Raw genomic sequence first — 288,358 nt, forward strand, 5'->3', positions numbered from 1 at the left:
TGTATTTGTATTTGTAATCTGCAATATCAATTGCACCCTTGTCCAATTAATTCATATAGACTTTGAGAAGGCGCTCGACACAGTGAATTGGGGATATTTGGAAAGAATCCTGCAGAGAGCTGGAAGTGGGCCCCGAATCTGCGGCTTTGTCCGCACGCTCTACTCTAGCCCATCCATGTGGGTGCAGATCAATGGTGATGTTTCCATTGTCTTTCCTATATGACCTGGGACCCAACAGGGCTGCTCCAGGTCCCCCCTCCTTTTTGCACTTGCGATTGAGCCCCTTGTGTGACTCCTTCACTGTGACGCACAAGTACGAGGATGGGTCTGTGACACAAGGACATGAAGACAGCATTGCATTATATGCAAATAATGTCCTTCTGTTTCTTGTAGACCCCGAGACAAGTTACCCCACTGTCCCCAGATCCTCCAGATCTTTGAAGAAGCATCTGGCCTGTGACTTAAGCTGGCCAAATTTGTGTTGGTGCCTCTATCTGTGTGGACTGGCAGATAAATATACAGTGCGAAGCCTGAGCGTCCTCTACCAGAGTATATAGGTTGTGCTTCACCCTGAGCTTACTATTCTTTCAACCTTGTCCCACTGACTTACAAAGTCGAAGAGGATCTTAAGAAATGGGAATCATTGCCACTGAACTTGATAGGCAGGATTGCACTCTACATAATGATGGTGCTACTGAGGTTCCTATACCTCTTCCAAACTTTTCCACTACTACTGCCTCGCTGCTGGTTCTGAGAAATTGACTCAATGGTAACTTAATTTCTTTGGCACAACTCAAGGCCACAACTAGCACTTACTCACTGTCAGCGGGCACCATTTGATGGCAGCATCAGTATGGCCAATCTACATCTCTACTACCTCACTTCTCAATCAATGATTGGTTCCATGATGGTTGGTTTGACCCGGCCTATCAGATGGAGCTGGCTTCATGGGGGTTCCTCGGATTATGGCCATGTTATATGGGGCTCCTGTTCCCACTCTTGTTCCTTGCCTGGAGGGCGGCGATCTGTCACACTAAATGTGATTTTACACTCACTCTCCAAACTTCCCTATGGCAAGGAACATGGCTGGGGAAGGTAGCAGCACTGGAGGGATTTGTGGGTTGGGAGCCCATGGCATTACGCAATTGGGTGACATATGGACCAGGACACACATGTGCTCCTTTTAGGAGCTTGTGATGCTGTTAATTGTGTTTGACCAATGACTTTGTGTTTCACCACTGCGCATATTAGTTGCTCAATGTTCACCAGTAGCACATTATGGGCCTGATTACAACTTTGGAGGAGGTGTTAATCCGTCCCAAAAGTGACGGTAAAGTGACAGATATACCACCAGCCGTATTACGAGTTCCATAGGATATAATGGACTCATAATACGTCTGGTGGTATATCCATCACTTTACCGTCACTTTTGGGACGGATTAACACCTCCTCCAAAGTTGTAATCACGCCCTATATGTTTTGTTCAGTTTAGCTGCCTATTGGCTTTGACATGGCATTAGCCATTACATTCTGTATTCAGTTTAGTTGCCTATTGGCTTTGACATGGCATTAGATATTCAGTTTAGCTGCCTATTGGCTTTGACATGACATTAGACATTACATTTTATATTTAGGTTAGCTGCCTATTGGCTTTAACGTGGGGTTAGACATTGCAGTTGAGACATTGCAGATGAGCTGTGTTTTTCCAAGCTGTGTTTTTCCACAAGATGGACCAAGCTGTTTTCTTCACACCAGATCTTAGCTGATAAGAGCACGTAGATTTTGTGTTTACCTCGCAATCCAGTCTGAGAGCGAGTGAGCTCAGGAGAATTGGCCTCTCTCCAAGGTTCTTCGGCTCTCACACTGAGTTTGCTTTTAATGATGACTCTGGGCTACAGAGAGGTAGATTGAATCTGCTTGACTTCAGACAGGAACTAGACGTCAGTTGCCTGTCTCCCGTTTGGGTAGAGAATCTCTTTCTCGCACTTGACCGGAGTCATCAACTTGCACACCCCAGAAAGATGAAGCTGAATATAGACCCTACCGCCTTGCCCATACGGTGATGAATTTTGACTTTTATGCTTTGCTTTGAAGTTATGCTATAATATAATCACATCTATTTGCTGTGTACATTGCAACTGAGAAGTACTTTGATATATTTTGCTTTCATTGCTGCGACTACTTTTGAACGTGTGCTTCCAATCTACTAATTTCGTCTCTCAGGAACTTGTGGGTGGGGAATTAATAACAATAAATGTCTTCTTTAAACTCAGAAGTGCATTCCAGAGAGGTTCTGTAAGCTCGGTTATGAGATAAGAGGGAAAGCAGAACAGAGCTTCAGGATACATATGCACTTTCCTCTTTGCAATTGTACCAATATGTGCAATTACTGCATGTTTTACACACCCACATACCATGAGATACCTTCCTTCCTGAATTCAGCCCCCTGGAAGCCAAACCCCTCATGGGTGCAAACGGGGAAGGGGGCAATTCCCAGATCTATCGCACCTTGATTATTGATGCTCCTGACACACTAAACCACGTTAGGACCCAGAGTAAGGGTTGGTTAGGACTTCTGGAGGATGATGACTGGAGAGATGCACTGAGGGCCCTACGAGTCATAACAATCTCCTCCAGGCTATGCCTGGTGCAGACCTATTACCTCTATTGTGCCTACCTTACTCTGGACCGTTTACAGCGGGCGGGCCTCCTTCCAAGTCCCACCTACTCCTACTGTTCACGTGTTCCCACTGACTTTTATCATATGGTTTGGTCATGCCCTGTGATCTTTGAACTGCCATTGAGGGGGAGATGTTGAGGGTACTGGGTTGGAAAGTGGAACTTTCACCATTGGTGTTGCTCTTGGGGGTTTGGAGGGCGAGGAAGGATCAAGGACAGATTGGGCATTTTTGGGAACAGCTACCATGGTGGCCACGCGTGACACTGCAACCCATTGGAAAAATCCTGAGCCCCTATACCGTCACAATAGCGATGTGGGGTGGATTGGTGTGCGCATCAGGAGAAGCTCGTGTTTGAAGCCAGAGGTTGTCCCTCTAAACATGAATGAATACAGGGGAAATGGTAGGTACCCTTCGGCCTGAACCTGCTGTTGTAATGCTCTCTATAAAATGCCTTAACGCTAAATGTGCTTGTTTCACTGTACTTTGTGAGTGTAAATATGTACTATTTCTTGTGTGTACATTTCATGTGATTATAACTGTGTGTGATACCTTTATATATCGAAAATGTATAAAATTGTTTATCAAAAAAATAAATTTAAACTTTTTGTGGTTCACCCTGCAGGGCATTGTGGCTGCTGCTTGACCAGGGCTCACACTCCAGTCAACCAACAACCCAATTTCTCACTGCCACTCGCAGGTATTTGTTCACTCTGGACCCCTACAAAGTCACAAGTTCAGGCTGACCATAATGGAGTGTGGGTCAAATATAGGGACTAGATTTCACCAATTGAAGAGTTTCAATTCTCACAGTTCAAGTCCACGTGGGAAGCATCATCTGGGGCTTCACGTTGGCAGAGGCTTCAAGTAGTTTGTTGTCGGCTCAAGGAGCAGGGCACCACTGACGCTTTGCGTTGGTGGTTGATGCTGGCTGTCACTGTTTGGAGCAAGAGCCATTCATCGCTGGAGCTTCACTTTAGTGGGAGACGCAGCAGACGTTGCTGATGTGAATAGTTGTATTTGATGCAAAGAGCAGGTCATCACTGGAGCTTCACATTGACAGGTGTTGTGGACAGTCGTTTCTTGTTGCGAAGAGTCCTCTTGCGGTTTGCAAGGAGCTTAAAACCTCTGGATTTCCATCTGGACTTCTCTTTTGATGCTGAGCAGTACACTCTTATGCCAGCCAAGGGTCCAGGATGGACCTAGGGGTACATCTTGGGGATCAGGACTCACTCCAGCAGAGGCTAGCAGCAGGACTCAGGCAGGTCCAGTTGGTGCTGGTCAGCTGAGCAGTTGAAGGGAAGGCCTCTGAATGCTTGTTGAGTCGCTGTAGCTCAAATAAGAGGTCAGACAACTGACCTCTGGAGTCACTTCTAGGGATGCTGAGTTCAAAGTAAGCAGGTCCAGTCTTCCTTCTTCAGACAGCAGGGTTGTTCTTCCGAATCTTTTATAAGTCGAGGAGTATTCTGATGAGTGGTTCTGAAGGTGCCATATTTATACCTAGTACCAGTCTTTCTGAACGGAGGCAATCCCTAGCCTATCCCCTGTAGGAAAGTAGCCTCTTACTGGCCTGGTTCCCCCACTTTTGGCCTGTTTGTCAGTGTGCTTGACTGTGTCTACTGGGATCCTGCTAATCAAGACCCCAGTAGTTATGCTCTCTCCTTCTGAAATTGGTTATAGGATACTGTTAACACAGTATTTCACCCACAATTGGTATACTGGTGCCACCTTATAAGTCCCTAGTATATGGTACCTAGGTACCCAGGGCATTGGTGTTCCAGGGGACCCTATGGGCTGCAGCATATATCAGATTTGGATTGCAAGACTTTAGCAGGAATCCTCTGCATCCTCCACTTCAACTTCTCACTGAAGAAACTGCATCTGGACCCTACAGGAACTCTACAAACGGCATCAAAGAAGCAAGATGCCTTCTAAAACATTGAATATTCAACTCCTGCCAGCAACTGCAACTGTTTCCTGGTCGTGCATCCTCTGAGGACAGCCCGTCGTCAGCCTGCATGAGAAGAGCAAAGGAATCTCCCTTGGGGTGAAGGAGTCACTCTCCTGCTTCAGCAGACACCTACTGCAACTACGACCAGCCATGTGAATTCCATCCCCTGTTCAGCTGTGTGGATCCTTCATCAAGGGTGGTGGACTGAAGTGGTGCTAACGGTCCTGACATCCTACTGTTCAACTTTGGTGGAGGTAAGAGCTTGGCTCCCCACTCAAGACAGTATCTCCGTGCACCACGTGTTTCGCAGCTGCCAAGGCTTGTTGGCATCCTTCCATGAAGTTCTTCGTGTATCTTGCAGCTCCAGCCCCCAGCACTTTATACTGCGACACACATCTTCCTTAGTGGTTCTCCAGCGGCGTGAGAGCCTTTGTCGTAGTGCTGCATGGGCCTCCTTTTGCACCTTCTTTGTCCCCATGCTGTGGGACTCCTGTGCATGCTGCCTGGTCTTCTATGGACTCTCTGCATTGCTGAGAGCCCCCTCTGACTCCTCCTCCTGGGTAGGGTCCACTAGGTCGCTCCTAGTCCCAAGCAGTGCCATTTTTTGCTAACTGCAAGTTTTGCGTGTGCCAAGGCTTGTTAGCAGACTCCAGCAATGCAAACCAGACTGCAATCCTCCATCCGGCGTGGGACATCACTTGCTCCAACCAGGAACCCAACACCATCTTCTTGGGTGCAATACTGACTGTTCTTCTCCACCAGGGGTTCTTCTTTTGTACCTTCATCCGGGTTAGCAGGGGCTCCTGTTCTTCCGGGACTCTTCTGTGCTTCTTGGACTTGGTCCCCTTCTTCCACACGTCCTCAGGTCCAGGAATCCACTGTTGGTGTCTTGCAGCCTCTTCTTGTTCTTGCATAATCCTGCTTTTCGTTTCTGTGTGTGTTCTGGGAAAGTTACTGTGTTTTACTCTTGCTTTCTTGGGCACTGAGTTGGCTTCTAGTACGTACATTTTGGGTTGTCAAGTACTCCCAGTGCCCCTCTACACACTACATTTGCCTAGGTAGAAAACCGACATTCCCATTCCACTTTCTTAGTATATGGTTTGCGTTCCCCAGGCCCATTTCTAACTATTGTGATTTTCACTAATTGCACTGTTTTCTAACTGTTTTATGCCTATTTCTGTATACTAGTGTATATCATTTGTGTATTACTTACCTCCTAAGGTAGTATAGTCTCTATGGTATTTTTGGTATTTGTGTCACCAAAATAAAGTACCTTTATTTTTGTAACACTGAGTGTTTATTTCATGTGTGTGAGTACTGTGTGACTTCAGTGGTATTGCATGACCTTTGCATGTCTCCTAGATAAGCCTTGACTGCTCATCCACAGCTACCTCTAGAGTGCCTGGCATCTAGACTCTGCCTACATTTCACTAATAAAAGATAATTAGACCTGGTATATGGTGTAAGTACCATAGGTACCCACTACAAACCAGGCCAGCCTCCTACACCCCCAAGCTGGTTCTGGTCAGTTCTTCACCATCCCCTGTCTTAGGCTCCAAATTGTCTAGGGTGACAGAGACAAGGGGCCGCCTGGTGTCAGGTTCCTTTGTGTCTGCTGCAGCAGGGTCCATGGAAGTGTAATCAGTGCAGGGCACATCTCCTCCCCAGCACCTTGTCAGGAAAACCCACTCCCTCTCCAAGTAGACCCCTTTTGACCTCATCACCGGAAGGAATACACAGCACACCACAGGATAGCCATTATCAGCCATATGACCCTGGACACTGGCAGAAAGGCACATTTGGTGTAGCTTAAAAAATGGCAACTTTCTAAAAGTGGCATTTTAGTACCTTAAAATCTGACTTTACCATTAAAGAAGATTTTAAATTACATTTCAAATGAGCGGAAGAAGCGTTTTTCTATCTATTCCCCAACTGAAGGTATTACTTATTAAGTGTACTAAGGTAACGCGGTGTTAGTCTGTGTGAGAGATACCTCTACTACAGTGAAAAATTACTTTAGGCGTTTTTAACTGCATGTAAAACGTAAAAAAAAGTCCTTCAATTAAAAAAATATGAGTCTTTAGGGTCTACCTTAGGGGTGACTTATTAATAAATAGTAAGGCTTATGCCTGGCAAATACATTATTTTGCCAGGTCAAAATGGTATTTTAAAACTTCATTGCAGGCTGCAGTGGCAAGTTATAGACATTTTTTACAGTGCAATATTAACAGGAGGCACAAGGAGTGCAGCAGCCGACTAGCAGCAATTAATTTCGAGGCCTTGGGTACATGTAGTACCATACTAGGGACCTATAACTAAATTAAATGTGTCAATTAGGTTTAGGGTAATTTATAATGGGTAAGGAAGAGGGCACAAGCACTTTACAAAAGGTTAGCAAAGGTAAAGTCAGTGCTTTAAATGGGCCGATACTGTCAGGTACTGAGCACCTGCACATCTTTATTTTGAGACAGAGAGTATCTGCTCTTCTAGGAAGTGGTGCAATTCTTTTAATCAAAGAGTACCAGCACGTCTCACAAGCAAGTATGTACTCTTGTATAGGATACCTGCACTTCTATTTTTCCATTTCAAGCATGGGGTAATGTGCACAGAATCCTAAAGCCAACAAAAATGAATTTAGTAAAAATAAAGAAGTGAAGGCAAAACGTCTGGGGGAACACCACACTAAGGATGTCAGGTCTAACAGCATATATGACTGGACAATCAGCTTACTGTAGTTGCTGTTTGAACTTTGAGTCTTGAGCCTATGTATGCCTCACCTCTACCTCCCCTTCAGAGAGTCGTGGACTGCTCGATCCACGCGCCCACTGAAATGTAAATAAGGAAGGTGTTGTACTTTGCCCAGGTACTCAGGATCCATAGTAGATCGTGCAGCGAGACAGCAGGAGTAACAATCCACAACCATCACAGTTGCGCCCAGTAACCTCGACTTGCCTGTGCTCATTTGAAAGGGGTTCGACAACACTCATTAAACCCCTAAATGAGAAGGATTTTCTAGTCTAGTACTTAAGTGGATTCATTTCCTTTTGACTGATAGAGTGCAATCTGCATCTCTTTCTCCTTTGCAATGCAGCATCCATCTAAGACCTAGACTTTCCCCCTGTTGTATAACCTGTACACGCACCCTCTAGCAAAACTAACCCATCAAAAGAAGATTCTTTCGATGTGTATGTTGATGATGCACAGATTGTTCTAAAATTAATCAGAACCATGTGAAGAAGCAGAAGGTTTGTTTAAAAGAAGACAGTTTGTTGTGCATATACTGCAGACTGGTGCCTCAAGGGGAGAAGAAGAATGTTTTGAAAGTAAATATTGCAACACTGCTCCCTTAAAAAGCCCCCTCTGCCCCGATGAACAGCAGAGACTTGAAATGCTTTGGGGCTTATAAGGTAAACACATTTAAATTCGTAGTTATAATGAGAATTGAATGATGAGTCCTTTGTTAAGTGAAGAAACAAAAGTGAAAGATCAACACTGAATGATTAAGCAAAGCAATTGTTTTTGAATACAGTTTAGTAACAGCCTTCAGGAAACTGGGCTTAAGTATACTTATTAGAAATACAACATACGACTGTAGTGCCCAGAGAGTTGCTGAGTTTCCAACTTGACATTTTAGGCTGCAGGTTATCTGTACCAACTCAAAAACTGCCATCTTTCTGGGAAAGTCAAGCCAAGTTAAGCAACTGCCCAGAAGTCAGGCAGCGGTGGATATTAGCCAACATTATATAATATTATAATATTATGTAATATTGCCTACACCTTCAGAAATGGAACCGTGGAAAATCACCTGCAAACCTGCAAACCTACAATCAGGAGCGCTATGTCCTGTCTCTACTAACTAATGAGAAACGTCTGTATCTCTAGATTTCACTTTTCTCTTGCCTTTCAAACCCCTGTAGTCACTAACTGTTGATATTTTTCATCTTAATATCCTGATACAAATCCTTCCTTTTCTGGATTTTCCCTCCAGCAGGTAGTTCTCAACACACTAATACAATCCAGGCTGGATTAATGGTACTCGATCTACCTTAACTCACATGCAAATTGTTTCAACAGTTTTCAGTGACAAAAGCATGACTTGGTACTCAAACTTAGGCATGACTTGGCATTCATTGAGTCTGATTTAGAGTTTTGCGGAGAGGTTACTCTGGAGTGATGGATATTTCGTCCGCCACATTACGGTTTCCATAGGATATAATTTAATTGTAATACGGCAGACGGGATACCTTTAGTTCTGAAGTCATTCTTTTCACTCATCACGCTCCCAAACTCTGATTCAATAATAGGCCCCTCTATCATCCAGCTTAGTAAAAAGATACCTATTCATGTATGATATCTATTCTTTGCAGTCATTCTGTTCAGAGCTCTCTAATAAATACACGTTCTCAAGTCATCTGCTTCTTAGATACAAAACAACAGAGATGATGATCTGGGAACTGTGATAACCTGATAAACCCATTGGCTAGATTTTCATCAATGCACTGCCTGAGTTATTATGTTTTGGACTTACATAGACCTGGCTATATTATAACACAGGTTCTGACTGAATTTTACAATTGTAATCATTATGTAGAGGCAATATATATTTTCTTCTTATCAACCGCAACATGGAAACCTTTGTAACAGTTTGTTTAAGATGTTACATGACTGAAAACAAATATTACAGTGCCTGCTGTGCTCTGAAGACTAATCATACGACAATTCTTAATAAGATATCGGTAACTGTAAGATTTGAGCAAATTTTGTTTCCATATAATTTCCTAAGGTTCCTAAATCTAAAAGTTGTGAAACAGCCTTCTCTTTTCTAATAGGCAGCCATTGCCACAGAAGCTATCATATGAGCAACTGAGGACTACATAATATTTACTATTCAAGGTAAACTTGCTTAATATTGCTCACTTGACTATGCAGCTCCTCTCACTGTTGAGGAACAAAGATTTCTGAAAACCGTAAATAACTACGAGGTTGCTAATATTGCCTTCTTAACATTTTTGGGATTATTTTGACAATCTTTTACAAAATGTCCAGAGTGACCACAATACATACAACATATAAACAAATTTTGCGTTATTTTCCTCTTTAGAAACTGGATTTTTGACACTACCTATTTGCACGGGCTCTAATATTTCAGTGTTTCTAATTTTTAAAGCACATTACAAACATTTTAACATCATTCCTATTTTTCTTATACTGTCACTCAGTTAAACAATTATATATCTGTATCACCGAGTCTCTGAGCTCCTCACAATTCATTGGAGGATCAACTACTTTTGCCAGTACATTTTTTTGTCCACTTCAACTTGTCTGGCTGAAAACCATCAAGAAGCTCAGCAGCTGGATTACACAACACTCTGGCTGTTGCAAGTGCAAACCAACAGCAATAACCTAACCACAGGCCACAGCAAACAAGTGGAGCTCAAATGGAGAACAAGTCAAGACACCACAGAGAAAGATGTTTTCAAATCAGCCCACAGAAGCTACCCCCAGCAGATATATAACACCAAGCTCACAGCTCTTGCAGATCCCTTTGACACTTGCACTAACAGCAGCAAGGAAATCTTTGCCATCATCAAGGATTTCACTGCACCTCCTGCTGCTTCTAGCAACATTACCCCCTGACATGACCTTTGCAACAAGCTCTTGGAATTCTTCTGTACCATAACAAAATCACCTCCATGTACTGCAAATTCAACCTCAGGTAAAACCAATCACCCTCAAACTCAACTTTCCATCATGGCTGAAGACCGAATCGTGACCTTGTGGCCCACCGTAACCACTCTTGAAATCGCAACTACCATGAAGACCATTAATTCGGGGGCTCCATCTGACTCTTGCCCCCATCATGCTTTCACCATACAACTCCTACCAATCAGCAAAGCACTAGCACTTATCCTCAAAGCCTCCTTCGACTCACCCACAATCCCAGACACCTGGAAACATGCCAATGTCATGCCCCTACTCCAAAATCCTTACGCTGACCCAGCCACACTATCAGATCTATCTGCCTCAACACTAACATGATGCCTCTGACCAACATCATCCAACCATGATTCACAAAGGTAACTTGCACTTTTTAGTTAGTTTACACTTTTAAACAGTTTACTACTTTTAGTATTTATATACTCTGAGTGTAAGTTACTACTAAAAAGACAGTGGTAAGTCCAGCATTACACATGGCCAACCACTGGTACTGCAACTTCCTCCAATAGAAACTAATGGAGGTTGCAGTACAAGTGGATGGCCATTTGAAGTGTTAGACTTACTACAAAAGTGTAAGGGCCAGATGTATGATTCTGGCCCATTGCGATTCGGTAATTGCGATTTTTAAGAAATCGCAATTACCGACTCCCAAAGGGCCATGTATCACATTTGCGATTCGGTAATTGCGATTTCTTAAAAATCGCAAATGCAATTACCGAATTGCAAATTGCGAAACTGGCCCCATTCGCAGCTATGGGCCTGGTGGCCCATAGCTGCAAATTTTTTGCATTTCCTAAATTGCGATTTCTGAACCAGAAATCGCAATTTGGGAAATGCAAAAGGCCAGGGTGCTGGGGGCCTAAGGCCCCCTCTCCTGCACCCCAATTTTTTTTTTGGGACAATGTAAAGTACACACATGCCAAAAGGGCATGTGTGCTTTACATATTAAATGTAAAAATGCAGTTTTACTGCATTTTTAAATTTTGCACCAGGTTACCACCTGGTTGCAGACAATGGTATTTTGCATGTGCAAAATACCATTCTGCGAAAAATCGCAATTTGCGATTTTTTGCAGAATTGCCTTGCGACCTGGATTTTGCGAATCGCAAATTGCGATTCGCAAAATCCAGGTCGCAACGCAGAAAATCGAAATTTTTGCGATTTTCATTTTGTGGTCTGCGAATGCCTTTGATGCATTGCAGGCCACGATTTTGCACTCGCAAACGGCCGATTTCGCCGTTTGCGAGTGCAAAATCATTTGATACATCTGGCCCTAAGTTACTACAAAAGTGTAAGTAACCACAAAAGTACAGTTTGTGAATACAATAAAGTAGTAAACGTACTCAAAAGTGCAGTTTGTTAAACAGGCTCCCCCATGTTTCCACTCTGTAGTACAGTTTGAAACTCAGACTTTCGTTTGAGCTAAAATACAAATAAGCTTTGATATAATAACTGAGTAACCATCAGGATTACAATCTCCTTGTTTGCCAGTAACAACTACTTTAAAAATTAGAAAATTATTTTTTATGCATGGTTTGCTTTTAAAGGGGTTTCACAAACTGCGCTTCGAATAAGTATACACTTGTCGGTAAATTTACTACTTTTCAGTATTCACAAACTGCACTTTTATAGTAACCTACACTTTTGTAGTAATGTATATTTTTTGTAGTCAGTCGATTTTGTACTACATCCATCACTATACACGGCGAATCACTGGTACTCCAACACCCTCCTGTAAATAATAATGGAGGAAATAATGTTAAGCTAGATTACATTATTTAAAATAGTTAAAAATATAAGTAAATATAAATTATTGTTAAAAATATATATAAAAGTAGTACCTATTTATTATGTAATTATAAAGGTTTTAATCATCTATTTTGAATTTAAACAATAATGCAATAATAAAATATGCACCAAAGTACAGTTTTGTCACAGTTAGGCCTAGAGACAAGCATGATACACCAATCGCATGATAAATCAGGATACCAAATTCAGATCTGACATTAATTTCCACATGTTTGCATTCATTGTGGCATTTCATGATTCATAATTTTTCTCTGACTCAGCTCCTAATTAGAGACGGGCGTTTGAATAACACTCCTGGGCCAAGTTAATTATCCTACTGGCCACCTGGAGAATAGAAGGCTTCCAGATACAATAGGGCCATTAGCCAGTAATTTGGTCTGCTCCTGGGAGAGGAGAGGGCAGAGATGGTATCTGCATGTGCTAATACTTTTCACAATGCATCTGTCTTCAGAAGGATCAACGCCTCAGGAACAAAAGAGGGTAGGCAGGTGTATGGAGCCAGTCACAGGAGGGACTGCCTTTAGAAGTTTTGAAGGGAAGAGACCAGGCAGCTGTGGTTGTTAGGGCCAAGACTTAGGCTCTCAGATAAGGTTTTTCAGCATGCCACTTGACTGTGCCATTTTCCAAATTCCCAAAATGCAGTGCAGAGGGTTAGGGCAGGGGTGCAATGTATTAACCTTGCACAGGGTAAAGGTGCCTAGGTTCTGGAACTTTCCACCCCAACTTAAAAAACCCTGCCCAAGAGAGGGATGGTTGAGAACAGCCTGGACCTGGGGGAAGAGATGCCGCAGGAATGCCCAATTGGAAGAGAGAAGACCCCCTGACTCCTGCAGAGATAGACTCCAAGACATTTGGGCTCCCGCTGGCACCCAGAGACAAGGACTTGTTTCTCTGAGGCCAGTCGTGCTGGGCTGTCTTCATCCTCTGTGGGGCAGTACAAGGATGGACCTCTTGGAGGGAAACCTGGAGGTTTCCACTAGATATTATGTTGACTGGTACTGAAGGTATGTGACCTCCAGAAGGAGGAGGACCCTCACTCCTGCTGGTACACAGGTGCCTTGAAAGTAGCTCGTGGGCCATCGGACGCAGTCTGCCATGGGGGTCATGGGGGTGCTTCTGAGGAAGACCCTAAGCCCAGTAGAGGTGCCAAACTTCCATACAGGAGACAGGTCCTGGGCAGGATGCTTTATATTCACCGGGCCTGCCCTGTGTCTCCCTCATAAGAGGGACAGCAGTAAGAAACTCGACCTCCTAGAATAAAATAAAAAGTCACAGGCCACAAAGCCTGAAGAAACTCCCTACTTTTGACTAGAGCTACTTACCAGGAGCAAAATGCAACTGTTACCATCCAAATTGTCCCAACACGGTTCGAGAAAATGCAGAAAGAAACTTGGTCCTCTTTGGAGACTGGCTAGGAATGGGTGTGCATGGTGTCCCACTCTCTAAGCTTCCAAAACTCCCTGTGGATGGCCATGGCCCTGGGAAGAAATAAGGCTCAGGGGATTGGGTGGCATCCACACTCTTGACATTAAAATGTCCTCGACATCTCCATCCTCCCCAGGGATCGGGGCAAGGTGAAGCAAAGGTGAAGTACAAAACCAAAAATGAGCACCACCTTGCTCCAATGATTGAAAGCTCCTGGGGAGGACCAATACCCCAGTAGCATAACTGGGTGCTCACCAATTCTCCCTGTGCCCTTTTTTGGTGAGAGTGGGAAGAACCCAGCGCATCAACCCCTGCCTGCACTGACCACAAGTGGTAGAGTCAAAATTGAGTTCTCCCCACCTAGTGGTCAAGAAGCCTAGCCAGGGCAAAGAGGATGCTAGCTCCAAGCCAGCATACAAAAGCTGAATTGGTACGCAGCGGTTGGGTATGTTATTTTTATTGAAAGTTAACTGAGTGACTCCAGTGCTTGCAATGCAGAATGAAGTGACTAAGGGCCTCATTATGAGGCTGGTGGTCTTCAGACCGCCAGCCTCGCTGTGGTGGTTGGACTGCGCAGTACAGGCAGTCCAACTGCCACATTATGACCCTGGTAGTCGGCCCTCCAGGAACATGGTTTCTGATGGATTGATGGTAATCGGAGTTGTGCTCAGCCAAGGCTGCGCTGAGTTCAGCGTTACCACGCTGATAACAAGTCCAGTTTGTGGCAGACCTTTCATGGCGAGGACCCCGCCATAAAAAGGCTGGGAGAAACCCAGTGCAGGGGGCAACTGGGGGGGAGGATCCCTGCACTGCCCAGGACAATGTTGTGGGCAGTGCAGCCCCCCCGCCCAGCATCTTCAGAATGCTCACTGTCTGCTAAGGCAGACAATGTGTATTCTTAGGGTGCTGGGGGCAGCCTCTGTGTGACGAAATTGTCACCGCACGGTTTCCACTGGACTGACCGGTAGAAACCTCTGATTTCACAAGTCTAATGGAAACCTCGTAATAGTGCTGAGGGGGGGGAAATGCTAGCTTTGCAGCGGTCTCCTCTCTACGGGTCTGGCGGCGCAGGTTTTAGACTGGCAGACTCAAAATTAGGCCCTTAGTCCATTTCAGGTGTATGGGGAAGGATATGTTGATTAACACAGATTTTCCATAACAGATATACTTCTTGAAATGGATCCTAATGACTTGTGGGAAACTGCAGAACAAGATACTGATTCCAAATGCCCTACTGTTGCTACCTGACGGTGAAAGACCTCAAAACTGAAGTCAACAAAAGAAGCAGAAATCAGGACTGATGTTGCTACGCTACGCCCCTGTGCAGCCGCCACAGGAGGAGGTCACAGGAGCGCGCGTTTCGCAGGCTCCTGATCCCTTGGGGATGTTTCCGACCATGGGGATTTTTGCCACTTCCAGGATGTCCCTTGACCCTTGGGTAGGTCGCTTCCCCACCGCTGCAGCCCCGCCTGCTTAGCCTCAGCACCGCTGATCTTGCGTTTTCTTCCCGCCGCTGCCTCCCGTGCGGCCCCGCCCGCCTGCTCCACCTGCTTAGTCTTGCCCCGTTGTTCTTGCGTTTTTTTTCCCTTTTTCCCTCCGCTGCCTCCCGTGCAGCCCCACCCCCCCTGCTCCCATCCGTTGCCCTACCCTCCCGCCTCGAGCTGACCCCTCCTCCCCTCCCACCTTCTTATGGCGCCCGCTGCGCGGCAGAGACAGCGACCCTTGACCTTTGGGTAGGTTGCTTCCCCACAGCTGCAGCCACGCCTGCTTAGCCTCAGCCCCGCTGCTCTTGCGTTTTCTTCCTGCCTCTGCCTCCCGTGCGGCCCCGCCCCCCTGCTCCGCCTGCTTAGTCTTGCCCCGTTGTTCTTGCGTTTTTTTTTCCCTTTTTCCTGCCGCTGCCTCCTGTGCGGCCCTGCCCCCCCTGCTCCCATCCGTTGCCCTACCCTCCTCCCCTCCCACCTTCTTATGGCGCCCGCTGCGCGGCAGAGACAGCGACCATTGGGTAGGTCGCTTCCCCACCGCTGCAGCCCCGCCTGCTTAGCCTCAGACCTGCTGCTCTTGCGTTTTCTTCCCGCCTCTGCCTCCCGTGTGGCCCCGCCCCCTGCTCCGACTGCTTAGTCTTGCCCCGTTGTTTTTTTTCCCTTTTTCCCGCCGCTGCTTCCCGTGCGGCCCCGCCCCCGCTCCCATTCGTTGCCCTACCCTCCCGCCTCCCGCCTCCCAGCTTACCCCTCCTCCCCTCCCACCTTCTTATGGTGGCTACTGCGCAGCAGAGACAGCGACCCTTGACCCTTGGGTAGGTCGCTTCCCCACCGCTGCAGCCCCGCCTGCTTAGCCTCAGCCCTGCTGCTCTTGCGTTTTCTTCCCGCCTCTGCCTCCTGTGCGGCCCCGCCCCCCTGCTCCGCCTGCTTAGTCTTGACCCATTGTTCTTACGTTTTTTTTTCGTTTTTCCCGCCGCTGCCTCCCGTGCGGCCCGCCCCCCCTGCTCCCATTCGTTGCCCTACCCTCCCGCCTCCCAGCTGACCCCTCCTCCCCTCCCACCTTCTAATGGCGGCCGCTGCGCGGCAGAGACAGTCATCCTTGACACTTGGGTAGGTCGCTTCCCCACCGCTGCAGCCCCGCCTGCTTAGCCTCAGCCCCGCTGCTCTTGTGTTTTCTTCCCGCCAGTGCCTCCCGTGCTGCTCCGCCCGCTTAGTCTTGCCCCGTTGTTCTTGCGTTTTTTTTTCCTTTTTCCCGCCGATGCCTCCCGTGCGGCCCCGCCCCCCCTGCTCCCATTCGTTGCCCTACCCTCCCGCCTCCCGCCTCCCAGCTGACCCCTCCTCCCCTCCCACCTTCTTATGGCAGCCGCTGCGCGGTAGAGACAGTGACCCTTGACCCTTGGGTAGGTCGCTTCCCCACTGCTGCAGCCCCGCCTGCTTGGCCTCAGCCCCGCTGCTCTTGCGTTTTCTTCCCGCCTCTGCCTCCTGTGCAGCCCCACCCCCTGCTCCACCTGCTTAGTCTTGCCCCGCTGTTCTTGCGTTTTTTTTTCCCTTTTTCCTGCCGCTGCCTCCCGTGCGGCCCCGCCCCCGCTCCCATTCGTTGCCCTACCCTCCCGCCTCCTGCCACCCAGCTGACCCCTCCTCCCCTCCCACCTTCTTATGGCGGCCGTTGTGCGGCAGAGACAGCAACCCTTGACCCTTGGGTAGGTCGTTTCCCCACCGCTGCAGCCCCGCCTGCTTAGCCTCAGCCCCGCTGCTCTTGAGTTTTCTTCCCGCCGCTGCCTCCCATGCAGCCCCGCACCCCTGCTCCGCCTGCTTAGTCTTGCCCCGTTGTTCTTGCATTTTTTTTTCCTTTTTCCCGCCGCTGCCTCCCGTGTGGCCCCGCACCCCCTGCTCCCATTCGTTGCCCTACCCTCCCACCTCCCGCCTCCCAGCTGACCCCTTCTCCCCTCCCACCTTATTATGGCGCCCGCTGCACGGAAGAGAAAGCGACCCTTGGGTAGGTCGCTTCCCCACCGCTGCAGCCCCGCCTGCTTAGCCTCAGCCCGGCTGCTCTTGCGTTTTCTTCCCGCCTCTGCCTCCCGTGCGGCCCCGCCCCCCTGCTCGGCCTGCTTACTCTTGCCCCGTTGTTCTTGCGTTTTTTTTTTCCTTTTTTCCGCCACTGCCTCCCGTGCGGCCCCGCCCCCCCTGCTCCCATTTGTTGCCCTACCCTCCCGCCTCCCAGCTGACCCCTCCTCCCCTCCCACCTTCTTATGGCGGCCGCTGCGTGGCAGAGACATCGACCCTTGGGTAGGTTGCTTCCCCACAGCTGCAGCCCCGCCTGCTTAGCCTCAGCCCCGCTGCTCTTGCGTTTTCTTCCTGCCTCTGCCTCCCGTGCGGCCCCGCCCCCCTGCTCCGCCTGCTTAGTCTTGCCCCGTTGTTCTTGCATTTTTTTTCCCTTTTTTCCCGCCGCTGCCTCCCGTGCGGCCCTGCCCCCCCTGCTCCCATTCGTTGCCCTACCCTCCCACCTCCCAGCTGACCCCTCCTCCCCTCCCACCTTCTTATGGCGGCAGAAACAGCGACCCTTGACCCTTGGGTAGGTTGCTTCCCCACAGCTGCAGCCCCGCCTGCTTAGCCTCAGCCCCGCTGCTCTTGCGTTTTCTTCCCGCCGCTGCCTCCCATGCAGCCCCGCACCCCTAATCCGCCTGCTTAGTCTTGCCCCGTTGTTCTTACGTTTTTTTTTCCTTTTTCCCGCCACTGCCTCCCATCGGCCCCGCCCCCCCTGCTCCCATTCGTTGCCCTACCCTCCCACCTCCCGCCTCCCAGCTGACCCCTTCTCCCCTCCCACCTTATTATGGCACCCGCTGCACGGAAGAGACAGCGACCCTTTGGTAGGTCGCTTCCCCACTGCTGCAGGCCCGCCTGCTTAGCCTCAGCCCGGCTGCTCTTACGTTTTCTTCCCGCCTCTGCCTCCCGTGCGGCCCCGCCCCCCTGCTCGGCCTGCTTACTCTTGCCCCGTTGTTCTTGCGTTTTTTTTCCCCTTTTTTCTGCCACTGCCTCCTGTGCGGCCCCGCCCCCCCTGCTCCCATTCGTTGCCCTACCCTCCCGCCTCCCAGCTGACCCCTCCTCCCCTCCCACCTTCTTATGGCGGCCGCTGCGTGGCAGAGACAGCGACCCTTGACCCTTGGGTAGGTTGCTTCCCCACAGCTGCAGCCCCGCCTGCTTAGCCTCAGCCCTGCTGCTCTTGCGTTTTCTTCCTGCCTCTGCCTCCAGTGCGGCCCCGCACCCCTGCTCCGCCTGCTTAGTCTTGCCCCGTTGTTCTTGCGTTTTTTTTTCCTTTTTCCCGCCGCTGCCTCCCATGCGGCCCCGCCCCCCCTGCTCCCATTCGTTGCCCTACCCTCCCACCTCCCGCCTCCCAGCTGACTCCTTCTCCCCTCCCACCTTATTATGGCACCCGCTGCACGGAAGAGATAGCGACCCTTGGGTAGGTCGCTTCCCCACTGCTGCAGCCCTGCCTGCTTAGCCTCATCCCGGCTGCTCTTACGTTTTCTTCCCGCCTCTGCCTCCCGTGCGGCCCCGCCCCCCTGCTCGGCCTGCTTACTCTTGCCCCGTTGATCTTGCGTTTTTTTCCCCCTTTTTTCTGCCACTGCCTCCCGTGCGGCCCCGCCCCCCCTGCTCCCATTCGTTGCCCTACCCTCCCGCCTCCCATCTGACCCCTCCTCCCCTCCCACCTTCTTATGGCGGCCGCTGCGTGGCAGAGACAGCGACCCTTGACCCTTGGGTAGGTTGCTTCCCCACAGCTGCAGCCCCGCCTGCTTAGCCTCAGCCCCGCTGCTCTTGCGTTTTCTTCCTGCCTCTGCCTCCCGTGCAGCCCCGCCCCCCTGCTCCGCCTGCTTAGTCTTGCCCCGTTGTTCTTGCGTTTTTTTCCCTTTTTTCCCGCTGCTGCCTCCCGTGCGGCCCCGCCCCCCCTGCTCCCATTCGTTGCCCTACCCTCCCGCCTCCCAGCTGACCCCTCCTCCCCTCCCACCTTCTTATGGCGGCCGCTGCGCGGCAGAGACAGCGACCCTTGACCCTTGGGTAGGTTGCTTCCCCACCACTGCAGCCCCGCCTGCTTATCCTCAGCCCTGCTGCTCTTGCGTTTTCTTCCCGCCTCTGCCTCCCGTGCAGCCCCACCCCCCTGCTCCGCCTGCTTAGTCTTGACCCGTTGTTCTTGCGTTTTTTTTATCCTTTTTCCCGCCGCTGCCTCCTGTGCGGCCCCGCCCCACCTGCTCCCATTCGTTGCCCTACCCTCCCGCCTCCCACCTGACCCCTCCTCCCCTCCCACCTTCTAATGGCGGCCGCTGCGCGGCAGAGACAGTGACCCTTGACACTTGGGTAGGTCGCTTCCCCACCGTTGCAGCCCCGCCTGCTTAGCCTCAGCCCCGCTGCTCTTGTGTTTTCTTCCCGCCGCTGCCTCCCGTGCTGCCCCGCCCCCTGCTCCGCCTGCTTAGTCTTGCCCCGTTGTTCTTGTGTTTTTTTTTTCCTTTTTCCCGCCGCTGCCTCCCGTGCGGCACCGCCCCACCTGCTCCCATTCGTTGCCCTACCCTCCCGCCTCCCAGCTGACCCCTCCTCCCCTCCCACCTTCTTATGGCGGCCGCTGCGCGGTAGAGACAGTGACCCTTAACCCTTGGGTAGGTCGCTTCCCCACTGCTGCAGCCCCGCTGCTCTTGCGTTTTCTTTACGCCTCTGCCTCCCGTGCGGTCCCGCCCCGTGCTCGGCCTGCTTACTCTTGCCCCGTTGTTCTTGTGTTTTTTTTTTCCCTTTTTCCGCCACTGCCTCCCGTGCGGCCCCGCCCCCCCCTGCTCCCATTCGTTGCCCTACCCTCCCGCCTCCCAGCTGACCCCTCCTCACCTCTCACCTTCTTATGGCGGCCGCTGCGTGGCAGAGACAGCGACCCTTGACCCTTGGCTAGGTTGCTTCCCCACAGCTGCAGCCCCGCCTGCTTAGCCTCAGCCCCGCTACTCTTGCGTTTTCTTCCCGCCGCTGCCTCCCATGCAGCCCGCACCTCTGCTCCGCCTGCTTAGTCTTGCCCCGTTGTTCTTGCGTTTTTTTTCCTTTTTCCCGCCGCTGCCTACCGTGCGGCCACGCCCCCCCTGCTCCCATTCGTTGCCCTACCCTCCCACCTCCCGCCTCCCAGCTGACCCCTTCTCCCCTCCCACCTTATTATGGCGCCCGCTGAACGGAAGAGACAGCGAACCTTGGGTAGGTCGCTTCCCCACCGCTGCAGCCCCACCTGCTTAGCCTCAGCCCGGCTGCTCTTACGTTTTCTTCCCGCCTCTGCCTCCCGTGCGGCCCCGCCCCCCTGCTCGGCCTGCTTACTCTTGCCCCGTTGTTCTTGCGTTTCTTTTTTCCTTTTTCCGCCACTGCCTCCCGTGCGGCACCGCCCCACCTGCTCCCATTCGTTGCCCTACCCTCCCGCCTCCCAGCTGACCCCTCCTCCCCTCCCACCTTCTTATGGCGGCCGCTGCGCGGTAGAGACAGTGACCCTTAACCCTTGGGTAGGTCGCTTCCCCACCGCTGCAGCCCCGCTGCTCTTGCGTTTTCTTTACGCCTCTGCCTCCCGTGCGGCCCCGCCCCGTACTCGGCCTGCTTACTCTTGCCCCGTTGTTCTTGTGTTTTTTTTTCCCTTTTTCCGCCACTACCTCCTGTGCGGCCCCGCCCCCCCTGCTCCCATTCGTTGCCCTACCCTCCCGCCTCCCAGCTGACCCCTCCTCACCTCTCACCTTCTTATGGCGGCCGCGGCGTGGCAGAGACAGCGACCCTTGACCCTTGGGTAGGTTGCTTCCCCACAGCTGCAGCCCCGCCTGCTTAGCCTCAGCCCCTCTGCTCTTGCGTTTTCTTCCCGCCGCTGCCTCCCATGCAGCCCCGCACCTCTGCTCCGCCTGCTTAGTCTTGCCCCGTTGTTCTTGCGTTTTTTTTTCCTTTTTCCCGCCGCTGCCTCCCGTGCGGCCCGCCCCCCCTGCTCCCATTCGTTGCCCTTCCCTCCCACCTCCCGCCTCCCAGCTGACCCCTTCTCCCCTCCCACCTTATTATGGCGCCCGCTGCACGGAAGAGACAGCGAACCTTGGGTAGGTCGCTTCCCCACCGCTGCAGCCCCACCTGCTTAGCCTCAGCCCGGCTGCTCTTACGTTTTCTTCCCGCCTCTGCCTCCCGTGCGGCCCCGCCCCCCTGCTCGGCCTCCTTTCTCTTGCCCCGTTGTTCTTGCGTTTTTTTTTTCCTTTTTCCGCCACTGCCTCCCGTGCGCCCCCGCCCCCCGCTCCCATTCGTTGCCCTACCCTCCCGCCTCCCTGCTAACCCCTTCTCCCCTCCCACCTTCTTATGGCAGCCGCTGCGTGGCAGAGACAGCGACCCTTGACCCTTGGGTAGGTTGCTTCCCCACAGCTGCAGCCCCGCCTGCTTAGCCTCAGCCCCGCTGCTCTTGCATTTTCTTCCTGCCTCTGCCTCCTGTGCGGCCCCGCCCCCCTGCTCCGCCTGCTTAGTCTTGCCCCGTTGTTCTTGCGTTTTTTTTCCCTTTTTTCCTGCCGCTGCCTCCCGTGCGGCCCCGCCCCCCCTGCTCCCATTCGTTGCCCTACCCTCCCGCCTCCCGCCTCCCAGCTGACCCCTCCTCCCCTCCCACCTTCTTATGGCGGCCGCTGCGCGGCAGAGACAGCGACCCTTGGGTAGGTCGCTTCCCCACCGCTGCAGTCCCGCCTGCTTAGCCTCAGCCCTGCTGCTCTTGCGTTTTCTTCCCGCCTCTGCCTCCTGTGCAGCCCCGCCCCCCTGCTCGGCCTGCTTACTCTTGCCCCGTTGTTCTTGCGTTTTTTTTTTCCTATTTCCCGCTGCTGCCTCCTGTGCGGCCCCGCCCCCCCTGCTCCCATTCTTTGCCCTACCCTCCCGCCTCCGTGATGAACCCTCCTCCCCTTCCACCTTCTTATGGCGCCCGCTGCGCGGTAGAGACAGTGACCCTTGACCCTTGGGTAGTTCGCTTCCCCACCGCTGCAGCCCCGCCTGCTTAGCCTCAGCCCCGCTGCTCTTGCGTTTTCTTTACGCCTCTGCCTCCCGTGCGGCCCCGCCGCCATGCTCGGCCTGCTTACTCTTGCCCCGTTGTTCTTCTGTTTTTTTTTCCCGCCACTGCCTCCTGTGCGGCCCCGCCCCCCCTGCTCCCATTCGTTGCCCTACACTCCCGCCTCCCAGCTGACCCCTCCTCCCCTCTCACCTTCTTATGGCGGCCGCTGCGTGGTAGAGACAGCGACCCTTGACCCTTGGGTAGGTTGCTTCCCCACAGCTGCAGCCCCGCCTGCTTAGCCTCAGCCCCGCTGCTCTTGCGTTTTCTTCCCACCGCTGCCTCCCGTGCTACCCCGCCCCCCTGCTCCGCCTGCTTAGTCTTGCCCTGTTGTTCTTGCTTTTTTTTTATCCTTTTTCCGCCACTGCCTCCCGTGCGGCCCGCCCCCCCTGCTCCCATTCGTTGCCCTACCCTCCCGCCTCCCTGCTGACCCCTCCTCCCCTCCCACCTTTTTATAGCGGCCGCTGCGTGGCAGAGACAGTGACCCTTGACCCTTGGGTAGGTTGCTTCCCCACAGCTGCAGCCCCGCCTGCTTAGCCTCAGCCCTGCTGCTCTTGCGTTTTCTTCCTGCCTCTGCCTCCCGTGCGGCCCCGCCCCCCTGCTCCGCCTGCTTAGTCTTGCTCCGTTGTTCTTGGTTTTTTTTTCCCTTTTTTCCCTTCGCTGCCTCCCGTGCGGCCCCGCCCCCCATTCTCCCATTCGTTGCCCTACCCTCCCGCCTCCCACATCCCAGCTGACCCCTCCTCCCCTCCCGTTTTCTTTCCGCCTCTGCCTCCCGTGCGGCCCCACCCCCCTGCTCGGCCTGCTTACTCTTGCCCTCTTGTTCTTGTGTTTTTTTTTTTCCATTTTTCCGCCACTGCCTCCCGTGCGGCCCCGCCCCCCCTGCTCCCATTCGTTGCTCTACCCTCCCGCCTCCCAGCTGACCCCTCCTCCCCTCTCACCTTCTTATGGCGGCCGCTGCGTGGCAGAGACAGCGACCCTTGGGTAGGTTGCTTCCACACAGCTACAGCCCCGCCTGCTTAGCCTCAGCCCCGCTGCTCTTGCGTTTTCTTCCCGCGTCTGCCTCCCATGCGGCCCCGCCCCCCTGCTCCGCCTGCTTAGTCTTGACCCATTGTTCTTGCGTTTTTTTTTCCCTTTCTCCTGCCGCTGCCTCCCGTTCGGCCCCGCCCCCCCTGCTCCCATTCGTTGCCCTACCCTCCCGCCTCCCAGCTGACCCCTCCTGCCCTCCCACCTTCTTATGGCGGCCGCTGCGCGGCAGAGACAGCGACCCTTGACCCTTGGGTAGGTTGCTTCCCCACCGCTGCAGCCCCGCCTGCTTAGCCTCAGCCCTGCTGCTCTTGCATTTTCTTCCCGCCGCTGCCTCCCGTGCTACCCCGCCCCCCTGCTCCGCCTGCTTAGTCTTGCCCCGTTGTTCTTGCGTTTTTTTTTTCCTTTTTCCCGCCGCTGCCTCCCGTGTGGCCCTGCCCCCCCTGCTCCCATTCGTTGCCCTACCCTCCCTCCTCCCGCCTCCCGCCTCCCAGCTGACCCCTTCTCCCCTCCCACCTTATTATGGCGCCCTCTGCACGGAAGATACAGCGAACCTTGGGTAGGTCGCTTCCCCACCGCTGCAGCCCCGCCTGCTTAGCCTCAGCCCGGCTGCTCTTACGTTTTCTTCCCGCCTCTGCCTCCCGTGCGTACCCGACCCCCTGCTCGGCCTGCTTACTCTTGCCCCGTTGTTCTTGCGTTTTTTTTTTCCTTTTTCCGCCACTGCCTCCCGTGCGGCCCCACCCCCCCTGCTCCCAATCGTTGCCCTACCCTCCCGCCTCCCTGCTGACCCCTCCTCCCCTCCCACCTTCTTATGGCGGCCGCTACGTGGCAGAGACAGCGACCCTTGACCCTTGGGTAGGTTGCTTCACCACAGCTGCAGCCCCGCCTGCTTAGCCTCAGCCCCGCTGCTCTTGCGTTTTCTTCCTGCCTCTGCCTCCCGTGCAGCCCCACCCCCCTGCTCCGCCTGCTTAGTCTTGCCCCGTTGTTCTTGCATTTTTTTTCCCTTTTTTTCCGCCGCTGCCTCCTGTGCGGCCCCGCCCCCCCTGCTCCCATTCGTTGTCCTACCCTCCCGCCTCCCACCTCCCGCCTCCCAGCTGACCCCTCCTCCCCTCCCACCTTCTTATGGCGGCCGCTGCGCGGCAGAGACAGCGACCCTTGACTCTTGGGTAGGTCGCTTCCCCACCGCTGCAGCCCCGCCTGCTTAGCCTCAGCCCTGCTGCTCTTGCGTTTTCTTCCCGCCTCTGCCTCCCGTTCAGCCCTGCCCCCCTGCTCCGCCTGCTTAGTCTTGCCCCGTTGTTCTTGCGTGTTTTTGTCCCTTTTTCCCGCCGCTGCCTCCCGTGCGGCCTCGCCCCCCCTGTTCCCATTCGTTGCCCTACCCTCCAGCCTCCCAGCTGACCCCTCCTCCCCTCCCACCTTCTAATGGCGGCAGAAACAGCGACCCTTGACCCTTGGGTAGGTTGCTTCCCCACAGCTGCAGCCCCGTCTGCTTAGCCTCAGCCCCGCTGCTCTTGCGTTTTCTTCCCGCCGCTGCCTCCCGTGCGGCCCCGCCCCCCCTGCTCCCATTCGTTGCCCTACCCTCCCGCCTCCCAGCTGACCCCTCCTCCACTCCCACCTTCTTATGGCGGCCGCTGCGCGGCAGAGACAGCGACCCTTGACCCTTGGGTAGGTCGCTTCCCCACCGCTGCAGCCCCGCCTGCTTAGCCTCAGCCCTGCTGCTCTTGCGTTTTCTTCCTGCCTCTGCCTCCCGTGCAGCCCCGCCCCCCTGCTCCGCCTGCTTAGTCTTGACCCGTTGTTCTTGCGTTTTTTTTCCTTTTTCCCGCCGCTGCCTCCTGTGCGGCCCCGCCCCCCCTGCTCCCATTGGTTGCCCTACCCTCCCGCCTCACGCCTCCCAGCTGACCCCTCCTCCCCTCCCCCCTTCTAATGGCGGCCGCTGCGCGGCAGAGACAGTGACCCTTGACACTTGGGTAGGTCGCTTCCCCACCGCTGCAGCCCCGCCTGCTTAGCCTCAGCCACGCTGCTCTTGCGTTTTCTTCCCGCCGCTGCCTCCCGTGCTGCCCCGCCCCCCTGCTCCGCCTGCTTAGTCTTGCCCCGTTGTTCTTGCGTTTTTTTTCCTTTTTCCCGCCGCTGCCTCCCGTGCGGCACCGCCCCAATTGCTCCCATTCGTTGCCCTACCCTCCCTCCTCCCAGCTGACCCCTCCTCCCCTCCCACCTTCTTATGGCGGCTGCTGTGCGGTAGAGACAGTGACCCTTGACCCTTGGGTAGGTCACTTCCCCACCGCTGCAGTCCTGCCTGCTTAGCCTGAGCCCCGCTGCTCTTGCGTTTTCTTTCCGCCTCTGCCTCCCGTGCGGCCCCACCCCCCTGCTCGGCCTGCTTACTCTTGCCCCGTTGTTCTTGTGTTTTTTTTTTTCCTTTTTTCCGCCACTGCCTCCTGTGCGGCCCCGCCCCCCTGCTCCCATTCGTTGCCCTACCCTCCCGCCTCCCAGCTGACCCCTCCTCCCCTCTCACGTTCTTATGGCGGCCGCTGCGTGGCAGAGACAGCGACCCTTGACCCGTGGGTAGGTTGCTTCCCCACAGCTGCAGCCCCGCCTGCTTAGCCTCAGCCCCGCTGCTCTTGCGTTTTCTTCCCACCTCTAACTCCCGTGCGGCCCCGCACCCCTGCTCCGCCTGCTTAGTCTTGACCCGTTGTTCTTGCGTTTTTTTTTTCCCTTTTTCCCGCCGCTGCCTCCCGTGCGGCCCCGCCCCCCCTGCTCCCATTCGTTGCCCTACCCTCCCGCCTCCCAGCTGACACCTCCTGCCCTCCCACCTTCTTATGGCGGCCGCTGCACGGCAGAGACAGCGACCCTTGACCCTTGGGTAGGTCGCTTCCCCACAGCTGCAGCCCCGCCTGCTTAGCCTCAGCCCTGCTGCTCTTGCGTTTTCTTCCCGCCTCTGCCTCCCGTGCGGCCCGCCCCCCTGCTCCGCCTGCTTAGTCTTGACCCGTTGTTCTTGCGTTTTTTTTCCCTTTTTCCCACCGCTGCCTCCCGTGCGGCCCGCCCCCCCTGCTCCCATTCGTTGCCCTACCCTCCCGCCTCCCACCTCCCAGCTGACCCCTCCTCCCCTCCCACCTTCTTATGGCAGCCGCTGCGCAGCAGAGACAGTGACCCTTGACCCTTGGGTAGGTCGCTTCCCCTCCGATGCAGCCCTGCCTGCTTAGCCTCAGCCCCGCTGCTCTTGAGTTTTCTTCCCGCCTCTGCCTCCCGTGCGGCCCCGCCCCCCTTCTCCTCCTGCTTAGTCTTGCCCCATTGTTCTTGCGTTTTTTTCCCCTTTTTCCCACCGCTGCCTCCTGTGCGTCCCTGCCCCCCCGCTCCCATTCGTTGCCCTACCCTCCCGCCTCCCACCACCCAGCTGACCCCTCCTCCCCTCCCACCTTATTATGGCGGCCGCTGCGCGGCAGAGACACCAACCCTTGACCCTTGGGTAGGTCGCTTCCCCACCGCTGTAGCCCCGCCTGCTTAGCCTCAGCCCCGCTGCTCTTGCGTTTTCTTCCAGCCGCTGCCTCCCATGCGGCCCCACCTCCCTGCTCCGCCTGCTTAGTCTTGCCCATTGTTCTTGCGTTTTTTTTTCCTTTTTCCCGCCGCTGCCTCCCGTGCGGCCCCGCCCCCGCTCCCATTTGTTGCTCTACCCTCCCGCATCCCGCCTCCCAGCTGACCCCTCCTCCCCTCCCACATTCTTATGGCGCCCTCTGCGCGGCACAGACAGCGACCCTTAACCCTTGGGTAGGTCGCTTCCCCACCGCTGCAGCCCCCCTGCTTAGCCTCAGTCCCGCTGCTCTTGCGTTTTCTTCCCGCCTCTGCCTCCCGTGCGGCCCCTCCCCCCTGCTCCGTCTGCTTAGTCTTGCCTCTTTGATCTTGTGTTTTTTTTCTCCCTTTTTCCCGCCGCTGCCTCCCGTGCGTCCCGCCCCCCCTGCTCCCATTCGTTGCCCTACCCTCCCGCCTCCCTGCTGACCCCTCCTCTCCTCCCACCTTCTAATGGCGGCCTCTGCATGGCAGAGGCAGCGACCCTTGACCCTTGGGTAGGTCGCTTCCCCACCGCTGCAGCCCCGCCTGCTTAGCCTCAGCCCCGCTGCTCTTGAGTTTTCTTCCCGCCTCTGCCTCCCGTGCGGCCCGCCCCCCTGCTCCACCTGCTTAGTCTTGCCCCATTGTTCTTGCGTTTTTTTTTCCTTTTTCTGCCGCTGCCTCCCGTGCAGCCCCGCCCCCCCCTGCTCCCATTCGTTGCCCTACCCTCCCGCCTCCCAGCTGACCCCTCCTCCCCTCCCACCTTCTTATGGCGGCCGCTGCGCGGAAGAGACAGCGACCCTTGACCCTTGGGTAGGTTGCTTCCCCACCGCTGCAGCCCCGCCTGCTTAGCCTCAGCCCGCTGCTCTTGCGTTTTCTTCCCGCCGCTGCCTCCCGTGCGGCCCCGCCGCCCTGCTCCGCCTGCTTACTCTTGCCCTGTAGTTCTTGCATTTTTTTTTCCTTTTTCTGCCGCTGCCTCCCGTGCAGCCCCGCCCCCCCTGCTCCCATTCGTTGCCCTACCCTCCCGCCTCCCAGCTGACCCCTCCTCCCCTCCCACCTTCTTATGGCGGCCGCTGCGCGGAATAGACAGCGATCCTTGACCCTTGGGTAGGTTGCTTCCCCACAGCTGCAGCCCCGCCTGCTTAGCCTCAGCCCTGCTGCTCTTGCGTTTTCTTCCTGCCTCTGCCTCCCATGCGGCCCGCCCCCCTGCTCCGCCTGCTTACTCTTGCTCCGTTGTTCTTGTGTTTATTTTTTCCATTTTTCCACCACTGCCTCCCGTGCGGCTCCACCCCCTCTGCTCCCATTCGTTGCCCTACCCTCCTGCCTCCCAGCTGATCCCTCTTTCCCTCCCACCTTCTTATGGCGGCCGCTGCGCGGCAGAGACAGTGACCCTTCACCCTTGGGTAGGTCGCTTCCACACCGCTGCAGCCCGCCTTCTTAGCCTCAGCCCCGCTGCTCTTGCGTTTTCTTCCCGCCTCTGCCTCCTGTGCGGCCCCTCCCCCCTGCTCCGCCTGCTTAGTCTTGCCCTGTTGTTCTTGCATTTATTTTTCCCTTTTTCCCGCCACTGCCTCCGGTGCGGCCCCGCCCCCCCTGCTCCCATTCGTTGCCCTACCCTCCCGCCTCCCAGCTGACCCCTCCTCCCCTCCCACCTTCTTATGGCGCCCGCTGCGCGGAAGAGACAGCGACCCTTGACCCTTGGGTAGGTCGCTTCCCCACCGCTGCAGCCCCGCCTGCTTAGCCTCAGCCCCGCTGCTCTTGCATTTTCTTCCCGTCTCTGCCTCCCATGCGGCCCCGCCCCTCTGCTTGGCCTGCTTACTCTTGCCCCGTTGTTCTTGCGTTTTTTTTTTCTTTTTTCCGCCCCTGCCTCCGTGCGGCCCCGCCCCCGCTCCCATTCGTCACCCTACCCTCCCGCCTCCCAGCTGATCCCTCCTCCCCTCCCACTTTCTTATGGCGGCCGCTGCGCGGCAGAGACAGCGAGCCCTTGACCCTTGGGTCGGTCGGTCGCTTGCCCACCGCTGCAGCCCACCTGCTTAGCCTCAGCCCTGCTGCTCTTGCGTTTTCTTCCCGCCTCTGCCTCCCGTGCGGCCCCGCCCCCTTGCTCCGCCTGCTTAGTCTTGCCCCATTGTTCTTGCGTTTTTTTCTTTTCTTTTACCCACCGCTGCCTCCCGTGCGGCCCCGCCCCCCCTGCTCCCATTTGATGCCCTACCCTCCCACCTCCCGCCTCCCAGCTGACCCCTCCTCCCCTTCCACCTTCTGAAGGTGGCCGCTGCGTGGCAGAGACAGCGACCCTTGGGTAGGTCGCTTCCCCACCGCTGCAGCCCCGCCTGCTTAGCCTCATCCCCGCTGCTCTTGCGTTTTCTTCCCGCCTCTGCCTCCCGTGCGGTCCCGCCCCCCTGCCCTGCTTGCTTAGTCTTGCCCCGTTGTTCTTGCGTTTTTTTTTCACTTTTTCCCGCCGCTGCCTCCCGTGCGGCCCCGCCCCGCTCCCATTTGTTGCTCTACCCTCCCGCATCCCGCTTCCCAGCTGACCCCTCCTCCCCTCCCACCTTCTTATGGCGCCCTCTGCGTGGCACAGACAGCGACCCTTAACCCTTGGGTAGGTCTCTTCCCCACCGCTGCAGCCCCCCTGCTTAGCCTCAGTCCCGCTGCTCTTGCGTTTTCTTCCCGCCTCAGCTTCCCGTGCAGCCCCTCCCCCCTGCTCCGTCTGCTTAGTCTTGCCCCGTTGTTCTTGCATTTTTTTTTCTCCCTTTTTCCAGCCGCTGCCTCCCGTGCGGCCCGCCCCCCCTGCTCCCATTCATTGCCCTACCCTTCCGCCTCCCTGCTGACCCCTCCTCCCCTCCCACCTTCTTGTGGCGACCGCTGCGCGGCAGAGACAGCGACCCTTGACCTTTGGGTAGGTTGCTTTCCCACAGCTGCAGCCCCGCCTGCTTAGCCTCAGCCCCGCTGCTCTTGCGTTTTCTTCCCGCCGCTGCCTCCTGTGCGGCCCCGCCCCCTGCTCCACCTGCTTAGTCTTGCCCCGTTGTTCTTTCTTTTTTTTTTTTTTTTTTTCCCACCGCTGCCTCCCGTGCGGCCCTGCCCCTCCTGCTCCCATTCGTTGCCCTACCCTCCCGCCTCCCAGCTGACCCCTCCTCCCCTCCCACCTTCTTATGGTGGCCGCTGCGCGGTAGAGACAGCGACCCTTGACCCTTGGGTAGGTCGCTTCCCCACCGCTGCAGCCCCACCTGCTTAGCCTCAGCCCCGCTGCTCTTGTGTTTTCTTCCCGCCTCTGCCTCCAGTGCGGCCCCGCCCCCCTGCCCTGCCTGCTTAGTCTTGCCCTGTTGTTCTTGAGTTTTTTTTTTCACTTTTTCCCGCCGCTGCCTCCCGTGCGGCCCGCCCCCCTGCTCCCATTTGTTCTCCTACCCTCCCACCTCCCGCCTCCCAGCTGACCCCTCCTCCCCTCCCACCTTCTTATGTCGCCCGCTGCGCGGCAGAGACAGCGACCCTTGACCCTTGGGTAGGTCGCTTCCCCACCGCTGCAGCCCCCCTCCTTAGCCTCAGCCCGCTGCTCTTACATTTTCTTCCAGCCGCTGCCTCCCCTGCGGCCCCGCCGCCCTGCTCCGCCTGCTTACTCTTGCCCCGTTGTTCTTGTGTTTTTTTTTCCTTTTTCCCGCCGCTGCCTCCCGTGCAGCCCCGCTCCCCCTGCTCCCATTCGTTGCCCTACCCTCCCGCCTCCCAGCTGACCCCTCCTCCCCTCCCACCTTCTTATGGCGGCCGCTGCGCGGAAGAGACAGCGACCCTTGACCCTTGGGTAGGTTGCTTCCCCACAGCTGCAGCCCCGCCTGCTTATCCTCAGCCCCGCTGTTCTTGCGTTTTCTTCCCGCCGCTGCCTCCTGTGCGGCCCCGCCGCCCTGCTCCGCCTGCTTACTCTTGCCCTGTAGTTCTTGCATTTTTTTTTTCTTTTTCCCGCCGCTGCCTCCCGTGCAGCCCCGCCCCCCCTGCTCCCGTTCGTTGCCCTACCCTCCCGCCTCCCAGCTGACCCCTCCTCCCCTCCCACCTTCTTATGTCGCCCGCTGCGCGGCAGAGACAGCGACCCTTGGGTAGGTCGCTTCCCCACCGCTGCAGCCCCCCTCCTTAGCCTCAGCCCTGCTGCTCTTGCGTTTTCTTCCCGCCTCTGCCTCCTGTGCGGCCCCTCCCCCCTGCTCTGCCTGCTTAGTCTTGCCCCGTTGTTCTTGCATTTTTTTTTCCCTTTTTCCCGCCGCTGCCTCCCGTGCGGCCCGCCCCCCGCTCCCATTCGTTGCCCTACCCTCCCGCCTCCCAGCTGACCCCTCCTCCCCTCCCACCTTCTTATGGTGGCCGCTGCGCAGCAGAGACAGCGACCCTTGACCCTTGGGTAGGTCGCTTCCCCACCGCTGCAGCCCCCCTGCTTAGCCTCAGCCCCGCTGCTCCTGCGTTTTCTTCCCGCCTCTGGCTCCCGTGCGACAACGCCCCCCTGCTGCGCCTGCTTAGTCTTGCCCCGTTGTTCTTGTGTTTTTTTTTTCCTTTTTTCCGCCACTGCCTCCCGTGTGGCCCCGTCCCCCCTGCTCCCATTCGTTGCCCTACCCTCCTGCCTCCCGCCTCCCGCCTCCCAGCTGATCCCTCTTTCCCTCCCACCTTCTTATGGCGGCCGCTGCGCGGCAGAGACAGCGACCCTTCACCCTTGGGTAGGTCGCTTCCACACCTCTGCAGCCCGCCTGCTTAGCCTCAGCCCTGCTGCTCTTGCGCTTTCTTCCCGCCTCTGCCTCCCGTGCGGCCCCGCCCCCTTGCTCCGCCTGCTTAGTCTTGCCCCGTTATTCTTGCGTTTTTATTTTCCTTTTTCCCACCGCTGCCTCCCGTGCGGCCCTGCCCCTCCTGCTCCCATTCGTTGCCCTACCCTCCCGCCTCCCAGCTGACCCCTCCTCCCCTCCCACCTTCTTATGGTGGCCGCTGCGCGGCAGAGACAGCGACCCTTGACCCTTGGGTAGGTCGCTTCCCCACCGCTGCAGCCCCACCTGCTTAGCCTCAGCCCCGCTGCTCTTGCGTTCTCTTCCCGCCTCTGCCTCCAGTGCGGCCCAGCCCCCCTGCCCTGCCTGCTTAGTCTTGCCCTGTTGTTCTTGAGTTTTTTTTTTCACTTTTTCCCGCCGCTGCCTCCCGTGCGGCCCGCCCCCCTGCTCCCATTTGTTGTCCTACCCTCCCACCTCCCGCCTTCCAGCTGACCCCTCCTCCCCTCCCACCTTCTTATGTCGCCCGCTGCGCGGCAGAGACAGCGACCCTTGACCCTTGGGTAGGTCGCTTCCCCACCGCTGCAGCCCCCCTCCTTAGCCTCAGGCCCGCTGTTCTTGCGTTTTCTTCCCTACTCTGCCTCCCGTGCGGCCCCTCCCCCCTGCTCCGCCTCCTTAGTCTTGCCCCGTTGTTCTTGCATTTTTTTTCCCTTTTTCCCGCCACTGCCTCCTGTGCGGCCCCGCCCCCCCTGCTACCATTCGTTGCCCTACCCTCCCGCCTCCCAGCTGACCCCCTTCCCCTCCCACCTTCTTATGGCGGCCGCTGCGTGGCAGAGACAGCAACCCTTGACCCTTGGATAGGTCGCTTCCCCACCGCTGCAGCCCCGCCTGCTTAGCCTCAGCCCTGCTGCTCTTGCGTTTTCTTCCCGCCTCTGCCTCCTGTGCGGCCCCGCCCCCCTGCTCCACCTGCTTAGTCTTGACCCGTTGTTCTTGCATTTTTTTTTCCTTTTTCCCACCACTGCCTCCTGTGCGGCCCCACCCCCCCTGCTCCCATTCGTTGCCCTACCCTCCCGCCTCCCAGCTGACCCCTCCTCCCCTCCCACCTTCTAATGGCAGCCGCTGCGCGGCAGAGACAGCGACCCTTGACCCTTGGGTAGGTCGTTTCCCCACCGCTGCAGCCCCCCTGCTTAGCCTCAGCCCCGCTGCTCCTGCGTTTTCATCCCCCCTCTGGCTCCCGTGCGGCAACGCCCCCCTGCTCCACCTGCTTAGTCTTGCCCCGTTGTTCTTGCGTTTTTTTTTCCCTTTTTCCCACCGCTGCCTCCCGTGCGGCCCGCCCCCCCTGCTCCCATTCGTTGCCCTACCCTCCCGCCTCCCAGCTGACCCCTCCTCCCCTCCCACCTTCTAATGGCAGCCGCTGCGCAGCAGAGACAGCGAACCTTGACCCTTGGGTAGGTCGTTTCCCCACCGCTGCAGCCCCCCTGCTTAGCCTCAGCCCCGCTGCTCCTGCGTTTTCATCCCCCCTCTGCCTCCTGTGCGGCCCCTCCCCCCTGCTCTGCCTGCTTAGTCTTGCCCCGTTGTTCTTGCATTTTTTTTTCCCTTTTTCCCGCCGCTGCCTCCCGTGCGGCCCCGCCCCCGCTCCCATTCGTTGCCCTACCCTCCCGCCTCCCAGCTGACCCCTCCTCCCCTCCCACCTTCGTATGGTGGCCGCTGCACAGCAGAGACAGCGACCCTTGACCCTTGGGTAGGTCGCTTCCCCACCGCTGCAGCCCCCCTGCTTAGCCTCAGCCCCGCTGCTCCTGCGTTTTCTTCTCGCCTCTGGCTCCCGTGCGACAACGCCCCCCTGCTGCGCCTGCTTAGTCTTGACCCGTTGTTCTTGCATTTTTTTTTCCTTTTTCCCACCACTGCCTCCTGTGCGGCCCCACCCCCCCCTGCTCCCATTCGTTGCCCTGCCCTCCCGCCTCCCGCCTCCCGCCTCCCAGCTGACCCCTCCTCCCCTCCCACCTTCTAATGGCAGCCGCTGCGCGGCAGAGACAGTCACTCTTGACACTTGGGTAGGTCGCTTCCCCACCGCTGCAGCCCCGCCTGCTTAGCCTCAGCCCCGCTGCTCTTGCGTTTTCTTCCCGCCGCTGCCTCCCGTGCGGTCCAGCCCATCTGCTCCGCCTGCTTAGTCTTGCCCCGTTGTTCTTGCATTTTATTTTCCCTTTTTCCCGCCGCTGCCTCCCGTGCGGCCCCCCCCCCTGCTCCCATTCGTTGCCCTACCCTCCCGCCTCCCAGCTGACCCCTCCTCCCCTCCCACCTTCTTATGGTGGCCGCTGCGCGGCAGAGACAGCGACCCTTGACCCTTGGGTAGGTCGCTTCCCCACCGCTGCAGCCCCGCTTGCTTAGCCTCAGCCCCGCTGCTCTTGCGTTTTCTTCCTGCCTCTGCCTCCCGTGCGGCTCCACCCCCCTGCTCCGCCTGCTTAGTCTTGCCCCATTGTTCTTGTGTTTTTTTTTTCCTTTTTCCAGCCGCTGCCTCCCGTGCGACCCGCCCCCCCTGCTCCCATTCGTTGCCCTACCCTCCCGCCTCCCGCCTCCTGCCTCCCAGCTGACCCCTCCTCCCCTCCCACCTTCTTATGGCAGCCGCTGCGCGGCAGAGACAGCAACCCTTGACCCTTGCGTAGGTTGCTTCCCCACCGCTGCAGCCTCGCCTGCTTAGCCTCAGCCCGCTACTCTTGCGTTTTCTTCCCGCCTCTGGCTCCCGTGCTGCCCCGCCCCTCTGCTGCGCCTGCTTAGTCTTGCCCCGTTGTTCTTGCGTTTTTTTTTCCCTTTTTCCCACTGCTGCCTCCCGTGTGGCCCCGCCCCCCTGCTCCCATTCGTTGCCCTACCCTCCCGCCTCCCGCCTCCCAGCTGACCCCTCCTCCCCTCCCACCTTCTAATGGCAGCCGCTGCGCGGCAGAGACAGCGACCCTTGACCCTTGGGTAGGTCGTTTCCCCACCGCTGCAGCCCCCCTGCTTAGCCTCAGCCCCGCTGCTCCTGCGTTTTCATCCCCCCTCTGGCTCCCGTGCGGGAACGCCCCCCTGCTCCACCTGCTTAGTCTTGCCCCGTTGTTCTTGCGTTTTTTTTTCCCTTTTTCCCACCGCTGCCTCCCGTGCGGCCCGCCCCCCCTGCTCCCATTCGTTGCCCTACCCTCCCGCCTCCCAGCTGACCCCTCCTCCCCTCCCACCTTCTAATGGCAGCCGCTGCGCAGCAGAGACAGCGACCCTTGACCCTTGGGTAGGTCGTTTCCCCACCGCTGCAGCCCCCCTGCTTAGCCTCAGCCCCGCTGCTCCTGCGTTTTCATCCCCCCTCTGTCTCCTGTGCGGCCCCTCCCCCCTGCTCTGCCTGCTTAGTCTTGCCCCGTTGTTCTTGCATTTTTTTTTCCCTTTTTCCCGCCGCTGCCTCCCGTGCGGCCCCGCCCCCGCTCCCATTCGTTGCCCTACCCTCCCGCCTCCCAGCTGACCCCTCCTCCCCTCCCACCTTCTTATGGTGGCCGCTGCGCAGCAGAGACAGCGACCCTTGACCCTTGGGTAGGTCGCTTCCCCACCGCTGCAGCCCCCCTGCTTAGCCTCAGCCCCGCTGCTCCTGCGTTTTCTTCTCGCCTCTGGCTCCCGTGCGACAACGCCCCCCTGCTGCGCCTGCTTAGTCTTGACCCGTTGTTCTTGCATTTTTTTTTCCTTTTTCCCACCACTGCCTCCTGTGCGGCCCCACCCCCCCCTGCTCCCATTCGTTGCCCTGCCCTCCCGCCTCCCGCCTCCCAGCTGACCCCTCCTCCCCTCCCACCTTCTAATGGCAGCCGCTGCGCGGCAGAGACAGTCACTCTTGACACTTGGGTAGGTCGCTTCCCCACCGCTGCAGCCCCGCCTGCTTAGCCTCAGCCCCGCTGCTCTCGCGTTTTCTTCCCGCCGCTGCCTCCCGTGCGGTCCAGCCCATCTGCTCCGCCTGCTTAGTCTTGCCCCGTTGTTCTTGCATTTTATTTTCCCTTTTTCCCGCCGCTGCCTCCTGTGCGGCCCCCCCCTGCTACCATTCGTTGCCCTACCCTCCCGCCTCCCAGCTGACCCCTCCTCCCCTCCCACCTTCTTATGGTGGCCGCTGCGCGGCAGAGACAGCGACCCTTGACCCTTGGGTAGGTCGCTTCCCCACCGCTGCAGCCCCGCTTGCTTAGCCTCAGCCCCGCTGCTCTTGCGTTTTCTTCCTGCCTCTGCCTCCCGTGCGGCTCCGCCCCCCTGCTCCGCCTGCTTAGTCTTGCCCCATTGTTCTTGTGTTTTTTTTTTCCTTTTTCCAGCCGCTGCCTCCCGTGCGACCCGCCCCCCCTGCTCCCATTCGTTGCCCTACCCTCCCGCCTCCCGCCTCCTGCCTCCCAGCTGACCCCTCCTCCCCTCCCACCTTCTTATGGCAGCCGCTGTGCGGCAGAGACAGCAACCCTTGACCTTTGCGTAGGTTGCTTCCCCACCGCTGCAGCCTCGCCTGCTTAGCCTCAGCCCGCTACTCTTGCGTTTTCTTCCCGCCTCTGGCTCCCGTGCTGCCCCGCCCCTCTGCTGCGCCTGCTTAGTCTTGCCCCGTTGTTCTTGCGTTTTTTTTTCCCTTTTTCCCGCTGCTGCCTCCCGTGTGGCCCCGCCCCCCTGCTCCCATTCGTTGCCCTACCCTCCCGCCTCCCAGCTGAGCCCTCCTCCCCTCCCACCTTCTAATGGCGGCCGCTGCGCGGCAGAGACAGCGACCCTTGTCTCTGTGTAGGTCGCTTCCCCACCGCTGCAGCCCCCCTCCTTAGCCTCAGCCCCGCTGCTCCTGCGTTTTCTTCCCGCCTCTGGCTCCCGTGCGACAACGCCCCCCTGCTGCGCCTGCTTAGTCTTGCCCCGTTGTTCTTGCATTTTTTTCTTCGCTTTTCCCGCCGCTGCCTCCTGTGCGGCCCGCCACCCCTGCTCTCATTCGTTGCCCTACCCTCCCGCCTCCCAGCTGACCCCTCCTCCCCTCCCACCTTTTAATGCCGGCCGCTGCGCGGCAGACACAGTGACCCTTGACACTTGGGTAGGTCGCTTCCCCACCGCTGCAGCCCCGCCTGCTTAGCCTCAGCCCCGCGGCTCTTGCGTTTTCTTCCCGCCGCTGCCTCCCGTGCGGCCCAGCCCCCCCTGCTACCATTCGTTGCCCTACCCTCCCGCCTCCCAGCTGACCCCTCCTCCCCTCCCACCTTCTTATGGCGGCCGCTGCGCGGCAGAGACAGTGAGCCTTGACGCTTGGATAGGTCGCTTCACCACCGCTGCAGCCCCGCCTGCTTAGCCTCAGCCCGCTGCTCTTGCGTTTTCTTCCCGCCTCTGCCTACCATGCGGCCCTGCCCCCCTACTCCGCCTGCTTAGTCTTGCCCTGTTGTTCTTGCGTTTTTTTTTCCTTTTTCCCGCCGCTGCCTCCCATGCGGCCCCGCCCCCCTGCTCCCATTCGTTGCCCTACCCTCCCGCCTCCCAGCTGACCCCTCCTCCCCTCCTACGTTCTTATGGCGCCCGCTGCGCAGAAGAGACAGCGACCCTTGACCCGTGGGTAGGTCGCTTCCCCACCGCTGCAGCCCCGCCTGCTTAGCCTCAGCCCCGCTGCTCTTGCGTTTTCTTCCCGCCTCTGCCTCCCGTGCGGCTCCGCCCCCCTGCTCCACCTGCTTAGTCTTGCCCCATTGTTCTTGTTTTTTTTTTTTTTTCCTTTTTCCCGCCGCTGCCTCCCGTGCGACCCCGCCCCCCTGCTCCCATTCGTTGCCCTACCCTCCCGCCTCCCGCCTCCCAGCTGACCTCTCCTCCCCTCCCACCTTCTTATGGCGGACGCTGCGCGGCAGAGACAGCAACCCTTGACCCTTGGGTAGGTTGCTTCCCCACCGCTGCAGCCCCCCTGCTTAGCCTCAGCCCCGCTGCTCCTGCGTTTTCTTCCCGCCTCTGGCTCCCGTGCGACAACGCCCCCCTGCTGCGCCTGCTTAGTCTTGCCCCGTTGTTCTTGTGTTTTTTTTTTCCTTTTTTCCGCCACTGCCTCCCGTGTGGCCCCGTCCCCCCTGCTCCCATTCGTTGCCCTACCCTCCTGCCTCCCGCCTCCCGCCTCCCAGCTGATCCCTCTTTCCCTCCCACCTTCTTATGGCGGCCGCTGCGCGGCAGAGACAGCGACCCTTCACCCTTGGGTAGGTCGCTTCCACACCTCTGCAGCCCGCCTGCTTAGCCTCAGCCCTGCTGCTCTTGCGCTTTCTTCCCGCCTCTGCCTCCCGTGCGGCCCCGCCCCCTTGCTCCGCCTGCTTAGTCTTGCCCCGTTATTCTTGCGTTTTTATTTTCCTTTTTCCCACCGCTGCCTCCCGTGCGGCCCTGCCCCTCCTGCTCCCATTCGTTGCCCTACCCTCCCGCCTCCCAGCTGACCCCTCCTCCCCTCCCACCTTCTTATGGTGGCCGCTGCGCGGCAGAGACAGCGACCCTTGACCCTTGGGTAGGTCGCTTCCCCACCGCTGCAGCCCCACCTGCTTAGCCTCAGCCCCGCTGCTCTTGCGTTCTCTTCCCGCCTCTGCCTCCAGTGCGGCCCAGCCCCCCTGCCCTGCCTGCTTAGTCTTGCCCTGTTGTTCTTGAGTTTTTTTTTTCACTTTTTCCCGCCGCTGCCTCCCGTGCGGCCCGCCCCCCTGCTCCCATTTGTTGTCCTACCCTCCCACCTCCCGCCTTCCAGCTGACCCCTCCTCCCCTCCCACCTTCTTATGTCGCCCGCTGCGCGGCAGAGACAGCGACCCTTGACCCTTGGGTAGGTCGCTTCCCCACCGCTGCAGCCCCCCTCCTTAGCCTCAGGCCCGCTGTTCTTGCGTTTTCTTCCCTACTCTGCCTCCCGTGCGGCCCCTCCCCCCTGCTCCGCCTCCTTAGTCTTGCCCCGTTGTTCTTGCATTTTTTTTCCCTTTTTCCCGCCACTGCCTCCTGTGCGGCCCCGCCCCCCCTGCTACCATTCGTTGCCCTACCCTCCCGCCTCCCAGCTGACCCCCTTCCCCTCCCACCTTCTTATGGCGGCCGCTGCGTGGCAGAGACAGCAACCCTTGACCCTTGGATAGGTCGCTTCCCCACCGCTGCAGCCCCGCCTGCTTAGCCTCAGCCCTGCTGCTCTTGCGTTTTCTTCCCGCCTCTGCCTCCTGTGCGGCCCCGCCCCCCTGCTCCACCTGCTTAGTCTTGACCCGTTGTTCTTGCATTTTTTTTTCCTTTTTCCCACCACTGCCTCCTGTGCGGCCCCACCCCCCCTGCTCCCATTCGTTGCCCTACCCTCCCGCCTCCCAGCTGACCCCTCCTCCCCTCCCACCTTCTAATGGCAGCCGCTGCGCGGCAGAGACAGCGACCCTTGACCCTTGGGTAGGTCGTTTCCCCACCGCTGCAGCCCCCCTGCTTAGCCTCAGCCCCGCTGCTCCTGCGTTTTCATCCCCCCTCTGGCTCCCGTGCGGCAACGCCCCCCTGCTCCACCTGCTTAGTCTTGCCCCGTTGTTCTTGCGTTTTTTTTTCCCTTTTTCCCACCGCTGCCTCCCGTGCGGCCCGCCCCCCCTGCTCCCATTCGTTGCCCTACCCTCCCGCCTCCCAGCTGACCCCTCCTCCCCTCCCACCTTCTAATGGCAGCCGCTGCGCAGCAGAGACAGCGAACCTTGACCCTTGGGTAGGTCGTTTCCCCACCGCTGCAGCCCCCCTGCTTAGCCTCAGCCCCGCTGCTCCTGCGTTTTCATCCCCCCTCTGCCTCCTGTGCGGCCCCTCCCCCCTGCTCTGCCTGCTTAGTCTTGCCCCGTTGTTCTTGCATTTTTTTTTCCCTTTTTCCCGCCGCTGCCTCCCGTGCGGCCCCACCCCCGCTCCCATTCGTTGCCCTACCCTCCCGCCTCCCAGCTGACCCCTCCTCCCCTCCCACCTTCGTATGGTGGCCGCTGCACAGCAGAGACAGCGACCCTTGACCCTTGGGTAGGTCGCTTCCCCACCGCTGCAGCCCCCCTGCTTAGCCTCAGCCCCGCTGCTCCTGCGTTTTCTTCTCGCCTCTGGCTCCCGTGCGACAACGCCCCCCTGCTGCGCCTGCTTAGTCTTGACCCGTTGTTCTTGCATTTTTTTTTCCTTTTTCCCACCACTGCCTCCTGTGCGGCCCCACCCCCCCCTGCTCCCATTCGTTGCCCTGCCCTCCCGCCTCCCGCCTCCCAGCTGACCCCTCCTCCCCTCCCACCTTCTAATGGCAGCCGCTGCGCGGCAGAGACAGTCACTCTTGACACTTGGGTAGGTCGCTTCCCCACCGCTGCAGCCCCGCCTGCTTAGCCTCAGCCCCGCTGCTCTTGCGTTTTCTTCCCGCCGCTGCCTCCCGTGCGGTCCAGCCCATCTGCTCCGCCTGCTTAGTCTTGCCCCGTTGTTCTTGCATTTTATTTTCCCTTTTTCCCGCCGCTGCCTCCCGTGCGGCCCCCCCCCCTGCTCCCATTCGTTGCCCTACCCTCCCGCCTCCCAGCTGACCCCTCCTCCCCTCCCACCTTCTTATGGTGGGCGCTGCGCGGCAGAGACAGCGACCCTTGACCCTTGGGTAGGTCGCTTCCCCACCGCTGCAGCCCCGCTTGCTTAGCCTCAGCCCCGCTGCTCTTGCGTTTTCTTCCTGCCTCTGCCTCCCGTGCGGCTCCACCCCCCTGCTCCGCCTGCTTAGTCTTGCCCCATTGTTCTTGTGTTTTTTTTTTCCTTTTTCCAGCCGCTGCCTCCCGTGCGACCCGCCCCCCCTGCTCCCATTCGTTGCCCTACCCTCCCGCCTCCCGCCTCCTGCCTCCCAGCTGACCCCTCCTCCCCTCCCACCTTCTTATGGCAGCCGCTGCGCGGCAGAGACAGCAACCCTTGACCCTTGCGTAGGTTGCTTCCCCACCGCTGCAGCCTCGCCTGCTTAGCCTCAGCCCGCTACTCTTGCGTTTTCTTCCCGCCTCTGGCTCCCGTGCTGCCCCGCCCCTCTGCTGCGCCTGCTTAGTCTTGCCCCGTTGTTCTTGCGTTTTTTTTCCCCTTTTTCCCACTGCTGCCTCCCGTGTGGCCCCGCCCCCCTGCTCCCATTCGTTGCCCTACCCTCCCGCCTCCCGCCTCCCAGCTGACCCCTCCTCCCCTCCCACCTTCTAATGGCAGCCGCTGCGCGGCAGAGACAGCGACCCTTGACCCTTGGGTAGGTCGTTTCCCCACCGCTGCAGCCCCCCTGCTTAGCCTCAGCCCCGCTGCTCCTGCGTTTTCATCCCCCCTCTGGCTCCCGTGCGGCAACGCCCCCCTGCTCCACCTGCTTAGTCTTGCCCCGTTGTTCTTGCGTTTTTTTTTCCCTTTTTCCCACCGCTGCCTCCCGTGCGGCCCGCCCCCCCTGCTCCCATTCGTTGCCCTACCCTCCCGCCTCCCAGCTGACCCCTCCTCCCCTCCCACCTTCTAATGGCAGCCGCTGCGCAGCAGAGACAGCGACCCTTGACCCTTGGGTAGGTCGTTTCCCCACCGCTGCAGCCCCCCTGCTTAGCCTCAGCCCCGCTGCTCCTGCGTTTTCATCCCCCCTCTGTCTCCTGTGCGGCCCCTCCCCCCTGCTCTGCCTGCTTAGTCTTGCCCCGTTGTTCTTGCATTTTTTTTTCCCTTTTTCCCGCCGCTGCCTCCCGTGCGGCCCCGCCCCCGCTCCCATTCGTTGCCCTACCCTCCCGCCTCCCAGCTGACCCCTCCTCCCCTCCCACCTTCTTATGGTGGCCGCTGCGCAGCAGAGACAGCGACCCTTGACCCTTGGGTAGGTCGCTTCCCCACCGCTGCAGCCCCCCTGCTTAGCCTCAGCCCCGCTGCTCCTGCGTTTTCTTCTCGCCTCTGGCTCCCGTGCGACAACGCCCCCCTGCTGCGCCTGCTTAGTCTTGACCCGTTGTTCTTGCATTTTTTTTTCCTTTTTCCCACCACTGCCTCCTGTGCGGCCCCACCCCCCCCTGCTCCCATTCGTTGCCCTGCCCTCCCGCCTCCCGCCTCCCAGCTGACCCCTCCTCCCCTCCCACCTTCTAATGGCAGCCGCTGCGCGGCAGAGACAGTCACTCTTGACACTTGGGTAGGTCGCTTCCCCACCGCTGCAGCCCCGCCTGCTTAGCCTCAGCCCCGCTGCTCTCGCGTTTTCTTCCCGCCGCTGCCTCCCGTGCGGTCCAGCCCATCTGCTCCGCCTGCTTAGTCTTGCCCCGTTGTTCTTGCATTTTATTTTCCCTTTTTCCCGCCGCTGCCTCCTGTGCGGCCCCCCCCCTGCTACCATTCGTTGCCCTACCCTCCCGCCTCCCAGCTGACCCCTCCTCCCCTCCCACCTTCTTATGGTGGCCGCTGCGCGGCAGAGACAGCGACCCTTGACCCTTGGGTAGGTCGCTTCCCCACCGCTGCAGCCCCGCTTGCTTAGCCTCAGCCCCGCTGCTCTTGCGTTTTCTTCCTGCCTCTGCCTCCCGTGCGGCTCCGCCCCCCTGCTCCGCCTGCTTAGTCTTGCCCCATTGTTCTTGTGTTTTTTTTTTCCTTTTTCCAGCCGCTGCCTCCCGTGCGACCCGCCCCCCCTGCTCCCATTCGTTGCCCTACCCTCCCGCCTCCTGCCTCCCAGCTGACCCCTCCTCCCCTCCCACCTTCTTATGGCAGCCGCTGCGCGGCAGAGACAGCAACCCTTGACCTTTGCGTAGGTTGCTTCCCCACCGCTGCAGCCTCGCCTGCTTAGCCTCAGCCCGCTACTCTTGCGTTTTCTTCCCGCCTCTGGCTCCCGTGCTGCCCCGCCCCTCTGCTGCGCCTGCTTAGTCTTGCCCCGTTGTTCTTGCGTTTTTTTTTCCCTTTTTCCCGCTGCTGCCTCCCGTGTGGCCCCGCCCCCCTGCTCCCATTCGTTGCCCTACCCTCCCGCCTCCCAGCTGAGCCCTCCTCCCCTCCCACCTTCTAATGGCGGCCGCTGCGCGGCAGAGACAGCGACCCTTGTCTCTGTGTAGGTCGCTTCCCCACCGCTGCAGCCCCCCTCCTTAGCCTCAGCCCCGCTGCTCCTGCGTTTTCTTCCCGCCTCTGGCTCCCGTGCGACAACGCCCCCCTGCTGCGCCTGCTTAGTCTTGCCCCGTTGTTCTTGCATTTTTTTCTTCGCTTTTCCCGCCGCTGCCTCCTGTGCGGCCCGCCACCCCTGCTCTCATTCGTTGCCCTACCCTCCCGCCTCCCAGCTGACCCCTCCTCCCCTCCCACCTTTTAATGCCGGCCGCTGCGCGGCAGACACAGTGACCCTTGACACTTGGGTAGGTCGCTTCCCCACCGCTGCAGCCCCGCCTGCTTAGCCTCAGCCCCGCGGATCTTGCGTTTTCTTCCCGCCGCTGCCTCCCGTGCGGCCCAGCCCCCCCTGCTACCATTCGTTGCCCTACCCTCCCGCCTCCCGCCTCCCAGCTGACCCCTCCTCCCCTCCCACCTTCTTATGGCGGCCGCTGCGCGGCAGAGACAGTGAGCCTTGACGCTTGGATAGGTCGCTTCACCACCGCTGCAGCCCCGCCTGCTTAGCCTCAGCCCGCTGCTCTTGCGTTTTCTTCCCGCCTCTGCCTACCATGCGGCCCTGCCCCCCTACTCCGCCTGCTTAGTCTTGCCCTGTTGTTCTTGCGTTTTTTTTTCCTTTTTCCCGCCGCTGCCTCCCATGCGGCCCCGCCCCCCTGCTCCCATTCGTTGCCCTACCCTCCCGCCTCCCAGCTGACCCCTCCTCCCCTCCTACGTTCTTATGGCGCCCGCTGCGCAGAAGAGACAGCGACCCTTGACCCGTGGGTAGGTCGCTTCCCCACCGCTGCAGCCCCGCCTGCTTAGCCTCAGCCCCGCTGCTCTTGCGTTTTCTTCCCGCCTCTGCCTCCCGTGCGGCTCCGCCCCCCTGCTCCACCTGCTTAGTCTTGCCCCATTGTTCTTGTTTTTTTTTTTTTTTCCTTTTTCCCGCCGCTGCCTCCCGTGCGACCCCGCCCCCCTGCTCCCATTCGTTGCCCTACCCTCCCGCCTCCCGCCTCCCAGCTGACCTCTCCTCCCCTCCCACCTTCTTATGGCGGACGCTGCGCGGCAGAGACAGCAACCCTTGACCCTTGGGTAGGTTGCTTCCCCACCGCTGCAGCCTCGCCTGCTTAGCCTCAGCCCGCTACTCTTGCGTTTTCTTCCCGCCGCTGCCTCCTGTGCGGCCCCGCCCCCCTGCTCCACCTGCTTAGTCTTGCCCCGTTGTTCTTGCGTTTTTTTTTTCACTTTTTCCCACCGCTGCCTCCCGTGTGGCCCCGCCCCCCTGCTCCCATTCGTTGCCCTACCCTCCCGCCACCCGCCTCCCAGCTGACCCCTCCTCCCGTCCCACCTTGTTATGGTGCCCAATGCGCGTTAGAGACAGCGACCCTTGGGTAGGTCGCTTCCCCACCGCTGCAGCCCCCCTGCTTAGCCTCAGCCCCGCTGCTCCTGCGTTTTCTTCCCGCCTCTGGCTCCCGTGCGGCAACGCCCCCCTGCTGCACCTGCTTAGTCTTGCCCCGTTGTTCTTGCATTTTTTTTTCCCTTTTTCCCGCCACTGCCTCCTGTGCGGCCCCGCCCCCCCTGCTACCATTCGTTGCCCTACCCTCCCACCTCCCAGCTGACCCCCTTCCCCTCCCACCTTCTTATGGCGGCCGCTGCGTGGCAGAGACAGCAACCCTTGACCCTTGGATAGGTCGCTTCCCCACCGCTGCAGCCCCGCCTGCTTAGCCTCAGCCCTGCTGCTCTTGCGTTTTCTTCCCGCCTCTGCCTCCTGTGCGGCCCCGCCCCCCTGCTCCACCTGCTTAGTCTTGACCCATTGTTCTTCCATTTTTTTTTCCTTTTTCCCACCACTGCCTCCTGTGCGGCCCCGCCCCCCCTGCTCATATTCGTTGCCCTACCCTCCCGCCTCCCAGCTGACCCCTCCTCCACTCCCACCTTCTAATGGCAGCCGCTGCGCAGCAGAGACAGCGACCCTTGACCCTTGGGTAGGTCGTTTCCCCACCGCTGCAGCCCCCCTACTTAGCCTCAGCCCCGCTGCTCCTGCGTTTTCATCCCCCCTCTGGCTCCCGTGCGGCAACGCCCCCCTGCTCCGCCTGCTTAGTCTTGCCCCGTTGTTCTTGCGTTTCTTTTTTCCCTTTATCCCACCGCTGCCTCCCGTGCGGCCCGCCCCCCCTGCTCCCATTCGTTGTTGCCCTACCCTCCCACCTACCAGCTGACCCCTCCTCCCCTCCCACCTTCTAATGGCGGCCGCTGCGCGGCAGAGACAGTCACCCTTGACAGTTGGGTAGGTCGCTTCCCCACCGCTGCAGCCCCGCCTGCTTAGCCTCAGCCCCGCTGCTCTTGCGTTTTCTTCCCGCCGCTGCCTCCCGTGCGGCCCAGCCCATCTGCTCCGCCTGCTTAGTCTTGCCCCGTTGTTCTTGCATTTTTTTTTTCCTTTTTCCCGCCGCTGCCTCCTGTGAGGCCCCGCCCCCCCTGCTCCCATTCGTTGCCCTACCCTCCCACCTCCCGCCTCCCAGCTGACCCCTCCTCCCCTCCAACCTTCTTATGGCGGCTGCTGCGCGGCAGAGACAGTGACCCTTGACGCTTCGATAGGTCGCTTCCCCACCGCTGCAGCCCCTCCTGCTTAGCCTCAGCCCCGCTGCTCTTGCGTTTTCTTCCCGCCTCTGCCTCCCATGCGGCCCCGCCCCCCTGCTCCCATTCGTTGCCCTACCCTCCCGCCTCCCAGCTGACCCCTCCTTCCCTCCCACCTTCTTATGGCGCCCGCTGCGCGGAAGAGACAGCGACCCTTGACCCGTGGGTAGGTCGCCTCCCCACCGCTGCAGCCCCGCCTGCTTAGCCTCAGCCCGCTGCTCTTGCGTTTTCTTCCCGCCTCTGCCTCTCATGCTGCCCCGCCCCCCTGCTCGGCCTGCTTACTCTTGCCCCGTTGTTCTTGTGTTTTTTTTCCCCTTTTTTCCGCCACTGCCTCCTGTGCGGCCCCGCCCCCCTGCTCCCATTTGTTGCCCTACCCTCCCACCTCCCGCCTCCCAGCTGATCCCTCCTCCCCTCCCACCTTCTTATGGCGCCCGCTGCGCAGCAGAGACAGCGACCCTTGACCCATGGGTAGGTCGCTTCTCCACCGCTGCAGCCCTGCCTGCTTAGCCTCAGCCCTGCTGCTCTTGCATTTTCTTCCCGCCTCTGCCTCCCGTGCGGCCCCGCCCCCTTGCTCCGCCTGCTTAGTCTTGCCCCGTTGTTCTTTCTTTTTTTTTTTTCCTTTTTCCCACCGCTGCCTCCCGTGTGGCCCCGACCCCCTGCTCCCATTCGTTTCCCTACCCTCCCGCCTCCCACCTGACCCCTCCTCCCCTCCCACCTTCTTATGGCGCCTGCTGCGCGGCAGAGACAGCGACCCTTGGCCCTTGGGTAGGTCGCTTCCCCACCACTGCAGCCCCCCTGCTTAGCCTCAGCCCCGCTGCTCTTGCGTTTTCTTCCCGCCTCTGCCTCCTGTGCGGCCCCTCACCCCTGCTCTGCCTGCTTAGTCTTGCCCCATTGTTCTTGCGTTTTTTTTTTTCACTTTTTCCCGCCGCTGCTTCCCGTGCGGCCCGCCCCCCCTGCTCCCATTCGTTGCCCTACCCTCCCGCCTCCCACCTCCCAGCTGACCCCTCCTCCCCTCCCACCTTCTAAAGGCGGCCTCTGCGCGGCAGAGACAGCGACCCTTGACCCTTGGGTAGGTCGCTTCCCCACCGCTGCAGCCCCGCCTGCTTAGCCCCGGCCCGCTGCTCTTGCGTTTTCTTCCTGCCGCTGCCTCTCGTGCGGCCCCACCCCCCTGCTCCGCCTCCTTAGTCTTGTCCCGTTGTTCTTGTGTTTTTTTTTTTTCCTTTTTTCCGCCGCTGCCTCCCGTGCGGCCCGCCCCCCCTGCTCCCATTTGTTGCCCTACCCTCCCGCCTCCCAGCTGACCCCTCCTCCCCTCCCACCTTCTTTTGGTGGCCGCTGCGCGGCAGAGACAGCGACCCTTGACCCTTGGGAAGGTCCCTTCCCCACCGCTGCAGCCCCGTCTGCTTAGCCTCAGCCCCGCTGCTCTTGCATTTTCTTCCCGCCTCTGCCTCCCGTGCGGCCCCGCCCCCCTGCTCCGCCTTCTTAGTCTTGCCCCATTGTTCTTGTGTTTTTTTTTTTCCTTTTTTCCGCAGCTGCCTCCCGTGCGGCCCGCCCCCCCTGCTCCCATTCGTTGCCCTTCCCTCCCGCCTCCCACCTCCCAGCTGACCCCTCCTCCCCTCCCACCTTCTAATGGCGGCCTCTGTGCGGCAGAGACAGCGACCCTTGACCCTTGGGTAGGTCGCTTACCCACCGCTGTAGCCCCGCCTGCTTAGCCCCAGCCCGCTGCTCTTGCGTTTTCTTCCTGCCGCTGCCTCCCGTGCGGCCCCACCCCCCTGCTCCGCCTGCTTAGTCTTGTCCCGTTGTTCTTGCGTTTTTTTTTTCCTTTTTCCCGCCGCTGCCTTCCGTGCCGCCCCGCCCCCCCTGCTCCCATTTGTTGCCCTACCCTCTCGTCCCCCAGCTGACCCCTCCTCCCCTCCCACCTTCTTATGACGGCCACTGCGCGGCAGAGACAGCGACCCTTGACCCTTGGGTAGGTCGCTTCCCCACCGCTGCAGCCCCGCCTGCTTAGCCTCAGCCCCGCTGCTCTTGCGTTTTCTTCCTGCCTCTGCCTCCCGTGCGGCTCCGCCCCCCTGCTCCGCCTGCTTAGTCTTGCCCCATTGTTCTTGTGTTTTTTTTTTCCTTTTTCCAGCCGCTGCCTCCCATGCGACCCCGCCCCCCCTGCTCCCATTCGTTGCCCTACCCTCCCGCCTCCCGCCTCCTGCCTCCCAGCTGACCCCTCCTCCCCTCCCACCTTCTTATGGCGGCCGCTGCGCGGCAGAGACAGCAACCCTTGACCCTTGCGTAGGTTGCTTCCCCACCGCTGGAGCCTCGCCTGCTTAGCCTCAGCCCGCTACTCTTGCGTTTTCTTCCCGCCTCTGCCTCCCGTGCGGCCCCACCCCCCTGCTCGGCCTGCTTACTGTTGCCCCGTTGTTCTTGTGTTTTTTTTTTCCTTTTTTCCGCCATTGCCTCCTGTGCGGCCCCGCCCCCCTGCTCCCATTCGTTGCCCTACCCTCCCGCCTCCCAGCTGACCCCTCCTCCCCTCCCACCTTCGTATGGTGGCCGCTGCGCAGCAGAGACAGCGACCCTTCACCCTTGGGTAGGTCGCTTCCCCACCGCTGCCGCCCCGCCTGCTTAGCCTCATCCCTGCTGCTCTTGCGTTTTCTTCCCGCCTCTGCCTCCCGTGCGGCCCCGCCCCCCTGCTCCACCTGCTTAGTCTTGACCCGTTGTTCTTGCGTTTTTTTTTTCTTTCGTTTTCCCGCCACTGCCTCCTGTGTGGCCCCGCCGCCCCTGCTCCCATTCGTTGCCCTACCCTCCCGCCTCCCAGCTGAGCCCTCCTCCCCTCCCACCTTCTAATGGCGGCCGCTGAGCGGCAGAGACAGCGACCCTTGACTCTTGGGTAAGTCGCTTCCCCACCGCTGCAGCCCCCCTGCTTAGCCTCAGCCCCGCTGCTCCTGCGTTTTCTTCCCGCCTCTGGCTCCCGTGCGACAACGCCCCCCTGCTGCGCCTGCTTTGTCTTGCCCCGTTGTTCTTGCGTTTTTTTTTTGCTTTTTCCCGCCGCTGCCTCCCGTGCGGCCCGCCACCGCTGCTCCCATTCGTTGCCCTACCCTCCCACCTCCCAGCTGACCCCTCCTCCCCTCCCACCTTTTAATGGCGGCCGCTGCGCGGCAGACACAGTGACTCTTGACACTTGGGTAGGATGCTTCCCCACCGCTGCAGCCCCGCCTGCTTAGCCTCAGCCCCGCGGCTCTTGCGTTTTCTTCCCGCCGCTGCCTCCCGTGCGGCCCAGCCCCCCCTGCTCCCATTCGTTGCCCTTCCCTCCCGCCTCCCAGCTGACACCTCCTCCCCTCCCACCTTCTTATGGCGGCTGCTGCGCGGCAGAGACAGCAGCCCTTGACCCTTGGGTAGGTTGCTTCCCCACCGCTGCAGCCTCGCCTGCTTAGCCTCAGCCCGCAACTCTTGTGTTTTCTTCCTGCCGCTGCCTCCCGTGTGGCCCCGCCCCCCTGCTCCACCTGCTTAGTCTTGCCCCGTTGTTATTGCGTTTTTTTTCCCCTTTTTCCCGCCGCTGCCTCCCGTGTGGCCCCGCCCCCCTGCTCCCATTCGTTGCCCTACCCTCCTGCCACCCGCCTCCCAGCTGACCCCTCCTCCCCTCCCACCTTCTTAAGGTGCCCGGTGCCCGTTAGAGACAGCGACCCTTGACCCTTGGGTAGGTCGCTTCCCCACTGCTGCAGCCCCCCTGCTTAGCCTCAGCCCGCTGCTCCTGCGTTTTCTTCCCGCCTCTGGCTCCCGTGCGACAACGCCCCCCTGCTGCGCCTGCTTAGTCTTGCCCCGTTGTTCTTGCATTTTTTTTTCCCTTTTTCCCGCCGCTGCCTCCCGTGCGGCCCGCCCCCCCTGCTCCCATTCATTGCCCTACCCTCCCGCCTCCCAGCTGAGCCCTCCTCCCCTCCCACCTTCTAATGGCGGCCGCTGCGCGGCAGAGACAGCGACCCTTGACTCTTGGGTAGGTCGCTTCCCCACCGCTGCAGCCCCCCTGCTTAGCCTCAGCCCCGCTGCTTCTGCGTTTTCTTCCCACCTCTGGCTCCCGTGCGACAACGCCCCCCTGCTGCGCCTGCTTAGTCTTTCCCCGTTGTTCTTGCGTTTTTTTTTTGCTTTTTCCCGCCGCTGCCTCCCGTGCGGCCCGCCACCCCTGCTCTCATTCGTTGCCCTACCCTCCCGCCTCCCAGCTGACCCCTCCTCAACTCCCACCTTTTAATGCCAGCCGCTGCGCCGCAGACACAGTGACCCTTGATACTTGGGTAGGTCGCTTCCCCACCGCTGCAGCCCCGCCTGCTTAGCCTCAGCCCTGCGGCTCTTGCGTTTTCTTCCCGCCGCTGCCTCCCGTGCGGTCCAGCCCTCCCGCTCCCATTCGTTGCCCTACCCTCCCGCCTCCCGCCTCCCAGCTCACACCTCCTCCCCTCCCACCTTCTTATGGCGGCCGCTGCGCGGCAGAGACAGCAACCCTTGACCCATGGGTAGGTTGCTTCCCCCACCGCTGCAGCCTCGCCTGCTTAGCCTCAGCCCGCTACTCTTGCGTTTTCTTCCCGCCGCTGCCTCCCGTGCGGCCCGCCCCCCTGCTCCACCTGCTTAGTCTTGCCCCGTTGTTCTTGCGTTTTTTTTTCCTTTTTCCCGCCGCTGCCTACCGTGTGGCCCCGCCCCCCTGCTCCCATTCGTTGCCCTACCCTCCCGCCACCCGCCTCCCAGCTGACCCCTCCTCCCCTCCCACACTGTGTCTGCCGCGCAGCGGCCGGCATTAAAAGGTGGGACCCTTGAGTAGGTCGCTTCCCCACCGCTGCCGCCTCGCCTGCTTAGCCTCATCCCTGCTGCTCTTGCGTTTTCTTCCCGCCTCTGCCTCCCGTGCGGCCCCGCCCCCCTGCTCCACCTGCTTAGTCTTGACCCGTTGTTCTTGCGTTTTTTTTTCTTGCGTTTTCCCGCCACTGCCTCCTGTGCGGCCCCGCCGCCCCTGCTCCCATTCGTTGCCCTACCCTCCCGCCTCCCAGCTGAGCCCTCCTCCCCTCCCACCTTCTAATGGCGGCCGCTGCGCGGCAGAGACAGCGACCCTTGACTCTTGGGTAGGTCGCTTCCCCACCGCTGCAGCCCCCCTGCTTAGCCTCAGCCCCGCTGCTCCTGCGTTTTCTTCCCGCCTCTGGCTCCCGTGCGACAACGCCACCCTGCTGCGCCTGCTTAGTCTTGCCCCGTTGTTCTTGCGTTGTTTTTTTGCTTTTTCCCGCCGCTGCCTCCCGTGCGGCCCGCCACCGCTGCTCCCATTCGTTGCCCTACCCTCCCGCCTCCCAGCTGACCCCTCCTCCCACCTTTTAATGGCGGCCGCTGCGCGGCAGACACAGTGACCCTTGACACTTGGGTAGGTCGCTTCCCCACCGCTGCAGCCCCGCCTGCTTAGCCTCAGCCCCGCGGCTCTTGCGTTTTCTTCCCGCCACTGCCTCCCATGCGGCCCAGCCCCCCCTGCTCCCATTCGTTGCCCTACCCTCCCACCTCCCGCCTCCCAGCTGACACCTCCTCCCCTCCCACCTTCTTATGGCGGCCGCTGTGCGGCAGAGACAGCAACCCTTGACCCTTGGGTAGGTTGCTTCCCCACCGCTGCAGCCTCGCCTGCTTAGCCTCAGCCCGCTACTCTTGTGTTTTCTTCCCGCCGCTGCCTCCCGTGCGGCCCCGCCCCCCTGCTCCACCTGCTTAGTCTTGCCCCGTTGTTCTTGCGTTTTTTTCCCCTTTTTCCCGCCGCTGCCTCCCGTGTGGCCCCGCCCCCCTGCTCCCATTCGTTGCCCTACCCTCCCGCCACCCGCCTCCCAGCTGACCCCTCCTCCCCTCCCACCTTCTTATGGTGCTCGGTGCGCGTTAGAGACAGCGACCCTTGACCCTTGGGTAGGTCGCTTCCCCACCGCTGCAGCCCCCCTGCTTAGCCTCAGCCCCGCTGCTCCTGCGTTTTCTTCCCGCCTCTGGCTCCCGTGCGACAACGCCCCCCTGCTGCGCCTGCTTAGTCTTGCCCCTTTGTTCTTGGGTTTTTTTTTCCCTTTTTCCCGCCGCTGCCTCCCGTGCGGCCCGCCCCCCCTGCTCCCATTTGTTGCCCTACCCTCCCGCATCCCAGCTGACCCCTCCTCCCCTCCCACCTTTTAATGGCGGCCGCTGCACGGCAGAGACAGTGACCCTTGACACTTGGGTAGGTCGCTTCCCCACCGCTGCTGCAGCCCCGCCTGCTTAGCCTCAGCCCCGCGGCTCTTGCGTTTTCTTCCCGCCGCTGCCTCCCGTGCGGCCCAGCCCCCCTGCTCCGCCTGCTTAGTCTTGCCCCGTTGTTCTTGCATTTTTTTTTTCCTTTTTCCCGCGCGCTGCCTCCCGTGCGGCCCCGCCCCCCCTGCTCCCATTTGTTGCCCTACCCTCCCGCCTCCCAGCTGACCCCTCCTCCCCTCCCACCTTCTTATGGCGGCCTTTGAGCGGCAGAGACAGTGACCCTTGACGCTTGGATAGGTCGCTTCTCCACCGCTGCAGCCCCGCCTGCTTAGCCTCAGCCCGCTGCTCTTGCGTTTTCTTCCCGCCTCTGCCTACCATGCGGCCCTGCCCCCCTGCTCCGCCTACTTAGTCTTGCCCCGTTGTTCTTGCGTTTTGTTTTCCTTTTTCCCGCCGCTGCCTCCCATGCGGCCCGCCCCCCTGCTCCCATTCGTTGCCCTACCCTCCCGCCTCCCAGCTGACCCCTCCTCCCGTCCCACGTTCTTATGGCGCCCGCTGCGCAGAAGAGACAGCGACCCTTGACCCGTGGGTAGGTCGCTTCCCCACCGCTGCAGCCCCGCCTGCTTAGCCTCAGCCCCGCTGCTCTTGTGTTTTCTTCCCGCCTCTGCCTCCCGTGCGGCAACGCCCCCCTGCTCCGCCTGCTTAGTCTTGCCCCATTGTTCTTGCGTTTTTTTTATTTTCCTTTTTCCCGCCGCTGCCTCCCGTGCGACCCCGCCCCCCTGCTCCCATTCGTTGCCCTACCCTCCCGCCTCCCAGCTGACCTCTTCTCCCCTCCCACCTTCTTATGGCGGCCGCTGCGCGGCAGAGACAGCAACCCTTGACCCTTGGGTAGGTTGCTTCCCCACCGCTGCAGCCTCGCCTGCTTAGCCTCAGCCCGCTACTCTTGCGTTTTCTTCCCGCCGCTGCCTCCTGTGCGGCCCGCCCCCCTGCTCCACCTGCTTAGTCTTGCCCCGTTGTTCTTGCGTTTTTTTTTTCCCTTTTTCCCGCCGCTGCCTCTCGTGTGGCCCCGCCCCCCTGCTCCCATTCGTTGCCCTACCCTCCCGCCACCCGCCTCCCAGCTGACCCCTCCTCCCGTCCCACCTTCTTATGGTGCCCGATGCGCGTTAGAGACAGCGACCCTTGGGTAGGTCGCTTCCCCACCGCTGCAGCCCCCTTGCTTAGCCTCAGCCCCGCTGCTCCTGCGTTTTCTTCCCGCTTCTGGCTCCCGTGCGGCAACGCCCCCCTGCTGCACCTGCTTAGTCTTGCCCCGTTGTTCTTGCGTTTTTTTTTCCTTTTTCCCGCCGCTGCCTCCCGTGCGGCCCGCCACCCTGCTCCCATTCGTTGCCCTACCCTCCCGCCTCCCAGCTGACCCCTGCTCCCCTCCCACCTTCTAATGGCGGCCGCTGCGCGGCAGAGACAGTGACTCTTGACACTTGGGTAGGTCGCTTCCCATTCGTTGCCCTTCCCTCCCGCCTCCCAGCTGACCCCTCCTCCCCTCCCACCTTCTTATGGCACCCGCTGCGCGGCAGAGACAGTGACCCTTGACCCTTGGATAGGTCTCTTCCCCTCCGCTGCAGCCCCCCTGCTTAGCCTCAGTCCCGCTGCTCTTGCGTTTTCTTCTCGCCTCTGCCTCCCGTGCGGCCCCGGCCCCTTGCTCCGCCTGCTTAGTCTTGCCCCGTTGTTCGTGCGTTTTTTTTTTCCTTTGTCCCACCGCTGCCTCCCGTGTGGCCCGCCCCCCCGCTCCCATTTGTTGCCCTACCCTCCCGCCTCCCAGCTGACCCCTCCTCCCCTCCCACCTTCTTATGGCGCCCACTGCGTGGCAGAGACAGCGACCCTTGACCCTTGGTTAGGTCGCTTCCCCACCGCTGCAGCCCCCCTGTTTAGCCTCAGCCCCACTGCTCTTGCGTTTTCTTCCCGACTCTGCCTCCTGTGCGGCCCCTCCCCCCTGCTCTGCCTGCTTAGTCTTGCCCCGTTGTTCTTGCGTTTTTTTTTTCCCTTTTTCCCGCCGCTGCCTCCCGTGTGCCCGCCCCCCCTGCTCCCATTCGTTGCCCTACCCTCCCGCCTCACGCCTCCCAGCTGACCCTTCCTCCCCTCCCACCTTCTAATGGCGGCCGCTGCGCGGCAGAGACAGTGACCCTTGACACTTGGGTAGGTCGCTTCCCCACCGCTGCAGCCCCGCCTGCTTAGCCTCAGCCCCGCTGCTCTTGCGTTTTCTTTCCGCCTCTGCCTCCCATGCGGCCCCGCCCCCCTGCTCGGCCTGCTTACTCTTGCCCCGTTGTTCTTGTGTTTTTTTTTTCCATTTTTCCGCCACTGCCTCCCGTGCGGCCCCGCCCCCCCTGCTCCCATTCGTTGCTCTACCCTCCCGCCTCCCAGCTGACCCCTCCTCCCCTCTCACCTTCTTATGGCGGCCGCTGCGTGGCAGAGACAGCGACCCTTGACCCTTGGGTAGGTTGCTTCCCCACAGCTGCAGCCCTGCCTGCTTAGCCTCAGCCCCGCTGCTCTTGCGTTTTCTTCCCATCTCTGACTCCCGTGCGGCCCCGCCTCCCTGCTCGGCCTGCTTACTCTTGCCCCGTTGTTCTTGTGTTTTTTTTTTCCATTTTTCCGCCACTGCCTCCCGTGCGGCCCCGCCCCCCCTGCTCCCATTCGTTGCTCTACCCTCCCGCCTCCCAGCTGACCCCTCCTCCCCTCTCACCTTCTTATGGCGGCCGCTGCATGGCAGAGACAGCGACCCTTGACCCTTGGGTAGGTTGCTTCCCCACAGCTGCAGCCCTGCCTGCTTAGCCTCAGCCCCGCTGCTCTTGCGTTTTCTTCCCATCTCTGACTCCCGTGCGGCCCCGCCTCCCTGCTCGGCCTGCTTACTCTTGCCCCGTTGTTCTTGTGTTTTTTTTTTCCATTTTTCCGCCACTGCCTCCCGTGCGGCCCCGCCCCCCCTGCTCCCATTCGTTGCTCTACCCTCCCGCCTCCCAGCTGACCCCTCCTCCCCTCTCACCTTCTTATGGCGGCCGCTGCATGGCAGAGACAGCGACCCTTGACCCTTGGGTAGGTTGCTTCCCCACAGCTGCGGCCCCGCCTCCCTGCTCCGCCTGCTTAGTCTTGACCCATTGTTCTTGCGTTTTTTTTTCCCTTTTTCCCGCCGCTGCCTCCCGTGCGGCCCCGCCCCCCCTGCTCCCATTCGTTGCCCTAACCTCCCGCCTCCCAGCTGACCCCTCCTGCCCTCCCACCTTCTTATGGCGGCCGCTGCGCGGCAGAGACAGCGACGCTTGACCCTTGGGTAGGTCGCTTCCCCACCGCTGCAGCCCCGCCTGCTTAGCCTCAGCCCTGCTGCTCTTGCGTTTTCTTCCCGCCGCTGCCTCCCGTGCTACCCCGCTCCCCTGCTCCGCCTGCTTAGTCTTGCCCCGTTGTTCTTGCGTTTTTTTTTTCCTTTTTCCCGCCGCTGCCTCCCGTGCAGCCCCGCCCCCCCTGCTCCCATTCGTTGCCCTACCCTCCCGCCTCCCAGCTGACCCCTCCTCCCCTCCCACCTTCTTATGGCGGCCGCTGCGAGGCAGAGACAGCGACCCTTGACCCTTGGGTAGGTCGCTTCCTACCGCTGCAGCCCCGCCTGCTTAGCCTCAGCCACGCTGCTCTTACGTTTTCTTCCTGCCTCTGCCTCCCGTGCGGGCCCGCCCCCCTGCTCCGCCTGCTTAGTCTTGCCCCATTGTTCTTGCGTTTTTTGTTTTTCCTTTTTCCCGCCGCTGTCTCCCGTGCGACCCCACCCCCACTGCTCCCATTCGTTGCCCTACCCTCCCGCCTCCTGCCTCCCAGCTCACTCTCCTCCCCTCCCACCTTCTTATGGCGGCCGCTGCGCGGCAGAGACAGCAACCCTTGACCCTTGGGTAGGTTGCTTCCCCACTGCTGCAGCCTCGCCTGCTTAGCCTCAGCCCGCTACTCTTGCATTTTCTTCCCGCTGTTTCCTCCCGTGCGGCCCCGCCCCCCTGCTCCACCTGCATAGCCTTGCCCCGTTGTTCTTGCGTTTTTTTTCCCCTTTTTCCTGCTGCTGCCTCCTGTGTGGCCCCGCCCCCCTGCTCCCATTCGTTGCTCTACCCTCCCGCCTCCCAGCTGACCCCTCCTCCCCTCCCACCTTCTTATGGTGGCCGCTGCGCCGCAGAGACAGTGACCCTTGACCCTTGGGTAGGTCGCTTCCCCACCGCTGCAGCCCCTCCTGCTTAGCCTCAGCCCCGCTGCTCCTGCGTTTTCTTCCCGCCTCTGGCTCCCGTGCGGCAAAGCCCCCCTGCTGCACCTGCTTAGTCTTGCCCCATTGTTCTTGCGTTTTTTTTCCCTTTTTCCCGCCGCTGCCTCCCGTGCGGCCTGCCACCCCTGCTTCCATTCGTTGCCCTACCCTCCCGCCTCCCAGCTGACCCCTCCTCCCCCCCACCTTCTAATGGCGGCCGCTGCGCGGCAGAGACAGTGACCCTTGACACTTGGGTACGTCGCTTCCCCACCGCTGCAGTCCCGCCTGCTTAGCCTCAGCCCCGCTGCTCTTGCGTTTTCTTCCCGCCACTGCCTCCCGTGCGGCCCAGCCCCCCTGCTCTGCCTGCTTAGTCTTGCCCCGTTGTTCGTGCATTTTTTTTCTCCTTTTTCCGGCCGCTGCCTCCTGTGTGGCCCCGCCCCCCCGCTCCCATTCGTTGCCCTACCCTCCCGCCTCCCGCCTCCCAACTCACCCTTCCTCCCCTCCCACCTTCTCATGGCGCCCGCTGCGCGGCAGAGACAGTGACCCTTGATGCTTGGATAGGTCGCTTCCCCACCGCTGCAGCCCCGCCTGCTTAGCCTCAGCCCCGCTGCTCTTGCGTTTTCTTCCCGCCTCTGCCACCCATGCGGCCCCGCCCCCCTGCTCCGACTGCTTAGTCTTGCCCCGTTGTTCTTGTGTTTTTTTTTCCTTTTTCCCGCCGCTGCCTCCCGTGCGGACCGCCCCCCCTGCTGCCATTCGTTGCCCTACCCTCCCGCCTCCCTGCTGACCCCTCCTACCACCTTCTTATGGCGCCCGCTGCGCGGAAGAGACAGCGACCCTTGACCCGTGGGTAGGTCGCTTCCCCACCGCTGCAGCCCCGCCTGCTTAGCCTCAGCCACGCTGCTCTTACGTTTTCTTCCTGCCTCTGCCTCCCGTGCGGGCCCGCCCCCCTGCTCCGCCTGCTTAGTCTTGCCCCATTGTTCTTGCGTTTTTTGTTTTTCCTTTTTCCCGCCGCTGTCTCCCGTGCGACCCCGCCCCCACTGCTCCCATTCGTTGCCCTACCCTCCCGCCTCCTGCCTCCCAGCTCACTCTCCTCCCCTCCCACCTTCTTATGGCGGCCGCTGCGCGGCAGAGACAGCAACCCTTGACCCTTGGGTAGGTTGCTTCCCCACTGCTGCAGCCTCGCCTGCTTAGCCTCAGCCCGCTACTCTTGCATTTTCCTCCCGCTGTTGCCTCCCGTGCGGCCCCGCCCCCCTGCTCCACCTGCATAGCCTTGCCCCGTTGTTCTTGCGTTTTTTTTCCCCTTTTTCCTGCTGCTGCCTCCCGTGTGGCCCCGCCCCCCTGCTCCCATTCGTTGCTCTACCCTCCCGCCTCCCGCCTCCCAGCTGACCCCTCCTCCCCTCCCACCTTCTTATGGTGGCCGCTGCGCCGCAGAGACAGCGACCCTTGACCCTTGGGTAGGTCGCTTCCCCACCGCTGCAGCCGCTCCTGCTTAGCCTCAGCCCCGCTGCTCCTGCGTTTTCTTCCCGCCTCTGGCTCCCGTGCGGCAACGCCCCCCTGCTGCACCTGCTTAGTCTTGCCCCATTGTTCTTGCGTTTTTTTTCCCTTTTTCCCGCCGCTGCCTCCTGTACGGCCTGCAACCCCTGCTTCCATTCGTTGCCCTACCCTCCCGTCTCCCAGCTGACCCCTCCTCCCCCCCACCTTCTAATGGCGGCCGCTGCGCGGCAGAGACAGTGACCCTTGACACTTGGGTACGTCGCTTCCCCACCGCTGCAGTCCCGCCTGCTTAGCCTCAGCCCCGCTGCTCTTGCGTTTTCTTCCCGCCGCTGCCTCCCGTGCGGCCCAGCCCCCCTGCTCCGCCTGCTTAGTCTTGCCCCGTTGTTCTTGCATTTTTTTTTTTCTTTTTCCCGCCGCTGCCTCCTGTGTGGCCCCGCCCCCCCGCTCCCATTCGTTGCCCTACCCTCCCGCCTCCCGCCTCCCAACTCACCCCTCCTCCCCTCCCACCTTCTTATGGCGCCCGCTGCGCGGCAGAGACAGTGACCCTTGATGCTTGGATAGGTCGCTTCCCCACCGCTGCAGCCCCGCCTGCTTAGCCTCAGCCCCGCTGCTCTTGCGTTTTCTTCCCGCCTCTGCCACCCATGCGGCCCCGCCCCCCTGCTCCGCCTGCTTAGTCTTGCCCCGTTGTTCTTGTGTTTTTTTTTCCTTCTTCCCGCCGCTGCCTCCCGTGCGGCCCGCCCCCCCTGCTCTCATTCGTTGCCCTACCCTCCCGCCTCCCTGCTGACCCCTCCTACCACCTTCTTATGGCGCCCGCTGCGCGGAAGAGACAGCGACCCTTGACCCGTGGGTAGGTCGCTTCCCCACCGCTGCATCCCCGCCTGCTTAGCCTCAGCCCCGCTGCTCTTGCGTTTTCTTCCCGCCTCTGCCTCCCGTGTGGCCCCGCCCCCCTGCTCGGCCTGCTTACTCTTGCCCCGTTGTTCTTGTGTTTTTTTTTCCCTTTTTTCCGCCACTGCCTCCTGTGCGTCCCCGACCCCCCTGCTCCCATTCGTTGCCCTACCCTCCCGCCTCCCAGCTGATTCCTCCTCCCCTCCCACCTTCTTATGGCGGCCGCTGCGCAGCAGAGACAGCGACCCTTGACCCTTGGGTAGGTCGCTTCCCCACCGCTGCAGCCCCGCCTGCTTAGCCTCAGCCCTTCTGCTCTTGCGCTTTCTTCCCACCTCTGACTCCCGTGCGACCCGCCCCCTTGCTCCGCCTGCTTAGTCTTGCCCCGTTGTTCTTGCATTTTTTTTTTCCTTTTTCCCACCGCTGCCTCCCGTGCGGCCCCACACCCCCTGCTCCCATTCGTTGCCCTACCCTCCCGCCTCCCGCCTCCCAGCTGACCCCTCCTCCCCTCCCACCTTCTTATGGCGCCTGCTGCGTGGCAGAGACAGCGACCCTTGACCCTTAGGTAGGTCGCTTCCCCACCGCTGCAGCCCCCCTGCTTAGCCTCAGCCCCGCTGCTCTTGCGTTTTCTTCCCGACTCTGCCTCCTGTGCGGCCCCTCCCCCCTGCTCTGCCTGCTTAGTCTTCCCCGTTGTTCTTGCGTTTTTTTTTCCCTTTTTCCCGCCGCTGCCTCCTGTGCGGCCCGCCTCCCCTGCTCCCATTCGTTGCCCTACCCTTCGCCTCCCGCCTCCCAGCTGACCCCTCCTCCCCTCCCACCTTCTTATGGCGGCCGCTGCGTGGCAGAGACAGCGACCCTTGACCCTTGGGTAGGTCGCTTCCCCACCGCTGCAGCCCTGCCTGCTTAGCCTCAGCCCCGCTGCTCTTGCGTTTTCTTCCCGCCGCTGCCTCCCGTGCGGCCCCGCCCCCCTGCTCCGCCTGCTTAGTCTTGCCCCGTTGTTCTTGCGTTTTTTTTCCCTTTTTCCCGCCGCTGCCTCCCGTGTGGCCCCGCCCCCCCTGCTCCCATTTGTTGCCCTACCCTCCCGCCTCCCGCCTCCCAGCTGACCCCTCCTCCACTCCCACCTTCTTATGGCACCCGCTGCGCGGCAGAGACAGCGACCCTTGACCCTTGGGTAGGTCGCTTCCCCACCGCTGCAGCCCCGCCTGCTTAGCCACAGCCCGCTGCTTTTGCCTTTTCTTCCCGCCTCTGCCTCCTGTGCGGCCCCACCCCCCTGCTCCGCCTGCTTAGTCTTGCCCCGTTGTTCTTGCGTTTTTTTTTCTCCATTTTTCCCGCCGCTGCCTCCCGTGCGGCCCCGCCCCCCCTGCTCCCATTCATTGCCCTACCCTCCCGCCTCCCAGCTGACCCCTCCTCCCCTCCCACCTTCTTATGGCGCCCGCCGCGCGGCAGAGACAGCGACTCTTGACCCTTGGGTAGGTCGCTTCCCCACCGCTGCAGCCCTGCCTGCTTAGCCTCAGCCCTGCTGCTCTTGCGTTTTCTTCCCGCCTCTGCCTCTCGTGCGGCCCCGCCCCCCTGCTCCGCCTGCTTAGTCTTGCCCCGTTGTTCTTGTGTTTTTTTTCCCTTTTTCCCGCCGCTGCCTCCCGTGCGGCCCCGCCCCCCCGCTCCCATTCGTTGTCATACCCTCCCACCTCCCAGCCGACCCCTCCTCCCCTCCCACCTTCTTATGGCTGCCGCTGCACGGCAGAGACAGCGACCCTTGGGTAGGTCGCTTCCCCACCACTGCAGCCCCGCCTACTTAGCCTCAGCCCCACTGCTCTTGCGTTTTCTTCCCGCCTCTGCCTCCCGTGCGGCCCCGCCCCCCTGCTCCGCCTGCTTAGTCTTGCCCCGTTGTTCTTGCGTTTTTTTTTCCCTTTTTCCCGCCGCTGCCTCCCGTGCGGCTCCGCCCCCCTTGCTCCCATTCGTTGCCCTACCTTTCCGCCTTCCGCCTCCCAGCTGACCCCTCCTCCCCTCCCACCTTCTTATGGCGGCCGCTGCGCGGCAGAGACAGCGACCCTTGGGTAGGTCGCTTCCCCACCGCTGCAGCCCCGCCTGCTTAGCCTCAGCCCCGCTGCTCTTGCGTTTTCTTCCCGGCTCTGCCTCCCGTGCGGCCCCGCCCCCCTGCTCTGCCTGCTTAGGCTTGCCCCGTTGTTCTTGCGTTTTTTTTTCCCTTTTTCCCGCCGCTGCCTCCCATGCGGCCCCGCCCTCCCTGCTCCCATTCGTTGCCCTACCCTCCCGCCTCCCAGCTGACCCCTCCCATGTTCTTATGGCGGCCGCTGCGCGGCCGCGCTGAAGGCGCGCCAAAGGCAAGCCTGTCTGTGCCCGTCCGCGCCTGGACCGCGCCCACCGCCAGAACCTCTGGCCCCACCGCACACAAAGCACCCGACTGAGATATGACTCCGCCTCTCTCAACGCCCTCAACACCGGACGAACAGCCACCTGCTACCAAGCCAGCCCAAAGCGAACCCATGGACCCTTCACCTGTCAAGCCTGCAAATACACATGCCTCCGAACCACCCACCGGCCTGCAACAACAACAACCACCTCAAGTGCATCCTCCTCAACATACGCTCCGTCCACAAGCAAACCATCGAACTATGGGACCTCCTGGACACAACAGCACCAGACGTCGCCTTCATCACAGAAACCTGGATGAACGCTTCCTCTGCCCCAGACACCGCCATAGCCATCCCCAAAGGCTACAAGATTGCCCGGAAGGACCGCATCAACTAAACCGGAGGAGGAATCCCCATCATCTACAGGAACACCATCAACATCACAACCACCACCGAAGACACACCCCTCGCCGCCGAACACGTACACTTCCAGATTCACACCGACCCCAAAACCACCCTCAGAGGAACACTCATCTACAGACCCCCGGGCCCACGCATGCAATTCAGCGAAACCATCGCAGACTTCATCAGCCCGCACGCCCTACCCTCACCAGAATACATCCTCCTCGGGGACCTGAACTTCCACCTGGAGAAAAACAACGACAACAACATCACCACCCTGATCGACAAACTCGACAACCTCGGACTCAAGCAACTGGTGAGCACCCCCACCCACATCGCTGGCCACACACTCGACCCCATCTTCTCCGCCAGCAACCACGTCTCCTTCAGCCACTCTTCCGGACTACACTGGACCGACCACAGATGCGTCTACTTCACCTTCAAACGGGAGACTCACCACCATCGCACACAACAAATCCCCCACAGATGCTGGAACAAAATTACCACAGACCAGCTCCTCTCAACACTGAACAAAAACCCGCCTACCATCATCACTGACGTGAACAATGCAGCCCACAGCCTCACACAGTGGATCACCAACTGTGCCGACAACCTCGCACCTCTTAAAAAAAAAACAGGCGGGACAAACATCAGGAAAACCCCATGGTTCACGGACGCCCTCAAAGAATCTAAGAAATCCTGCCGAACCCTCGAAAAAACCTGGCGCAGCGAACGAACCACAGAAAACATGACAGCCCTCAAGATCACCACCCGTGAACACCACCAGCTGATCCGCTCCACCAAAAGGACATCATTCAAAGAGCGACTAGACAACAACAACCACAACAGCAAGGAACTCTTCAACATCGTCAAAGAGCTCTCCAACCCCAGCGCCAGCTCCAACGACATCACACCATCACAAGATCTCTGCAACTCCCTCGCCACGTTCTTCCACCGAAAGATCGGAGATCTACACGACAGCTTCGGACCCCAGACCCCGCCTCCTACCACCGAACCAGCAGCCCCCACCACTACCCTCAGCTCCTGGACCCCTATCAGCTCAGAAGAGACCAGAAGCATCATGAACACCATCCACTCCGGCTCCCCCTCGGACCCCTGCCCCCATCACATCTTCAACAAAGCCGACACCATCATCGCACCCCATCTCCGGAACATCATCAACAGCTCGTTCGCATCAGCCACCTTCCCCGAGAGCTGGAAACACGCAGAAATCAACGCCCTCCTGAAAAAACCCACGGCAGACCCGAATGACCTGAAGAACTTCCGCCCCATCTCTCTTCTTCCCTTCCCGGCCAAGGTCATCGAGAAGACCGTCAACAAGCAGCTGACTGCTTTCCTCGAGGCTAACAACTCGCTCGACCCATCCCAATCTGGATTTCGAGCCAACCACAGCACAGAAACTGCCCTCATCACTGTCACCGACGACATCAGGACCCTGATGGACAACAGAGAAACAGCCGCCCTCATCCTCCTGGACCTCTCGGCAGCCTTCGATACCGTGTGCCATCGCACCCTAATAAACCGTCTCAGTACCACTGGAATCCTAGGACAGGCCCTGGACTGGGTCATCTCGTTCCTCTCCGACAGAACCCAGAGAGTCCACCTCCCTCCCGCTCAGAACCCACCGAGATCATCTGCGGCGTACCCCAAGGATCCTCGCTCAGCCCAACCCTCTTCAATATCTACATGAGCCCCCTCGCCGCCATCGCACGCAAACACAACATCAACATCATCTCCTACGCCGACGACACCCAGCTGATACGCTCCCTCACCAAAGACCCAACCACCGCTAAAACCAACCTACAGGAAGGAAAGAAAGACGTTGCGGAATGGATGAAGCTCAGCCGCCTAAAACTGAACACAGACAAGACGGAGGTCCTCATCCTCGGACCATCTCCATCCGCCTGGGACTCCTGGTGGCCCACGGCGCTGGGCACCGCACCAACCCCCTCGTATCAAGCACGCAACCTCAGGTTCATCCTGGACCCCCTCCTCACGATGACCAAGCAAGTCAACGCCGTCTCGTCATCATGCTTCAACACCCTACGCATGCTCCGGAAGATCTTCCGATGGATCCCCGCAGAAACCAGAAAGACAGTAACCCATGCCCTCGTCACAAGCCGACTGGACTACGGAACCACCCTATATGCAGGAACCACCGCCAAGCTTCAGAAACATCTACAACGCATACAGAACGCCTCTGCACGCCTCATCCTCGACATTCCTCGCCACAGCCACATATCCGCCCACCTGAAACACCTGCACTTGCTCCCCATCAAGAAGAGGATCACCTTCAGGCTCCTCACCCACGCACACAAAGCACTCCACGACATGGGCCCCGAATACCTCAAGAGCCGCCTCTCGTTCTACACACCCACCCGTCAGCTCCGCTCAGCCAGCCTCGCCCTCGCCACCGTCCCACGGATCCGCAGAACCACCGCTGGAGGAAGATCATTCGCCTACCTGGCAGCCAAAGCATGGAACTCCCTCCCCGCACACCTAAGAACTACCCAGGACCATCTCGCCTTCAGGAAACTCCTCAAGACATGGCTCTTCGAGCAGCAGTAACACCCCCCCCCCCCCCTCCCCAGCGCCTTGAGACCCTCTCGGGTGAGTAGCGCGCTCTATAAATGGACTGATTGATTGATTGATTGATGTGGATGTGGTTCTCGGCACAGGGCTCTGGACTCCACTGGGGACTTTGCCGCATCTAGGTATCCCGTCCATCGGTCTTCTCTTACCCTCTCTTATCTATCCAAGGGGGTCAGAGGCGGCTTTGCGGCTGCTGCCTGGGCCGGTCTGGCTGGTGAGGCATTGGGTCTCAGGGGCGCTGGGGCGCTGGGGCGCAGGCGCTTGGCTGTTGGTTAGCCCCTACTGATTGTTGTTTTCTTGTGGCACCCATTGTGGCCATTTTTCATGTTCTTTGAAAGGCAGGCAGTCCTTACAGTTGGCTTCCACAGAGGCCCCTACAGATGGATGAAGATTTACTCCCCATTTTTGCCCTCCAGGCACTCCAACCACTCTGCCTACCCTGCAATATAGCATGCCCGTGCTCCTCCCCTGTATTGTATTAAAGATTACCTCACAGGGGAGGTGAGGCAGTGCTGTCAGAGTTCTGGTGGAGCTGTTCAGATGTTGGGCACTCCAGTGCAAGGTGAAGATTAAAAGAGATTAAAGGAAAGAGAAAAAGGAGAATTAAGGAATACAGGAAAGAGCTGCCCCAACTGCGCCAACACTGCCGAGCAATCAAAAGGCTTACCTGAGGACTGGACTGAGACCGTTCTGGCCTGGGAACCCCGGCACTGGCCACAATCAAGTGGTGAGTACAGGTTTTTTTCACCCAGTTGATGTTTGCGCACAAGCCTCAACCACCTGTTCATAGATTTGAGCACCAATACTAAACCTTCATCTTGTAGCTCACAGCCTCCAGTTGCTAGCTTCCAGATCCAATCCACCCCCAGGAGCCAGCAATGGGGGCTAGCAGGAACTAGTAGGGGGCCATCAGAGGCTGACAGCAAACTGCAGCACAGAATAAAGGACAGTGGGGAGGGCAGATAGCGCCAGAAGGTGAGACAAAGTGAGTCATCATTGGTGTGGAACCATCTGACTAGGTTAAGGTGTGGCTTGTGCCTCCCAAGAAGTTTCCCCGCCTTGATTCCAGACATTTTTAAAGATATACCTCTCACACCCATCATTTCTGCAACAATATCAGGGCTGCTGAATCTCAATCAACTTGCTGCGAGTTAGAATGAGATCAGGAAAGTTACATGGGGCACCTAAGCCTCAGGCTACTAAAAAAAATATGCTAATGAGAACCTAATGCTTAACCCCAACCCATCATCCCCAGCTACATCTCCTTACTTAGAGGCAATCAGAAGGGATAACTGTCCATCCAATATATCAGCTCCCTACTCTAAGCTGCTGGGCCCAAGAGAAGCCATAATAACAGATGTTCTAACAACTAAACGCACATGCAACACCCAGCCCCATAGTACATGCAGACAAAGGGTCAGACTGTAACAATGAATTACCTCTAGTGAAGGAGCAACCACCCCTTTCAGCCAAAGACAATCAACAAGAACAGCTAGTGACACGTTCAACAGGGGATGCAGGAACTCCAGTAAAGATCTCAGAGCCATCTTCTTTATAACTTAATACTGTCCCCACAACAATGCAGCGGGGTGACCAGACCAGGGCCCAACTTCTGGTGGAGGCCTTAACAGTATTGGAATCCAAGACTTCTGGGTGTTCACTTGGTCTCTGGAATATCTGATATAGGGTGACGATAATTTCTGAATTTTGTTTCAACACTGAGCCTCACCTCCTACTAAGAGGACATTGATGTGTTTGTTTTTTAATAGAAATAGAGCAGTTCCTAACTTTTTTGCTCTTCTTTTTTCTAGCTTTTCTCAATCGCTTACATTCCCTTTTTGAAAGTGAAGGTCATGGTCTTATAGATGGTAGGAACTCTTCCGTATTGTTTTGTGTGGCAGGGTGAGTTGACAGGATAATGACCAATTGATTCATTTGCTGCCCCTCTGGTTCTAAAGCTACATTTATATCCTGCTCCTCCTGCACTGAGAGTTGAAGTGATGCTGCTATTGTTATTGGGCTTTCAAGATGGCCATCTTCCTTAAAAGCGCACCAGTTGCTCGAAGAGAGTCTTGTCAGTTTCCCAAATTAAGAGACAGGTGCCCACTGTAGATAACATAGGATTGACTAAGTTACATCAGAGTCTTGAAGGCTCCCAGGACAGACCATCTTTAATCACTGAAACGCAGTCCAGTATTCAGGATAAACATGAAACACACAATAGTTATTCTCTTTGTAGGGGGTAACAATGCACAAAGAAGAGTTATCATAGTATATTCTTACATCAAAAATCAAAAAGCACAACAGATACACACTTTTACTACTCATGCTCTTCAACCCCAGGGGCAAAGGTCAGTGGAATTTGAGGCAATTTCCAAAATTCAGGTGCAGAGTCAGGGGCAGGGTGCTTCACAAAAAAAAGTGCTAATATTGAGTTAACCCCTCAATATAACGCAAGAGGCTTTTATCTTAAACCGGAATGCAGTGCTAATATTGCTCAAAGCAATACAAGATCTGCAGCATGTTAGGTCAAATAACATAAAGACGGTCAAATTCATTCCCAATCCTGAGCGTCAAAGAAATTATATCACTACTAATACTTGGTCAAATTAAATTATTGTATCACACGTTTGGCAGATTAAAGAACAATTTGCATGTTAGGGAATTAACATGAGGAAAGTAGTGAAAGCTCGCTACCGAGCCCCTTGCTTCCGCCTCTGCCACCAATAGGTATGTTAAAGGGGCAATTGGCCCAGAGCGTTCCATAGCAGTCAGGAAAGGCCTACAAGTAACAAAGTCAACAATTCTGTTTCAATTAGATCAGCAGCATGTCAATCCTGAGGATTTCTAGCAAATCAGGATTATTAACAGCAATCCTTTTAGTGTTGCATGAGGTTTGCCCCAAGGACATCCACCCAAAGATGAGTTATGTAGAATTTGTACATGGAATGTGAACGGTCTTAGTATAAATGTGGGGGAGGATGGGTGTATCTCATTTCTACATGACTATGATATTGTACTCTTGCAAGAAACCTGTCAGCAGTCGTCAACTCCAATTGTGGGATTCAAGGAATATTTTAATGCAGCAACAAAAGAGGTGAAATTAGGGAGGGCCAAAGGGGGTATGGCAATTTACATTACAACTGACATCTTGTGGGTTCATGAGGAAGAGGACGTTGGTCTCTCATGGATTCAGTGTGTAAAGATTGCTGTGGACCCCCATATCACACTATTAATTGTAAATCTGTACATCTACCCCACCCATAAGCATAAATTTGACAAGATTCAGAATTTTGATGGTCTACTAAAAGCCTTGAATGCCATGTGCCCACAAGCTTTTATATTACTGTCAGGCGATTTCAACATGAATGTATTGTAAGCCTCACATGGTAAACCTACAAATTGTATCCTAGATATGGTTGGAAACAAAACAAGAAGTCTTTTACAAAGTAAGTTCTGCATAACAGCGCTAGAAGATATGGGTTTCTATACCCTGAATGAACGAAAGCCATTGGACAATCCAGAGGCCTTTACTAGAGTTACAGAAGAGTCAGGTTCCACTTTGGATTACACCCTTGCCGACCATGATCTATTTAAGAGGCCTACCAATTTCGCTATTAAAGTAAAATCAGATAGTGATCATTTTGTTCAAACGTTTAATCTAGAACTCACTCCTCCCAGGGCCCCAGAAGCACATTGCCTGTCAGTACCTGCTCAAAAATACAATTAGAGGCCTCTTGTATGGAAAGATGTGGAAATAGGGACTATCATTGTCTTTATCCCCAACTACCTCCTACAGAAAAAGGCAAGTATTACTTCAGGTTTGTCACATGTTCATGAATGGGAAAATTTTGTCGAAGCTCCTATCACAAATGCCCCAACAACTCCATCAAGGCAGCAAGGTATAATCCTCAGTGGGGATGAATGGTTTACACTAGAATTACACTCTATGTAGAAGCAACTCAATAGAGAGATTAGGCAGGTCTGTTTGAGGGGTGGCCACACCGCACAGGATTTACTATCAAAAATATCTAAAATGAAGCATAATTATAAAAAAGAGGTTTGGGCAGAAAAACATAATTTTAATAAAGGTATTTGGATCAAATTATTACATCCAAGTAAGCAGTCAAACTCTAAACTATTTTGGGCCGAAATAAGCAAACTGGTAAATGGGAGGAATCGGCATTATAATGCTGACTTCACAGAGGCAGGGTGGTCAAAACTTATTGCCGCAGTCTACAACCTAGCAGACCAGGATCGCCCATCTTCGTTACTGTACGCAGAGTCTGGCTTATTCAGCCAGGAGAAACAACAAAGCCTGCCCCAGTCAGAGGCAAAACCCCTGCCATTTAGTGACAAACAAGTAGCCAAAATGTTAAAAAGGCAACGGTTAGAGGGGGCTCCAGGGTCTGACGGCCTTCCAAATGCTTTATTTTAAAAGGATGTCAGATTTTGGTCCTCGTATTTAACTCTGATTTTTATTTATGTTCTGGCATCAAACACTACTCCGGAGTCATGGCGTGGGAGTATCTTTCAGCCGTATCTATAAATCAGGTGAACCAAATCAATCTAACTACAGATTAATTGCCTTAACAGATGTAGAAGCCAAGATCTATGCCTCACATTTGCTCATTGACTCAGAGGATTGGGCTTATAGCTCAAATATAATTCAAAAACACAGACTCGCTTCAGGGCAAGAATAAGCATGTTAACAAACCTTTTGGTAGTCACCCTCTCGGCCTAACAAGCAATTACGAAATCCAGCAAACTGTTCTCCTGTTGTATTAACCTCAAAGCTGCCTTTGACAAAGTTACAAGAGCTCAGCTGTGGAAACAAATGGAAGGTGGGGTGTACCAGCGAAACTGTTGGAGGCCATAATCAACCTATATTCCAACACATGGGTCCAAAACAAGATAGGGGATGGCCAAAGAGTTACAAACAAAATCTACACGAACATGGGTTTAAAACAGGGGTGTGTTCTGGCACTCTGTCTATTTAATACTTACCTCGCCCTAGTGCAGGGGATTCTCCAAGGTTGGGCACTGCACCAATTAGAAGTCTGCAATGTGCTGATGACATTGTCCTCCTTAGCAATACCCCAATTGGGCTGCAGCGGTTGATAAATCAGCTATTGGGGTATACTAAAAATTTGCAACTCAGCCTGAATTATGGTAAAATGAACGTTTTCTGCTTTAATTGTTGAGGTAGTAACAGGCAGCCGAAATTCACTTAGCGGGCCAACAGTAATGTATTAAAACTGGTCAATACCTATAAGTATCTCATTGGCTACCTAGATTCTCATCTAACCTACAAATTGCATTTACAATCAAGATGTTCTATTGCAAATAACCTGCTGTTCGCTTTTAGAACCTTGAACGGTAAGACTTTAAACACCTTGACGTGTCATCTCCTCCAGGTTGTGCAAGCCAAATTCATGCCTTCAATATCTTACCATATGTTTCACAAGCCCAAATTAGACTTGAATTTGGTTTGCTTCCCCAGGGTCCATTCAGGCAGGACGCCCCTGATAAAATTCTGCTGGAAGACGAGGGCAGTCGATGCTAATTGGCTTGCACATCAATGTTGGGTGGGAATGGAAAGGCAAGCCCGCATAAAGAACTCTGGCCCTCATTCTGACCTTGGCGGGCGGCGGAGGCCGCCCGCCAAAGTCCCGCCGTCAGGTTACCGTTCCGCGGTTGAAAGACCGCGGCGGTAATTCTGACTTTCCCGCTGGGCTGGCGGGCGGTCGCCTTCAGACCGCCAGCCAGCCCAGCGGGAAAGAGGCTTCCACGATGAAGCCGGCTCGGAATCGAGCCGGCGGAGTGGAAGCTGTGCGACGGGTGCAGTTGCACCCGTCGCGTATTTCACTGTCTGCGCAGCAGACAGTGAAATACATGTAGGGGCCCTCTTACGGGGGCCCCTGCAATGCCCATGCCAGTGGCATGGGCACTGCAGGGGCCCCCAGGGGCCCCGCGACCCCCCCTACCGCCATCCGGATCTCGGCGGTCCGACTGCTTTTATGTGCATGTATTGTTTTTTATTAACTGTACATGAATAAACTAAACTGAACAACAACTGTGTCTGCAGCTGGAGCCAGTTGAGCCATGCCGGGGCCCCCATCAAGACCATGTGAGGGTCTGTATATGTGCATATGTGGCTAAGTAGTGGCCCACGGAGGTCATGGGCACCAACATCGAGCTTCCTTTTACGTTTTACAGAAAACCAGAGAAACCTCTGATGACATTTTCGAATAGATATCCAAAGGTCTGTATCCTGTAAGTGATGATGGTTAGAAATCCTCTTGTGATATCAGCAGAAGGACCTGCTGAAGGGTATTCATTCTTTAATTAACTGTCGGCACAGATCCATTAATGTTCTTCGGGTCTCTCACCAAACGTTATTCCCCTGATGATTTGCTGATTAGGAAGACTGTAGATCACCCTTCGTCCTCTTCCTGGTCTGAAACTGTAATGATGGTCTGCTTTATGACTAGGGAGTTGACATTACCCCGAAACGCCCTCTGTTTTGACAAATTCTGAGGTCAAAGTGTTGGAACGCACCCTGAACCTTGAGGAACTGATAGTAAGTCTACAACATAGCTTTTTGATACAATTTCCAAAACAGCATAAATTTGGGTTACAATTTCTAAAACTGATTTCTTTCAAGCTTCTTGAAACAGGACTAGACAACCTCCTACTGCCTGTTTCGTCATCCTGGCATAGTTGGAAACACTGGCATGGATCTAGATTAGGTTGTGGCAAAAAAACAAGGATAACTAGTTCCCTGATTACTTCTTGGTTGAAATGGGAGATATCAGAAAGTTGTTCGTACTTCTTACACCTTGAATTCTCATATGTTTTTGTATTCTTGTCAAGCAATCTTGAACAAGGGTGAAAAGTCTGCACGTATCTGATTTTTAAAGGACTTATGCAACACTGCCTCTCATTTCCAAACTGCTTAGTGCCTGACAAGGGAATTCTAAAATGACAAGCCTTCCAAGCTCCAGCTACCTTCCATTCCCTAGGTGTAGAGGGTGACAAGCAGTCAGCTCTGTCAGGGTCCGACTCTCCCAACAAAACAAAGAGCCATTTTTCATACTCTGAAGACAAGTATTCCAAACAGCAGGGTAGCTGGATGCCTATTATTTACACAGAAGGCAAGTGGGCAGATCCGTGCCACACCAGCACCCTGCAAATTATTACATGAACAAGCATTCTTTGCAAGGTACACGTGGCCAACAAGCAAATGGCACCAGTTTTACAAAAAAGAAAATGCGTCCATATGCTTCATGGTTAAACAGTTAGAAGGTGCCAAAGCTGAGACCTTTTGGCTATGCCAATGCTTTTTTAATACTCTGGCCTTGGCATAGAGCTTCATCTATATCTTGAAAAGTATAGAGGGCCCTGAGCTGCTTTCTTATATTTCAGAAAATAAACATAATAGAATCACACCTGCTTAGTCTTACTTTCCATCAGGTAATGTCCTTTGCAGACCAGCATCACAGCTATGCCCAGTCCTGAAGGCAAGAACTACCACGGCAACCAGATATTCTGTGGGAGAGGCAATATTTATAAATATGCCACCAGGGATCCAAAGAACCACTAGGACAAATCTTGGCTCTCGGAGAGGGTCAAACACCTGCTATACTGCAGCCTAAACAAATGAAATTAAAACAAAATTAAGAGTAGGCCCTTGCAGCACCCCACTCTTGTTTTTCAGGATGGAAATAAAAAGAAACATAAAGGAGCTAAATTCTGACATGTCAGAGGTAGGCGTTTGTCATGAGGAAGACAAGAGCTTTGCAAGGCCGTAAGGAGCGGGACAAGGAGGGGCTTTAGGAGGTAATTATGAACAGTTCTGACACTTTATTAGATTCATATCACCCCTTTTGAAATGTGTCAGAATTAGATAGAAACTGTCCTATAGGCTCTGAGAAGAGCTATTCTATCCCACTGAGGATGTAGTATTACTGCTGTGCAAGTGTTGCCATATTAAATACATAGCAGCCCCTTTGAAAAATACCAATGCAATCTTGTGCTATGTATGGCAGACCCACTGTAAATTCAGCAAATACAACAACCCTTATAAGATGAGTTATTACTGCCTGATTTAAGCCATAGCCACAATGGTGAGAAATCGTGGTTCTGTTCTATTTAGCATACAGAGGCCTTGCTCAGTAGTGCTGTAACAGTTGCATTAAAAGTACAGCAGCCCCCAGGAAAAGCCATGGTAGCTTCTTTCGTGTTCTACCAATGCGCACTTGTTCTATCCAAAAGCATAAAAGTGAGTTTGGATTCCAATTTTAGTCTTTCCCCTTTCCCAACTGATTATCAACGAGTTAAAGTTTCCTCTTCAAATACTCAACTTTACATATGTTTACATATATTGTCATAATCATCGCCCCCAAAGCAATTCATTATTAAACAAAAGCCAGCTCTGTTTGATTTGTCTGCAGTATTTAGGCTGAGCCTATGAAACAGCATAAAAGACATATTGTGGGCTTACCAAGAACACACCAAGCTTGCAGTCCACCCATTGCTTACCATTGGTTCGCTTTACTGGCACTCTAATTTGTTTGTTTTCTATTTGGAGGGCTTTCTGTACTTCAGTCTGTCCATCTTGTGTTTGTCCCTTCCATGGCCATATCATATATTTGAATGGGTGGCGTCTGTGCTTCCTCTGCCCGCTTTTTGTTTAAGCAGTTTATAAGACTACATGTGTTTTTCAGCTGTCTCTCTTGTGTGCTTTTCTCCCTCTCAACATGTTGCTCTCTCTTTCCTGTGCGCTTTTCTCCTCACCTGCACTCTGGTTGCCCTCTCTTGCTTGTGTGCTTCTCCCCTCACAGACTCCGAGTTGATCAAACCTTAAGAAGCAGAGGATGAACCAGCATGAGATCACCTCTAAAGGAAGGACAAAGGAAAAAGTCAGTCCTCTCTCTGAGAGAGCACTCTAAAATCTCCTACTCTGCTCTATTTTGCTCTGAACTCATCAGCTGTAAAAAAAAAAAAACACAAACTGTAACATTATACATGCCAATACACAATTTTCAAGAAGACTGTCAAATCAGGTTAAAGTTACATGATACAATTACATACATGTTAAGTTCTCAAGTTTTCACACGACATGTTTCTCTTTGTGTCTTTCAAACTTACACTATCTGTGACTAGGTAACATTCATGGACTAGTCTACACACTGGGAAGTGTCTCTTGAATGTACTATTAAAACATTCCATGATAATCACAAAGAAAAACGACATTTCTTCTTGGGAAAGAAGGACAAAGAACATTGCATTTCACAATTATAATGTCAGCTTACCAAGAAATAAAATGTTAACGTGTCACAAAGCAAGATAGCAAACAACATTAGTTCATTTTGAGATTCAGGCCTACGTTAACTGTAGTCAACCTAAATCCGAATAAACATAAGTTCTCTCCTCAGATGTTCTCTGTTTTAATGTGTTAATGCTAAATATTTTAAATAAAAAACTTCTTCTCTTCCCTTGTCCTAATTTTGTGCATTGCTTCCTCAATACCTCCCTGTGCTGATTTTGTAAACCTCCTCAATCCAGCTTCTCATTTGCCTACCCCAGTCTACTGTCTTTGCAACATAAAAAGTTAAAAAACTTTAAAAAAAGAAATGCCACTGCATCACGCATACATGTGTGGTGGGGCATGCAAACATATATTTCATCACACTGCTGGGGCGTTGCCCCATTGGAAAACAAGCGTTTTTTTTTTCTTGTTGCTTATGCAGAACAGCATCAGCAATGACAAAACTTGGCAAGCCCCATTGCTAGTGAGACCTATTGTCTTTGCCAGTTCTAACTTAACAGTAGGCATGGATACATAATGTTCACATGCCAACAGACCTGATACATGCGAGAAACTCCCGATTTTTTTAAGCCAAAAACAGCCTGTCCCCTCCTAAAATTGTCGCATCTTCAACAAAAGTCAACGGGGAAAAATACATTCCCCTGTTATTTTTTCCCAAATCTCTCATTTTCCTGTTCTAGAGTATTGTTATATGTACTAAAGCAATTATCCGATATGGTTAAATTAAGCCAATGCACTTTTTGGAGAAATACGAAATAATGACAAGACCATTTTGACATCCTATGAGGACAAATGCTCACTTTCGAGTGAGATGTACAGATCATAACAATTAGTTGAATCTTCATCTACCACTGGGTGGCATAACGAGGTAAGTGTTAAATGCCAAGTGACGGCATCGGGGCGGAGCTTAGAAGGGTGGGGCTTGAGTTCATTGCAAACGCCAATATTTTGTTCTCCAACTAACGCTGTGAAGCCTGGCCATCAGAACGTGTCAGGTACATGTTGAGCTGTTTTGCTTCTACAGCTCCAGAGAGACATGCTGTCCATGCGGGGAACTCCCAATTACGCAGCCACTAAGGGTGCCGTTAAATCTCTGCCAGGCGCGCCACTTAGCGGTCATCTTCTGAACTACAGTTGGGGAACCACGAAACATGACGTTAACAGGTGCTAGCCAGGCGAACACCCTCGGCTGCCTGTGGCTCGAAGGGAAATGTAGTACTTGTAGGAAACATTAACGGGTTGAAAAGAGGGTCGACATTCCTAACAGTCTTCCGTTCACCTCCCGATACTACTGTTTATTCAAAATACACCACGCAATGAAGGCATTTGCTAACGCTCCTTGCGAAACTACTGGCCCGACAGCAGCCGTGTCTGTAAACTACAAATCCCAGCGTGTCCTGAAACGACCTGTTACTGCTGCTGAATGGTTGTTGCCATCCGTCAATCAGCAGACATTTACAGCCAGGCCCGCCCCCTGGCTGGGCTCGGCTGAGCTGCCGCGCCTGGGTGCCGAGAGCCGCTGGCTCTGAGACGAGAGGAGGCTTGGCTGCCCCTCCGCGCGGCACCCGCAGCAGCTGCAGCCCAACATGAGGTACTTGCTGGGGAAAGCATCCACAGTTGCTGTCGCGTGACAGGGGTGGGGTGAAGCAGGGTAGCTAGCCGCTGGGCATTCTCTGTACTCAGGAGAGGTTCATTCCAGGCAAAAGGGGAGGGGTGAGGAGACTTACTGGGCAGGACGGAGGGAAGGGGGTCTGGAGTGGTGAGAGCAACAATGTAGAAAACAATGGCCAGGGGTGAGGACGGGAAAGACCGTGTGAGGGTGGTGGGCGGCATAGGGAGGGTGAGGCTTGGAGTGGGTGTTGAAGAGATTGATCAGGAGAAATGGGGTATGAAAGATAGTGGACGAAGCATCAGCAGGGACAGGTGGAGTGGCGAGGAGGGTAGTGGGTAAGACAACAGTTAGGGTGTATGTGAGGCAGAGCCGTGTGGAAGAAAAAGACACGCCAGGAGCTGAGTGGAAGAAACAGGATAGAGTCAAGGAGCGGTTGAGCAAAAATGTTCGGGGTGATTAAAGGTGGACAGTGGAGTTTAAACTACACCGGGGATGAGTGACTGGAACAGCAGTTTATAGTGGAATGGAAAGAAGATGCGTGATGTTTGGTCACGGTGTAGGAAGGAGAGAGTGTGGGCAGTTGTAAGTTTGATGGAGAGACAGGAGAGGACAGTGCAGGGAGGGGGAGTTGAATGGTTATTGTGAAGGGATGATATAGACCGAAGTGAAGAAGAATAGACCATTGAGCAGAGAACGCTGTAGTGAATAAACAGGAGGTGAGGGTGGATGGGGGGCTGCTGTAGGGATGAGAGAACAGGTGGAGGGCGGAGACCTGGTCAAATGGCAGCACGCACAGGGAGGACAGCGTGTGGAAAGAGAGGGAATGTCAGGATGAATGGCGTGGAGACTAGAGATCTGGGGCTGGGGACGCAAGGGATCAACAGATTATCCCAAATAGGGTCGGGTGTAAAATACGTGGTTATAAGTTAAAGAACTGAGCTAAGCAATCTCGTGCATGGAGGACCCTTTATTACTCATTATATTTTGATGGCAGGAGTAAAAGACCACTTTGCCTTTTATCAGAGAACGGTCCAGCAGAAAAGGTGGGGAGAAGTCTGAAAAGAAAAGTGGGCAAGGGAAGGGGTATTAGACATAGATCAGAAATATTTTGTTGGAGTAAGACCAGTATTAGGGCATGTGTAAGCAGACCAACTCATTAAAACAAATATGGTTAGCGTTCAGAACATTAGATATTGGGCTACTACATAAGGATTTTGTTACGTATCAACGGTTTTTACGTGGGCCCATACATAATAGTAATACACCATCTTTGTACTAGTGGGTAAAGAGTGAGGAAGTGATAGAGTGGGAGGTGGGCTGTAACGCAGCAGGTATTCCCATTTTGGGAGCTCTGTGATGTGTACTTGGCTTCGAGTTCAGTGGGCATTATACGTTATAAAATTAAATATTGAGTGTTTGAGAGCCTACCTGGGGTTAGGTATGCAAGATGGTGGGAGATTGGAAAATACTGATTGAAACCTGCTTGGAATGTGTTGACTACAGTAAACCTAACGCTATTTTCGTTTGATTGGCCTATTTTTGGGCAGTGGACACCTGTTGGTGTGAATTAGAGGTGTGCTAGTTGAACGTTGTCGACTGCAGAGAAAGTGGTTAAACATGGTGATGTAATGGACCGTACTTAGTCATGCTGGAGTGTGATCTATGACTATGCTAGATTTGGGCGATGAGGCCTGTTTGTCTATGCTGGAGTTGGGTTGTTGTGCTGTGGATAGTGTGGCCCATTGTGCTTTGTTACAGGTGGGTGTTTGGTCTGTTTGGTTGAGAAGGTTGGTGATTGGGTCTGAAAACCTGTGGAATTTGGTGGTAGGGTCTGATGGCTGTGCTGGAGTTAGGTGGTCATGTCCTGTTGTGGTGTTGAAGATTTTGGTGACAGGTCTCTGTGATCACACATGGTGCTATATATATGTTGAGCAATTTGTGTTAGCTCAGAACTTGTGTGATGAACGAGCAGCATGAAAGAAGGAGGTTTTCTGTCAACATAAGAGAATTAACAGAGGTGCATTGTTACTTATTAGGTTCGTCGCTTGTGAATATGCAGCTATAGGAATTGTAAATGTGAAATTATTGAGTTATGAAAGTGTCTTTTGGGACCAGCTGAATGTGTGTCTCCGGGACTGGTCACGTGTAGGTCCTGGACTTGTCTGATCCCCGTACTGGAGTATGCTTTTTTTCAGTAACTTGCTGAACTGATGAGTTGCTGCATCCGTCCTGCAAGAAGGATGAGTCATGCGTTAGGGACCTGTTGTATCCGAATCACAGAATACAGACTTCAAAATCTTAGAGATGTCGCTTATATCTCCAATTATCCATTACAGGAGTTATTGGATTGGGTAAAGACCACGTCCAGCAATCAGCCTATCCATCTTCATTTTGCTATTGTGATTGCAGAATAGCTGCCGTAAGGCATGCAGGTTGCATGTGAGCCGTGTGCGCCTACAGCACGTTTGCACGTCCATGCCTTGTGTTCTTACAGTTTGTATACGGGCTGTGTACGCACCGTGTGTCCTTTTATTAGGAAGCGTACATTTGTTTGATCATTGAGCTCTTAGTAGTATGTTGGCAGCAGTGTTTTTTGAGCCACATTCTCTTGTTCGGCATTACCGGAGGGTACCGTTTAGCCGGATTATATTGCCGCCTGTATACAGGGTATGTTGGATGCGGCGTCTGCCTATGTGCAAGGTGCGTTCGAGTCGCGTGCTCTGGTAGCCTTTATGCAGGGCACTTTCAAGCTATACGCTCTTGCATCAGTCATGCAAGATAAGTTTGAACCGTGCTCTCTCGTTTATTGAGTTATACTGCATTCTGCTCAGCGGTGACTGCGCTGTAATTCTGGGAAGGGAGAAAAGCAGTTCCTGTGTGTTAAGTAATGTGCTGTGGCAGTGCTGTCACTTTATTTTTTTACATGTCTGCTAAACTGTGTTATTACCGAGAGCGGACTCTGGGCGCCTCCTCGGAGACGCAGTGGCACACTTCCGCCGCTTGGGGGCTGGCGGGTAATGCTGTCCCAGAAGAAGCAAAGAGCGCCTCGTCCCTGATGTGTTAGTAAATGTTTGTGAGGTCTGAAAGATGGGAAGATGTGTGTGTGACTGCATCAGCAGCAGTATCCTCATGACTGGCTCTCTCGCCCGCCTCCTCATTGTTACCTTGGCAACCTTCCATTGATGGTGTATTTATAGAGGAGGAATGCACTGGTTGGAGGGTTGGGAAGAGGGTCGAGTGGGTGGGTGAGAGGACGTGCACTGCGTCCCCCTGCACATTAATTAATGAATACACTAACAATGCATGCCGTGTTTTGCCCCGATGTGCGAGTGTTTTTAGTGTCCAGCGATCGTATGTTGTGCGTTTAATGCATCTGTATATGGCAGATTTTCGTCATAGATGCTTGGGGAATCTCCTCATTAATACACTGGCTTGTTTACTTAGAACATGCATTATTCTTAGAGCGCTGAAAACGTCGACGTGTGATGATAACGCTAAAATAACCATTTTGCTATCGTTCCAAGTTTTTTTTTTTTTTTTAAACAGCCCACTGAAGAGCAAACGTCTTAGACATTTACCTACAATCTTTTTGATGACGCCATACATCTAGGTTGTTCCACGAGGCAGGACAGATGGTACGTTATTACATTTTTTGGTTTATACACTTCCTCCGTGACTTCAGTTTTTCACGTACAATGTTGGTGAAATCACACATTTTAAGATAATGCCATTTTAAAGTAACGTTAGACACGTTTTCAATATACCATTTATTGGAGCGTTTGTTAGTTAATTAGCAGTCAATGTTGTTTATAGAGCTCTTTGAGGGACTGGACGCCCGCGGACACATTTATGAGGCATCGCGGTATTTCCTTGCCACTGTGTCTTTGTATTGATATTTTCTCGCCCTTTGGTCACGGCGTCGGTGCCATTGGGAATTCGGTTCGATTTTACGTGCGCGTGGAGGTGATAACTTGCAAATAAACGACGACTGCGTTAATTAACGTCGACTTGATTATAGGGGGTCTGTGGGTATGTTTAAGGAAGGATTGGGCTGTCAAATGTAAGACCCTAGGTATGAGGGCGAGTTGGCGTTGAACTGTTCTTGGGTGTGACACTGTACCGTTTAGATGGTAATATTTAATTTTGTATTTTAAAAGCTATTTCTGTTGGCCTCTGCTGGTGGTCAGCTACCACTGTCCATGCGCAGGTTGGAGGCATTGACCTCCCTATGATGGGAACCTGTAACCTACAGAGTACAGGCGTGGCAGCAGTAGGCCCCAGATTACAAAAGCTTGTGTGCCTTGGACCTCATCAATAAGAAAAGAGCTGTTTGTTAAAACAGTGCTTTTCACATTGTTTTGTAGATAAACAAATGGCCTGATTTCAAGTCTGGCACTCCGCGGACCGCTAGACTCGCGGTGGCGGTCGGACCGCCGCAGCTGTGGCGTTCAGAGAACTACATTACAAGGTTGATGGGCACACCCAGTGGCAGTTCAACCACCATGAAAAGGCTGGTGGAGAAAAAGTGCAGGAGGCCACATGGGGGGCCCTGCACTGCCCATGACATGGGCAGTGCAAGGGTCTCTCTGCCCAGCACCCTTGAAATGCGCACTGCCTGCTGTGCAGACACTGGTGATTTCAAGGATGTTGGTGCCCTCTGCGTGCTGCAGCATTCCTGCGGCAATGCTGCTACACCTTTCTCCTCAGCCCAGTAGGAAAGTTGTAATGGGGCCGGTGGAGAGGTTGCCAGCACCGCAGCAACCTCCTCATCTGGAGTTTGGCGGACAAATGTTTCTGTCCGCCAAACTTGTAATCAGCTCTATAGTGTGAAATAGAGTTTTCAGCATATAAAGAGGAGCAGGGAGGTGTCAGACACAAAGCTGCAATTTGAAGCCATCTCTCACTTGTTGGGCCCTTATCACCTAAGTATCAATACATTTAATGCTTAATGTCCATTCACAAAACAAAGGCACCTTCCTCTGTTTTAAGTTATAATTTTGAGCCATTTATAAGATCTGCTACTTCTTACTGTTTAGAAAATATGCATCTGATTTGATCACAAACATATGTCACCTCTGCGTGTGATTCATATGGCAAACTAGAGTTGCAAGCATATATAATGTACCTTGCCAAGTTTTTACCTGTGCTATGGCTCAAAAATGAGTCCTTCCTACGATGTAAAGACATAATTTGAAATTTGTCTAAGCTAAGTACCGCCCTCCTCTTCATTTTTAGAAATTGTTCCCTTCTTTTGGGGCTTGGGCAGCTTGATGGTCCAGCACTGGTGGGTTAGCGTGATACAAAATGACTAAATAAGCAGCCTACTCATAATTCTGGAGTCTTCTTGAGTGTTTGTTCATTCATTGGTCTTTCTCATGGACTATTACATATAGTGGTAAGGTACCACACAGGAAACAGTTGGCAACTCACTTCAAAGAAGCTGCCCCTGACAAATAATTTGTGGCTATGGTTCCTGTTGTGACAAACTATTGGGCTTTTTCACTGACATTTGGATCTAACTTTCAGGTTCCACACAGTGTGAACGCTTCAACACAGTTTTGTTTCTGAGTGTTTTGGAACCTGTGACTACTGTGACTAACGTCCTGAACTGGCTCCAGGGTCTTAGTTTTGGGCAGACCATAAAGATTCATGGAGGCACTGTCATTGAGTGTTTGAGTCATCACCTGTTCTAGATAAAATCTGCCATCTGTTAAGTGTCTAAGAAGATACATTTTCTTAACTTCTGGTAACTTGGAGTGTGATGAATACTGCGTCATCTAAAGATTCTTTCTGTGTTATAGCCCTTTTTTAAAGGTCGAGCCTGGGAGTGTATGCGCTAGCGCATGAGTCTCACTTGCGAGACTCTGTTGTGTACAGTAAAGGGGGCGTCTGTCGCTTACCATTTGTTTGCTTCCATGACACTCTGCTTTGCAGCCTCGTAATTTGTCACTGCAGGCCTGGCTTCATTTTTGTTCCTCTGTGTGAAGCAGGGACCAAGCACTGATTGATTCAACATAATCACTGTCTGTGCGATTGAGATACTATATTTTTTCCTTTTAACTTCTAGTGCCCTGCAAATAGAAGGCGTGCAACTGCCAAAAATGTGCCCACCAGGACAAACAAAATTGCAAAGTTTTATTTTTTTATAGCTAACCTTTATTTTGCCAAGTTGTCTTTTCTCACTTTACACTCATGTTTTATTTTGTTTCTGCTTGTGTGCGCTGTTCTCAAATATTGCAAAGTGACATTGTTTCCTTATTATGTGTAATTTCTGAAACGATGCTTTAACGCAATCGTGAAGGACACCCCAATCCACCCACTACAACCCACTTCACCCTACCACTCCAAACCACCCACCCCAATCTAGTCTGCCCTTTTCCAGTTCGACCCGGTCCAGTCCAAAACAATTTACACCACGCCAAAACAATCTACCCCACCCCACTCCAATCCATAACAATACGCTCCTCTCCAATCCAATCCACCTCACCCCAAGCCACTTCTCCCAATTTGCCCCACTCCAATCCACCCCACACCACCCCACTCCATTCCAAAACAGTCTTCCCCACTCCAATCCAAATAAATTTGCCCTACTCCAATCCACCCACCCCAATCTACTCCACTACAATCCACCCCACTCCAGTACAATCCAGCCCTTCCCAATCCAATCCACTCCATTTCAGTCCACCGACACCACTCCAATCAAATCCACTTAAATCCACCCTCTCCAGTCCACATTAATCACCCTCCTCCATTCCACCCCACCCCACTCTAAACCACCTTAACCTACCCCAATCCAATCTAGTCCACCCTCTCCAATACAGTCCAACCCACACACCCCTATCCAATCCACCACATTCAATCTAAACCACTCCAATCCACCACACTCAATCCAGTCCACCCCACTTAGTCCAATTCACTCTACTTAGTCCAGTCCACACCACTCATTCCAATCAACCCCACCCCAGTCTGATCCACCCCACTCCAGTCCATCTCACTGTAATCCAGTTCACTCCATGCCATCCAGTCCACCCTACCCCAGTCCACCTCACCCCATTTTAGCCCACCCCTCTCCACTCCAATCCACCACACTCAATCTAGCCCATTGCACTTAGTCCAGTCCACACCACTTATTCCAATCGACCCCAACCCAATCTGATGCACCCCACTCCAGTTCATTTCACTATAATCCAATTTTCACCCCATGCCACCCAATTCAGTCCACCCTACTCCATCCACCCCACCCCATTTCAGCCCACTCCTCTCTAATCCACCCACTCCAATCTAATCCACCACTAGAGTCCAAATCACTCACCCTTATTCACCGCCGCTACCCAAGTCTAATCCACCCCGCTCTACTCCAGTCCAATCCATCCCACTCACTCCAATCCACCACACTGTATCCCAGTCCAATCCACCACACTGTATCCCAGTCCATCACACGTTGCCCCAGTCCAATCCACCACACTGTATCCCAATCCAATCCACCTCATCACAGTTCAGTCCACCCACCCCACCCCACTCTAATCCACCCCAGCCCTGTCACTCCAGTCCAAACCACCCCAACCCACCCCAATCCAACCCAGTCCACCCCACTACCTCAGTCCACTCCAACACACTCACCCTATTCCACCCCACTCTACAACACTCTCTGCCACTGAACTACTCCGCTCTGCTCTCCCACTCCATTCTAACACTTCATATCACTAACATTTAGCCATGTTGGACAGCAGCCACACTGGTGTAAAACATGGCAAAATACATTGCCAAAGACACTAGGGGGGTCATTACGACCCTGGCGGCCGGCGGTATGTTGGCGGTAACACCACCAACAGGCTGGCGGTGTTCCGCCAGCAATTATGACCGTGGCGGAATTGCCACGGCCATACCGCCGGCCCCTCCATTTTCCCGCCAGGATTCCGCCTGGCGGTCATAATCCCCAGGGCAGCGGTGCAAGCACCGCTGCCCTGGGGATTATGAGTCCCCGACCGCCGGCCTGTCCATGGCGGTACACACCGCCATGGAAAGGCCGGCGGTAAGGGGACTTGGGTTGCCCCTAGGGTAGATATTTACCTAAAACATAACGTCTTTGTGCGCAATTGAATACATACATAGTATCTGTATACACAGAGGTCTCCTGCTGTCCAGCAGTATTTTAATCAGTTCCTGCATCAGCTGAAGTTAACAGGGCATAAGATAGATCTTTTGGGAAGTGTGATTGTCACCATAATCTTCTGGCATCAGGTGTATCCTGGTTGGAGTTGAATCCCGTGCATTTAGTATGCTTACCAGTATTTATTGGGTGACCTAAATGAAAACTGCAGACAGATCAGGAGGCAGGCGTTGCCACTGTTGTTGATAAGTTGGGACTCATTTACGACATGGATGCTCACTGTAAATTGCCTAATGCACTGAATTCTGCTCGGTAATTAGGTCAAGAGGACTGAAGTTGACCTTGTCATCTGGGTACACTGGCTTTCTTCAGAGGGTGGAGAATTAGTCCAGATTTCAGCACATTTGAAAGATTCCTTGTGCTAGGTAGATGTTTGTGATGGAGTAATGTAGGGGCTTCACTGAAAGGGTTTTCCTGATTTAAGAAATTACAATATCCTTTTAGTTTGTGGGCCCTTGAGAATCCCTTTCAGAAATCTTAGAATGAAATGCATGTGGTTTGAGTGTTTGACCTAGTGGATGTGTAGCACAGTGGGATTTGTTGGAAGAGCAGTTTTATTCTTAAAATACAGATGGCAGTACATTTGCCAGAGATGTGTTCAAGTGGATGGGTGGGTTTGAGCTCATGCTTTTTTTGGTGAACTTGAATTGGGCTCTGCTGCTATTTTGGACTTGTTGATGTGCATTTTGAGACAGATGTGTGTTTTCCGTGAATACAATATAAGGAAGTTTTGGGAGTTTTTTTTTTTTTTTTTTTTTTTTACTATTTGTTCATGTGAATGGCCTTATACTGTATGTGTATTTTTGATTATTATTATGGTGCAGACGCCATCGGTCTCATGGTGAAAAAAGTACTTGGGGCGTTGATGTGTACATTGATTTACAAGATGTGGTTCAGAGGAATCCAGCTAGGAGGTGCCTCTGGTAGTGTTGTCAGTGCCAGGGCGTATGCAAAATTGCCATAGCAAGTAGACTGGGGTTAGTTTCTGAGGGAACGGTATTGCTGTTAAAACTGCTTTGGATTGGTGCTGAGTTTTGGGTGTGGGTGGTTTATTCTAAAGAGGCTGCGTTAGCTTATGGCATTGGAAATGGCATACAGGGCTCTGCATGATTGTGAATACAATGACAGGAATGTTTCCTCTCTTGGCAGTTAGGTTTGTGGTGTTTTACTGAATTCTCACAGCATTTAGGAGGTCAAGTAAAACTTATTTTGTAGCATTGATGGTTTAGTGTCAATGCCACAATGCTTTTGTTAATGTAAAATGGTATGTTTTAACTGACATTTTCACATTACTATAATGTCCATTTAACCTTTGTTTTTTCAATGAGTTTCCAAGGTTTGTTCAATGTAAAGTAAGGCAATATTACCATACCTAATTATAACATTACTTTAACCATTGTTTTTTTTTTTTCTGTGAATTTCTATGTTTTGTTTTTTAATGCAAAGTAAGATGTCCATCGCCTTGTGAAGTGTAGGGTTGGACGCAGGGCCTGGCCTCTCAACCCCACATGACCTTTGACTGTGCACAGTGGAGTGTTGAGCACAGGGCTTGACCTATTCGCGGGCCCTGCTCCCAATCCTAACTGTCAAGACTGACTTTGTGTAACAAAATAAAGTGTCATTTTAAGTAAGGCAGATTCTATATTGACTTTGTCCAAAAGTTACCAATAACTAAAAATAAATGTATAATTCATAAATGAACACATTGCAATGTTTATTAAACATAATTGTCCTACATTTGTTTGAATAAACTTATTTGAAGATTAACATGTATCTGTCTTTATGCCTTGAAAAATGTTAAAAGTGCAACAGTAGAACCAAACACTATAGGTCCTCGCATTCCATCTGAAGAGTTTAGTGCTGCAGCTCAGAATGCTTTTAAAAAAAATATGGTAAGCTCTCCTGGGTTCATAGATTTAATGACCCCAGAGACTTATTGTTTTTTTTTTTTTTTTTTAATATATAACAATGAATGCCCACTGGGGGCACCTTCCACTCCATTTTTGTTGAGGAGTGTAGGGGCCTAGATCCCTCACGCCCTAGCTCCCTCCCCTGGTCAATTGTTAGTAGTTGCCCCGCTGAACCCTGGGGATGGGTTCCGGGTATTCTGAGGTTTGAGGAGGGGGGCTGTGGGCGCCACTCCCCATATTCAAATTAATTATCCCTGGAGATGGAGAGGGAATGCAGCATGCCCCCTCCCCACAATTAAAACACCATCCTCCCAAGGGATGGGATCACCGGGGCCTCTAGGAGACTCAAGGACAAGACTACAACTTTGCTGCTTCCCTGGCCCATCCGGGGATTGGGGGAATTAAAACATGCTGAAGCAAGACTTTTTTTTGTTTTTTTTTTAAACTGTGATGTCGATTCAGGGATCTACTGTAAATTCATGGCTAAGTTTGCTCAGCCCACAACAATTGGTGGGGGTCAGGGTATCCCTACCATGAGGAAAAGGTGTTTTGGGGATCCCTATTTTACTCAGACCCTGAGGTTGAAAAGATTTGTGACGGTTCATCAAACAGTGCCAAAGTTATAAGAAAAAAATCCTGTTCCTATAGAAGCATTGTCCTAACTATAACTACCATTTGGCGACCAACACAGGGTTATACATATAGATTTACAATGAAAAAAACAAAGGTTAAAGTTACTTTCTTGCTAGTTAGGAATTGTAATTATTTCTATCCTTACATTGCAGAAAAAAAACTAATAAAGGTTAAAGTAACATCATAGGTGAACATTTTAGTGAAAATCCAACATTTTAAACTAGAAGTAACTACTGAAATTCACCAGTTATGATTATCTCCAGTAACTATTACTCATGCCCTAAAGTAACTATAGCTCGCGTCCAAGTCTTGCACAGTGAGGGATGTAACAAGTGGGGTAATTAGAGGTGCATTTCGAGGGAACAAGTAATAGTTACTTTAGGACATAATTTATAGTTACCAATGGTAACCTTAACTGGTGAATTTCAGTGGTTTGAGCTGAAAATGAAGGTCAAAGGCTATGCTTGGCATAATGTTTGCCGCAGTGCCTGACCTGTGGCCTGGCCCCACATCCTACCCATGGTGGGCAGCCAACCAACTGCCACGTACGACCTTTGCCACCTCAAGGCAATTAACCTCAAGCCAAATGGAGTGTGGGGCAAGCTGAATGTCCTGGTCAATGGCCAGGCCCTGCCTCTAACTCCTTGCAACCAACCATCCGCACGCCACGCACTCCCTTCTGACATATGTAGCATCCGGTTGGTTTCACAGGTCCCAACTGCACTCAGGTAGACTTCCTGACTTTGTCATACAGTCAAAACACCAACATATACAAAATTGAGCCTATTGGCTTTCTCAAGGGGTGAGCATATCAATGTATATAAAGGAGATCTATTATCTTTCTCCAAAAAATCACCAATATTTTTAATCTGATGTATATTTCAATAATTCATATAATGCAGTCTTTATTAGTGATTATTATAAAAATGTTTAAAGTTTTTAATAAAAAAAAGTCTGACTTTTTTATTTACCATAGTGTTTAGTATTGCATTTTGTAGCCTAAAAAATGATAGAAGTGTGACCAAGAGACATACTGATTTAACATGTTGGAGTCCACTAAGGACCCCAGGGCTCCAGCTGGCTCCCTTTACGAAATCCACTTTTTTATTTTTTATTTTGTAGATCTGTGCCACGGTGCACACCCAGGGCATCCACAATGTAGGGGGCTATTGGGGGTTGCACAGGAGCCCCAAGGCCCCCACAGCCCTAGCCAGCTGCTTTCCTTTGCTCCTGCCTTATGGAAGCAGCATTTATTCTGCTCCAGCTGGGTTTGAGCAAATTTGAGTTTCCTGCCCAGGTATGCCTCCACTCTCCCAGGCAGGCAGCCACAGTGACCTGGGGAAGGCTTCCTTGGACACACTGTAATATTGCACCCCTGGGGAAAATGGGATTTGGCCCTGGTTGATGAGGTCCTTTGGCCCCAACAGCTGCTTGGGGAGGGGGAATGCATGCCGCCTTCCCTGTTTTTTAGTAGCCCCATGTGATGGGGCACCTGGGGCCCAATAGTGGCTTGAGATGGGCGGATCCCCTCACGCCCATATATTCACTAATAATGACCCCCAGGCCTTGGCCCAACTCAGAGTACTAATTGATAAAATGGAAAATGCCAGCTGGCATTTTGTGTGTGTGTTTTTTTTTTTTTTAATTCTACGATCCTGTGGGATCGTAGCATTAAAAACTTTAAAATATATATATATTTGTTCTTTGTAGCCCCGGGGTGGGCCAATAAGGGTTTCCCCCCCTCTCCCACTTTTTATTTGTTATGCATAACAATTTCAGAACAGAGGACTCAGTCCCTGAGGCCTGTAATGACTGCTGCAGCATTTTTTCTTCTTCTTGCAGGCAACCAGTTTGAGCACTTCTGCTGGAGTGCACTCCTGTGGGAGCGAGGACACCTAAGGGGAAAAAAGTCCCCTAAGCCAATCAGAACACTCTATGATTTGAAATTGGGTTAAGGGACTCTTGTGAGAGTTCCTCAAACCCACCCATCCAGAAATACGAATATTTTTGATCCTTAATTGCTCAAAAACTACTGAAAAATTTCACACCAACTCACAAAAAAACACTCTTTCTGGACCAAGATTGTTCTTCCTGTTGGGTTTAATTCCTTTTAGCCGATTTTGCAATATCGTTTCTTGAAAAAGTCTGTGCAAAATGAATGAGGAGTTTGCATTTTTAACCCCCCCTTTTTTCTCATCCCACACTTGACCGATCACCCCGAAACTTTCCATGAAGAAACTAGTCATAAATGAGAAATTTGTTTGGAAAGTTTTGTGAAGATTCGTTTAGCGGCGGCAAAGTTATTGGCTAACAAAAAAGCATTTTGTGTGTGTGTGTGTGTGTGTGTGTGTGTGTGTGTGTGTGTGTGTGTGTGTGTATATATATATATATATATATATATATTCTCTGAAAAACAAATTTAAAAAATGAAGGGTACAAGGACGCTATAAGTGGGAAATAACTTTTGAAAAAACATAGAAATTCACTTAAAAAACGAAAGGTTACAGGGACATTGTAGTTCGGCTCACATTTTAAGCATACAAAACCATAAGAATTCACCTGTTACAGTTAGTTATCTCAAGTAACTATAACTCGTACCCTAAGCTAACTATAATGCGCACCCCTGCCATGCACAGATTTTCTTTAAAAAATGTACTGCAAATATTAATTGATAATATCAATGATGTTACCAAAGATGTCATGAGCGCCGTAATTTGTGAGATCATTGGTAGTGCATGGCGAGGCATGAGTAATAGTTACCTTAGGGCAGAGTTACAGTGACTTGAGAACTCCAACAGTAACATGTGAATTTCTATGGTTGTGTATGTTTAAAAGAAGAGCCTAACTTTATGTCCCTTTTACCAATTTTTTTTTTTTTTTTTTTTTAAACATAAAGTAATATACATTACTATGGCCCTCATTAGGAGTGTGGAGGGCTTACGACCGCCACACTTTGCAGTAGCGGTTGGACTGCCACATAACAACCCGACTGCCAGGGAACTGCCAGCTACACCAGGATCTTGGATCCCAGTGGTGTGGCCGTGGCGGAGAGCCTAATCTGCCAGTTCATTGCTGCAAGCAGCGCTGCCCTGCGGATTACGACCTCGTTCTCCGCCAGCCTTTTCATAGCGTTAACACCACCATGAAAAGGCTGGCGGAAAAAAGGTGCAGGGGTCCACGGGAGGTGCTGCACTGGCCATGCACTTGGCATGGGCAGTGCAAGGGCCTGCCTGCCTGCCCAGCACTGTCGCAGTGTTCACTGTCTGCTTTGCAGGCAGTGAACATTGTGAGGGTGCTGGTGCACCCTGCTGGCTACAGCATTGCTGCCAGTTCGACCTAGCGGGAAACTCTTAATGAGTCTGGCAGGGAGGTCGCCATGTAGGCTGCGGCCACCATCCGCCAAACTCTTAATGAGGCCCTGTGTGTTAATCCAACCACCGCTGTGCACGTCCTCCTAAAATGGCCATCCCTTGGGGCCTGACCTTCTATAATATTTTATATGGGGAGTGTGCTTCTCAGCCCTCCCTCCCCCGACTGATTTCGGCCCCGGGAACCCCATCCCCCAGGGCCTGGCGTTAATGTATTTATTTTTTGGGGGGAGGCGGGCCGTGCAAAAAAAAAAAGCGTACTTTCTTTTGGGGGTAGGGGTCCCTCGCCGGGGTCAGGGTGTCCCTACCCTGGACCCTTTGCTAATCCAAATTTGGTGCAAATCTGTCCAGTGGTTCGGCCACTATCCCTGTTCAAAATCCCAATGGAAAAATGAATTGGGGGGGGGGGGGGGAGTGTTTTGGGACCCCCCTCTCTTTTTCTCTACCCCAAACCTTTCCAGACAGACGTTGCAGTGAGCTTCATAGTTTTTGGGAAAAATGTCATGAAAATTCATCAAATGGCACCAAAGTTATTAGCAAAACAAAAAATGCTTTTTCTTAGAAGCTAGGTCCTCCTTATGACTACTTAGTGAATATATATATATAATCCCCTTGGCTACCCCTTAATTTCATTATTGGATAAAGTTCCACGTACCTTATAAGGATATTGCAAGTCAGTGAGGAGTTCCTTTCTAAGGGTATGGAACTCTGAGGCGATTTGCAATATCCTTATGTATGGTAGGGGGTACTTTGACCCATATAATACATGGTCACACCATCACATTTCCCGGACACCACTTAAATCCTTGAGGCTTAGCTCCTTCACATGAAAGAGGGAGCATGTTTGCAAATAAGAAGAATAAAAATAGAATCTCTAGTGCAAAATTAAACTCCTCATAAAAGCTGCTGGATCTTTGTTGCAAAACGATACAGGCATTAGTTTAATGCAAGTCAGTTTTTTTTAATTTTTAAAAGAAGCAGTAATACAAAGTGTAGAAATATTCTAGCTTTAATATAATTACCTAAGGAGTGGAACAAACTAAACATATTGCCATAAAAATCTGCTTTGTGCTTGTCACTGTGAGCTACAAAAACAGAGCAGAAGAAAGACATGCAATGTTATGTCTTTCTTTATACACTTGATTTAATTATGCTCATGACCCCACCTGCCTTTCCTGTCAACTACTGTCTCTAGCAGCAGGCATTGTAAAGTAAGAACTCAACACTACTAAGTCATTCCAGGTGCCCGTCTGTCTTTTCTTTATAGTAGGCAATTAGATACATCACAAGTCGTCTTTTATACAGACATTGGTGACAGATTTTTAAACAGGTATTGCAGATTTCCTCGTGTTACGTGTAATATAATATATATCATTTTTTAAAACATCTTTTTACCTTTCTCCCTAACCCCCAACTCTTTAAAGCCCAATAACATGCCTTACTCACCCACAAAATGTCAATACTCCTTACTTCTTTTATCATTATTCATCCCTTAATGCTATATAATCCTTACAAATATGTTCCCTTATCTATTTCTATATCCTTAAAAGCACCATCCCCTCCCACAACCCAGAATAATCCTTACTACACCTTACCCATACACAATTTTGGACCTTAAAAACCGGTTACTAACCCCTTTCCTGAACACTAAAAAGTTATTAGCCCCATTCCTATCTCTAAACCATAAATATCTCTGCACGTATAAGTAACATCACAGTCCTTTGTTTATTTTGGCCTGTTTTGTGTTACAGGGAAGATGAGGGGTGGGTGGATACAAGTTCTAGCAAGTTTCATAGTGTGTGTGGGTGTGTGCTATGAAGGCTGCTAATCTGAGTGGAAACCCAACCACAAACACTGCTAGGATGACTGGAGGCCCCTGGACCCAACTAGACACATTTATTAGTGGGGTGCCACACTCCAAACACCCTCCCTGGAGCTACACCCCTGCTCTTATTATGCATATGGGTGGCCATAGACCCGAAAGATAAAGCATACACTTTGAGTAGCTTTGTAAAGAAAGGTTGAAAAAAAATACAGTAAGGCCATGTATAGCTGTAATCATGCAGGGCAGAAATGAACTGTGAAAACCAACACACAGGAGGAGCACGTAAAGCCCTCCTGTTAAGGTCCTCCACAGTACCCCTTGCCATATTTGCATACAAGCAACCTTGATAAATTGTCTCATCCCTATATGTTTCACTCGCGTTTGTAACCACCTCTGAATATCAATATGTTAAACTTGCTTTTAGATTATCGTTCCATTTCTGAAAGTTTACTTGTGATCGGATCTAGCTATAACTCCTAGAAGGAAATACATTGCATGACAATGTTATTACACTTTAAAACTAATGCATTTCCACGCGTGATTATACATTCCTTTAGTTCTGCACTTTGCTGTTTGCCAGTTGTATTACAAATACAAAGAAAACTTGTTATGCAAAACTATGCTGTCTATTTTCTATGGGTGTCAATGGTATGTCTCAACATAAAACATTGCAACACATACAGAAGACAAATGGCAGGAAACGTACAATTGTGTAATATGAGAAAGTTTTATGTAGTATACCAGTAGAAAGATGGATTATCATGAATGATAAAAATAAGCTTGGCAGTACCCACCTTTCTCTTCTGTGTCCATGTCGCACCACCTAAATACAGGTGCTGCTTTCGGATGACAGTTAATTAAAATATAAATCTTCCAGCAGAATACAGATTGCATTCTGCAATTGTGCAATGGATCAGAATGCAAGGAAGCCTCCTCCCTCCCAAGAAGTCAGTCCTGGCATTTGAACACAAGCCTAGTTTCATTGGTTACCAACGGAAAGAAACTTTGCTTCTGAATTTTAAAGTTGTGACATCATACTAGTCGTAAGTGTTAGGAAGTACTATTTGAAGAGAGAAATTTCATGGCTTTCTTTAAAGGTTTTGTGTTGCTTTCTTGACCATCCCATCTCATGCCGAATGTACCATAAAGTAATATATATGTAGCCCATATTTAATGAAGAACGTTTGAAAAATTGTGACTACTGTAGTGTTTGGTTATACCACATTGAGTGTTAACGTGTGAAGATTTTTTTATTTTTATTATTATTAATTGAGAGCTAGCCGATTAGTCACTATATATTTTGGGATACGTTTACTTAATGCAATTTTGAGTCTATAATTTAACACTTAGCATCCTTAGAACTTTACAGGAACCGTTATCAAGATGACACCACTGTTACAAGTGGTTTCCCCAAGCTCGAAATATGGACTCTTGAGAAAAAACATAATTTCTTTTAATCTGATAAATGTCTAAGATAAACCCATTTAAATATGTTTCTCAAGATGATAGAAAATACTTGATATTTGTGAATATACTTTGTAGGCGTACAGGACCTGAGGTTTCTCAAAAGGTGCCTTCCTTATTCAATGGCACAGTAGCTTCCCCAATAGAATTGCATAATTTAATTGTAAAATCATTCTAGTAATGAACTATTCAGTTTAAAATGTATTTGGGGATGCAAACAGTTTTTTTTTTCAAATTAATGTATATTAAAAACACTTCTATGATTAATGTTAACCTGGTCAGTGGTTTAGCAAGGATGCAGCACTCGTGTTAAGTGCTCTTAACGAAATAAATAAGCAGCGATGAGGGCTAGGGCATGGAACATGCACCCTTTAGGAACAGAGCTTCTGACATCTGTTCTCATTCTTTGAATGCTCGCTCTGCAAATGTGATAAGATTAATATTTACAGGCCTGTTTACAAAAGAGCTTTGTGTGAAGGTGCTCTGCAAATGAAAAGGGAAGCTTCCTCAAACACAAGCAGGAAACTAAGAAAAAATAGTTCCCTAAAACAAACAGATAGGCACCAAAGTGGAAAGAAACAGTAGTTAGGCTGTGCTCTGTGGGAGGGAACAAATGACAGCAAGGAGGGACAAAGGGGAAAGATTAACCACTAGTAAGCAAGCCTTCTTAAAGGATAATTGAAGTAACAAATAGAATGTCAATACGTGGACTGTAAGCCCACAGTGGGTGTACACATGTCTCGAAGGAAGAGACCGCACAAGGGCTGCCTAGGCACGACTTAAAACACGGAACTTCAAAGTTTCTTTTTTTCCTTTTAATTTTTTTTTTGTTAACGCTGCTTTAAAAAAAATGATTGTTTTTAATTAAAGCAATCACAGACATGGTGGTCTGCTGACCAAAACAGACCACCATCCCTGTGCTGGGAGCGAATCATAGTGGGTCACAAATTACCAGCTCATTAGTATTCCCGAGGTAGGTCCATTTGAGACCCACTAAGGATCACTAATGAAACTCAAAAGAATTTCATACATTAGGAATAGCAATTTCCTAATTGTGAGTCACAAACAATCCCAATTAAGTAATCGCTATTGCAATATTCGCACATCTAGCCCTATGTTCCTTCCTTCTTTCTAAAGACGATCTCTAGCTGTTGTCTACCAAAACCTATTCTTGCTATCTTACATTGCATGCTTTATTCTCTGTCTGCATCCCCAGTATGCCTCTCATGTTTTTTGTCAAAACTTTTATTTCCATTTGTACTAAATCTCCTCCTCTGTTGGTTTTTAGCTTTGTTAGTTGTTCTCTCACTTGGTGGTTGTTTCTCCAGATTTCTCTCTATCGTTTTTCTCTTTTCTCTCTCTCTTGTTCTTTCACCTAATCTTATTTTTTCTGTAAGGAAAAACGCATGCCTCTATCCATTCAGCCATATTGCCCCCACGCCGCTCATAATTATCCCTTCAAGTTCTCCTGTCAATTTTATTTTTGGCAATAATGTATGGGGTCCTTAATCCTGAACGACCATTAAAACATCAACATGTGTTCCTCAGCCCCAGAGAAAAATGGCAAAAACAATGTGCACAGCGTGAGACAGATTGTGATCAGTAGCATTGCACCTGTCATTAGGTTTACCATTAGCCGATCATGAACATCTTTATATTTGTGAGAATTACAGAATCAAAACAGACTATGAATACTTCCTTTTGTGTTCAGAACCTGACACTCCGTTCACAAGATTTCCTACCAGACTAAATAGCTGCTGGAGGTAGTACAGGATCAGCAGCATGTGAGCAGGCATGCTCAGAAAAGGCAAAGGGATACTCTTCTCAGGTTCCCCATGAGAAGGGATACTCTCTCTAAACTTGTTTGAATTTTGGAATTTTTAAGATGCATATACAGTGATTGGCAGTGGGCTGCTGCTCACCTGCCAAGATTTGGAAATATAAGCTAGGGATGCCATTCAGTTTATCAGGCACTTGAAAACACGTTTTTGATTTTGGACTTGCCTGGTCTCTGCTGCTAGGGGGCTTTCAGAATGTTGCTTGACGCCCGTTTTCTCTTTGCTTTAGTAGAGGGCTTGAACACCCTGTTGAAGCACTGCTGGCTGGTCTTTTGCTGATGTGCTACGTTGAAGACTCCATCTTGCCCAAAGAGCCCAGAAATGTGAATAGAGTGCTTACAGGCCCATTCTATCACCAAGGACCGGAAAAAGATTGCCTAAAGCATGTACTGCTTCAGGTCCGGAGAGAAAGTTATGGGCAAGTACCCGTCCTTGTTGTACTGATTTCCTTTTTTTTTTTTGTATTGTTGCAGAGGGCCTGCACTTGATTGGCCTACATACTAGCTGGACAAAGAGAGGCCTGGGTAATTCAGGTGTATATACTTTGTCCACTTGGACTTGTGCACTGTGTCCAAGGGCCGTAGAGAGGTGTCACCCTCATCAGTGTAGGTTCCCTTCAGTTTAGAGCCTCTCGCCTGGACCCGTTAGTGCCCCGCGATCACAAGATTTGCCTGTTAAGAGCAAGTGACGTCACTTGTGAGGTGTGCCCATCTTCCAGATCCTTTATTCTGACCCTTTATTCTATTTCACAAACCCCGAGAATTGTCACCTTTCCTTGCTATTGTTTCTTTTTATTGTGATGTTTGTTAGCAGTAGAATTCTGACCGGTAAGGATTATAAACCCATAACAAAGTATTTGACAGTAGGATCCTATACGTTTCACTACATTGTTCTCAGTTGTTTAGTGACAATATACCTTTAATATTTGCAAACGCTGCCTAAACCTTTTCACCCTTACTATAGTTCCTCTGGTATTGTGTTGCACTTCTTGTTTGTCTTCCAGAATTCGAAAACATCCGGCGACCACTGTTCTCAGCCGGTGGCTCTACCTAATAATCACTGTATTGAGTTTCCTTTCAGTTCATATTGTGATTTGGCTTTGTGTGCGTGTCTGTGTCTCTTCACCACTTCCTTTAGAGGAAGAAAGGACGCTTGGGATGCCAACTTTCTGTCGCATATAACGTGACCAGCGTCTTAGATGAGACCGCCACCACTCCCACCTTTTGAAAGCAGCTGGGTAGATCTGTTACTTTCAAGGATTGGTGATAAAAAAAGTGACGCACTCATTGTTCTCTTTATTGTCCCATCGCTCTGGTTCACTCTCACGTTCTCATTTATTTTTCCATTATTGTTTTTGTTGATCTTTGTCCCCTGACTCCTCCATTTTTCTTCTTCCTCCTAGTTTCTTTTTGTCCCTCCCATCCTTTTGATCTCTACTGTTGTTGCTGCATCCCCCCATTTTCCTGATGTGTCTCAATAATTTTTTTCTTGCTCTTTCTGTGTGTTTTATCACAGTACATGACCTGCTACTAACTTCTTTGGCTTTACATCATCTCGGAGTTGAGATTCCTCCAGCACCCGTTTTTATTTAGATTTAATTTACAATTATGGTAATAAGCAGTAACTATCTTTAATCAATTTTACTTTTACTACTTTGATGTGATTTGAGGCAGTGTAATAGTGGCCGGGAGTGGACAGGTGATCTGGTAGAAGCGTACTCTCCTTTTCTGCCTCTTCCTCTCTCCTCCTCTCCCTCTCTCCTTCTCTGCCTCTTCATCTCACCTTCTCTGCCTCTTCATCTCTCCTTCTCTGCCTCTTCCTCTCTCCTTCTCTTTGTCTCTTCCTCTTCCACGTGTCCTTTGCCTCTATCCTGTTCACTCTCATTTATTCCGCTCTTCTTCCTTTTTGTGCCTTCTCTTTAACCCGTTCTTTCTCATGATCTCTGCTTTGCCTCAGTTTTCCACCTCATCTCCTTTCTCTCTGTATCTCTTTCATGCGCTGCCTTTCTCCCGTGTTTTATGGTTCTATCACCAATTGGCCTGATAGTATGTCCTCTCGTTGTTAGGATTCCTCTAGCACTAACCCCCTTATTTGATTTAAAGTAAATTTACTATGTTTTTTTTAATTAACCAGCCGTACATTTTAATGCATTTTACTTTGTTGATGTGTTTTCAGGCTTTGTACTGCAGGCGGTGTTGTAGGCAGGTGACGTAATGAAGACGTACTGTCTCTGTCCTGCGCTGTATGACTTTCTCACATGCTTTCTTTGCCTCTCTCCCCAGTTCGCTCTCATGACTCCAGTTCCCCTTTTGCCGTTTCTTTTTTTGCGCGTTTTCTTCTCTCTCACATGAGCTCTCTACTTCCCTGTGGCTCTCTCCCATTATTTGTCTGTTTCTCCTTCCCATTCTCTCTGTCTTGTTCTTTGTCTGTCCCCTTCTCTGTGTTAGCTCCACCATTGTCTCTTGTTTCTCTTATTTCTCTGTCTTCTCTTTCTGTTTGTGTCTCTGTGCCTTCTCGAGATCCTTGTCTCTGTGCCCTTTTCCAGTTCTCTCTCTATTCCCCTCTCTAGCTCTCTGCCTCTGTGCCCCTCTCTACTTCTGTCTCTTTGCCCCTCTCTACTTCTGTCTCTTTGCCCCTCGCTACTTCTGCCTCTGCGCCCCTCGCTAGTTCTGCCTCTGCGCCCTCTGTAGTTCTCTCTGCCTCTCCCTAGGTAGTTGTGGATTTTACTTTTACCAGGTAGCTGTCTCCAGGTCTCTGTCCCGCTCGCTAGTTCTGTCCCTGTGCCCCTCTTCAGTTCTGTCCCTCTGCCCCTCTCTTTCTGGTGCTCTGCCCCTCTCTACCTGCCCTGCTCTAGTTCACTCTGGCTGCCCCTTTCAGTACTCTATGTCCCTCTCCAGCATTCTTTTACTTCACCCAGCTCCGGTTCACTGACTCTCGTCCCTACTTTCTCAGGATCTCTTCTGTTCTCGGGGCATCCTGCTCCCTCCTGCTTTCTGACCACCCTTCTCTTCTTTCTTCCCTGCTCTCTCTGTCGTCTTCTCATTACATCGCTCACTCATCCACACTTATCTTTTATCCTGTTCTTTCAGTTGTGTTATTTCTCTTGTGTCCCGGCGTGTTTTGTCTTTTGTTATCGATCATTCTCTTTCATCCTCTGTTCAATCCATTGAACTTGTATCGGCAAGGTGAAAGGGTCGTAGTCATTGCAGTGACGTTTTACACGTCAATCTTTTGGTATCTGATGGTCTCACTGGTTGGCAGGTATTCGGCTGTCCTTTCTGCCTTAATGCTGCTTTCTGAGGACTTCGATATCTGTAGGGCAGTGTGTGAAACAGTTCATATAATTTTGTGTGCAGGTTATCTTAGATTGTTCATATATTTGATCATGTTGTTCTTTTCAGCTGTGTGTTTCTTTCAGTGCTTAATTTGTAAATAAAAACGTGCCGGTGCCCAAAGCCCTTCTCTTAAACACACGGGTGCTACAATAAAATGTGCCAGTACAGAATACTGAGGCAGCCTAATCCTGAAGCCATCTCGGGCCTCTTCAGTCCGTTTAAAGCCACTCCCTACCCCTCCAGTTCTCTCTTGCAGATTTCTACCTCTGTAACGCTTTTTCGTTTTTCTCGTTCTTCTCTTTCCCATCTGTGTCTTTTACTCGCAGCAAATGCTTGGGACAGAATAAGCGCCGACTCTCAACAATAAGTGCCGGTGCTCTGCTCCGGAAACAAGAAGCCCAAATTAATCACTGGTTTCTTTCCAATCATTAACATATGGCCACTGATCCTGTGTTTGGGCACTAGTTTGCGTTAAGGATTTTTCACGTTGTCATAATATTTTGCTGAAGTGTAGTTTCTCTTTAGTAGCGTGAAGCATTTGTTTGTTTTCAATGGACAACATATATTTTTCTTTTCTTTCAGTGGCAGGTTAAGTTACTGCGTTCCTAAGATGTTTCTGTTTCCTTGGTGGTTGTGTGTATTCTTTTCTTGTAAACAGCGGGCTTCTCTGCTGTTGAGAGAATTATTTTTTCCAGATTGCTGGAGTTACTAGGTCTTTGTACCAGAAGAATGTTTACACTTGTTTCCAGGGACATTACTGTGGACTTTAACCCCTTCGCTGCCAGTCCGTTTCCACCTCCGGTGCCAGGCCCTTTTTTGGCTATTTTGGGCAGGGTGCGCTTAGGCCCTCATAACTTTTTGTCCACATAAGCTACCCACGCCAAATTTGCGTCCTTTTTTTCCAACATCCTAGGGATTCTAGAGTTACCCACAGGGGAGACCAAGAAATTAGCCAAAAAGCAGTGAAAATGTTGTTTTAAAAAAAAAATTGAAAAAAGGGCTGCAGAAGAAGGCTTGTGTTTTTTTTCCCTGAAATTGGCATCAACAAAGGGTTTGCAGTCCTAAAATCACCAGCTTTCAGGAACAGGCAGACTTGAATCAGAAAACACAATTTTGGCATTTTACTGGGACATACCCCATTTTTACGATTTTTTTTGTGTGCTTTCTGCCTCCTTCCAGTCAGTGACAGAAATGGGTGTGAAACCAATACTGGATCCCAGAAACCTAAACATTTCTGAAAAGTAGACAAAATTCTGAATTCAGCAATGGGTAATTTGTGTGGATCCTACAAGGGTTTCCTACAGAAAATAACAACTGAAATAAAAAAATATTGAAATTGAGGTGAAAAAAACAGCCATTTTTCTCTACGTGTTACTCTGTAACTTTTTCCTGCAATGTCAGATTTTTTAAAGCAATATACCATTACGTCTGCTGGACTCTTCTGGTTGCGGGGAAAATAGGTCTTGTAGGTTCATCAAGAACCCTAGGTACCCAGAGCCAATAAATGAGCTGCACATTGCAGTGGGTTTTCATTCTATACCAGCTATACATTACAGCAATTAATTTGCTGAATTATAAAGAGTCAATAATAGCTATCAAGAAAACCTTTGTATTTCCAAAATGGGCACAAGATTAGGTGTTGAGGAGCAGTGGTTATTCGCACATCTCTGAATTCCGGGGTCCCCATACTAGCATGTGAATTACAGGGCATTTCTCAAATAGATGTCTTTTTTACACACTGTCTTATATTTGGAAGGAAATAATGTAGAGAAAGACAAGGGGCAATAACACTTGTTTTGGTATTCTATGTTCCCCCAAGTCTCCCGATTAAAAATGGCACCTCACTTGTGTGGGTAGGCCTAGTGCCCGCGACAGGAAATGCCCCAAAACACAGTGGACACATCACATTTTCTCAAAGAAAACAGAGGTGTTTTTTGCAAAGTGCCTTCCTGTGGATTTTGGCCTCTAGCTCACCCGCCACCTAGGGAAACCTACCAAACCTGTGCATTTTTTAAAACTAGAGACCTAGGGAAATCCAAGACGGGGTGACTTGTGGGGCTCTCACCAGGTTCTGTTACCCAAAATCCTTTGCAAACCTCAAAATGTGGCTAAAATAACACCTTTTCCTCACATTTCGGTGACAGAAAGTTATGGAATCTGAGAGGAACCACAAATTTCTTTCCACCCAGCGTTACCCCAAGTCTCCCGAAAAAATGGTACCTCACTTGCGTGGATGGGCCAAGTGTTTGTGACAGGGAAGAGCAAAAAACACGTCGAAATTGAGGAGGAGCCAAAGTGGGTCCAAAAGGGCAGTTTGGAAAAAAAACATTTTTAGGCTGACAAGTGCAGCAGAAATTTTATCGGTATAGATGAGACAATGCTGGGTGGTAGGAATTTTGTGGATTCCTGCAGATTCCGGAAGGTTCCATCACAAAAATGTGGGGAAAATGTGTGCTTTCCAGCAAAGTTGAAGGTCTGCAGGGCATTTTGGGTAAGGAAATGGTGCGGGTGCATGTGAATCACACCACCCTGGAATCAACTAGATGTTTAGTTTTCAGATGTGTCTAGGTCTTGTGGATTTTTCAAGATTGCAGCTTCCCAAAGTAAAAAAAAAGTGCAGCCCTCACCATTCCAAGTGCAACGATTTTGAGAGTTACCAAGCTCTCATGGCCCAAATGTAAAACAAAAAACAAAAATAATCAAATGTCCTCTTGCTTGCCATGGGATAAGATGTTTTAGTGTGCTGGGGAGAGCTGAATGACTGTTATCCCAGTCAGTTCGGGTGGGGCCATAACCAGGCACATACTGGTTGGTAGCCACCACCCCACTATTTTCTTTTATTGTTTTTATTCCCTGGCATTTAGTAGACTTTCTGTCCCCCCCGGGGTGTGGATCGGGGGTAATTGCCCAATCTGCCCACTGAACAACTTTGGCCCCATTTATTTGGGGTGGGGGTATGGCCTACCCCCAATCTCTTATTTTGGAAAAAAAAATTCTTCCCTGGTCTCTGGTGGGCTTTCTGCCCCATTGGGGGCAGATGGGCCTTCCAAAAATAGGCCAATCTGCCCCCAAGGAGGGCATTTATGGCCAACAGTAATGTGCCCTGGTGTGTAGTGGTTTTCTGCCCCGGGGGAGGGCAGAAATGGCCTAGACATCATTTGCCCCGAGGAGCGGCCCTTGCCCAAGAGGCCGCTATCCTTATTTCACATACAAACAAAAAAAAAACAATTCCCTGGTGTCTAGTGGCATTTCTGCTGCCCGATCGCATCGCAATGCTCAGAGAGAAAGCCTTTCCTCTCTGCCCCCTTCACGTGATCGGAGGAGAAATGCTTTTGCATTTCTCCTTCGATCGGGCTCTGGAAGCTGAGCTTACATGTAATGTAATACATGTAGTTAAGCTGAGCTTCCAGCGCCGGGGGCAAGGCCTCTGATGGGGAAGGCCTCTGATGAGGTCAGCGCGCGCCACGGGGGGGGGTTACAGGGGGGTGGGGTTGGAAGGGGAAGCGATTCCTCTTCCATCTCTGCTCAGGGGAGGGGGGTGCTCGGCCATCGGGGGGAGTGCTGGCGCTCCCCCCCGGGGGCTCATAGCCGGACAAGGTGGTCTCATCGTGAGGACGAGACCACGTGGTCCGGGGCACCCAAGGGGTTAAGTACATCTTTACACAACAGTACATGCACGTCTTAAGTTGGGCTGAGCTTCCACTTGGTGTATTCATTAGCATGTGTAAGACCCCATACTTCATCACTCTTGTTAGCGCGTCAGACCTTAATAAGTACACTTACAAGGGGACACGAATAGGTTGATGAACCTTTCTACTCGCAATTAAGTTGTTACCATAGCTCCAGTACATCATCAATAATTGATACACAATAATCAACAATCATTAGTAATCAATGGAGTCAGTAATTATCACGCACCGTGACTTTTCAGTCATGAATAACCACACCTGTAGTAAAGTTTAGAATGTTTATTTCCCCATATTACCAAAGCTAAGGTTATGTAGATTAATCTCAAAATCAAATGAAACACATACAAAAACAACACTGTTTGTCCAAAGCGGCAGAAGAAATGCAATCTAATCAAAGCTTGAATTACAACACATTCTAACGTTACAGTGCAAATCAATAGCAGAGTCAGCTGCATTAACGAGATGTAATACATGTAGTTAAGCAGAGAAATCCATCAAGCATTAGTCTCTTTCGTCATTAGTCAGAATCCTCAACTAACACCAGATTAGCATCAGCATGTTGGGCTTTATGCTAAATAATTTAGTAACACAAATTTGGAAAACTACAATCGAGTAATAGATAAAAACAGTGCAGTTGGTACCTAGAAAGAAAAAGCAAATATGCATAATAATCACAGTTGTATCGCATTATGCCTGTCCTCTGTATAGGTCAGCAAAGTAGAATCGGTCTTCGTCCTCAGGACATCAGTCGATCAGCAAGGCATCTGGCTCTCAGTCAGGGAATATTAACCCAATTTCAGAATGAATGTCTCTCTCTCTCTCTAGCTCAAGTCTCTCAAAATCTGAATAAGTCTTCTTCTGAAATCTGAAACTTTCCCCTCTGCAGCGTTGTTATATCAAAGTCACCTAAACTATCCCCTAATTCCCTATTGGTCAGTTAATCGTATGCTCACACTCTGTCCAATAACATTATTATACCAAATCTATGAATTCTAATATTTCTGCGTTCTCATACAGTTGATTGGTCCGTCTTACAATGCTCTCATCGTCCGGCTTGTCAGGTGGTAATATTGTTGCAGCTTCCACTCTAGTCAGTTTCTTCACTGTTCTTGTCCTGGAACAGTCAGTCTCTCACACATTACACATAAAATGTTACATTAGCAAGAACATCATCTCCTAGCAGTCAGTTCACACGAAAAGCTTCAGTTATGAGCACACTTAACTGTACAATAGATGTTTCACAGTTTAAATCACTTGGTCAGCATTTTTATTAAACGCTAAGAAAGACAGCTTCTGCATGAGGCCTGACAAAGTAGGCCAAGACACTTGCTAAGTTAAGGCCTATAATTAATAAACCTAACGCATACTCCATAACCCATAATATAACATATTACTGCATTAATCTAGTACTCTTTCAACATTATTCATTAATTAGTACATTTCATGAACATTGGTGGCCATTCTTCGAGGTCACATTTTCAAATGCGTACATTATTTTTCTATGTTATTTCATTTTCTACATAAACTCATTATTCAAAACACAGAAACACTCATTAATAATTTTTATTAAAGACACCTGTGCTAGCACTCTTTAGGCGTACTGGTGACTAGTTGTTGAATAGTCCCTAATTTCCATGGCAGGTTCATACCTTGGAACAAGATTTTTATATGGTAGAATACTTGTGGGACTCTTTCTTGGAGATATTTTGTGGCATGGCTACATTTTAAAGATCTGGTGGATTTTAGTTCTAAATAGGTGTTTTGTGGTGTTTTACGAACTTTCCTTTTATTGTTAACAGTTTTTGGCTGTTCCTTACCTTGAGGTTTCTTTGAAGCCTTGTGATTTCAGTGTTTGTTTTGTCTCTATGTTCAAGACCCATAGTTCAAAGTAGCGTTGTGGCAGGATCAGGCTTTGTTATTGAGCTTGTTCTGTTGGAAGCTGGAGGACTACTTCATTTTGGAGCAGGTAGTTGTAGGAAAGTCCTCCTTTTTGCCCTGATCACTCCCACACTTTCTGGACAGGTACTGGTGGTTACTGACTCTTGGCTGTGCCCTGGGTACTGCTTACCAGTCCCAGGGCCAGTGCTCTGTGTAATATGGATATGCAAATTAGGCTAATTATAATTGGCTAAGTTAACCTACCTATAAGTCTCTAGTATATGGTAGGGCATGTAGGTTTCGGGACCACAGCATGGGTAGTGCACCCATAGGTGCACTGCTGAGGTGCCCAGTGTCATTTTAAAGGCAGGCCTGCCTTGCTGGCTGCTTTTAAATTAAAGTTATATGCAAATTCGACTTTGGAATTAAAAGTTGTTCCAAAGTCTTAAACTACCTTATTTTACATATAAGTCACCCCTAAGGTGTGCTCTATGTGCCCCTATGGCTGGGTTACATGTAACTATAAGCAGGGACTTTATAAAAAATAGTTTTATAAGCCCTGGTGAGGTAAAAACAGCCAAATTCGTTTTCCCTCATTGTAGTAAATGGCCTTCATAGGCTAGAATGGGGAGACTTTATTTTAATTTTTAAAGTCTCCTTAAATGATGGATACCAAGAGTTTGGTATCAAATTAGTTGTTGTAATAAATCCCACAACTTCCAGTTGTTGGATTTAATATAACTTGTTCAGGTAAAGAATTTTAAGCTTTACCTGAAAAGTTGCCAATTTCAGCCCTGCATTGTTTTTGCTGCTGTGCTCTGATTGGCCAGCCTCTAGCAGCCTGGCCAGGCTGCATTGATGAGGTGTGAAGTGGCCTGGCTTCACACAAAGGAATGTGCCTGTGGGAGGGAATCTCCCCTCAGCAGATGGTGAGGCAGGAAGGGGGAGGGCTGTCAAACTGGTCTTCAAAGGCAGAGAAGGACATTTGGAGCAACCAGCAACACCCCCACATCCTGCAACCCAAGACAACTAGGTGCCCCCTTGATTAGATTAGAAGAGGGCAGGAGAGGGGTGAGTTTATGATTTTTAGCCACACCAGTGGGTGGGTTCAGCCAGATGTAACCTCCAAAAATCAGATTCAGCAATGATGGATTTTTGGAGAATGTTGCCTCCTGGGATTGATTTTTGCCACACTTCCCAGGAAGTGCTCATCACAGGGGGAAGGACACTGCACCTGATTGGAGAACCAGGACCCCCCTGCTTTTCACCCAGGAGCAAGGATAAAACTGGCAGACCTGCACCCACACCTCAGGTCCCCATCAGATTCCAACAAGGAAGAACCAAAGGAGAAGGACTGCCCTGCTGGACCCCTGGCCTGCACCTGGAACCTGCACTCAGAAGGACTGCACCAGCTGCACACTTGGGCTTCACCACAAGAAGACTTTGCCTGGCTTCAACTGGTTCAAGGAGGGACTCCCTATTTGCTACAGGTGAAAAATTGCTAACCAGAGTCCCCTGCACCAACTCCTAAAGAAATCAACCAGCTGGCCACTGCCCAGTGGCCAAAAAGAAGTTTGCACCAGGTGCATTCTGGGAGTTGTAGTCCGCACCCCCCAAGGACCATCTCAGAATTTCTGGACCCTTGGGGTGAGCTGTGGACCTCAAAAGAACCTTAAAAGGACTTCTGGTAGAAGCCCCAGAAGTTTGGAGAACTTTTGTAAGAAAAGCTTCATAGAGGGACCGACCCGCCGCGGCAACTCTAGCCGGCTTGCCTTAACCGCGACCCAGCCTGATTTGCAGGTTCGTCCCGGTAAAGAAAATCTCTGCAAAAGAGACTAAGTCCGAAGGTAAAAAGTTGACCGGGACCTCCCAGCCAGCGTATCTGAGGAGGGCTCCAGGAACGTCGGATCAAGATCCAGGTTTACCCTGGTCGAAGGATTTTCACCTTGAAAAAACGACTAAGTCCGAAGGTAAAAATCTCCACCGAGGATTCTCGCATCGCGTATCCGGAGAAGGGCTCCAGGAGGTCGGATTGGACTGGCAGGTTCGTCTGGCTGAAGAAAATCTTCGAAAAAGACACTGTGTGAAGGTAAACTTTTAACCTAGGCCTCCCGCGGCCTGTGGCTGAGCAGGGCTCTATCGCGGTCGGCCTAAAACTTTGACTTTGCCCCGGTCGAGGTGCAACCAGATGACCCGATTGGTGCTTTTTGTTTCTAGGCGCTAAAAAACAATAATTCTTTAAAAATTCATATCTCCGGTTCCCCTTATCCGATTTTATTCGTTTTTTGTGTCATTTTAAAGATAAAAATATAATCTATTTTTATAAATTGGTTTTGGATTTTTAAACTGTTTCCTGTGTTTTATCTAATTACTGTTTTGTGATATTTGAATGCTTTACACTCTGTCTCCTAAGTTAAGCCTTGACGCTCGTTGCCAAGCTACCAAGGGTTGAGCTGGGGTTAATTTACTGAGACCTAACTGGACCTTAGTGGAGGTTAGTGGCCTATTGCTAAGTGTAGGTACCTACCTGCCCTTACCAATAACCCATTTTCCAACAGTAGTTAATCTTTTTTTTCTTCTTCTAGTAGTAGTCATGGGGTATGGCCCTCTTCAGAAGTGACCACTAATGTGTTCTTGTACAGACTAAATTGTGCTGGACTGTAGCAGTCTACCTTTTCCATTTGTGTGCTCTTGATTTTTTTTTTTTTCTTTCTTATTTTCTTGAATCTTATAAGGTGCTCAAGTATTCAACCAATAATGCTAAATTGTTTGGTTCTATTTCTCGATTCCATTCTTTCTTTCCACTGCATCTTCTTTTTGAATGTAACAACTTGCTTAATCCCTGGCAATCTTCTTTCTGTGTTCTAGCAAACAGAAACCGTCCTGATAAACCTTCCTAACTCAGTCACTGCTACTCACCACATCCAGCTCGCCTTCACCTTACAGCCTTTGATACAGTCTAGCAAATTAACCCTATTATCTTTGTTATTGACCACTGCTGAGCCCACAAATAGCTTTCATCATAACTGTCTGATCCTTTTCTGTTTCCTGACAAATCAAGTGCCTACTGCAGTACCACCTGGAATGCCCTGTCCTGGGGTCTCTCTTTATTTTTCTTAAATTCCTCCTTTGGTGACACTTCGTTGTTTGATCTGTTTTATTTAGATTGAGATGCCACACAGATTTCATTCTCAACTTTCCCACTCCTCTTCATCACACATCTGACATTCTGAAAGATACACATCACTAGATGTCTCTACATTCCTTCAGGATAAAGTAGTCAAAGACTGAGGTCATTTACATTATTCCTCTTGTGCATTTATCGCTCTTCATACCTAAATCTACTTTCCTCCAGCCATCCTGACTTTCATTTTCTCATCTAGAATCCTTGGTACTTTCTTTTACTCTTGTATTTGGATGTCGTTCTTGTATTACAACCAAACCTACTGCAGCATGGAGCATGGTACCAAGTTCGGAATATATGCATCGTCTATCCCTATATGAGCCAGTGCAGTGATAAATGTACTACAACAACCACATATTAATGGGCCATCCTCTCCGCATTGGGCAAAGTCCGAAAATCTGCCATCAAAACAATAACTGAACGTCACCAGGTGTTTTGCTTTTCACTAATGACTGAGCTGACAAAAATCTCTTGAATGCACTTCTTAATCCAAAGAAGACATTTATTATTTCACTATGTGAGGTTCCTAAAAGGAGATTAGCATGTTGAAAGCACATGTTTAGAAATAGTCACAACAAGGAAATGAAAACATGCCAAAATGATTCTCCACTGCAATATACACAGCAAATATATGTAGCTATATTATAATGCAAAGCAAATAATGAATTAAAAATGCATCACTGTAGGGCCTGTCAGGTGCTTCATCTTTCTCATGCCAGCAAGTCGATGACCCCATTCGACTGAGAGAAGGAGAGGTCTTCGCCCTTGGGAACTCTATATCAGGCATTCAACGTCTGAATCCTGACTGAAGCCACTCCAACCCTCACTGTTGCACTGGGTCTTTTTATATCTTAAAAAAAACAAAGGGGCTTTCTGGAAAAAACCCTCATTTTGCAATTCAAACATGATGGCTGGTTTAGGTATGCTTTGAAAATAACACATTGGGGTTTGGCCACAATCCCAAGATGTCAAGTCAAAACAAGCCCGTTCCCTTCCGTCTGAGTACATCCTTATGAACCAAAGCCCTTGGTGAGAAAAAGCACGAAAACAAGACAGAATGCACAGTTTACAATGTGAAAATTACGGGCAGCATTTAACATGGCAGTGTCTAATGCTACGGTAAAGTCAATAGGCAGAATGAATCTAATGCTAAACTGAATACAAAATGTAGTCTGTAACTGGAGAACACTAGAGAGTTAATCCAGGTGCAAAGTGGTGCAACACAGTCAGTGGTCAAAACAATTATTTCACTACACCAGGCAATCTAGATTACTACCAAAAGGGCATTCCACGAGCTGATGACGTGTATAAAGATGTTAGTGGCACATAGCCAGGCGTTCTCTCCATCGTAACACTATCCATTCTTTGATATTCAAGATACACATCAAGATAAACTTAGAATTAAGTATATTTGCAAGAGTCTATGCACTAACCTCTATGCGTACCACAAATAGGGAATCTAACTGCCATGGTAAGAACATGGACTTCAAACACATGTAAAAATTGTAGAAAAAAAAACCTAGAACGCATGAATGTGAGAACTCTTCAATCAAAAGAATGCTTAAATCTTAGAAATGTGTAACAAAACAGGCCAGCAGATACCACGCATCTCGTCACCTGTGACAATGAACACAAGAAAACAAAGAAAATTAGGATTAGGGTATGCAATTGAGGCATAAATATGCAGATTCATACATTGTTCATGACAGTCATAAATGTTTTTCCATAATGGTCCTTCTCAAAGAAGGTTGACATGACTATATATCGGTCTTCCTGATAAAGAATTTGGGACAAACCGGTTCAATGAAGAATTGACATCGGACACTGTTTGATTATCAGAATACAACGCTTGGGAATCTGAGTCAACCAGTGTATCCGAATCCAGGAACACTTGAGGAGTAATAACTTGAAGCAGTAAAATCAAGAGCAGTGGCACCTTGAGAATATTGGCTACCTACAGAAGGATTTTCTACAAATAAATTTTTTACCCAATAACAATATGGAGTATCTATCGCACCCCATTGTTTAATAAAACAGAAGCATTCTCCAAACAGATTACTTTGAAAACTGTGCAGAACCTAAGTTCAGTCTGTGTTACTTTAAAAAAAAAAAAATCTTGACCAAGTCACCAATTTGAATTTTGCAATTTAACTCTGAATAATCTGGAGAGGTCGTTAATTGGCCTTTCCCTCTTTACGTGTAACATTGCATCTCACTGGCTTGGATGTAGCCCTTTGTGGAGTCTGACAATCTAGTAAGCTGTTCTGGATTTAAGAGTTCTTCGTTTTCTTCATTTAAGTAAGTCTACTGGCACAAACCTAATGGCATTATGTGTAGTACAGATATATGAATAACTTTCTAACCTAATGTAAACCAGAGTTCAAGGCTAACGGTCGCCTTTCCGCAATCCTGTTAAAGCTCTGACTAAACTATCCATGTTGGGGAAATACAGAGCAGTCATTCTCTGTTTAATGTAGAGGTGAGAGCCAAACATGTTCACAGGGAGAGATGAGCCAACGACATGGCTTGGCTTCAACTACGCAAGCGTCAGCCGAGACTTGAACTATGTGGCTTGTATAAATAACTTTATTTCGGCTGTAGGCCACAAAGGTTGCGCAATAAAACAAGGTAAAACACGTGTGTAGTCATCTATGGTATACAAATCACTCTTGTTTACAAAGAAATCTTACGCAGAGTATCTCTTTGGTATCCTGACAATCAAACATGGAGAACCACAAAACACAGCCATTAGCTAAAAACCGAAAGTGTCCGCCATAACCTCTGGCAGAATTTAGTCATGTTCTTTGGCCAGAATCAAGGTCCATGCGCTAATAAAGTATTAGTGCATTAAAGTGCATGAGAATCGGAACCATACAATCGTGTGCATTTCATTAAAGAATGACCCCAAAATTCCAAATCGGTTTCATTACAGGAGTGTTAAATGGCAGTTTAAGACGTTTCTGCTACACGGCTCAACAATTTCACTAAGCTTTAGCTAAATGTGTAAAACACAACATTATTGCAGTGATTTGATATTTGGCTTGTAAATCATGCACCAGATATCTTCCACAGATATGGCTCTTCAAAATTTAAAACAATGCGTTTCTTTAACATACTGAATAGTTTCACTTTAGTACATCCTATTTAATCAGTGCCTCAATGCAGTAATAAAGATAGTGTTTTTTGATGATTAACTTGGAAACAGTCAGGCACTGCCCCCCTCCTCCCAGCCATGAAGACCATGCCACTAGTAAACTAGGAGACAGGTAAGTTGCCATGTGTACCCTCTGTGTGTGGGTTTGATTCTTACTATGCATGGTGCAACATTATCATCTGTTGAATATGTTTTTGTACAGCGCACATCCTGAACTTGCATATTTGCGAGCTCTGTCATGTGATAATGAAGATAGAAGGAGGTTTGGTGCCACATAATGTTTTCCTCGGATCACAGTGATTGGTCAAGCTCACTGCTTTGTCTTTAATTCTTTCTGCATGAGGTTAGGGGGTGGGTGGCAGGCAGAAGCCGTATAAAAGCTTGGCTCGTTTAGGCCTTGAAGGACCAAGAGGTCTGAGCTGAGCCAGGGATATGGCATTAGCGTGGCTTGAGAATTTGCAGTGGTGCGTACACCTGTAGTTTGATGCCACGCTTCTCCAAAAAATACCCACGTTTTTCTGAAGTACGTTGGAGCCCATTATCATTCTCTAAATCAGCATTTATCTAGAAATTCCAAAAACATAATTAGAATTTGGCGTATTAATCCATTTGAGCTTGGTTTAATTTAAAAATATTAATAACAGTGGGGTAAACCTTTCCTAGGGACCAAAAAGACACATGGCAATTTCCTTCTATGAAATCTGTGGATAGACTGAATGTTTCAAAGATGTCTGCCTGAATACAGTGGGACCCCCTTGTACAAAAAACAGAAATGTTCATCATATATGGCCACCAAAACGTGGCTCTTGGTTTTGCAGCCTTTTCAGCAATATGTTTAGCATGCACCAGTGTAATGATAGTTTCGAAATTGGTATAACAAAACAATCTCTTTTCATGACCACTTGACCTTTCACATAAACTTCATTTCTAATTTTCCAAAAGACAAGCCACAGTCTGCATACTTACTGACTATTCAACACAGCATTGTGCTGCATAGCCTCTGTCCCGTTCGATTCACTACTTACCTGCCTTAAATAGCACTTGTAATAGAGACACTACATGCTCTTCAAGCGGTTACTTTTCTTCAAATTTATCCTTCTTACCAGACAACCGGGAAAGACAGTCTATCCTATGTCAAGCCACGAGGAGTGTATGAAATCAGAATTTATACCCTTACAGCCTTTATACCCTTGAAGCCTAAGTATTTGCCTAATCTCACATATGCAGAAGCTCTTCCTGTACCAATAGGCAGAGAAAAAAGGTTTTTGTTCTCTTCTGATTTAAAACTCTTCTCCCATAGATATCTTTTAAAATGTTGCACTACACAGGAACATGCAAGCGCTTCTTTTTCTATGATAGAATAATAGCCAGTATGTGTTAAATATCTAGATGCACAGTAACTTCCTGAGCATATTTAATTTCGCTCAGGGTAGCTTCCAACCCCTATACACTCATCACCTGTAAACATATCTCTAGAAGTATGTTTAAAGTTTGTTTGAAGAAGGATATTTTTTGCATCTTAGGAGTATTCACAGCAATATGGTTTTCCTAAACTAGAATCCTGACCCCCCCCCCCCCCCCCCCCCCCCCCCCATTGTCAAGGCTCTGCTCAGTTGGCAAAACTGTTTGAATTAGGCATCTCAACTGTTTTGTTTTCACTGTGTGAACACCGGATTCCACTGCGTTGGTCCATTAACTCAGGTTTCGGGCCAGTTATTGAACCGAACAGTAGATGTTTGGTTTTGGTGAGACTTTGTTTCTCTTCATGTGCTTTCACTTCCATTGCCTTCTTGGGTGCTGATTTGTGCAGCTTCAAAAAGTCTTCACCTCCCTTGCTGCCCAGTGTGTTTCATTAATAGAACACAAGTTAACTGTCCTTGGCTTAGTCATCTATCCTATTAGGTCATTCTAGTCTGTTGCCGGCTTGTGGCTTCACACTATTGGTTTCCCACTAATTTCTTCCTCGAGCCAGCTGGAAGGTGGGATATGGGCATGCAAACGCCCGGATACGTTCTTGGGTGATTAGTGCACCATACAAATCAATATAACGTAACACCCAAGCTGCCACTCCCACCACAGCCTCAAGGGCTTACAGGTCTGGTGTAAGGAGGGCTTGTCCTCTTCACACTGGGTCCTCCTCCTGGTGGATCATTAATCTTCACAGTTTTGGATGACTGCTAGTTATAGTAGGTTGGCATATCTGCTTTCACCAGATCACTCCCAGTCTAACACTGCTCTAGCCTCTCACACCACAGGCCAGGTAACAAAGGGTCTGTCATCTTCAGCCCTACTCGCTGCTCTTCAAGAAAGTCTATAAGATAGACCTAGCAGGACACACCACCCCTGGCCAAATCTTGGCACCGATCTGCGGTGCAGGTCTTCTTCAATTGGTGCTGCCGTTTGTACCTCCTCTGTTGTTGGTTATGAGGCCTCTTGCTATGTGCAGTAGATGGGAGCCATAGTGGGAGCCCAAGAAACTGTGGCCACCTTGGAGCTTAGCAGGCCCACCATTGTTTGAGACCTCAAAAAACATCACTTTGTTCTTGCAACCAAACTAATTTGTCCTGAAGCAAGTTATCTTTTGGAAAAATACCCTAACATGAAATTGTGTCCGAAATACTTTAATTAAGTGGGCAAAGATGTATGCATATCCCATTGTAAAGACATCTCTTTACCTTACAAAATAGATTACACTTTTTCTACCATCCGATTGTGTTTCTCAGCATGCCAGCAAAGGTCAATGTTGTCTTGAAATGCCACCACCTCTCAATATTACCAAGTAAAATATGCATGAGTTTTTGGAATACTGAAGCTAGAGACCAAACCAAAACTGACTGATTGCAGTGAATTCAGCCTGTGAATATGCAGATTTTAGATTGAGAGTGGTGATCATTTTCTCCCTTTTGACATATTCCATTTATGCGGTTAAGTTGCCTGTTGTCAGATCTGATTTCATGGTACAGACACACACATATCTAGTTTTGTTTGTGTAGCAAAGTATAAGAGAAATCCACAACATCCAGCCAGTTCGTCACCCTTTCTGTACACATGTCTTACATCATAGACAATTATTTTCTAATGGGTGCATTTCTTTTATGTCTAATAGGAACAGCATGCACTTGCAAGGACCCCTTTTGATCTCCCTTCCAAAATTAAAATCGGGCTAGCCTTTGCATGCAGGAATTCAAACGAGCTCTAAAATCTTCCTCTGCATTTACAAACCACAAGAAATAACTGGAGTATAGTCTAATAATTTACTTTCAATAGAGAAGGCAATCGCTCAATCTCCAATGCAGAGGATCACTGTTGCGTCGTGGACCGCTTTGGATAAATAGACTTCTCAGCCATTAGAGAGGTTTATATGAAGCTAACTTATCCTTTCGAGTTCCCAGATGTATAGTAAAACTGTCTATATAGGTTTACACATCAACAAATAGTAGTACATGTTCAGGGTTCCTGCACCTCCAGCTATGGGCCTACAAATGTGTGCATGATGTGCTGTAACAGCCTCTTTGTGTAATTTCGTTCCACTCTCTTGGGTGTACTGGGACAAGGTGTGGTGTACAGGTGGAATCGAGAATTTAAATGCTTTTTTCGGCCATCCTTTGCTTTGATCATTTCATGCGTGTTTGTTATTGCTGTAGGCTCATATTTTTTAACAAATTTCTTTCCTTTTCAGAGGTAGCTTTACTACATGCCAGGGTTTAATGAATGCATGTTCTGAAAGGTAATTTTGCACTGCCTGACTTCATCAGACTGGGCACTGCATTGGATGTTCCTAACATCCTCTCAATCTTTTAGCTGAAGCCAGAGCATGATTGACACTTTATTTTAATTCTGTTGAGCATTTCTTTGGAGTGTTGTCGAAGAAGACTGATGATAATGTACAGTGACATTATCCAGAGGTAGAAAACTGCGACAAACTCACTGATGTGCTCTTTTACTTAAAAATAAAAAATTGAGTCGTATGAATGCTAATGTGCTTTAGCCAGCATCTTGGGCATCCATATGCAAACTGAGTAAAGGAGTAGAGCAGGGAAGGTAAATGGAAGCATCATCAGAAAATAGTGGAGTTTCCGAGCAATTACAAGGGAAACTAACCCCAACCAATAACATACAAGGCTTACGGGATGCCCCTTACGAGTAATTTTAATGCATACAGATCTTGTATTGCGCTCATACCATTTAACTTAAAAGATGTGCTAAATCTAAACAAATGGAAGTTAAACTTACATTGGTATATGAGTAAAAACACATTAGAAATTGAGATAACCATATCTTTAAGTGGAATGGGAAATACAGAGCTGAGGTGCAGTGTTTATTGCTATTTTCTTCAAAACCAATTTGTTTTGTTTCCGCAGCCCGAGATGATTGTTGCCACTGTATCTTCTACAAGTAAGAACACTCCGTATGAATATCACCAGAGCTTAAAAATTGAAGTGGGGTTATCAAGCCACCAGGTCCAACAATTTGTACCTGCTTCTGACCATGGCCAGAATTTAATTTGTTGAAAGTGGAATCTGAGAGATCAATTTGGTCCTGGCAAATGCCTGACATTGGATGGTCCGAGCATAAAAATCAGGCATTAAGTTGGGGGACATCCTGATCGTTCTAGAGAGGGACTGATTGGACTCGTACCAGCTTTTTTTAAAGAGGCAATTAATTATTTAGAAATGAGAGCTTAAAATAACATCAAGGCTATGCTTGGAGTGCTGGAAGGCTTGTAGCAGCCCAGCAGTAAGCAAGCTCCATAAGCTTCAGTCAGAGTCATCAAATGTACTCATAGCCTGATGAAATCGAGTAGTCTGTTGGTCATTGAGTAAAAGCAGCTCAGACTGATTAGCCTATTTGAAGATGCATTTTTCATTTAAATATCTTGTAACTTGCAAAAGACAAAAGTAAAAATTGGAATAAAATGGTGTCTTCCATAATCAAGTTCTAGCCGAGCTTTCAATGACAATGGGAGACATTCACATAATACAAACCGATTCAGGCCATGAAACTCAACCATTAGTTTGATCATAAATATCCATCAGATTCTGGGCTTCATTGGAAAAGATATAATGCAACTCAATAGTTTAAATACATTTTCCTCTTTCAAATTAAAGGTGGGCATGTACAAAAAATGTGAACTTTCTTGCAGCGGTCACAAAGCCAACATAATTTAGATCTGTCCTCAATTGTTTATCAATATCTTCTGAATTCTAGAACTGGAAGCAATTAAAACATAAAGTATCTTTGTGGTGTTAAGCACACATTTCTGAACCTTTTTGTCTCTGAGGACAGTTTGATCCTCCTACATATGAACACTATTTCCTAATCTCACGTAGATGTGTTTTTTTTTAAATTTTTAAATGGTCAATGAAAACATTTGCTTCAAGTAAAGCAATATGTAATTTGGCTTTACAGAAAACTGTTCTGGGGCATTCAGAGACTAGAACTGCTGCTGTAAGGATCGCAAAACTGACCATATCCGTTTACGTGGTTACTTTTCTGAGTTAGACAGGGCTTTCAAATAAATAAAGAGAGTATTATCAACATGTAGAGATTCTTATGAGGCTACATTCAAGCCTTACCTGGTATTGTGGAGCTCCCTAATGTATGGTTAAAAAGCTGCCTGCAAAACATTGCACATTAATATGTCCTTGTGAGAGTTCAAGGTTCTACTGTTGCCACAGAACTCTATAGAACATTTGGTGTTAGCTAGTAGAGCCTTAATCTGATGCCCAGGCCAGATAGGTGTCTGTATGGGGCCCGGTTCACGAAAGTATATTTGATTGTAAACTTAAATTTATGACCAAATGTACCTTTCTTTATGGCTGCAAAGATTTCGCAAAGTGATTCTTGAAGGCGTGAACCCTTTCACAATGTTTGATCTCTGACACAAGGGAGATCTCTGCAGCTGTGAATACCATTGAAAGGATGGAGAGTGGGGGTATCAAGGTGTCTTGCAATGAAACTTTGAAAACACCCACAAATATAGAAGTTTGTCAGCATTCACAAACCACAGTATGACCATTTCAAACCCTGCAATTGGTCAAGATTTTACTCCCATAAAGGGCTGGCGTAACTTCTCTTCCACAGTGGGAAGAAGAATAGATCACTTTCAGATTTGGTACACAGAAAGGGAAAATATTTTCCCCACAAATACAAAAACAAATATCCCCACAAAGACAAAAAAATTAAAAAAGCTAGAACAAGGGAATCCATTATCTGTTTCCATAGTCATCTGTCACAGAGAACTCTAAACAGAAGAATAGATTTTCAATTTAATATCGCATGGTTTTTGAGGGAGTACCCAAAGCAACCTATACCAGGTACATCTTTCTAAGTAGTTTCCTTGAGGAGTTGGTAAATTACAAAAAATGTAAATCTCCCCCTGCATGTTGGAGTAAATCTGTTGGTGCAGATTTGTTATTTTTTCGTGAGTAGGGCCCAGCTTTTTAATAAGCTAACTGCTTTAGAAGACATCCTCCGGTGTAATAGCTGCTAACTGTATATTCCTTTTTAAGATTGAGGAGATGGTAATGCAAGATACCTCTATTGAGTACAACAGTTAATTTTCTTACCATCAATAAACCATTTCCATGTTTCTCATTTACCATCCATAACCATGATTTTACTTTTTCATATGTTTAGTGTTGTTTCTTTTTGCTGTTGTATTTGTGTAGTTTGATTACTTTTTCTTAGCCAAAAGGGGTTTGTTCTAGAATAATAGTATCAACAGCGAAACCTAAGCTGTTCATCCTTTTACCTGTTAGTCTTGAACGAAAAGATTAAGGGGTATATTTACAAGCCCCTAGGGCCACCTGAGTGTCACTTTTTGTGATGCTCCATTGTCACTGTGCACTGCACCATGTTTACAAGGTGGCGCTAAGCCACTTTTTGTGGCTTACCGCCTCCTTGTAAATATGGGCCCCTCCAAAGTTTTCTGCGGCAGAGGGGCTTACAATGGGTGTTGCTGTGGGTTTCCCACCACAACATCCATTGCTTTTGACACTGACCCAGATTTACAAGGAATCATAAATCTGAGGCAGCACACAAAACTAACGCCACCCCAGGTGTGGCTGTTAGCATGGCCCAACAAGGCAAAATACTCTTACTTCTCTTCAGTTTTGCTTTTTCCTTGTGTGGGATTATTTTAGGCCATTTCTGCCCCCCTGGGTGGGTAGATCAGCCTATTTTGATTAGGCCGATCTGCCCCGAAGGGGGGCAGAAACCACTAGGCACCGGGGATTTTTTTGTTTTACAGATGGGGAGCGACCCCTTGGACAAGAGTCGCTCCCCTGGAGGGTAAAGTTGTATTTAGGCAGACCGGCCGATTTTTGCTACGCCAATCTGCCGCCAAGGGGGGCAGAAACCACTAGGCACCAGGGATTTTTTTTTTTTTTGGCGCCAATGTCACACAAGGGGCAATGTAGGCAAGGGTCGCTCCGGGGTGGGGGGGGTTGGGGGACCTAATTTATTTTAGGCCATTTCTGCCCCCCCGGGGGCAGATCGGCCTATTGTTATTAGGCCGATCTGCCCCCAGGGGGGGCAGAAACCTCTAGGCGCCAGGGCAAATAGTTTTTTGTGTTTTTTTTTTTTTATTTTTTTTTTTATTTTTAGAGATGGGGAGTGACCCATTAGGCAAGGGTCGCTTCCCTGGGGGGCAAATTGTATTTAGACCATTTCTGCCCCTCTTGGGGGCAGATTGACCGATTTTAGGTCAATCTGCCCCCAAGGGGGCAGAAACCACTAGGCACCGGGGATTTTTTTTTGGGCGCCAATGTCATGCAGGGGGAGCGACCCCGTAGGCAAGGGACGCTCCCGGGGGGGAGCAGGGGGGGTTGTGGGGGTGGGGGACAAATTTATTTAAGGCCATTTCCGCCCCCCCTGGGGCCGGCTGAGCTAGAGGCCAAAATCCACAGGTAGGCACTGTTTTCTTTGAAAAAATGTGATGTGTCCACGTTGTGTTTTGGGCCATTTCCTGTCGCGGGCGCTAGGCTTACCCACACAAGTGAGGTATCATTTTTATTGGGAGACATGGGGGAATGCTGGGTGGAAGGAAATTTGTGGCTCCTCTCAGATTCCAGAACTTTCTGTCACCGAAATGTGAGGAAAACTTGTTTTTTTAAGCCAAATTTTGAGGTTTGCAAAGGATTCTGGGTAACAAAACCTCGTCGGAGCCCCACAAGTCACCCCATCTTGGATTCCCCTGGGTTTCTAGTTTTAAAAAATGCGCTGGTTTGGTAGGTTTCCCTAGGTGCCGGCTGAGCTAGAGGCCAAAATCTACAGGTGGGCACTTTGCAAAAAACAGCTCTGTTTTCTGTGATGTGTCCACGTTGTGTTTTGGGGCATATCCTGTCCCGGGCGCTAGGTCTACCCACACAAGTGAGGTATCATTTTTATCGGGAGACTTGGGGGAACATAGATTAGCAAAACAAGTGTTATTGCCCCTTGTCTTTCTCTACATTTTTTCCTTCCAAATATAAGAGAGTGTGTAAAAAAGACATCTATTTGAGAAATGCCCTGTAATTCACATGCTAGTATGGTCACCCCGGAATTCAGAGATGTGCAAATAACCACTGCTCCTCAACACCTTATCTTGTGCCCTTTTTGGAAATACAAAGGTTTTCTTGATAGCTATTTTTCACTCTTTATATTTCAGCAAATGAATTGCTTTATACCCGGTATAGAATGAAAACGCACTGCAGGGTGCAGCTCATTTATTGGCTCTGGGTACCTAGGGTTCTTGATGAACCTACAAGCCCTATATATCCCCACAACCAGAGGAGTCCAGCAGACGTAACGGTATATTGCTTTCGAAAATCTGACATTGCAGGAAAAAATTAGAGTAAAACGTAGAGAAAAATTTATGTTTTTTTCACCTCAATTTCAATATTTTTCTTTTTCAGTTATTTTCTGTAGGAAACCCTTGTAGGATCTACACAAATGACCCCTTGCTGAATTCAGAATTTTGTCTACTTTTCAGAAACGTTTAGGTTTCTGGGATCCAGCATTGGTTTCAAGCCCATTTTTGTCACTGACTGGAAGGAGGCTGAAAGCACCATTTTTTTTAAAAATGGGGTATGTCCCAGTAAAATGCCAAATTTGTGTTGAAAAATTGGGTTTTCTGATTCAAGTCTGCCTGTTCCTGAAAGCTGGGAAGCTGGTGATTTTAGCACCGCAAACCCTTTGTTGATGCCATATTCAGGGGAAAAACCACAAGCCTTCTTCTGCAGGCACTTTTTCCCATTTTTTTGAAAAAAACGAAATTGTCACTGTATTTTGGCTAATTTCTTGGCCTCCTTCAAGGGAACCCACAAAGTCTGGGTACCTCTAGAATCCCTAGGATGTTGGAAAAAAAAGGACGCAAGTTTGGCGTGGGTAGCTTCTGTGAACAAAAAGTTATGAGGGCCTAAGCGCAAACTGCCCCAAATAGCCAAAAAAAGGCTCTGCACAGGAGGGGGAAAAGGCCTGGCAGCAAAGGGGTTAAATTCCCAGATAACTGGAGCAACTGCTAGTTACACCTCCTAATGAGTTCATTCTTGACTGCTATTTATAGGACTCTGGTGGTCAGTACAGAGTTGACATGATTATTTTTATTCCCAAATTCAATTAAGGGTGACGTTGCCAGGCTAGAAATAAGTGGTATCATACCAGTAGTTCAATATAAAGTTCCATTTGGTTATCCTTTGTGAACACCTTTTGTAAGTTTTGTTATAACTTCGAACCCCTGAATTTCAGTTACTTTACAGGTTCAGGTTTCCTGCAAACAAATTATATTAAACCTCTCCAAAACTCTGCAACATATTTACATGCAATTGCATGAATGTATCCTGCTGTGTTCTGTACAAACATGAAAGTGAGTTTACAGCAGTCCCACTTGACATGAAATGTTACGTTGTGGTAATGCAGAGTTAGGAAAACGACTTATGGAGATTATTTAAGGTTAGCCAATGTGGGACATCTGCCAAAAACTGCCAGAAGTCGTGTCCTCCCAATTTAGTGTGAATTCCACTTTAGAGAGAGGACTGGAAATTCACCAGTTTTTGGCAAATGGCCCAGATGCTACACCTCTATCAATAATTGGTGCATGTTCCATCCTCCATTTGGAGAGTAAAATTGGTGGATGTCCCATTTAGAGAGTGGCATTCACTCTAAAGAGGGAGGCCAGGGACCTCCATCAATGTTTGGCAGATGTCCCTAATCTGCCAAACTCTAAATAACCCCTCTTAGTTTTGGAATTCAAAGTAGTCGCAGGTTTGTTACAGTCAAGCTCCTTCCCTTAGCTTTGCCATCAGACTTGAATGTAAGGAAATCAATCAAAGCATTCAGAGGATTGCATCTAATGGGTAACTCTTCATCCCTCAGTATATACAGGGAGTGCAGAATTATTAGGCAAGTTGTATTTTTGAGGATTAATTTTATTATTGAACAACAACCATGTTCTCAATGAACCCAAAAAACTCATTAATATCAAAGCTGAATATTTTTGGAAGTAGTTTTTAGTTTGTTTTTAGTTTTAGCTATGTTAGGGGGATATCTGTGTGTGCAGGTGACTATTACTGTGCATAATTATTAGGCAACTCAACAAAAAAAAATATATACCCATTTCAATTATTTATTATTACCAGTGAAACCAATATAACATCTCAACATTCACAAATATACATTTCTGACATTCAAAAACAAAACAAAAAAAAATCAGTGACCAATATAGCCACCTTTCTTTGCAAGGACACTCAAAAGCCTGCCATCCATGGATTCTGTCAGTGTTTTGATCTGTTCACCATCAACATTGCGTGCAGCAGCAACCACAGCCTCCCAGACACTGTTCAGAGAGGTGTACTGTTTTCCCTCCTTGTAAATCTCACATTTGATGATGGACCACAGGTTCTCAATGGGGTTCAGATCAGGTGAACAAGGAGGCCATGTCATTAGATTTCCTTCTTTTATACCCTTTCTTGCCAGCCACGCTGTGGAGTACTTGGACGCGTGTGATGGAGCATTGTCCTGCATGAAAATCATGTTTTTCTTGAAGGATGCAGACTTCTTCCTGTACCACTGCTTGAAGAAGGTGTCTTCCAGGAACTGGCAGTAGGACTGGGAGTTGAGCTTGACTCCATCCTCAACCCGAAAAGGCCCCACAAGCTCATCTTTGATGATACCAGCCCAAACCAGTACTCCACCTCCACCTTGCTGGCGTCTGAGTCGGACTGGAGCTCTCTGCCCTTTACCAATCCAGCCACGGGCCCATCCATCTGGCCCATCAAGACTCACTCTCATTTCATCAGTCCATAAAACCTTAGAAAAATCAGTCTTGAGATATTTCTTGGCCCAGTCTTGACGTTTCAGCTTGTGTGTCTTGTTCAGTGGTGGTCGTCTTTCAGCCTTTCTTACCTTGGCCATGTCTCTGAGTATTGCACACCTTGTGCTTTTGGGCACTCCAGTGATGTTGCAGCTCTGAAATATGGCCAAACTGGTGGCAAGTGGCATCGTGGCAGCTGCACGCTTGACTTTTCTCAGTTCATGGGCAGTTATTTTGCGCCTTGGTTTTTCCACACGCTTCTTGCGACCCTGTTGACTATTTTGAATGAAACGCTTGATTGTTCGATGATCACGCTTTAGAAGCTTTGCAATTTTAAGAGTGCTGCATCCCTTTGCAAGATATCTCACTATTTTTGACTTTTCGGAGCCTGTCAAGTCCTTCTTTTGACCCATTTTGCCAAAGGAAAGGAAGTTGCCTAATAATTATGCACACCTGATATAGGGTGTTGATGTCATTAGACCACACCCCTTCTCATTACAGAGATGCACATCACCTAATATGCTTAATTGGTAGTAGGCTTTCGAGCCTATACAGCTTGGAGTAAGACAACATGCATAAAGAGGATGATGTGGTCAAAATACTCATTTGCCTAATAATTCTGCACTCCCTGTAATTGTGAACCACATCTTTTGCCTGTTTTAAGCCTGTAACATTGTGATATTAGTTATTGTATTATTTCCTATTTATTACCATGGAGGTTGTGTGATGCTTGCTAACAGTAAAGGGTTACCCAGTCCCTGCTAATCTTTAAACCAGTATATCCAAGTTAGAAAGCTGTTAATGACTAAATTAAAAGCTGGTCATCTCTGTTAACTGTGCTGCCCCACCTGTAATTTTTAAGCTGAGGGGATACATTCCGAGAATGTAATATTCTGGCAGCATGTAACATTTTAAAATGTTTTCCTCTGTTTAATGTGCCTTCTATACCACTGGATTCATGAATTGAAACTGTAATCCACGAGATTCATACTCTGTTGCTGATTCCCTAAGAGACTGTTAAAAAGGCAAATATACTCTCCAAAGGTTGTTAGTCACATGTTACAGAGGAGGCAAAGTTGGTTCTTGTGCCCAGTAATATTGAAGGTTCAAACGGTTTACCTAGTGGAATTATGGTGAATGAATTTACTGCATGAGTAATTTGTTGCCACCCACTCCACCACAAAAACAAAGAGCCTCAGTATTTACATATTATAAATGTGGGGTACTTTCTTAGAAAGGGTTTCCAGTTAAAGGTCGTTTGGCAGCGACATTGTTAGTGGGACTATTCTCAGTTCAGCCCTTTCCTCACTTCCCCATTCTTGGCATTTTCCTAGCTTGTGTTTTCAAGATTACCAAAAGAAACCTGGATTCAGGTTTGAAATTGTCACTGGATGAGTTTTCCCCCAATATGTGATCAGTATCTATAAAATCCTCTCTCTGCCACTTCCGTCAAATTGAAATTAGGTGTGGTAAATATAAGTTCCTGCTGCCGATTATTAAATATAGGTCACCCCGTGACCTGTATTGGAAGGGTGCTTGCCTTTACCACACTTCCATATGATAGCTGTTTTTGACTTTTTGTCACTTCTAATCATCAGTCATAGACATATACAAGACAGGATTAAGTTTAGTTAACAGGAGTGCAACCCGTTCTGTTCTCACGAGCTGGATGTCATAGTGAAATATATTAGATACATATATCGTTTGTTTATTATCAAAAGCAGTTAAGTGGCCTGAAATCATCTGCAATATGGTGGCTTGTGTCTCAAATCTGGTGGATTGCAAGTTAATGGGTTCAACAGTAGCATCATACTTTTTATGTTTGCGAGTGTGAGGATTAGAAAAGTGGAAGGCACGCCATCGCGTAAATGCTTGCCTATTAATGAGCCAAAAGTATTTTTAGCTGACAGTGTGGATAGTCTAGACCCTTTTTCTTGTAGGGTAATACATTCCGTGCTGTCTCAATCACTCGCTGCTCAAGACTTTCCTCTTGGTAGAAAGTTTTCCTTCCTTACATAGTTTCTTAGCCATAGCAGGCACAGAGGAGTGTCCAGCAGTGTTTACTAACTTCATTCCTATACTGAATATTATGTATATAAATAGGTAAAAATAAAAGTCCACCTGAAAGCAAAACAAGGTTTTGAATGGAGAATACATTTCTTTCAGGGAGCTTTTCCCTAGTGGTGTTGGATATCTGCACAACTGACATGATTTCATTTCACCCCCTGTGAGGTTGCCTAGTTTTCTTGAAATAGGTATCTCTACCAGTGTTTCAATTGCTAACTGAAATAACTGCAGTGAAATAGGGCAATGCTGCTATGTACCCCTTTCACTCTACTGGATTTAAGATACTTTTACCTCAAAGAGTTGGGAGTATTGGATTTTAATTAATTCATTAAATCTGGGTCCATAATTCAAAGGGGATGCAAAGTACCTGATATCAGGAAAAATGATCCTATTAAGTAAGCAAAATGCTTTTTTGGTGCCCATTGATGGTGCTGCTATGCACACATCAGCATCCTTCCTGGTTTTCATAGTTTCTTGTCCCCGTCAATGGAAATCAAACATTGTATTACTCCCTGGCATGAATCCTGATTAATCACTATGCACAAAGTCCGCAACCACTCTCTGCGATTTCCTGGCTGATTTTTAATGACTAATGTAGAGTCTGTTCATCCTTGACAAAGCACTGCAACTTTTGCAACTCTGCAGATCCTCATTGGACTTTGGCAATCGATCCATTGTTGCCTTTTGCATGGATTTTGGCATGATTTTGTTTTCTTCCTCTTCCAATAACGCATTTAATATCTTGTCAGCCAGAATACACTTACAATACTAATAGATCTCTATTGGGAGTCGGGTCATCCCCCAACTCCATGCTTTACTTGTTGCCATAGTTCAGATGGCCACAGCTGCCTACTCATGAGAGGTTATTCCATACCTTCTGTTTGCTTCCCTGTTGATTCAGATAGATAAGCTTCATTCAGCACTTCATGCATGTGTTCCCTACAAAGAGTAGGAGATTGCGCAGTTAATCCTTTAAAGTAAAATGTAAGGTGGTCTTTGATGTCAAACTCGGTATATGCTTGCATACCATCTTATTTCATTATTGATTTGGCTTGTGCTGTCCTTATTCCCCAGCCGCTATCCTGTCATGTACACCTCCCTGTGCATTCATATCTTCTGCAACTTAAGTTCCCTTTTACTTAATCTTGAAAAGGACAGTTCCTTTTTCTTCTAGTAGATAAATGATTAACTTTGGTCACATGGATTTTGTATTTTCTAATCCTGCTATTCTGATTGTGCCTGTTCTTAATCCATTGGCGATGGCTACCTTCACTCCATGTAGCTCCGCTATTGATACTTTCTTTATGGCAACTTTCATGGCTTCTGACTCCAGTCCTCAGTTAGTCTGAGAACTTTAATATTACATTTTAACTTAAATAACTACAAAGTATTCTTTAGTTCCATTTTGAAGTAGTCCTCTAAAACACCTTCCACTTTGTCTTCAAGTGGAGACCATTAAGTTCCTCCTTCTCATTTATATTTTACAAGCGGGGTCCAGTGATACTAGTGTATTTCTATCCTAATACACTTCTCCAAAGTGTGCAAAATGTTTGCCTCTGGAAAAAAATGTAATGTGAATCTATATGTGTGTGTGTGTGTGTGTGGGGCAGTTGAAACCATACATTAGTAGTAATCAGGGATACCTTTCCTCATCATTCAAAAAGTGACAGTTTTCCCACCCCGAAAATGACATCGCATCCGTTACCGGGACTTCCGGTGACCCCTAGATGCCGCCCCCGGAACTGACGTAGGTGTAGGTGAGTCACGTGTGTTGTGACATGGTGTGATGACGTCTTAGTCAAGTGCCCTTTTGCTGTCCCTAGTGTTTAGGTGTATGTGTTGTGTAAAATGGCTGCCGTGCAGGTGTGTGCCTTGTTTCTGCACCTACGAGGACAAGTCTGGGCATGTTCATGCTGTCAGGCTGGTTGGGCTGCAATGTGGCTCCTCAGAGAGAGGTCCGGTGGAACTGCAGAGCCCCCACCCATCCTCCTCAGAGCCTTGCATGACAACCCTGGAACTGACGTAGATGTAGGAGGGGCAGTTGGATTGTGACATAGGTTGAACGCATGTTAGGCATGTGGCTAGGTCCTCCTAGAGGGGGGCAGAGTTATGCAACATTCCCTCAACAAATAAGAGTCCCTTTGGAGAGCATGTGTCATGATGTAGAGAAATACGCTCTTTCTGGCCCTTAGAAAGCATATAACGGCCCATCTAAGCAACCTGCGCTAAACCTGGCACATCTAGCTGGAAAAGATTATTCTGTCTTTATGAAGAGATACACCCCCCTCTTCAAAAAGGCAGCCTCAGAGGGTGGCTTGAACATTTTTGACAAATATCGGTATAGGATGAGAACACGCAGCAGGGCACTCCTAAAGACGAGGGGTGCGATGTTACGGGATTTCAAGAGGATATTTGCCATAGACTTGAAAAGCTCAGCTTCAAGGATTTACCACAGCTGATATCTCCTATTAAGTGCGATAGCAGCGGCGATGCATCGAGTGAAGAGTTAAATGTTGAAAACATTTTCACTGACGTTAACAATGTAGAACAATCTGTAGCTCCTCCCAACACCTTGTCTATTAAGATAGGATTTCTGGAGGAAAAGGCAGCGGACACAGTTATCGTGCAGCAACCGCGTCTAAACACTGACGACTGTTATGCATCAATGGATCTGTGCGATTATTCTCAAGATTTCAGAGGCACAGCCGACTGTCAAGAAAATGAAGAGGTTAGCAAAAAGTACGATATAGACACTTAACGCATATATGTGTATATTTTGTTTCCTTTAAATAATCGTATGTTTTTTTTCTGATTGAACCGTAGAAAACCTCAACAAAAAGCCCCGCTGGAGAAGGGTCATCATCAAAGGTTAACGATGTAAATTTGTACTGCTTATTTTGTTGAAAACAGTCTGAAAGTTCTAAAAGCCAGAACGAAGAGCATCGTAAGAATTGTGTTTGTACCTATAATGCTGGAGTTTTCAAAAAGAGAAATAAGGGTCCCACAAGATGCAGTGTGGGCTGCTATAGGTTTTGCAACGACTGTTGTGAACACTTGTGTGGAACGCGACTATTCTAATCTTTTGACAGATATATAGAAAGGATTATAGGAAGATGTTTGTGTGATGTTTATTTTGGTCTATTAGCCCCTCAAAGACTGTTAAAAAAAATATATATATTTGAGTACTGGGTAGAGGGGTCAACATGCTGTTATTTAACATACATACTTACTCACTTTTAGGATGTGTATCAGAATGTTGAGGTGTAAGATGTCTATGAGTTACACTCCAGATTCAAATGCATTGGCAGAAAGGTATATGTGCTGATTAAAGAAAGAATAGCTGACATACACCCTGTAACTCTGCATTATTTAAACATTTATGAGCCGCCCGCCGCAATGATGTGCGACAGACCTGACTGTATAAACAAATGGTGTATCAACACGTGGATGCCCACAGCTGATAAATATTGGAGCATGTACAAAAGGCGTATGCGCTAGTTAAGACTTTTGCCGACGATGGCGTTACGCACAGCCTTGGAGCTTCTGACAGGTGACTATTTCACAAAGAAGGGTTTAGTATTGTTTGGCATTGAATTGTATGAACCTCTGAATGCTGTCAGTATCCTATGTGTACAAAGTTATAGGAGGGGTGAGAGGGAAGTCGTGTCTAGAGCTATCGAGTGTATAGCTATAAAAATGGCAAAACTCATGACACTGAGGTCGATTAGCAGTATGACGCCTAGTAACGTATGTAGCAAATGTAGTATGTGCACGTAGTCAATAGACAACCCAATGTCTAACAATACCCCACCATAAGATCTGTATCTAGAAACGTAAAACATATTGTTTTATTCTGTACTAATATTTTTTTATTTTTAATAAAACGGCATTATACAAAACCGGTGTCTTTCATTTTTATGGTTTGTAACAGATGACATGTTGAGTGATGGATTAAGGAAGCTTTATTACGATACAAGCGGAGTTGGTAGTTTCGGGGGCGCCGAAGTACTGCTTAGAAGGGCTCTAATTGAAAATGAACCGGTAAACAGAGCACTGGTGAAGACGTGGTTATCTTGGGAAGAGGCGTATTCACTCCATAAACTCGCCAGAAAACATTTTAAGAGAAGACCTATCATCGCAAGTAGATTATCAGTGGCAAGCGGACATAATCAGTCTTCAAGATTTAGCAAAGCATAATAATGGTGTTCGATACATATTAATGGTTATAGATGTATTGTCCAAGTACACCTATGCAGAAGCAGTACATGGATGTTCCACAGGTTTTCATAGATGTTTATAACACTACTTACCATAGATCCATCAAAATGCCCCCCGTAGACGTAACGGCTGATAATTCATTAAAGATGTGGCGAACTCTGTATGGGAGTTGAATCGTTGCAGATGTAAAGATGCCAGTTTCAAAAGAAGGTGACCATGTTAGGGTTTCAAAACTGAAAGGGCTCTTTACGAAGGGCTACCAACAGACTTTTAGTGACGAGATATTCATAGGGGAAAGTGTAGAGCTTAAAGAGCATGTATATATTTACAGGCTAAAGGACTATGATGGGGGAATAGTTGCCCGGTGTCTTTTACAAGGAGGAGATACAGAAGGTACCTTATGATCCTCATGGGGTGTACAGGGTTGAAAAGATTCTGAAAAGGAAAGGTAGCAGAGCTAACCACCAGGTTTTTGTCAAATGTCTGGTGGCCTGAGAAATTTTACATTTAGGTACCAGCCAGTTCTGTGCAGGTTGTGTGAGTAGGACTGGAGGTTTGTTGTAGACGCGAAGATGGATACAGAGCCATTTTATATCACTCTGCCGTCCAACGCCTCAAAGGACATGTTCCCTGAAAATAGAATTTCTAATTATACAATGAAATTGGCTAAACCTGTAGACCTGAAAGGGGTTTGGGAGGTAGCCCTAACAGAAATCCAGTAGCCCAGAACATGGAATAAGTTTTCAATGTACAACGTTGTATTTATTATAAAGCGTGCTCAGGACGCTATGACCATCTATACTGGGTTTGCTCACGGATATTACCCATCTGTGGCCTCTGTGGTTGGAGCCATCAATAAAACCATAGCCAACATTGAGTCGTGTGTGCGAATATGCATTTAGTGTTAGATAACTTTAGACAGAAGGTGTTTTTTGAAGCTCCAAATCGCAAAGCAGTGTTTAACTGTTCAGGTAAATTAAAAAGGGTTTTAGGAACAATGCAGCATATCAGAAGTCATGTAGAACTGGCCCAGTCATGCCCCGATATTAACGGAGGCTTCTATACACGCTGTGTGTATAGTGATATCGTAGAGTTGCATGGGGATAGGGGATAGTTATTCACCGTTGCTGATATGGGTCCAGGTAAAGGTTGGAAAATAACACATTGGTTAATATACAATACAACGAACCAGACTACGTATTGATTTGTAAAAAAACATTTTGACACCATTACGATCATGCTATATGACGATCAGGCTGAGCTGGTGTCCTTTAAATATGGGAAAGATATTTTTAAGCTTCGTTTAAGACCTCGACGTGAGAGCGACTATTAACAAGTCATCATGGTGATTATGAAAACATACGGCTACCCCTCTATGTAGAGGGATTGTTACAGAAACCAGGCTGGATATGGAGCCCAGCTGCCGTTCTTTCAAGGGGCCCTGGTTATGTACGGGGCAGGATTCGGGGGTTTCTTCCGTAGTATGTTTAGAAGAGCTATGCCGTTCTTGAGAAGAGGCTATGAAATTACAAAACTGATACACGAGGAGGCGTTGACTCAGGCGAAACCGTACACACCCAGTTTTGGAACATCCAATTTTATCAGGGAATATCTTGGACTGGTGTCGATAACAGGAAAACATCTGAGGGACTTGGGAGTCATGTCAAGAGAAGGATATAGAAACTGCTACAGGCTGTTTGCTTTCGGTCTGATGCCCGACATGGAAGATGGTGATCATTCTAATCCGATAAAAGACAGAAATGTTAAATACGTTTTAGTCAACCCTTGGCTACCAATGTGAACATGATTGTAGTTGCTGTGTTCAACAGCGTCATCCAAGTCAACCACGCCCGCCAAATCATGTTTGACTATCTTTAAAATATTGTACAGTGGACACTGTGCAGATTACGTGAGTTCTTAAGGAACCATAAATACGCAATTAAATACTTTTTACTTCCAAGCGACGTCTACCCCAGGATGCTGATGTAGAAAGACCACAATCGCTAGTCTTTAACACAGACCCTCATTACAAGGGTGGAACACACTGGATGGGAATGTTTTTGGATATTGACAAGGTTACAGTATTTAACAGTTCAGCGGCGTTCCCCGAGCATACCATCTATACAAAACCCATATTCAAGTATATTAAAAAAACAAAAAAAGCTGCTGGTACGGTTGAGTATAAAAAGATGAGGGTGCAGGGTTCTTTAGCAGTTACACGAGGGGAACATTGTATATATTTTATTAGGAAAAGTACTGAGGGTATGACGTTTAGAAATGTTCTAAATCTATATTTGTGCGATTTAGTAAATAACTACCGTATTGCTGTGAAGTATTTAAAAGAAAATGCGATGTCTATGGCCACCGTTGTTAAAACAGAATACGATGAGTGTCAAAAGTGTAAAGCTGTGTAATACTTATATACGTGAAACTATAATTGTCTACAATAAAAGAATTTAAACTCTAAATCAGACTATACCTTTTCATTGTTTCGATGGGGACCACACATTAAAAAAGACGACAGAAGAGTGGTGAATTGGTTAAAAAGTGTTTATTACATATAATTTTAGTACGAGCATTAAGCAACCAAACATACTAAAGAAAATAAATGATGAAAGAAACCAACAAATACATCAATCAGTGTAAAACTATATATGTATATATACACACACAGGTTAAAAAAGTAAAAGTATCAAACATGTAACCAAGTGTACCTTTTGGACAATGTCTTTATAGGATCCAAAGGCAGAGGCAATGTGCTCCATGAGGGGAATAGCCGGGGGGTAAGCGGGACTGCGGGCACTGTTGGGACGGATTTAAAAACATGTGTTGGAGTACTTGGAGGGCTATAAGTAGGATCTTTCAAACTTTCAAACAGCTGTCTGTGTTAAGCATTACCAATGATCATAGAAGGAACATTGAGTTCCGCAGAAACTGGTCCCGGCCTCTAGGCACTTTCTAGAGTGACAGGGTTCTGGGGGGTGTGAAACCTTTGACGAGGTCGTGCATTTGAGACCCAACAATCTGCTGTCCTTTGTAGAGGAATTCACCCCGATCGTTCCACGAAGTTAGATCTTTAGAAGCAGCCATGTTACTAAGTAACATTTGCCCCACACCTCTGTACCTCTGACTTATATTTGTTTTAAAGTTCTTCAACAAAGACGTCTGGGGGGGCTGTAGTGACGGGACCACCGGATGTGGGGGCTGTTGAGCCTGAGGTGCATCGAGGGCTGGTTGTGGCGGATCAGAGTCTGGGTATATAGAGTCAGCGTGTTTGTTTTCTGACTGCCACTGCGTGTAATAATGTAGAAAGTTTTAAAGAACTCTGGAGTAAAGATCAGCTTTGCCATAAGGTTTTAAATCAGTCCGGTTTAAAATGTTTTTAATTTCGGCATCTAGGCGTAGTGTTTAATTCTATTGTATATCCCAAGCGTCGCTCGTAGAAGGGCCCAACTGTTCCAGCTGTTGGCGCACTACCAAGTGCATCTTTTGGGCTTTATCCATTAGTTCACTGCCAGGAGGCTTGTAATTAAAGGAATTGCTATGCCCAGAAGTGCTCCTATAAAGCCGCCTAAGTGTTTTACAAGTTTTTTCTTAAAAACGAGGGACGTCCTTTTATTTCTGAGCTTTTTGATAAGGTTACGCTTCTTCTTCAGCACACGGAACTGACTCTGATATAGAGACATTGCTTTTTAGGATGTTTATGGCGATTTCTGATATAGCAGCCACTAAGTCATCCGAAGCCACGCCAAGGCTGGCCTTTCTTTGTTGGGTGCTAGCAGTGACCAGCATTTTTAGGAGGGCTATATTACAGCATAGACGTCCTGACATGTTCATCACCTTATATTATAAGGCTTAGATTGTAAATGTTGCAAAAGTCTTTTTAACGATTTAGGTTTGGTTTTAGGTATGCAAGTGACGGGGAGGTCGGGTGGGAAAATATCAGCACGTAGTCTGTAGTCTTCTAGAGTGTTGGGTTTCAAGTCTACCAGAAGGTAGCTGTGAGGTTTAGTCGTATCATTGATAAAGGCTTCCAAGAAAAACTTGGTGTTTCCATGGTATATCTGTTTAGCAATGACAGATATCTGCTGTTGTCATGGTGGGTTTTAAATAAGACAAGGTATGAGGCGTTTAGAGCTATAGAACTACTGTTCTTACCCTTGTAAAACAAGTTCTGCAAGATGTAACATATGCTTAGATTACGATAGTGTGATTATTGGGTAAAAGCTTTTTCTATTTCGAGATGGTTCCCGCCTTTGCGCATAAGATCATCTACAATCACCATGTTCATAAGGTGTTTAGGTAACAAGGCATCGTTATTGTGAGTGTCGGGTATGCCTTCTATAAATTCAATGTGGGGGAACCTTAGGGATAGTTCCGTATAAAGATCTTGCCAGCATGAATAAATCCTTACGATATTGCTTGGGGTGTTTTCTAAATAACTTCTTTATAAAATAACTTTTACTGCAATTTGAGGGGCCTGCTAAAACACAGGAAAACGGGTGTTGTAATCTTGTGACCATAGTCGTGGGGGTTCGGTATTCTAATGCAGCTTTAATAACCGTATGGCAGGGTTTTGTAGTCTTCAGTAAGGACCCTTTTATCAAACACTATCCGTAAGGTTTAAGTAAAGGCTGGGTTGTAATTTCCCACCGCTTTTTGGACCGCACTATGCCAGGCTGTTGGTTTTAATATTATCGCCATCTTTTGATATAGCGTATTCATTCACCAAATCCTTTAAACTGTTAAAATTGATTTTAACTGTGTTATTAACATTTAATGTGATATGTTTAACTTTCATACAAACAGCGTTGTTTGCCGCTTTGTAGGAATAGGTCTGTGGTCCCGATGAAGTGAATTCTACTATGTAGTCGTCCTTATCTAATTCGCTGGTCTAATCTCCTAGATGATCACCAAGGAGTTGGTCTTCATCACCATCTTTACTCACAAAAATAACATAGTCAGTATCATGCAGTGCTCCCGAAGTTTATCCAACACCCTGTTAAGATCTAAACGAGCGTAAGCAGTTGTGAAACAGGCTATAAAAATATTTATATTGTTATGTGTTGTGGATTACTCTTTAGCGTATTACCAGCAGAGAGCGGCAGTCTCATCATTGATAAACTCTCAACTGGACGCATCATAAATAGGTGAAAAAAGGTACTTAAACAACTTGTCAGGATCTGTTATTATGGTAGTGTTTGGAAGGTTTGTATGCTCGGCAAATTTTCCTCATAAGGAGTTTAGGCAGAGCTTAGCTAACTGGCGCCTTCCGGTGATAACTTTGATGAACTCTGGTCTCAATCTTATGCCTTCGTGAGTGTGGTAATTGTCGATGTACTTTTGCTTAGAAGATGCATTGACACACCATTCAGAAAAGCCTGAAGCCTCCTGTTTGTCTCTCAGAAACAAGTTGATATGCTTAAGACGTGTTGATCTTCTTTCAAAGTGCCATACCTCCACTATTTTACAGTCTGTAGCCCTTCTCAAGAGCCTTTTGTACCTCCATGCTACACCAAGTACTGATAAGCATCCACTGCTCGTTGGTGTGTTTACACTCGTTAGTCTCTTCACTTTCGGCGCAGGTACGATATAACGGGAACATGAGCTTGCCATCGGCTCTGTACGGTAGCACCGGGAAGTAAAGGCGCCGTGGCGGGTAGATATGGCACTTCATGAGCCCAAAATATTCACCTACATGCTTAAAGTCCCTATAGATGATGGTGGGGTGGCCTATAGATTATAACTTCTGTTTGTTAACAAGCTTGTGAAGTCATGATAGTGTTGTAGTTTGGACTCTTGCTCTGAGCAAGACTGCTGGTTTAAAGATAACAGTACTTTTGTTTGTAGGCGACTGAGTCTTTCCTACAACAAGTCGCAACTGTTGTCCCAACCTCACCGGCTCAATAGCAGCACCTCACCAGAAACACAATAGTAAGAGGTGATTTGTGGCAGTCGCTTACGCATGGACTCAAAATAAGGTATCTCAGGGTTGTCGTGGTTAAACGGAGATTACCCTTTTCTCCCAGGTATATTATGTCTCACACAAACAAAGGCAATAACACAGATCCAGTGAAGTTATAATAGTTTTTATTTAACATAACTACAATTTGCGATAAGTTGCATGAACTGCAATGATTAGGATAATGAATATACCAAGAAACAGTATTTTGAAGAAGAGAGTTATGGTTATAAAGACCCCCACCATTTTTGCAATATATGAAAGAAATATATATATATATATGTATGTATAAGATGGAATATGCCCTAATAACCTAATATCCTAATGAGAATAGGCCTAACCTCCTACCTAAAGGAGAGCTGGGTTTGCAAAACCTAATCTGCCAAAACCGTGTCCATGAGTGGAGCCCCCAACCCTCGTTACCTTGGAATGAGGTCTCTATCTCAGACTCCGCAGGGACACGAAGACTGGGTCAGCATCAAGATGACTGCAGCATTGGTATCAGCGATGGTGGCGATGCCCTCTGGTCGGAGTCCCTCTGATTATCTGCCTAAAGTGTGATGTATTTATACAGATCTACAAGGTCCCCTGACGTAGGTGTATTCCAAAACAATAGATAACAGGCATGCTTGGGACAGCAATTAATATCCACAATCCCTCGAAAGTATAGAGAGGGAAAATCCCTAAGTGTGAACACCTACTGTTTGTTTGTCTTTCGTGTTTGAACTTGACGCCTTGGCGCAGTGACACTGATAATAAAACTCATAACAAATGGCCTAACTATAAACAAGGCAGCCATTTTAGAGGAAATAAATAATTAAATGGGCTAAGACAGAGCACGCTAAGTAGGTTAAAAGTCACTAGGTGACGGGGGCACGAGTTTACAAGCCTACGGCTAAGCTAATTCCTGCTATCCCGTTAAAACAAACTAGGATTCACTACAATAGTGTGTTTTTGTACCCTCACCCGCAGCCCTGTACAATTGTATAGCATTTGTACGACCACCAAATAAGGCGTTGGAAGGTTCCAATGGCTCGGGTAACTGTCACCTCTTAATAAAAGACGCGAGTTCCGCATCTGAAGCTAGCATGTCTAACCATTCGTGTTCCCGTCGGGTTCTCATTACAAAGCCACGGCTTTCAACATACTCAGCCTTCATCAGAGTACGGCGGTGTAAGTGTTCAAACTTGGTGCCCAACAGTCTGTTAAATTCGTGGGCCTTGTAACAGCGAGGACAACCATGGTAAAAACAATTGTTGTACCTGAAAGCCATAGGCACACCGTTAATTATGGAGTAGCCGTCTAGATAATAAGGCCCCACTCGGTATTCACCGAGTGTTGAATGAAGATGTTGAATGTAAGGCGTGTTGGTTGAAGATGTTTTCCGTGTCAGAGACGTACAAGAGCCATTGGATGGAAGGAGTAGAATAGCGCTTCTATTTGGCATTATAGAGGTCAGGTGGTACTAGACCTATGGTGCAGGACTTCAGAAACATGGGTTTGTAGATAGACATACACATGGAAGCCAACATGATAATTTGGAAAGGGTCTATGTAGTGTACTGTCTTTTTCACCATTTGGTTATTGCGCTTAAAAACCTTAACCCTTTTGGTCATTTCCACCACCATGTCTCTGAAAAGTTTGCAGGCTTTTCGTAATATCATTACATCCGCCTGACAGTACACTTTCAACTCTTTCTCAGCCGGCATCATATACTCGATACCGTAGCTGTCGGCTGGTGGCATGGGTCTTTCATAATTCTGATTGGCCCAGGTGTTGAAAAAGTGGGGGAAATAACCTTTGCACCCTGGGAAACCAAAGGCTTTTCGTAATTTGCTCAATTTCATGGGTAGAAAATTTAGGGTATTGATGAACCTTATTTGAAAAGGCATCGCCTTTAACAAAATCAGTTTGGAACCCTGGGTGATGAGTTCTGCAGCCATCTTTTCGCCAGTCATGGTCGGCAACACAAAGGAGGAGTCGTACGCTTTCAAGTTATGAGCCAGTATTGAGTACCCCTAGAATTTCAGTTGCATGAAAGTGGTGAGGAAATAGTTCACACATGTATGCCCATCAAACTCTGCTGTCATCAGAAGTTAGATGATGAGCATAAATATAATTAGGTTGATGTACACCTGTCTCCTGTGTATACTCTATATCGAACACTATGTAGTCTTAGGTTTTGGTCTGAGGGAACCCTTTAACCATGTAACACTTGTGTTCTGCCCCCGTGTGACAATATACCTTACATCCGGGACATTTCATAACTTTGCATTTATGTCCACAGGCGACGTAGCGTTTGCATCTCGTGCAGTCTAGTTTAGAGACACAGGGAACAAGTATGTTATGTATGCTCAAGCAGTTTTGCAAACGACAAAACATATTACACGTTTGGCATCGTACCTTCTGCCCCGTGATCTCAATACACCAATCTCTGTAGCACATTTTACAGTGCATTTCACATTGGTGAGCTGTCTGTGTGTTGTAGATGTGGTCGCAATTGGTGCACATGTACTTGGCTCCTAGAAAAACCCTCAAGTTCAAAATACTGTGAAAGTGATTTTCATGATGGAGAACATACAGTCTTGTTTTTCATCCGCTTCCCGGTCGTGAAGTACTTCCAGGAACCATTGTGGTAAAGCACTTTCACCATAACGGCAAAATAGTTCACAAAAAGACCTATGTCTCCAAAACTGACCATCCGGTCGTGTGGTATTTCGAGCGACCTATGGGCTTCAGCAGCTCTAGACAGAATGTAGCGCGATCCATCAGTAGCCCCGCTATGCTAGCACTCAGACACGTGTTGGATACCCCTGTGTTAAAGTTGAGCAACCATCTTTGTTTCTTTCCAATTATCTTACTATACAAGATGCTCCTTAAAGGTCTGAAAACACCACCTTCGCGACCCTTGACAACGAGGGCAATGACTCTGAAGGTGCCATATGCAGCTATTTCAGCCTTACTCTGTAGCAGGCTAGTGAGGTTTTCTAGATATTCTATAGCGTCAAACATGTTGTGGGGTGTTAAGGTGAGCAAGAGACTGTCAATACCCTGCCCCTGGAAGCATAGTTGAAAGAAATTGTTAGGACACACATCATGTAACAGCCTTTCTATGAGCGTTTGTACAGCTTGATGGATAGCTATAATGCCGTGATCAGAGGAATTTATACGATCCAGGTTAACAAAACGGAATTCTTCATAATGCTCTGTAGCGTTAAATCTCTCTACAGTATGACTGTACCTTATAACACTTTCTAAAAACTTCTGTTCTGAATCCTCGGGTTGAGGATCATCGCAGGATGGGGAGCTCACAGGTGTATCATTCACTGACAGTTGACTATGGCTCGGTGCTGGTGTATTTTATACCTCCTTGTAACACTTAGGGGGTGATTCTAACTTCGGCGGGCGGCGGAGGCCGCCCGCCGAAGTTCCCCCACCAAAATACCGCTCCGCGGTCGAAAGACCGCTGAGGGTATTTTGGGATTTGCCCTGGGCTGGCGGGCGGCCGCCTAAAGGCCGCCCGCCAGCCCAGGGCACATGTACCTTCCCACTAAGATGCCGGCTCAGAATTGAGCCGGCGGAGAAGAAAGGTGCGACGGGTGCAGTTGCACCAGTCGCGTATTTCAGTGTCTGCTAGGCAGACACTGAAATACTTTGTGGGGCCCTCTTACGGGGGCCCCTGCCGTGCCCATGCCATTGGCATGGGCACGGCAGGGGCCCCCAGGGGCCCCGCGGCACCCCCTACCGCCAGGAACAGGATGGCGGTAGGGGGTGTCAGAATCCCCCATGGCGGCGCAGCAAGCTGCGCCGCCATGGGGGATTCTAAGGGCAGCGGTAAACCGGCGGGAGACCGCCGGTTTACCCTTTCAGAATGCCCTGCGGGGCACCGCCGGTCTGTCGGCGGTGCTCCCGCCGACCCTGGCCCCGGCGGTCTGAGACCGCCGGGGTTAGAATGAGGGCCTTAGTCTGGCTTTCTTTAATTTCCTTATTAAAAGCTTATGGTTTCTAGCGCTACTAGCCCTCTTGTGTTTCTTACAAGCCCAGCTGGTTTTAGGTAACCGACCGCAGCCTATTTGAACAATATTCAATGTATTTACGAGTTCTGTCCTTGCCACGTCACCTACTAAGGAATGGGGTCTTGCAGGTTGTTCAGGGGTAACCATGCTCTGGGCTGTACCCCCCTGAGGTCTTAAAAACCCCTGTGTTTGTGATATTTTCTCCTAACTTTGTTTTGAGGCCTACCGGAGGTCGTTTTATATGTTAGGGGTGTTGATTTTTGGGGTTTTACGCAGTTGATGGGTGGCTCTTGCATTTTTTGATCTTGAACGCTCATAAGAACCGTAGACCTTTAATGAGTATATCCAGGGTTCTCTTTTTATATTTAGACCTGTGGACACTAATATTATTAAATGCAGTACTTACACTCCTTAGACGACCCCTCACGCCTAGCCATGCCTGTATATTCCTTATGTCTGCAGCGGCTGATTCACATACTTGGATCACCTCCCTCCTACAGAACGCCATCCTCTGGGTTAAAGCCCTCAGGCTGGCTCTGGAGGATGCGGTATCGCAACCCCCCTTCCCGAGTTTTAAAGTTTTCAGGCTCAGTCTGAATTTTAGCTTTCTAACAGATTGGTGTATTTCTTTAATATAGGTGTCCATGACTCTAGTGTGATCCAAAGTGCCATGTTCTGGGTCATTACTTGAGGCGTTAGATGAAGGGTTTATATTTCCCTGAGCTATACCAAGTGCACTTTCTTTAACAGCAATAACCGCTTTCTGAATGGGTGGACCAGGATGGGTCACAAAGCAGGGCCCCAATGTGAACACCCGGGTGTTTCGGAGGACTGTTCCTCACCAGACGGGGCTCTAAAACTTAAAGTTTGTGACCTGCTACCGCCGGTACTACTATCAGTGTATGTTGAAGAGGGAGAAGACTGGGGAACGTATACACTAGATGGGGGGCTGGTGGGATCGTACGCTCCCAGAGGTGTGATTGGGGACATTAGATATGGGGAACTTAAATGGTGATCGTATTAGCTTAGGGCCGTGGATGCGTAGGACGCCCAGGGGCTAGGATCAGGTGATTGCTGACCTGAAGATTGCTGCTCCTCTGGGTCTATGCTAGAAGGTCCATTGCTTTCATTGGCTGCTATCGTTTCAGAACCCTCAACCCCACTCATCAGTGCCCTGAGAAGCCCTATACAGGCGACATAAGGGTCCTCTACAGGGTGATCATTTTCAAACCTATAGTCCAAAATAGTTCTAGGTTTTTTTGGGACCTGTCCGTTAGGAACACCTCTACATTACCCATTTCTGCCTTAAAGCACTTAGACATCTGTGGTCTACGTGGTCCTGTCAGAGGCGTAACTGTGTTTGTTTTTAACTGAGCGATCTAGATAAGCCGTTTGTAGCTCAGGGACCGGTTGCTTCTTCTTACTATTCTTTAAGGAAAGACGGTTTATTTTAGGCTTGTTGCACTGTTTGGGACACCCCTCAGCTGTTTTAAACAGTACTTGATGTTGTTTGTCTGCGGGTGTAACGGCTCCATCGTCTTTGTGTCCCAATCCTTGCAGAAATTTACTTTCAGTAGAAGAGATTGTTGTACCGGTGGCGGTATTTATTTGTAAAGTGGTACAATGGTTAAGGGCTGTGCCTGGTCTATGATGATTATCTGTAGACCCTGGTCGTGGTTTGTCCTGACGCCATGCGCCGATCTCCGCAGCTGCTGTTGACTTTGTGTTTTGTAAGACTCCTGTGACGTCCTTTTAAAGGTGACGCTGACCGCTTGGTCTTATGGCGGACACCTTCCGAGATATTTTGTGACGGTTCAGCGATGTGAAAAATAAAATAAATTTAGGTAATGCTAGAACCGCTATATCCTAGAGGGAGGAAAAAAAAGAAACTAAGTAGAGAGAGAGAGAGAGCAAGAGAGAGGTTAGGATTCATTAAGGCTCTACACTTTTTAAAACACACCTTATGTGCTCCTGTGGTAAGGGCCTTTATTTATAGGTGTTCCATGTTAAGGCGCTGTAGACTTCCCTTTTCTGCCTGCCTTTTTAATGACGTCTTCCACATTTTGCACCCATGACGCGCCACTCGCGTGCACCCCCAGTAGCTCTGTACAGAAGAGGGGGGAAAAAAAAAGTCACACTTACAATAGAAACCCGTGACTATTACTTTTCTCTGGGGCATCGGATCATTTAATTACCCGTAAGAGTTGTATCTTGTTGCGCTGAAGTCTTTACGTCTTGAGCCTCAAGGATCCACTGTAGAGCTTTGACAGCCATGTGTACTTCAGAGTCATATCCTGTATAAAGAAATAAAAGTATCAGAAAACATTGTTAGAAATTAAGCAACATAGGTAATAAGAGTAGGTCGTTGACACTGTTCTCTAACTATAAAACTACAGATGTACCCTGCTGAAAGGCATCCATTTCCTTGTGGGTCGACGCTTGCTCTTGGGGATCCTACATACAAAAAGAGACACACTTGATTTTAGACCGCCATTCATTCATTTTTATGATGCCAACATAACACATTCATAAATATACTATAAGCCTGTAAAAGTGTTTACTCGAATAATTACATACACAACTAAGCAAGCTCACTAAGGATGTTAGCTAATAAGTATACTATCATACCCTTACATTGTTCTGAAGGTACAATACACAAAGCCTTTTGTTCACATTTCTCAAAAAACATACACTGTTTATTTAGAAAAGTCCATAGGGCGGCGCTACTGCGCAACACAATATCTAGGAATCTGTCCATAAAGCATTATTTAGATAGTTCCAGGGGCTCCGCAGTTTTATTTTACTCATATTACAATACCACTTCTAGTCCTTATAACGTCATATAATTACAGTAATTATTAAAAATATAAAACATAAAACAATTTAAAACATCAGAGTTCATTGTGTATATATACCTGTACAATAGAATGGTAGCCTGATCCTAGGATCCATTTCTGTGTTTTCGCCCTAGCTTTCCAATGGTCTGAACCATGTGTGAGGGCGGAGTTCACTCTAAGCCCCAGCCTAGAGGGTGGAGCAGACAGGCAGATCCAGCTCTACCCCCACAGACAGTCTTTCTGTCCTTGGGCCCTTGTGTCTTTCTCATTACCTCTAGTGGACAACAGGACCCTAACCTAAGGTGAGTGGGTATGGGGGGGGTTTGCGGAGCTCTATCCTGTTGCTCAGAGCCCCCACCATTGAGAAGTTGTGCTGTTGGGCTGGGGGGCTACAGGGCATAGAACACACACACAGTGTGCTCAGTGTCCTCTGCCCCCCAGTATTTTTTTTTTGTTAATATTTTTTTAGATTTGTTTTTTTAATGTATTTTTTTTTTTTTTAAAGGAAAAAAAAAACTGCTGCCAGGTAGGCCCCTGGGGACCTGAGCCATGGGCCCCAACAGTTTGGTATACTGTAAGGGCCTGAGCCCTCATTTTTAACTTAACAAACCTACGTGTTAGGTTAATAACAGGGTTCGCCGAGCCACACGCGCTCTGCAGCATCCCCCCCCCCAAAACATTAACTATGAATACCTGCTCTCAGGGGCCGTTGGCTCAGAGCCAACGCCCCTGAGAGCAGGTTTTCTTAATTGATAACGAAGGGTGGCGAGCCTCACGTGCTTGCCCCTCAGTGCTTAATTTGTAAATAAGAATGTGTCAGTGGCCAAAGCCCTCCTCTTCAACACACGGCTGCTGCATTTAAATGTAAGGACACAGAATACTATGGCATCGTAATCCTAAAGCCATCTCAGGTCTCTTTATTGTATTTAAAGCCACTCTGTGACCCTTGGCTCACTCTGCAGCTCGTGTTTTCTCCCATTGTGGAGCTTTTTTCTTTTTTTGCTACCACTATCTTGCCCCTAAAGTATTTTGCATGCAGCAAATGCTTAGGGCAGAAGAATAATCACTAAACCTCAAAAAAAATATGTGCAGGTGCTCAGCACCGGAAACAACAAGCACAAATTAAGCACTGCCACCACCAGCCATCACAATACTTTACATGCGTGTTTTCAGGGGAGCCCCAGGGCTCATAGCATGAAGACCCATGCAACAGCCTTTTTGGCACCACCTACCCACCAATAAAAACATTATACCCACCACATCTCGCCATAGTCCTCCTTTCCCATAAATTAATATCATTTTTAAAGTGTTTATAAAGGCTGGCTTTACCTATCCTGACAGCTATCCACACATAGTTCTATTCTTTGCAACAGCAGTATTAACCCTCTGTGCTATTTTATGGAAAGTCAAAACTACAGCTCTGCAGTGGCCACATTAATCTTGACCATTTTTATTATTTCCACAAGTCTGCATGCACAAGGAACGTTTCAGCATGTGCTTTTAAATAGTAAGCGTCCTCAGAACCTCACACTGCCTCATAGGCTTCCCCCTGTGCCATGTGGTGGGGTGCCCCCAAAGCACTCAAAAACGCAGGACACACCTATAACCCACCTTTAAGGTAATCGTCAGTTGGGGTGACCGCGCCTGGTTCTGTGCGCCCACCATCTGTGAGCCTAGCCCTTTGGGATGCTGAGTGTGCAAGGGTTCATGATGGGCACCCCTAATCCATTTTATCATAATTAAAACACATTTTGTGTACCACTTAAATAGAATATAATAATAATAAATTAAAAGAAAACATGGCTATAAATAGTAGTATTCAAAGTATATGGCAAAAATGATCTGTGTGTCCTAGGGAAAGGGACTAGAGTCAACAGCAAGTTGGAATCACATTACAAAAAATATACAAACAGGTCATAGGTATTTACCTTCAGTAGAAACTGGTTTGCATTACCAGTTTGCGCTCTGCCCTTCATATTTTTTCACTGTCATTTCCTGGGCAGGCTCCCAGGGGTCACTGGAGGTCCCGGTAACATTTGACCTCCTTTCCGGGGTGCGGCAACTGTCACTTCTTGAATGATGAGGAAAGGTATCCCAGTTTACTAATTATATTTTTATTTTTGTTGCACTTACTCATGGAGTTTTTGTTGTCTATTTTTTACACTGAATTTATTTGACTGCATGCATATTTGTGTGTGTATGTATATATATATATATTATATATATATATATATACATGTGTATACATGTGTGTGTGTGTATATATATATATATATATATATGTAATATAAATTCACTGAATAATCAAAGGTTTATGTGATGTTATAGTTAGATGCTGTAAACATGTTACTTGACAATGAAAATAACCATAAAAATTCTCTAAAAAACGGTCAGTGAAAAATAAACATTTTAATCAAACAAAACCACTGAAATTAAAAGTTATTCCTATCACAGGTAACTAGAACGCATGCCCTAAATTAACTTGTGTCCTTGTCATGCACAGTGTTATCAATGATGTAAGTTCAGATGTCATTAGAGATGTTATCAGAGGAGTCACTGGACATGTCATGAGTGATTCGATATAGGAGTATGACTGTGTAGTTATAGTTAGTACCAAGTTACTTTAGGAAATTGATTTTTGCTTTTTTGTTTCGCTAATAGCGTTAGCATTGTTTGAAGAATTGTTATACAAGTTCCAAAGGAAAAAAAATATCCACCTCAGCATCTTCTTAGAAAGTTTTAGGATGATCTGGCATCAGAGGCAGAGAACAAAGAGGGGCCCAAAAATGTGTTTTCCTCTTTGCAGTTTCCCATATGAACTTTTTACAATGCTACAGCAAAAACTGCTGAACTGAATTAACACCACATTTGGCTGAAGGCTAGATGTTTTTTTGTGATTTCGTGTGAGTGCGCTTACTAGGTTTGGAAAAATGTAAGGTTATAAAAACAGAGCTATATTGACAGTTAGTCTCGTGGGAGTTGGCAGGACCTCAGATTTAAAAGAAAAAAATTGAACGTTTTGATTGCCGGTGGTGATGGGGGGCTGGCCACAACTTAAACAGAAATGTTGCACTCGCTATTTCAGGATGAGGGAACTTGGTCCACTTATTCAGACTTTGGAGAAAAAAAATTCATTCAAGAGAATAGGATAGGGGTACCCTGCTCCCCTGGCATGTGTGTGGAGGTCCTAGAGACACTAGATGAGCTAGTACAAACTCAAACAAATCCAAGGTCGCATCTACAATGGATGCCAAAGAAGTGTGTGTACCATTGTTGACATTCTACTGGATATTCCTGGAGCACCACATCATCTTGATTCCTGGTTCCTCTATCTTAACAGTTAGAGTGCTCTGTGAACTTCATCCACCCAGACCTTCTAATTACCTATTCTTCAAACGTCACTTATTCCATGAGTGACATTGTAATATCCTTCTGTTCGGTGGCACATTGCTGTATCTCCGGTGCCTATTCATAACTTTCCTGATGATGACCTTCACATTTTCAAAAGATCAAAACATTGTTGACATGTCATGCAGAACGTCTTTCCTTTATTAAAATTGATTGGGCTACAGATTTACTCAGATTGTGGCATAAATAATACACTGTTAAGTCACGTTTATCACTCTTGCTTGCCAGAGTGCACAGTCCTGTCATGTTTGCTCCACTATAGTATATGTCAATGTATGTTTATTTGTAATTTTGAATACAATATATTGCCTTAAATCAGACTTATTTCTGCTATCCAAGACTAAGGCCCTCATTATGAACATGGCGGTAAATTCCGCTCCGCCGGCGGTGGCGGCAGAAACCGCCAACAGAGGAGCATGCCAGACTGCCAAATAATAAACCAAATGAAAGTCAGGCATCCCGCGAACCACCCACTGCCAGCAGATGAGTGCCGATGACGACGGCAGAGTCCTCCCACAGTCCATCGGAAAGGCCCAACCCGCCCATCAAATTATGAACCACCATTCCGCCGCCAGTTCCGGGGGAGGAAACACCCCCACACAAAGCCAGGCGGAAACAAATCAAATTTAAGGAAACACTCACTGGAGTCCCGCAGAACGTGCCGCGGCAGACATGGCTAGAGAGCTGCAGATCATGCCAGCCCTGCTCCTTGCCATATACCTCCACGACTGAGACCACCGACGACGACGGTAAGTCCTGCAACCTTCTGAACAAGGGAAGAAAAGGCACAGTCACATACCCCCCCACGCCACCCACCCTGCAATGCCCCCAACCCTTCACAGCAGCACAACCCATACCCCCACATCAAGAGGTACTTACCCAACACAAGGCCAATCCAAAATGACCATAGTACATACAAATGTCCCATACCCATAACAAATGAAACAAAAGACCAGGGTTCAACGGTGTGCAGCCCAAACACAGGCCACACAGCAACTTTAATATGAAGCTCAACGAGCCAAACAGTCTAAACAGGGCCAATGGCCAGTCCGTATGTCGACAATTGCAATGGGCCACAATGGGCCCAACCTGACTCCCACAAGTGCATGGTACTCCACCTCATGTGGCACCATATGGGCATCCAGGCACCTCACGGAAGAGGGCCGGGGGGTGGTGGGGATTTTCGATGGGGTGGGCCTTTGACTTTTGTTTGGAAGGTGGAGGGGGGTGGGCTTGTCCTTTGAAGGGGTGGGGGCTGTTTGGAACAGGTGGAGCTAGATGGCCTAGGCTCAGTCCGGGCCTTTTTCTTATCTGGGGAAGGGGCACGGGAATGTGAAGGGCGGATAGGGATGGGCTGTGATGTGGAAGGAGCGGAAAGGGCAAGGAGGTGGGCACATTTGGGGACAAGACTGGGTGGGCCTGTGGGTTGGAAGAGGTCAGCACGGGAGAGGAATAGTTTCTTTAGAGCAATTGGGGTGGGTGTGGATGAGGGCATGGGAGTGGAGGAAGAGGGAGTGGATGTATGTGGTGGGGTGCGTGTAGTGGGTGCAGGTGACTGCTCAGTATGCTGTTGTGTGGTGGATTTCTGATGGGTGGGTGTCTTGGTGCGTTTGTGTGTTTTTGGAGGAGGGGGGTGGATACAGTGGAAGAAGACAGACAGCTAGTGTGGATATATGTTTTGTGGGTGTCTGCAAGTCTGGTGAGTGTGCTGCATGTGTCGACTACAGTAGTGGTGGTGAGTGCAGGTGTGGTGTATGGGATGCATGTATAGCTGTCTGCTATTGTGAATGCAGGAAGAGGAGCAGTGAAGGTGCAGTGCATGAGGGTGTGCATGTAGAGAGGACAGACAGGGAGGCGGAAGAGGTGGGCACACTGGGGGAAGTGGACGTTGTTGTGTGTGCAGGTGTCTGTTGGATGTGTGAATGCTTGTGGTGGGAGGTGTGGTGCTTGTGTTTTGAAGTTGTTTCTTGTGTGTTGATGTGCTTGACTGGGTGCCTGAATGTGTGCCTTGGCTGGGTGAAGGGAGTGGGTTGCTGGAAGGGGTAGAGGAGGTTGGAGGGGGGACGGAATGGCCAGGGAAACTGGCTGCCGTCCGAGAGGAGGCCAGAGCCTGAAAAGATAAGATCTCTGTAGGGTTAACATGGCACTGTGAATGCCATCCAGATAGGCATTAGTCTGCTGCACCTCTGATGCTAGCCCCTGGATGGCATTGACGATGGTTGTCTGCCCTCAGAGATGGTTCTCAGGAGGTCAATAGCCTCCTCTGTGAGGGCAGCAGGGCTGACTGGGGCAGGGGCGGAGGTTCCTGGGGCGAAGGAAACGCCCACCGGGCAACTCGGTGGGGAGCAGAAGGGAGGGTGGTGATGGAATGGGGGTGGCGGAAGATGTCACGGTAGTGGCGGAAGATGTCACGGTAGTGGTGTGTGCACTAGGGTCCGCCACCGCCGCAGAGCCCCTATCGGAGGAGGTATCGGAGTCACTACCTCCTGTGGTAGTAGACTCCCCCGTGGAACTCCCATCGCCCTCCCACCCACTGGTACCCTGGTCGTCCGTTGTCTCTGCCTCGGAGGATCCGTGGGCCGCTGCCTCTCCCCACTTGCCGGTGCCTCAGCTCCTTCGCCTGATGTTGATGCTGTACCAAACCAACACAAGTAAACAAGGATGGAAAGACAAAACAGGAGAGACACTTGTAAATAGCTGAATGCAGGTACATAATGGCCAGACTTAAACCCACCCAGAAGACACCCCCAACAGACAGCACCGTTCTCTATGCCCATGGCCATGTCCCTCACTATTGACCAGAATACTGCTCTACACTCATCCCCTGGACTACCTAAGGAGGCGACGTATGGGAGACCTGACAAAGACACCCCTTGGGGTGCATAAAGTTGATGGGTACCAGTGAAAGTCCCTGCCTCTAAGCAGCATGAACCCTAATGCACACCCAGACACCCTTCCAGACTGTAGTATGTAAAAAGAGTACTCACCCCCTTCTGACTGCTGTGCAGCCTTCAAGCGCCCATCTAGGTCTGGGTACGCCACCACCTGGATCTGTCGCATGAGTGGGGTCAGTGCCCAACGAGCACCCCTTCCACGTTGGGAGGACTTCCCCAGCTGGGCTTCACTGATCTTTCGTGCCCAGCGCTGCAGGTCCTCCCACCTCGTTCTACAGTGGGTGCTCCGCTGGTTGTAGACCCCCAATGTCCGCACCTCCTTGGCGATGGCATGCCAATGTGCCCTCTTCTGGTGGGCGCTGACCTAAAAGGGCGACACAGAAATGGAACACAGAGGTCAGACACTTGCACAATAGGAACAGCTGGCTAATCGTCCACTATGGGATGGACAGTACTCTCAGACTTACAGGACAGTCGCATGCAGCATGCCATGCAGGCTCAGAGGTGCACACATATGTCCAATCAACACCGTCCATTACACACACACAGTGGCCCCCCCCCACCCCCCCCCAACCAGACTAACCTGTACCTCTGGCCGTCCGTACAGTTTCGCGTACAGGGGCAGGACCCGGTCAACTAACTTCTCCAGTTCCTACTGGGTGAAGGCCGGGACCCTTTACCCTGCAATACGAGGCACATCCATAGCCAGAGGCAGTACACAGAGTGGAGTACCTGTCCACACGAGATGAGGGAGTCAAGTGATCAAATGATGATGAACGTGCGTAAGTTCCACGGCAGTGTGCACTGTCACCGCCGGCGGCGATCATGATACGCCAGGATTCCCCATTGGCATCCATGTTAGCCAATGAGGGTGCGAACAGTGGTAAACACTATCTTACGCTGTGACATCAACCGCTAGCGGTATGAGGTCACTTCCACAACGAAAGGGACAGATCTACAGTGTGCAGACCTATTGCCATGACCTATGCATCTAGAATTAATTACTACTCACCATGCAGGCCCTACTAGCCACATAAAGCACCTAGGCCTCTGTCCATTCAGTATAATAGCACACATGAATTACTCTGTTCCCTCCTTGTGATGTACATGTATATCTGTCAGGTAGCAGTTATTGTCGAGACACTACAATGAGCAATGCAGTGCACAAATGATGACAAGTGTGCCTAGGTATGTGTGTTCATCCCTCCTTTTTGTAACCCCTCAAAGGTACCGACCCTTGTGGCGAGGAAGTGCACCATCTGTGTACAGACCACTTGTGGATATGGAGACCATGGTGGAGCGTCAGATCATAATCACTTACAGACTCACATGTGTAACTATTTTGGACCTTTGTGCATTACTGGATCCTGCATTAACTCTGGGAAATGGTAATCAGCATGCCATTCCAACTGAAGTGCATGTGCTCTCCGCACTCCATTTCCTGGCCACAGGCTCATTTGAAGTGACAGTGGGCATGGGTGCTGGTTTTTCACAACCAATGCTCAGCATGGTACTGACAAGATTTCTGAATGCATTTGTCTGACATCTGCAATCCTATGTGAGGTTTCCCTAAAGTGCTGACCTACCTGCCATCAAGTCTGAATTCTGTGCCTTTGCCAACATACCCCATGTGATGGGTGCCATAGATGGCACCCACATACCGATCACCCCCCCCCCCCCCCCCCACAAGAGTGAGGGCACCTAGTTCAAATCTCTTCCTGGACCTGAGGAAGATCAGAAGAGGGCTAGGTTTTACGGTCTGTAACCTGAAATGAGCCCTGAAGTACTTGGCCTGCTCCTACTTGTACCTAAGGCAAAGAATTGGACTCCAAGGGTCAGTTGGCTGACGTCCTGTTAAAGCTACAGGACTGTAATAAGCTGTAGGAAGCCTTTTCCTGGAAGTACCCAGCTGACCATTGGCAGCTGGACCTGGACTTGACCCAGCAGTGCCTCAACATGGTGTTCTGGAGAGCTTTATAAGTGTTCTCCTGTAATAAATTGGGACTTAAATGTTTAGGTCAGAAATAAAATCTTTTACCAGGACACACCTGGTTGGTGTGTCCTGCCTGCAATCTATTGCGGTAAGCCGTAAAAAGGCTTGCAGTCTATAGCTCGCAGTCTGTCACAACCCGTGACTATCATTGTTGTTTTGTTCTATTCCTACTTAAAATTTCACAAATTCATATCTCCAGTTCTCATTAATTGGATTTTTATTATTTTGGTGTCATTTTGTTTATTAAATTTCAATCTATTTTTCTCATTTCATCTGGGATTTCTGTTTTGCATTTTGGATATAACTGTTTTGGTACTGCATAAATATTTTACACATTACACTAAGTTTAACCTGTCTGCATTGTCCCATAGCTACCCGGACAAAGGTTAGGATTACTCCTTGAGGTGGATAGTCACCTCAAGAAGTAATCCAGATTCTTTAATAAACATGACAAATGCAAGCAGCCTAGCTTATTTATTGTGTAAATCATTTGCTAAAGCTAATACACATTTAACGGTTGTTATCACATTGTATTACAGGATATAGACTGGTATTTTGGGACATGTAATCTCACAGAGTAACATAGTAGGCATGAGGTTTGGTGTTGGCCACCCTCTATGACAAACCTTGGGTGGTTTTCACCGTGATGATTTCTTGTTAGGTCCTGTTGAGAGTGGATCTTTATTGTTTTGGAAGCTGTATTTTGCTATATTTTCATAATTATACACATTATAGTTGTCAGTTTAGGTGTACATGAATAGGCCAGTGTTGAATCAGGTGTAAATCCGATGGTAAAAGGTGTAGGCTTCATTCATATTTTTGATTTTCGTGTGTATTATGAAACAGTATTACAAGGCCAGCAGTCCTGAAGTACTACAAAAAGCATGCGCTAAAGACAATAGGCTTATAAAAGTGGATTGTTAATACACTATTATTAAAGCCTTGTAGGCTGGTATTTTCTTCAATGAAACCTCCCAGATTAGAACTTTTGCACTGTAATAATTCTTACTAGAATGGCTTCATCGCAGACTTCCAGGATCTTGTAATAAAAAATTAAATAATAAATACATCCATATATATGTAAATATACATCCAAATGGATAGGTAGAGGGCCTTTGTGTCACATGGGTTCTGCCATCATTTACCTTTGGTTCCATCCATGACAGCTCAGTGCTTGAGGATAATAGTTTAGTCAGCATCAGTCATTGGTTTTCTTACTCTGTAACTGACAGCATTTTGTGATCACATGTACATCTGAAAACGAATGAGCTTCAGTGACTGGGCTGGTTGGTCAGTCCTTTAGTTTTCAGTTGTCTCTTTATATAGTGCCACTTATTTATTTGCTTCTCCTTTTATTTTAAGGTCTCTTAAGAAGATAGCCATGGACTCCAGGCAGTGCTAATGGGTCATTTGCTTGCTGCACATTTAAACTACAGTGTACTGCATACCACGTTCTCTAAACCAGGAGTCAATTATGGAGTACTATTGCCCATAGTATATAATTGCTTTACCATTCCAATATGAACAACACATAGCTTCTAATTGTGACCCCATGCTGGAACTTTAAAGCAGAGTATTTACAAGGCCTCCACAAGATGGACAACCGCTGCTATGTTAAGTTTCAATTTCGCAGGCATATGCCTGTCCTATTTAGGCAGCAATGTTTTCTTTTTGCTACTTGTATTCATTTGATTTATTTTGCATACGTTTTTGAGTTTGTGTATGTGTTTTATTGAAGTTGAGTCAGAGAGAGAATGCAAGAATGAGTCCGTGGGTGGATGGTTGGTTGGATAAGATCAGAGAGAGTGCATTTATGGTGACTTATTGTGTGGCTAAATCCATCAGTCCCCCAAAAGGCAGTTTCATTGGTAGTCCTGAACTCTTAACATTGCCATTGCTTTTTTTTAATCTATCTGGACACGTTTTCAGTTTTGGCTGTCTGGTACAGCACTTAAAAAATAAAAGAATAAACTGAAAGACTGTGGTCCGCTTATGTGTACCACCAGTGTACCCCATTATGGCGTGCAATGTTGCTAAGCGACCAAATACACTTCGATGATGCAGAACCCTGTCCCTAGAGAAGTAGAAAGCCTGTTTTCAGTAAGGATCAAATAATGTCTTGCAGTCAAACATTGCTCAGGAGACATTCTAATACGCAGCTGAATAAACAAGTTAGTCAATGGTGAGCCACCGTCAACTTTTCCTGAACACTGCAGTTATTCTGGTAGAGGATGTACAGTCATTCAGGAGTACACATGGCAGGCGTTTTATTCCTCCGTGCATTATTTGCGACTCCTAGCTTGGTCTCTTGGAGTTAAAAATTGTTTCGAACTGTTACAGAGCACAACGTAATTGTTTTTTTCTTTTGTAATATTAATGCTATTCCTTCAAGGGCTTTGAAATTGGAAAACCAAAGAAACATTGCAGGTCAGGTCTTTAGAGAAAAAATCACACAGTGGAAATCCTAATGGCTCATTACTGTGTGGCAATGAAAATGGTCTCATTCTACCGGTGGAGATGGGTGGCAATAACAGGTACCAGGCGGTCTCTTCTTCACTGAGCCTTTTCTTTTTGTTTCTCTGGTCCGTTTTTAGGGTCGAGCCTGCGTTGCATGCGCTCGCGCATGCGTTTCGCTGGGAGCCTCTTTTGTATTTATAAAAGGGCTTGGAGCCCTGTCAACTTCACATCAGTGTTTTTTATTGGTTGGTGGGCTTCCCTGATAAAATCCGCTTGCTTTCATTAGTCGAAGGCACGCATATGGCATGCCTTTTCCGGTGGCTAGCCCTCCTCCAGCGCAGCGACCAAGTACAGAAAACATGCGAGGCTCGCTGTTTTCCATCGGGCTCGTGGACTTTTTTTTCTCAAATTTACGAGCCCGATCTCGCTTGGCAGAAGTCGAGCGCTTTAGTACTTGATTTAACTTTTTCGGGTTGTGTATGCACTTTTGCCCGATAGGTGAAAAGTCAGGTTAGGAGTTTACAACGCTCTCAACTCTAACATGATCAAACGCGAGACCCGATGCATTGTAAATGCTTGTTAAAGTGTGCATCTAGTAGTGAATTAGTGATGTCCTCGGCAAAAACATGGCCGAGTCTTTGCTTCGGATGCCGAGTCATCAGCAGGTTCAGACTTGCATACTGTATAAGTGGGACACTTGAGCAGAATGCAAAGGATGCTGTTGCACTATTGGTGCTCGATGCCTCTGAGGCCATTTCTTCCTTTCCGCAACATTAATTTTGGCAGACAGATGGCTAGATTTTGAGCATAAGCCCTGCGGGAAGGATTGATGTTTGGCTCCCTAAGCATCAAGCCTGGAAGACATTACCATGGAATACAGACCTCTGTACATGACACTATAGCAGAAGCACTGGTGTCCTAAGCCCGGGCTGTGATCTCTTTATACATTTGAAAGCAATAGGCCTGTGAGGGAGAAATGTTTTTTTATTTTATCTGCAGTGCTTCATTTGGATTGTGTAATTAAGGCCCTCTTTTCCGCTCTGTAACAATAATTTCAGCAAGCACGAGAGCATGATGAATGGAGCAAGGAGCACTGTATGTGTGTGGGACATCTAAACGAGGCCCTTGAAACAGTGGTCAGCAGAAAAGATAACTTATTATATCACCCCTTAATTTGGAGATCTATAATTTTTCCCTGATCGAAAGGTCAAGAAATCTGTATGTGAAATGAGATTAATGGGAAGACAAAACCTGAATGGAAAAGTAGGAAAAAGGAGCGAAAGGACAACCATGTGGGATATAAAAAGCAATATTAAAAATGTGAAACAAAGGATAATGGGGAAGGACAGCTAATCCTCTTAATAGGACACGTTAAGAATCTCAGAGGGAAAAAGTAGACAGGAGTGGGGAGGGTGACCACCAGATTAAAGAGAACCAGTGACGGCCGACAGCTTTAGAATGGAGGGTGGGGGCGGGCGGGAAACACACACACTCTTTCACCACACGTGCACACACATTCTTTCACCACGCACACACATTTTCACCACACGCGCACGCACATCCATTAACAACACTCATAACATTCAAACATACACCAAACATTCAGTTTAAAACATCACACACATACACACTCATTCTTTCACACATGCACGCACGCACATCCATTAACACTCATAACATTCAAACATGCACGTACACACCAGACATTCATTTTAAAACATCACACACACACACACACACACTCATTCTTTCACACATGCACGCATGCACATCCATTAACACTCATAACATTCAAACATGCACGTACACACCAAACATTCAGTTTAAAACATCACACACATACACACTCATTCTTTCACACATGCACGCACGCACATCCATTAACACTCATAACATTCAAACATGCACGTACACACCAGACATTCATTTTAAAACATCACACACACACACTTACCTTCAGCCTCAAGGTCACCTAGTCACCGAGTGGGATGGGGTCAGTGAGACTGTTGTCGAAGTCAGTGGGTGACGCTTTCCTTGTCACCCAGGGGAGGGCCTCAAGGCACATTTGCTGAGCCAAGGAGGTCACGCCCATAGGAGCTGTGACCTACTCAGCCCAGCAAAGATCAGCTCAGGAAGCCAGGAGTCTGCGCAAATCATGCATGTCTCACTCCTGGCTGGCTGAGCTGAAAATAAAGAGTGTCTGTCAGGCTGACCTTTGTTCAGCCTGAGAGACACTCTTCATGAGGGGCAAAAGGTGCGGGCGTGCCCTTCCCCCCCCTAAAGGACGGGCCGCGCCTGAGGAGAACACGGAGAGGTAAGCACAAATGAGAAAACCTTCTGCTTCATATATTGTGCCATCACAAGTCAGATTTGGCATTTCACCATGAGGGAGTGTGAGAAAACCGGGCTAATTGCACAAACCCCCTCACTTTTTGCCCCCCCTTTTTTTAAAGCTGATTCTGGTGTTTTCTGGCTCTGACTGGGCCCTGGGCACTGCTAACCAGTCCCATGGCCAGTGCTCTGTTTAAAATGGTATATGCAAATTAGGCCCAATTATAATTGGCTTTGTCATCCTACCTGTTATATATACCTAGTATATGTTTGGGCAGGTAGGCTTTGGTACCCCTGTATAGTTAGTGTACGCGTAGGTGCACTGCTGGGGTGTCCAGTATCACTTTAAAGGCAGGCCTGCCTTCCTGGCTGCTTTTAAGTTAAGATAACCCCAAATTCGACTTTGGAATTAAAAACACCTCTAAAGTCCTAAACTGCCTTATTTTTACATAGGTCACTCCTAAGGTCTGTCCTAAGTGCCCTGAGGTTTAGGTGCAGTGTACATATAAACAGGGACATTATAAAATATGTTTTATAAGCACTGGTGAGGGAAAAACAGCCAACGTCACTTCCCCCATTGCATTAGCTCCAAAGGATGGCATTGGGAGACTTTATTTAACATTATTAAAGTCTCATTTCCACTAGAAAAGAGCTAGATCTGTCAAGTTTGGTATCAGGTTAAAAGTTAAAATAAATCCAACAACTTGCCAAGGTTGGATTTATTATAACTTGTACAGAGAAAGAGTTTTAGACCCATATATTATTGAACATGTTAAAGAATTACCTCCAAACCAAAGCAGTCAACAACTTAGGAGCGTATATAGGACAATTTGTCATTCACCGCCCTCCTCTCTAAAGTATCCAACACCAGTTTTGTGCAGCTTAAGACTTTGAAGCACATTCTATCTTAATTAGATGTGCAGTTTCTTATACAAATAGTTAACTTGTTGGAGCAGTCTATGCTGCACTATGACACTGCAGTATACTGGTCAGCTCTGGGAAATTACCTGTATAAGCTTCCACTGGTACAAAAGGTGGCAGATGGTCTAATCACAGATTTGTCCCAAAGGATTGTTTTCCTCATTCTGGGTGCCTGGCCATATCCTTTAAAATACTTTTTAAATCCATGGTCGTCGCTCACAGAGACAGCCTTTATGACATCTACGTCCAGCTGGCATGAAATAGACAAGGATCTGTTATTGGACCAAGCTACTTTAATGTATGTGCCATCAACATGCACAGTCACGTTTGGAGATCATTCCTTACCTGTGACTTCATCAAAAGCTTTAGAAAGCCTTCCCACTTGCTCTTAGAAAAGGTACATACCCATTAAAATTCAGAATGGAATTGAAAACATGGCCATTTACCCAATTTATTAGCATTATCATTAATTGTATGACCAAATGAAGACTTTCTCATTTTAAATTGATGATGTTTTCATTAGTACATTTGTATATTGTTGTCCTCTTTCTGTCCCCCAGTCTTATTGTGGTTGCTTTGGCACTAACAAGACTTTACTCAATAAATATTAGCATAACATCTGATATCAGGCATTCTTACATGGAGGAATGTGAGAATGAGGTCTCTTTGTCATAGAGCTCTATCTGATCAAAAAGCAATAAACAAAATGGCTCCGATTGTGAAACACAACTCTAAACCAAGACACTGACAGGAAGATAGGTAAAGAGAGACGGGCATGACGAGACAGGGCGAGACATAATTTTGAGAGTGAAGGAGTTTTCTGTACATGATATTTGAAACCAGGACAGTGGTGGTCACGTGATGTAGAAGGGATGATGTGAGAGCTCGCTATTATACCCCCACACTTCACAAAGCTACTTTTATATACACTGGGCAAGCTGATTAAATTGCCACTCCAGCTATTTCTTGTAATATATTCTCAGTGCTGGCAGTTTCTAGAATAAACCTGCAGGAGGCAACAAGCATTACAATAATTGCATTATTGATTGTGGAAAGTAATATGCTGATGAGGCATGACAAGAAGCTGCCAAAGATTTCTGGCATACACTTTGCAGGAGGAGGGGTGCAAAATGTGTGCTGCAGGTGCTGCAGTAATGGCTGCACCTGACTACTGCATCTTATTTTAATTAATTGCAGGGTATGATGGTGATATACGGTGAGGAAAATAGATGGCATTTAACCTATCTGTTGTGCTTAACAAACCATTCACTATATTTGTACTGTGCAAAATGTAAGCAGTTTGTCAAGCAAACTGAGAAGGACCGGTTACACAATATAGTGGTAAACAATATTGTTGTCAAACATATTGTGCAAAAATATTGTTTATCATAAGATTGTGTTACTATACTTCTAATGGTAAGTACAAAAATATCAAAAAGTATTGTGGACAGTAATATTTGTCCAAAAACATACACAAACATTGAATTTGTGATATAAATACAATTTGAAGTAGTAAATGTTAAATTGTATATTATATATATATATATATATATATATATATATATATAATGTAAATTAAATGTCACTAATATTTAATATTATATATAGTAAAATAATTATTACAAATATTTGACTTAATTTAATTTTTTAAATATTTTAATATCACTACTACAAAAACATATGTCAGTACATGCAAGTAAATATATGTATATGTACAAAATACACACACATATTAACAATTCAAAAACAGTTTATATTAATTAATTTAACTAATACATAAAATATTAAAATATGCCCTCCAAAACATTTACTAAAAATACTATAAACATTAAAATAAGAAAATATGAACAACAATCCGTATACAATCCATTTACCCATATTAGGAAAACTGTTGGTCTCATGAAATACCTAATCTGTTATTCCCACTCCAGTTTATGCAGCAGAAGGGAAAGTGTTGGAATTCGGAGGGGTTACATGTATTATGCCCATTCCAGTCTAAACAGCAACAGGATATGTGTTGGATTTTGGAGGGGTTAGATTGACTATTCCCAGTCCGTTCTAATTAAGATTAGGTAAATGGTTGAATTTAAGCAGAGTTTGATTTATTATTCCCACTCCATTTTGAACAACTGTAGGGAAAATGTTGGACTTCAGAGGGGTTACATTAACTATTCTCAGTCCATTCTATGGAATAGTAGGGAAAGTATTTGACCTCAGAGGTTTTAGATTTACCATTCCCACTACAGTCTTACCAACAGCAGGGAAAATGTTTGACTTAAAAAGGATTACATACATGAATGTAAATCCTATCAATTTAGTACAAATATTTGAACACTTACTACATAACATTAAGGCCCTTATTACAAGTTTGGCGGACGTGAACACCTGTCCGCCGAACTTCTGGCAGGTTGGTTGCCACTGTAGTGCCGACTTCTCCGCTGGACCCATTATGAATTTCCCGCTAGGCTGACTGGTGGAAACTAAGGTTTCCGACTGTCTGCCTAGTGGGATAGTGGCAGCAGCATTGTTACCGGAATGTAATCGAGCCGGCGGCAGTGCTGCCGCCCACAGGGGGCACCAGTGCCTTCGTAATGCGCACTGTCTGCACAGAAGACAGGTCGCATTACAAGGGTGCTGGGCAGGGGTACCCCTGCACTGCCCATGCCATAGGCAGTGCAGGGCACCCCCATGGTCCCCTGCACCTGTTCTCTGCCAGCCTTATCGTGGTGGTGAAACCACCCAGGCTGATTGCAACCTGCACCTGCCGTCAGCCCGTTGGGATCACCGATCCAGGCAGAGATGGCGGTACCCTGGCTGTCAGACCACCAGTCCCGTAATGTGGCGGTCAGACTGCCACAGCAGCAGTGGTCCAGACCACTACCATGAGTCTGGCGGGCTAGTGACTGCCAGACTCTTAATTAGGCCCTAAATTACAATATGCAGAAATAATTGTATTTATTTAAAAAAAGTTAACATGGAAGTTAAAGAGAGAGGAAAAAAATGAAATTACATATATTATCAACTTCAAATTGAAAAAGCTCAATTATGAAATCATTACTTATTTAATTCATTTCAGTGCAACATAAATAATTTAGGTAACAAATATCATCCAGGAAACAAAATTTCATAAAAGCCATTCAATAATTCACAAACATAATGAACATAATAACTTTATACATAATTACCAGTTAATAAATTACTTAAACATATTATTTAATAAAATACAAACAGTACAATATTTTAGGATATTTTATTTGTTTTAATATACTTTTATTTTCTTAACTTCCTCACCTAAAAATGCATATAAAACTTAAAATAAATTTTAAAACAAATAAAACATTACAACAAAACACAATAATGTACATAAATAATAAAAATTAGAATTCCATTAAAATACTTTTAATTTAATCCAACTTCCACCCTATTCCACTACAAACCCAGCAATCCACAACTAGAATATAACTTAAATAATTCAGTATTAAAATAGTTACATAAATAACAGTCAAATTATTAACAACTAAAAATGGATTAACAATAATTTCTAATCTTTTTAAATTTAACAAACTTCCTACCCCGTACCCGTACAAACCCACCAACCCATTACTAATGTGTAACTTACACATTGGTAATAAACTATTTATATAATTAACAATCAAATAATTAAAATCTAATATTGTTTATTTTTTTTATTATAACTTGTTTTTTATAACTTAACTTCCCACTCTGTAATACTACAAACCCAGCAATCAGCTACAAAAATATGACTTACTTTTACTAAAAAATTAAAATATAAAAATAGTTTTAATTTTTAATTCAAAATATAGAAAAGATAAAATTAAAAATGTACCTAATTAATGATCAACAAGTTAACTAAAACACTAAACTAACAAAACATTAAACATATTTCTAATTTCAATACTGTCCCTCTACAAACCCAACAGCTGACTGTGACTCCATAGATCGTTATTAACATTAAAAAAGCACGAATTCGCCTAAAAAATATTTTTTTAAATTAATAATAATTCCATCAAAAATAACACCTACAATTAATATATTAGCTAAAACGCATTAAAAATAGGTATATTTTCATGGTAATAATTTTATGTCTCAACATTAAATTATGGGGCCTACTTTATTGTGAGTTGACAGTGTTGCGTTCCGTATACCCCTGCTGAGATACATTTGCTTTTGTATAGACTTAGCATCTCATGTCTCTGTGCCTTAATCTATGAGCAAATCTAAAACTAGGCTCAATATTCCTATTAAAATGTTATTGTAGTTAATAAAGGAGTACAGCTAAAAGATGCACTAAAAAGGATACCCAGATAATTGAAAGATTTAACCTTTTCTGAGTGTGTCTCCCTTATGACTAAAAACTAAGATTTTGAATGGTCTGCCTGCCATTCCATGTCAAACATGTAGGTTAAAAAATAATCTAAAATAATAGGTAGGCCATTTGCTCTGTGGGTGACAACACCATAACATTCACATATAATGGGTATTAATTTGCTTCACATGAGTGGCATATCTTCTTCTTTATCCACTAAATATTGATTAATCTCATTAATGTAAAGCTGATAGAAAAAAGGAGCCTAAATACACCCTTGTCTGATGCCCCTAGAAGAGCTGATATGGGGGTACACTCAACTGATCGACCATAGCAGGCCCCTAGCATAAGATCCTGATGTAAACGCGTAATGAGGATGAGTTCTTTCTCATTGCCCATCCTGTATATAAGGTCTCATAGCTTTGAGTAGTTCACTAGATTGAAAGTGTTTGATATGTCAATAAAAGGATTCTCCTTTAGACCTGACATATTTCCCTGCTATTAGGTAGAGGGTTAGACACTGTTCAACAGTGCCAATACCCAGTCTGAACCTGTATTGGACTTTCATTAGGACGTTGTTTTCTGCAGCCCAACTCTCCAGGTGGGACAATAGTACATGGCCCAGAATCTTAACACTCGAGTCCGATAGAGGTATTGCCCTATAACGGCAGGGATGCATCTCCCTTTCCAAAAATAGGGGTAAAAGCAGCCGTCCTTTCAGAGTCTGGGATGGGGTGTAACACAGCTGATCTAAAAACATTTATTAACATAGGGGCCCACAAGATTATTTTAGATTTAAAAATATCAAGTGCATTTTTCAATAGCTATGATCACTTTATGGATGCAAATAGGGCTTGACAAACCACCAGGTGTCTGAAAGTTTACACTTTGGTCTAGGTCTATGTTGATAGTCAACTTTTCTGCTGAAAAACATTTGGTAAAGTGAGACATCCAGGAGTCCACAGTAATTAGATTATGGTTTTTCATTTTTGAAGAATCTTTTAACTCTACAGAAAAAGGGCTGTTTGACAACTTCCCAGAACTTTGTATTTTGCCTGGTCTTCTCTGCCACTATAAGGTATTTCCACTCTTTGTTCCTTATCTCAGTTTTCTGCTCATTGAGTGTGGTTTTGTATAACCTTCTTGTACCCTTGACTTCAAGTGCTGAGCGAGGGTAGCTTTTCAGGGCCTCCATCAACTGTTTATGAGCAGCAGAGCAAGCTGAGTGGAACCACTGACAGGGGTGGGCTTTGATTGGGCCTGTTAGAGTTTAGATTATCTGAGAAAGATGTACAAATGTTGTTAAACTCAACTTGTATATTATCAGTCTCTATCTCCTCAGTTAAGCAAGTTAAAATGGACTCTATCTCGATTGAAAGCAGTAGGGTCGACTTTATCCTATTTTATCTTCAATCCTTTATTCTTGGAATATTCTAATCTATCTTTGTTTTAGGACCCATACAGTCAGTGTAGATGTTCAGTATGATGGTAAGAGGATTATGATCACTTGCACATTTACTGACTACACCAGAATCTAGAAGCAAGAGAGAAAGCTCAGCCGATAACATAATGCAGTCAATAGTACTCCCTGAATGAATTCCTAGAAAGGTTTCAATACAAGCGTTATCCTTACAAAGCAAATCACTGGAAAATTGTTAATTATACTTTATTATCAAGCTGTTTAATGCCTTGTCTATGTGCTGTGTTCTTAAAATGAGTTTCATTGTTATTCCTAGAATTAATGAAACCACATACTCGATTATCAGTATATCAATATAGAGCAATTTTAAAAAGTACAACCCATGTTATGTAAACAGTGCATTTTGTTTTCTGCTAAAACTTATCTAAAAACCTGTCAAGTTGATCAATCACATTACTCAGTCTGGTTACAAATATTATAATAAAAGTTAATCAACATATTATCTGATTCACCAGGGAAAGATGAGAGTGAAAAAAAAGTGAGGAGAGGACCAGAGTTCCGAATCTTTAATGCGGTGATATGGACAGAGAAAAAAGTAGCATTTCCACTGTTGGTTCTTCCCACTTTTGAAGGCAGGGCTGTTTGTAAGAAAGCACGGTACCCATCAATATCAAATATTTCTGATATCCAAGTTTCTAGGCAACATATGATTTCAAAGGTATTGATGAAGATAAAGCTAACAGTGTTAGGATTTGTCATTTTCAAGTGAGCACCTGCAATGTTCCACAAATAAGTCTGAGGGCCCTACAAGGCTGAGCCTAATATTTGAGTTATGGGCAACACTACTTCATTCTGTGGCAATTCTCCTTTTTCCAAAGATTAGGGATTTCCTGTATCAAGGACTTAGAATCAACTTGCCCAGAAACCAAGGCCACTATAGGACAAAGTCAGTCCAAATCTTCCAGTGAAGCCAATGGTTCAAAAGAATTAATGAATTCTACATTATTGGTGGGTGTGTTAGTTGCAGAGCAGTCAGTGCTTACTACAGCATGTTTCCTAAAGAGGATGGAAGGCCTGTAGAAGTAACTCAGGGGGTGCACTTATATAGATCTTGGAGATTGGCTCTGATTACCAAAGGGCTTCAGAAGTGAATTCACCATGTTTGGAGATCTAAAATGTATAATCACACAATATCCCTTTGTCCTCTTATTACCACAACCAATCCAAGGGTTTCTTCCAACCATTAATACCTCAGTTGAAATATTCAGAGATCACCCAGACTTGCTCCTGAGCCAATTCTTTTATTCTTCAGGGCAAAATAATCTTCATTCATGGATGCTGGTAAAATCAGGATATTCTTTAACACTATAACATGCGGGATACACTCTGGGGAAGTTGGGGAAAGGTGATTTTCTTATTATCGGGGACAATTATAGCTTTGCCAATGTCTCTTCCACATCTGGGGTTTGCCCTATTGCAAGCCCATGTTATCCTATAGACCCATGGTCACTTGTGGTGGCATTAAGTTTTAAACGCTGTCACAGGGTCATATATGGTTGTGCATGTATGTCCACACTCGCAACACACTGCACCCTGCCTCCTGGGCTATAGGAGGCCTGCCTTAGGGGTGACTGGTCTGTGCTATGGGCCATAAAGAGACTGTGCCTGCACTTGGTGTGGGCAGACTCAGACTCGAGCAGACAAGCTGCTCATGCAGGCTGCAATGGAAGCCCTGCAGGCTTTGCTTTTAATTGGGTCACTTAAGGTGGCACAATCGGTGCTGCAGCCCTGGTGACCCATTTATCTTCCCTGCCCTGGGTACCTCTGCTACAATTTACTTGGGTTTTAAAGGGATGCTAAAGTCCTTACCAATCTGGTTTACAAACTCATAGTACAATTTAAGGGAAAGAGCACTGGCAATGAGGTCTGATTAGCAGGCATCGGTGCTCTTCCGCGCGGGAGGGCATCATGACAAGGCCCCAGGTATGAAAGGATTAGGTAAGGCACTGGCCAAAGGTAATTAACACGGCACAGATATAAGTGAGACACCAGACGCTATAAAGTGCAGTGCCCACTTATGCCCAAAGACTGGCTGGTCAGGGGTGCAAATACATCAGGAATGACTTTTCTTGCTTATGAGAATGATCCAGTGATTGCCGGTAAGTTTAGTTAAAAATACCTATCGTGACAATTCGGGGTATGTTTGATTCTGTATAAATAACACTATTTTTTCCTCTTTCATTTCATTAGCAGGTTGTATGAGGCGTCGTCAAAGCACAGAGAACAAGCTTTGTAGAAGAATATCCGCAGGGCAAGCAGGAATGGAAAGTTAAAGTGCATGTGTAAGGAAATGCCTCCTTGGCATGGTTACCACCTGACTTTTTGCCTTTGCTGATGCTAAGTTTTGATTTGAAAATGTGCTGAGGCCTGCTAACCAGGCCCCAGCACCAGCGTTCTTTCCCTAACCTGTACTTTTGTTTTCACAATTGGCACACCCTGGCATCCAGGTAAGTCCCTTGTAACTGGTACCCCTGGTACCAAGGGCCCTGATGCCAGGGAAAGTCTCTAAGGGCTGCAGCATGTCTTATGCCACCCTGGGGACCCCTCACTCAGCACAGACACACTGCTTGCCAGCTTGTGTGTGCTAGTGAGGACAAAATGAGTAAGTCGACATGGCACTCCCCTCAGGGTGCCATGCCAACCTCACACTGCCTATGCAGTATAGATAAGTCACCCCTCTAGCAGGCCTTACAGCCCTAAGGCAGGGTGCACTATACCATAGGTGAGGACACAAGTGCATGAGCACTGTGCCCCTACAGTGTCTAAGCAAAACCTTAGACATTGTAAGTGCAGGGTAGCCATAAGAGTATATGGTCTGGGAGTCTGTCAAACACGAACTCCACAGCACCATAATGGCTACACTGAAAACTGGGAAGTTTGGTATCAAACTTCTCAGCACAATAAATGCACACTGATTCCAGTGTACATTTTATTGTAACATACACCCCAGAGGGCACCTTAGAGGTGCCCCCTGAAACCTTAACCAACTACCCGTGTAGGCTGACTGGTTTTAGCAGCCTGCCACACTCGAGACATGTTGCTGGCCACATGGCGAGAGTGCCTTTGTCACTCTGTGGCTAGTAACAAAGCCTGCACTGGGTGGAGGTGCTTCACACCTCCCCCTGCAGGAACTGTAACACCTGGCGGTGAGCCTCAAAGGCTCACCCCCTTTGTTACAGCTCCACAGGGCGCTCCAGCTAGTGGAGTTGCCCGCCCCCTCCGGCCATGGCCCCACTTTTGGCGGCAAAGCCGGAGGAGATAATGAGAATAACAAGGAGGAGTCACTGGCTAGTCAGGACAGCCCCTAAGGTGTCCTGAGCTGAGGTGACTCTAACTTTTAGAAATCCCCCATCTCGCAGATGGAGGATTCCCCCAATAGGGATAGGAATGTGACCCCCTCCCCTTGGGAGGAGGCACAAAGAGGGTGTACCCACCCTCAGGGCTAGTAGCCATTGGCTACTAACCCCCCAGACCTAAACCCGCCCTTAAATTTAGTATTTAAGGGCTCCCCAGAACCTAGGAACTCAGATTCCTGCAACCTAAGAAGAAGAGGACTGCTAAGCTGAAAAACCCTGCAGAGAAGACGGAGACACCAACTGCTTTGGCCCCAGCTCTACCGGCCTGTCTCCCCACTTCTAAAGAAACTGCTCCAGCGACGCTTTCCCCAGGACCAGCGACCTCTGAATCCTCAGAGGACTGCCCTACTCTAGAAGGACCAAGAAACTCCTGAGGACAGCGGCTCTGTTCACCCAAGACTGCAACTTTGTTTCAAAGAAGCAACTTCAAGAAAACTGCGTTTCCCGACGGAAGCGTGAGACTTGCTACTCTGCACCCGACGCCCCGGCTCGACTTGTGGAGAAACAACACTTCAGGGAGGACTCCCCGGCGACTACGAGACTGTGAGTAGCCAGAGTTGCCCCCCCTGAGCCCCCACAGCGACGCCTGCAGAGGGAATCCCGAGGCTTCCCCTGACTGCGACTGCCTGACTCCCAGATCCCGACGCCTGGAAAAGACTCTGCACCTGCAGCCCCCAGGACCTGAAGGATCGGAACTCCACTGCAGGAGTGACCCCCAGGAGGCCCTCTCCCTTGCCCAGGTGGTGGCTACCCCGAGGAGCCCCCCCCCCTTGCCTGCCTGCATCGCTGAAGAGACCTCTTGGTCTCCCATTGATTTACATTGGAAACCCGACGTGTGTTTGCACACTGCACCCGGCCGCCGCCGTGCTGCTGAGGGTGTACTTTCTGTGCTAACTTGTGTCCCCCCCGGTGCCCTACAAAACCCCCCTGGTCTGCCCTCCGAAGACGCGGGTACTTACCTGCTGGCAGACTGGAACCGGGGCACCCCCTTCTCCATTGAAGCCTATGCGTTTTGGGCACCACTTTGAACTCTGCACCTGACCGGCCCTCAGCTGCTGGTGTGGTAACTTTGGGGTTGCTCTGAACCCCCAACGGTGGGCTACCTTGGACCCAAACTTGAACCCCGTAGGTGGTTTACTTACCTGCAAAAACTAACTAACTCTTACTCCCCGTAGGAACTATGAAAATTGCACGGTGTCTAGTTTTAAAATAGCTATATGTGATTTATGTGAAAAGTATATATGCTATTTTGATTATTCAAAGTTCCTAAAGTACCTACCTGCAATACCTTTCATTTGAAGTATTACATGTAAAATTTGAACCTGTGGTTCTTAAAATAAACTAAGAAAAGTTATTTTTCTATACAAAAACCTATTGGCCTGGAATTGTCTTTGAGTGGGTGTTCCTCATTTATTGCCTGTGTGTGTACAACAAATGCTTAACACTACTCCTTTGATAAGCCTACTGCTCAACCACACTACCACAAAATAGAGCATTAGAATTATCTATTTTTGCCACTATCTTACCTCTAAGGGGAACCCTAGGACTCTGTTCATGCTATTTCTTACTTTGAAATAGTGCATACAGAGCCAACTTCCTACATTGGTGGATCAGCGGTGGGGTACAAGACTTTGCATTTGCTGGACTACTCAGCCAATACCTGATCACACGACACATTCCCAAAATTGTCATTAGAAACTGATTTTTGCAATTTGAGCTATTTTTCTAAATTTTCAAAAGTCCTGCTAGGGCCTTGTGTTAGTCCCTGTTAGCATTTCTTTTAGAGTTTAAAAGTTTTGTGAAAGTTTGAATTAGGTTCTAGAAATAGTTTTAGATTCTTAAAAAGTATTCCAACTTTTAGAAACATAATGCCTGGTGCAGAAGAGAATGTGGTGGAGCTCGACCTCACACCTTACCTCCATCTTAAGATGAGGGAGCTAAGGTCTCTCTGCAAAATAAAGAAAATCCCAATTGGCGTAAGACCCTCCAAACAACAGCTCCAGGAGCTTTTGGCAGAGTTTGAAAAAACCAACCCCTCTGAGGATGACAACCCAGAGGATGATGATAGTGACTTGGAGGAGAATTCCCGCCTTCCAGTCCTAATTAGGGAGATCAGGGACCCTCAATCCCTGATCCCAACTGTGATAGTCAGAGATGCTGCTTCCCTCACAGGAGGGGCCAGCACCTCTGAAGTCACTGAGGATAGCCTCAGTGAAGATGACCTCATGTTAGCCAGGATGGCCAAAAGATTGGCTTTGGAGAGACAGCTCCTAGCCATAGAAAGGGAAAGACAAGAGATGGGTTTTGGTCCCATCCATGGTGGCAGCAACTTAAATAGGGTCAGAGATTCTCCTGACATGTTGAAAATCCCTAAAGGGATTGTAACTAAATATGAAGATGGTGATGACATCACCAAATGGTTCACAGCTTTTGAGAGGGAGTGTGCAACCCGAAAAGTAAACAGATCTCACTGGGGTGCTCTCCTTTGGGAAATGTTCACTGGAAAGTGTAGGGATAGACTCCTCACACTCTCTGGAAAAGATGCAGAATCTTATGACCTCATGAAGGGTACCCTGATTGAGGGCTTTGGATTCTCCACTGAGGAGTATAGAATTAGATTCAGGGGGGCTCAAAAAACCTCGAGCCAGACCTGGGTTGATTTTGTGGACTACTCAGTAAAAACACTGGATGGTTGGATTCAAGGTAGTGGTGTAAATGATTATGATGGGCTGTACAATTTATTTGTGAAAGAACACCTATTAAGTAATTGTTCAAATGATAAACTGCATCAGCATCTGGTAGACCTAGGACCAATTTCTCCCCAAGAATTGGGAAAGAAGGCGGACCATTGGGTCAAGACTAGGGTGACCAAGACTTCCACAGGGGGTGACCAAAATAAAGGGGTCACAAAGCCTCCCCAGGGGAAGAGCGTTGAGACATCCAAAAACAAAAATAGTAAAGAGTCTTCTTCAGGCCCCCAAAAACCTGCACAGGAGGGTGGGCCCAGAGCCTCTTCACAAAACAATTTTGGGTACAAGGGTAAAAACTTTGATCCCAAAAAGGCCTGGTGTCGTAGCTGTAATCAGCCTGGACACCAAACTGGAGACAAGGCCTGTTCCAAGAAAAGTACCACTTCCAACTCCACTCCAGCTAACACTGGAATGGCTAGTCTCCAAGTGGGATCAACAGTGTGCCCAGAGCAAATCAGGTGTCACACTGAAGCTACATTAGTCTCTGAGGGTGGGGTGGATTTAGCCACACTGGCTGCCTGGCCTCCTAACATGCAAAAATACAGGCAGCAGCTCTTAATTAATGGGACAAGTGTAGAAGGCCTGAGGGATACAGGTGCCAGTGTCACCATGGTGACAGAGAAACTGGTTTCCCCTGGTCAATACCTGGCTGGACAAACTTATCCAGTCACCAATCCTGACAATCAGACTAAAGTACATCCCATGGCTATGGTAACTTTAGAGTGGGGAGGGGTCAATGGCCTGAAACAGGTGGTGGTCTCCTCCAATACCCCAGTAGACTGTTTGCTTGGAAATGACCTGGAGTCCTCAGCATGGGCTGAGGTAGAACTGAAAACCCATGCAGCCATGCTGGGTATCCCTGAACTGGTGTGTGTCAAGACAAGGGCACAGTGCAGGGCTCAGGGTGAAAAAGTAGAGCTGGAGCCTGGAAAAAGGGCCCAGCCTACCAAGAGAAAAGGAAAGACAACTTGGAAACCAGCTGCAACACAACAACAAAAAGAGAACCTCTCTTCTCAGGAAGAAGTTCTGCCCTCTGAGGGAACTGAGCCTATGGAGTTAGAACCTTATCAGGTTGAGCTCTTAGGCCCAGGGGGACCCTTAAGGGAGCAGTTGTGTAAGGGGCAAGAAACCTGTCCCTCTCTTGAAGGCCTTAGGCAGCAAGCTGCTGAAGAGTCCAAAGGCAAGAAAACTGGAACACATAGGGTCTATTGGGAAGATGGACTCCTTTACACTGAGGCAAGAAATCCCAAACCTGGTGCCACTAGGAGAGTGGTAGTGCCTCAGGAGTTTAGGGAGTTCATACTGACCTTAGCCCATGATATTCCTCTTGCTGGGCATTTGGGACAAACCAAGACGTGGGAGAGACTAGTCAACCACTTCTACTGGCCCAACATGTCCCAGAAAGTCAAGGAGTTTTGTGTCTCCTGTACCACCTGTCAAGCCAGTGGTAAGACAGGTGGACACCCAAAGGCCCCCCTCATTCCACTTCCAGTGGTGGGGGGTCCCCTTTGAAAGAGTGGGTGTGCACATAGTGGGTCCACTTGAACCTCCCACAGCCTCAGGGAATATGTACATACTAGTAGTAGTGGATCATGCTACTAGATACCCTGAAGCTATTCCCCTTAGGTCGACTACTGTCCCTGCAGTAGCCAAGGCCCTCATTGGTATCTTTACCAGAGTGGGTTTTCCTAAGGAGGTGGTGTCTGACAGAGGTACCAACTTCATGTCAGCATACCTGAAACACATGTGGAATGAGTGTGGAGTGACTTATAAATTCACTACACCTTACCATCCACAAACTAATGGCCTTGTTGAGAGATTCAACAAGACATTAAAAGGCATGATCATGGGGCTCCCTGAAAAACTCAAAAGGAGATGGGATGTCCTCTTGCCATGTCTGCTTTTCGCTTACAGAGAGGTGCCTCAGAAGGGAGTAGGGTTCTCACCCTTTGAACTTCTGTTTGGCCACCGTGTAAGGGGACCACTAGCTCTTGTGAAAGAAGGCTGGGAGAGACCTCTTCATGAGCCTAAACAAGACATGGTGGACTATGTACTTGGCCTACGTTCAAGGATGGCAGAGTACATGGAAAAGGCAAGTAAAAACCTTGAGGTCAGCCAACAGCTCCAGAAGTTTTGGTATGACCAAAAGGCTGCAATGGTTGAATTTCAACCAGGGCAGAAAGTCTGGGTTCTGGAGCTTGTGGCTCCCAGGGCACTTCAGGACAAATGGAGTGGCCCTTTCCCAGTGCTAGAGAAGAAGAGTCAGGTCACCTACCTGGTGGACCTAGGCACTAGCAGGAGCCCCAAGAGGGTGATCCATGTGATCTGCCTTAAGCTCTTCCATGATAGGGCTGATGTGAATCTGTTGATGGTAACAGATGAGGACCAGGAAGCTTAGAGTGAACCTCTCCCTGATCTCCTCTCATCAAACCCTAAAGCTAAAGATGGTTCAGTAGATGGAGTGATCTATTCAGACACCCTCTCTAGCCAACAGCAATCTGATTGTAGGAAGGTCCTGCAACAGTTTGCTGAGCTCTTTTCCCTAACCCCTGGTCAGACACACCTGTGTACCCATGATGTGGACACAGGAGACAGCATGCCTGTCAAAAACAAAATATTCAGACAGTCTGACCAAGTTAAGGAAAGCATCAAGGTGGAAGTCCACAAGATGCTGGAATAGGGAGTAATTGAGCACTCTGACAGCCCCTGGGCTAGCCCAATGGTTTTAGTCCCCAAACCTCACACCAAAGATGGAAAGAGAGAGATGAGGTTTTGTGTGGACTACAGAGGACTTAATTCTGTCACCAAGACAGATGCCCATCCCATTCCAAGGGCTGATGAACTGATTGATAAATTAGGTGCTGCCAAATTCTTAAGTACCTTTGACTTAACAGCAGGGTACTGGCAAATCAAAATGGCACCAGGAGCAAAAGAAAAGACAGCATTCTCCACACCTGATGGGCATTATCAGTTTACTGTTATGCCCTTTGGTTTAAAGAATGCCCCTGCCACCTTCCAAAGGTTGGTGAATCAAGTCCTTGCTGGCTTGGAGTCCTTTAGTGCAGCTTATCTTGACAATATTGCTGTCTTTAGCTCCAGCTGGCAGGATCACCTGGTCCACCTGAAGAAGGTTTTGAAGGCTCTGCAATCAGCATGCCTCTCTATCAAGGCATCCAAATGCCAGATAGGGCAGGGAACTGTGGTTTACTTGGGACACCTTGTAGGTGGAGGCCAAGTTCAGCCACTCCAGCCTAAGATCCAGACTATTCTGGACTGGGCTGCTCCAAAAACCCAGACTCAAGTCAGGGCATTCCTTGGCTTGACTGGGTATTACAGGAGGTTTGTGAAGGGATATGGATCCATAGTGACAGCTCTCACAGAACTTACCTCCAAGAAAATGCCCAAGAAGGTAAACTGGACTGTAGAATGCCAACAGTCCTTTGACACCCTGAAACAAGCAATGTGCACAGCACCAGTTCTAAAAGCTCCAAATTACTCCAAGCAGTTCATTGTGCAGACAGATGCCTCTGAACACGGGATAGGGGCAGTTTTGTCCCAAACAAATGAAGATGGCCTTGACCAGCCTGTTGCTTTCATTAGCAGGAGGTTACTCCCCAGGGAGCAGTGTTGGAGTGCCATTGAGAGGGAGGCCTTTGCTGTGGTTTGGTCCCTGAAGAAGCTGAGACCATACCTCTTTGGTACTCACTTTGTAGTTCAAACTGACCACAGACCTCTCAGATGGCTGATGCAAATCAAAGGTGAAAATCCAAAACTGTTGAGGTGGTCCATCTCCCTACAGGGAATGGACTTTATAGTGGAACACAGACCTGGGACTGCCCATGCCAATGCAGATGGCCCTTCCAGGTTCTTCCACTTAGAAAATGAAGACTCTCTTGGGAAAGGTTAGTCTCATCCTCTTTCGTTTGGGGGGGGGGGGTTGTGTAAGGAAATGCCTCCTTGGCATGGTTACCCCCTGACTTTTTGCCTTTGCCGATGCTAAGTTTTGATTTGAAAGTGTGCTGAGGCCTTCTAACCAGGCCTCAGCACCAGTGTTCTTTCCCTAACCTGTACTTTTGTTTTCACAATTGGCACACCTTGGCATCCAGGTAAGTCCCTTGTAACTGGTACCCCTGGTACCAAGGGCCCTGATGCCAGGGAAAGTCTCTAAGGGCTGCAGCATGTCTTATGCCACCCTGGGGACCCCTCACTCAGCACAGACACACTGCTTGCCAGCTTGTGTGTGCTAGTGAGGACAAAACGAGCAAGTCGACATGGCACTCCCCTCAGGGTGCCATGCCAACCTCACACTGCCTATGCAGTATAGATAAGTCACCCCTCTAGCAGGCCTTACAGCCCTAAGGCAGGGTGCACTATACCATAGGTGAGGACACAAGTGCATGAGCACTGTGCCCCTACAGTGTCTAAGCAAAACCTTAGACATTGTAAGTGCAGGGTAGCCATAAGAGTATATGGTCTGGGAGTCTGTCAAACACGAACTCCACAGCACCATAATGGCTACACTGAAAACTGGGAAGTTTGGTATCAAACTTCTCAGCACAATAAATGCACACTGATTCCAGTGTACATTTTATTGTAACGTACACCCCAGAGGGCACCTTAGAGGTGCCCCCTGAAACCTTAACCAACTACCCGTGTAGGCTGACTGGTTTTAGCAGCCTGCCACACTCGAGACATGTTGCTGGCCACATGGCGAGAGTGCCTTTGTCACTCTGTGGCTAGTAACAAAGCCTGTACTGGGTGGAGGTGCTTCACACCTCCCCCTGCAGGAACTGTAACACCTGGCAGTGAGCCTCAAAGGCTCACCCCCTTTGTTACAGCACCACAGGGCGCTCCAGCTAGTGGAGTTGCCCGCCCCCTCCGGCCATGGCCCCACTTTTGGCGGCAAGGCCGGAGGAGATAATGAGAATAACAAGGAGTCGTCACTGGCTACTCAGGACAGCCCCTAAGGTGTCCTGAGCTGAGGTGACTCTAACTTTTAGAAATCTTCCAACTCGCAGATGGAGGATTCCCCAATAGGGATAGGAATGTGACCCCCTCCCCTTGGGAGGAGGCACAAAGAGGGTGTACCCACCCTCAGGGCTAGTAGCCATTGGCTACTAACCCCCCAGACCTAAACCCGCCCTTAAATTTAGTATTTAAGGGCTCCCCAGAACCTAGGAACTCAGATTCCTGCAACCTAAGAAGAAGAGGACTGCTAAGATGAAAACCCTGCAGAGAAGACGGAGACACCAACTGCTTTGGCCCCAGCTCTACCGGCCTGTCTCCCCACTTCTAAAGAAACTGCTCCAGCGGCGCTTTCCCCAGGACCAGCGACCTCTGAATCCTCAGAGGACTGCCCTACTCTAGAAGGACCAAGAAACTCCCGAGGACAGCGGCTCTGTTCACCCAAGACTGCAACTTTGTTTCAAAGAAGCAACTTCAAGAAAACTGCGTTTCCCGCCGGAAGTGTGGGACTTGCTACTCTGCACCAGACGCCCCCGGCTCAACTTGTGGAGAAACAACACTTCAGGGAGGATTTCCCGGCGACTACGAGACTGTGAGTAGCCAGAGTTGCCCCCCTTGTGCCCCCACAGCGACGCCTGCAGAGGGAATCCCGAGGCTTCCCCTGACCGCGACTGCATGACTCCCAGATCCCGACGCCTGGAAAAGACACTGCACCCGCAGCCCCCAGGACCTGAAGGATCGGAACTCCAGTGCAGGAGTGACCCCCAGGAGGCCCTCTCCCTTGCCCAGGTGGTGGCTACCCCGAGGAGCCCCCCCCCCCTTGCCTGCCTGCATCGCTGAAGAGACCCCTTGGTCTCCCATTGATTTACATTGGAAACCCGACGTGTGTTTGCACACTGCACCCGGCCGCCCCCGTGCTGCTGAGGATGTACTTTCTGTGCTAACTTGTGTCCCCCCCGGTGCCCTACAAAACCCCCCTGGTCTGCCCTCCGAAGACACGGGTACTTACCTGCTGGCAGACTGGAACCGGGGCACCCCCTTCTCCATTGAAGCCTATGCGTTTTGGGCACCACTTTGAACTCTGCACCTGACCGGCCCTGAGCTGCTGGTGTGGTAACTTTGGGGTTGCTCTGAACCACCAACGGTGGGCTACCTTGGACCCAAACTTGAACCCCGTAGGTGGTTTACTTACCTGCAAAAACTAACTAACCCTTACTCCCCCTAGGAACTGTGAAAATTGCACTGTCTAGTTTTAAAATAGCTATATGTGATTTATGTGAAAAGTATATATGCTATTTTGATTATCCAAAGTTCCTAAAGTACCTACCTGCAATACCTTTCATTTGAAGTATTACATGTAAAATTTGAACCTGTGGTTCTTAAAATAAACTAAGAAAAGATATTTTTCTATACAAAAACCTATTGGCCTGGAATTGTCTGAGTGTGTGTTCCTCATTTATTGCCTGTGTGTGTACAACAAATGCTTAACACTACTCCTTTGATAAGCCTACTGCTCGACCACACTACCACAAAATAGAGCATTAGAATTATCTCTTTTTGCCACTATCTTACCTCTAAGGGGAACCCTTGGACTCTGTGCATGCTATTTCTTACTTTGAAATAGTGCATACAGAGCCAACTTCCTACAGCATGGGTTTAGCCTGAGCTTTAATACAATGTTTAAAGGGATAATCTAAATTACTAGTATCTTGACTAGTTGGCTGCCTTCTTTGAATACAAATATTGCTCTCTTCGTCCCCAGCATTCTCTTCAGCTATCGTTTCCTCACTCTCCAGCACTTTGCATAACCACTTTGGGTTCGCAAGCAGTGAAATCACCTATGAGCCTTGCTTCTGTAATTGTACGTAGCGGGGGCCATGTTATGCGGCAGAGACGACTAAAGTATGTGGCATTGTATTTCACCTCTTTCCATTTAAAATCAATTTTGCGGAGTAGTATGTGTGACAAAATGTATTATGTATTAGTCTCGCTAGGAGGTACCTTAGGATGAATAAAGACATGAGACCTTAAAAATAGAAGCCACATTTTGTGATTCTTCTGAAGTATGAGTGTTCTATTTAATTAACTCCAGCTTTATAGACAATGTCTGTGAAGTGAACATGAATTTGTGTAAAAAGGAAAATAAAAAATGGCAAAAAATGGAAATGCATGCCAATATTTAGAGTTTTTGGTTCCCATTGCTGTCGAAAGATCTCTCTAGCCCATGAAACGGGGAATGTGTGTGCTATCCGGGCAACATTGGCACCTCTTTAAGTGGGTAATTATAGCACCCTAGAGCTGTAAGTGGCGAGCTTAGCTTTTGTGAAGTGTCTGGCACAGCATTGTACCTACTGTGCAGCACATTTAAAACCCTTTGATCGTTTTGTTTAGTATTTTGTTTTGTAAATAAAATTTTCAATTGTGCAGCAGATGATTGATTAGGTGTCGAATGCCCCCAGTTGTTGTTCAGAAACACTGCTGCCACTAAATCATTATATTTCCACTGGCCGTGCCTACGGCAATAGAAAGCATCCCTGCCAATCAGTTTTCATTTTTCCGTTAATATTTCACTTCATGACCCACTCCATAAGCTTGACTGATAACAGATGCTTACATTTTTCTTACTTACATTTTTAGACTACATAACTGCATTTACACCAAACATGGGTAAGGAAAAAGTTGGGCCAAACTCTCTCTTCATGATAACTTTGGTGTTCTGTCCAGAGGTATTCCTTCAGCAGAGAGTAAAAATACATATGGGTACTGTAATGTGAAATGTATCTTTTTCTCCAACCCATAGCACCTACCAGCCTCCCTCGTGTTTAGTCTCAAGAAACTGTTAAAGAATCTAAGTAACATACATACATTTTGGAACATTTTGTTCGACTTGTCAAGCCTTGTCAAACATTTAAGGAATCAAAAATACTTTTCCTGAAGAAATGAAATACGTAACTCTTAAGAGATTGCTATGAACATCTTTGTAAAATGGAAGCCCACATAGAATGGCTATCCCAGTAGAAGAACAAGGTCACAGGGTTACCGGGGACCACAATGAAGCATTTCTGCCCAATTATTTCGGTATTATTTTGGTCCGTTTATGGGATTTTTACCTCCAATCCATAAAGCAGCAGAATTGATATTCTTATTTAATTTGGTCTTTTCCGTGTCCTGTTTTTCAACTGTTCACAAAAGTGACCCTGAGTTGTACACAAGACATGTAGGTCAGCTGCCCTTAGAGTACTGCTTCAAAGGAAGCTTGATGTGCCAGCTGTTTTAAAAGCTGCCAAATGCTGCTCATAAGGCCTGGCTTTTCCAACAAAACTTGAAAAAATAATCTCCCACTCGTGTGCCTGGTTTAGTGCCTTCTTGCTTGCTCTTTGTTGCTTAGATGTTGTTTCCTCTAAGCAGTATAGATCTGATTTTAGACAAGGGCGTCTCGTGGACCAAGAAGCAGAATTATAGATCTGGCTGGTATTGTTTGATAAAGAACCGTTTATTGTGATGCTAGTCTCAGGTACTGTAGAGTGATTAACCTGCAAGCGCTTTGATGATGCGGGGCTATCTTCCTCACAGGCACTGTCCTCTATTAACTGCAAACCTCGCCCCTTAACCCACTCCTGCTATTTTCAGAATTATCTTTTCAGGCACAAACATCTGGGTTTGAGCCTTTAAATTGGTTTAGACTACTTATCTTGAAAGTTATAATTTGTACATATTCTGAAGTTATGCTATTGAGCCCCTTTTAGGGAAATTGCCTTTTAAGAAAAAAACGATGTTTTTTTTAAGCAAAAAGACACGGAGGGCTCTTCTAAGCGTATCCTTCAAAAGATCATTTCCACCACGGTTTAAGAAGCAACATAATTCTTGCCTTCACTGGCTCATTGATGCAAAATATTGCGTATTAATTGCTGCAAAACTGGGTAAGTTGAATGCTCAATAAGCTTGTAACTATCCTATTCACGTATATGTATCTGTGTGTGTGTGTGTGTGTGTATATATATATATATATATATATACACACACACACACACACACTTTCATGACATAAAACTGTCACTGTAAATTCTTATGACCTGCATATATATTGTGGGCACAAAGGGCAAACTTCAAGGGAAGTGCCTGTCTACCGTTTGTTTGCAGTCTTTGCAAGCATTGGTGAAAGTGAATGGCAAAGGAGTGTGCAAACACTCTGGCAGCAAAAGGGTTAAAAAAAGGCTCTGGATAGAATTTAAATTTGCCTTTTGCTCAGGAGATTGCTTGAACTATGCATTAACACCATCCCGAGCAATCAAACTGGATTCCAACCCTGCACTGTACTCTGCTTTTTTCGTAGATTATAAGAATACTGTGCCTCGGTTAGCCCAGATTTTTAGACCCCAGTGTAAACTCTACACAATTTCACACTTTGCGAATAAGTTCTCAGTCAGTCTTTGTGGTCATATTTTGTCCTATGTCTTGACAATTCTGAGAAAAATCTGACTGTAAGCTTTCTAACCATTGTTTATGTGCGTTTTTGAGCAAGTCTCAAATGCCATCCTCCATTTTCATTTGAAGAGAATCACATGTTTCTATAATTTAGCGTTGAAAACTTAAAGTATATTTGTCCTGTTTTTTTTTTTTTTTGGATCGGTATAATATGATAATTCGATACGTTTGTTGTGGGTGCTAGCAAGTTTCTACAAAATGATTTGTTGTCCTGCATACCTAGATGACAAACAGTACCAAGATGCACCTAGAGACATTACTTTGCCGTATAGCTTCTGTGTTATCAGTTGAAATTGTAGAAGAATAGTCCACTGAAGTAATCTAGTGTGATTTTGGTAGGGCAGTGCTGGCGCAGAGCTCACTTATAGTGTTAATGAATGAATGGAAGCCATGAACAATCAGGTAAATAAAACAAGATAATTTTATGTATAACTCTATTTGCAAAGTAACAAAATTACAGGTGCTCGTTTTTAAGAGGCATTAGACTTTCCTAAAGGTTAATAAGAAGTGTCTCCCATTCAGACCTTCCTGGTATGACAGTGTAGTCCTGTGCGTTCTTAGTGTTGGAGTGTGGAATGAAAATTAAATCAGACGGTCTGTTGAAAATTAGGCCACTTTTTTTAACCACAGATAGTGCCCACAGGATACAATCCCCCGCCTTTTAATAACCCGGGGTCCTAAATGGGAATCTTGATGCACACAAAATGATTAGCATTTTACTGTCAGCATGTGAATGAAGATGATTGTTGGAAATTGCAGGTCAAAGTTGATTGTTGGTCTGTGAGACCACCTTCTGTCTTGTGAGGATGTAGACATGTTTTATGTAATATGCAGTAGGAATGACAATATGCAAGCACGTGGGGAGTGAATAATCTAATCATTGATTGTTATAGCTGGTTGTGAAAGGAAACTGAATGAGGTTGGTTGGATTCGCTGTGTATTGGATTTGGGGGTGTGGGTGGTTTGTCAAAGTGAGAGATAGTGGTGGGGACGTGAGATGAAGAGTATGAGATTAAAACATTGTGACTTTTCAGGGCATTTTGCCATGTCCCTAACGGATTTAATCAGGAGCCACCCTTATCTTTGTTAGGCTTAACTAGAGACCCAACACAACATTAAACATATATTCTTTTTTTTTTTTTTTTTTTTTTTTTTAAATAACCCTCCCCAAACACTTGTATTGTAGCTACAATGTAATATAGTGAATCTGAAAATCTGGAGCTTCCAACCTGTCTTGGCTACATACGTTTTAGTGTCATTATCTCTTCTTTTTTTAAAAGATTGTGTTATGCTCTTTTTGCTCATTTCTTGCATCAATTGTTTGTCTTGAAAGCTCAATCTGTCTGCTAGACGTCTTGTCAATAATATATAATCGGTTGTCGGATCTCCTACTTGATGCTAAGAGCTTGTTTGGGTCAGTTTTCTTCAGCCATGGTTTTGAGACCATCAGTCACATCTTGAATCAGCTCAAAGGGTTGTTCCTCTCACACCGGCAAACGGCTGGATTTTAGGTATACTATTTCATTTAGTAGGGTGCGCTGCCTTTGCAATGCATGAGGTTTGTTGTTTTCAGCAGCAGCTGCGCCTGGCAAAGGCTGGTTAGTGAATGTAGAAGCTATCTTGAAAAGAATTCTCCCACTAAAACCAACACATTCCGTGACAGACATTTACTTGAAGTATGAAACGAGCATAATATTTGCCTGGTATTATTATGCAGTACTTTCATTCCCTTTAACTTGACAAACCCTATAAAAACAAATGCTCTTATCCCAAAATAAGACCTCGCAACAATTATGTGTTTACGTGCATATTTAGGTGCTAATTCTTGTAAGCATTTTGTTTCCTATGCAGCTTATTTTAGTTTAGTTGGAAAAACTGCCTTTTCAGTATCATATCCATGTGGTAGTTAAGTCCTTTAACTTTAAAGGTTTTCCTATTGGTGTCCAGTCGTGTAGGTTGGATCAGTAAAGTAGAGAAGGATGCTGCCATTTTGCAGTTTTTACCTGTGCACCTTTACTGGAGTTGTGGGGTTCCTACGCACGTTTCTGGTGCTATTGTAGGTGTCTGCTCTGCAATCAGGACTTACTTTCCCATGTGGCTTGTATTCCTTCGAGCACTGGTTCTATCTCCTTAGTGGTAGTCAAAGTTGTTTTCGATTAAGAAGTGGGATCAGCTTAGTCACCCTTTAAAAACATGTTTTTAAATAAAAGTACGGTATGATTCTTCAATAGACGATGCTGGCATTTATTTTTAACATTAATATTGATATTACTAATAAAGCCTTCTGGGTCCGCAGCAGCTACTGCCAAGTTACACTGCTTCAATATGGCTGCAGAAGTGCAATAGCTCAGCTTTGCCCTCGATGGAGGCTATAGTGAGTTCAGAGCAGCCAGAGGGTGGTGCTATAAATCACAGAAGGGACCCCGATCACCTGACCATCCTACCCAGCCTTCAACACCCATATAACCCACGGATACCAATTACCATGTCTGGCTAGCTGTGCTTTAGTGCTGCCTTCTCCATGAGTAGCCACTGAGCAGTTGATTTTTGCTGCACCACGCTTAGTGATGCAGGTCGGCGTGAGGTCTGATTTGCTGCTGCTGAGCACCTGAGTGGCATAGTCATTCTGGTGAGTACTCTTTTATGGGATTGACTTTATCCAGTCGGGTTGATCATATGTTCAAATCTTCTTGAAGGGATTGCAGTTCAATGCCAGGGTTGTGCCCCTTGGTTTCATGGCCCACTTTTATTTTTTTATTTTTAATATATATATACTTACAAAAACAGTTGCTGATATCAGACTTATTAGCTTTGCAAATTTTTGTTTGCATTGCAGTAGAGATTTAAAAAGGTGCCTGGATAGAGAAAAAGGTGAGACAAAATAGAGAGAAAAAGGAGGGAGCTTTACCTAAATTGCTTGTTCTACACAAGACAGGTGACCCTATGTGTTTAAGTCTCACTTGAGACAGCCCATGCGCTGTCGATTGCGAGATATTTTATTTACTACCAGGAGGCTTTTTGAGTCTGTCCAATGCTTACTATTGACTGGCTTAAATGTCAGTCTGATTTACTTGCTTCACTTTGGTAAGCACTTGCCAGCTCTGCTTCTTCTTTGTATGTTTGTCCCTCCCCTGGAGCATGACCCAGGTACCTTTTCCTTTCCCAGTATCCTTCCACTGATATGCTTTTGGAGCTGCTACTTTTTTTTTTTTTCTGGGCCAGCACTCCATAAGAGTACATGTGTTTGCAGGCCATCACTCTCCTGCTCCTTCACCCCTCCCATTTGTTGCTTGCACCCCGCCTCCAGCTATTTGTTGTCTTGCTGCCCTCTCCTGCCCTCCTCCTGATGTCCTTCGTGCTGCTTACCCTCCTGTCCTCCTCCTGTAGCCTCACACCCACCAGCCATAAAAAAAATTGCTATGATATGGCCAGTACTGGCCCCATCAAAGAGATTTTTTTCAAACGTTATTTATTTAATTGGCAGCATCTAGCTGCATTGTTGCTTGCCCCCTTCCATCCTGCCCTGCATTGTTGCTTGCCCCCTTCCATCCTGCCCTGCATTGTTGCTTGCCCCCTTCCACCCTGTCCCACAGTGTTGCTTGCTCCCTCTAAACCTCCTGTCTTGTGTTGCTTGTCCGTCCCGTCGTGCCACAAAAACAAAAAATTGACAAACCCTAATAGCTCTTGCATAATTGAGAGCTGTTGGCTCTTTATGTCTCTGGATGTTTTCTTAATGTTATACAGCAGCTTGGTTAAAAGTGAAAAGTTTTTAAACAAAAAAAAACAAGCTATGATGCGGCCAGCATTGACCATATCTCAGCCCTTTCTTGTACTTCCAGCCTGCTGCACAACAGTCGCACTACTGTACAACACGGCTTTAAAACAATTGCCCAGACCTATAGTTCTCACACAGGAGATATCTATTCGTTTTGCTGTTGCTTGTTTTATATGTATACTGTTAACCAGCTCTGTAGAAACAGAGTAAGAACCGGCAAGTAGGAAGGAAAGGGACAAGCATAGGCACGAGGGCAGAAGGAAGGAGGTGGAAGGTGACATTGAGAGGAATCTGGGAATACAAACTTGCAGTCCTACATCAGTTACAAGACCGTGCAGCAGGCGTGCTTCATTTGTAGAAAGGTAAATGCCCAGGCACTTCTCAGGAAGCCACTGCAGCAGACAATATCCATTGCCCCTGCTGGCGCTGCCAACGATGGTACCAGCACAGCTACCAGCCCTCGTACTCCTACAAGTGTGATAATTCAGGCTATTCCGGGCCACCCAAACCTATAAGACGTGGGTGGCAGGAAATATACATTTTTAATGTACATTGAATTATTAAACCCTGTCCTTGTGCTCATTTTAAAATAAGACAGCTGGCAGTGCCATTTGTTGGACTGTCAAGAGTGTGGTGTTGAGAATTAAGAGCCTGTGCCGAGTTCCGGAAACCACTGGCTCAAATCAAGCACTGCAAAAGGCTGGTAAATGTAGTTTAAACATAGCGATGACTAAAGAATGTGAATAAAATGCCGTTTTCTAGAGCATCCATTAGGGAAATCTTGCAAATGTCTTGTAAAAGTAGCTTTTGTTGAACGTTTTGAAGGTCGCGACCAAAGTAGCTGACCCCATGTGTCTTACAATGCACCATTTACTGTTAATTATCACCGAATTTGATAGCTCAAAAATGCACTCCTTAACAGGTCTTTTGCTTCAATCTACAATAAAATCCGGAATTTGCCATTCAATCCGCTGTAACTGTTGAAGTGAAAAACCTAAATAATCCCCCATTTAAAGGATGTACAGTCCTCCTACATCAGGACCAAAAATACAGAACCAACGGGCTTTATCGTGCAGAACTAGCCACACTTGTTACACCCAGTGGTTGATGTTGTCGGGATCTGAGGGGCACAACGTGTATACTTTTTTTCAATGCAGAAAAAAACAGTTCCCCCTACTTTTTCTGAAAAGGCAACCACTCTGGGACAGTTAAATCTGAGAGTTGAAATAATTCAGCTTAGACGTAAGGCCGGTCTTCTGTAGTAGGAAACCGAGGAAGACGCAGACAACTAAACAAGCCTGCTTGCCTGAAAGAAATGTGCATATTCACAACTGATTAATCTGTGAATGTAAAGGGTGCGTGGAAGCCGAATTTGGATTGTATTAATGGAGTCACATGAACATTCCTGATGACACAGATTCATTATTTGTGAGTGATATTACAAGGGAGGTATCAGTTTGAGCTGTAAAGTGCATGCTTTCAAGGGGCAGTTCTATAAAAACAGTTGCACTAAATACAGTCTGGATATTACGAAAATCAGTATATGGAGCACCTTTTTATCTTAAAACTTTTGAACATTTTGTAGAAACCTGTTTTATACTATGGGTCATGCAAGTTTAAAATAATGACCTGTAGCTCTAAAAATGCACGTCAGAATTCTCCACTGCACCAACCAAGATTCAGTTCTATGGCTCTCTGGCTACATCCATAGACTTCTGCAGTGATTTAACTAGTAGAGGTTTCATAATACTCCGTAGTTCATGTCCCACTGATTTACTACCCCCCCCCCCCCCCCCCCCCCCCCCGTCCCCCCTCGCGCCCAGGTTTGGGTTGATTGCCCCTCTGTGATACATTAGTGCTGAAATCCGTTGTGGGACTACAGCCAATCATGCAGGTGCAAGCTGCCTGGGAGGCCCGGGGCGCTTCTAATGATCATGGTCTTCCCGCTAAACACTGTAGCCGGACATTACGTGCATAATACTTGGACTCATCCAGACTTTTCATGCTGTAGGTGTAAGCACAGAAAATTACAACGTTTTATTTGGTCAACAACGCCTCTTACATTCTTGCTTTTTGTTTAACAGATAGATGAGCACCTCAAGAATCAGAGCTGAGTCAGCATGGCAAGTAAGTCTGTTAAAACTTTTTTTGTGGGGGTAAAAGAAAAGAAACGTGCGGCAGTATTGTACACAGGTTCGATGGGCACATTGGCTCCCTCATCCTAAATGTAATTTTCGTGTGGCAATCGCGTCTGTGTACTCGTCGGCCACATTAAAAACTAAACAAAATAGCCCACAGGCGTCGCTGTTGAGCTCTCAGAACAGACTTTCGCATGCCGCCTCCATCGCAACATGCCGTTAAAAACCGATCGAGGTAAATTTTAGGGTGTCCGAAGGCACGAAATACGAAATTCCCTGGCAAGTGTGCGCATTATTGCAATAAGTGATTTAGATAGTTACTGACAATCCGTAAACCTGGAATATACGAAAGTTTTGCTCTGCCATGCATTTAGCGAATGATGTGCACTGTTTTAGTTAGGCTATTGCCCCGAAGACACAACCATACTGATACAACCATACTGTGATTGCCGTGGGCGAGGCAAGAGTGCTATGTATCACACCTCTCACCTTCGAAGGGAGTTTGTGTGACCATGACGGACTGCTTGTCTACAAAGATACATAAGCATCAGCAGTAGCGTAAGGAAACTTGGGGGGAGGAGGGCTGCAAAATACTTGCTCCCCCGCCCCCCACCTTAACTCACTCGAGCTCTCAGGCCAGGGTACTATGCTGGAGCTCGGGGTCCCCCTCGAACCGCGGCGGCTGTCTAGGCCTTTGTAACGCCGCTGAGCATCATGGAGGCAACGAAAATGATGGAGTTTGAGAAGGACCTTCCTTGTGGCGCATACTCTCATTGCTGTAAAGCATCCATCATTATCTGCAGGAGAAGGGATTCGTAGGAGGTCCAGGGCAAAGATCGAGAAACCGAAATCCCGAGTGTGTACGGAATACGGAAGGGAAATGTACTGCAGCTTCATCGACGAGAGGCACAGATTGGGAGAAAGGGATGGAAGAGACGTGCTGGTACACGTGTAACAGAGAATAATGCACAAGTATGTTACTGGAATGGGAGAGGTGCACGGGTAAATGCAGTGGGTTGTTAAAGACATAGAGGTTAACACTGGACTACAAGGCAGAGACCCGTTTGGATCTATACACACCAATACGCAGCGGAACTAACGTGTTCAGAAGATGTGTTAAAACAAGGCACTAATAGCCACCTACTGTGTAACTAGTGTATCGGGGTGTCCGTTAATGATGAATCCGTATATCCTCCCTCCCCTCAAGCCCCCCAATGTGGAGTCATGACATATTGGAAGCAAAGCACTTGAGTGCCAGAGAATTAGGAGATGGCGCCTGGAGGTCATGTTGTCATCAGCCAATCAGAGCATATGGCAGCGTGCAAAAGTGGTGGGGGATGGTGCTGTCAAGCATCTAAACCAGAGGTCTTCAAACTTTTTGATGCCGGGACCCCCTCTCAAAGAGTTTTTAGGTCTAAGGACCCCCTCCTGATAAAAATTTCTAGAACCTGGTACTCCTCATCATCGTCAATAATAAATGTCCCCATTTCCCACAGCAAATCATTTTTACAGTGAGAAAATAATATTAATATTAAACAGTGTTTAGCAAACCAAAGGTCAGTGAGTGTGGGGGGTGTTGCCAAAGGTGCAGCTACAAACAAAGGCCTTCATTTATGAGGGTTTGGCCCGGGACAGCGCCACAATTCTTCTTGCTACACTGCCCTACACCAATACAAAAGGGCAGGAATGGACCGTATTTATGAAATACAGTGCATTCAGACCCTTTCCCCCTGCGCTGGTGCACAAATTGCTGCCTAGCGCCAACGTAGGCAGGATAGTTTGTGTGCAGGAAGGGGCAGCTTCCTGCACAAAAACAATCCAGAGAGGCATTGTGCCTCTTTCTATATGTGCTGCAGAACGCAACACACATGGAAAGAGGGAAAACAAGGAGAAATTAAAACATTTCTCCTCATTATGTCTGCTCTGGGGAGGCATAAGGTATTGGCACTGCTCCAGTTTACGTGATTTTGTTAATCTGGGGCAGCGTCAAAATCCATGGGTGTTGCGTGGGAACACCCACCACAAAGCCCACTGAACCTCTCCTTGACACAAAGTAAGGCAATGCAGTGGCTTGCGCTGCCTTGCTTACTCTATATCTACAAGGCCATTCAGAGCCACGCAGGGTGGCTGTGCGTCACCTCATATGTATGATTGAGAGGCTTGTGCTGCTGGAACGTCAAAAAACTGATGCTCCAGCAGCTCAAGCCTCTCATAAATAAACCCCAAAATATTCTAAGTTGTTTTTAAGTCTTTCACTGTCAAGTAACTACAAATAGAATAACAGCCAGCTTTAATGAAAAATAAATAAAAGAAAGTTTTTACTTATTGGGAAATGCACTGTAGTGCATTAGGAAACTTCTACTAGATAATGCACACGCAGTATAAGATACGCCACTACAAAGAGGTTTAAGATAAAACTGTGTTTCAAAAATGTAGATTTAATTAATACCAGAACATACGCAATACCTTTTTTTTTCAATAGCTGTCCCTTTAACACCTCCAGGTGAAGTAAGCGCTGTGTAACTACAATTAAAAGCACACACACTTCTTAACTCTTTGAACTAACCCTAAAAGAAAAAAAAGATTGTCATCACAAAGCTGTGATTTGTTCAGCTCGCCAGTATCCTTTACAGTTGCAGATCAGCTCGTAGAGCACATTTGCATTTCTTTCAGGAAGCAGGCGCCCTGGTGTGAAGGCCTCCTTTGCGGTCTGTGGCTTTCACACCACAGGAGACTGAATACATCAAAGTTCATCTGAGGCATTATAACAATCAGTTGGGGGAATGCGGGACCCCCTTTACAGGACTCCACGGCCCCCCTGGGGGTCGCGACCCCCAGATTGAAGACCTCTGATCTAAACCATCCTTATTGTACACAAGCTTGGTCGGAATGGGCATGCAGGGGGGAGGTGCGTGAAATATGGGTTTAACCACTAGGCTGAGCTATGTCAGCTGCCTCCCTCTTTAGAAACTGGCCTGATAGTGTTGAAGATATCCTCAGTTTGAGAAGGCGTTGTCTCATCTCCATTCTTAAAAAAAAAAAAAAAAAAGCTGACCCCAGGGAGCTGACAGACCATGGCCAGTTCTCTAACAGCTTCCCTGTGAACAGAGGGGAGGGTGTTACCCATCGTGATAACAATCTGGTTTCAGGCCTTTAAGGGACACCGAGTCAGCCTAACATTCATCAGACTACCTCCTGCTCTCCATGGATGAAGACTTCACCCTCCTACACCTGGCATATTGGTAGCCTACGACACCAGGAATCACCAGGCTCTTCTGTGTACACTCGAGGATTGACTAAGCTGTCTGGAAGTGTTGCAAATTGAATTCCATCTTTCCCTTCTGATTATGAGCAACAAGTTAGAACTGGTGCTTTTGACTCATGCTCACACTATCATGCTAAGTTACACCACTCTCCCTTGTCCTTCTTTCTATGCAACACCTACATGCACGCTGTAGCATAGTCTTGACAATAAAAGGTGATTTTTCAAATGCACACTGATGACACAGAAATCCTCTTCCAACTGGAAATACGGCCAGAAAACTTTGTTAGCATTAGCTCATTCTTTAAAGTCGAGTCAAGTGGCTTTCAACAAGCGCCTAATTGAGGACCAACTTCTACCACAATGCAGTTGAGGAATTTATGAATCCTAACTCACCCAGACAGGTGAACTTCTTTTCCTGGTCTTTAGCTGTTTCACACCTTCCGTTCCTAGTTTCCTAACAAAGGACCAAAGACCCCTCTTTTGGTGTGTAAAACGTGCACAGATTATTAACATTTCTTAATCCCTGATGGGTCATAAATCATCACACACTCACATTGATCATCAATATGTACCTCAAGTATGCAATTACCTTGAACATTCAAATGATTAGCACATCATAAACCAAAATCACTTCACAGTCCTAAATCAGTCTATTGTGGATCATAATCGGGTTGTCCATTACCATAAACCATAGCTTTAAGGCCCTCTGGAGTCAAGTGCTTCTGCTTCTAGGCTTCCCTTGCTCCCAATGTCTGGCATTCGCAGTCCTCTGGCTGTGCCTGGGCTGCAGCTGCTCTGTCCGCCCAGTGCCGACTCTTTCTTAGCCCTTTGCCTTAAATTTTACCTGCCATGAAGCATACCAAGGACACTGGTCGAGAACCTCTTTTTTCTAATGGTTATCCGCCCATCCGTCAGTGTTACCATTGCCATTTATTGGTGCTGTCTCCACCACGCTGCCAGCGGTTTTGAAACAGCAGTCAGTTCCCTCTTCTTCAAAGGTATCTGCTCCTGTGAAAAACGTAAAAGCTCCAGTGCTCCAACGATGTTCAAGAGGAACATGTCCATCACGACCACCAATAGGTGAACCCTGTTGTCTACATAGTAACCCAGCAATCTCGAGCTTAATGAGGCCATCCCTAAACAAACTCCCAGCCCTTGCTCTTGGAAAATGTTCTCATTGAGATAATGAGCTTCTTCCTGTACCGCTCAACTGTGCCATGACTTAATGCAACTCTTCATTTCAAACGTGCTATCACTTCAGACCAAAGTATATCACTGGGAAGGACCAGCGTGGCATCACTCTGCACTTGGACAAGGGGCGGGAGGCTGGGCTGAACCACACCTCCCAGGAGAACCAGAGGGAGGAGGCCACCCACAAAGCTCAGACGCACCAAAGGCGCCTTAATTGGGACTCGCGCTTCTGCTGCACGCATCACTCTGCACTTGGACACAGGGGCGGAAGGCTGGGCTGAACCACAACTCCCAGGAGAACAAGAGGGAGGAGGCCGCCCACAACACTCCAACAGTGCCTTAATTGGGACTCGTGCTTCCACTGTGCACGGTGCGTCCGGGCACGTGCCCGGGCCAAGAGCGGGCCCGTCTTTGCTCGTCAGCGGCCAACAGAGGCTGGGCCTACTCTCTTGGTTTTTATTTTTTGACCTTTTCTGCTTATGTTTTATATTTATATTTACTTATTGGCATTCTGAAAACTTCCCAGTTATCTAGGTAATAGTGTGATAAGGATAGGCCTGTAATCAGGTCAGATTCAATACCATAGAGTTAGGCTTTTGGGTAACTAGCCATAGACCGCGTGCGACTACTCAAGGAGGCGGTATATCTAAACCTTAATTATGGGCAAGAGGAAGGTGGGGGGACTGAAGGTAGATACGGAACCCTGCCGCACAACAATAGATTCCTTCCTAGTGTCAGAGTACCTTAGTTCGATTTCCTCAGGAGCAGAAGATAAATCCTCAGTCCCAACCCAGACTACTCACAACAAAATATAATCTCCATTTTGAGCACCCTGGAAGGGAAAAGGGGAATGGGATGTAGAGAGACTGCCTCAGAGATGGCGTTTCTTCTAATACTCATTCTGCCATTCACTTCTTATCTTAACTGGATAACAGCACCTGCAAAATGAAATTACTAGGGGCACACTATTGTAACTACATCATTCATTTACATTTGCTAATAATTAGGTTTGCTTAACAATTATTTCTCACTCTCTTACCCTGAGCTCCCTGAGGATTTTGCATCTCTTTCTCTATTTCTGTTGAATAATAGAAGTTTTTAGTATATAGTTGTCTTAGAAGTTGTTCTCCGTTTTTTGTAAGTGAAGATTAGTTTACTTCTCAACCTCCGTGCTGAGTTATTTTATATATATATATATATATATATATATATATATATATATATATATATATATATATATAGTTAATCTGACTGCACATTCTTAAATAATTTTGAATAGTTGCTCTATATATATATATATATATATATATATATATATATATATAATAAAATCTAAAGAAGTACACAGTTCCTAAACAAAGACAAAAATGAAAAAATGGAAGCACAGGAGTTCAAGACACTTCTATCTTTAGAAGCAAGAGCCCTCACACATCCATTGGATGTCATGCTTCATCATAGGGCTAGCTCCTCGTCAGACTGGTGCTGCAATGTCTGACTGGCCCCACGAGGGGGCTCTTGCCAGAGATCTTTTTGTAAAAAGTATGTGCTGTGATGAAATCCAGTAGGGATAGAGTAAGTCTGCTGAGAAAAAGAGCAGGAAGAATAGGGGGATAAAATTGGTCAAGAACCTCAACCCGAATTCAATTTTAACTAGAACTACAAGGAGCTTGGATTAAAAACACACAAGAGTGGACCGAGGATAATGTACCACCGCTCTAAAAACACAAAAAGCTAAAATGGGAAACTCTCCCACTAGCTATAATAGGTCAACATGTTTCGCGCCTGCAACAGTCCATCCGGATCTAGTGGCGCTTCATCAGGACCAAACCAAATTACTAAGCTACAAAAAGAGTCCTCCCCGGAAGGAAAAGGACAGAAAGCAACCTACACCACATGCTACAAAAATGGGAACCGGAGGCGGTGAACAACCTGTGAACAGAAAAATAATGTCAAAAATGTAAAACATCACATAAACCATGAAGGTAACATGCCCACCTACCAGTGTTGTGGCAAAAAGTGAGATACTGCTGACATGCTGATTCCCTATACATCCCAATAAAACTTTTACCTTACCCTCCTCACTGGGAGAACAGGTTCCTTGGGAATGTGCGAGCCAGTTGCTGGACGTCACTCACTAGAAGGTCATAAGGAAATCAAAACATCAAAAGAATATACCAACATAAGGTCAAAGAGACACGTACATATCCATCTGTAAAGTCAGGAATAATTTCTCAGAGTGACCCTGTCAGGACAATGACTACAAAAAACATATAAAAAAATTAGATACATAGTTCAAAAAAACTTCTACAAAAGTAAAAGTACCCTCTTGGACCATTAGGACTCCATATTTGAAGAGCTTAACGCAGGGTCTTACAAAAATCGAATTTGAAAAAAGGGAACATGTACTTCATGTAGCTGTTACGCTAGACAATCAACATATGAGCATCCATTGAACGTGAGCACCAAATCTTGGCAAAATGCCTAAAGAGGCAGACGTCAACATCAAACCACTCCGTGTGTATGGATCGCCCAAGTGCACGTTCGTTCGTAAGTCGCAAGTAACGGTGATTGCCTGCTCCACAAGTTATCATACGGCAAGGACCGCTCTGATACATTTTACGAGTGAAAAAAGAATATGTAAGGCAGCCCGTACAAATACTGATAACATAAGGCGTACTTATATTGTAGTGAAAAGTCCGCTGCCTGGAACCTACCCGAACCCACAACCCCGTAAGTAACGGGATAGCTGGCAGTGTCGGCTAGAAGATTGCAGTGTGTCAGGAAAGGGCAAGTAAGACCTGTGGACGTAACCACGTACGTAAATGATACACCCATAACAACATGGACTGAAACAAAAAACCTTCTCAACAAAATATAGGGCGCTCTAAAATAACGTGCTCGTAAACATTCCCAGTTAAAAAAAAAGGGAAAGCTACACGAGGGGCAATAGTTGCGCCACAGGTGCTGCACTGCAACCTCAGCACTATGTGGTGAAAATCCCCAAATTAATGTGTGCCAAGGGGAAAAGAGAAATAGTCATAAGCCAAAGCAAGTAAAATACACCTGCCGGCTCTCATGGTGTGGGAGGGCAAAACAAGGGGAAGTCCACAGCATAGGTGACCCAAAAATAAGAAAATGGACTGACGATAATAAGAAGAATAGAGATCATAGAAAAATTGACCATACAAAAAAAAAATTCATACAAAAAAATGTCTAAAGGAATACAGTTGTCAAACATAGGTAGGTCAAAAAAAGGTTTATATGAAAAAAATCTCTCAGTTACGCTAAGTTCTCCAAGAATGGAGTACTAATGGTCCAAGAGGGTACTTTTACTTTTTCTTTTCTAGAAGTGTTTTTTGAAATATGTATCTAATGTTTTTTTTTTTTGTTTTTTGTTTTTTGAGTCATTGTCCTGACATGGTCACTCTGATAGATTATCCCTGACTTTACAGATGGATATGTACGTGTCTCTTTGGCCTTATGTCAGTATACTCTTTTGATGTTTTGATTTACTTATGACCTTCTAGTGAGTGACGTCCAGCAAATGGCTCGCACATTCCCAAGGAACCTATTCTCCCATTGAGGAGGGTAAGGTAAAAAATGTATTGGGGTGTATAGGGAATCAGCATGTCAGCAGTATCTCACTTTTTGCCACAACACTGGTAGGTGGGCATGTTACCGTCATGGTTTGTGATGTTTTACATTTTTGACATTATTTTTCTGTTCACAGGTTGTTCACCGCCTCAGGTTCCCATTTTTGTAGCATGTGGTGTAAGTTGCTTTCTGTCCTTTTCCTTCTGGGGAGGACTCTTTTTGTAGTTTAGGAATTTGGTTTGGTCCTGATGAAGCGCCACTAGATCCGGATGGACTGTTGCAGGCGCGAAACATGTTTACTTATTATAACTAGAGGGAGAGTTTCCCATTCTAGCTTTTTGTGTTTTTAGAGTGGTAGTAAATTATCCTCTGTCCACTCTTGTGTGTTTTTAATCTTGACAAGATCCTTGTAGTTCTAATTAAAACGGAATTTGTGTTGAGGTTTTTGAGCCAATTTTATCCCCCTATTCTTCCTGCTCTTTTTCTCAGCAGACTTAATCTATCCCTACTGGATTTCACCACGGCATATACTTTTTACAGAAAGATCTCCGTCAAGAGCCCCCTCGTGGGGCCCGTCAGACATTGCAGCACCAGTCTGATGAGGAGCTAGCCCTATGATGAAGCATGACATCCAATGGATGTGTGAGGGCTCTTGCTTCTAAAGATAGAAGTGTCTTGGACTCCTGTGCTTCCATTTTTTCAGTTTTTTCATTTTTGTCTCTGTTTAGGAACTAGGTACTTCTTTAGATTGTTTGATTATAGTTAGGGAGGCTGTACACTGGACCTGGTAAAATCTCTCTGTTCCCGTCTTTTTGTGTGATTGAGATAGATAGATAGATATATATATATATATATATATATATATATATATATATATATATGTGTGTGTGTATATATATATATATATATATATATATATATATATATATATATATATATAATATGAAAGTCAAGTATGATAGGATAATGCGTATAGATTGTATTTCCTATTGTCTGTTTTATGTTTTTCTGTCATAGACTTCTTTAAATCGTCGTGTTTATATTCTCCAGTAAACCTTTCAACTCTGATTGATGGATATTTTTTATACTCTTTGGATGTTCACAAGAAATACTTCCAGCTGGGAACTTATTCATAAGTTGCAAAATCCTTTTGTCACTGTCTCTGCTTCTAGGCAATTAAATATTACCTGTGGTTAACTCAAATATTCTGTGAAATGCATGCGAAGCCAAGTTTGTCTCAGAAAACGTTTACCTCACAATGAGCGCTCTCTCACCACATCTAGATTTCTGTCAGGTCACAGTTGAAGTGCGAAGCTCTCTAGCGACGCGAGTATATCATGGCAACGAAATTGAGTGCACCACTAGAACGACCACTTAAAGTTTGAACTTCTCGTCAGCCATCTTGGATTCCTTTCTTCTGCATCTTCCTTGCAACGTGAATAGCACGACTCAAACCTTTCTCCAGGAAGGACATCACTTTCTCCAGGAAGGACATCACTTTCTCCACTATGGATACTACTTTACCAACACTCCTATAGCATTTCCTGCATGTTTTGCTGTTATTACATGGCAAGTTTGAGAGTTCTTGACATCTAGTTAGAGCGGTAGGGGTCATCTCAAAGGAAATTGACCTCACGGAAATACGCTTATCCCTGGGGACAGCTGGATTGGGAGATGGGATAGGGGGGAATTTTAGCACTACATGAACATACACCAGTTATTCACCCCCCCTCCCCATCTGACACAGTGGCCTTGATAAATGGGGATTCCCAGATAGAGCCTATGACCCCCCTGAGTGAAAACCCTACACCTCAAAGCCAGTCACCCATTATAAAAAGGAATAAACGATGCAGAAGGGGGGCTAATAGTAACCTGGGCCCTATCGTGGTTGAAAATATGGCATCTACTGGCTGGAAAGATCTCGTATCCTTCCTCGATAACTTGCTTAAACCTATCTATACAAAACTGAGTAAAACTGGAAGGGGAGCTGGGAAAAAATTTGGAAATCTGCCAGAAACTCCACATTCCAATGATGTCCCTTAACCCCCAGAACCCTGTGGTACAGAATACTATTCCTAATGTGACAGGTCATTCACATATATCACAGGGGACAGATACTTTAGATCTGCCAGGAACTGTATTGAGCACTGGTCTTGGGGCCCCTATACAAGGGCAAGTAAGGGAGGTCCTAAATACAGACCATCCCAGGCAACTAAGGGTGGCCCAAAATATTGATCATCCTACTAGGTGGCACATAGTCTCTAAGAGGAGACCACCGGGTCCCAGTCCAGATGACCCACAACCGATACCAAACCTTGTAGCACCAGGACAATTTTCCTAGAACCCCCAGAAAAATGGGTCCGCCCGCCTACACATAAGAGAAGAACTGCCTATTGTCAATCTACCCCCTGAGTCTTGCCCCAATGTTATTATTATGGCCAATGCCCTCACTTTACGGTATGACCAGAATGAGCAACAGGGTGACCTGAAGATCAAGGTTATGCGCTGGCTAGCGCAGAACTTTCTATTCTCAATGAACAATGCCCACCAGATAATTCTAACCCGGAAAGTAGGGTGGGTGGGTGGTCCCCTTAGGGAAAGACCATGGGGGGGATTGTATAATTATTAATCCCAGAAACCCTTGGATGGTGAGGGATATCCTGTGCATGGCCTCTTTTCGCCTGCAAGATAGAAGTTCCCTGGAATTGCTTGTGCTAGGTCTATTCTATAGACATCTGCAACCGGGCAAGCCGGGACTCAGATCCGCACCCTGTATGCTGCCACGGCCTAAATTGGCATACCCAGGCCCCGAATGCATTGATAATGCACACACTACCACCCCGTTACTACTAAGCAGTAAATACCAGACATTAAGTTCACTGTCAGGTAATGACTGACTGTTACGCAAGGGGCCTGTAGTCTGTGAGAGGATGAGGTTAAGGGCAGAGGAAACAAACATAAGATGGATACAAGCCCTAACAGGTTATTATTAATCCAACAGGGCACAGATGATATAGGCATTGGGAATACAACACATAATGGGGATGGAAAACCACTTGAAGTAGTTCCAAATGCAGCTAGTAGTGGTAGGAAAGAATCACAGAACCAGGGGCCTGTCGTTAACACCATTAGAAAAAAAAACTATCAAGGACACTTTTATGATATAGAAAGCAATTGCAAGGAAGCTAACTGAATCTACCAAAACCCATGTTGGTCTTTACTTGTCTCACTCATTGTCCATAGTCACCAACATGCAGCACAGGTTTGTGTTAATTAGACTAAGACTGGGCATTGCGCACCACCTAGTAGCATTTCCCCAAACTAGGCATTGCCCACTGAAGTCAGATAGATGCCCTTGTGATGCAGTTAGCAAACAATGCACATTGCATTTTGTCTTATTCTGTAAATTCTATGAACATTTTAGAATTACCTACCTTTAACCTCTTTTTAATGATCTTAACATAAGAACTTATCAGGATGCACTGGAATTCAATTCTAGCCTTAGACTCCCCAAATGTATGCTATAAGATGGCAAACTATATCCTAAAAGCCATTCAAGTTAGGAAAAGCCTTACTGCACTTTAAAATTTGTTAAAAATATCAATTGTATTTTTTTAAATTTTATTTAATGATTTTAAATCTTAAATTTTAAATTTCCAAACCTTTTCTGAGCATATTGATTCATGTCCTACTGTTCTTATTGTATTATATCATGCACATTTATGGCTTACTCTTGGTATAGCTGAATAAAGATACTGAACTGAACTGCTCATCAAGTCCACTTTCATTACTTCCCGGAGCTTCCGCCTCCTTAGGTCAGTGAGGTAATTTCCACTTACATGTATCACAAGGCCATCAGATTTCCCTTTCAGCTTCAGGACCTTCTCTACCATCGGCAGCAGTTGAGTCCACCTCATGCCAGGTTTGCCAATCCATACAAAAGGGGTGTTTCGCAGCCAGATCCCTCCTTAGTGTTTCCACTACCCTGTCCAGCACTGGCCCCTCCATGTTTGAGTGACCCAGTAGCCAGACCATCTATCTCCTCTCAGCTTTCCCTGCAGCAATAACATTCTCGACTTAATTGCATTTAGTTTCAATTTAGGCCTTGAAGGCTCAAGATTTCCACCTGCCAAGTTTCCCGATCCCTTCATCCCCAGACCAGGCACTGCAGTGGTCATCGCTGTGCCTATGTGGAATGAATGTGAGCAGAAACATTGCAAGGGAAAACCTGCTTGCTTAAAGGACTATGGCATTACTGCCATGAACTGGAACCCGATGAAGCAGGTTCCATCATGATGTACAAATAGCTGGAGGCCCCTGTGAGGTTTAATCTGCAGGCTGCCCTGTGTTAAGCAGACTAAGCAGAAGTCTTGTGATGCGATGCAGTCTAGACGCTTGAGCTTGTACTTTAATTCCTGATCAGTTTTTGATTATCTTAGCCTTAGCACCATGTGCCTGTCTCCCATGTGTACCTCCTTTAGACGTAAGCATGCATGGTCCAGGTTTCTCCTATAGGGGGCAATGAGCTCGCTGACCCTGGAGTCACCAAAGGACGCCACTAAAAATGCTGCTTTGAAAAGCCTCAACTCCTCAGCCTCTCCGCAGATATCGAGTAGTTCTTAGCAACGCTGAATGCCTGCTGCCTCCTTCTTTTTGGCTGCATCACGTCCAGGCCTCCTCTGAAGAGCTTCAAATCGGGCCAGACAATGCAGTGTGTTCATTTTTGCTTGTCTTTTGGCTACCTGTCCCGCAAATCCAGCTGCTCTTGGGGTGTGTTAGCTGCCGCCCCACCCCCCAGCTTCCTTTCCGATCCCCGTTTCTTTCAAAACAAAACCTAAATTTTTAGCTCCCAGGAAAATGCAGGGGCCAAGTGCATTAATTTACAGCTGCTGTTGATGCACGAATCTCTCCCACTCCTCCGTATGGGAAGTGCCCTACGTCTCCCTTTAAATTGTGGGCGTGTCACAATACTGCCTTGTGCTATTGCCAGGCCGTTGGTCTACAATGGAGCTCTATTTGGGGGGGAGGGAGCTGTTAAAACTGCTGGAAGTTGAATTGGTACATTTTGTGTTTCTTAATAAAAGCTGCATGGCGAGAAAGTACTGCTCTCTAGATAAAATTGCTTTGTAGTTATAATCAACACTCAATTATTCTGAAAACCTGAAATCATTTGTCTTCTGTGTACATTTCAAAATGACACCATCCTTATTGTTTTTACTGTCTGGCGCCAAGGGCTAAACCAATTAAATAGCTTCTTCCTAGAAAACTGCTGATTTAAATGTTCAAACTTGGTTAGGCTCAAATTGAGCATACCTCTATGATATATTTTTGATTCATTTAAAGGTTGAATCATTTTATGTTTGTGGTGTTTTTTGTATTTTTTGCTTGTAAGGAAAATGTTTTGACATTAAAGAGATAAATGCACAGGAACCTATTTTTAATGCAAAACATAGAAGATCTTCAGGCCTATCCTCTATTTACCAATCATTACATTGATTCTAGTTTGCCTATTTTACTGTAGGTCCTGTTGACCTCTGAATACAGTTTTACGAAGAATACATTAATTTTTTAACTCATTTTCAGAGTTATAGAGTAGACTACTTTGCTTCCCTTTATTAGAGCAGTAAGTGCCAAAATAGTGGCATCATGCTCTACAGTGACCCTCTACCCAAATAAGAAAAAAACAGTGAGCTGCTTTCCTTGCTAAGACAGGTAAGAAGCGGAGTGAACTGTGGGTGAAGGCCCTATTAAACATTCTTCAAGCTCATATGTTTGTTTTACAAGTCTCACTTTTTTTTCTCAAACCATATGAATGAGATCTGCAGCTGCTTGTATGGGATGTTCGACATTTGCCTTGGCTCTGATTTCTGTTATGGATTCAAGCTCCAGCCTGACCTCCGTGCGGGATCTGTTCATGGCCCATTAAGATAACCAAGCGACAGTGGGGTGGGGGCTGGGAGTGGGGGAATAGTCAAAGGCCCAAAAGGTCAAAAGGGGCATAACAAGACTGTCCCGGTAAAGGGCCAGGGGCTAGCACTTAAACACCTAAGCAAACCAAGGAAGTCAAGTCAGGCCTTTAAACAAAACAGTTTAAGGCAGTGGGTGATAAGCCCAAAAGGAAACCTCCCCCTGCAAAAAGCCCCACTAGACATCTTGTCCATGCCTCTGTTCTCCCCACCTTAGGGGCACCCCTGTGTTCTAAGTCCCCCCAGCAAATTAGGAAAGCAGGACCCAGAGGCAGTAGAGTTTGTCCGGTACGGCCTGTCACTGATACAAACAGCTGCAGCAACAGCTATAACGGCTAAATGGCAATGATACTTGAGATAATACCAGTGGCCAACTTAGAGGAGAGGTCTGATTCTAGTGTGCAGAACTCGAGAAGTCCCCTCTCTCTTGGGGCACCGAAGGGGCGGATTCAATACTTTTTATTTAATTTTTTTTAGGCACCATAGGCCCCACAGATGGGCCTCCTTGTCCCAGGCTCTTTTGCTTCTTCCTCTGGTGCCCCTAAAGATTGCAAAGAGACCCAGCCAACCGTGAGGTCAGCTTGCTTTTAGGGGAAGCCAGTAACACGGCAACACACTCAAAGATCATACTCCTGTCCAAGTCTACACCAGATCGACTGGAGAACAGGTGGGCCCCGCCCTTTTGCTACCTTGGTAGGTCACACTGGATCTAATCATGTGATGGACCACCCAGATGGCTCTACTGTAGGTGCTACGAGCCTTTCATCTAATGAGGGCATAAACCCTGGCACCATGTGCCCCCACACAATAACTGTTTCAACGCAAGTCAACAGCTGCAAGCCACTGCCAATCTCCTCTCCACCCTGGACACCGCCATTAGAGGCAGTGTTTCCTGCTTCAGCAGCTTGCCCTACTTTCACTTCCTACTAAGCCGCCTAGGAGAGACAGCACACAGGATCCCAAGTTGGCATGCCTCCCAACCAGTTTCTGGCTACTCTGGTGGCACAAATTGAAGCACAACTTGGATAAAACCCTGCATTCAGAAGGGGCACAAACATTGGAGCCAACAGTCCAACCCCAATTGGGTCCTCTCGATCTGCTCCCCTTCTCTGGCCTTTTCATTGCCACCTAGTACTAGTCAGGCCTCTCTATCTTTAATTAGTGTCAAATGGGACACAATGGCCTACACTTTATTGTGGCATTCACAAAAAATGGAACTTGCAAATAGACATTGTAATCAATTGCCTTATCTTTAGGAGACGTGGACTGTAAATTAATTACCTTGGAGTCCCTCTCTGCATCAGCAGGGTCAGCTCACCAGTGCCCCTGCTCACCTCTTACCAATAAATTAAGCTTTGCCCTAAATTCTTTGGACCCTGGTGGACAGTGTTAGGACCTCATCTAGCCTCTTGCGAGAATCTAGTGTGCAGTGACCAAGCAAGCTTACCCCAACAGAACCAACAGATGATGGTTCTGAGCAGACAGTAGAAGTGGAGTCTGTACAGTGTGTTTCCTATTCAACATGCAACCACTATTCCGCGAGCAGCCGGCAGCTATGCCATCCACTCTGGCATCTCCTTAGCAGGTCCCATAGTCTGTGCCTTGTGGCAGGCAGCCCCACCATTGCGAAAGGAAAGGTAGAAACAAGAGCCCAGGAGTTAACTCCCTTAGCTCCACAGCCCAGTGAGGGTGTCTCAAAGATATCTATGAAGGCAAAAAAGAAACTAAAGAAACAATCAAATCAATATAAAGATCTCAAATAGCTGAGACCTCTACAAATCAACACAGAAGGCATGAGGCTGGCACGTCTAAAGTTTTTTTCCAATTTTTACTTTGTCATCAAATCTTGCAAAGGTTCCAAATCCTGCTCCTCCCAATGGCCCACATGAAAGGCTGGTGAATATCATCTTTTCTATGTCCCCAACGGAAGGTACCCCAAGAGGGGACTCCCTCAGAAGGGAAGTCACAATGCCCAACCACAAGGAAAATATCGCCCCAGTCAGGCACAGTCAAGCTCAGGCCCTAATGCCTTCAGAATCAGGATCTTGGGTCTCGTGCTTGCCAATCCAAGGGGCAGAAATGCGATTGCTCCCACTTCCCTGGAAAGCAGTGGCACTACTGCCATCGCGTCAAATTGCAGTAGTTAACCTGCCTTCTTTAGCAGTTCAATTAAGTAAGGAAATAGAGGTAGCCTCATTATAACCTGCAGCAAACTTACTCAATTTGGTAGCTGATCCAGCAGTTGTTAGACAAGAGCTGGTTGGTCAATACAGCTAAATCCATCACGGCATGGGCGAGAGGCTCTAGGAAGCATCCCCCATATCAAGTGCCGAGCGGATGTGCCCAACAACCTCCCCCATCCTGTTCAACACAAAGTATGTTTTGGCCAATATAAAGATGACATAGCTGAAAACACAGTGGATCATTTCTGCAGCTCACAGTCCGATCACCACCTATGGCCAACGGAGCACCGGCCACTAGGGATGGATCTATCATGCCCAGAGATGATCTGCATAACAGAACAGGCCTTGGCGAACAGTGTGATCCCCGACACTAGTGGGACTTTGAACCTGGATTTCACCAGTACAACCTCCCCCCAACTTCAAACCATCAGACACAAGAGCCAAGCAAGGCCATTAATCAGTCAGCTGCAATCTCAGGAGAGACAGGGCATTGCGGGACCCCGTTGATTGGGTCCTGGTCCTTTAAGAGCCCCACTCACTGATACCAAGGTGAGGTGTGAGATTCCAACTTAAGCTGCATCCCAGACAATCAGGAGTGCTGACCATGTCCAATTCCAGCCTCAGGACATGATCAAAGCACCATTGGTCCAACCAGAATTAGCTTTTATCCCACTGTATACTCCTAAAGGGATGCATGACATAACAAACCGAGGCAAACTGATGCACCTGTTCCAACATATCCCTAATTTGAAGCACCTAACCACAGTCTATCTAATTGCGGTAAAGTTTGCCCAGATCCCAAACAGTGGCTCATCAGATGTCACAATTACAACATGGCGCAGTCTGGCCGTCCTGGACGCTATCATGGGTGAAGCCAAGACCATTGAGCACTGTGGTATTAACCTGTCAAAATTGTCCACTCCAAAATATCCATATGTGCTTTAGCCCCCTAGTTCTAAATTCCAACCAAGGGTCGTGAAGGGGACATGGGAGGCAACTGATTACTGACTTCCACAAGCAACGAAAGCCACACATTCTGTTGAAACCTAACTTTTCCATAATGCTAGAAACATAAGTCAAGAAATAACAGTTGCGACAGATGTGGCACCTTCGGCAATCAGGCACATCAATGGGATACCTTTACTTCTGCTAAACTGCTACAACAATCCTCAGAAAACACGTAAACCCAGCATGTATGCTGACCTCTGCAATTTTTTTGGAGTCCCTGCTGCTCAATTATGCCCCTTATGAAACAGTGCTGCTGGGAGATTTTAAAGTTCAGGGTCTGGGCACAGCCCTACAAACTTGGGAAGCGGCAAAGATCATGAGATAATGAACAATTTCCTCTCCACATTAAAAAAACAGAATCCTAGCATCTATCTCCTCCACACGTTTAAACCATCTCCTCAGTTTTGAGATCAGCAGCAGGGACGAAAGTGATCATAACCCACTGACTGTATCGCTGAATATCGGAATTGCCCCAGCTGACCAACATTTAGTGGGGGGGTCTTCAACAAAGACTGAAGAATTCAAGCTAGTTAGGCAGAATAAATGGAATCCAACTGACACCCTCAAGGGATAAAAAAAAACGCTTGCCGGCGTCAATTTTGCTGAGGTGGCCAATGGACAGGGTTGGAGCAATCTGGACGTTGACCTGATGTCAAAGCTGCACCCTTACAGGGGAAACTCGCATAACCATTTCAGGGCATCCCACAGGGGGGAGCAACTCACATTTTAACAGATCTATTATCCATTCATGCAGAACACTGAGATCTATTTTGAGACGACATAGGGTAAATCCCACACCTGAATCTGCTAAGCTGGTAACCAACATGAGGATTGCGAGTATTCCAGATGAAAGGAGGTGCTCTATCCTGCACCCAATATTTAAGAAAGGAGATCCTACAAAACCAGCAAATTATCATCTGATTGCCTTACCAAACCTCAAGTCCAAAGATTATGCACAACTTCATTTGCAGCAGTTGGAGGACTGGGCAATCGTTAATGAGATCTTATCTTTCTTCCAGTCAGGGTTTCGAACTTCAGCTTCAACCATTGACAACATAGTTTCTCTGTGCTTGCCCAGCGGGCTGTCTCCCATAAGCATTTGCCACTTTTCTGCATCATCATTGATTATAGCACAGCTTTTGACAAGGTTGATCGTCCCACTCTGTGGAGGTAGCTAGCACCATGGGGGATCCAAGCAAATCATATACAAGCAATCATCTTGCTGTACTCTGATACACGAGTACACATAAAACTCGGGCATTTAACATCACCATGAAAATTTCAAAGCAAGGAGACCTGAAGCAAGGATGTATCCTTGCTCTTCAACCTTTATTCTGCAGATTTGGGTAAGGCCCTAGTGAACCATTGCTTGGCCCTGCCTTGTTTGGGCCAGTTGCTTGTACACATCCTTCAGCATGCAGATGATATTGCAAATATGGATCACACCAGATTTGGATTGCAACGTGTTGTGAGCATCCTCCACAAATATAACATCAAGAACTACCTAACTGTAAATCAGGACATGGTGAAGGTGGTCATCTTTGGGTCATAAAGGAAGAAGAAATTGCATTCCTGGAGTCTGGGGCCACTGACAATTAAATCTACAGTAAAATACAATTATCTGTGGGTTTGGCTCTCAGAATCTACAAAATCAGCTGCCCAGGTAGCCGCCATTAAGCAGAAATCCATTTTGATCATTCATGGCTTACCTTGTCTCAATAAGAACCTAAGGAACCCCTGTGCTACACCAGTATTGAAAGTCATCTGTGCCACTCTACCCCCTGCATTACATTATGGGTAAATGTCCTTCCCTGGGGCTTGCTTACCTATGCTGGAAAAATTCCAGTCATTGGGCTACAAAAGGATGTTCCACCTTCGGAGGCACCTACTGAGATCCAGAATTCACTTAGAATTTAGTCTGTTGAGGCAAGGGCTAAACTGCAAAGCAGAAATCCTGAGGTATTACCTGAGGGTACTGAAGGTACTCGAGAACTCAATAAAAGCCTGTCTAAAGGATACTTTCCAAAGTCTAGGAAATCCATGGCACGACCTCCTGTGGACAGCCATTCCAAATTGTTGACTCAGCCCTGGTATCGAAATCTATCCCTTTCTCGGCATGGAAAGGGGAGATCAACCGGCAGTGCCATTTTGTTTCTTTCCAGCAAGACACTGCTGAACACCTCTGGTGTTGCTCTTCCATTGAACTCTTCCTATCCGTTGCTTGCTGACCCAATGAACTCCCTGACACGGACTAATATTTTGAATATGAGACTTCTGGAGCTCTGGATAAAACTTTAATCCCGCCTGGACCAGTGCTTGTCATGGAGGGCCCTGCCGGCTGTGCAACTTCAAACAAGAGTCTTGGTTGCATCTACTGAGCTGTTGCTCCGCTTTGGTCACCCATAGAAAGTTTTTACTGAAACCCATTTTTCTTGTAGAAGGGGTGCTCACCTGTCAAGAGGCCTTCTCGCTTTGTTTCTCTCAGACCAGCTCAACGTTGTTAGCTAGATGTGCTAAATATGTGAGTGTGCTCGGGAATCTCCTGCACCCCCCTCCCCACCCAGCCTAAAAATAGAACTGTAAGCCATAGAATTATAACAGACTATTTTCACAAGATCTAAGCAGCCTGAAGGCATATTGTCTCTGTCTGGTTGGGGTAGAATTCCTGCTCAATGCACTTTAGTCATGCTACTGCCCTTCTTGCTGTGACACTTTTGTATAAAGAATTCCATTTTACTCATTGCCAAAGACTTTTATAAGATCTAAGTGATCCCATGATAGCATGTCCCAATTTTTATTAGTGGGCGCACCGCATTACATCATGTTGCACTTTAGTTAAGCGTTATTGTGGCGACTTGTATAATAATTTTTCCTTTTATTAGATGAGTGAACCTGGAAGTTTAGGCTGCTTCCTTTTATGCTATTGCAGAAATGTTTAAACAGTTTTAAAGTTGGAATCATTTTTTTAGCTCTTTGGATCTAATTCTTTTTAAACATTGTTTTGTTATGATTTTTATTAACTAAACAATAAAATTAACATTACTGTTGGACTTTTCTTTGCTTATGCATGGTCATCCCCAATCTTTTTGCCCTGTGCCTCCTATTTTTTCTGACCTGTTGCTGTTGGCCTTTGAACTCTCAGCACTTTATCACTGCTAAAGTGCATATGCTCTCTGTATAAATTGTATGTAATTGGTTTATCCATGATTGGCATATATGTCTTACTAGTGACTCCCTAGTAAAGTGCACTAGAGGTACCAGGGCCCGTACATCAAATGCTACTACTGGGCCTGCAGCACTTGTTGTACCACCCACATAAGTAGCTCTGTAATTATGTCTCAGACCTGCGCCTGCAGTGTGTGTTTGTGTGTGTGTGTGTGTGTGTGTGTGCGTGTGTGCGCAGTTTTAACTGTAAATTCGACTTGGCAAGTGTACCCACTTGCCAGGCCTAAACCTTCCCTTTTCCTACATGTCAGACACTCCTAAGGTAGGCCCTAGGTAGCCCCAAGGGCAGGGTGCAGTGAATGGTTAAGGTAGGACATATAGTAATGTGTTTTATATGTCGTAACAGTGAAATATTGCTAAATTCGTTTTTCATTGTTGCAAGGCCTGTCCCTCTCATAGGTGAACATGGGGGCTACCTTTAAATATGATTATAGTGTAGATTCCATTTGGGAGCGGATAGACATGTGGAGTTTGGGGTCTCTGAGCGCACAATTTAAAAATACATCTTTCAGTAAAGTGGATTTTAAGATTGTGTTTGAAAATGCCACTTTTAGAAAGTGGGCATGTTCTTGCTTATACCATTTCTGTGACTCTGCCTGTATGTGGATTACCTGTCGGAGTCAGTTTGACAGTTGGGCTGGGTGCACCTCACACTAGACAGTGACACAAAGGGAGCTGGGGTGTAGTCTGCATTTCCTGATGAGCCATCTGTGCTAGGAGGGTGGGGTGGAGTGGTCACTTACACCTGAAAGGGCTGTGCCTGCCCTCACACAGTGCAGTCTCTAACCCCCTGGTGTGTGTCTGAGGCCTGGCCTGGGCAAGGCAGGATTTCACAATCAAGAGAGACTTTCCTTTGAAGTAAGCCTACTTCAAAGGGCAAAATGGATATGAGAAGGGCATCCAAAACCATAGACTTGAGAACACTTGTAGAAACCAAGAGGAACCTCTGCCTGGAGAAGAGCTGAGGAGAAAAGCTACCCTGTCTGTGACTGTGCTTTGTGGAGCTATCCTGCAGTTGCTGCTTCTGCCAGAGTAAGAGGGCAAAGACTGGACTTTGCGTGCTTTCCATCTTGAGAAGAACTCTCCAATGGCTTGATTTAGAGCTTGCCTCCTGTTTTTTGAAGACTCAGTGACAGCAAAGACTTCTCTCTGCCAGCACCTGGAGTCTCTGGAGAGACTCCTACTCTGGCCTGTGGTGCCCATCCAGTTCCTGAGATCCTGAAAGGAGAAGCTGGCAGCCTAAGAGGAGGAAAAACATTCACAGAGCACTGTGCGGGGAAAAGATCAACGCAACTCTGATCTGCGGCTGAAGAAATGACGCGCCGCCAGCTTCGCAGCTGAAAATCGACGCTCGCCAGAAACGCGGACGTAGTTTCGACACACAGACCAGGAGAAACGACGTGCAGCATCGCTGACGGAGGCTGGGAGATCGCATCCCGCGCTGCGTGGTTTTTGGGTCATCGTGCAACCGGATTTCGAACGCAAGTACCGATGGGCGTGTAAAAACAACACAAGGCTTCCGGGACCTGAGAGTGCTGACCAGATCGACGCATCGCTCTCCTGCAGAGAGAAGGAATGACACGCCCTGCCCTGCCGAAAAGAGAAGCAACGCAAGGTCCCGCTCATGAGTGAAATGGATGCATCACAAGCCCTTTTTGACGCACACTCGCCTGTGCAGGGTTATTTTTGACTCACACAAGGTACAATTTCACGCTAACAGTGTTAGTGTGTGTTTAAAACTACTTAAAGACTCTTTTTGATTTTTAATTGAGAACATGACTTGTGTATTATGGATTTTTGTCATTTTGGTCTTGTTTTGTTCAGATAAATATTTCCTATTTTTCTAAACCCGTGTTGTCATTTTGTAGTGTTTTCATTAAGTTACTGTGTGTGTTGGTACAAATATTTTACACCTAGCACTCTAAAGGCAAGCTTACTGCTCTACCAAGGGGGTAAGCATGGGTTAGCTGAGGGTGATTCTCTTTTATCCTGGCTAGAGTGAGGGTCCTTGCTTGAACAGGGGATAACCTGACTGTCAACCAAAGACCCCATTTCTAACAATTACCATATGAATACGGGTTCTGGTGGTACAAATGCATGCATTTCCTTAGTTGGCAAAACACGTAATTTACAATGGAACTCTGTATTAGTTAAAACAGAGTTCATATACTCTTCTATACTTTATAGTCGATATATCCTGCCTCTCTGAACTCAAACTAGTTAATGTTCACATGAAAGTAAACACTCAATAACATAAAAAGTTTAACTTTCAGCTCAACAAGTAAGAAAAGAAAGGTTTAGCTAAAAGTTTGTTTTGAAAATTATTAATTGCAGCCAAGGACCAGATTATTATTTGCTCATACATCATGCATTGTTTTCCACCATTTCATAATCCTAATTTATCTTATTGGATGATGCCTTTTTACTATTTAATAAATGAGAATAGTACCATACCTTCGTATTCTTTCACTATATCACTTTTAGAATTATTGATCGTTCCAGACACACCACCCGCCTCTGAGTAACGGCCTGGTTTAGTATTAAGAGGGAAAGGGAAGTCCACTGATAAGTGGATTTTCTTCAGGCAAAGAATGTGCTGGTGCTACTAACTCTTTCCTACGGTAAAATATTGCACCGGCCATTCTGCCACTAGATTGCCAACTGGAGGAGACTATTCCAGTGTGGGAGTTGGCTTCACAAATTGCAGGACTCTACTGCACTTCCAAAGGGTGAGCACTGGGTACTTCATTGAGAACTGTGGTCTGCTGCTGTGGACACTTTCTGATCTGGGTATTTAGAACCTTGCTTAAGTGATGTACAAATATATCTTCATCCTCTGTCACATTGCTTATAAAAGAGATATTTGAAACTGTCTGAAGTCCTTTTAGTGAGAGGGTTAATATTTTGAGGACAGGTGCTCTCCTTCTGCATCATAATTGAGAATTTTCATCAGGAAGCTTGTTCCAGTTTAATTTCTTCACTTTGACTCCAAGTGGCAGTCAAAGTGACTCTACCCAGAAAAGGCTCAAGAGAACCTCTTTCTGGTACTGGATAACCAATTCAGGTTTGTTGTAAACTCCATTACATTCCTGACACTCAGTGTATGCAATTTAAGGGGTTATGTATGGTATATCTTGCCTTTTACAGCTCTGGGCCCTAATGCTTATGTTTCGGAATGTGGCATTGATCTCTTGTAGAGATCTTCACTGGGTGGGGGAAGTCACTTGTAGTGGTGCACTGAGTGAAAAGCCATGTGCAGGTTGGAGAGCACTGTCTGTTGCGACCCCCAACTGCTGAACTGTAACCCCTTTCCCGAAAACAATCGGAAATACATTCTGCTTGTCAAGTGCCTGGCTCGCATGCAATCACCTTTAGGCAGATCATCATTTACAACCTAGCCCTGGTTGATGTTGAGGATGATGGCTTCTCAGGCATATACCACCCTTATCCATGATCCTGGTATGTAGAAGGTTACCGAGAGTGTGCATTGCAGTAAGAGTGCACAACTGAGAGTGCTCGTCTTATTCAGTGAGAGAAAGAGTGGGTACTCTTAAAAGAAAGTACCCAGTGGGGAGAGCAAGAGCACCCAAGAGACCCACCAAAAGAGAGCAGGAGAGGGAGCGCACGCGTCCTACAGGAAGCTCAAACAAGAGGGAACATGTGACTAACAGAACATGACTGACAGAAATCCGGCAACAATCAGACATAAAGTGCAAATAAGAGTCTAAGAGATGGCTACACAAATGGCATTATGGACTATTTGTTTGTACTATGCCCAAGAGCACCAGTCGATCTTACAATTTGTGGAGGCTGCCGCTTTAACATGAAATGGTGGAACCACTTCTTCCTGCATTTTCTGGTACAGTTGACTGTACCAATTGCCAGTTTCTTTGAGACAGGTTACAAATTAGACTTTACTGATACTCTCGGCAAACTCACTAGATGCCTGCCTGCTTTCTCGTAAAAATTGGCTAATTTGTAAGTAAGCAAATGCTCATTTAGACAAAATTGCGGGATTATTGGAAATCAACTGTTGGCAGGACTTCATTTTACTTGCCAACATAAAATCACAGAGTCTGTGATATCCCACACTTTTCCAGCCCTCAATGGCTGAGATTTCTAGCTGTATCCCTAGCAAAAAGCATTCTTAGCCATAGAGATGGATGATATTGGGGAATCTAAAACTCATATTTTATCTTCTAGAATCTGAAGGCCAGAATGTGCTGTGCAGCAGCTTGTATCTAGAATGCTTCAGTAGTCTTGGCACCTTTTAAAAAGAAGGGAAGCTTGATATCAGCCTCATTTAAAATCAATTGAAGATAATAAGAGGTAGAGTGAGTCTTAGTGGTCGCAGCTCAGACGAGCCAGTCGAGAAAGGTGGCCTGGTAATACATTTTCATACGCAGAAGTGCCAACCCTCTGCCTTCCACATTTAGCTGTAATATCTTCAGGTTGGAACGAGCCTTCTGCCCTTGCCATAGAAAATGACGTATCATTTGATCAACCTCATTAAAAAATGATTGATAGATTTTAATCATAATATTTGAAAAGATACATACAAACAATTGAAGGATAGCCATTTTAACTAATGCTATGTCTGTTAATAGTAAGAGGCAGTAAATGCGACTGGACTAGTAGCCCGTGAACATTATATAGAGTGGTAGTATAATTTAGGTGAAACAAGTCTGCAAAATTAGTTGTGACATGGATCCTTAGATATCAAATATATAGAGTATGGGAATAGTGTGACCTTATTTCAATGGTAAGTACCGAAGAGATACTGTTGAATAGCAGATCTTTAGACTTAGGGGGTGTTTACAACTTTGGAGGAGGTGTTAATCCGTCCCAAAAGTGACGGTAAAGTGACAGATATACCACCAGCCGTATTACGAGTCCATTATATCCTATGGAACTCGTAGTACGGCTGGTGGTATATCAGTCACTTTACCGTCACTTTTGGGACGGATTAACACCTCCTCCAAAGTTGTAATAACCCCCTTAGAGTGGTTGATTTTATACCCACCGGTGTCTGTAAATTCTTGACTCTTAGCAAGCACATTTAGGATGTTTTGTTCCCAGGCGACCAAATACAATATTATATCATCCGCAACAAGTTTTATTTTTGCTGCATCTTTAATTGGGGCCCTGATTTGCACATCTTGCCTTAATGCTGTGGCCAGAGGCTCGATAGTTAGAGCAAAGAGAATGGGCGACATGGGGCACGCTTGTTTTATTACTCGCCCTACCATTTGCTAATTAATTACTAATTTGGCATTAACCTTCTTGTACAGCTTTCGCAGTAGGTGGACTAATTTCTGGGGGAACTACAATCATATTAGTGTAATCAACAGGATCTCCTGTTGAACTAGATCAAAGGCTTTGTCCGCATCTAACCTAATTGTGGCAAACTTTATGCTGTTAGACCTGGCGTCTCTGGCGTGGATTCCCCTGTCTTTTTACCTCTGCCTCCTGTATTTTGACTGTGTGCTGGATTTCGCTTTTGCTGGTTTTGGTACTCTAGGAACTTTACCACTGCAGGTCAGTGCTAAAGCCCAAGTGCTCCCTGGGTGAATTGTGATTATGATTAGTTATCCATGATTGGCATATTTGATTTGCTAGTAATTCCCTAGTATAATGCACCATGTGTGCTCAGGGCCTGTAAGTCAAATCCTACTAGTGGGCCTGCAGCACTGACGTACATGAGTAGCCATGTTAACACGTCTCAGACCTTCCATTGCAGTGACAGTGTGTGCAGTTTTAAACTGCAATGTCGACCTTACAAGTGCATCCAGTTGCCAGGCCCAAACTTTTCATTTTAGTACATGTAAGGCACCCCTAAGGTAGCCCCATGGGCAGTGTACAATGTATTTAAAAGGTAAGACATGTACTCATGTGTTTTACATGTCCTGATAGTGAAATACTGTCTAATTTGGGTTTCACTATTGCAAGGCCTATCCCTTGCCTTGATATATCTCTCGAGTATAATTTCTCATTGGGAACAGATAGATATGTGGAGTTTTGGGTCTCCGAACTCACAATTTAAAAAGACATCTTTGAGTGAAGGTGGTTTTCAACTTGTGTGTTTGAAAATGCAACTTTTTTTTGGGCCGTTTTATTTCTTGTGCCTTATTCTGTGGCTCTGCCTGGCTGTGAAATATATATCTGGGTCAGGATGACAGTGGGCTGGTTGTGAATTCACTCATGATGGTCACACAAAGGGAGCTGAGGTGTGTACTGCATATCCTGATGCGTCTTCCTGGGCTAGAGTGGTGGGAGGAGCTGACACTTGCACCTGAATAGGGCTGTGCCTGTCCTCACATGATGCAGTCTCCAACCCCCTGGAGTGTGTGTGGGGCCTTTGAAGTTTGCCTACATCAAAGGCACAAATGAGTACTGGACCCAAAACCCCAAAGTTTTAAAACACCTCTGGATCCAGAGGAGACTCAGCCAAGGAGAAGAGCAGTGAGGAAGAGCACTGCCCCTTTGCTGTGTCCTTTGCTGGGTTGGCCTGAAGTTGCTGCTTAGGCTTTGGAGAGGACAAAGACTGGACTTTGCTGTGTATCTTGCCTAGTGAAGTTTCTCTAATGGCTTGCCTCCTGTTAAGAAGTCTCAGGGACATCAAAGACTTCACCTGCCAGCCCCTAGGTTCCCTTGCTGAGGACCCCGACTTGCCAAGAGGTGCCCACTCCAGTTCCTGGGACCTTGGAAGTGAAGTCTGGCAGAAAAGCAAGAAGAATCAGGCACACCGACTCCGAACGACTCCAGAACCGGCACCGCTGCCCGACTCGGTGCCGCTCCCTGCACCTGAAGCCGTGGTCCCCGCTGAAGTGTGACAACTGTGACCGACACTGTAGCCCAACGCTTTTATTGAGTTTAAGGGCCATATGTGGCAAGCATTTTTCTAGATGCAAACAGGCCATTTTGCAGAATCGGCCCGTTTGCAAATAGAAAAATGTTTCTTGGGATGTGCAAAGCCCAATTTGCAATTGGTAACTTTTTACCATATCCCAATTTGGGTTTTGCAATTTCTGTATTGGGAAGGGGTGCGTTCATGGCACCCTTTCCTAATACCGAATCTAAACGGTATGTATGATTGTTTTGCGACCTCATTCACGGTCGTAAAACAATCATAGTTAACACCAATTACAAATTGATGGTACCCATTCACAAACGGGAAAGGGTCCCTAAGGGACTCCTTCCCATTTGTGAATGACAGCGCATATATTTTTTCAGACTAGGTAGTGTTCCCATGGACCACTGCCTACTCTGAAAAAATGAAAATAAAACTTTAATTTTTTCGTTTGAAATGCATCACATTTTCCTTTAATGAAAACGGGCTGCATTTAAGAAAAACTGCTTTATTTAAAAGGCAGTCACAGAAACAGTGATCTGCTGTCACTAGTAGACCACCAACCCTGTGAGTGTGGCCATTCCCAATGGGGTCGCAAATTGTGACCTACCTCATAAATATTGATGAGGTAGGTCATGTGTGACCCTTTTGGGAGTTGTAAACAGTGTACTTAACACTGTTGTACATTTTATATTGCAAATTGCGAGTCGCAAAATAAAAGGTCATAAATCTGGCCCTTAATCTTTTAAAATTAATATCTTTGCTTGGGTGTGTTGGACTTATTTCGTTTTGGTCTTTTTTTACTTCGATAAGTATTGACTATTTTTCTAAACTGGTGTGGTGTCCATTTGTGGTGTTTTCACAGTGTTGCTGTGTTGGTACCAATAACTAACACATTGCCTTTGAGAGGTTATTTTAGAAATGTAACTCCCTTACTCTGACTAGAGCGAGGGTGCAAACTGACTGCCAACTAGTGACCCCATTTCTAACATAGACAATAGAACGTACCAAGAAATTGGTGTTGGTAGAAATCAGCGTAGTTGGTGAAAAAAAAAAAAACACACTTTGGTCTGGGTGGACCAGGGTCTGTGCTAGCGAGACCAGTCTGTCTCTGATGATTTTGGCAAAAAAAGTTATAGTCGCTGTTCAGCAGACGAATTGGATGGTATGAGCCTGGGTTCTCAGAAGGCTTGTAATTTTTTAAGAAGCTGCCAATCAAATTCTTCAGTAAATGAGTTTGGCAAATCACAGCCTTTTAAGATTTAATTAAAGAGTCACTAAAAATTGAGTTACTTGAATTTGAATAGCTTGTATACTTCGGTGGGTAGGCCACTGCGTTCGGTGAGGTTTTTATTGCATCCTTAACCTCAAATAATGTAATGGGGACAGCTGCTGTGGGTTGCAGATCAATTGTTAAGACTGGTAGCCATATTGAGTGCAGAACTTAAGCAATACTTTTAGGAGTGGGTGTATTAGCTAGCGCATAAAACCCTGTATAATGTTCAAGGAAGACCTTGCCGATTAAATCTGTCTGAGTGCCCACTTTATTCTCTACCGTATCAAGCATCGCGGTTGTTATTATTTCTGTTCGCTTTCCTCGTAGCTTTTCTGAAATCATGTGTTTTGGTTTACTACTTCTGTAGCTATGAAGTGATCTTTTAGATTTTGATGTGCTTATAATAAGTGCGCAAGTATGGCCAAATCGAGTTCGGACTGTAAGGCCATGGCCTGTGCTTTCCTTTGCTTATTTGCTTGTCCTTTAACCCCTTCGCTGCCAGGCCTTTTCCCCCTCAGGTGCCAAGCCTTTTTTTGGCTATTTGGGGCAGTTCGCGCTTAGGCCCTCATAACTTTTTGTCCACATAAGCTACCCACGCCAAATTTGCGTCCTTTTTTTCCAACATCCTAGGGATTCTAGAGGTACCCAGACTTTGTGCGTTCCCCAGAAGGAGGCTGAGAAATTAGCCAAAATACAGTGAAAATTTCGTTTATTCAAAAAAATGGGAAAAAGGGGCTGCAGAAGAAGGCTTGTGGTTTTATCCCTGAAAAGGGCATCAACAAAGGGTTTACGGTGCTAAAATCACCAGCTTCCCAGCTTTCAGGAACAGGCAGACTTGAATCAGAAAACCCAATTTTTCAACACAATTTTGGCATTTGACTGGGACATACCCCATTTTTATGATTTTTTGTGCTTTCAGCCTCCTTCCAGTCAGTGACAGAAATGGGCATGAAACCAACGCTGGATCCCAGAAACTGCAACATTTCTGAAAAGTAGACAAAATTCTGAATTCAGCAAGGGGTAATTTGTGTAGATCCTACAAGGGTTTCCTACAGAAAATAACAACTGAAAAAGAAAAATATTGAAATTGAGGTGAAAAAAACATCAATTTGTCTCTACGTTTTACTCTGTAACTTTTTCCTGCAATGTCAGATTTACGAAAGCAATATACCGTTACGTCTGCTGGACTCTTCTGGTTGCGGGGATATATAGGGCTTGTAGGTTCATCAAGAACTCTAGGTACCCAGAGCCAATAAATGACCTGCACCCTGCAGTGGATTTTCATTCTATTCCGGGTATACAGCAATTAATTTGCTGAAATATAAAGAGTAAAAAATAGCTATCAAGAAAACCTTTGTATTTCCAAAATGGGCACAAGATAAGATGTAGAGAAGCAGTGGATATTTGCACATCTCTGAATTCCGGGGTGCCCATACTAGCATGTGAATTACAGGGCATTTCTCAAATAGACGTCTTTTTTACACACTGTCTTACATTTGGAAGGGAAAAATGTAGAGAAAGACAAGGGGCAATAACACTTGTTTTGCTATTCTATGTTCCCCCAAGTCTCCCAATAAAAATGATACCTCACTTGTGTGGGTAGACCTAGCGCCCGGGACAGGATATGCCCCAAAACACAACGTGGACACATCACAGAAAACAGAGCTGTTTTTTGCAAAGTGCCTACCTGTTGATTTTGGCCTCTAGCTCAGCCGGCACCTAGGGAAACCTACCAAACCTGTGCATTTATTAAAACTAGAGACCTAGGGGAATCCAAGATGGGGTGACTTGTGGGGCTCTGACCAGGTTCTGTTACCCAGAATCCTTTGCAAACCTCAAAATCTGGCTAAAAAAACATATTTTCCTCACATTTCGGTGACAGAAAGTTCTGGAATCTGAGAGGAGCCACAAATTTCCTTCCACCCAGCGTTCCCCCAAGTCTCCCGATAAAAATGGTACCTCACTTGTGTGGGTAGGCCTAGCGCCCGCGACAGGATATGCCCCAAAACACAACGTGGACACATCCCATTTTTTGAAAGAAAACAGAGGTGTTTTTTGCAAAGTGCCTACCTGTAGATTTTGGCCTCTAGCTCAGCCGGCACCTAGGGAAACCTACCAAACCTGTGCATTTTTGAAAACTAGAGACCTAGAGGAATCCAAGATGACTTGTGGGGCTCTGACCAGGTTCTCTTACCCAGAATCCTTTGCAAACCTCAAAATTTGAAGGCCGCACCCAGGACCAAAAACACAGGTGGCCCCTCCCCCCCAAACAGGTTGTTTTGTAATATATCATTTTGATGTGTCCACATACGTCTGTGATTTGCCAAACACTAAAATTGTGAAAAGAAACGCACTTTTTGTGAAAAAGACCCCTCACCCACCAACCAAGTTGGTGGCATGCTTCATCATCGGGGTCCCACCTGAGACACCTAGAGTGTCTCAAGTGTGCTATGACGCCTGATTACAGCGGAGCAGGTTTTGTCATTTGTACCACACATACTGGTTGGATTTGGCACAAGGGTGAGTGATGGTTCAGTAGATCAAATTTTATTAACAAGAGATTTCACAAAAGTGAAATGCACTGGTAATAACTGAAAGGCCAAAAAACTGAACCAATGACTCACAGCTCGTGAGCTGTAAAGCCACGACAAGGCACCAACCGCTTTACAATCCATTCACACACCTTTCATACATGACATGCACAAGACCATTCACGCCGCCAGCCACGAGCCCAGCACATTACAAGACTCGCATCCATAGACAGCGCCAGTCAAGGGCCCATCACTTTCATATGCCCACATGCCTGATACAGCAATCACACCAGCTGATGAGTGTGTGGACTGGTGTTTGGCTGGCACCGCCAGCCAAGCGCCACCCCACCCACACCACCAGCCATGCGCCACCCCACCCACACCGCCAGCCAAGCGCCACCCCACCCACACCGCCAGCCAAGCGCCACCCCACCCACACCGCCAGCCAAGTGCCACCCCACGCACACTGCCAGCCAAGCGCCACCCCACGCACACTGCCAGCCAAGCGCCACCCCACGCACACTGCCAGCCAAGCGCCACCCCACCCACACCGCCAGCCAGGCGCCACCCCACCCACCCACACCGCCAGCCAGGCGCCACCCCACGCACACTGCCAGCCAAGCACCACCCCACGCACACCACCAGCCAAGCGCCACCCCACGCACACCACCAGCCAAGCGCCACCCTACACATACCATCCTTTTTTTTGTTTTGTTTTTAAACAACAAAGAAACCACTAATCATAAATAAGTACAAAACTACAAACACAAAAGCTCTAACTGAATACATGACTAATGCCAACCGTGAAACCGAACATATAAAAATATAAAACAGCAGTTTACGCTCACGGAATTTCCCAATAATTCTTCTGTGTGTGGTAGATCCTGAAACAGCCACCCACACACAGCCCAGGCTTTGAAGGACAATCAGGGCAGTACATCCTAGTCTCCTTCCTGATACCTCTTCGAGCACAGACTCTACATCTCTTAGCAGGAAAGTTTTTTTTTTGGCCGTGGGAGGATTGTGCTCAGCAAAGTGACGATCTTTCAATCTAGCCACATCCTCCACCACTGCTTCTCTAGGAACTCTTGCCTGTTCCAGCACAACAAGGCTAGCTATGATAGACTCCTGAAATTTCACAAATGTCATCCTTGACTCTGGAGAACTATCCTTGAACACAACAAAAGCATTAAAAGTTGCCAAGTGGAACAAGTGAACCGCTAATTTCTTATACCACACATAAGACTTACGAGCAGCAGTGTAAGGTTCTAACCTCTTATCTACTCTATCAACACCACCCATGTGCTTATTATAGTCTAAGATGCACACAGGTTTGCGCACTTCGGCAACCTGACCCCAAACAGCCACAGGTGTAGTACTCTCATCATGGATGGTGCTTAGCATGTATACATCCCTCTTGTCTCCAAATTTCAGAGCTAGCAGCTCATCATTCCGCAAGGCACTGCACTGTCCCTTCTCAAGTTTTTTACAGACAAGCTCTCTTGGATAGCCTTTCCGATTAGAGCGGATTGTGCCACAAGCAACAGTGTCCACTCTGAACAACTCCTTGAACAACCGAACTCCAGTGTAGAAGTTATCTACATATAAATGGTGACCTTTGTTAAACAGTCGTCTACCAAGTTCCCACACAATTTTCTCACTAACTCCAAAAGTGGGTGGACAACCAGGGGGGTCAATATTGGAATCCCTACCAGTGTAGACACGGAAATTATAAACATATCCTGTACTATTTTCTGACAGCATATAAAATTTAATTCCATACCGTGCCCTCTTGCTAGGAATGTACTGCCTAAAAACCAAATGACCCTTGAACAGGACCAAAGACTCATCTACAGATATTTCTTTCCCTGGAACATAGATCTCTGAAAACCGATCTACCAAATGATCAAGGACAGGTCTAATCTTAAAAAGACGGTCAGAATCAGGATGATCTTGTGGCAAGGCTAAAGCATTATCTACAAAATGCAACATCCGAAGAAGAAGCTCATACCGGTTACGACTCATGATGGCAGGAAATATAGCAGTTGCCATCAAGGGACTAGTAGACCAATATGAAGACAGCGATGGCTTCCTTATCAGCCCCATCAAAAAAGTTAAACCCAAGAACTTTTTCAACTCTTCCAGATTTGTGGGAATCCACCGGCTAGCTCTAGAGTGTGGCCTATGTCTGGCAGCATTGTCCCTCAAAAACTGCTCTGCATACAAATGAGTCTGCTCAACAATCTCTTCCAAAAATATATCGTCCATAAACAACTCAAAAAAGTTGACGGGCAAAAAGTTTTCCGTATTAACTCGACACCCTGGAAAACCAGTAAACGCAGGCAACTGTGGCTGCTCCATGTTTGGTGCAACCCATGTGTCAGGTCTTCCAATGGGAAGCCTTTCAGCCGCTGGCTCCTGCACCATTGGCACATCACTGTCCTCCTCTAAAACAGGCCCTTCATCAGCACTGAGAGTGGCTTCATCATCAGATGATTCATCTCTGACAGAAAATTCACTTCCAGAATCCTGCACTTCCTCCTCTGCCTCAGTTGCAGAGTCAGTCTCGTATTCATGGTCAGAAGATGACTCAAAAAGCACACTAACAACCTGCTGAGCGGTCATCCTACGGCTAGCCATGATCCTTCCTACAAAAATTAACTGGACAAATACACCACCAACAACCAGCACTGTGTAAGATAAGTAACAAAGTATAGCTTTATCACTAAGAGTTATAAACTCAAAAACTATACTGCTCACTTGCCTGAAAAAGCTTGACTCACCAGCAACTACTCAGCACAGCCACAGCAATCACCAACGATATCCCACTAAAAAGAGAAAAAAAAAAAATCAAATTAGACATAAGACAACACAATAATCATTGTGCATAAATCTAAGGACAATTTCACACACAATCCTGCATTCAATACACCACCTACAAACATGTCATTCATGCATGGCAACAATACTCACTTGGAGTAAATTTATTTACTTACCTAAAACATGCAACTACGCAAACCGCAGGACAACTACTGCCAAAACTGTAACAAGCCACAGCAAAGTCAGCAAAAGCTTTGAACTAGAACAAAAAGGAGAAAAACTGTTATTATCATAAAAGCAAATACTTCGCCAGTTGACAAACACTCCGCCACCAACCATTTTTTAATATTCCCTAGTGTCTAGTGTTCTCTGCTTGGGGGAAGATGGGCCTAAAACAAAATAGGCCAATCTACCCCCAAGGGGGGGGGCGGAAATCGCCCAGATTACATTGCACCCTTTGGGGGGGGGCGACCCTGGCCCAAGGGGCCACACCCCCACACAAAGCACACATACACACATATAGTATCCCTGGCGCTATGGGGATTCTGCCCCCCTTGGGGGCAGACAGGCCTAAAAAAAATAGGCCTATCTGCCCCCAAGGGGGGCAGAACTACCCAATAATACATACGGGCCCTGGTGGCGACCCTTGCCCAAGGGGCCGCCCCCCGAAAAAAAAAAAAAAAAAAACAACAATAAAATCCCTGGTGTCTAGTGGCTTTCTGCCCTCCTTTGGGGCAGATCGGCCTAAAAATAAGGCCAATCTGCCCCCAAGGTGGGCAGAAACGGCAATAAATACAAGGGGCCACCACCCCACACAAAGCACACATATAATATCCCTGGCGCTATTGGGATGGGGCAGAAAGGCCTAAAAAATAATAGGCCTATCTGCCCCCAAGGGGGGCAGAACTGCCCAAAAATACATGTGGCCCCTTGGGGGCGACCCATGCCCAAGGGGCTGCCCCCCAACACAAAAAATAAAAACAAACAAAAAAATCCCTTGGGGGCAGATCGGCCTAAAAATAGGTCCAATCTGCCCCCAAGTGGGGCAGAAACGACGAAAAATATATTTGCCTCCAAAGGGGAGCGACCCTTGCCCAAGGGGTCGCTCCCCCACACAATAAACAAGCACACACACACACACAAATACTGAAATCCCTGGTGTCTAGTGGGCATTCCTGCTGCCCGATCGCATCGCGATCGGGCAGCAGGAATGCTCAGAGACATCGAGGGAAAGGAAAACCCTTTCCTTTCCCTCGATGCCTCTTTCAGAGGCATCCCCCCGCACGAAGGTGAAAAATTCACCTTCTCCCTTAGACGCGCTGGAAGCAAATGGCTTCCAGCGCGTTTTTCCCCCTTTCATGAAATCAGCGCGCTTCCCCCGACTGCCAGTCCCAGGACGTAATGGTTACGTCCATGGCACCACACGGGCGCTGCCATGGACGTAACCATTACGTCCGTGGCGGGGAAGGGGTTAAAAGCCATCCTTCCAATTCCCCCCATACCCCCCTCCGAATAGAGGCTTTCTATGCACCCCAGGCAGCTAAGGAAGGAGCGTTGCCAATATTTCTTACCAAGATATTATTTATTGCAAAACTCATGCTCGTGACCCTGCTCTTGTCCGCTAATGGTAACTTATCAAAGCATCATATACGCCGTTCGTCCCTATCACCCACCACCTGCAGGTCTACTAACGGTTTACAGTGGTCCGAAAAGGGTTTGGCAATATACATGTTTAGCTTCTGTGACAATTATGGGATATAAAAAAAAGGCAGTCCTGGAGGCAGAGTTGTACCGTTTTGAAAAACAGGTATATTCTTCGTCTTGAGGGTGGTCAGCCTACTAAATATCAATTAGTGGAAAGTCACATCTGTTTTTCTAAAAGGTGAGATTATCTTGACCTATTTTACTGTTTGCTTATTCGTGACCAGTCCGATTTGACATTTTGAATTACATTGGAACCCCGCCACCCCCACCCCCACCACCAGCATCATAAGCTTTCATACTTAGTTGATGGAAGAAACATCATTTTACTAGGACCATAGTAGCTTATGATGGATGTATGTAATGACCTTTTTCAACTTGGTTAATGAAAAAATCAATAAAGGCTAAGAGAGCAACCCCTATATAGGCATGTGCAACAGATTCCAAGACTGAGAGAAAATTCGCAACGTCACATTTTACCGTTTAATATAACTCGTGAAATCAGCCTGAACAGTAGGTTCAAATTGCCTTTTTCTGTCAATGCTTTATCATAGTTAAGTGAACAGAATGTGTATACAAAAGGGCTATTAATAAAACGTTTTTTTTTACTATTTTCGTTGATTTTAAGTGTTTCTTGGGTCGAAAGATGCTCACTCTGTTTTGAAACGGATTCCGCGCGCAAATGGATTTCTAGAGGAGTTCCGCCAGGGGGCGCTGGAACGGGAGTGCATGGAAGAAACCTGCAGCTATGAAGAGGTCAAAGAAGTCTTTGAGAACAAGGAGAAAACGGTGAGAAATGCAGTGTTTACACTGAGAGGCAATTCCCTTCACTGGCTGCAGAAAAGTGACACATTGCAGAAGATGACCGATATAGGAGTGTGAGAAGGGTATGCAAAGGTCTGAAAAGACTCATGGGAGACTGAGGCTTTTTAAGTACAAAGAGATTAATAAAGTCAAGAGTTTTAAAAGAGAATGAACAACACTAGTACGTGGACAGCAAGAAAGACCTAGAAAAGAGGAGTGAGATAAGCGGGTAGAACATAGGCAAGACGTCCATGTCTAAGTTGGCTGACAATGTTATGTGTAGCACTTATACTGCTGTTTTGTACATCTACAAATGTAGGTGTTTCTATCCTGTTGTGTACCTCGATGAATACAAGGCCGAGTCATTCATGTTTGGTTTAGATTATGTAGCCTGAAGGTTGCACACAACTTTGCTCAGTTATTACTACACTCTTTCTAATCATACCTGCTTTAGTCCTGCTTTCATATATTTTGGCACTCACCTTCTCGTTTAACAACTCTTGGATGGTTCTGATCTAAACAGTAGTGGGCACATGTCTTGGTCCTTTGTGATCCTTGAGGCAGTTTGTGGTCTATCGCATAAGTACCGGCCCCCAGTCTTCTTGTACTTAGAGTCCCAAGTGGTAAACTTGTTTCTGCCTATACAAAGAGTAAGGTTCGAGTCAGACCCACCCCACACCTAAACTAAGACGATCCTACCTTCGTTAGCTAACCAACCCTTTCATTAACTACTTACAAGCAGCAGACACTTCAAAGTTCCAAAACCAGAACACTGTATGACACACAAACAAAAATTAAACACAGTCCATAATATCCTTCAACGTTTCATCTTCTCCCTCTTTGGTCCTACTCTCCATTCATCCTACTTGCTCTCTATTCCGCTTTGTCCAGTGCTGCCTATTAATGGTCTGCAAACACCTTACCAAAACATCATTTTTGCAAACACAGTACTGCTATTTGTAATCTAATTAAACAATTATTTAAAATTGCTATGGACTTGTGGACATAACATGTGAAAAAGAGAGTATATGATAATGCTAGCTTCCTTATCTTTAAGAAGATCTCGATTCTCTATACATGATAGCTTTAAAATTGTGCATTTTATGGCAAGAGAGGAGGCAAGCATTCTCCGTGTTTGAAGCTCTTCAATGCTTATCCTGAAACATGTTCGACTGGTTTAAATAACACTTTCTGAAAACCACTTAATTCAACCAATCCACTGCCTACATAGTCTCTTCCAACCATGCTCCAGCACAAAAGACTGTCAAGGCCATAGCTCCTATCATAAAATGTAAACTGCACATATCAACATCTACTCTTGCCTGCCTTAACCCATCTTGCAATAGTAGCTACTGAAGCTGCTCTGTACGGTTTAACATATGAAATCAACAACTGGTTCACACCATCTCGTCTAAACTCTTTCTCACTCAACTTGTATTCCTTGATGTAACTCACCACACAAAACCTTGGAAACACCTCAAACTTTGGATAAAAAACAGAATCCAACATAGTCTTAGTTCTTAGCCACATTAAAAAAAACCTTCCTTTTGGCTGGTGAATTTTACTTCCTAAATCCAACTCCTATACTTCAGACACTCTTCTTATTGATATCGAGCAAAGTAATATTGCCCAATTTCACAACAACTTTCTCAAGGCTAGAGCCATATTCATTGGCCAGTTGTTCAACAAGTTAAAAACTAAATTAATATCCCAGACTCGCATATCTGAACTTAAGAGGTCTTTTCAAATGTATACCTTTAATCTCTCTGTAAATGAAAGGACTTCTATCTATTTACAGACCCTCCACAAGGAAATAAGCGTCTGCTATTGCCGGCCTAAAACAATTCACTGTCCTTTAAGAACAACCTTTTCCAAAGAATTCTTCCAAGAAATTAGCAACTTGTATATCATCTGTTTCCACAGATTTAAATCCCTTGCTAAGCACTAACGAAACCAGAGGTGTTACTATGCCAAACTCTACATATATGTACTTTGGAAAAAATAAATAAACAAATATATAGCTTGAAGGTATGTAGCTGTGAAGTTGGTAATTGGCAGCATATCGCTCTCTTACTGCCTCAAGGATTCTTCTGGTCTGGGTTCCCTTAACTTCTCGCTGCCTTCTGCACATTTGTGAGAATAAGCTGTGACCAGATTGGCTTCGAGCAATTTGATCACCTCAGATCTGACCTGTTGTTGGACTGTTCAGCTTTTAGGTCCCTGGAGGTCCAGACCACTCTCCCGGAGAGGCTGCATTTCAGATCAGTGTTGCCTTAAAGGTAGATTGTTTTCCCGTTTCCCTCCTATGTCAGGCAGCAGGGCCATCTGACAGCAGTACTCCTGTCCTTTAAATGCACGCTCAGTTAGTCTGGACTTGGCCCAGGCACACCCAATGACTTCCCCTTTTGTGTCTGCAGCAAGCTGCAATTTTAACACTTCCTGTAGGGTTGAGATTCCATAGGGGGATCCAAAGATCTACAGAAACACTCTACCTGCTGCAGATGCACCTTGCACACTTTTCGAAAGCTGTAGGAGAGTTTGATCAATACTACAGTGTGCTGTGGTGGTTGGATTAACGTATAGTAATGAAAATTAATTTACTTAAAAAATCTAGAAATTCACTGAAAAAACCCAAAGGTTACAGGGAGGGTATAGTTAGGAAATAGAATTTAAAAACACAATAGAAATTAACTGAAAAAAACAAAGGTTACAGGGATGTTATGGGTAGGCTCCCATTTTTAAATGTGCCAAACCATAGAAATGAATCAGTTATAGTTAGTTATCTCAAGTAACTATAGCTCACAACCTCATCATGCACTTCTAACTACCCCACATAATATATCACTCGTGACATCTTTGATAACGTCATTGATAATATCAATGTAATATTTGCAGTACATTTTTTTATGAAAAACCTGTGTATGGTACTAGTGCGAGTTATAGTTACCTTAGGGCATGAGTTATAGTAACTTGAGATAACTCCAACTATAACTGATTAATTTCTATGGTTTGGTACGTTTAAAATGTAAGCTTAACTGTAACGTCCCTATTATCTCACTTTTTTTTTTAAGTAACAAAAAAACTATATATATATATATATTACTATATATAAATATATATATAAATATTATAGTTACTTGAAATAAATCTAACAGCTGAATTGTTATGGTTTTGTGCGTGTAAATTCTGATCCTTACTATAATGTCCCTGTAACCGTTTGATTTTTTTTTTGTGAAAAAAACACACATATATATACATAATTTTTTTTTTCACTGAAAAAAACAAAGGTTAAAGTGACATTATAGTTAGGTGAATATGTCAGTGATAACATTAACATTTGAACTAAAAAAATAAAACTGCTATATGCTGTATAGTTAGCAGAGCTAGCTAGAACTTGCACCCCTGCAATGCACTGCTTCTAATCTCACATATTACATCACTTATGACATGTATGACATCATTTATGACATCTCTTTTGTGAGGGCGAGGTTCTCATGTAAGCCCCCTCATTTCTGTTGCATGCTTGCACCCATATCTTGTCTTATCTTGTCACTGACCTTGATTTTGTTCTATTCCAAGTTATTTTTAGGAACGCATAATGGTGACAATTTCTGAGCTTCCTTCACTTTCTTCCTACTTTTTGTGTATGCCCTTTATCAGCTGCCATGGTCTTTGCACTCTTTTAAGTAGATGCATGTGTTATCACAGGCTTCTAACAGGTTATTTGGGGAGTAAGAGGGTCTCACTTTAATTGATATATATTTTATTATTGCTCTTTCTTTATACACACTGATGGTTGTATACACATGGGCTGGCTCACATCTGATGTTGTTATAGGGACTTACACTGGATTTTGTAGATGACTCATGCTTTTGACTAGCGATTATATACTAGGATTTTCTCTTGGTATAGGAAACCCTACTTGGTCTGTGATGGTCCGATTTGTTAAGCATAGCTTCATGCTTGGTCAGGTAAGCAGCCAGCCAGTATGTTTTTCTTTTGGGAAATCTCTTTATTGAACAACACTCTTTACTCAACCTTGACAATTCCTATTTCCTTCCAGGTTGATACATCTGTCCTGAGGGAGACCATGTTAAATCATTCCTTTGGGGTTGAAATGTCAACTGTTATGTCTTAACTTCTTATTTATTGATGAAAGGACTATTTGTGGAAAAAACTTGATTTGGTTGAATTAGCTATTCCCCTAAATCTAAGGGCCTGATTACAACATTGGTGGTACGACCAGCAATGCCTCGGGGAGGATGTCACTGTCATACCAGTGGTGTCCCCCTCCACCTGTGTACAAGGGAAAGAAAGTGCTTTAATCAAAGGTAATTCGGAACTCGGAAAACTCATAAACTGCAAAAATGAAAATTATTTGGCCGTTTACTTTCTCATTAAAATTGAAGATCTTTGGACTCTCAGTAGGTTCTAATCATTTTAGTCCTAGGTTGAAGTAATTGGGCACTTGTTCTGGCCGTGATAATCAATATTTTTTTTCATTTCTTTTACCCCTTTAGATGGAGTTTTGGAAGGGCTACATCAATCCCCTCTATGCTGTCAAGGACCCACCACAGTTTTCGGAACGTTCAGATGCCATGTATGTGGTGGTTCCTCTCCTAGGCGTGGCGTTGCTGATCATTATTGCTCTGTTTATTATTTGGCGGTGTCAGCTTCAGAAGGCCACACGCCACCGTCCCTCCTACTCCCAGAATCGATACCTCACAAGCAGAGGTGGCCGCAGCCTCCCCAGGGTCATGGTCTACAGGGAGACTTCACACAACCACGCCGAATCACAGTATCAACATGAGACTGGAACTAGAGCACAAGTGGACCGGGCTGGATCCCACCTAGAAAGCACTCTTTACCCTCCTGAACACTCTGTATCTGTTTTGTCCAGACTGTCTAGTGCCACACCCCCACCTTCTTACGAAGAGGTAACTGGGAACCCAGAAAGCAGCAGCGAAGAAACCAGCACACCCTATGGGGACCCACCACCCAAATACGAAGAATTAGTAGTTGGCAATCCTACCTATTGCAAATAATGCCAGAGAGGGTGGGGATGAAATGTATGTAGGCAGAGGTAAAGATGAATATATGTTTCATAAGCCTTACCCTTTTTTCTCAAAACACAGCAGTGTCTTGTTTCTGGTTGTACTCAGTGCTAAGGCAGTGAGAGGTAAATTGGGTGATGAGATGGTGATCATAACTGAAACACAGATTTCTTCCAGCACAACACGAAATGTAAAAGCACACATTTCTCCAATGAGCAAAAACAATTACTTTGATATGTAGTTAATGTACTCTTCTCTGTTTTCACATTTCAGAGTCTTGGTACTTCTTTCCTGCGCTGCCTCTGCCCTTTTGATCACATTTTTAAAGCCGTCTTGCATAGAATCCAAAGCATTTATTGACCTGCCAAAAAAATGAACGTCTTTGCGAGGTAAAATATGAAGCTTGCTCCATTTACCTGAATGAGTTGTAAAAAAAACAAAAAAAAACAAAAAACACAGAGAATGTTTATAAAGAAAGCGCTGCAAACCACCACCAATTGCGGCTAAGGAGTCAGTTATCAGTTAGTCATTTTGTATGCACTTTGTGAGTGTGAGGAAAAACTTTCACAAGTCGAGGGTTTTCCCGACTTTCATTCTGCAGTGACCTCTGCGGAGCATTTTTTGAAGCCATTGATTGCTTCATGCTATATATGCTTTAAACAGTTTCTTTATTTCTACTTGCATTTTCTTATATCACGATTTCGACAGTGTTTGGGATCACACGCATCGATAAAGGAATAAATTGTGTCCGTTTTTGTGTCTGGGTGTGTCCTATATCGAAACAAGCTGTATTCGTTTTTAAGGGGTGCTACTATATATTTTAGGATGGGGTAAGACAGCCAAACAGATTCTGCTCCACATACCACTTTAAAATACGATAGCATTATGAATAGTAAGCCTATCACATTTACATTTGCGTAAGCTTTAACGGCTAGTTAGTAGCACACCCTGGATCACTGTGTCCACATTTAGGTCATTGTACATTTTGCACTGAAGAATCCTCAAAAAAGGACAGCAAATTAAAAAAAAAAAAAAAAATGAAGCTTGATTGGCAAATACGGGGCTGGGAGGTAGAAATTGGGGGTCCATGCCAGATAGACTTTTGGGTCAGAGAATCTAGGCGCACTTGGGTGGGCCTCACTTTCATAGCCAGTTCTAGCAGATGGGTGGCAATCTTTCGTGACCTGATCTTGAGGAACACAGTTAGGAGCTTTTGTCTAAATACTTTTTCATGAAGGGTCTCGAAAACTGACCTGTCCTTCTCGGGGTGGCATAGAATGTCTGGTGTGTTCTCCAGGTTTGGTTTACTTTCTCTTCCTTTCCAAGTTATGGCACTTTTAGTCTGACTACTTGGATCGCTTGCACTTGACAAAAGTCCACACTTCCTGAAAATAGTTGGAAAGTCGCTAGCACTTTTGTGTTCCGTGCATATCAACAACACTAAAATAACTATAACAGTCCCAGCATGTGTGGCCCTATTGTTTCAATAGGAGATAGCCCCTCAGGGATGTTGTATCGTTATTCTGTGAGGAACAGCTCTTTGCTATTCATAAGATGGAACAGAACCCTATTGTATTCACCTTCAAAATGGCAGCACAATACAAGAAGTATTAACTGCTCAGGCAAACCAACTAAGAGACCAATTGGTGCAGCCATAAGTTAGCAACAGAACTTTTGTCTCAGTCTGTAAGTAGATTTTCTAGAATAGGCATGAAGCGCATTTCGATTAGAAAGCGAGAGCAAAGGGAACTCCTTTATCACGCATTATGTGTTACTTGTTGTGGGGCTTAAGTGCACGGTGTCCTCTCTCAAATTTCAGGTCTAGAAACCTGACGCCACGAGCACTTATTTTCAAATCCAAAACCAGTCCTTGCATGCGTGTACACAACAAAAAACCTCCAGATGCCCATTTAATTGGAAAAGTAAAAAAGAAGCGCTGCAGGAACAGCCTGTATTGTTTTGGGGACGAGGAATGTACCTATAAATAAGTTGAGTATAAATATATATATTTCACAAAATGTTATATATATATATATATATATATATCTATATATATATCAAAAACTGTTAAGACTTTATGATGTTGTGAAGCTATTAAAATCTATATGAATTTTTGGGGTGTGCTTTATCAAATGGAATCCTTGGTTACAGTTGTCTAATGCATCATAATAAAAGGTCAGAAAAAAGAAAAAAAAAAACTTTAAATGTGTATGAGCAGGATATGCTGCTCTTTGTAGTCATCCGTGGGCAGAGCTATATATAGTTTGCAAGGCTTGCATATGTACATTATCACACTGCTGTAGGTTTTTAATTTGCACTTCGCACAAACTAACCAGTGTCCAAGCCCTGCTATGCGAATTATTAAGGGAGCCTTTGCAGCTACATTTGGGGATTTAATAGGCAATATCCTTGTCATCATAGTTATCTATATTACTTGTCTTCCCTTGCAGCTCACTCTGGTCTTTTTAGGCTTCTTCCTCAAGCACAAAATTGTCTATATACTTGCAGGCTTTAGATATCACAGGTGTCACTTGGGAGGGGGCGGGCAAGGGCGGGAACACTTCAAAGCAAATACGTTTACCCACATCATTAAGTTCCTCAAGTGTGGATGTTCACAGTGTTGTCTGTTTCTAAAGTGATCACGTGCTTGGAGCCATCTCAGTTTCCATTTCTGTAGAATTTAAGAAGGCCATTGGGACGCTTGGTCTGCAAGTTATGCCTCACTATCTTATTTAAATGTAATGCGACGAACCCTGCTAAAAGGAGTTTTCTGTTTTACAAATGCTTACATTTGTCAGTACACATGTTTCGCCTCGATGTTATGCTTTGTTGGCTGCATTGTTTTTCTTTTTTAAGTAATTACCCTGCAAGCTGACTTTTCTGATTGTGTACAGTGCTGACTGAAGGTCCCAGCGTCATTAAGTGGGTAGGGACTTCACTAAACGTCTAGTACGGGGGCTGTTTGCTCTTTCCTGCTGTTAGTGAAGGAACTGTTTGCCCTTTCAGCTCTGATCTAGACCTCTAAGATGAGTTCTTTTACTTAGTTACTTGCTAGTGAGGCTACTTGTTTTCTCTCATACTTTGTGCCAGCACCACTAAGCAAAGTTATGAAGCGCGCATGTCATTGCCACCACGTCCTCTACATTTAAAAACTACAAAAGCTGAGGTTATCTCCAAGCAGTATAGGTGTTCCAAAAGTCTGTCACTGAGGTTATATTCGTGGAATCTATACATTTCCTTCCAAGTGTATGTTTCATTGCCCACCCATACCTGCGGCCTCCCAAAGAGTTTACTGATCACATGCTCTATAGGTGCACTATATCCCTTCTTGGCTTCTCTGTGAGAAACCTTAATAAGTGAAAGCAAAGAAGCCTACCATTCATTCTAACAAAACACTCCAGAACACATGTGCTTTTGGTTTTTCGGTTTTAAAATATAAACTTTCAATTCTTTCAGCAAATATAAAGACATTAGATTGCTAACCTTTCTACTATGAATTCTCCTTTCTAATTCCTAGTCAGTTTTTTTTCCTGTGCTACAAACAGTAACTTTGCTCCTGCTAAGTTCCTGTTTTTACTCTTTATCTACATGGATATGCTTTACTCCCTATCACTTCCCTTCCCCCTTTTTGGTGGCGTACTGTCTAGTTTGGCAGGGGCTTTTTGTTTCTTTTTCTTGATTTTTAATTAACGTCTTTGTTATCTGCCTCTATGTGTTTCTGCATTTTCTGTGTACATTTGCACCAGTGTCCCTAAAGAATACGCTCCAGTACATGCTAAGCAAGTGCCTTGTGTTCCAGGCAAAAGTTGACTTTCTAATGGAATGCAAGCTGTTTCACTTTGATGAGAGCTCTGAGCTACCGGGTGTTCTACACTTGCAGCACCATTGTGAGATCAGCCACGAGTTCCCATTGTTACCTGTGGTTCCTTACGCGGACAGAGAGAAAACAACACACAAAGAGAGTAGGAATTGATGAATAAAGGTGCCTCACTGTTTGTCTCTACACAGGTGTCAATCTTGTTGTGTCTCACATTCATCATGTAGTATTTAATTCTTCTCTGTGATTAAAGTTTTCTTTTTTCATAAAAGAGGAGAACATTGTAGTGGTGTGATCGTCGAATGAGAGACGGAGCCAAGGAGCGAAAGTGAGCACTCTTCTTCTTTTATTAAGAACGCTAGTACAGTAAAAGGGAACAGGTCTGTACAGCTGTGCATCCTGGCTCAACTGACTCCAAGAGAATTCCAACGTCGTGGACATTGGAACTCCCTCTCGTCACTAGCCATACATTCCATCAAGGAATGTGCTTACACACACAACAACTGGGCTGTACATTGCGTTATGTCTGAGTTCTGAGCCCCCACACTATGTCCTGGAAGGGTTTGACTACTTACCCTTGTGAGTCAAGCACACAAAGGGTGGTACTTGGCCCAGTTAGATGTGCCACAGGACACAGTGGCAAAGATCCTCAACCACCATGGCTGAGGCCCAGCAGTCACTGTTTGCCCTCTAGCACCCAGAACAGTGTCTGACTGGCTTCGTAGAGCTCCCAGTGGAATTAACCACTCTCAAGCATACTTCTCGTGTACAGTTTCCTTTTAGCAAGGTGAGCCTTTCTTTGCTTCCCAGTCACTGAAGTAATATGCAAATATGGGCTCAGATTCATCCAATGCTGTCATGGACAAAGTGACCCAACCTTTTGCCCAACATGCGTTTGTCTTTCTATGGCTAACATGTTTCTTGCTACGGTAAAGATTTTGCTATTGCTAAAATGTTTCATTTAAGTATGTCATAGCTTGAAATATACCTCCTCTGCTCATCTGTAGTGTTTCCCCTCATACTGGCATGTTTGTCTGAGAGGACATTAGTCAAGCTATGGTAAACCTGTTTGTTCCTATAATTAAAAGTATGGTAGGCCTCAAGTGTTCCCTTCAAGTGTTTTGCAGTTCTAAAGATGCCCACTTCATGTTGTAATGTTCTCTTGTGCAGATTTCTTTTGATTTGTTCCAATGGTAGATGCTGGAATGGAAGTAAATAGAGGAAATCTGCAGCTGAGCTACAGCTATGAAGCCCTTATGTTTGATTGTTCTAGCTAAGCCAGTCTAATCTGGCATTTTCTCACGGTTGACCACTTCCAAACATGCAAAGCTCTTTTTTTAGGCACAAGATTTAATCTTTTGTGCTTGAGCTATCCTGCTGAACAAGTACAGAACTAATTCTTAGCTCTCATTTCCAAGTCTTTGGACAATAAATTCATTTCTCTTGGTTTGATCCCTTGATGATGACACACAAACATTTTGAGAATCATCAGAAGTTACTGCTTCACGATGTAATGCAAGTTGGTGGACACCTTATGCAATAACTTCCTCTTGGAGGAAGCAATTACGGGTTGGAAATCACAAGGCAAAACACCTTACAAGAAATCAGAATACTGCAGCCTTTTTAATGAGTTAAAATCTTAAAACCTGGGATATTTAGCTAACTGTGTTGGATATACACCTCCACAATTAACCCACAATTGTTTGCAGCATTTGGGATGTTAAGCCATCTACATGTCAATTGACTGAGAACACATGGTAAACAGTGATTTGTAGTGCATATCTTCAAACCTCAGGGCTTAATAAAATATTCAATTTAAGATTGTATTTTATACTATGAAATGCTGGCTTCTACTAAAGACCAAGCCTTAAAAGAATGTAAGTGTGATGTTTTGATATCCAGGGGCTTCGGTACATTTTCTTAAAGCCTTATAACATTTTATTGTACCAACGCCCACCAGCTTTCAAATCGTACAATGCCAGACAACTGATGAGGCAAAACTCCACAGCTAAAGCCGATTTTTCAACAGCTCAAGTCTCCACCAAAAAGGCAGATGTACTTTTAAGATCGCAGGATAGCTCAGTCTGATTGTCATCAAGTAGGAAACATTCAGAGACAGTTGCATTTTGTAAACAGAGTCAATGGACACAAATGGCCCAAATTATTGGGCTCTTCTCTTTATTCAAGAGAGTAGCTTCATCTCCTTTACCAGGTTTTCTACTTCATCTTCACCAAATTCCAAATCCCTTCTCCAAATATCTTATTTGAGATCAACAGACATCTTGTAAGTGTAAGAAAACATGTCAGATGGGACAAATGTGCCTTCTGATCTTAACTTCGTTACCATGAGATCAGGACATCTGTATCCAATCTTAGCAACCTAAGCCAATTTTTGATTGTGGTATGTTTCCATTTGCCAATTCTTGCACAATTTGATAGGCGTGCAGAGAAGGAACTGGATTTAACAGGGTAATCCAGGCTAGAGAAAAAAAACACCAAAAGGCATTCTATAATAGCCATATGTTTGTCAGCTGAGCTTTTGAGGTCTGTTGTGACATTCTTGAGAGGTCTCCTTTATTAACTAAGGAAAAGATACACTTTTTAATTGATTATGAAGATCCTATTTGGAAGAACAATGCTTTGACATTAGATTGACAGCTATAAAGAAACTACCTCAAAGAAAAACAGGCTGAAGAAAATCCCGTAGAAGTACCCTCAAGTGTAGTCAAAGTCTCAAATTAACCAGGGTGGTAATCCCAAAACGAATTTAAAAAATAACCCCTACTAGGTCTAACCCAAGTTGGAACCACAAAACTAACCCTATTCCTAGTCTCCACCCTATCCTACCCAATTCTGGAATAGTTTATAATGGAAAATATTTTGTACAGTTAATGGATTTCCATTGTTAGTACTAAAAATAAAAGTATTCATTTTCAGTGTTCTTCATTTTATTTTCACTGTAGTGGATTTAATCATCATGGGGTTTTTCATCTTGGTTTTTCCATTTTAACACCATGATCTTTAGATCACCTGCTTTTGTACTCATTTCAGAGAATATCATTGGAACGTCATGTGATTTGCAATAGGAAGGCACCGTTAAGTAGTCCAAGTGTATTCACAAAAAGTCTTTCAACTATGACAGCTAACTTCCCTTTCAGGGAGTTTAATCCTATTGTCCCATTAACTTAGTGCTGATTGAACAGCCTCCTACACCATCCCAAGTACTTTTGTAACTTTAGTTGGCCTCCAATTAGTTTTTTCTTTGTACCTTGGGTTCTTATCCATTAGTCAGGATCCAAACTGACTTCTCTTTAAAGAATATATTTCACAGGAAGCAAGCTTTATGATTTCTTATGCCTTAAAATTCCTTTCGTAAGATAAGTTTTAACTCTAGAAGGTTAGGGCCTCTACTTCTTGTGCTCCATCAGAAGTCACAAGACCCATGTAATTCCTGCATTTGGCCTTCAATTGGGATCAAACATTAGTAATCCAAATGAGAGTTCTTATGCCCCCTGCGATTCTGCAATCTGTAAGGTTAATCCTTACTCAATTTCTACAGAAGGATGCCTTTTCTGGCTTGCCTGTTCATTAAATATCTGTTACCACAGTTTCTGTGGAGTGTAGCTGTGGAGCTGACTAACCACATCAGCAAAGGTATGGACTCTGTACTATTCAAGTCAAGAAATTTAGACATCATCCTAATTTAGCTCAAGAAACTTTTCCTGGGCCTGAAATGATTTACTTCTCATCTTTATAGGCAAGCCAGTAGCTATCTATAAACCGCGATAAACCATGTTCAACATCTTCTAAGTGCCCTGATTTGGCACCAAATTATTTCAATAAACTATCCTTGAGTGCATCCAAAAGAAATGAACGACAAGGGACCAGGTAGTTAAAGAGACCTTGATGCTCTGTTTCTGAATGCCAAATGATTTCAGTTTTTTAAGAAGTGTGAACATCCCCAAATCAACATCATTGAGAAGAAGTTTATCAGTGACTCTGGTTTGCTTTCAGGTTTGAGAGCAGGGCAGACTCCCAAAGTAATGCTTTTCCATCTGACTACACATCATCTTTCAAATGTTAAGATACTTCAATAACATTTTTCTGGCCCAGACCTGTTTAAAGGTTTCACTTTGTATTGTCGCCACAAAAGTTCATAATCCATTGCAAGGGACCAATCCTCATGTTCATCAACATGTGTTGGTTATCAACCCTTCCCTCCTAGTCATTCAAGCTTACTTTATGGGAGGTTGGCATATTCTCATCCTTGTATTTCTGAAGAATCATTAGCTTGAGTGAAGTGCAGTAAGAATTGTCGATGTTGACATTGGTTTCAGTTAGGAGTACTTTGTTTTTTACTTGTCATTTAGTAGGCTTAGGGTCAGTAATAGATTTCCTGCTGCCTCTCCACCATCGACCATTGTGGCATACATTGTCAGTCCAGATAACTGAAGCTATTAAATGCAATTAATTTTGAGGTCTCCTACAGTACATTCATTCTATCTGGGATAACAGTTGCTATTGAGGTTTTAGCCTAGTTGTGGCTTCCATTAATCACAAGTCTTTTGAACAAAATACTTTTTGTGAATCTGCCTATTCCCTATTGGGAAACAATGACCACTTACACTGGAAAACTAAGGGTCTATATTAGATCTGGGCAGAGGCGAATACTCTGTCACAAACGTGATGGATACCCCTTCTGCCATATTACAATCCCTTAATATCCTATGGGGATGGTAATAAGGTGGATGGGAAATCTGCCATCTTTGTGACAGAGTATTCCCCCACTTAGATCTAAATCAAGACGTAAGTTAGCTAAAAGCCTTTCTGCAACTGTAGACAATATTGTTTGGACCAGTTGGCATACCGTCCCCTTTGAGCCTCTTGTTGTGCTTCAGTGTACATGATGCAAAAATGTGTTCGAACAATGTTGGATCAGTTGGTGGGACACAGCACGAAGCAATTGGAGGAGCACACTTGCATATACCTGTGCAGTCTACCTGTGCAGGTTTAAAGTGATAGCATCCTTTAGAAAATCTTTCTAATCCTGCTTCCTATTGCACCTATTCATTGCAAGTTATGAAGAAGAGAGAGATGGGACTAATAGTGCCAAGATCACCATAAAGGTAACTTTACGTAGATTTCCACTGCGTTGGTATGCATGTCTTTTGCCCAATCAGTCTCTTCCTTTAAGCCATCTTTTAAGACTTTTGCATCCTGCACTTTTCACCTTGTTAACTGCTGCAATCTTTTAGTGGTACTGCAAGTAGTGAAAATAATTTTTCACATCTAGACATGAATGCTTTCATGTGTTTGAGGAACCATTATTCTTTATGAAAGATGTCTGATTCTCATGTTCTTAGTCCTTTAATTCTTCCATTCAATATTCATATGCTGGTCGTAAGCATCTGCTATTTCATGCGACTGAGTCTCTAGCATTTGGAGGAAGTATTTATAGAAAATGGTCTACGCAAGGTGCATTTAGGGCTGGTGTTGATAAATTTGTCTGATACATACACAATGGCCACTGTCTCCCCATCTTGAAAGCTGCTGTTAGTTCATCTTTTTGTTGTGCATTCCATATATGGTTCTGGGATGGCTTCATGGAATCCCTCAGTGGCATAAAGATGCTAAAGAAATGAACAAATACAATGATGTGGGTATATTTAAGGTTGTTTTCTGATGATGACTTTAATAGTGATGGGGTAAATGGCATTTTATAGACATCACATGTGCTAGAAAAATACTGTTACAGGTAAGTACACCAGTATAAGACCAAAACATTGACTGTTTGTTAGAGCCAGTTGTACTACAAATGAAAACAGTTTCTTTGAAGAGGCCCCTAACGGCTGTGTGCAAAGATTGTAGGCATTTACTTGAAGTAAATAAATAGGAAGTGACATCAGCTAAAGAGGTTTCTGAGGGACTGTAAAATCTTCCTGGTTCTGCTCTTCTGGTGATGTAAAGCTATTCACCAATATGAAACAAAATAAGGACGAAGCTAAAATGAGGGTATTTAGGCAGGGCGGAGCCCTGCATTTGATGCTGCTGTTACAGAAAAGTAGAAAAACAGAGGGGTTGGGCAGAGGTGTGCTGTACAAAACTGGCTGGACCACAAGTAGCTTAACAGGCTGGGTTAAAAAAAAAAAAAACACAACAAAATATGGAATTCAAAAGAAAGCATTTAGTAATTGTATTACCATGTTAATTATGTTATTGTTGAAAAACAAGCATTTTCTGTGTTTAAAAGGAAAAAAATATCACTGCCGGCCTGAAGCTCACTCAGTCTCTTGCACTTGCACACCAAGCACATGCTCCTAAGAAGACAAAGCCAATTTGGCAAGGTACCAATGGTATTTTTTTTTAAAGACCAATTAATTAAAAATTTAAATTCTGGAGTCTTTTTGTGGCTGTGTTTTCTTTTAATGATGGTATCTACATTTCTACTTTCATCATTAGGTAGGCAGTTGCATTTTGTGAGTTAATTTGTGGACTTTTTGAGCCCACGCTAATGGGTCCAGAAGTCCTATTTGTAGCGTCATTAAATGAACGTATGTGAACGTGTGTGATTAACATTTGGGTCCAACAAATATGAAAATTGTTTTGCAGTGCAAATGTTATAAATCCCCACCCAGAAAACAACATTAACAATGCAGTTGTTACCACGTAATAACTTTACGACGCATCCATTACTACGCACATGCCTTTACCACACAATTTACCACACATATACCATTACCACGCATGCCTTTACAATGCAAATGTAAGTATTTTCCAGGCATGTGCATGTGTACATATTCAGTGAAAATAACGAAGGCTACAGGTATGTTATAGTTCGAAAATAGAATTATAAAAACAGGGAAATTCACTGAAAAAAACTGGGACTTTATAGTTAGGCTCACATTTCACACGTACAAAACCAGTGAATTTCAGCCATTCTAACGAATTCGGTTAACTATCACGTGCACCGCCGTAATGCACTGCTTATGACCTCACATACGTCATTCATGACATGATCAGTGACATCACTGATGACAGCCAGGCCCTGCAGCCAACCCCTATAACCACCCAACCCCGCGCTGGACACAGCGAAGGTTGGCCACCACACGTAGCCCACAGCCCCCCTCCCCAGGCCATTCTCAGCCCAAGGGACCCCATCCCCTGGGGCCCGGCCTAAATATTTTATTTTTGAGGGGGAGGGGGCTAAATGTCCCCTCCCCAGGACTAATCTCTGCCTCGGGGAGCCCATCCCCTGGGACCGAGCCTAATTATTAATTTTGTGGGGGGTAGGGGACAGTGTTGCTCTTTCTTCCAGGGCCAATCTTGGCCCCAGAGACCCCATCCCTGCAGCCCAGCCTAATTATTGCATTTTCTTTTTCAGGAGAGGGGCCACATTATCTTCTTTCTAATCTTACATCAGCACCTGAGGGAGACTGTACCAGTGGGTCTGTCTGGAGCCTGAGAGGGGCCAACCACTGGTGCCAATGCTGATGGCTCTGCTCATGCCAGTAGCTCTGATTATTTAATATTATTTCCCTAACTTTTACCTCTCCCCATTTTTATACTATTTTTAATTTTGCCTTGTTTACTTTTTTATACTGTCACATTTGTAAGCTCCCCTATTAAAGTTTTGTTTGATCCCTGTTATCAATGCATTATCTTTTTTTCTGTCTTTCATTGACCATTTTGTATTCCACTCCTTTGACAATGATTCGGAATCATTGAAGAGCAACAATCACTGGCTATGGTTCTGCCTCTCTATTATGCACAGCTTTTGGTTGGCTTGACTACCCGGCTTTTCTAACACTCCAACAAAATTCCCAGAGTGATATTTTTGACAGAAGATACTGCAGTGCTACCCGAACTGTAACAATTGTGGTTGCATTGTTTTGATTTTAAAAATTAAGAATGGCATCTGGCATCTAAAAACAGTGTTTTTTTTTGTAACCACACCAGCCACCAGTGGAGCCGGCTCAAGTTAGAGCGCTGCAGGAGCAAGGCGGAGATGAGGCAGCAGGAATGGGCGCTGGTAAGTCACACTGTTTGCTTATTGACAATTACTCTTACTCACTAGCTACAAGGGCATTGTCGTGATTTGATTAATGAGCCCTCTATATTACAGCTACAGCCGTGGTTGGGTTAATTTACTCATGGCCTTTTCTATCTGCAACGCAGCAAAAGCACACATAATGTATGCAAAAAATGATGGCTTACTGGAAACGTGAAAGAACAGAAGGTTAAAAAAAAGGATGGGTGAAAAGAGTGAAAGGAAATAATGCTTCGGTGGATGAAAAATGATGCGTTGGTGAGTATTGGTATTGGGTAAATGGATGGATGGGTGAAAGGATGATTTAAAGAAAGGGTGGTGTTAGGGGGTGGGTTAGGTGATATGAAGGACCCGGAGACTTAAGTAGGGGTAAGTGAGAATTTATTTACGTATTCGTGCAAAAATCAAATTGGTTTCTCAGTGTGTTTCTCTTCTTTAATGTCTCTCTGGTTGTTCCTCCCAGGTCCCCTTCTTGACTGGCGCCGATTCCCGGTGGACTCCCAAGTGTACCGGAAAGAAAGGAACGAAAGGGAAGGTAAGTCAGGGTATAGGAGTACCTCTATCCTATGACTGAGACTGGAAGAGAGAACGAGAGAGAGAGAGAGAGATAGAGAGAGAGAGAGATCCGGTTGTGTGTGAAAAGGGAGTGAAAACAGGTGCACCTCACTTGGACACCCTCTGTGCTCCCAGGTAGGTTCTTATCTATTCAGACTTCTCATTGCCGTAATTTAGTTAGAGCATGCACTTCTGTCCTTCTTTATTCTGACTACCCTCTCAGCTGTTCCCCGCTCAACTGTTCCCCTCTCAAGCCCTCCTCCTCCTCCGTCCTCGCTCTCCTCCCCCCTTGTTTAGCCACGTCCCTCCTGGGACGTGGTGGTGAATGTGTGTCTCCTCCTGGTCGATTTCCTCCGTTGGGTCCGTCTCCGGGCTGGGAACATCGGAGTTCCCAGCCGTGCCTTCTCCGTCCTGCACACCGGCGTTCTCCTCCGCTTCGGCTGTCTGAGTCGCGTCCTTCGTCTCCTCTTCCTGCTGCGCGCCCTCCCGGAGTCCATCTTCTCACTTTTCTCTGTCTGTAACCCGGAAATCTGGGTTCCTGGCATCTGGATCCGCCCCCTGGTCGCTATGGGGACGGTAGACGCATTCCTCCGCCGCGCGCGTACAGCGCCAGTCGGAGGAAGCTGGAGCCGTGTTGACTGAAGACCGGCTACATACCCCATCCCATGATCGGGACTGATAGAGTACCGTAGGATCGGGAAAACGGGAGAGAAAGTCGGCTGGACCTTGTTGAGCACCAGGAATATGCCGAACCTGAAAGGAAAACGGTTGGAGTTCCATAAACCAACGCAGCACCCGAGAGTTGGAATCCTTATTTGAAGCCAACCAGGTTAATGGAGCATGGTCGGTGAAGAGGACAAAGGGCGGCCCAAAAGGTAATACTTCAGATTTTCGATGGCCCACTTGATAGCCAAGCACTCCCTTTCGATAATGGGATAGTTGCATTCCCGGGGAAGTAATTTCCTACTGATATACACAATAGGATGGTCCTGGCCCTCACTGCCCGGTTGAGTAAGGACAGCCCCAAGCCCCACATTGGAAGCGTCTGTATACAGATGAAATGTCCTGGAGAAATCGGGACACTTGAGTACTGGCTCCGCGGTGAGGGACTGTTTCAAGCAGTGAAAACTAGATAATTGTGACTCCGAAAGAGGGGGCAACTTGGACGGGTGACGTTTCTTAAGGAGATCAGTGAGGGGAGCAGCTAACGTTGAGTACTGGGGAATGAATCGGCGGTAGTATCCCACAAGACCCAAAAAGGAGCGGAGCTCCCTTTTGTTAGTGGGTACTGATACCTGTAAGATGGCCTCTACTTTATTTTTTTGGGGCTGCAGTACACCTTTTCCTATGAAGTATCCCAGATACGCGATGTGATTGTTCCCTAGGTTGCATTTCTTAGGGTTGGCCGTGAGGCCTGCTTTGTACAAAGTGTGGAAAATATTATGGAGATGATGTAGGTGTTCTTCCCATGTATTACTGAATATTACAATATCGTCTAAATAGGCCGCTACAAACGATTGGAATGGTTTTAATAGGTGGTCCATTAAGCGTTGGAACGTGGCCAGAGCCCCATGTAGACCAAAAGGAAGAACTGTGAAGTGATAAAGTCCTAACCGTGTGGAAAATGCTGTTTTTTTCTTTGTCTGCAGGGGCGAGTGGAATCTGCCAATATCCCTTTGTCAGGTCTATGGTTGACATATACTGGGCTTTCCCCAATTTCTCGAGTAAATCGTCAACCCGGGGGATGGGATAGGTGTCGAAGAGGGATATTTCGTTAAGTTTGCAGAAGTAAATGCAAAACCGGATGGAGCCGTCCAGTTTTGGTACAATGACTATAGGAGAGCACCATGGGCTAGTGGAGGGTTCAATAACGTTGAGGTGTAACATCTTTTGTACTTCCTCTTCTATGAGGTGCCTTCTGGATTCCGGAATACGATAAGGTCGTAGTCGGATTGTTTTACCCTCCGGGGTTCTAATGTGGTGTTGAATTAGGTTGGTTCTCCCCGGTGTCCCTGAAAAAAATCGTGAATGGGTGTTTAATAAGTCTGTAAGTTGGGATCTTTCCTTCTCGGTAAGATTACTGTTGATATTTGGGACTTCCTCTGTCTCTTCCCGATTTGTAGGGAGTAGGTCTAAACCCAGATCTGTTGCCGGGGTTACTAAAAACCCTGTAGCGGTATTGGTTGTAGTCTCTTCTGGTTCTTCCCATTTTTTTAACAAGTTGACATGATATATTTGTGTTCTTATGGGTTGTGGGGATAACTCGATCAGATACGTGACTGCGGAAATGGATTTTAAGACTTTATATGGTCCTTGCCATTTGGCTAGGAGTTTGTTTTCGGAGTAGGGTCGTAATATCAAGACGCGGTCGTTTGGTTGGAAGGAACGAACTCTGGTTCCTCTATCATAATAAGTTTTTTGATTTAGCTGAGCCTTCTCTAAATGTTTTCGAACGTCGTCCCACACGAATTGTAGTTGTTTTTTTAATCTGTTCACATATTCTAACAGGGGTTTTTCTTCCTCTCCTTCCTCTTCCCACAACTCTGCTGTCATGTCCAGTAAGTTTCGTGGCTGTCGTCCGAACACTAGCTCAAAGAGGCTATGCCCGGAAGAGGCCTGCTAATGGGTCCGTATAGCATAGAGGACAAGGGGCATTTTCTGGTCCCAGTCCCTCCCTGACTCGGAGACTGTTTTCCGAAGCAGAGTTTTAATGGTACAATTGTACCGCTCCACTAAGCCGTCGGTTTGGGGATGATAGACCGAGGTTCTTAACTGCTTGATCCCTAAAGTTTTACAGACCTGTTTCATAAGTGCGGACATAAAAGGGGTTCCCTGGTCCGTCAAGATTTCCTGTGGGAAACCCACTCTAGAAAAGAAGGTGATCATGGCGTGGGCTACTGCCTTCGTGGTCATACTAGAGAGAGGAATCGCTTCTGGGTATCTCGTAGCGTAATCCACTAAAACTAATATATATGTGTATCCCTTTGTGGAGGGTAATAAGGGTCCTACCAGATCCATACCGATTCGGGAGAAGGGAATATCGATAATGGGGAGTGGTTGTAGGGGTGCTTTCCTCAGGGGTCCAGGGTCTATCATCTGACACCGAGGACACTGGGCACAATACTTTCTGAGTTGGGCATAAACCCTGGGCCAGTAAAATCGTCTTAGTAGGTATTCCTCTGTCTTCTCCCTGCCGTAGTGCCCTCCCCCGGTTGATTGTGTGCCAGGAATAGGACTTGGTTTCGATAGGATTCGGGTACTGCGAGCTGTTTCTTTTCCCCGTGGGTGGATTTGAGGACCCTATAGAGAAGGTTTTTTTGACTAAAAAAATAGGGACCCACCTCATTTGTGGATTCCGATTTTGCGGCTCTCCACGCGTGACGTAACGTGGGATCTTCTCGTTGGCTAGCCCGGAAAGAGAGAGAAGGAGTCGTTGCGCTGGCCACCAATTTTTCGGGGACCTGCCTGAGTCTCAAGGTGTGATAGGTATGTCTTGCTTGCCTTTTTTCCCGTTTTGTCAGTTTTACGCGCTCGGGTGGTTTCTCAATATGGCTGCGGTGAAAGGGAGCTTCAGTCCACCAGCCTGTGGAACATGAGGGGGACTTCACCGTGTCTTGAAGTTCGGAGAATCTTATATAGTCCGTACCTATAACACAGTCTTCCACTAGCCGATCCATGACCCCTAGAGGTAGAAAGTCCTGATTCTCTTCCCACTCTAATTGTACCAGGGCCAAAGGGTAGTTGGTTTTGTCCCCGTGGATGCAGCATATGGATACCCATTGGTTAGAGTTTCATTCTGTAACGCTCAATAGGTCGGTCATATTACCGATTGGCTGCACCCCGAGTCTATGAGAGCTTGGATGGGTTTCTCATCTATTTTGACAGTTTGTTTAAATCTGAGGTTTCCCTTACCAGTACACAGAACCCTACCCCTAGTGACTCCGATTTACATGGGCTCTGTTCTGTCTCCTTTTCTCGGGCACATTCTGGCTATGTGGCCCCACTCCCCACAGCTGTAGCATTGTGGTTGTTGCATGGGGGACACCTCTGCACCACGACTAGGTCCTGGTTCTTCCGGTATTCGTCAGGGCAGGTATTTGAAGGGTACCACAGGTGGTTTAGTTAGTACCTTGGGTCCGGGATTCTTAAACTCAGCCGATCTATGATAGGCGCAGGCCAGATCTACCGCCATTTCTGTATCCACTTTTGGATGTTGCCTTATCCAACTCCTAGTAGGGGCGGGAAGAGAGTCTAGATATTGTTCTAATATTACCGCCTTGATTACGTCTTCCCTTTCGGTGCCCAAGGGACCTAACCATTTCAATCCGAGATCTTTAACTTTGAAGTAGAAGGTTCTGGGATCCTCACTCTGTCCCCACCTGATCTACCGAAACCTCATTCTATAATACTCGGAGTCATGGCCTACCCTTTCTAATATACTGCTCTTGATGTCCTTATAGGGTGTAGTTCCTCCTGGATTGGCGGCTTGGTATGCTGTTTGCAAAATACCTGTTAAGAGTGGTGCAATGTATTGTCCCCACCGCTCTTCTGGCCATTGGGCAGAGGAGGCCACGCGTTCAAAGTTCGTGAAGAACGCGTCAGGATCTTCACCATCTTGGAATTTCTGAAGGACAGAGCTTGGGACGTTAGGATGTACCTTACTTGCTGCGATGGTATCTGTTAGTTTCTGTAATGCCGTTTCATGCACCAATTGATTATTAGCCATGATGGTGGCTTGGCTTTTTAGTGCGGTTTGTAAGGCTTCCCGATCTTCCTTTGCCTCTCTCTGATGAGCCTCCCACACTAGCTGAAGGTGCCTTTGACCTTCTGCTAGTTGTTGAATCATGTCCTCCAGTGTTGGCTTTTCCCCCATGTTGGATGTCTCCTTCCTATCACCTATCCAAATCCCACTTCTGGCACCACTGTTAGGGGGTGGGTTAGGTGATATGAAGGACCCGGAGACTTAAGTAGGGGTAAGTGAGAATCTATTTACGTATTCGTGCAAAAATAAAATTGGTTTCTCGTGTGTTTCTCTTCTTTAATGTCTCTTTGGTTGTTCCTCCCAGGTCCCCTTCTTGACTGGCGCCGATTCCCGGTGGACTCCCAAGTGTACCGGAAAGAAAGGAATGAAAGGGAATGTAAGTCAGGGTATAGGAGTACCTCTATCCTGTGACTGGGACTGGAAGAGAGAGAGCGAGAGAGAGAGAGATCCGGTTGTGTGTGAAAAGGGAGTGAAAACAGGTGCACTTCACTTGGACACCCTCTGTGCTCCCAGGTAGGTTCTTATCTATTCAGACTTCTCATTGCCGTAATTTAGTTAGAGCATGCACTTCTGTCCTTCTTCGTTATTCTGGCTACCCTCTCAGCTGTTCCCCTCTCAGCTGTTCCCCTCTCAACTGTTCCCCTCTCAACTGTTCCCCTCTCAACTGTTCCCCTCTCAAGCCCTCCTCCTCCTCCGTCATCGCTCTCCTCCCCTCTGCCCCTTTTTACAGTCTTCCTGTTCTGCCCTATGAACAAAGACCGTACCTTGTTTAGCCACGTCCCTCCTGGGATGTGGCGGTGAATGCGTGTCTCCTCCTGGTCGATTTCCTCCGTTGGGTCTGTCTCTGGGCTGGGAACATCGGAGTTCCCAGCCGTGCCTTCTCCGTCCTGCACACCGGCGTTCTCCTCCGCTTCGGCTGTCTGAGTCACGTCCTTCATCTCCTCTTCCTGCTGCGCGCCCTCCCGGAGTCCGTCTTCTCACTTTTCTCTGTCTGTAACCCGGAAATCCGGGTTCCTGGCGTCGGGATCCGCCCCCTGGTCGCTATGGGGACGGTAGACGCATTCCTCCGACGCGCGAACAGCGCCAGTCGGAGGAAGCTGGAGCCGTGTTGAGTGAAGACCGGCTACAGGTGGATAGAGTGGGTACTGAATGAATGGATAAAGGATTGTGAATTCGGATGAAAGACTGGATGAGAGAAAGTAAAGCTTAAATCATGGCGGCCATGTGTGCATATAGGGGAAGAATGAAAAGGCGATTGAATAATTGCTTGAATGAATAAAGAAGGGACCTCTTCTGTACGTAGATCAGTGATGCCCCTCTATTCTTCTATAGCAAAAGCTCTACCTACCTGCCTAATCCATCTGCCTTACTCTGCAGTAAAGTTAGTTAAGTCTCTTTTCTTTCATTACTGCCCAGCAAATCAATTTGTTGGAAAGAATTTGTGATGGTGGGCAAGACCAGTGAGTAAAGTGGGACTAGTAAGTGCCCAATTTGATTTCAATTTTGGCGTAGGGGATACTCTGTGATGAACATGCCAAATACAATATATATAGCCATTTTATACATGATGTGTGGCGTGTCTTATATTTATTCATCTGCCTCTTTGGAGTCAGGGTAGAAACTAAATTAAGTGAAAGGCATTGGGGAAGAGCAGGGCTTTGGATTTAAAGATAGATAATTGTCAGCCACAGCCGTCTGAACTGGAGACAGTAGCAATGTACCTGAAGTGCTGGCGAGCGTGCCTCCAATTATTAGGCACAACTACTTGTACTCAATAGTGCATAATGCCTTACTCATCATAATGAGAGGTAATTCATTTTTATTTTTCCACTAAATGTGTCTGTTTAGTTACTAGAAAAAACATTTAAAAAAATGAAATCACTGTTTTTTTTTTTTTTTCATCTGCTCATATTCTTCCTTAATTCTTTTCTACCAGACAGTTAGTGCATCTTAAGTGAGGCATATGTAGGTAAACAAATAAAATATTGGCCCTGTGAGACTCCTAATCATAAATAATCGCATCAAATTCCATCATCCATAGGAGACCAGCAATGTAGTGCTATTGTGCCACCCACTATTTATCATTTGAATAAGTGTTTGTTCAGAGCATTGTTTACAATTTGTGTTTTATTATTCTTCTTTTTCTCGAAATAGCTTCTCCTGCCTGATGACCACCATTGACCAGGCAGGATAATGCACCCTGTCTGTGGCAGCAGAGGCCGGGGAACATTCAGGCTGAATAACAGTACTCCTGGGAGAGTAAGAGGCCTAAACGGCTGCCTCAGACCCAGGACCCAGCAGGACAGCACACCAGCCCCAACCCTCCCGGTCAGTACATCGCCAGCACTGCAGCCAGAAGTCAGGGTCTCTAACTGCACCTGCTGCAGCACCCTCCCTCTCCACCAGACTCCTCCTTCAGTGAATGGACTGGATGGAGAGCCAGCTTGCCAGCATAGAGCAGGGCATCAACCATTTTGACAGTGCCCTTTTTAATTTTTTTGTTTTGATGGTAGGGACGTGTTGTGGGTAGAGAGGGATTTGGGCAGGACTTTGGACTTTTCGGGGTCTGGGTTATTTGTTTGGGGAGAGGGGTGGGACTGTTGTGGTTGGAGAGGAAGGGTTTTCCATTTGTAAATAATGAAGGGGATATTTTTGTTTTACTTCATTTGCGTCCCATTATTTTGGTGTTTTAGACTTTATGGGGCATATTTATACCCCATTTGCGCCGAATTTGCATAATTTGTTTTATATATTCGGCAAAAACCTAACTCCAAATTTATACTTTGGATGCTAGCGTCAAAGTTTTGGAGTTAGTCATTTTTTGCCAGCGGGAAACTACAGTGCGTCAATGAGATGCAAGGTAGGTGTTCACGGTAAAAAATTACTCTAAGGCCCAGGTGCCTTATTTATCCTCCTGTGCAAAAATGGTGCACCGGAGGGAGGTGGGCCTAAATAATGGCACTAAGCTTGCTTAGTGCCATTATTTAGCACCTGGGACAGGGGACCTGTGAGCCTATTTCCATGGTCAGGACCATGGAATGGGCCCACAAGTGCGCTTCCCTAGCCCAGGGACACCGCAAGTAAGGTAAGTACACATAAGTATTTTTTATTTTATTAAAAATTGCCATGGGGGGGCCTAACCGGGGCCCCCCCCACATGGCACTGGGCCCAATGGCCATGCCCAGGGGACATATGTTCCCTGGGCATGCCCTTTGGGGTGGTGGGCATGACTCCTGTCTTTACCAAGATAGGAGTCATGTCCATGGGGGTTGTGCATCAATGGATGACACTAATCTGGTTAGAGGCATTAGTTATGCCTCTGCCCATACTAGGGTCATCCTTTGACACACTACTTCGTGTTCCCCCTATGCTTCCCCCTCCCGGGTAGCGCCCTTTTTTATGATGCTAGCTGGGTCTTACCGCCGGCTACCGTCATACTATAAATATGACGCCGGGGAGGCGTCTTGGGATGGCGCTGGCCGGCAGTACACTTTTTCACACAAAACTTCATTAGTGCAGTTTTGCGTGAAAAAGTATAAATCAGGGCATAAGTTTGCACTGCTGTCTTTTAGTGTAGCCTGTTATTTTTAATCTGCTAAAAAAAGTTTGTCATTTACTTGCTCTAGTGCCCCCTGCAACTCTTATTCACCACTATGGGAAGTACACACAGACATCTTCTTCAGTAAAAATGAAATTCTAACTAAACAAGTTAAATTCAAGCCATAGTTCATCTCTTACCTGGATAGATGAAGCAAGGGAGTCTTCTTACTGCAGGGTTGTTCCCCAGATGGCATCTTAAGGAGGTTGTAGGTAGGTAGTAGTTGTTGCAGGCTAGCGTACTAACAGGGAAGACAGAACATGACACTCCACCTATGGGAACGCTAACTACAGGATTATTCAAAGGATTATCTATCACTGTCAACTCGATTTAAAGAAAACAGAGAGTTAGTGGGTCATCATCATAGTATCCTAACTGTAGGAAGACTGAGACCAGACCACCACAATGATAGTACTGACACACAGCAATGAATACCTGATATGATAATAAAATCTAGCAATATCAATTTGTTCTGAGGAATGGCGGGGGAGCTATACTATAAAACTAAAGTTAGGAACTTAGATCATGGAGTCAGAAATGGGCTCAGATGCAAGACTGTTTGGGTCAGGTTAAGCATTTACAGAACACACACACACACACACACACACACACTCTCTCTCTCTCTCTATATATATATATATATATGTATATATATATATATAGTGTAAAGTAAATAAGGTCACACCTCAATAAATCACACAGCCTGGGGGAAGAGGGTTAGGAGATCAGTGAATGGATAGGGAAGGGGATTTGGGGAAAGGTGTGACAACTACAAACACTACACAAACGAAAGATAGCAATATTCATTGGGGCGCTGAGCAGCACACCGTTATATGTTGTGGAAGGAAATGAAGGGATAAGTTTGACACAGTTCAGTAAATTCATTGGAAACAGTCCTGCCCCAAAGAGACCAGATAGTATATCCTAAGTATTGTCTTCTAGTTTTGAAATATGAGTGATTGAATGTAACCCACCCAGTTCTAAAAATTGATTGTTAAAAGGAACATTTTACCATATTGCTAAATTGGGTGATGCATCTCCATGCTCCTTTGAATGTCTCTCACTCTGGTGCCTGTTTGAAGCTGTCCGATAAGTAGGCTGGAGTCTTGAGCTGTCCAAGTTTTGTTTGTGTAGGAGAGGTATGTATATTGAAAAAAAAAACAGTAGCTGTATTATAGAGTAAATGAAAAGGACAAAAGGAAGCTTCATGAGGAGTCAGTGCACCAAGAAGACTCAGTGGCAGAGCAAGAACATAAGAGGAATTTTTACGTTTGAGCTAGCAATGCAGCAAACACATACTCAGCAGCATTTCCAAATCAATTTACCTCTCTCCAGTTCACAGCGCTTAGTGATAGGACTCGGAGTCTTCGCCATCTGAATAGGTTCTCTTTGAAGTTGAAAACTTTCTCCTTTCTAGCTGTTGAGGTAGTCCCACTCTGAGTCCTTCCATCTTCCTCCTCCAGATTCAGAGCAACACTGTACCAGTACCAAACAGAGCAAGGTAGACCGGTGAAGTGTACTGCTGTAGAATAACAAATAGAGAAGCAGAACTGCAGCATTTTATTGTGTAGATTTGTGTTTGGTAACTAAATTTGCTTGTTTGTTATGAGGAACCACAAAAAACGAGTAGACCCTGCAGGTAAATTTAACTACTTGTGAAAGGCCAATCACTTTCAGGAAAAAAATATCACTCGTCAGCCCCCAAACATTGCAAATCATTGGAAACAAGTTTACAAATTTGTTGAACTCCCTCCCTCACTGTCAGCTGCCGCATACATTAGTCATCACTCCGGAATTCACAATCAATCAGTATATCACCACTCATTGGTGCAATAGTTACTTAGTAGTTACCGCTTCCTATCCAAGCATGGTGGTTGAACAAAATATCTCCTCTTTGATTATATCCACAAATCGGAATTAGGCATTGGCACTGCCAGTCTTTTAATCAATGATTGTCTAGGGGACAGCTGTAGGTGATGTAAAAAAAACATAAATAGGATAGGCAATGGCATATGAGCGAGGCAGGAATAATTTCCAGTGTCCTGAAAGGTATCTGGGGGCTTCTTCAGTGCACACAGTTACAACTCCAATCAAGGCTTATGTGTGTCTATAAAATCAATGATGGGGCAGCATAAATCTGACACAAACATAATGTTGCACTAGCATATTTTCCTATTTTCTTTTGTGCAAAGAAAGATATAAAGAAGCTGAATAAGAAATAAAAAAGTTCTATTGTGATGCTGGCATACTCAGTCCGGGAAAAAGAATTTGTCCTCAAACTCTGGTGGTTCTTGCAGAAGTTGGTCAGCTAACAATCTTGATTCTGACCAATCATACTCTTCCTCCTCCTGTAGTGTTTTGGGAATGGTATAATCGGGTGGTATAAAATGCTGGTTCATTTCGATCATGGTCTGTCTCGTCACATTTTGAGGCGAGAGAGTAGTCCTCATTGTAACAACTGCACCAGCTGCACTGAACACATGTTCAGCAGACACACTGGCTACAGGACAAGCCAGAAACTTTATTGCCAGCCTTCTAAGCTCTGGCCATTAGTGCATCTTCCCATACCAATACACCAATGGGTTTTGATCCACATACACCTTTTTCGGGTCATCCAGATACTCCTGGGACATTCTCTAAATGGTCATTGATGCTGCCACCTCCTTGACAGCTTTTTTCTTTATGTCTGCACTGGACGTAAGGCCTGCCACTTGAAACCAAACCAATGCAGAGGTTGGGTCTGATTCTTTTGTTGCTGTTGGTTTTCTTGATGGTGGGGTTGGCAGGTGTGAGACAAAACTGCCCTCTCTGGAAGTTGAAGGTGGCACCACAGAGCTGCGGAGTGGGACTCTATGTTCTAGCCATTCTTCTTCCAGTTCTCCTGCTTGCTCAACAATCCACCTCTTGTATTGTGAAACATCCCCTTCCGAAAAAGAAATTATAGCGGAAATAATTTTTTGTAGCATGGATCAAGTAGGCTGGCACACATGTAATCTTTGAATGAGATGATGTCATTTTGCAGCCTTGCATAACAAGCCAAGCGATAGCTTAAGCTGTTAACCAAGGCATGCATTTCTGGGTTTTCGTTCGCACCCCCGAATGTGAACCTTTCAGACAAGTTCTTTAGCTGCTCCTGTAACAGATGCAGTAACCAGATAGCTTGGCCCATTGTATTGTCCTCCTTGCTAACTTCCTGTGTGAAAACATCAAAAGAGACCAGCATCTGTGTGAGGCATTTGACAATGCTCCATTTGTCCGCATCCATGGTCATAGCTTTCCCAATTGCATCAGTTCCGCTTTGAATGACATAGTCACTGATCTGTTTATACTGCTGAAACAGACATTGCAAAATATAATAGGTTGAGGTCCAGTGTTTTGGCACCTCCTGTACCAGAGCTTTAACAGGTACTCTATTATCACGCTGAATAATATGCAACTGTTTCCGGGCTTTAAAGGAATGGCTGAAATGAGTGCAGATGTATCTGCAGGTGGTCAGTATGTTGCTGACTATGTCTTCTTTTTTAGGAAAGTCCTGCACAACAAGATTGATGTCAAACACAGGACCCTGAAGTGGCCACCGTGTGCTGTGTCCTCGGCTATGTTACTGCCATTGTCTGTGGCAGCAAATCCAACAATAAAGACCTCTGGGTTGCAGCCATTTAGACACCTTGCTATTCAACTCCTCTAAGATGTTTGCAGCTGTGGGTCACTGCTCCATGGCGAATATGGTTACTGTTGCCTGCCGCCTATGCTCTTAAAAATGTCTTCAGGACCAAAATCTGAAGATGGCTTTTGCTTTACCCCCGAAAAGAGATCCAGTGTGCAGTGATGCACATGTAATCAGTCGCCTGACAACTGGTCTCTATGTCTGTCATCAGGTGGATAGTGTAGATAACACTTTGCTGTATAGCTTGTCCAACCAATTGCAGCACATCATGATGCAGGGCTGTAACAGCAGCACTGGCAAAATAGGTCCGGCCTTGAACCTTCCATTTCATGCAGAGGGCTGTCACATACTAGAAGAATCCCACTCCTTCTACAAAAGAAAAAGGGGGGAGATACAGTGCTAACATTTTTGCCAGCTTCCCATTGTACAAACCTGCCACTGGGTAGGTTGTAGGGCCCCTCCTACCTAAACATGCCCATAATTGTAGCCTGGATTTTCTCTTCTTTTGTGGGGCCACTGACACAGGAGATTTTTGAGATGTAGGTGGTGGTAGACTCAATGTGTGTTGTGGTGCAGTCACCACATTCTGTGGTGTCTCCATCTGTCTCTGAGTCTTCCTGTACCATTGTGAGGTCACTGAGGTGGGTGATTCTGGCACACTGGTAGGAACAGTGATGGTTTGTGTAAGAATGATGTCACCCTCTTCTTCCTCACCTTCCTCCATTATTTGACTAGTTTTAGCTGATGTTCCTGGCTCTGCTGACCTTCACCACTGTGACCATGTTCAGACGTTTTTTAAGGTGCGCCTCCCACTGCATTGGGTGATGTTTTTTCATACAAGTCATCTGGCCTTCATTACCATAATGTGAATCTTGCTTACCTTGATGAACACTCGCGTGGCAAATAGAGCATATGACAATGTTTTCCCCCTTCTGTTTGCTAATTATAAAAAAAAGTCCCAAATTGGGGATGTACTTTCTGATTGAGCCACTGCCAATGCCTGAAGAAGAACTGGAGGTAGGTGTGTGTGTTGATTGCCTCTCTGCAGTGCATACTTCTGCTGAGGTATGGTTTTCAGGTCTCTGCTGGAACCTTACAAATATAGGAGCTGGCAGTGCTGCCTGTGCCACATCCCTCGGAGCAGGCTGGATAGTAATGTCGGACTCCTCTGTGCCAGCTTCCGCAATGACTGGCTCGTCGCCATCATCCCCTTCCATGATTCTAAGGCTTTCTGGAACATTTATTTTCCCTTGCCTTGCTTGGCGTATCCTGGAGTCTGCTGGGGTCCACTCATGTCCCTATCATTGTCATGAGAAGTGGTGCTTGGAGAAGATGGAGCAGTACCCTTTTTCTTTCTTGAGATCTGGGAGGCGTTTTTTTTTTTTTTTATCGAAAAGATCAGGTTCTTGCTCAACCTCCTTGTCTGCTCCAACTTCGGGAAAATCTGGCTGCTGTCCACTTTGCTCTGTTTCCTGAAATGATTAGGTAGCCAAAGGGACAAATGCCATTCAAAATCGCTGCTTGTCAGCATGGTTGCAGTGGCTGCCTCACTGACAGGCTTGGGCTTGGGTTGGGGTGATACTGTTGATGGAGGAGTCCTGCTACCAGGTTCCTCCCGGAGGTGAGTGTGGCAGGCACACGTCTCCTGAAAAAGGTTGTGGTGGCACGCCACTGATGGAAAGCTGCTTCTTCTCACTGGCTGCTTTCTTGGGAGCAAATGTCTTTGGGGCAGTCTTAAGCTCTTGGTTGGCAGTGGCATTACGATGCACAAACAAAAGAGTTTGGTGCCTGTGGACCGAAGTAACTGTAAGGCCTTCTCTTTGGCAGTACTGTGGGTGATATGGGGTTCTCCTCTTGTGCACCTAAAAACAACCATGCATTGTTGCAGGTTGAAAATAGTACAGAGAAACACATTCTTAGTGCAGTTGGTTACTTATGTAATATACCTATTTACTCAAACATTGTAAAGGCAAACCACACCCACCACATCATTAAAGAAAATACATTTCAAATCAGACAGTACAGCAGGCAGATCTAGCTCTTTCCTTTATCTTTTCTGTTTTAAGTGAGTGCTGGGGTAGCCAGAGAGTGGTCCATAGATAATGGAATAATTATTTAAATAACCTATGGTGGCAAGGTGGTCCAGGGGAAATTGAATAATCATTAACAAAATGAATTATGCTATTGGTTTGTCTGCTGTGCCCTTCCGACAGTGTGTTCTGGAGGAAATTGAATTACACCTAAGAAACTGAATGCTGTAGTGCAGCTGTGCATCTTTGGTGGGTGGATATATGGATGGAGAAATGGAATGGATCGGATGGACGTGGATGGATGGATAAAGGCTAAATACAGAATGAAATAAAAATGATGATAAAATATAAAAAATGTAATAAAAAATAAATTAACATTTTTAAATCAAAATAAAAGTAAAAACAATTATAATTTAAAAATATATTAAAAAATAAAAAATAAGTTAAAACAAATTGAAAAAGCTAAAATATACAAATTAAAATAAAAAGAAATTGAAAAAATGAAATTAAAAATTGCATTAAAAATAGAAACTTAAAAAAGCAAAAGATCAATAATTAATGATGTTTGTTTGTAAGGCTATGGCAAAGTCACACTGGTTGCACAGTACATGCACAAAATGACCGCCAGCCAGCCACATGGTCAAACAGCAAGGAGGAAGCATGGAGAACAAAGAACACATGCAAGCCTGGGGCAAGAGACACTGGCTGGAAGTACAAAAATGGCTGCCAGCCAACCACATGGTCAAACAACAACACCAGGGAGCGACGAGGTATGGCAAACAAAGAACACATACACGCCTATGACAAGGGACACTGGCTGGATGGACTAAACGGGGGCCAGCCATCCACATGGTCAAACAACAAGAAGAAGCACATGCAAGCCTATGTCAAGGGACAGTGGATGAACAACACTAAGCAAGGAGGCATTGCAAACAAAGAGCACATGACCACCTACGGCAAAGGGAGGGGCACTGGCTGCATGCACAAAATGCTGCTAGCCACATGATCATACAACAAGGATCAAGGAAGCATGGCAAACAAAGAGCACATGCAAGCCTATGGCAAAGGACACTGGCTGTATGGACAAAATGGCTGCCAACCAGCCACATAGTCAAATAATAACAGCAAGGAGGCATGGCAAACAAAGAGCATATGCAAGCCTATGGCCAAGGGACACTGGATGCATGCACAAAATGGCTGCCAGCCACATGGTCAAACAACAACAAGGAGCAAGGAGAACAAAGAATTACACATGCAAGCCTATTGCAAATGGACACTGGATGCATGCACAAAACGGCTACCAGCTACATGGTCAAACAGCATTGTGCCCTGTGGTCAAATATTATTACCCCACAATATATATACTTTTTGCAAAAATTGAAATGCAAACATAGCCAACATTTTAAATTGAATCAAATGCCATCCCTGCCCCAAATGAAGTTTTAAAAATATATACCACTGAAACGTTTATTTTGTGCACTGATGACTACAAGTACTGGCTTGGGCCGACTGGCTAAATGGCCCTTTGGAAGTCTAGGTCACATACTAAAGTAATATTGCACATTTTACAAACATGTATAAAAGGTATTGAGCTGAGCAACAATTTTGCTTAAAAAAGGTGAAAAATCAATGACATGCAAAATAAATAATAACTAGGCCCATTCTTAAACTCCAGGCCACCCACCACTATACATTTTCTAAATCAAATTAAAGTATAAAGAAATACTGGTGCATGCCCAAGAAAATAAACAACACCACCCTTATTCAATAGTTTTAGAACTTACTTGTGTGATTTCACAAAAGCAAAGTCCTTAAATCCAATGGTATATCCAGGAAACAAAGAGAGTGATCCTTCCACCTTGAAATCCAAGTGAAAAGCGACCAGGGTATGGGCAAAGCACTGGGAGGCACCTGCTGGACAGAAACATGGAGTTGGAGCCTCCGTGTGTGAAAAAAGAGGCTTCTCAATCTGAAAAACAAATTGCAGGGTCCATTGGAGAAGAAAATATAGTCACAAAATCTCTTTTTGACTAGAATTTGTGGCTCCGGAGTAGAAAATCTACTTCATAAGTGAGTTTGCACCTGTGAGCAGCCCATTTTGTCCACGGCATAGCTTGAAGCAACGTGAGAGAACGTGAAGTCTCCTGTGCTTGCTAGCAGCCCAGGAGTATCATTGCGCTCGCGAGAGAGTGCCATAAGCACCTCAGGCCCTGCCCCAGTCACCCCTGCTGCCCTCAGTGAGGAGGCCATTGACCTCCTCAGGTCCCTCACTGTTGGGCAGTCTACCATCTTGAAAGTCCAACAAACTCCACTCTGCACCGGAGTGCGGAATTTGGGAAGTCTGCACTACTCTACTGCTCTGCGTAGCGCAAAGTGCCCGAATTCCCCAAACTTTGCCAGTGGAGCAGAGTTCTATGCACAGGCCTAATAAATTGTGCCACAGTCAGAAAGGCCACAGCTTCACCCCAGAGTGCTGCAATAAGGGAACATCACAAATCCCATGCCGTGCAGCCCAATGAACTAATCACTGCCAGCCCCTGCCTTATTGCCAGGAACAGCATGCAAACTTGTCAGTCCCAGCAGTTGGGCTGAAAAAAGCCTGCAGCTATCACCACAGATAAGGAGGGTTATGTGACACCCATCCTACGTGGCCTCAAGAGGCAATCACCACAGACCTAGTTGCCTCATTAATAGATAGTGAGGGGTGTTGAATCACTTGGACAATTTCATCATATGGTGGATGAAGACAAAGCCATTTCGTGTTTTAACTGCATAGGGCCTGGGGCCAGAATCGCACCCCCCCTCCATAAACCTGAACTATGATGTGCCTCAGACACTCTGCAGCACTTGACGCACATCACAGGCAGTAAGTCTCAGCAACTCAAACCTTCACAACCTCATTCACATAAACTAACTGAAACAAACAGTCCACCAGCAACACAAGCCATTAAAAACTCATACTCATGAGTGCACACTCTGCAGTTGTACTCTTCTGACACAGCTGACAGTTTCACAGTCTATAGTCTAGATGCACTCTTCAAATTTCCTTGGTGTATTACAGCATCTACAAATATCCTAAATACCCCCTTCCCCACAGGTGATAGCATCCAACATGCAAGCCACATATTTACACAGAAGAGGATTGATCTGTCATCTACAAATATTCCTGATTTGGGAGCCTTGCCACCTAAAATCACTCAAATAATTTAATTTCCTCTCCTTCCATTTATTTCTCTGTGTTCGTCTTGGGCAGCCTCTTTCAATCTGATCTACAGACCCCAAGGCCCAAGAAAAACTTCACAGAAGAAATCTCAGACCTCATTTATCCAACTTAGCATGTGGATTTTAACCTACCTACTGTCTTCAGACAATGAAGGAATCCCCTCACATACTCCTTAATATGGGGATATCAAACAATATGTCATCAAACCCACTTATTCCAAGGCCAGCATTCTCAACCTCATCCTGTCTGCATTAGCCTCAATCCATGGTAGAGGATAAATAGCTTCGGACTGGATGGATCAATTTGCCATCCCCTTATGTATTCTATCAACTACATTGCATTGAGGTCAAAGAAAAATTCAAATTACTATCCTTCACATACCTCACCATGGATGCCTTCTTAAAAAATAAATCTCATAAAACTGATGAAAAATCTGTCAGTACACTCCTCAACATCTACAGCAAAATACAGAAAAACTATGTAGAACTCAACACCCGCGCTGATCTTATGATTGATCTTCTAATACCTAACCCTCTGTATCTTGGCACACTCAGGACCTTTGCAATATCGTGCATGCCATATACAGTTGGGAAAAGAAATGGAGTCTGACCAAAATGCCCAACTCCGTACACTCCACTGTGCTTTGGTAAATATAGTTAAGCCAAGCAACAAACAGAGTAATTTCATCTATCATTCAATTGAGCAGTGCAACTTAATAGCTTCACTGACAGTATCAACAATATCTGCTCCCTAATTGATAACAAATAATCAACATTTTCACTACTTCCATTGCTCCACTCCCCCAATAAGACAGCCTCTCCTCAAGTAATTGAAGTGGACCTTCTCACCAACGACAGGAGCAACCCCTGCCTTCTGATACTGCATGACCTCTTTGTAGAAACCTTCAACACAGTTGATAATTGAGCATTGATATACACCCTGGAAACATGCCTCTGCTTTTTCCGTGTAGTCCTGCAACAGTTCAACTACTATCTCACCATCCACCACCAGCTTTTACAGATAGAATCTACAAGAACACACAGCGGAAGAGAAACATTTGCTTTCATCCTCTTTAATCTCTACTTGCAATTTCTGTTGTTTACTCAGATAATAACATCAAGATTCATCAGTATGCTGACTACACTCAAAGCTATGTTAATTCCTTGGCCAATAACAGCCCTTCACTCAAAAGCTGCTTCAAGATAATCCAGAAATGGATGTCAATCTGAAGCTCATCCCAACAGATGCAATTTCTCAATTCACCAATTCTCACAACCACCTCAGACCAAACTTTTCTATCTGGGGTGAATCTAGATGGCTTCACCCTACTTGGATTCACCCTCCCTCAACACAAACAACACCATAATGGAACATATCCCCAAAAAAACAAACCAAGATAGCGTGGTACAAGCTTTCCCTCCTGAAAAAAGTGAAACCCTTTCTTTCAGAAATACAGTGGATGCCTGACTCTTCTTGCACCTGGATGGCGGTAACGCTATGCGCAGTGGCCTACCTGACTCCAATCCGGTGCCTCTTAAAGCCGTTCTGCATATAGCAGAATGTCTGATTAAAACCCTGAATAAATTCCACCACATCACTTTTAGCGCTGAAGTAATTGATGATGGGGAGTGGTAATATAATTTGCTCAACAATATAAATTTCAAATTCAAGAAATTTTACAAACTCCCACTCTGTTTATAACCTCATATATGAATTCACAAAATGTACCACTTTATTCAATTATGAATTTAGATACTATCCCAGTCATGCTAAACCTTCTGAAAACAGCCTATGGCCTTGCTCAGTTGTTACTAGGTCCAGAGTGTGCCCACAAGCCACTAAGGGCGGGCTCCATTGTGTATAGTGTCTCTTGGGTGCACAACATAGCTTATAGCCTTTACCCACACACATTCCATTCCTGTCCAGAATCCCCTGCATGCATTCTAGATTCCTGAACACAGCCCCTGGGCTCAGACTGTGACACTTGAGCATCTCCTGAGCTGCACAGTGGTGTAGCATAAAACTATGGGGCCCCCTTGCAGAATGTAAAGCGGGGTCTCTGAGTCTCCAGTAGCTCAGAAATATCAATTGGCTTTGGTTGGAATGGGGCCTCTGTAAGGGTTTTGGGTCCCTCTGAAGGGTTATCCTCACCCCTCGTGCCAACGAGGCCTGTGTTATGCCCCTGGTAATGAGTTCCAGTGCCCAAAACGTAATGTGTATGGCCTTTTGCCTTTTATATATATGCCGAATATGGTTGCCACTAAGCAGGTTTTTTACCTGCACCACTGATGAAATGACTGCTGGGGCTAGTGCTAGTAATGATGAGATGCCAGCCACTGAATGACCGGTATTTTGTTCACACTGAAGGCAGGGCCGGCATTTAGCATGGGCGATCTGGGCTCATTAGTGCTGAAGTAATTGCACTGGCTGCCCTTTCAGGCCTGCGTCATCTTCAAAATCAGCTGCATCAACTATGAGACCATCAGGAATGATATCCAGACATACTTGACTAAAATATCTTCATGATTGGACATTACAATCCTGGAAATTAAAATATGTATTAAAGTAAAAACAACAGAATGCAGACCTTGCCTGTCCGTCCTGCCAGGATATGGAACGTGTCCCTACCAACATCAGAACTGCTCCTACCCTCCTGCAATTCAGACAGAATCTGAAAAGTCCTCACAAAAGAAATCTGGGTAAAGCAGGTGGAGTTTTTTTCAGAAAAGCATTAGCCAGAGGTTTCCTCCCTGGCTACTCTGTAAGGCTGTGGAGGATCTCTTAACAACCTGGCGTTGCAAGCCCACGGTTTATTTGCTATTCACTTGGGTTGGCAGGGGTAGGGTGTTTGTGGGGGCAGAGGATATCTGGTCAGGCTAGGGAGGTGTTCTGGACTTCCGAACTGTCCAGTTTTGCAACATTTAGTATCTGATATTCTACTGAATTGCTGCTTTTTTGTTGTTTCCTACCAATGTTTGTGAGCATTGGGATGATCGAAATGTTACGTGTATGTGTGCAAATAGTGCCTGTTGTTCGTGATAAATGTCGTGTAATTTTGGGGAGACCACAGTCCTTTTCAGAATATAAATAGCACTTCTGTATGTGCACTTAGGGCTAGATGTACGACCCACAGTTTTGTGACTCGCAATTTGCGAAAACCATATGTACTACAGTGTATTTCACACTGTTGTTGATTACCAGTGGGGTCTCAAATTACTTACCTCATTAATATTCATGAGGTAGGTCGCAATTTGCGACCCCATTGAGAATGGCTGCACTCTCAGGGATGGTAGCCTGCTGGGGACAGCAGACCACCATGACTTTGGCTGCTTTTAAAGAAAGCAGTTTTATTTTTCTAAATGAAGCCCGTTTTCCTTAAAGGAAAACGTGATGCATTTAAAAAACAAATGCTCCTAAATTATATTTTCGCTATCATTCAAAAAGGGGAAGGGGTCCCATGGTGAACCCTCCCCGTTTGTGAATTGATTAGCACCAATTTGAAATCAGTGCTAACTGTGATTGTTTTGTGACTACATTCACAGTAACAAAACAATCATACATTGCACTGCGACTCGCACTTAGGACTGGAACGACCCTTCCTAATTGTGATTCGCTAACCCTTTTTGAGATTCAGCAAATTGATTACCGAATCGCAAAATTGGTTCTGTGCATCGCAAAATGCATTTTTCTTGTTGAAATGACATCTCCAAACCTGCTGGATTAAATTTCAAAAGAAAAGAGACTGAATAACAGAAAGGTTTTGGGACCCCCCCCTTATAACATTTGAACCTTTTGACAAATTAGCACCAAATGTGATACCCTCATAGCTTGAATTATGAGCAGTGCTAACCCCCAATTTGGTATAACGAAGGGGGTCTAATGTTTAGCCTTAACATGAAATTCGTAATTCCCATTCACATTTATGTTTACATAATGATATGTTGCATATATTGAAAAGCACAATGCATATTTAACCATGTACTGATTGCTTGTGTTTTACATTTACTCTGATATTATGCCTACAGTTCTAATCAAATTTTTAACCACGCTTATTAATGGTGTTTTGCTAAATTAGCCAGAGTAAGCCTTCATTTGATGACTGAAAAGTGTTTTCTGTGAGTGACGTATTTTTCCTTTGCAGGTGTACATTCTTGGGTGCTTAGCTAGTGAAAAGAGTATTGTGTATTAGAGATAGAAAGGCCAAACTAGAAGACCTTAGCACAGACTGGATGATTTGGTGTGCCTTCCATTCATTCACTATCTCCGAAGAAGAACCTCAAGGTCGACTTGTGTATTAGTGTTCTCAGGAATAGGAGAACCTCTCAATGTTGCTAGCACGCTCTGTTAGAAAAAGATTTACTTGGGTTTCTGATGATGCGCTGAGAAGATCAGATTCTCCTTGAACTTTCCACATTGTTAGAATTTCAGTAGACGTCTTTAGACTCTGAGAGGTGCAAACCTCTCAACATCTTGTCCTTACAGTGCATAGCTATGTGCTAACATTGAACTCTTTATTTTATTAAGACTGCTACTGGAGTCTGCAATGCTGACACTGACCTTGTTTTGTCCCAAGACCTTTGGATTTAGCTCTATTCAGGATAGAAATTAACCAGTTGTCCTTATTTAAATTTGTGCTGCATAGAAGGAACATTAATTCTTTTATAGGATGTCAGTTCTTATTTCTTAATTTTTTCATTTCTGTGACTGTAATCTTTATATGCCTTATATTGAAAAGGTTAAAGGCCTGATTTAGATTTCGGCGGACGGGTTACTCCGCCACAACAGTGACAGACATCCCGTCCGCTGAAATATAAATCCCTTTATTTTCTGTGGGACTTATATTTCGGCAGACAGATTATCTGTCACCGTTGTGACGGAGTAACCTGTCCAGCGAAATCTAAATTAGGCCCTAAATCTGTTTCAGCATTTCAACATGCTGATTTTGATTTTATATCTCTATTATCTGATCTTGATGTGCTCATATATTGGAATGATTACTAATTTGAAATAAATCTACTAAACTTTAATTTTGACCATGGGCCTATTTGGAAAGTCAAATGGATGTCCTAGAATTCTAAATTAAAATGTGATGTTAGCTCTGTTATCCCCAACTCTCTTAAAAGATCCAGGAAGTAACTGACGATTGCTTCCATGAGTGCTTCAGCACCTCAAGGCGTCACATGTGACATGTCTGTTTGGTGGCATGATAGTGCAGTGTGCTCTCATAAGGGCTTCTCACCTAGCTCCTTTAAGTGCCCCTGTGGTCAAGGGTAGTAGTGCAACAGTAACTGCTAGCAAAGTTTGGAAGGTGTGAAGTGGAAAATTTGGCCATATTGGAGAAAGGCTGCTATTTTGTTCCCCCAAAAAGGATGGCAGTCATAATGCTGAATAGCCACAACATATGCAGCAACAATGAAGACTTACATATATACACAGATAGGGTAAACAGCTGTCCTGGATTTGCCAAGATAGGCCCTTTTTCACCTTTTGTCCTGGCTAATCACTATAAATTTACCACGTTTCCCCATTTTCCAGAGAAGGTTGACTTAGTGTTGCATGTTCCAGTGCAGAATCGATTACCAGTCCTTGGCATAAAGCAATTTAGCTAACACAGATGGTACTGTTTGTAAAAATGGCATTTAACTCCCCTTAGTGCCTTATTATCTGTGCTTTCTGTTGTGGTAAGCACTGTCAGTTAATCATTCTGTTTCCTTGAGTTGATGCAAGATTGCAGCCCTGCTCCTTTGCATGTGAAATGTCTTGGTTTATGGTTTTCAAAATGTGGTCACCCCATGCAAATGCCTTAACAGGTGCAGCAGAAGAGTGAGTTTCCTTCACAGAGACCCAAGAGCACAAGAGGCAGCAATGCAGTCTTTCCCTAAAATGTGTAAATATTGTGTATGTATGCCTGTATGTGTGTGTGTCCAGTGTATTTGTAAGTATGCATGTGAATGTGTACTATGTTTATGGAAAAATAGATAGTCATATTGTACTTAAATGTAAATGTTTTTGGGTATGCGGTTTGGGACGTCAAGATGGCAATCGTACTCCGAGTGCTCCGGACCCCTTCACTGCCTTTGCCATTGCCCAGCCACACAGATCACTACAGGGACTATATATATGTCCACCCCCTTCTTAGAGAGTAATATACTGCTGAGTGGCATGGTGTGATCGCTATGGTGATGAGAGGAGATGAGTGATTGAAGAATACGCGGCTCCCTGACAAGATGGTGGAGGAGGGCTGCTTAAGGACTATTGGGGGAGCGGCACGGCCCTGACCGCAGTGCCTAGTGAACATCTATGCAAACTTGGCAGCCGTGACTGACTTCGTCCTGGCTGTGTTTACCCTCCAGAACAGAGTTGAATGGAGGGGGAGAGACTGACATCCGCGGAAGCATGGCGCACTGACAAGATGGCAGAGTTTGGCGGCTGCTAGAACTCAAAGATCGGGCCGGCATACACTGTGGTGCTTTGTGCTTCCCGGCCTTCGCTCGGCAGGAGTGGCCACAGCACATCCCTGCCAATACCTTGCTGCCCGTCCTCACCTGCCTTGCTGTTTCATTCACACCTGGTGGGAGAAGCTGCTGGAGAGCCTCAAAGTGGAGTATTACCTTGAGGGGGGCCCGTTGGCCTCCCTTGGCACTCAGGACAGAATCCGGCACTCCCAACCACTCCCTGGATGGTCTGGGGTGAGGTGGGTGTGAGCCTTGGGTCGCGCAAGGGGGGCGGTGTGCCCCTCGTGCCTCTAGAGGCCTCCAGCTGAGGTGGGGTGGTCCTGCACCCTGGACAAGCGACGGTGCCCAGGGCCTCCTCCCACAACTTCCACAACTTCTGGGCCTGCTTGGCATGATCCATTGGATGAGGGCGTGGATGGCCTGGGGTGAGCAGACCTAGGTGGTGTCACTGGCCCGGCCTGACCCCCAGAGAAAATTGACTGACCTCCCCGCTGGATACCTTGAACAATGGAAGCCCCTACACCAAATAGCCTGTGATCCCTGGGGAGTGTGGTTGGATGGGAAAACCAAAGTAACTACTATCCTGCAGGTGAGACATTTGAGGGGACACTCGTGGGGGGTGCTGGCTGACATCAAAGATACTGGCAACTAAGGCCGGGCCCCCTGACAATTCTGTCCCGCACTCTCCAGCCCATGCAACCGCTGGCCAGCAGCACTCACTGGAGGATCCATCCGTGACCCAGTAGTGACGGGGTGTAGCAATCATCATGTTTAGTGCCTGTTCTGATGGGGACTAAGGGCCATTTATCCCAGCATCCCATACATCCTTGGTATACAACCCTCTGTCTCCAACAACGGACAGTTCTTCCACACGCTGCATCACCAGAGCTCAATGACCAGGGGCTGGTATGCAATGGGATTTTCCCAGACACTGATCTGCAAACTCAACCTGTAACCCTTACCAGGAGGGCGCTGGGATCCTCACTTGTATACTGAGGAGTTTGTCAGCCCTTAATGTCACTGCTGGAGTTAATGCTGTGGGCTTTTACATTCTTTCTTCTACAGTGCACTGCCCCACCACCGCTGGTGCCTACCACCTGTCCACCATTTTGGTAAAGACAAGCAGCCGAAACCACCACCTTCTGAAGCATGAACTGATAAATACATGGCTCCGCCTGACCCCGAGGAGAGGACACTATGGCCCTCATTACAACATTGGCGGTAAAAGCCACTTATCGCCGTGCAGAAGACCGCCAACACACCGCCGCAGCAGCGGAATTCCGCAGCGGTCATTATGACCCACAGCTCGGAATCCGCCAAAATTGAGACACCCCCACAAGTACGCCACACCAAAGGTCGGTGATAAACTGGCGAAAACAAAACCTCCACCGTCACGCCAACAGAAATACGCCCACACTATCACGACCCACGAATCCACGCAGCGGTCTTTCAACCGCGGTATTCCATTGGCAGTACACACCGCCGCGCTCAAAATACACACACCATTACAAAACACTACCATAATGGACAATTCTAAATACACACACCACTCCCACACACCCAATACAATATAAAACACACACCCACATCACCCACAAACCCCTACAACCACAATTGCGACAGAAGGCCAGAGAGAGACACTACAATCTACAACCAAGCATCCACAGGCACACAATACCATCACCCACATAACATCCACGCACCTCACACAACACACCACTAAATATCACCCCACTTATCATATCACAACACATACCACCCCACACATCACCCACACCACCCCATGGCACGGCAATGACACCCCAGGTTCTCTGAGGAGGAGCTCAGGGTCATGGTGGAGGAAATCATCCGGGTAGAGCCACAGCTATTCGGATCACAGGTGCAGCACACCTTAATAGCTAGGAATATTGAGCTATGGCGAAGAATAGTGGACAGAGCCAACGCAGTGGGACAGCACCCAAGAAATAGGGATGACATCAGGAAGAGGTGGAACGACCTACGGGGGAAGGTGCGTTCCGTGGTCTCAAGACACCACCTTGTGGTTCAGAGGACTGGCGTCGGACCCCCACCTCCTCCCCCACAACTAACAACATGGGAGGAGCAAGTCTTGGCTATTCTGCATCCTGAGGGCCCGGAAGGGGTAGCTGGAGGAATGAACTCTGGTAAGTCAAACCTTAACTACTATATCCCCCACCCTACCTGCATGCCATCACATACCACCACCCTCGCCCTCACCCCCATCACTCCTACTCCTCACAAATGTCCCAATATCACAAACCACACATCCCAACACCAAGCCCTGCATGCAACAACAAAGCATGGACACCCATCACCAAGGCATGGCCACTGCACATACCCATACACCCCCCTAAACCATTATCACACCAGGTCCCACACTGGAATGCAAGCACTGGGGTACACGGTCACCCACCCATTATACACCATGGTACACCCAGATGCAATAATCATGCTTTTACACCCCTGCAGGACCCCTACCCAACGTCACCGCACAGGAGGGTCCACACTTGTCCACACCACCAACAGAAGAGGCCCCCAGTGATGACAGCCGCTCTGTCCAACTGGATCTAAATGACCAGCCCGGCCCATCTGGGACCTCGGGACAGTCGGTTCCCCTCACACTGGCACAGGCCACTACAGAGCTTGCCCCCTCTGGAAACACCAGCACCGCACCCACCCAGCGGGCCCATACTTCTGTCCCCAGGACACGTCAATCAGCAGTGTGTCCACCACTACAGGGAACCCAGGATAACCCACCACCCCAACAACAACAGGGACCTGGGGGCAGTGGCAGTGGGCACACCGTTCAGGGGACATAGGCCCAGGGAAACAGGGGAACTGGGAGGGCTGCTGTGCGACAGGGGGAGGACAGGCCCAGGGAACTCACTCTCCACAAGGCCCTCTCCAGCATCATGGCGATGTACCATCATTCCCAGGAGACGATGGCAACGGTACTGGCCAAGATTCAGGAGACCCAGCGGCTGCAGGAGGAACAGTATTTGGGCTTCAGGGAGGAACTCAGATCCGTCAATTCCACCATGGGCACCATCGTAGGGGTGCTGAAGGAAGTCCTCAACACCAGGAGGGACACTGGCACAACAAGGGGCCCCTGACACTAGCCTGGACGATGAACTGCCCACCACCTCCGCCGGCGCTAGTGGACAGGACCACCACACCAGCACCCCACCCCCTGCAGAGGGAAAACCACCCCGCAAACGGTCCCCGAGATCCAGGACAAAGACAGAGAACGATGCCAAGAACCCTGCCAAGAAATGAGACCGCCCTGAATGTCATCCTTTTGTCCCACCTTGTCACCCTGTCCATCCTCAAACTGCCCCAGCTCCACTTCCTATGCCCCTTTGGACAATGCACCTGTGAGACTAATAGACTGGACCTTGCCATGGACATTCCTCCACCATCACCCCTCACCATTTTACAACCCCCTCCAATATTGACCACTTAAATAAACACCCTTAAAGCACAAAACAATCTGGAGTCTGTCTGTGATTTCGAAATAGTGTATTAGCAATTACAGTGACAAAATGCTCTTTCAATTGTAATGTCAACATACCTATGTCACACAGCTCTAGTCCATGAGGAAACAAAGCAGATGTCGCACCGTGGGACCCACATCTGTGAAATCGTAAGGGAAAGCGACAACTCAGTGACCATACACTGGGTGAAAAGGACAGACAGTAGAGAGGTAGTAGTGTTAAAGTACATGTAGTAGGCAGGTTTGTCTTCTTACCTGTGTCTCACTGGAAATATTGCAGGATCACAGAGTTCCTGTTGTCGATGTCCTCTTCTTCTGCTTCCTCGTCTTCGCTGTCCACAGGCTCCACAGCTGCCACAATACCTCCATCTGGACCATCCTCCTGCAGAAAACGCACCTGTTATCGCAAAGCTAAGTTGTGAAGCATACAGCAGGCCACGATGATCTGGCACACCTTCTGGTAAGTAGAATAGGGAACTACCTGTCATATGGAGGCACCGGAACCTGAACCTGGTCTTCAGGATGCCGAAGGTCCGATCTATATTCCTCCTAGTTCGCCCATGGGCCTCATTGTAGCATTCCTCTACCCTTGTCCTGGGATTCCTCACTGGGGTCAGTAGCCATGACAGGTTGGGGTAACCAGAGTCACCTGCAAATGGCGAGGGACAACTGTTAGACACACACTAACCTGTAGGGATATCCCCAGACCCAGACAACTAAACTATTCCCACTGATTTGGTTCCAGGTGCTCACCTAATAGCCACACACGGTGCCTCTGGAGTTGCCCCATCACATAAGGGATGCTGCTATTCCGCAGGATGTAAGCGTCATGCACTGAGCTAGGGAATTTGACATTAACATGGGAGATGTACTGGTCTGCCAAACACACCATCTGCACATTCATTGAATGGTAACTCTTCCGGTTTCTGTACACCTGTTCACTCCTGCAGGGGGAGACCAAGGCCACATGTGTCCCATCAATGGCACCTATGATGTTGGGGATATGTCCCAGGGCATAGAAGTCACCTTTCATAGTAGGCAAATCCTCCACCTGAGGGAAACCAATGTAGCTCTGCATGTGTTTCAGCAGGGCAGACAACACTCTGGACAACACGTTGGAAAACATAGGCTGGGACATCCCTGATGCTATGGCCACTGTAGTTTGAAAATACCCACTTGCAAGGAAATGGAGTACTGACAGCACCTGCACTTGAGGGGGGATTCCTGTGGGATGGCGGATAGCTGACATCAGGTCTGGCTCCAACTGGGCACACAGTTCCAGGATTGTGGCACAATCAAGCCTGTAGGTGATGATTACATGTCTTTCGTCCACGGTCTGTACACCGGAGGATGGCGCCATCTCCTCACATGTCCCAGCGGACGGTGCCTATGAAGGACAACGTCGAACACAGAGTCAACCAACTCAGAGGTACGTAAACACAGCTCACTCAGAAAACCATTTATAACCCGAATTTTGCCTGTATGAGTGTTGAGGCAAGGCCTAGGTATGTGTGACGCAGTTAAAAATAAAGCCATGTGGGCCCCTGAAATGGCGGCTGCCTGACCAGTAAAGTGGGACAATGGGATGTGAGGTAACTGCGCTGGCGTTGTACACCGTTGCGGTAGGCGGTCGAAGACCACAGCGCAATTCTGCATTGGTTAACGTTGGACCCTATGGGTCCCAGGAGCCAATGACGATGTACGCCGACGGTGACGGTACGCACCGCCGTGGACGTGACCACCATTTTCTATCTGTTCAATCACTCGATACCTGATCTTCGACAGGAGAGGACCTACACTGCAAGTGCTTCTGTGACCTCAGTCTGGAAGAGACAATGGCTCATGCGTCAGGGGAAAGGGCCCCTGCCTTCAGCACGGAGGAGTTGGAGAAACTCGTGGATGGGGTCCTTCCCCAGTACACGCTACTCTACGGTCCTCCAGACAAACAGGTAAGTACACTGTGAGCATGCTGTATGGGCAATGCCTGTGTGGAGTGGTGTGTATGAAAGATAGGGGGGGGGGAGAATGATGCGTGCATGAAACGACGGTGAGTGCATGTGCCACATGGCAAGGATAGGGATGTGGGCCGATGACTGTGACGGTGCATTTGGTAATAACTTCTCTTTTTCCCCTGTACAATTCATGTAGGTCAGCGCCCACCAGAAGAAGGATATTTGGCGTGCCATCGCCAAGGACGTCCAGACCCTGGGGGTCTATCACAGATGGAGCACCCACTGCCAGAAAAGATGGGAGGACATTCGCCGCTGGAGCAAGAAGTCGGCGGAGGCCCAGCTGGGGATGGCCTCCCAACTTGGGAGGGGTGCCCGTCGCACCATGACCCCCCTGATGTTCAGGATCCTAGCGGTGGCGTACCCAGAGTTGGATGGGCGCTTGAGGGCATCACAGCAGCAACAAGGGGGTGAGTACACTCTCATTCTGCTGATTCAGCGCGCAGTGGAGGTGTCTGGGTGGGGGTGGTGGGCGGTGGGCTGTGGGTTTCCCTAGGCCAGGGCGAGTGTGCTAGTTAAGTCCCCTTTTTCAGCAGACCCTTGTAGGCCATGTCCCAGGGATTGAATAGTGGACCCCAAGTGTGCGGCGTAGTGCAGGGGGCTTCTGTGTCTGTCGTGTCCGCCAACGGTAGCGGTAATGCATGCACTCAACATGTCTTTCTTCTGTCTCCCCCCCCCCACCTTTTTGTGGTCTCCCTGTACATGTGTGCATTAGCATCATCAAGCAGAGGAGCAGTGGCACCGGAGCAGCAGGGAGCTGCATCCCACATGGCCCTGGAGGGCGACACTACGGAGTCTGATTTCACCAGTGGGATGGAGGGGGAGGGGAGCTCCTCAGCGGGGACAGGAGCTGACACCAGTGATACGTCATCTGATGGGTGCTCCCTTTTGGTGGCGGCCCCATCTGTGCCCCCTGCATCTACAGATACAGCCGCCACCCCCCCTCCAGCACCGCCCTCCCAGCAGCCCCTCAGCCTTTGCCCGTGCGCGCTCACCCTAGGAGGGTGGGCATCTCCTTCGCCCCAGGCACCTCAGTCCCTGCCCCACTCACCTCTGCTGCCCTCAATGAGGAGGCCATTGACCTCCTCAGGTTCCTCTCTGTTGGGCAGTTTACCATTTTGAATGCCATCCAGGGTGTAGAGAGGCAGTTGCAACAAACCAATGCATTCCTGGAGGACATTCATTCTGGTCAGGCAGGCCTTCAGCGAGCTTTTCAGACTCTGGCCTCAGCACTGATGGCAGCCATTGTCCCTGTCTCTAGCCTTCCCCCTCCAACTTCCACCACCCAGACCCAATCCCCTGTACCTCAGCCTACCCCAAGCACGCCATCAGACCAGCATGCACACACCTCAACACACAAAGGAAGCTCAGGCAAATATAAGCACCACACATCCCACAGGTACTCACGCAAGCATCACACACATGCAGACATAGCAACATCCATTGCCTCCACTGTGTCCCCCTCCTCCTCGTCTCCCTCCTCCCTCCCAGTCTCGTCTCCACTCACACCTGCATGCATTACATCTACAGCAACTACTTCCATCACCAGCACCCCCACCACCACACCCCACTCACGTGCACTCACCACCACCACTACCATTCACACATCCCCTGTGTCCTCTCCCAGTGTGTCTGTGACACCACTACCAAGGTACACAAACGCAGGCACACACCCACCCAACAGCCATCCACCTCACTACAGCCTCCAGCGCATGCACCTTCACCCAAAGTCACCAAACGTACACCTCCTACAACCACAACCTCTTCCTCCACTCCCAAATTGCCTCCAGCTACCCATCCTAGTGTTCCTAAGAAACTTTTCCTGTCCACCCTTGACCTCTTTCCCTCACCTCCCCCACCCCGTCAGTCTCCTAGGGCCTGACTCTCCAGGTCCCAACCTAGCACCTCAGCCACAACATCCGCGGGACCCGTGGTGCCAGTAGTCACCAGATTCTGGAGTGCACCAGGCAGCAGGACAGCCAGTGTGGCAAGGAGCCACAGCACGGACAGTCCCCCACCTGTCAAGCATCAAAAGTTGGCCAGTGCCCGGCGGGAGAGGGGGAAGACAACAGCCACCAAAGTCGCTCCCATGGGTACAGGTGGGAGTGTGGAGTTAGCTGCGACACCTTCCAAGGTGGGGAAGGGGCACAAGAAACCCGGAAAAACTGGGAAGATCAGCACGGTGGAGAAGACCGCCATCAGCCACGCTGCCCAGGAGCCAGCCAGCAGCAGCCCTGCTGCCCCAGACAGGACCGCCAGAATCAGCCCCGCTGCCCAGGAGGCGACCGCCAGCAGCCCCGCTGCCCAAGACAGGACCGCCAGCAGCTGAAGTGCCAAGTACACCGCCGCCACAAGCACCGCTGCTAAGGACCCCGCCGCCACAAGCACCGCTGCCAAGGACACCGCCGCCACAAGCACCGCTGCCAAGGACACCGCCGCCACAAGCACCGCTGCCAAAGACACTGCCGCCACAAGTACCGCAGGCCCATGAGCACCAAAAGTACTGACGCTACTGAGGCCACCACGAGCGGGATGAAGCACTCTGGGCACAAAGCCCCCTCCAGAACCAGTGGAGATTTACATCCACTGCCTCTGTCCTTGGCAGGATGAAGCACTATGGGCACAAAGCCCCCTCCAGAACCAGTGCAGATTTACATCCACTACCTCTGTCCTTGGCAGGATGAAGCACTCTGGGCACAAAGCCCCCTCCAGAACCAGTAGAGACTGTTATCCACTTGAGAGACTGTGGCTTAGCACTCCCCAGGATTGAACAGTGGGCAACCCACTCACTGTAGAGACTTGAGAGACTGTGGCTTTGCACTCCCCAGGATATATAAGTGGGCAACCCACCCACTGTAGAGACTTGTGAGACTGTGGCTTTGCACTCCCCAGGATTGAACAGTGGGCAAACCACCCACTGTAGAGACTTGTGAGACTTTGGCTTTGTAATCCCCATGATTGAACAGTGGACATGGGTCCCCCTCGTGGATTTGGTGTTGTGCACTCAACCGACTGAGGTGCCCACCCTTTCCCTTCCCCCCGAGGTGCCTGTTTTATTTCTATCTGATACCCCTGCAGTGTTCTCTCCGTCATGCTCGGGTATCTTGTGTGGGCCTCGCCCATGCAGTATGGGCCCAGTGGTCCACGGACTTTAAGGGTGGAATACCTTGGACTAATATTCTTGGTGTATATATTTGTAAATAGTGTATGTATATTATTTGACTACTGAATTTTAATATATTACAATTGTTCACCTCATTTCCTTTTGTCTTTGCATTCTTCCAGGGGGGTTAGGGGGAGTAACTGTAATGTATCATGCTGTATTAGTGTGTGTGTTGTTGTGGGTGAGGGTGGGGGTGGGGGTGTTGCGAGTTGCGTGTGTGTGTCACTGTTTTTTCCCTCCCCCCTCCCCTGTGTCCTAGGTGCAGTACTCACTGTGGTCTTCGCCGCCGGCATCCGTGCTTCTGGTAGAGGAGTAAGAAGATAAAGGCGGGAAAAATGTGGAGCTCTGGTTCCATGGCGTCCTGGTTCCTCGTGGGGTGTGCAGACGTGAGCGTTTTCCCTTCGAAGTCCTGTTTCCGCCGTGTTTTTGTTCGCGGTGAATCCACCCCGGAAAAGGTGGCGGATTGGTAGGTTGTGATACTGTGGGCGGTACATTGTCTCCCGCCTGCCTGTTGGCGGTGACCGCTGCGCTGTTTGTTTGTACCGCCGTGGCTGTCGGAGTGTTAAAGTGGCTGTCTTTGTTGGCGGTTACCGCCACGGTCGTAATTCCATTTTGTTTTCCGCCGGCCTGTTGGCGGTCTTACCGCCACTTTAACACCGACCGCCAGGGTTGTAATGACCACCTATGTCTGATCCTACCCTGCTGGAGGAGAAACTGGCAAAATTCTACAGGTGATCCAAAAATTGCAGGCTGCAGTGGAAAATAAAATTAAGGAGGTGAGGGTGGATATGGCTCTACTTAGGCAGGACCTCAAAAAAGCCACAACCCACATTTCAGAGGCAGAGGCACACATTTCCTCAGTACAAACGGACCTGCGATTTCAGAACTCAAAGATTCAGGTATTTCCAGACTACTCATGAGAAGTCCAAGCATGTCACCGCTTCTACGAACATGTCAAGCAGAAATTAAGAGCATTGCTCTTGCTCCCGGCCCGTCTCAAAGTCATACATGATGGAAAATCCCACATTTTTGACATTCCTGATTCGGCCTGGGAATGACTAACAGAGAAGTGACGCCTCTGGGGCAGTGCTGGCTCACTCTCCTTTTCTCCTCTGGCAAGCACATCTCAAATGAAGGAGAGGAGACATGGATGATCCAAACGCTCCCAACCTAGATCTCGTCGGCAACATGGATGAATCAGTGGGCTTCACAATCGCTTAGTTCTGGGTCATCACCACCGCCATTCCCGCATCACAGAGATCCCACTCTGGACATTGAGATGGGGGACCAGACTTCAACACAGGGCAGGGAATGGCTAAACCAGACACCCTTCATATGACTCATCTTCTCTATGAGGGCAGGCCTGTGTCTGTAGTCGGTGGCATGACAATATGCTTATCCTACAGCTTGGAGGGGTCTACCACTCACATCACAATAAAGTTTTCTTTAGTCACTGTTGGGATTGGGTAGGGTCAACAGCTGCTTCTTTTGGGGGGAATGGGGTGGTGTGGTGTTTGGGGGAGTTGTGTTGTCTTTGATGAGCGTTTTACAAATTTGTTTGTTCAATGCTTATTTTACACTCCTTTGGTCCAGGTTATAAAGCAGCGTAGCTTTCTTAAAGTCACTGGAAGAGCGCACCCAAGTCTGATTCTATGTGCCTTACTGGTTGAGCTGGCTCTTTGTTGTTTCCAGCTCATACTCTGATCCGATTCACTGTGCCAGTGCACCCATCCCATGGCCCCATACGCCTTAATGTCATGGAATGTGAACGGTCTCCTGGACCTAATTAAATGAGTGACAGTGCTGCAGCATGCGCTACAACTCCGCATTTCCATGCTAGTCCTACAGGAAATGTATCTAATGGGAGTATCCTGCCCGTTTAGTGCCAGATATGGAATTGAGCATGCCTGTCACGCGTGTTACACACAGGGCTCCGGAGGGGTGGCAATACTTTTGAGCCGCTGTTTTCCACTGGTAGTACATCAATCATGGTTGGACTCCCAGGGTCAGGTATGTCGCTGTGGTGGGAATGTTGGAGGGTATGTGCCTATGCCCCACCTATGGCCCTCAAGCCATTCTTTGACACACTAACAGACATAGGGGGTGATTCTAACCCTGGCGGTCGGTGTTAAAGCGGCGGCCAACCCGCCAACAGGCTGGCGGTTAAAAAAATGGGATTCTGAGCCTGGCGGGAACCGCCAACACAGACAGCCACCTTAACACTCCGACCGCCACGGCGGTACAAACAAACAGTGCGGCGGTCACCGCCAACAGCCAGGCGGCAGACAATGTACCGCCCACACTATTCCAACTCACCAATCCGCCACCTTTTCTGGGGCGGGAGCACCGCCGATAAAAACACGGCGGAAACAGACTACGGACGGGAAAACGCTCACCACTACGCACTCCAGGAGGAAGGAGGACAGCATGGAACCCGAATTAAACATCCTACCTGCTCTCGTCTACCTTCTCATCTACCACGAGTACGAAGTCCGGCGCAGACGACAACGGTGAGTACTGCACCTACGACACACGGGAGGGGGAGGGCGAAAGGTTACGGGCACACACATATGCGACCCCCCCCCCCCCCAACTATGTACTCACCAATGCAGAGCACCAAGTCACAGTGACACCACCCAAACACCCCTGAAAAATGCTAGGACATAATCATAGTTGGAATAAATATTTATGTACCAAAAAGCTCAAGAAAATTAGCGTACAACCATGAAAGATATCCACAACAAAACTAATGACATACACATCACTGTATAACTGAAGTAACAAGTCCTGCACATCCTACGAATTCAGCATGTCCGTGGGCCAAAGTCTTGAGAAACAAGGGCAAAGCCCACACAGGAGACCTGAGTCCTTTGGAGAGAACACTGCAGGGGCATCAGATGTAAAAACTACAGGCACCTCAGGGGGAAGGGAAGGGGGGGGCACCACAGCCACATGAGTCCACGACACCAGATCCACGAGGAGCCACCATGCCCACTGGACCATCCTGGGGAGTGCAAAGCCACAGTCTCTCAATGTCTCTACAGTGGGTGGGCTGCCCACTGGACCATCCTGGGGAGTGTAAAGCCACAGTCTCTCAATGTCTCTACAGTGGGTGGGCTGCCCACTGGACCATCCTGGGGAGTGCAAAGCCACAGTCTCTCAATGTCTCTACAGTGGGTGGGCTGCCCACTGGACCATCCTGGGGAGTGCAAAGCCACAGTCTCTCAATGTCTCTACAGTGGGTGGGCTGCCCACTGGACCATCCTGGGGAGTGCAAAGCCACAGTCTCTCAAGTCTCTGCAGTGGGTGGATTGCCCACTGGACCATCCTGGGGAGTGCAAAGCCACAGTCTCTCAATGTCTCTGCAGTGGGTGGATTGCCCACTGGACCATCCTGGGGAGTGCAAAGCCACAGTCTCTCAATGTCTCTACAGTGGGTGGGCTGCCCACTGGACCATCCTGGGGAGTGCAAAGCCACAGTCCATCAGGTGGATGACAGTCTCCACTGGTCAAGGAGGAGGCATGGTGGGCACAGTGAACCATAAACGGTGCTTGAGACGGCGGTGCCCTGTTCAGCGGTGCTTGAGAGGAAGGGCCCAGCGGAGCGGTGCTTGAGAAGAAGGGCCCAGCGGAGTGGTGCTTGAGAGGAAGGGCCCAGCGGAGCGGTGCTTGAGAAGAAGGGCCCAGCGGAGCGGTGCTTGAGAAGAAGGGCCCAGCGGAGCGGTGCTTGAGAAGAAGGGCCCAGCGGAGCGGTGCTTGAGAAGAAGGGCCCAGCGGAGCGGTGCTTGAGACGTCGGGGCCCAGCGGAGCGGTGCTTGAGAGGAAGGGCCCAGCGGAGCGGTGCTTGAGAAGAAGGGCCCAGCGGAGCGGTGCTTGAGACGGCGGGGCCCAGCGGAGCGGTGCTTGAGAGGAAGGGCCCAGCGGAGCGGTGCTTGAGAAGAAGGGCCCAGCGGAGCGGTGCTTGAGACGGCGGTGCCCAGCGGAGCGGTGCTTGAGACGGCGGTGCCCTGTTCAGCGGTGCTTGAGAGGAAGGGCCCAGCGGAGCGGTGCTTGAGAAGAAGGGCCCAGCGGAGCGGTGCTTGAGAAGAAGGGCCCAGCGGAGCGGTGCTTGAGAAGAAGGGCCCAGCGGAGCGGTGCTTGAGAAGAAGGGCCCAGCGGAGCGGTGCTTGAGACGGCGGGGCCCTGTTCAGCGGTGCTCTTCTGCACCGCGGGCCCTGTTCAGCGGTGCTCTTCTGCACCGCGGGCCCTGTTCAGCGGTGCCTATCTCCACGGCGGGGCCCTGTTCAGCGGTGCTCTTCTGCACCGCGGGCCCTGTTCAGCGGTGTCTATCTCCACGGCGGGCCCTGTTCAGCGGTGCTCATCCAGCAGGTCAAGGGAGCCAGACCTGGCCTCGACTCCCTGCTCAGTCGCCCTCGGACCGTGACGTTTCTGGACCCTTCGGGGACGGACTCCTGGCCTCCTTAGTGTCCTCCTTCCCAGCTGGGATGTGGCATGTGGGGTCCACCTTCTCCGCGCTCCTGCTGCCCTTCCGCTCCTTTGATGGGGCTCTCTGGCCCTTGCCTCCCCTAGATGGTGTGGGTGGTGAAGTGGCCGCACATTGCTCCTTGGGGGCAGCCCTGTCGGTCCTCGCACGGCGGTCCTTGTTTTTGCGGGTCCTCTTGTCGGGGGGGGGCTGGACGTGTCCTTGCTGCTGATCGATGTGTCACTGCTGGCAAAGGGTGGGCTCCATAACCCAGGCACAACAGTGACACCCGAAGATGGGCTGGTGGTGGCTGCGGTGCTCTTGGGACTCTTTGAAGATGGATGGGGGAGCTCATCGGGGGGAAAGAGGTTAAGGTTAGCCAAGAAAAGTTTTTTAGGGCCAAGGTAAAGGGTAGGAGAAGTGGAGATGGAAGTGGAGGTAGAGGAGGTGGTTGTAGGAGAGTCAGGTGTGCTGTCATTGGGTGAAGGTGCTGGTGCTGTAGGCTGTCGTGAGGTGGATGGCTGTTGGGTGGGTGGCTGCCTGCGTTTGTGTGTCTTGGAAGAGGGGGTGACAGACACAGTGGGAGAGGACACAGGGGACGTGTACATGGCAGTGGGGTGGTGACTGCACGAGTGTGGACTGTACTGGAGGGTGAGGTGGTGATGGAAGCACTGGCTGATGTTGGGGTGCATGCAGGTGTGAGTGTAGACGTCACAGGGAGGGAGGAGGGAGACGAGGAGGAGGGGGACACAGGGGTGGCAGTGGCTGTTGGCATGTCTGCATCTGGGTGTTGCTCGGGTGAGTGTTTGGGGATCTGTGGTGCTTGTGTTTGGATGAGCTGCTCTTGGGTGTTGAGGTGTGTGCAGGCTGGTCTGATGGTGTGGATGGGATAGGCTGAGGAACAGGAGACAGAGACAGGCTGGAGGCAGTAAGAAGAGGGAGGCTGGAAACAGGGACAATGGCTGCCGTCAGTGCTGAGGCCAGAGCAGTGAACGCTCGTTGATGGGCAGCCTGACCCGAATGAATGCCCTCCAGGTACGCATTGCTCTGTTGCACCTCCCTTTGCACACCCTGGATGGCATTCAAAAGGGTCGTCTGCCCAACAATGAGCGTCCTTACCAGGTCAATGAGCTCTGCACTGAGGGCAGCAGGGGCGACAGGGGCAGGGGCTGAGGTGCCTGGGGCGAAGGAGACGCGCGCCTTCCTGGGCGAACCGGCACGGAGCGAAGACTGAGGGGCTGCTGGGAGGGCGGGGCTGGTGCGCTGGGTGGCGGCTGTACCTGTAGAGGCGGGGGGCACGGATGTTGCCGCCACCCCTAGGGAGCTCCCATCCGAGGACGTGTCGCTTTCGCTGCTCTCACCAGCGGTCCCCGTCGTGGTGCTCCCCTCGCCCTCCGGATCACTGGTGCCCTCGGTGTCTGTTCCTGGGCCCACCGGGGCCTTGTGTCCTGCAGCTCCATCGTGCTCCGATGCCATATCTCCTCCGCCTGATGATGCTAATGCACACATGCACAAGAAGATGAAGAGAAAGGGTGGGGGGAGAAAAAAGAAGACCAGGTTGAGTGCATGCAATGTCAACACCGTTGGCGGAGAGGACAGACACAGGTGCCTAATGCACTAAGCCGCGCATTCGGGGTACACTACTCAGTACTACTGACTAAGACAACAGGCCAAGAGACGTCAAACGCGCACATGGGAGATGCTGGACCTTCAATGGCTGTACTTGTCACCCTACCGAGGTGGGGGCCGGGGGCACAGGGCCATGCCTAAGGGAGAGGACTACACTACAGAAAGCGCCCTGGCCTAATGTCACCCACAGCCCTCCTCCCCCACCCAGACGCCTCCACTGCGCAGAAAGATAGGAGAATGTGCTGATACTCACCCCCTTGTGTCTGCTGTGATGTCTTAAAGCGCCCATCCAATTCAGGGTAGGCCACCGCCAGGATCCGGGACATCAGGGGGGTCATGGTGCGACTGGCACCCCTCCTAGGTTGGGAGGCCATCCCCAGGAGTGTTTCTGCGGTCTTCCTTGCTCCGCGGCGGATGTCCTCCCACCTCTTGCGGCAGTGGGTGCCCCGTCTGTTGTGGACCCCCAAGGTCCGGACTTCCTTGGCGATGGCACGCCAAATCTCGATCTTCTGATGGGCGCTGACCTATTAGACATGTACAGGGTGGAAAGGAGGAAATCATCAATGACCTGCATGTTAGATGTAATTGGCCCCCCCCCACCCACTTTGCCATATGGCACATGCTCTCATCTGTCGGGCGTTGCACTCCTCATTCGCCCCCCACCCCACCAACTTACATCCACCCCAATCCACACAGGCATAGCCCATTCCATTAGCACCCGGTGTACTCACTTGTTGGTCTGGAGGACCATAGAGTAGCGCATACTGGGGGAGGACCCCATCCACGAGCTTGTCCAACTCTTCAGACGTGAAGGCAGGGGCCCTTTCCCCAGTCGCAGCAGCCATTGTATCTTCCAGACCGAGGTCACAGCAGCACTTGCAGTATAGGTCCTCTCCTGTGGATGATCAGGTCTCGAGTGATTAAGCAGATAGAAAATGGCGGTCACGTCCGCGGCGGTGCGTACCGCGGCGGTGCGTACCGCGACCGCCGGCGCACTTCGTTATTGGCTCCTGAAACCCATAGGCTTCAATGTTAACCAATGCGGCTTTGCGCCGCGGTCTTCGACCGCCTACCGCCACGGTGTGCCCCGCCAGCGCATTGACCTCACATCCCATTGTCCCACTTCACAGGTCAGGCAGCCGCCATTTCAAGGGCCCACATGGCTTAATTTTGACTGCGACACACAGGCCTAGGCCTTGCATTGCAACACATACACGCCTTTCAACCCATTGCCATTCTTTAACTGTGCAAGCTGTCTGTACGTACCTGTGGTTTGGCTGACTCTGTGCTCCATGTTGTCCTTCCTAGGCACCGTCCGCTGGGACTTGCGATGAGAAGGAGGAATCCTCGCGTGTACCGACCGCTGGTGGACCTGTCGACAATGGAAGAACGCCATATAATACTTCGATACAGACTTGACCGTGCCACTATCCATGAACTGTGTGCCCAGCTGGAGCCAGCCCTGATGTCCCCCATCCGCCAACCCACAGGGATTCCCCCTCTGGTGCAGGTTTTGTCAGTCCTCCATTTTTTGGCCAGTGGGTCATTCCAGACCACAGTGGCCATGTCATCTGGAATGTCTCAGCCTATGTTTTCTAAGATTTTGAGCAGAGTGTTGTCTGCCCTGATGAAACTCATGCGGAGCTACATCATTTTCCCCGAGGAGGGTGACTTGCCTACAGTGAAGGGTGATTTCTATGCCCTTGGACATATCCCCAACATCATTGGTGCCATTGATGGGACCCATGTGGCTTTGGTACCCCCAAAAGACGATGAGCAGGTGTACCGAAACAGAAAAAATTATCATTCGATGAATGTCCAGGTGGTCTGTTTGGCTGACCAGTACATCTCCCATGTAAATGCCAAGTTCCCAGGGTCAGTGCATGACGCGTATGTGATGCGAAATAGCAGCATCCCCTATGTGATGGAGCAGCTACAGAGACAACGTGTGTGGCTAATAGGTGACTCTGGTTACCCCAACCTGCCGTGGCTACTGACCCCAGTAAGGAATCCCCGGACAAGGGCAGAGGAACGGTACAATGAGGCCCATGGGCGTACTAGGAGGGTGATTGAGCGAACCTTTGGCCTCCTGAAGGCCAGGTTTAGGTGCCTGCATATGACAGGTGGATCCCTAATGTACTCACCAAAGAAGGTGTGCCATATCATCGTGGCGTGCTGTATGCTTCACAACCTGGCTTTGCGACGCCAGGTGCCTTTCCTGGAGGAGGATGGTCCAGATGGTGGTGTTGTAGAAGCCGTGGAGCCTGTGGAGAGTGAAGAGGAGGAAGACTCAGAGGACGACACAGACAATAGGGATAGAGTGATACAACAGTATTTCCAGTAACACCCAGGTAAGAATCACCCACGCCATTTCCCAATTGCTTCTAGCCTCCTGCATCTGTACTTTCTGTAGTTCCCCACAGATGTTTTTCAGTAATTTCTGCCTTTCCTTTCCCTTCTCAGTGCTGTCTGACTCAGTACCTGACTTCTGCTTGGTTCGCCCATGAAATACAGCGTATTGACATTGGTATGTTGTCATGACTAATTGACAGAACAGAAATTGAACAGTAATATGTAATACATTTGTTAATAATACAGCATGACTCAAAACAGATTTGTGTGCAAAATGTGATTTATTCACAGTGCTAGATATCGGTACATGTGATTCTAAGGGTGATGGGTGGGGGTGGAGGAATATCCATGGCAGAGTCCAGTTCTCAGTCTCACAGGTGCATTGTTCTTTTGCCTGTGGAAGGATGGAGCATAGGCAGTTCATGGTTGGACAGGGTGGCAATGTGGGACAGTGGGAAGAGTTCAGGGGGTATGTCCTGCTGGCGGGGGTCTTGACATCCTACTCTGTCTTTTTCTTTGGTCTCAGGCTCCTCTTACGGGGTGGTTGTTCTTCAGCAGGAGGTGGGGTTCTGGGGGGCTGTCGAGGTGTTGGGACCTCCTGTCCACTAGCGCCGGCGGAGGTGGTAGGCTGTTCCTGGTCCGGCCTAGTGACAGGGGCCCTGTGTGGTGCACCATGGTCCCGCAACGCGTCCTCTATCCTGTGGAGGGCCAGGACGATGGTCCCCATTGCGGTCCCGATGATTCTCAGCTCCTCCCTGAACCCCATGTAGCGTTCTTCCTGCTGTGCCTGGATCTCAGTGAACCTGGCCAGTACCGTCGCCATCGTTTCTTGGGAGTGGTGGTATGCCCCCATGATGGTGGTGAGGGCCTCTTGGAGAGTGGGTTCCCTGGGCCTCTCCTCCCCCCCCTGTCGCACAGCAGCCCTCCGAGCTGCCCGGTTTCCCCCGGCCTCTGTCCCCTGGCCGGTGTGCCCGCTCCCACTGCCCCCAGGTCCCTGTTGTTGTTGGGGTGTTGGGTTAGCCTGGGTGCCCTGTAGTGGCGGACACACCGCTGATTGAGCTGTCCTAGAGACAGAGGCATGGTCCAGCTGGGTGGGAGCTGTGCTGGTGTCGGCAGAGGGGGTCGGGTCTGGTGTGGCCTGTGGCTGCCTGAGGGGAACCAACTGCCCAGAGGTCCCAGATGGTCCCAGATGGTCATCAGGTTCACTGTCGACAGAGCTGCTATCCTCAGTGTGGGCCTGTTCCGGTGGTGGGATGGACACTTCTGGACCCTCCTGGCTGGTGTGTTGTCGTTCGGGTCCTGCATGGGGTAAGAGAGTTTGGTTATTGTTTCTGTGTGTGCAATAGCATGCGTGTTGTGGGTGCCCTTGTCCCCCAGTGCAGGCATTCCCTGGAGGGAGGTGTTGTGAGGGTATTTAGTGGAGGGGAGGGGTTAGTGCAGTGGTCATGCTTAGGTGATGGGTGCCCATGATTTGTGTTGGCATGCAGGAGTTGGTGTTGGGATGGGTGGGTTGTGCTGGTGAGACATTGTCAGGGAGGATGTGTGCTGGGGGGTTGGGGGTGAGGGTGGGGGTGTGGGTTGGCATGCTGGTGGGGTGGGGGGGATATAGTAGTTGAGATGGGACTTACCAGAGTCCATTCCTCCGGCTACTCCAGCGAGGCCCTGAGGATGCAGGATGGTCAAGACCTCTTGCTCCCACGATGTAAATTCGGGAGGGGTGGGTGGGGGTCCGCCGCCAGTCTTCTGGACCGCGATGTTGTGCCTGGAGACCATCGATCGGACCTTCCCCCGTAGGTCGTTCCATCTTTTGCGGATGTCCTCCCTATTCCTGGGATGCTGTCCCACCGCGTTGACCCTGTCCACGATCCGCTGCCATAGCTCCGCCTTCCTGGCTATACTGGTGTGCTGCACCTGCGAGCCGAAGAGCTGGGGTTCCACTCTTAGGATTTCCTCCACCATGACCCGGAGTTCTTGGTCCGAAAAGCGTGGGTGCCTTTGGGGTGCCATGGGGTGGTGTGGGTGAGGTGTGGGGTGGTGTATGTGATGAGGAGTGTGTTGGTGAGTGGTGCTTTGTGCTACTATGTGGTGTGTGTGATGGTGTAGTGTGCCTCAGTGTGTCTTGCTATGGATTGTCTGCTGTGTCTCTCTCTCCTTCTCTCAGTAATTATGGTCGCAGGGGTTTGTGGGTGATGTGGGTGTGTGTTTTATAGTTGGTTGATTGTGTGGGAGTGGTGTGTGTATGTGTATCAGGTGTGTGTATTTCAAATTGTCCAATGTGGCTGTGTTTTGGTGATGTTTGTGTATTCTGACCGCGGCGGTGTGTACCGCCAATGGAATACCGCGTTTGAATGACCGCCGTGTGGATTCGTGGGTCGTAATGGCATGGGCGTATTTCTGTTGGCGTGACGGTGGAGGTTTGGTCATCTCCAGTTTATCGCTGCCCTGCCGATGTGGCGGGCTGCAGTGGAGGACGGATTTTTGGAGGTTTGGCCGTTGTGGGTCAGAATGACCGTGGCGGTTGACCGCGGCCGCGGCGGTGTTATGGCGGTCTTCTGACCGGCGGTAAGGGCATTTTACCGCCGAGGTCAGAATCACCCCCATAGTTCTTAACATCATTGGAGGAGACATGAACGCAGTCCTGGACCCTGCACTGGATGCCACAGGAACCCAATCCCAGGTGTGTCACTTCTCTATGTAAATGGCTAACTGGTCTTGGCCTCTGTGAGTATGGTGCACTTGGCACCCCCGGTCCAGACAATACACGCATACTTCTGCAGCGCACCATACACAGGCTCGCAGTGAGATGATATTTATGCCAGCCACTGATCTCTCGTTGGTTACCCAACTCAGAATACTGGCTTGTAGCATCTCGGACCATGCCCTAATCCTTCTAAGCATTGGCACGTCTGACCAAGTCTGGCATCCCATGTGGCGTCTTAATGCATGGCTGTTACAAGACGATCGTTTTCTTGACCAGATCCATGCAGAGATCGGCTCCTATTTCGCAATTAATGAAGGCACGGTTCAATCAGCTGCAACGCTGTGGGCTACATGTAAAGCTATGGTACGCGCCCATGCCCAAGCCTTTCTTGGACGGCAGGAGAGGGACAAGCAAGCACACAGGCCAATTAGAGGCCTGTGCGCTGCAGTTGAAATCCCGCGTAGCCCGCAGTGAGCACAGTGGCATTGCACTAGTATGGGAAGAAATCCAGGCCCACTCTCTAGAAATGGCTTAACAAATCTGGCGTGCCTGTCAGGCGTGGATATACCGATGGGGAGATAAAAACAACAAATTACTCTATTGGCTTGCCAGTAGGTCTTTTGCATGACGGATTATACCTGCAATCATTGACTGTGCAGGGACTCCCCATAGCTCCTCCTATGGCGTAGAGGCCACATTCTCACACTACTATGCCAGCTTTTATAAAGCGGCCCCTAGACCTGCCTTGGAAACAGAAACACCACTTCTTTCTGAGGTCCCCCATGCCTTGCCTCTTGTGCACTCCGCACAGAGTACTAGACCAACCTATCTCTATAGAGGAGATTGGTGACGCCATCTCAGCCCTGAAGACTGGGAAAACCCCAGGCCCAGACAGCTACCCTACTGAGTTTTGTTCAAAATTTAGAGACCTCCCCTGCCCGTCTACATGCTCTGCATGACGAAGCGATGAAGATGGGCGCCTTTCCCCATGATGTCGATCATGCCACAATAGTGGCCTTGCTAAAAACGCAGCTCCTGCCTACCTCATTTGCAGGCTATTGTCCGATTTCTTTACTGAATGGAGAAATAAAGATTGATGCCAGTGTCTTGGCAAACCATCTATGACGGGCCTTAGGATCCTTGATTCACTCAGACCAGTGCAGCTTTGTGCCAACTCGTAGTACCAAGCACTGTTTGCAGCACTTACATGTTACATTGGCCTTACTCTTGATAGATTTTGATAAGGCATTTCCTACCTACATGGGGCTACTTGAGTCAGATCCTCAGCAAGACCGGCTTTGGCAGTAATTTCCGACAGATGGTTCAACTGCTGTAGACACGACCAACCGCTCGGGTCCTTGTTAATGGGACATTGTCAGAGGCATTTAACATCTGTAGGGGAACGCAGCAGGGCTGTCCCTTGTCTGCCGGTCTTTTTGCCCTGGCCGTAGAGCCCCTTGCCCGAATGATATGTGGTGACGTACTATACGCCAGCTGGAGATGGCCCTATTACTTGTACTCTCAACATTACCCCGGTCACTCGTAGGGTTAGGGCAGATCTGAAGAAATTGGACTCCCTGCCCTTTACTGTCATGGGACACATTGAGCTGCACAAAATGTTAGTACTACCCCGATTTCTATATCTCTTTCCAAATAGTCCCATTTGCATACCGCCACTGGTTTAGGGAGATGGACACAGCAGCTAGTGCATTTCCATGGCAGGACAAAAGACGGCATCTCAAATGGGATACATACCAACGTAGCTCCTACCTTGGTGGTATGTTTATGTCCAATCTCTACTACTACTATCTATTGTCCCAAGTCTTGATAATCATTGACTGGCTTACGGGGAGTTGGGACGATCCAGCTTATCGTTTAGAGCTAACATTAATTGGATCCCCCCAAGTTATTGACCTGCTTTCTGGCAGCCCCATCTCCAATAGCATTCCAGAGGTCACCAGGATGGTATTTGTGGGGTGGTGCGCAGCACAACGCTGCACAGGATGGTGGGGGGAATCATGCTGCATACCCCCTTGTGGCAGGGGACATGGTTGCATGAGGTGGCTGCCCTGGAGGGCTTTTCTCAATGGGATGCCATAGGTATAACATTGGTCGGAGATATATCGTCAGGCACACATATGATGTCCTTCCAAACCCTACAGCAAACCTACGCCCTAAGCAGTACACAATTTTATAAATTCTTACAACTATGACACACGTATATATACCCAGGGTTTCTCTTGTACCTGAATTTAGCCCAGTGGATGCAAAGGTGGTTATGGGGGGTTGTGTACGGGGGGAGTCCCTCAAGTATATCAGTCCCTGACATTGAACTCCAGGGGAACCCTCCAACTCCTGAGATCCCTCTGGGAGGCATGGCTGGGAACACTAGAGTGAGAAGACTGGAGGAATGCACTCATGGCACCATATGAAATTACAATGTCAACCAGGTTGGGGCTGGTGCAACTCTATTACCTGCATTGTGCCTACCTTACATGTGAAAGATTGCACCAAGCCGGATTTTGGCTGTCACCTCACTATAACTGCTGTACTCACTCGCCTGCTGATTCTTTCCATGTGGTGTGGGACTGCTCAGTCTTTACATGATACTGGACGCAGGTGTTGAATCAACTTTCCATGGTCGTGGGACACGTGGTAGAACCTTCTCCCTTGGTGTTCTTCTTGGCGGTATGGAGGGAATAGGGAATTTGCAGGCAGGAAGAGCCTTGCTGGGTACGGCTCTGCTGGTGGCGAATAGGAACACTGCAGCATAATGGACGGCGAGCAGCCCACACACACCCTCGAAATGGAGGCGGGGTGGGCTGGTGCACCCAAAAGAAAAGACTGGTGTAGAGGGCACAGGGATGCCCAAAGAAACATGCTCAGATTTGGTCTTGATGGCTGGGGAATAGTCAGTCCAGAATAGATTCACTATAACTATGGATGGGCTGGGCAACAATGTGGCCGGTATTGACTTTACTAACTTATCAATGTTATATGATGAGATTTTGGGCTCTTCTGGGTGTGCAGATATAAAAATGTTAAGCTTTACTTTCTCAACTCTGCCTATGTGACATATGGTTATCTGTATGTTAAAATAAAAATTTGGTTATAAAAAAAATGTACCTTTGTAATAATACAAATTCCAGATTGCAAGTATAGGCAAGAGCGACTCCTCTATGAGGGCATTTCGGGTGGAACCCCACTCATAATGGAAGAGATTGACAGGCTAGCCATTTTCCCTCCTACTGCAAGGCTCAGTAGAAAGAGTGCATCAGATCAGTGTACAGATGCACAATGGGCATGCTAGAGTGGGCAAATTTAATTTTGCTGTAGTTATGCATGTCCAGTTTTTATCTATATAGCTGTGGTAAGGGCTGAGGACAGTTCAAAAACAAGCATATTTATTTCTGGCTCAGAGCAAGCAACTGGCTTGCCCAGTGCCATCAAGTGAGCTGATCCCAGGCTTCCATATCCAACCTAATTCTCTCATTGGCTGATTATAAAGACCTTCAGTGAATGAAAGGAGACTGAAACTAGAGTGGCAAGATTGCTGCTCTCTCTGTTACCTGCTTCTGTGTCCAGTTGCTAGTGCTGCCTAGTCGGACACTGCAGGACTGATCCCCTTTCATATGAGCTCTGTGCCTCTTCTTCAGCTCTTTGGAAGTGCTTCTGTCCCTCATGAGAGCTCATGAAGTAGACAGCCGCACTCCTTCTGAGCCCGGGAAGGTCTAACACCACATGGCTGCTTGGTGCTTCTGCTCCTGTCCATTACCTGCTCCCTTCCAGTTCTATGAAGCCAGAAAATGGCTTGTAGATGACAGAAGCTCTCATCTTTGTAAATGTTATGGAAGTGCCAGCCAGGATGGGTTTGCTCTGTACACAGCTAGTGAGTTGGCTGGAACGTGAATCTCTATGTGTGAGATGAGCAATTGTTTCAAATGTTATTGTTGTGTGTGTGGGTTGTTTTTTAATCTCAGTCCTTAGTGGGGCTTGACAGAGTCTGGGGGCTCATTACATGAGACCTGGACAGTGGACTACAGCCAAAAGTGGCAGAGGGCATGTTAAATCCCTGATGCACATGAGCAGAAAAGTGAAATTATTAAGCAAAGTCTGTTTTTCAAGAGTGAGCAAAAATTCTTATTTTAAATCTTGCAGTGCTGTCACTTGCAGTCTGGATTAATGGACTATCAGGGGGAAAAAGTGGCTGGTATTTTTTTAGCGAGAGCAGACATGCCACTTTATTCTTAAATTCTTAGAGGAAGAAAGTGACAGGTGGCACAATATTTACATTCTGAGTTCTGTCTCAACTGATTAGGGCCATGAATGAAAAAGTTGCTGGATGCTAAATTCTTTCAGTATTTGTAAGTAGTTGGGTTACTGGTTGAGGGGGAGAAACCCTACTCAAACAAGAACCACAGTCCTTGTCAGGGCGAAGTCACAAGCAAACACTATATTAACCTGTGCTCAACCCTTAGGTAGCTTGGCACAGAGCAGACAGGCTTAACTCATAAGCAACATATAAAGCATGTGTACCACAATTCAAAAAGTAACACAGTGAAAGCACAAAACACAAGAATACCACACCAGATTAGAAAAATAAAGAATGTTTTAATAAATAAAACAAAACCAAAGTGTCAAAAATCCAATCGATATAACCAGGAGATATAGAGATTTCAGTAAAAATAGCGCTAAATAGCACAAAGCGCCAACTGTGGATATCTGCTCACTCCGGACCAGGACAAAGTTACAAGCTCAGGCCAACAGCATTGGTGCATCGGCCAGCTACAGGGGACCCAATTAGGCCTGCTGAACAAGAGTACTCTAAATCCTGGTTCAGGAGAGTTGTGAGGTCCCAGGCCAAGGATGCATGTGCACCTGAGGCAATGAGTCAGTTCTGAGGAGCTATGAGACTAGTATGCGTGAACCTGCATTGTCATCAAGGCTGCCGGCGAGATTTGTGATGTGAGGGCCTGCATTGGGAATGCTTCGCACAGGCGGCATTTTTGATGTGGGCTGCAAGCGTGCTGTAGAGTCCTTGCTCTGAGAGAACCTTGCAGGAGAAGTGGTATCGGTTCTGTTCAAGGTGGCACTGCACAGCAGAGGAGATGCATTGGTTTTGCTGGGTCCACAGATGGGCTGGCAAAGCACATTGAGGCCCACATCAAGGGGTCTAGGACTGAGGTGGCACCACCTGACAGGGTAGGACTCACAGATGGCAGAGTGCTGGTGAAGGTTGTTGGAACCTTCCGTCCCTGAGTCTATAATCAGGAGGCTAGCCAACTAGCACTTCGTATCACTCTGGAGTCCTAGGTTGAACAGATACAGCTCCAGTCCTTCTAACCCAGGCAGAGGGTCACACAGCAGGGCGTCAGTCATTCAGAGCAGAAGGCCAGCAAAGTGGCAGTCCTTTCAGGCAACACAGCAGTCCTTCTTTCAGGCACAGATCCAGAACTGTACTGAAGAGCTGGTATCTGAGGTCCAATACATATACCCAGTTCTGCCTTTCAAGTGGCGGAAGCTACTAGAGGACTCCCCTTGAAGTTCATAGGCTTCCTGCCTTCCCTATTCTGACTCCAGACTAACAACAAGGGGTGTTCAGCCCTTGTGTGGATGCAGGACACAGCCTATTCACGTCTAAGTAGGGCTGTGCCCAGCTCTGCCCCCCTCCATCCTGCCAGTGATGGTTCATCCAGGCACACCTAAGCTCTCTATTGTGTGTGGCTGTCTAGGAGGAATACACAATGCCTAATTGTCAGCTACACCCAGTAATGTGCTACAGCACAGGCTAAATGGCTAAGGCAGGAAAATCCCAACTTTCCAAAAGTGGAATTTTCAAGATTGTAATTTAAAATGTGACTTTACCATAAGAGAGGATTTTCATTACAGTTTAAAGGACATCAAACATGAACTGGTGACCTGTTCCAATTTGAAAAAGACAGCTTATTAAATGTAATAAGGTAACTTCAATGTTATCCCATGGGAGAGGTGGGCCTTTTAGTAGTGAAAAACAAATGTAAGAGTTTTTCACTACAAGAATATATAAACCTTTAAAATGTCCTATGTTTTAAGTACAGTGCATCCTGCCCTCCTGGCTGTCCAGGTTCTATCTCAGGGGTGACTTATTTATCATACATGATAGTAAAGCTTCAGAGATCTACTCACTGATGCAGGAGGTAAGGTAATTCAGAACATCAGTGTGAACTATCTCACAGCAACTAAAACTACTAGCAGTTAGTGGAATAAGCTTATATACATGATAAACCTGCTGTATTTTGTTTTTTTTGTCATATTCTTGGGCAAGCTCCGGGTCATGTGGCACAAACTAACCTCGCAGAACATTCAAAAGGCGTTCAGTACACCTGTTTTTAGGTTTCACCTGCACAGCACATCTATTGTATTCAATATAAATCTTAAAAGAGGCTTGCATCCCTCCCTTGCTTTTCATTGGTTCTTCTGCTTGTCACTTATTTTCTCTCTGTTTCTATTGGCTCTAGCATATTTCCTGCATTTACCAATGCTTGTTCCTTGTGTGTTTGCTCTTACCAGTGTCCCAAGGCTCAAATACTGTTTTCATCCACTTAGTGGGACTTTGTTTTTAAGTTTTTGTCTGAACAGTGCTTGCGCTCTGCTTGTTTACATACTCTCCCTCTGGCTGCATGCCTTTGAAGCATGCTTGTTTTCATTTTATTTTGTTTTTGCTCCTCCTTCCTTAACCTAATCTCCCCCCCACATTTAAAGCATGCTTGTTAGTGACAGTCTTGGCTTAGTCTTCCAGCTTTGTTTTGTTTTCCAGCTGACCACAGGCCGTTTATGTTGCAGTGTCTTCAAACAAACTGTTGTTCAGCCATTGCATTTGTATTTGCTCTGATAAAGTTGATCTCTTATCCAGCTAAAACCAGTCCGCGGTGGCCTCTCATGGACTTAAGCAAATATTTACTACTTCACAATAACAGAGGCTCCAGTACACTGGCGTTTCAGGAATTTACGTTTGAGTTCAGATGCTGAAAACGTGTTTGTGGTGAATCAAGCTGATGTCATTTTTTTAAAGGTAATTTTTATTAGTTTTTTTTTTTTTACAAAGAGGCAGTTATTTCAACATTACTTGTCTGAATAATATGGGTAAAAGCAGATTATAGTATTCAAATCACTTTGTTACAAAAGAAACAATGTGGGCAGTGAATGCAATATGTCTGAAGTGACCAGGAGTGGACAGTTGAACGGAATGGACTGTACTGTGTAGTATAGGGTGGGGTGTAGGGGCCTGATGGCTCTCATTGTTAGTTAAAGTAGAATATGAGTCTGTAAATGGTGCTGTGAACCACTTACAAGGGTGTGTTTATTGTATTCTGGGTCGTATGGTCCGTGGTTTGGTTTATTCAACATGTGTGAATGGGGTGACCAGTTGTGGTGCATGCCCAAGTAACACTGTTGTGAGTGTTCCCCTGTGGACTAAGGGAGGTCTCAGAGAGGGGAGAGGTTAAGGGGGGAACTGGGAGGTGTGCGGGTTAGAACAGGGAGGGAGATGTAACTGGAGCAAGGTGCCAGCAGGGAATGGTGCATGTTTTGGTTGCAATGGTGTGTGTGGACAAAAACTAGCGATTCGGGGAAACCATTGAATATCACGTTTGAGGGATGGGGGAGGTGGAGGGAGTAATGCAGGGTGTCCGCGACTAGGCCATGGAGCTGGAATAGCATGGTATCCCAGAAAAGCGCAATTGGGCATTTTCATATTCACCACACTTCCACCCAATGCAAGGCAGAGCTTTCTGCTATGCTCCATCTGATAAGCATTGACTGTCATTGGGAGAGAGCGGGAGGATGGGGGGAGTGCCAGTGCATGGTGAGGAGACGCTTAGCTAGTAAAAGTGCAAGGTTAACGAACCAGGCTCTAACCTTTTGGGTTTTTCACCATGAGTAGATGTGAAGGCTGCAGATCCCTATGTGCTGAGGGTTGGGAGCTCAGTGATAGTAGCTAGAGTGGAGTGTACATCCCACCGAAGGGGGTTATAGTTGGACAGGATCATAGCATGTGTTGAAAGTCTGATGAGGAGGACTGACATCTCAGGCAGGTCAGTAGGGCTGTGGGGAACATGCAGGACAGGCGATTTGGTGTAAGGTATGCCCTATGGAGGCATAGTGTACTGTATGTTTTTGAAACAGGCATTCCTACAAACCCTGTGTGGTGACTACAGTGCTTTGGACCATTCTGAGTCATGCAAGGGCCTGCCTAGGTCTTCCTTCCATAGTTGGCAGAGGGATGTTAAGGAGTATCTAGTATGAACTCTGAGTGCTGCGTGTAACCACGTCATGAAGTGACGACCCTCGTGTGGATCCTTTGGTGTGTTGGTGGCCTCTTATCAATTATATCCCAGGTGGTTTGGACGGTTGCCAACAGGTGCCTGTGTGTTAGGAACAGGCAATGTGGTATGATGTAGTCCTGATGGACCTGTTCAAATTAGAGGAATTCCAAATTGTGGAAGAGGTCCCCCACTGTGAATAGTTATCGTGCATGCCAGTCCGATAGTTGGTAGTCCGTGTAAGGTTGTAGGAGCCCAGGTATGTCCATGAAGGTGGTTATCGGGGCATATGGAATAACCTGCTGTATCATTTGTCATACTCTTATGGTGCATTTTCTGGCCACCCACAAATGGAGGAACCAAGATTGCTGGTGACGGTGCAGTAATTGACGCAGGACATGGAGGGGGAGTGGTCCTTCACCTGTGCTAGTTTCATATGTGTCCCTGACCACGAGCCGCCAGGAAAACCGTTGGAGCAGAGCAGCCAAGTAGTAATTTTCAAATGATGACCTCCATGCCCTACTAATAGGTGGAGTTTACACAGGGCTACCCACTAACATTTCCTGTCCCAGAAGAGGTCTCAGAGTAGTTGATTTAGTTCTTGGAAGAATCACCGACTGGGGACCATTGGGACGTTTACAGAGTGATAGAGGAGGCGGGGGTTGTCGATCATTTTAAATAGTACGATCTTGCCTGCAAGAGCTAGTGGTCGTTTTTGCAAGAAGCCCATCTGTGATTTGATTTTGGTAAGTGCGTGTCACAGGTTCGCCTTGAATAGGTCCTCCTGGTTATGGTAGAGACAGACTCCCAGGTATTGGACCACCATTGTAGTCCCTTCCATGTGTATGATTTGGAGGGTCACATCATGATTTAACGGGAAGGCACATGATTTTTGCCAGTTAACGTGCAGTCTTCATACGGTGACAAAATCACAAAAGGTTAATGCTATAGGAGAGAGGTCAATCGTTGAATCCCAGACTTACAGGAGGAGGTCATCCGCATAAAGTGACACATCATGGGTGGTGTTGTCTAGGGAAATACTCCAGGTGTGGCCTTCTTGGCGGAGCCGATGAGCTAGAGACTCCATGGCTAGGGTGAAAAGGATGGATGAGAGCGGGCAACCTTGTCGGGTTCCGCACACAACTGGGAATGCGGGTGAAATTAAGTGACCTATGCTGGCCCTAGATGAAGGAAGAGAATATAGTAGTTTGGTATACGAGAGAAGTCTGGGGCCCATACCTACGGTCCTCAGGACTTCAAAGAGTTAATCCCAGGCTAGGTAATCAAAGGCCTTCTCTAGGTCTAATATTAAGGAGAGTATCTGTGGGTATCATAGAGAGGCCTGGTCCATGATGTGTAAAAGGCGTCTGTTGTTATTGGCGATGTTATTGGGGATAAACCCATTCTGGTTGGGATGGACCAGGTTGAGGAGGAATTGCAAGTACTTCAGCTATGATTTTACCTAAGGTTTTAAAGTTGGCTCCCAAAATCGCTAGTGGTTGGTATGATGATAGTAGGGTTGGGTTGAGGTCTGGCTTAAGAAGGGAGACCAGAACTGATTCTCTAAGGGAGAGTGGGAGTGTGCTAAAGGCAAGAGCTTTTTAAACATAGCCATTAGGCGTGGTACCATAAGGGTCGAGAATCGTTCATAGTTTTCCATAGGAATGCCATTGAGCCCAGGTGTTTGGTTGCGGACCAGATCATGAATAGCCTGTTTCACTTCATCTGGCGTAATTAATCCATGGAGCTCTTCTTTCTCAAGTGCATTTATAGTGGGCAAGCGTAGAGGGTGCAAGGAGAGTTGGGCCTCTTCAAGGGTAGAGGCGGTCAGTGTCCTGTATAACTCTGCATAATGGGAACTTAATACCTGTAGTATAGTGGATTGGGGCTGTACTATTTGGCCTGTAGTGGTCCGAATTTCTGTGATTGTAGGGCTCTGTATTTCCTGCCGGACTAGCCAGATGAGGATGCAGCCCGGTTTATCACTGGTGGTGTGCATACGGGCTGCGTAGGTGGCAAAACTGAAACACCAGTCATCCCACTGTCTCCGCCTGCCATTTTTTGGCATCAGTGAGGGCCTGTTGTGCAGCTTCATCTCTAAAGGGGGTGATTGTCTAGGGAGGTGGCCATGTCCTTGGCTGCTCTGAGGGCTTCCGATAAATCCCTTCGCACCCCTGCAATGTTCTTTATATAGTACCCTCTGGTGACAACTTTGAATGTATTTCATTCAACTGCTCGCATGGTAGCCATATCGTGGTTCACTTCAAAATATTGACCTATGTCTGTGAGTTGGGCGTTGCAGAATGCTGGGTCATTTAGAGTGTCTTTGGCCAGATGCCAGGTGGGCACTGGTGGGTGAGGGGCGCCCTAAGAAAAATCTGCTATAAAGGC

At 47.8% G+C, this 288,358-nt stretch overlaps 1 protein-coding gene across 2 annotated transcripts; it reads left to right on the forward strand.

The window, feature by feature from the left end:
• The first annotated feature begins 73,952 nt into the window (after positions 1–73,952).
• PRRG3 (proline rich and Gla domain 3) lies at positions 73,953–231,902 on the forward strand. Of its 2 annotated transcripts, XM_069213658.1 has the most exons (5): positions 73,953–74,077; positions 77,645–77,733; positions 180,166–180,208; positions 216,458–216,618; positions 221,154–231,902. In XM_069213658.1, the coding sequence occupies exons 3-5, from the start codon at positions 180,202–180,204 to the stop codon at positions 221,676–221,678; spliced, it is 693 nt and encodes a 230-aa protein (XP_069069759.1). In that variant the 5' UTR covers positions 73,953–74,077; positions 77,645–77,733; positions 180,166–180,201; the 3' UTR covers positions 221,679–231,902. The 2 variants fall into 2 exon arrangements, with proteins under 2 accessions (XP_069069759.1, XP_069069748.1); XM_069213647.1 differs by lacking the exon at positions 77,645–77,733.
• Positions 231,903–288,358: the final 56,456 nt, after the last annotated feature.

Source organism: Pleurodeles waltl, chromosome 2_1 (assembly GCF_031143425.1).
Source record: "Pleurodeles waltl isolate 20211129_DDA chromosome 2_1, aPleWal1.hap1.20221129, whole genome shotgun sequence".
Classification (NCBI taxonomy): domain Eukaryota; kingdom Metazoa; phylum Chordata; class Amphibia; order Caudata; family Salamandridae; genus Pleurodeles; species Pleurodeles waltl.

Bases quoted from the DNA above. Each gene is read 5' to 3' on its own strand.
- PRRG3 (XM_069213658.1), top strand. The intron at 216,619-221,153 runs GTGAGAAATGCA...TTACCCCTTTAG, and splicing joins TTGAGAACAAGGAGAAAACG to ATGGAGTTTTGGAAGGGCTA.